This window comes from Meriones unguiculatus, chromosome 17 (assembly GCF_030254825.1).
Source record: "Meriones unguiculatus strain TT.TT164.6M chromosome 17, Bangor_MerUng_6.1, whole genome shotgun sequence".
Lineage (NCBI taxonomy): Eukaryota > Metazoa > Chordata > Mammalia > Rodentia > Muridae > Meriones > Meriones unguiculatus.
Window position 1 is genome coordinate 16,339,043 of NC_083364.1, and position 245,795 is coordinate 16,584,837.

At 56.7% G+C, this 245,795-nt stretch overlaps 19 protein-coding genes, 3 long non-coding RNA genes and 1 other non-coding gene across 42 annotated transcripts in view; 14 read left to right on the forward strand and 9 right to left on the reverse strand.

Annotated features, from left to right (window-relative positions):
* The window catches only part of Bsg (basigin (Ok blood group)), a 7,505-nt gene extending 902 nt beyond the window's left edge, over positions 1-6,603 (forward strand). Inside the window, exons 2-7 of the mRNA XM_021641864.2 lie at positions 4,226-4,382; positions 4,605-4,687; positions 4,794-4,933; positions 5,232-5,508; positions 5,896-5,920; positions 6,106-6,603. Coding sequence (XP_021497539.1) covers positions 4,226-4,382; positions 4,605-4,687; positions 4,794-4,933; positions 5,232-5,508; positions 5,896-5,920; positions 6,106-6,169 — 746 coding nt within the window. The 3' untranslated portion in view covers positions 6,170-6,603. The remainder of the gene's footprint in view (positions 1-4,225; positions 4,383-4,604; positions 4,688-4,793; positions 4,934-5,231; positions 5,509-5,895; positions 5,921-6,105) is intronic.
* Positions 6,604-11,535: 4,932 nt separating this feature from the next.
* On the forward strand, positions 11,536-30,078 carry Hcn2 (hyperpolarization activated cyclic nucleotide gated potassium and sodium channel 2). The gene is made up of 8 exons (XM_021641868.2): positions 11,536-12,145; positions 20,027-20,450; positions 21,754-21,915; positions 23,013-23,231; positions 24,812-24,958; positions 27,720-27,960; positions 28,084-28,248; positions 28,810-30,078. The coding sequence occupies exons 1-8, from the start codon at positions 11,595-11,597 to the stop codon at positions 29,490-29,492; spliced, it is 2,592 nt and encodes an 863-aa protein (XP_021497543.1). The 5' UTR covers positions 11,536-11,594; the 3' UTR covers positions 29,493-30,078.
* A 6-nt stretch (positions 30,079-30,084) lies between these two features.
* On the reverse strand, positions 30,085-39,888 carry Polrmt (RNA polymerase mitochondrial). The gene is given in 22 exon segments (XM_021641867.2): positions 30,085-30,195; positions 30,283-30,359; positions 30,440-30,531; positions 30,632-30,704; positions 31,173-31,271; positions 31,388-31,440; positions 31,535-31,648; positions 31,734-31,820; positions 31,961-32,140; positions 32,259-32,381; positions 32,601-32,723; positions 33,039-33,482; positions 33,484-33,828; positions 34,103-34,324; positions 34,545-34,715; positions 34,917-35,081; positions 35,203-35,352; positions 36,031-36,217; positions 36,301-36,431; positions 37,325-37,854; positions 38,823-38,921; positions 39,746-39,888. Coding segments are annotated over 22 exon segments (3,603 nt in total). The 5' UTR covers positions 39,834-39,888; the 3' UTR covers positions 30,085-30,145.
* A 12,076-nt stretch (positions 39,889-51,964) lies between these two features.
* Positions 51,965-55,240, forward strand: Fgf22 (fibroblast growth factor 22). Of its 2 annotated transcripts, none has more exons than XM_021641875.2 (3): positions 51,965-52,192; positions 53,443-53,546; positions 53,627-55,240. In XM_021641875.2, the coding sequence occupies exons 1-3, from the start codon at positions 52,006-52,008 to the stop codon at positions 53,822-53,824; spliced, it is 489 nt and encodes a 162-aa protein (XP_021497550.1). In that variant the 5' UTR covers positions 51,965-52,005; the 3' UTR covers positions 53,825-55,240. The 2 variants fall into 2 exon arrangements, with proteins under 2 accessions (XP_021497550.1, XP_021497551.1); XM_021641876.2 differs by having other exon boundaries at positions 53,650-53,807.
* Positions 55,241-55,537: 297 nt separating this feature from the next.
* Rnf126 (ring finger protein 126) lies at positions 55,538-62,894 on the reverse strand. Its single transcript, XM_021641872.2, has 9 exons — positions 62,722-62,894; positions 58,559-58,617; positions 58,391-58,454; positions 57,978-58,222; positions 57,451-57,519; positions 57,316-57,385; positions 56,883-56,976; positions 56,686-56,801; positions 55,538-55,993 (listed from the first exon to the last, which is right to left on the reverse strand). The coding sequence occupies exons 1-9, from the start codon at positions 62,794-62,796 to the stop codon at positions 55,844-55,846; spliced, it is 942 nt and encodes a 313-aa protein (XP_021497547.1). The 5' UTR covers positions 62,797-62,894; the 3' UTR covers positions 55,538-55,843.
* Positions 62,895-70,443: 7,549 nt separating this feature from the next.
* Positions 70,444-76,042, forward strand: Fstl3 (follistatin like 3). Its single transcript, XM_021641874.2, has 5 exons — positions 70,444-70,599; positions 71,729-71,914; positions 73,193-73,408; positions 74,395-74,622; positions 74,715-76,042. Exons 1-5 carry the CDS (start codon positions 70,503-70,505, stop codon positions 74,756-74,758), a joined length of 771 nt encoding a protein of 256 aa, XP_021497549.1. The 5' UTR covers positions 70,444-70,502; the 3' UTR covers positions 74,759-76,042.
* Positions 74,756-84,397, reverse strand: Prss57 (serine protease 57). The gene is made up of 6 exons (XM_021641873.2): positions 83,987-84,397; positions 80,637-80,837; positions 79,702-79,855; positions 78,786-78,930; positions 77,398-77,661; positions 74,756-76,870 (listed from the first exon to the last, which is right to left on the reverse strand). The coding sequence occupies exons 2-6, from the start codon at positions 80,713-80,715 to the stop codon at positions 76,697-76,699; spliced, it is 816 nt and encodes a 271-aa protein (XP_021497548.1). The 5' UTR covers positions 80,716-80,837; positions 83,987-84,397; the 3' UTR covers positions 74,756-76,696.
* A 45-nt stretch (positions 84,398-84,442) lies between these two features.
* Palm (paralemmin) lies at positions 84,443-108,509 on the forward strand. Of its 4 annotated transcripts, none has more exons than XM_021641869.2 (9): positions 84,443-84,626; positions 95,880-95,931; positions 96,261-96,341; positions 96,586-96,716; positions 98,247-98,397; positions 101,490-101,511; positions 103,209-103,268; positions 104,734-104,865; positions 106,642-108,509. In XM_021641869.2, the coding sequence occupies exons 1-9, from the start codon at positions 84,622-84,624 to the stop codon at positions 107,160-107,162; spliced, it is 1,155 nt and encodes a 384-aa protein (XP_021497544.1). In that variant the 5' UTR covers positions 84,443-84,621; the 3' UTR covers positions 107,163-108,509. The 4 variants fall into 4 exon arrangements, with proteins under 4 accessions (XP_021497544.1, XP_021497545.1, XP_060227073.1 ...); XM_060371090.1 differs by lacking the exon at positions 84,443-84,626 and adding an exon at positions 87,054-87,124; XM_021641870.2 differs by lacking the exon at positions 104,734-104,865.
* Positions 108,510-108,619: 110 nt separating this feature from the next.
* On the forward strand, positions 108,620-118,028 carry Misp (mitotic spindle positioning). 7 transcript variants are annotated; one of them, XM_060371088.1, is made up of 5 exons: positions 108,620-108,681; positions 113,075-114,830; positions 115,287-115,423; positions 116,841-116,879; positions 117,501-118,028. In XM_060371088.1, exons 2-5 carry the CDS (start codon positions 113,162-113,164, stop codon positions 117,588-117,590), a joined length of 1,935 nt encoding a protein of 644 aa, XP_060227071.1. In that variant the 5' UTR covers positions 108,620-108,681; positions 113,075-113,161; the 3' UTR covers positions 117,591-118,028. The 7 variants fall into 7 exon arrangements, with proteins under 7 accessions (XP_060227071.1, XP_060227068.1, XP_060227067.1 ...); XM_060371085.1 differs by having other exon boundaries at positions 113,108-114,830; XM_060371084.1 differs by lacking the exon at positions 108,620-108,681 and adding an exon at positions 110,173-110,295 and having other exon boundaries at positions 113,108-114,830.
* Positions 118,029-132,883: 14,855 nt separating this feature from the next.
* LOC132648754 (uncharacterized) lies at positions 132,884-138,246 on the reverse strand. Of its 2 annotated transcripts, XR_009587154.1 has the most exons (3): positions 137,500-138,246; positions 137,041-137,311; positions 132,884-133,296 (listed from the first exon to the last, which is right to left on the reverse strand). It is a non-coding gene; the product is annotated as an uncharacterized LOC132648754 (long non-coding RNA). The 2 variants fall into 2 exon arrangements; XR_009587153.1 differs by having other exon boundaries at positions 137,041-138,246.
* Positions 138,247-138,361: 115 nt separating this feature from the next.
* Ptbp1 (polypyrimidine tract binding protein 1) lies at positions 138,362-148,516 on the forward strand. Of its 2 annotated transcripts, XM_021641914.2 has the most exons (14): positions 138,362-138,489; positions 140,203-140,233; positions 142,847-142,919; positions 143,039-143,358; positions 143,439-143,609; positions 143,690-143,800; positions 143,867-144,041; positions 144,202-144,279; positions 144,906-145,051; positions 146,078-146,111; positions 146,502-146,594; positions 146,707-146,923; positions 147,049-147,126; positions 147,208-148,516. In XM_021641914.2, the coding sequence occupies exons 1-14, from the start codon at positions 138,482-138,484 to the stop codon at positions 147,338-147,340; spliced, it is 1,668 nt and encodes a 555-aa protein (XP_021497589.1). In that variant the 5' UTR covers positions 138,362-138,481; the 3' UTR covers positions 147,341-148,516. The 2 variants fall into 2 exon arrangements, with proteins under 2 accessions (XP_021497589.1, XP_021497591.1); XM_021641916.2 differs by lacking the exon at positions 144,202-144,279.
* A 154-nt stretch (positions 148,517-148,670) lies between these two features.
* Plppr3 (phospholipid phosphatase related 3) lies at positions 148,671-156,556 on the reverse strand. Of its 4 annotated transcripts, XM_060371093.1 has the most exons (8): positions 156,178-156,553; positions 155,900-155,987; positions 151,249-151,434; positions 151,046-151,166; positions 150,720-150,915; positions 150,569-150,626; positions 150,314-150,487; positions 148,671-150,065 (listed from the first exon to the last, which is right to left on the reverse strand). In XM_060371093.1, the coding sequence occupies exons 2-8, from the start codon at positions 155,972-155,974 to the stop codon at positions 148,746-148,748; spliced, it is 2,130 nt and encodes a 709-aa protein (XP_060227076.1). In that variant the 5' UTR covers positions 155,975-155,987; positions 156,178-156,553; the 3' UTR covers positions 148,671-148,745. The 4 variants fall into 4 exon arrangements, with proteins under 4 accessions (XP_060227076.1, XP_021497587.1, XP_021497588.1 ...); XM_021641912.2 differs by having other exon boundaries at positions 150,314-150,626; positions 156,178-156,556; XM_021641913.2 differs by having other exon boundaries at positions 155,900-156,553.
* A 4,305-nt stretch (positions 156,557-160,861) lies between these two features.
* On the forward strand, positions 160,862-163,617 carry LOC110551322 (myeloblastin). The gene is made up of 5 exons (XM_021641826.2): positions 160,862-160,977; positions 161,692-161,857; positions 162,193-162,334; positions 162,628-162,858; positions 163,395-163,617. The coding sequence occupies exons 1-5, from the start codon at positions 160,911-160,913 to the stop codon at positions 163,551-163,553; spliced, it is 765 nt and encodes a 254-aa protein (XP_021497501.1). The 5' UTR covers positions 160,862-160,910; the 3' UTR covers positions 163,554-163,617.
* LOC132648753 (uncharacterized) lies at positions 161,439-167,654 on the reverse strand. 2 transcript variants are annotated; one of them, XR_009587152.1, is made up of 5 exons: positions 167,519-167,654; positions 163,872-167,094; positions 163,390-163,591; positions 162,182-162,798; positions 161,439-161,846 (listed from the first exon to the last, which is right to left on the reverse strand). It is a non-coding gene; the product is annotated as an uncharacterized LOC132648753 (long non-coding RNA). The 2 variants fall into 2 exon arrangements; XR_009587151.1 differs by having other exon boundaries at positions 161,439-162,798.
* Elane (elastase, neutrophil expressed) lies at positions 166,174-168,002 on the forward strand. Its single transcript, XM_021641920.2, has 5 exons — positions 166,174-166,292; positions 166,512-166,668; positions 166,786-166,927; positions 167,348-167,581; positions 167,701-168,002. The coding sequence occupies exons 1-5, from the start codon at positions 166,229-166,231 to the stop codon at positions 167,899-167,901; spliced, it is 798 nt and encodes a 265-aa protein (XP_021497595.1). The 5' UTR covers positions 166,174-166,228; the 3' UTR covers positions 167,902-168,002.
* Positions 168,003-169,676: 1,674 nt separating this feature from the next.
* On the forward strand, positions 169,677-171,343 carry Cfd (complement factor D). 2 transcript variants are annotated; one of them, XM_021641911.2, is made up of 5 exons: positions 169,677-169,820; positions 170,225-170,378; positions 170,455-170,602; positions 170,729-170,986; positions 171,137-171,343. In XM_021641911.2, the coding sequence occupies exons 1-5, from the start codon at positions 169,766-169,768 to the stop codon at positions 171,296-171,298; spliced, it is 777 nt and encodes a 258-aa protein (XP_021497586.1). In that variant the 5' UTR covers positions 169,677-169,765; the 3' UTR covers positions 171,299-171,343. The 2 variants fall into 2 exon arrangements, with proteins under 2 accessions (XP_021497586.1, XP_021497585.1); XM_021641910.2 differs by having other exon boundaries at positions 169,683-169,820; positions 170,222-170,378.
* A 1,126-nt stretch (positions 171,344-172,469) lies between these two features.
* On the reverse strand, positions 172,470-184,198 carry Med16 (mediator complex subunit 16). Its single transcript, XM_021641917.2, has 15 exons — positions 184,079-184,198; positions 183,101-183,266; positions 182,710-182,817; positions 182,386-182,555; positions 179,764-180,195; positions 179,154-179,259; positions 177,340-177,495; positions 176,542-176,750; positions 176,221-176,427; positions 175,500-175,710; positions 174,831-174,964; positions 174,307-174,499; positions 173,895-174,111; positions 173,117-173,200; positions 172,470-172,855 (listed from the first exon to the last, which is right to left on the reverse strand). The coding sequence occupies exons 1-15, from the start codon at positions 184,154-184,156 to the stop codon at positions 172,729-172,731; spliced, it is 2,598 nt and encodes an 865-aa protein (XP_021497592.1). The 5' UTR covers positions 184,157-184,198; the 3' UTR covers positions 172,470-172,728.
* A 238-nt stretch (positions 184,199-184,436) lies between these two features.
* On the forward strand, positions 184,437-184,543 carry LOC132648876 (U6 spliceosomal RNA). Its single transcript, XR_009587262.1, has one exon. It is a non-coding gene; the product is annotated as a U6 spliceosomal RNA (small nuclear RNA).
* Positions 184,544-185,303: 760 nt separating this feature from the next.
* On the reverse strand, positions 185,304-192,655 carry R3hdm4 (R3H domain containing 4). Of its 2 annotated transcripts, XM_060371095.1 has the most exons (9): positions 192,504-192,607; positions 190,356-190,484; positions 188,382-188,530; positions 188,041-188,165; positions 187,761-187,881; positions 187,458-187,543; positions 187,114-187,199; positions 186,980-187,035; positions 185,304-186,222 (listed from the first exon to the last, which is right to left on the reverse strand). In XM_060371095.1, exons 1-9 carry the CDS (start codon positions 192,563-192,565, stop codon positions 186,122-186,124), a joined length of 915 nt encoding a protein of 304 aa, XP_060227078.1. In that variant the 5' UTR covers positions 192,566-192,607; the 3' UTR covers positions 185,304-186,121. The 2 variants fall into 2 exon arrangements, with proteins under 2 accessions (XP_060227078.1, XP_060227079.1); XM_060371096.1 differs by lacking the exon at positions 190,356-190,484 and having other exon boundaries at positions 192,504-192,655.
* Positions 190,821-192,497, reverse strand: LOC132648755 (uncharacterized). The gene is made up of 2 exons (XR_009587155.1): positions 192,209-192,497; positions 190,821-192,171 (listed from the first exon to the last, which is right to left on the reverse strand). It is a non-coding gene; the product is annotated as an uncharacterized LOC132648755 (long non-coding RNA).
* Positions 192,656-194,101: 1,446 nt separating the features above from the next.
* Kiss1r (KISS1 receptor) lies at positions 194,102-197,927 on the forward strand. The gene is made up of 5 exons (XM_021641838.2): positions 194,102-194,682; positions 195,048-195,172; positions 196,304-196,439; positions 196,570-196,802; positions 197,112-197,927. Exons 1-5 carry the CDS (start codon positions 194,439-194,441, stop codon positions 197,532-197,534), a joined length of 1,161 nt encoding a protein of 386 aa, XP_021497513.1. The 5' UTR covers positions 194,102-194,438; the 3' UTR covers positions 197,535-197,927.
* A 3,672-nt stretch (positions 197,928-201,599) lies between these two features.
* On the forward strand, positions 201,600-230,440 carry Arid3a (AT-rich interaction domain 3A). Of its 2 annotated transcripts, none has more exons than XM_021641908.2 (9): positions 201,600-201,738; positions 205,081-205,731; positions 206,446-206,752; positions 221,738-221,810; positions 224,261-224,444; positions 224,600-224,847; positions 225,829-226,113; positions 226,505-226,603; positions 226,992-230,440. In XM_021641908.2, exons 2-9 carry the CDS (start codon positions 205,343-205,345, stop codon positions 227,186-227,188), a joined length of 1,782 nt encoding a protein of 593 aa, XP_021497583.1. In that variant the 5' UTR covers positions 201,600-201,738; positions 205,081-205,342; the 3' UTR covers positions 227,189-230,440. The 2 variants fall into 2 exon arrangements, with proteins under 2 accessions (XP_021497583.1, XP_021497582.1); XM_021641907.2 differs by lacking the exon at positions 201,600-201,738 and adding an exon at positions 201,797-201,881.
* A 4,508-nt stretch (positions 230,441-234,948) lies between these two features.
* Positions 234,949-243,624, forward strand: Wdr18 (WD repeat domain 18). The gene is made up of 10 exons (XM_021641935.2): positions 234,949-235,197; positions 235,844-235,954; positions 240,634-240,767; positions 240,922-241,063; positions 241,668-241,811; positions 241,893-241,957; positions 242,037-242,161; positions 242,248-242,414; positions 243,110-243,178; positions 243,418-243,624. The coding sequence occupies exons 1-10, from the start codon at positions 234,988-234,990 to the stop codon at positions 243,544-243,546; spliced, it is 1,296 nt and encodes a 431-aa protein (XP_021497610.1). The 5' UTR covers positions 234,949-234,987; the 3' UTR covers positions 243,547-243,624.
* Positions 243,625-245,795: the final 2,171 nt, after the last annotated feature.

Here is a 245,795-nt window from a genome sequence, read left to right on the forward strand (position 1 = left end):
ATGGAGAGATCTGGGGTCTTGGGGAAGTCCCCACCTAGGGGATGTGTCAGGAAATGACCCCGAGTTTGAGAGACCAGGAAGTAGAAGGAGCTACAGTCTTGGTGTCCTCACTCAGGGAACAGAGGGGGAGTGACGGTCCCTAACTTGGGGGTGGGCATGGAGTTGGGTGTGCCACTTTGGTGTCAGCTACCTGGGGAGGATGAGAGGCCGCCTTTCCTGAGAGAAGATTATCTCCCAGGATTGGAGGGACTAGAGTGGAAGGAACTGCCATTTCAGTGTGCCGGTGCTTGGGGGACCAGGCAGATTTGGGATACAGAAGTGCCTGGAGGTGACTCCCCAAGTTTGGACATGTGGGTGAGAGTTAAATGACTGGGAATTTTGGAGACAATGTCCTTGACGTTATAATGGGAAGGTAATGGTATCTCCACCTGGGGGAAGAGTTGGGACACGATCTTGGGGAGTCTTGGGGACAGTGAGGCCTGACACCGTAGGGGTCGGGGTAGAGAATCTGCCACACTGTTTCTATCCAGTGAAGGGTACAGTACCAGAACCTGAGAATGAGACTAAGTCGGCAAAGCCTTTAAGTAACGTCCTTGAGGCTCGGAGGATTGGGAAGGGGCTGAGAGTTGACCTGTGGACCTAGAGGGTACAGAGTGCCTGGGAATGTTGTGTCCTAGGCTCGGAGGAGTGAGTGGAGTCATTGCCCTGCTGTCATATATGTGAAGTTGAGTGGGGAGAATGGTAGTTTCTGTCCCTGGGAATGAGTGCCTGTGAATGGCCCTGGACCGCAGGCCCGGGGACCTGTTGGATTATCATTCTTGATGGGATTTCCGGTGGCTAAGGTCCAGCACACTCAGCTTGCTCCCACCCTGGAGTCTGGCCCATTCCTGCCTTGGGTCTTTGCCTGATTGACGTTCAAAAGGGTAATTGAGGTCCAGGTGGAGAAAGGAGGTATTCAAGGTCATGGCAAGGTTGGTGGAGGAAGGCAGTGTGGCAGGCCGAGAGCACATGGACTGCTCTCCTGCCTACTCCAGACAGCAAGCAAAGGGCAGAACCAAAGCTTGGCTGGAGAAGTGGGACACATGCGCCCCCCCCATCACCAGTAGGTGCAGGAGGGGCAGTGCCTGGCAGTACTGCCCAGGGTTAATCCTGACCCACTTTTTCCAGTCCCTCTTCCTCACCCGGGTGTAGATAACTGTGCCCCCACCCCACAAGGTGGGTGCAGCCGATAAGCTGCTGCTCTGTACGGGGTGGGGAGCCTGGCTGGAGTCAGCCACCCTGCCTGGGCATGGGCCCAGTGCCTTTCTGCCTGCGCTCAAGCAGACGGTAGCCATGCCCAGGAGCCAAGCAAAAAGTGTAGCCTAGAGGCTAATCCCAGCCCTTCCTGGGAACATGCCCACTGCCACCTACAGCCTGTTCGGGGCCCAGGTCAGCCTGCCATGTGTTGGTTTTCACTGTACAGCGTTAGGGGCTCTGCTCAGAGAGCCTGTGTGGCATGGACAATCCTTTTTTGCATAGTGTGGTGATGGGGCCTCACCTCAGGGCTGGGCACGTCTGTCTTGGTTGTGTGAGGCTGTGGTTTGATGCCAGGGCCTCTGACAGGCTGGTGAAAGTACTCCACGCCCCAACTTCACACAGCAGGAATGCACCTCTTTTTCTGAGGGAGTGGCCAGCTTGGCCTCCCTGGCCAGGCCGACTCAGACACTCCTGCAGGGTGTCTTGCTCACATGGGTGCCCCTGTGGTCATCCGGGTCTGACTTAACCCTGGAACCTCAGGTGAGAGTACAGCTGGGGCCAGCCCTGCCTAGCAGGAGGATGGGTGTGGGCTGCCCTCCGCAGCCATGCCCCCTCCCTGCACCCTGTTGTGCTGGCTTGTTTACCTCACGGCCCAGTCTGGCCCTGCTCCCACCCGGCTGTGAGTGGGCAGGGAGGGGGCGCTGTTTTTAGACTGAGGTGACGGCTGGAATCTGTGGGCTACAGATCACATGGCCAGGCTCCCAGCTTGACTTCTCCAGGCTCTTTGGAGGCTCCTGAGGTGGGGTCAGAGGAACGGGTTGCCCTGAGCCTTGCAGATGGTACCTTTCCAGAGGGCCCATGTGGGAGGTGGGTGACAGGGCGTACCACAGGGCACCCTGCATTCCTGAAAGACCTGGCATGTGACCATTAGGCTTGTGGTCCATGGCACATGGCAGCCATGTCCCAGGTAGATGACACCCATAGTGTCTGCTCAGAAACCCAGGTGAGACTGGGGTCCTGGGGGCACCTGTCTTTTCTGATTTCCAGTCCTAGATGAAATGGTGTTGATACAGACGTTCTGGAGCCTTCAGTGAACAGGAAGGGAGCCAAGGGAAAGTCCACTCTGTGGCCCCCTCGCTCGGCAGACCTACTTGCCAGGAGCTGCAGGTCAGGCAGTCTGGGAGATAGGAACTCTGGAATGTAGGTTATCAGGAAGCCATTCCTCCACCAGAGCTGCCAACTGGCTTCCGTACCCCAGGGGCCTTGGGGCAGCTGCTTATCTTGGCCCCACCCCCCAGTGTAGGGCCTCAGGCCCCAAACTCATGCCTTCAGACATCCACACCTTGTGTAGACATGCGAAGACCTGCCTCCCCCTGGGACATATGTCTCAGTGTCCAGGCCCCTATGAAATGCTGAGAGGCCCTATCTTCATTTTTTTTGTTAGTGAGACAACTTTAACCATGTAGCCCATCTGGCCTGGAACTCCTAGCAATCCTGCCTAGACCTCCTGAGTGGTGGAATTACAGTTGAGCCACACACCTGGCTCCTGTTCTCGGGGTTTTTTTTTGTTTTGTTTTGTTTTGTTTTTTGTTTTGTTTGTGGGTTTTTTTGTTTTGTTTTGTTTTGTTTTGTTTTAAACACAGGGTTTCTCTGTGTAACAGTCCAGGCTGTCCTGGGCTTGCTTTTCCATCTAACTTCATACTTCTCCCTGCAAGCAGAGAAAAGGAGTTTGTCGTGTTGGCCCCAGACTTGGTCCTGTGGCAGGCCCTGGCAGTTGTCCTTTCTGCCTGTTTCTCCTCCCTTGTGGTAACGGGTACTAACCTCTCCCATAGCTGGCTTCCTCAAGGCGCCGCTGTCCCAGGAGCAGTGGGCGGGGGGCAGCGTGGTCCTGCATTGTGAGGCTGTGGGCAGCCCTATCCCTGAGATCCAGTGGTGGTTTGAAGGGAATGATCCAAACGACAACTGCTCCCAGCTCTGGGATGGCGCCCGGCTGGACCGAATTCACATCCATGCCGCCTACCGCCAGCATGCAGTCAGCATGCTGTCTGTTGATGGGCTCGCCGCAGAGGACACAGGCACCTACGAGTGCCGGGCCAGCAGTGACCCTGATCGCAACCACCTGACCCGACCACCCAGGGTCAAGTGGGTCCGTGCCCAGGCGAGCGTGGTGGTCCTTGAACGTGAGTGGCCAGGGCACCTGTTTCTGTTTACCTCTTGTGCCATCCAACCCTGGCTCCCACTTCTGTAGAACCAGATGCTGCCCTACCACTTACTGAGGCCTACCTGGGGACATGGGTGGGCTGGACACTCGTTGATGTGCCCTCGCTGGATGCAGGGTGGCCAGCCCTCCTGCAGGTGGGTCCTCAGCTCACAACCCAGGCCTTTGGTCTGTTGTGTTCCACCCTGACCTCCCATCCTGGTCTGCTCTGTGCACCGGCCCTCCTGGCTCACAGCCTCCTTGTGTGTTTGTCTGGTGGGGGTGGGGGTCTGCTGTCAAGTGCTTGCTCTGCCTGTTTACTGCAGCCTGAGGGGTCCAGCCTCCCCAGGACCTTTGGGCCTTGTCTCCAGTTCTGAGTGATGGTCAAATTTCAGTGAAGGGAACGTGAGGCACCTATGTGGTTTTGTTATGTGGGGCGTTAGGCGTAGCGCTACCCTTGAACCCTCTATCTGTAGGAGTAGCAGGCAGGGCATTGGAAATGATTTCTAGTGGGACATCAGCTTGCCTTAGAAGGTTGGGGCTGCCCGGCAGGGTGGCGCACGCCCGTAATCCCAGCACTCAGAGGCAGAGGCAGGCAGATCTCTGTGAGTTCAGGGCAAGTCTGGTTTACAAAGCCAGTCCAGGACAGCCAGGCTATACAGAGAGACCTTCTTCTCAAAAAAGAAGAAGGCTGAGGCTGCAGAGCGTCGAGCACTGTGATTCAAGAAGCAGACCCTGTCAGGGCGGAGACAGGCCGTGGGCCAAGCTGACTGTCTCCCTGTGGCTTCTCAGCGGGCACCATCACAACCTCTGTCCGTGACGTTGGCTCCAAGACACACCTTACCTGCTCTTTGAACAGCAGTGGCGTCGACATTGTTGGCCACCGCTGGATGAGGGGTGGCCAAGTGCTGCAGGAGGACACGTTGCCCGACCTGCAGATGCAGTACACGTGAGTGCGTGGTGCCGTCCCACAAAGCGTAGCCCATGGGGAATTTGGAACCCTTTTGTCTGGAGCTGCCTCAGGGTGGACAGAGTTGTGCCAGGCCCCACACAGCTCTGGACTGGCCACATGGCCTCACCGTGTAGTGTGGGGGAAAGCAAGGCCCTATGGTTTACACGGAGAGCCTGGGTGTGGAGATGACTCCTTCCACTACTGCTCTGCCCCCTGCAGGGTGGACACACATGACCGCTCTGGTACATATTCCTGCATCTTTCTCCCTGAGCCTGTGGGCAGAAGTGACATCGATGTGGAGGGTAAGCTGTGGGGGACCAAGAGGTAGCTGTGTGCAGGCCAGGGGCTGGTGTTGGGCAGAGGACAGGCTCTGTTCTTGGGCATCAGGCTCCCTCCTCATCCTCACAGGGCTACCCCGGATCAGGAGTGTAAAGAAGTCAGAGCATGGCAGTGAAGGAGAGAATGCGAAGCTGGTCTGCAAGTCTGACTCCTCTCACCCTCCTATCAATGAGTGGGCGTGGTTTAAGATCTCTGACTCTGGGGACCAGGTGAGGGCTGTGACTGGGGACGTGGAGTTTGGAGCGGTGCCAAGGGGCAGGAGAGGGCTGCAGTAGAAACAGGGGTTTTAGACATAGGGAGGGTGGCAGAGGGGTGCAGTGAGACAGTCAAAGGCTGTGCTGGAGACAGTAGGGATGGAGAGTGTCACAGAAGGGACACAGGGCTTAAGGCTCTTGGGTGGGGACATGGGGCTTCTGGGACAAGACACCAGGCTGCGGGGATGGCAGAGGGGCTCCCGGAACAGTGGAGGAAAGGCCACGGCAGGCCATGACAAGCCTCTCTTCCCAGCCCATCACTAATACCTCTGACTACAAGTATGCTGTGAGTTCCACACCTGAGAAGACAGAGCTGACCATCAGCAATCTGGACATAAATACTGACGCCGGCACCTATGCCTGTAACGCCACCAACTCCCAGGGCAGTGTGCAGGAGACCATCACCCTGCGTGTGCGCAGCCGCCTGGCTGCCCTCTGGCCCTTCCTGGGCATTGTGGCTGAGGTCCTGGTGTTGGTCACCATCATCTTTATCTATGAGAAGCGGCGGAAGCCAGACCAGCCCCTGGACGGTGAGCAGCCCTGGGTCTGAGTGAGTGGGTAGGGCACCCCTCAGTGCGTTGCCCAGAGGGAGAACAGGGTCTGCTCGTAGCTCACCCTATGCTCTCCTCCCTCACTTGGCCACAGGTGGGTGTCCTGTGTGGGGAGCTCTTCTCTGTGCTGCCTTTAGCTGCAGCTCACACCGAGCTCGGAGTGCAGGGTGTGTGGGCCTCACCATGTGCTGGTCACCAGGTCATGACACCTCTGCAGCTCCATGAGGGTGGCAGTGTGGGGCAAGGTTCAGGCAAACCAGACTGAGGGGCTGCAGCTGACTCCCCAGCCAAAAGGCTCTGCCTTGGAAGAGCCTGGTGGGCACTGACACCTGTCCTCTCTTTCCATGCGGCTGCTCGTTTTCACAGAGGATGACCCCGGCACCGCCCCACTGTAAGTCTAGCTCATCATGGGCTCCAGGGAGCTGCGGTTGTCCTACAGATATGGGAGGGGAGGCCTGGGTGGGTGCAGGGAAGATGGGTGGTTGCTGTTGGAGCAAAGGTTGCAGACTCTCCTTCCACTGGGGTTGAGTCCAGCCTTGTGCCCTTCAAGGACTGAGCCCTTTTCTGTATCCTCAGGAAGGGCAGCGGGCTTCACATGAATGACAAGGACAAGAATGTACGCCAGAGGAACGCCACCTGAGTGGCAGGGCAGGTGGGGGAGCGCCAGGGTGCCTGACCTCAGCGTCTGCCTCCACTACTGTGTCCCATCCCGTCCCCACCTGAGCCAACCCAGCCTGACTCCCTGTCCCAGCCCGGGTGAAGAAGCCTCACCTTGCAGAAAGCCTACCTGGAAGAAACGAGCCACCTGCAGCACCCCTGTCTCTAGTTTAAACTAAATGAGGGTCTCTGCAGAGTCCATTCCTTAGGGGGTTCTGTTTTTATTTTTCCTTCCCTTTTAAGCGTGTCACTACAGCCCTGTGGAGTGGGGAAATGGGGCCTGTCCTTGGTCATGAGGGAGAGGCCAGGGCAAGCTGACTTGCCACCACTTGCTCCCTTGTATGGGACTGCCCATTCCCACCATAGGCAACATGGCTGGGCCTGCTGGGACCCCACAAATAAAGACCTACCCCACCATGTGTGTGTTTGCTGCGTGAGGCTGTGTGGGACTCCAAGACCCCATCTCTGGGTTTGGGAGACAGGATTTTTCTCTATGTATCCTTGGCTGTTCTGGACCCTCTCTATAGACCAAGCTGGCCTTGAACTCAAAATGATCCGCCTGCCTATGTGTCCCCGAGTGCTGGGATTAAAGGCTTATGCCACCACACCTGGCTTCTAAGACCCCATCTTAATGAGAGAGTGTGTGTTTTGAGATCACAGCCTGTGGAGGAGTGTGGGGACAAGATGATCTTTGTCAAACACTTCAGATTATCCGGAAATGATCACAGGAGCCCTCTCTAAACAGCACCGCCTCTTAGGTTGCAGGCAGAGAGGGCCCAGGGCCTTTGTAAAACAGGCTTATTGATGGAGAGAGACCCAGCAGGGCTTGGGATACAGACAGGGAAGGGCCTTGTCCCTAGGCCAGTGGTTCTCAACCTTCCTAAGTACACCGTGACCCCAATATAAAAATATTTTTGTATGCTGCTTTATAATTCAGTTTGCAATCGTTACTAAGTTCTGCTAATATAAGTATCTGATAATCTGGATGTTTGCTATGTGGCCCCTATGAAAGGGTTTTTCAACGACCCCCACCCCCAAGGGGTCCAGACCCAAAGGTCGGGAGCCACTGCTGTACAGGGTATCTAAGAAAAGCTGGCCTCCTGAGGACACCCTAATGTCCTATGCTGCCTTCTGGCCTACTATTCATCCAGCTGTTGGGCATCACTGGGTTGTAGGAGATGGACAGACAGGCACCCTCAAGCCAAGCTGGTTTTCAAGTTTCGGGCAGGGATCAGGTCTGGTATGTGTGGGGGTTATTGCATAGTCTTGTCTGACACTAGAGAGGTGTAACCCTTGAGCCAGCTTCAGCCCCGGCAGCGTACATCCCAGAGTGATGATGCTCTTTAGGGCAGTCCTTTCTGAGGACCGCTAAGATAAGATGCGAGAGGGAACCACTTCAGGCCAAGGAATAACAAACCCTGGTACCCCAGACACGTTGGCTTTCCGGCCAGCAGAGGGCGCCGCTCTGCGTTCTCTGAGGAAACCTGTGCCTTGGACCCAGCCAAATGGCTGGGATTATCTGTAGCACACACCTGCAACTGGACATAGCTGGGCACCTCCCCCCTTCTGTGGAACCCTTAGAACACTACCGGCCGAGTCCTCAGAGGAAGCCCTTCCTCCATGAGTGTCCACACAGGCCTATGTAGAGGAAGCCCTGGGCACCCACTCCCAGCACGGGCTGCCTATGGTGTGCCTGTCCATAAACAAGGACTCCCGCAACTACAGGGAAAGCCCCAACCCTCATACTCTCTGCCCTTAGGGCCCCAAGACAGGCACCGGCTCTACGACTGTGGGTCTTACATCAAGAAAAGGACAGAGTGAGGGATCAGGAGGTGGAACCTCTTTAGGGTTCCCCTCCAGAACAGTAGTCCTCCTTGAGAAAGGGGCGCACCCTCGTCATTCAGTCTTGTACGTACAACTAAAGCCCAATGACTCTTGGCTGCATGCTCCTCATAGCCCAGAATGGCACAGGGGCAAATGCTCGACCTTGCCCCTGAAGCCTTCTCGGTTCCTGAGGTGGGAACAAGATCATCTTTGTCAAACACTTCAAATCATCTGGAAATGACCTCTGGGGTCCACTCAAAACCGCAGGGTTTTAGGTGGCAGGCAGAGAGGGCCCAGGGCCTTTGTCAGACAGGCTCGTTGATGGAGTGGGACCCCACAGGGACCCAGCAGCTGATCACTTCTGCTCCTGGCAGACAGCGCTGTCAAGCCCTCTCCAGCCCCTGGTTCATCTAATTGTGCAATCATATCCATATGCATCTTGGTAGGAGGGGCAGGGAAGGACAGCAAGGGAAGCCAAGCAGAGCAGTAAAGCTGAGGCTTGTAAAGGTCGTTACCATGTGAAATCCATCAGAGATGGGACCTCGCTATGAACCAGCTTCCTCACACCCACTCTGGGACCTGGGGGAGGAGCACTTTGGTGAACCTTAAGTAAATAACAGGCTGGTGTGGTGTGGAGTCAGGAGGATTAGGAGTTCAAGGTCACCCTCAGCAGACACTGAGCTCCACAGCCTATATTACATGACACCCCCAAAAGACAAAAATAAAACAGCCCCTCCCCTTGATGTGCAGATGCCAGAGAAATTGAGACCCCAGAGAGCAATGCAGGGGGCACCCAGGCTGTGTGCCTGTAGCAGAACCTGAGAAACCACCTCCTTTCCTGAGCCGCACCCTGCCAGCCAGAGTCCAACTTCAGATTGCTGAATGCTGCTAGGGCCAGCTTCCCGACCGGGCCGCCCCTTCCCTGGCCTAGTTATGTCTCCAAAATACCCCAGAATACTGAACGGGAACTAATGACTGGTTAGTGCTGGGAGGGCGGGGAGAGGGATTGGGGATGAGGGAGATTAGAAAAGATTCTAAAGGAGCCCCTTGAAGCAAATAATTTGATCCCTAGAGTCATCAGTTTGTTCTTCCAAAGGTCATGATGAGGTGGTGTTGCCATATGTGGTGGTGGTGGTAGGGTTATAGGGCGAAGCTGAAGTTAAAGGTGTTTGTGAGCACACTCAGCTATTGGTTAATTAATTGACAGGACCTCAGCAAGTAGCCCTAGTCTGCAGTTCCCTATGTAGATCAGGCTGGCCTCAAACTCCCAAGATCTGCCTGCCTCTGCCTTCCAAAGACTAGGATTAAGGCCGGTGTGGACATAAAACACACCTGGCATAAGACAAATTGTAAAAAACTAGAAAGGCGACAGCTCAGCAGTTTAAAGGAATTTCTTGCTCTCACAGGGAACCTGGATTTGGTTCCCAGTATCCACATGATGGCAAAAAAATCATCCATAGCTCCAAGCAACTCCAGCTCCAGGGGATCCAACACTTTCTTGCACAGGGTACACATACACACAAACATTAAAAATAGGAAAAATAGGAAGTACACTAAAAAACAAAAAGTAAATAGTTAAATAAGGTGGCAGCTCCTGAGGAATGACAGCCAAGGCTGACCTCTGGCTTCTGCATGTGAACACAGGTGTGTGTGTGTGCGCGCACATGCACACAACAGCCCCACCTGTGACTTCAGGCTTGAGGCGCCACTTATTGAATATTACAAAAACACTGGGGCATGTGTCGGTACAGATGTGGGGAGGCCAGGCAGTCAAGTCCAGTCCTTCCTCCTTGAAGACAAGTGATGTAGAGACGCATCAAGACCCCCAAGTGCAGACACGGGCCAGATCCCTGAGTCCTAGCATCCTTTGTGACTCTTGGGCTGAGAGAGCAGTCTCCTAGCATGGCAGGTCCTCCCACAGCCCATAGCCAAGCTGCTGCCCCTCCCCTGCACTCAGCCGCAAGCCCTTGGAGCTCTGGCGACCTGCCCGGCTGACATCTTTCCCAGGGTGAACATAAAAGATCCCCCTTCATCTGGAACAGGCATGTGCCCTGGGGCGGGCCACAGCCTGGCACTGTCAACTCTAATGTTCAAAAGTGGAGGCCAGAGGGCTGTCAGGGGAATCTCTGGAGCCCCCAGGGTCGGGCAGCCCATCTGTGTCAGATGAGGACGTGCACCTGGCAGGGCACACCCCTCACACCACAGAACACCTACTGTGAGCAGGCACAAGTCATAGCTCCAGGCTTGTGACCCTCAACCAGTTTGGTGTAGCTAATTCAGCATAAAGGCAAGCCAAAAGCGGTGAAGCCAATGGGACCTTGAGGACCCATGAAAGGCCAGAAGACCTAAGAAGGAGAAGGAAGACCTAAGGGGGTCTGGAGGCGACCCAGAGGCAACTAGAAGAGTCTATGAGGGGTCAGAAGGATTGAAGGGTGAAGTTAGGTGGGTCCAGGGAAATGAGGGGGGTCAGGAGAATCTAAGGATGACCTGAGGGGACATAAGAAGGTCCGAAGAGTCCCGTGCTTGAGATTTGCCTTCCCACTGGTCTCCAGCCATCCTTCCCCTGTATTGCTGGCCTTCCTGGATCTCCGGTAGTAAAATCCTCTCTGCTCTGTGGTGAAGTAGGGTGGGCACTACCCAACTTCAGTCAGATCTAGTGTCACCTGGCTCAAGCCTCACCACATAGCCTCAGGCCACAAGCTTAGCAAACCCCACCCCCACCCCAGCCAATATTTTCTCAGAGCTGGGCTGGAGGGGTGGAATGTAGCTGAGGCCTGAGTGGAGGGAGGAGAGAGGAGCTCCGCGTGGTAGCCAGGTATGTTTGCAAATGCACAAGTTGAGCTGCGTCCTCTGGAGAGCTCTAAAAACCACCAAAGTTGGGAGCCCTCACTACGCTGAAGGGGCTGAAGGGCATCTTTTGGGGGTGAGGTCGCCAGAAGCCACTAGGGGTTCTATCTACAATGCTTTCGCTGCCTGACTGTGCCTCAGTTTCTCCACAAGCAGGGCTTGGACAGGGGCTGAGCTTAGAACCCAGAATGATCCAGCCCTTCCACACATACTCGTAGGTTTCTGTCGCAAAGGTGGAGAAAGCGACAGAGCCAGAGATCTGGTGGCCTCCGGGAGCACACTTTTATTATGGAATCTGGCACCTTGAGCCGAGAAAGGGGGTGGCACCCGCGGGGTGAGCGTCAGCGGCTGCCCCGCCCGCGGTGTCCTCGAGGCCGCGGAGGAACCCCAGAGCGGACCAGGGTCTGGCCTGCAACGCACACAGAGGCAGGAGCTGGCCGGCTGTGCTCGCTGACCTTGGGTGCGTCCTTGGCCTCAGTTTCCCCTGGGGAATCAAGCCTGAGCTCGTCTTCAAGGTCTAAAGAGGCTGACTGACCTTGAGACTGCCTGCTGACCCGAGCCTCAGTTTCCCCCATCCATTCCCGTGTGGGGGTGGGGGGCGGCTCAAGTGGAGGCGGGGCTCCCGCCCCCGCCCCTCCCCCGCGAGTAGAGGCTCCGCCCCCGGCTCCGCCCTCCCTCGGGCTCGGCCGGCGGCGGCGGCGGCCGCTCCGCTCCGCACTGCCCGGCGCCGCCTCGCCATGGATGCGCGCGGGGGCGGCGGGCGCCCCGGCGACAGTCCGGGCGCGACCCCTGCGCTGGGGCCGCCGCCACCGCCGCCGCCGCCGGCGCCCCCTCAGCCTCAGCCACCACCGGCGCCACCCCCGAACCCTACGACCCCCTCGCACCCGGAGTCGACGGACGAGCCCAGCCCGCGCGCCCGGCTCTGCAGCCGCGACAGCGCTTGCACCCCCGGCGCGGCCAAGGGCGGCGCGAATGGCGAGTGCGGGCGCGGGGAGCCGCAGTGCAGCCCCGAGGGCCCCGCGCGCGGCCCCAAGGTGTCGTTCTCGTGCCGCGGGGCGGCCTCGGGGGCCGCGGCGGCCGAGGAGGCGGGCAGCGAGGAGGCGGGCCCGGCGGGCGAGCCGCGCGGCAGCCAGGCCAGCTTCCTGCAGCGCCAATTCGGGGCACTCCTGCAGCCCGGCGTCAACAAGTTCTCCCTGCGGATGTTCGGCAGCCAGAAGGCCGTGGAGCGCGAGCAGGAGCGAGTGAAGTCGGCGGGGGCCTGGATCATCCACCCCTACAGCGACTTCAGGTGCCGCCTCCGGGAGGGGCCCGTCCTTGGCGCGCCCGGGAGAGGGCGGGGCGCCGCGTCCCGGATGGTGACCTCGGTGTGGTGGCAGTTCGGGGCGCAGGGCGGAAGATGGGGGAGAGTCCCCTCGCGGTGACCTCGGGCACGCCCCGGACCCGCCCCCGAGGGACCCTGGTGTGCAGAGGCTCCGCCCTTTAAGAGGCCTCGGGTGAAGGGGTCTCTGGCGTGCCCCCTCCCGCGCGCGGTGATCTGCGGTGGGCAAGCGCCGCGGCCTCGGGGCCAGGGTCTGAGCGCATAGGGGCGGAGAGGACGAATAGAGGGGAACGTGGGCGCCCGTAGGCCGCGGAGCAGAAGCAAGGATGGAAGGATGGATAGAGAGGAGAAAGGAAGAAAAGAGAAGGAAGGAAAAGAAGAGAGGAAGGAAGGAAGGAAGGAGGAGAGGAAGGAAGGAAGGACATGGAAAGGAAGCGCACGGAAAGGACGCGCCCGGGAGGCTGCGGGGAGGGGGTTATTAAGCGGGCGCCGCGCGTTCCCACGGTCTCCGCTTGCGCCCGGGGCGGGCGCGTCCTGAGTGCCCACATATCCCGGGTCTGTGGATATGGAGATGGCCTGAGCTGACTGCTACGTGCAACGGTAGGCTCTGGCGTAGGACCATGACACGAGTGTTTGTGTCTGTCTCTCCGTTCCAGGCGAACTTGTGATGTGATGCCAAAGGGGGTCCTGGGGAGCGTATGCCCCCGGATCAAGGGGAGGCGTGTCCCTAGGGGTGTGGCTGGTGGGGCTCTAGAAGTACCTGTTGGGATGCTGGCTGTGCGCGCGCGCGCGCGTCCCGGGTGGGTGTACCCCGGCGGCCGTAGGGATAGCTGTGAGCAGGGCAGCAGGCTAATGTGGCTGCCTCCGGTGACAGGGTGAAGATTTGTGGACAGGACATTCCGCTATTCCGGAAAACTGTAGCCCCCAAATTTCAGCACCACGGACAGCTCCGGGACCTGGCGCTGCTCCGGCTCTTTCCCCCAGGCTTGAGTCTCCCAGGACATTGAGTCTTGAACAAGGAGGGTTCAGTGGTGACTCTCTTTTTTTCTGTCATTCCTCTTTATCTCCAGTGCTTGATAACTGAGCAAATACAGGCCCAGAAACAACCTCCCTGAGACCAGAATGCCACCTTTATCAGGAACCTGAGTGTGGGGAAGATGCCCAGGGGTAGGGCCAACAGGAGTTTTCCCTGCATACACTAGCCTGAGTGCCAGGCTAAGCATTGCTCCACAGACTTCCAGGCTTGAGAACCGAGCCCTGGGGCTTTCGCTGTATTCCCACCTAGAGGAGTCAGTGAAATGACCCAAGAGAGGGTTTGCTTGCCAAGACTTCCTGGTTGGCCAATGTGAATGGTCAGCCAGCTAGAGAAAGGCATCTGGGGGGACAGGCTGTGGGGGCTACTCACTCCCCCTCCCACCCCAGCGTCGTCCCCATGTACGGCTTACAGGTGGGGGAGGTAAGTCCAGGCTTAGGCCTGGGTTATTGCCTGCAGTGGTGATGTGTGGCTGGTTTGGGGTGTGTGGGAGAAGAAATTGAGCTCCTGTCTTTGGGGCTCTGTGGGTGCAGATGTCTGGGGGACCCTGTGCATGCTATAAGCTCTGAGCTATGGAGAGGTTCGCAGGTTCACAGGCCAAGGGTCTTGCCTGGACCACCAGACTGTAAAGTAGGGGGGAGAGAAGAGAAGAGAGGAGAGGCTGTAGTAGCTGGACTTAGAGGAGTCAGTGCAGTCATCAGGTCTCAAAGCTGGTTCGCAGGCCACCACTTGTGTCCCTTCTAAAACTTTCTGATTAAATATTGCCCAAGACAGTTCCAAGAGCCTCTAGGGGCCTCATGTAACTGTTGACTGATAGAGAATACACTGATTGAATCTGGCCATCCTGGGGTGAAGCCCAGGCTGGTGCTCTACTTGTGAATCCCACACAACCCGCTGTTCCCTTTCTACTTTTTGTTCTAAGACAGGGTCTCACGGAGTTGTGCAGTGGCCTTGAACTTAGCATCCTCCTGCCTCAGTGTCCTGAGTAGCTGGAAGGATGAGTGTGCAACCACTACGCCCAATGGTATTAATTTAACATAAATAAGGGGGGGGAACCATTCAGACATTGTTATGCTTCAGTTGGGTGGTGGGTTAATGGGGGAGAGGAAAAAGTATATATATATATATGTATTCATAATGTATACCTTTAAAATCTTTATGCACAGTAGTGGGCAGGGACCTCCCAGCCCTATCTGGGGGCTGAGTGCCTCCCTCTGTTGGCTCTGACTTGGTTCCCCAGTGTCTCCGTCCTGTGCCTTGACTAGCATGCCTGACATCCAGATGGGATTTTGCTGGTTGGTGACTAGAACTGACCCTCCTCATGTAGGCAGGAGGGGAAGAGGAGGTTATTGAAGGCACTGAGGGAGGCAGGGCTGTGGGATTTAGGGGCCTACCGGCACTGGTTGCCTGCAGCATGTAGTCCACAGGGACCTAGAGGAGCCAAGATCTTAGCAGAACTGTGTTCTAGAGTCTCCTAGGACTGCTGGGTGTCTGGGGACCTCTCTGGGCTTCTTTGCCTCCATTTTCCAAGCTGTGAGGAGGCGGTGGTGTTGGGGAAATGGGCAGATGTCTGATGATGTCTAGAAGTATCTTCTGCTCTCCCAGTTATTGATAGAACTTTGTCCAAACTGTCCCTAGACAGCTAAAAATTATTACGATTTCAGTTTCTTTTCTGTTTTGTTTTTGTTTTTGTTTTTGTTTTTTTTTTTGAGTCAGGCTTTCTCTGTGTAGCCGTGGCTGTCCTGGACTTGCTTTGTAGACCAGGCTGGCCTCAAACTCACAGAGGTCTGCCTGCCTCTGCCTCTGCCTCTCCCGAGTGCTGGGATCACAGGCGTGCACCACAGAGCCTGGCTATTTCAATTTGTATTACATTTTTGCAGTGGGAGGGGGCACCGCAGTGCCCATGAGTTAGAGGGTAACCTGTGGAGTCACTTCTCTTCTTCTACTACCTGGGTCCCAGGGACTTAATCAGCTTCTCAGGTGTGGTAGCAGGCACTTTTATCCAATGAACTATCTTGCCCCCACTTTTTTCTTTAAAAATGGGGCTGCTATTGAGACAGGGTCCCCTGGAGCTCAGGCTTATCTTAAACTCGCTCTAGTGGAGGATGACCTTGAACTCCTGACCCTTATGAGTGCTGGGCATGTGGCACCAAGCCCAGTTTCTATGTTGCTGGAACTGTGACCCAGGATTTGCACACGTTAGGAGTGTGCTACCCACTGACTTCCCAACTTAAGATCTCATTCTGTAGCCCAGGCTGACCTTCCACTTACAGCAATCCTCCTGCTTCATCCTCAGAAGTGCTGGGCTTGCAGGCAGGTGACACCTCGCCCCGTATACCTGCTCCCTCTGAGCGTCAGTCCTGGCCCTGAGAAGGTTCTAGACATGTCTGTGCAGAAGCAAGTGTGAAGGGGTTGAGGAAGTATTCCGGACCTGGTGTCCATGCCATGTGCAGGCTGGGAATCACAGCAGGTGTGATATCTGGGGGGGAGAGAGGTGAGAGCCAGATAGCCAGTCCCAGTGGACCTGGCTCTGAGCCCGCCCCATCCCCCACCACTAGATGGCCGGGGGTCAGTGTGACATCAGGACTTTGCTCCCTGCACGTAAATCCCTGGAAATGTGCCCTGTATCAAGGCCCTGGAATAAATCGCATTATCAGTGAGGATGTGGGTTTTTAGCATGCACCTGCCTCCCAGATGGGAGTGTTGGGACCCGGAAACTCTCAGTGCTGTGAAAGAAGTCTTTGGGGGAGGGGTCGAGCTTAGGGTGCTGCCCTCTACCTACGTACCCCAAGGCCATCACTTTAGTATTTCCGGGGGGGGACGCCTCTCCTCGACCTGGCCTCGTCTGCCCTTAAGACACACCTTGGTTCAGCCTTCAGCACACTCGCCAAGTACGGTATCAAATGACCCCCATCCCCCACTTGCCACCCTGGCGTTGTTCCTGAGTTGAGTGTGACAGATTGCACTCTGCTTGCCCAGCCTGGGTCTCCCAGCCCTCTGCAGAGCCCATTTTCCCAGATCCCTCTGCCTCTTCCACGTGGGAAGCCCTACGGTGGGTGGCTTCAGGGCCTTGGTACTGTTCTGACTGACAGGGCACCCAGATCATCGGGGGGAGATGCCACTTCCTCCAAGCAGCCTTCTGGAACACTCATTTCCTCCTCAACCAGCCCCGCCACCCCCATGGGAGCTGGGGGCTGAGGGTGCAGTGTGTGTGTGGCCACCTACTGTCCCTGGCCACTGCGCGTCCCTGGTGCTTGGCATCAATGGCTCTCTTTACAAATGTCCGCACCTGGGACTCAAGCTGTCTTCCCACCCGGTCTCCAACCCTAATCCTGACACCTGCTCTGGGGACTCAGTGGGCTCAGGCCCTGATCCTCTGTCTGAGCCTGGCCCGTAATCCCTGACCTCCGGCCTCTAATCCCTCCAGCTTTGCTTGGATCTGTGATCCTAGACAGTTTCTGGCCACATCTGGGATCTGCCTGAAGTGATGTCTGTCCTTGTTGGACCATGGAGGTCTGACTGTGGCTTTGAGGGCTCAATTGCCAGCTCCTAGGATCCTGATTGTCCCAGCGGGCGCTGTGACCCACACCAGAAGAATCCAGCTGAGAATGGCAGGGGCTTTTCTATGTTGCCCCACCATCCATGGGCCTCAGTTTCCCTGTCAGAGCTGAGACTGGCTGGGCAGCTGGGGTCACAGCATGGTAATGACAGTACCGAGGAGTCATTAGGACTCACTGCTCTTTTTGTTGTTGTTGTTTTTCAAGACAGGGCTTTTCTGTGTAGCCCTGGGCGTCCTGGACTTGCTTTGTAGTCCAGGCTGGTCTTGAACTCAGAGAGATCCGCCTGCCTCTGCCTCCCCGAGTGCTGGGGTCACAGGTGTGCGCCATCGCACCAGACTTGACTCACTGCTCTTTACTGGGGAATTTAGGTTGTTTGTTTGAGACAGTGTCTCCTGTAACCTAGACTGGCCTCAGACTCATTATGTAGCTAAGGATGACTTTGAACTCTTGATTCTCTTGCCTTGACTTCCTAGTGTTGGGATGGCAGGCGTACACCTTTCTGAGCTGTGCCCAGAGGTTCCCTGAGGTCCCTGCCCGGGATGTATAAGGCCTGGAGCCTCCTAGAGGGCGGGACACGCTTAGCAACGGAAGTCTGAGAGCAATGTCAGAGCTGCCCGGCCCACCCAGCCCCAGGTCCTGTCTCCTCAAGCTAGTTGTCCGTCTCATGGCTTGGGGCTGGTGAGGTGAGGGCAGGGGCCTCAGGGAACCTCTGGGCACAGGTCAGTCCTCGGAAAGGGACGCCTGCAGAGTCCTGGGGGCCCAATGTGCGTGGCCTGTTTCCCTTGGTATGTGACTTCTGAGCCCTCCCTTCCCCCTTCTCACTGTATCTGCGGGGACCAGGTTGACTGCCGAGGGTGAAGGGTGGGAACACTTGGTTTAGAAAGAGGTGTCCGCTCTGAGTCTTCAGACTGGTTCTAGGTCGTTTCTAAGCCTCCTGCCCATAACCACTGAAAGCCCCTCCCCAGTGGTCCCCACCCTTAGTTGGCTCCAGGTCTCCACTGCCATAGATGGTTACTGTGCCCACAGACGGTGGTTTCTAGGTTGGCCTGGTGCTTTCTAGTACCCATTGACCTCTGGTTGTTCTTTCTCTCTTGTTTTATTCAATGGTTCTTTTTCAAAAGAGAAGTTTCCTCCGTCTGGAGAGGGAGATGTTGGGGCCAAACTACATGACGATTCCGGGGACAGCAGTTTAGAGTGCCAGGTGATGACCAGGGTCTCTCCTCATGGTCTGTCCACCAGCGCTGTCAGATCCATTCCCAATCAAAGAAAGCACTCATTTATGCCTGAGAGACGCCCAGCAGTGCTCTTGAAGAGAGTGGAGTTTGGTTCCTGTCCTTGCGTGGCTTGGCTCACACTCTCCTGTAACTCCAGTTCCGGGGGATCAGACGCCCTCCTCTGCCCTCTGTGTGCACTCACATGTACAGGCCCTCCCACCCCAGACACACACACACACACACACACACACACACACACCACACCTACACACACACACACACATACACACACACCACACCTACACACACACACACACATACACACACACCACACACACACATACACACATACACACACACACACACACACACTACACACACACACACATATACACATACACACACACACACACCACACACACACACACACACTTTAAAAAGAAAAACCTTGGGCCACAGAGATGGCTCAGAGCTTAAGAGCACTGGCTGCTCTTCCAGAGGTCCTGAGTTCAATTCCCACAACCACATGGCAGCTCACAGCCACCTATAGTGAGATCTGATGCCTTCTTCCGGTGTGCGTGAAAACAGAGCACTCATATCCATAGAAATAAATAAAACTTAAAAAGAGAAAAAAAGACAAGGAAGATCTTTATGTCTGTTCTTTGATTTTGCTTGAGGTTTGACGGACCCCTCCCCACCACCAGGTGGTTACCCCTTAACTCTGGGGGGACCCTGTCCCCACAAGAGGGCTCGTGAGGGGCACCATACTTGGAGAGAATCCCAAAATCCTCCCCCAAAGGGCTTCACCCCATGTGGGTGAAGACAGAAGAGACTAAGGTTCCCAGGGAAGCGGAGGTGCTTGTCCAAGGTCACTCGTGCGTGACAGGTGCCAGCAGCGCTGTGCTAGAGACAGCCGGTGTTGTCCAGCCACTGGCTCTCCCCGTCTGCGCCGCCGTGAGCGCCCTGGTACAAATCGCTTTTTAATTTTTTCCTCCTCTCTTTTTTGGACTGTTTCCTTGAGCTCAGTTCTCTGAAGTCAAGTGCTGGTCGCCCGCCGGGCATGGTGTCTATAACTGTGCCCGTGAGGTGCAGGCCAGCGGAAGGAGCCAGCTCACAGCGGCTCCACACAGCAGCCGAGACACGTGACGCGCCACTCCTCTCAGCTGATTCCGGCGAGCTGGCCCAGCTTGTGTGCTCTGGAGAGAGTGGGCTCTGTGCCTTCGGGAAGCCCTAATTCCGGGGGTGAGGGGTGTGACAGAGCTCCAGTGCTACAAGGGGGGATGACACCCGGTAAAGGGAGACCCTCTGCATTGTTGTTGTTCGGAGAGGCGGTTTCTCTGTGTAGCCCAGGCTGGCCTCAAACTCACAGAGATCCACCTGCCTCTGCCGCCCAGGCGCTGGGATTGATGGTGTGCGCCACCACTCCTGGCCTGTTCCTAGATCTCTTCATCCTCCTGCCTCCTCCTCTCAAGCGCTGAAATGATGTCTGTGCCCACCTGCCTAGCTCTCCAGGGTGTTTCCTGAGGTGCCCCACAAGGGCTGCGGCTCACCAGGGTGTGGGCCCTGTAGCTCTTGGTGGAGAAGCGCCGTGGCTGGCGGAGGCCCCCATCTGGCTCCCAGATGCCTGCCCACGCCCGGCGCTGTACCACTTACCGGCTCCCAGGCGCTCCCATCCTTTGTGAAAGCCAGGCTTGTGCCAGGCACATTGTTTCTCTTTGGTCATGTGAAGCGTTTCATCTATTTTGAGCCTTCTCTGTGGTCTGGAGGTGCCTTCAAGGCAAGGTCAGAGTGGGGCAGGGGAGGGGGACCCTGGCTGCCTGGGGTCAGGAGGCTTCTTTATGATGTGGGGTCCCAGAGAGAGACCCCCTTAGGGCTGGAGTTAGGGACCACCTTGAGGTGGGGTCCTGGAGACCCACCTTTGGTTTGGGGCACCAGAGAGAGAGCACCTGAGGTTGGGGTCCCAGAGAGAGAGGCCGCCTTGGGGTGTGGAAGACGGCACGACAGAGGTCAAGGCGAGGAGGTGTGACACCATGCCTCTCCGCAGGTTCTACTGGGACTTCACCATGCTGCTCTTCATGGTGGGGAACCTCATCATCATCCCCGTGGGCATCACTTTCTTCAAGGACGAGACCACCGCCCCGTGGATCGTCTTCAACGTGGTCTCGGACACTTTCTTCCTCATGGACTTGGTGCTGAACTTCCGCACCGGCATCGTTATCGAGGACAACACGGAGATCATCCTGGACCCCGAGAAGATAAAGAAAAAGTACCTGCGCACGTGGTTCGTGGTGGACTTCGTGTCGTCCATCCCGGTGGACTACATCTTCCTCATCGTGGAGAAGGGAATCGACTCCGAGGTCTACAAGACCGCCCGCGCGCTGCGCATCGTGCGTTTCACCAAGATCCTCAGCCTGCTGCGGCTGCTGCGGCTGTCGCGGCTCATCCGCTATATCCACCAGTGGGAGGAGGTGAGGGGCGGGGAGAGGGCGAGCGTGGGCCGACCCCCAGAGACGTGATCTTGGGTACCTTGTATCTGGGCAGGGCAAAGGCTATAATTGTAGCCAGGGCCACTGGAGACGTGGAGTCTGGGTGTGCAGGGGTGGGGTGTAGGCGGGGCCTCGGCTGTGGGCAGGACGAAGGATGCAGGTGCCTGGTCCTAAGAGATGTTGGAAGTTAAGCCTAGGGGTTGGAGATGGGGCCTTAGGTGTGGGGTTTGGGGTGTGGGCTTGAGTGGGACCAAAGTGTATTCTGTGGGTGGAGCCGGTGACCTGTGTGGGACCTTGGTGTGGGTGTGGCCATGGCTTTAGGGCCAGAGCTTTGAGTTGGGGTGCCCATGAGAGACATAAACAGCGATACTGTGGGTGGGAGGTCTTTAGGGGCAGGTTCATAAGAAACAGACCAGGGCTGTAGGGCTTTGGACTGAAGCTGGGTCTAGGCTCCAGCAGGAGAGCCTCACGCTTGGGCAGGGCCAGAGCTGTGAGGCCCACGTGGATACCAGTCCTGGGACAGCAGGGCTTTGGGTTGTGGGTGTGGCCAAGGCTGAGGACCATGAGAGGAACCATGGCTAAGGCTTCTATAGGGAACCAAGATGGGTGTCTTAGGGTAGAGTCCAAGCTCTAGGGTGGGGCCTTGAGTACCACCAGGGGCAGGACCCTTATTGCTATTGGAGCCTAAGGGAAGGGGGCGGGGCTCAGGTCTGTCTGGGAAGGAAGGCCTAGGGTTGGATGGACAAGGTCTGTGCGTGTGTGTGTGTGTGTGTGTGTGTGTGTGTGTGTGTGCGCGTGCGCGCGCTCGCGGTGCTCACTTTCAGATAGAGGGGGACAGGGGACATCTCACATTGTAAGGCTAGGGAGCAGGGCTGGAGGACAATCTTGGGGACCCCCGCAGAACACCTCCTACTCCATGGAGTCATAAGGCTAGTGACTTCAGGACACTGGACTTTGGGGAGACCTTCAGACAGCCTCATCCAGTTGTTACCACGCCCCTTGCTGTGTCCTGTAAGACGTGAAGGAGAGAGGCTCAGACTTCTCTAGTACCTACTCCCCAATTCAAGACCCCAGGCTCCAGCCCTGAGTCTGCCCAACCCTGCCCCTGGAGCCACCGGGAGGAACGTGGGGAGGTGCTGCCAGGGCTGCCAGGACTGGGGCAGGGTGGGTGAGGCGCCCTGGCCGGGGCCTTGGACAAAGGGGCGCAGGATTCATCGGGCGGCAGCCGAGATCTGAGGCAGGAGTTGGGACAGCCTGGGACCCTCATGGCCATGCCCCCTCCCAGATCTTCCACATGACCTACGACCTGGCGAGCGCGGTGATGCGCATCTGTAACCTGATCAGCATGATGCTCCTGCTGTGCCACTGGGACGGCTGCCTGCAGTTCCTGGTACCCATGCTGCAGGACTTCCCCAGCGACTGCTGGGTGTCCATCAACAAAATGGTGGTGAGTGCTCCCGGGCGGGGCCCACACCTGCCAGCACCCCCCCCCAGGCCTGCAGGGACAGCGCAGCTCCCCCCTCTACACCAGCTTCCCCTTTTGTCTGTATACAGATGTATTTAAAACAAAACAACCTCACCACAAGCCCCAGGAAATAACAACTCTGACCGAGTACCTGGTCTCCCCATGCCTGTATCACAGACAATTAAAAAGAGGCTGTGGAGCCCAGAGTTTCTGCCAGCTTCTAAGAGAGGCAGATGCAGGATGATAGCAAGGTTAGGACTAGCCTGGGCAAAGTAGCAAGACTGTCTCAAGACAGAAAGTAAAAAGAGGGCTGAGGGCCGCTTAGCAGTAGAGCTCCTGCCTGGAATCCCCCAGTGAGGAGCAGGGGGCAAGGCTCAAGTGCAGAGCTCCCGGCTACAATCCCCCAGTGAGGGCAGAGGACATGGCTCAGTTGCAAGCACCTGCAGAGCATCCCCCCCCCCCCCCCCCGAGGCCTCAGCTTTTATCCCAGAACGGTGAGAGTGTGGGTGCGGCCTCCAGGGAGGGTCACACCCTCAGACCAGGGACACACTGAAATTTGGTGTGTGTCAGTCAGGACACAGCAGTCAGGCATCAATGGAGTCAGAAGCCGGGTAGGAAGAACCCACAAATGCCCCTCCCGGGAGCCTGGCACAGCTGCCTCAGCTGAGGAGCCCATTGTCCAGCTGCTGCCTGCACAAGCAGTTCCATTTCCTGCATGGGCCCAGTGCCCCCCTTTTCTGGCCGGGTCAGCTGAGGACATCTGGGGGTGGACCTCTCCCCTCCCTGCCCTGGGGTGTTGTTCCAGTGTCCTAAGGCTCCGAAACTAGCACCCTTGACCTTGAAGCTGCTTTGGCCAGGGTGCAGCCCCTTTGGGCTTAGTTTCCCCAGAAGTGAAGTGGGACGCGGGTACCAGGCCTGTCCCTGCTTTTGCCTCACTGAGCCGTGTGAATGCCCGTGTCCCTTGCCTAAGACTGCCTGGGCTGGCTCTGTCGGGGGAGCTCGGCGCCCCTCGAGTGCTCGCAGGAGGGCGGCCTGGTGGGCTCAGGGGCCTTCCCCGACCCTCTGCGGTGACTTCGCAGAACCACTCATGGAGCGAGCTGTACTCGTTCGCGCTCTTCAAGGCCATGAGCCACATGCTGTGCATCGGCTACGGGAGGCAGGCGCCGGAGAGCATGACGGACATCTGGCTGACCATGCTCAGCATGATCGTGGGGGCCACCTGCTACGCCATGTTCATCGGGCACGCCACCGCGCTCATCCAGTCCCTGGACTCCTCGCGCCGCCAGTACCAGGAGAAGGTCAGAGGCGGGAGGCCAGGCCTCATCTCTCAGTGGGGAGGTGGCCCTGCCCCGGGGGTGAGGAGGCTTGAGCGGGAAGGCAGCCCCTGGTTCTAAGGGTTCCTGTAGGTGCTCAGGACAGATCGGGATAGATGAGGTGAGGGGACAGGGGCCCGTGGGGTTCTGAACCAACAAGACCAGTCCCTGAGCGTTCCAGTTCTGAGCGTTCTAGGGGTGTCAGTGACATGAGGGTGGCTGGGAAGCAGGGTGAGCCTTTGGAAATAGAGTTGCCAGCCCATTCTGTCTGTCTTCTGTGTCCTCAGGGCTGGTGCTAGGGGCAGCTGCTTTGGGCCACATGGCAGCTGAAAGGGCAGGAGCCTCGGCTTCAGCCACCTGCACCCTTGCTCTCTGCAATGGGTCTCAGTTTTCCACCCCCTACAGTGCCAGCCGGGTCAGCCTGGCTGTGTGCCAGGTGCCCGCGTCCAGAAGCCTCCGTCTTGCACCCAAACATGAGCTGGTGCTGCCACCCACCCGCCGTCACGGGGTCCGCTGAGATAAGGGCAGCTGTGGCTTGGGCAGAAATGGGGCTGGGGCAGCCCTGGGGTACTGTGCTGGGGACAGCCTGGCACCCACCCCCCAGCCCTGCTAGGGAGGGGCTGGCTCTGTGTCGGTCCCCAGGTCCCAGGGTCAGAGCTCTGGACGGAAGTCAGCATGCATACTGATGCTGAATATATATATATATTATATTTTATAGCCAAGTCTCGGGAATATGATCTAGGTACCTAAGGTGCCCACACAGTAGACTCTTTTGTTTGTTCGTTTGTTGTTGATTCTGGGTTTTGTTTTGTTGTTTCTTTGTTTTTTCAAGACAGAGCTTTTCTATGTAGTCCTGGCTGTCCTGGAGCACGCTCTGTAGATCAGGCTGGCTTTGAGCTCAGAGAGATCCTCCTGCCTCTGCCACTCCAGAGCTGGGATCAAAGGTGTGCGCCACCACAGCCTGCCTCACAATAGACATGTTGATAGATACGGTATCACATATCCCCTTGAACCCTCCTGCTTAGTGGTGGGGTGAAAAGTGTGTACCACTGTCCCGGACCTAGACTCGGGCTTAAACAAATATATCTGCCAGCCGGGCATGCTGTCTCAGGCTGCCATCCCAGCATTTGGAAAGCTGAGTTCAAATTCCGGGCCAGCCTGGACTACAGAGTGAGACCCCACTGCACACAAGACAAAACATGAGGGCCCGGGGAGGGGGGTCAGGGACCGCAGGGACTACAGTGCTGGCCTAGCGTCCACGAGGATCTGGGCTCCACTCTGCCATCATGAACATTCCTGGTGGCTTGTGTCGGGCATCCCAGCACTTGAGAGGTAGAGGCAGGAAGAGCAGGAGTGTAAGCTTATCCTTGGCCACATAGCAAGCGTGAGTCCAGCCTGGGCTACCTGAAACCCTGCCTCAAAACAAAACACACCATTTGTCTTTGGTGTTGCTGGGCGTGGCATCCCCCTGGGCCAGGCTGGGCAGAGTGCTGAGTCCCCGGACTGGTGGCCCTGGGCTGGGCCCTTCTCTGGGCTGAGTGTTGATTCTGCTCTCCTCCCCTCAGTACAAGCAAGTGGAGCAATACATGTCCTTCCACAAACTGCCTGCTGACTTCCGCCAGAAAATCCACGATTACTATGAACACCGGTACCAGGGGAAGATGTTTGATGAGGACAGCATCCTCGGGGAACTCAACGGTCCACTGCGTGAGGTGAGGTGACCGCAGCCGCAGGGCCTGGGGACGTATCGGTCACACCCCAGCAGCCCGCACAGCCACCCGTGCCCTGGGGCCCAGAGGCCCAGAGGCCCATGGGTGAATAGACAGGCTACGTGTGGGACCCATGGGATCGGGTCTGACCCACTGGTTTAAAGTCAGCTGTGGACACCCCCGGGCAAACCAAACCGCCCAGAACTTCCTGGTCAACACCTGCTTGCCTGCCAGCCTCAAACACGACGTCTCCCAGGCGCAGGACACGAAACACACACATCTGTGCAAGCCATGCTTCCTCCAAAGCCCTGGGGAGGGTCCCTCCTGCCTCTCCCAGCATCTGTGCCCCTTACTTAATTTCATGTGTGCGTGTGCTGCTTGCCTGTGTCTCTGCACCATGGATGAACATGGCGTTTGGACCCCCTGGAACTGTATTCCTGGCAGTTGTGAGCCACCATGTGGGTGCTGGGAGCCGGACCCAGGTTCTCTGGAAAGAACAGCCAGTGCTCTAACTACTGAGCCATCTCTCCAGGCCCCCACCTTTGGAGATTTTATTTGATGTGTGTGTGTGTGTGTGTGTGTGTGCGCGCGCGCGCGCGCGCGCACACGCGCGCACCGGTGCCCATGAGGCCAGAAGTGGTGTCTGAACCATTAGAGCTGGAGTCACAGACATTTGTGAGCCACCAGATACGGGTGCCGGGATCCAGACTCTGGTCCTCATGATTGAGCAGCAAATGCTCTTTCCAGCTGTCCTTAAGCGCACACACGTGTGTGTCCACACGTGCGCACGTGCACGGCGCCAGAAGGCAACCTTGGTTTTGCCTTTGAGAACACTGTCCGCCTCCTGTGAGACAGGATCTCTCACTGACCTGGGGCCCAGCCATTCAGCTAGGCAGGCTAGCCATCAAGCCAGGCCTCTGCCTCCCCAGACCAGGGATGCCAAGGATACACCGGCGCCTTGGCTTTTCACAGGTCTTGAAGATGCTTGCATGGTGAGCACTTCCTTGACAGCTCTGTCCTCACCTCTCACCCCTGAAGCTTGATTTCATCTGTATAACTCTTCTAAGACTCCATTTCCAAATAAAATCCCATTCATAGGTTCTGGGGCTCGAGATGCAGTCTTGCTGTTAGCCAGTGAGGTGGAGTCCATGGACGAGGAACTGCAATGATAGCAAACGTGGGTGGAGTGGGCTGAAGCCAGGGCCTGCTGTCCAGGTCCCAGGTGGAGGGCAGGCCCAGGGCAGAGGCCCCCAGGAGGGAATTCCAGGAGGAAGCTGCCAAGGCTGGGTGGCCAGGCACCTGTGCAGAGCCTTGTGGGGCCCAGGCTTGGGGCCCAGGGCTGTGTGAGGACATCCCAGGAGGCAGCCTCCGGTTAATGGCCTTCGAGATATGCAACAGTATTGGCTTGTTGCTCTCACTGTGGCTCACAGGCCACAGAACGCATGAAGTTCACGGGTCTGTGGTAGAGGCATCCATCTCCAGCTCTGGAACTTTACCACCAGTCCAGAGGAAACATTTTTCAACACATTTTTTAAATGTATATGGGTGTTTTGTCTGTGTGTCTGTGCCCCATGTGCCATCAGCAGCCAGAAGAGGGTATCTGAGCCCTTGGGACTGGAGTTAGAGTTGCAAACCATCACGTAGGCTAGGTCCTCCGGAATAGCCACCAGTGCTCTTAACTGGGGAGCCACCTCTCCGGCCATTCTTTTCCATTTTTTTAAAAAAATAATTGATTTAATTTTATGTGTATTAGTATGAAGCTGTCAGATCCCTTGGAACTGGAACCACAGACAGTTGTGAGCTGCCATGTGGGTGCTGGGAATTGAACCAGGGTCCTTTGGAAGTACAGGCAGTGCTCTTAACCATCTCCCCAGCCCCCTCTTTTCCATTTTTGAGACAAGGTTTTCACGACGCAGCACAGGGTGGCCTCAAACTCGTGTCACTCCTTCTGCGTCAGCCCCACTCCCGTCCGTCCCACCCCCTCAGGGCTGTGGGATGGCAAGCCTGAAGCAACTGGCCTGACTTGGATGGTCGCCTTGCCCCGAGTTCCTGAGTCCCTCCGCTTTGGCGGGCTCTGAGCTCACAGCGCCAGCCCTGTCATGACAGTGAATCATGGAGGCTGGTCTCCTTCGCCGAGGGCTTCCTACTGGCTTTTATTTGCTCTTGGCAGTGACCTTGACTAGATTCAGCTGTTTAAGAAGCACAAGCATGATGCATCCTGGCTGAGAATTACACTGAGTATATATATGTAACAAAGAGAGAACGGACACGATGACTAAGAGGCCTGAGGGCGCGTGTGGTGCGGCCTCCTTTCCCTTCAGAAGTGTTTTGTTTATATGACACAGGGTCTCATGTAGCTCAGTATGTCCTAGAATGTTCCTATATAGGTAAGGAGGACCTTGAACTCCTAATCCTCCTGCCTCCACCTCCAGAGGGCTGAGCTGAGAGGCACGCATGACCTGGTTTATGCCATGCTGGGCGTGGAACCCAGGGCAGGCCAGGAGAGGGCTCACTGAGCTCCGGCCCTCCTTCAATCCTTTTGGGAACCTTTTGTGGTCCTGTTATCTAAAAAGAGACCACTTTTCACTTTCCCTTTAGCTGTAACGGCTTTCTCCAGCCTGCTGTCACCCATCCCGTAGTGGCGTGGGGGCCTGACTGTATGTCTTGAGCCCATCTCCTGCCCTTGCCTCTTGGAAGTTGGATAGTGTAGCACAGAGGAAACTGAGGGTCTGGGTTATCAAGCCACCCCCTTCTTCCCCCACAGGAGATCGTGAACTTCAACTGCCGGAAGCTGGTGGCTTCCATGCCACTGTTTGCCAACGCAGACCCCAACTTTGTCACAGCCATGCTGACAAAGCTCAAGTTCGAGGTCTTCCAGCCCGGCGATTACATCATCCGAGAGGGGACCATTGGCAAGAAGATGTATTTCATCCAGCACGGGGTGGTGAGCGTGCTCACCAAGGGCAACAAGGAGATGAAGCTGTCAGACGGCTCCTATTTTGGGGGTGAGCCAAGGGAGGGCCTGGGGGGGCTGCGGGCGCCGAGGGGAGGGCTGCGGGCGCCGAGGGGGCACCGGCCGGGCAGTCCTGTACGTCAGGGGCGCTGAGGCTCCGCCCTTGCTTTTGCAGAGATCTGCCTGCTCACGAGAGGCCGGCGCACGGCCAGCGTGCGGGCTGACACCTACTGCCGCCTATACTCGCTGAGCGTGGACAATTTCAACGAGGTACTGGAAGAGTACCCGATGATGCGACGCGCCTTCGAGACGGTGGCCATCGACCGCCTGGACCGCATTGGTGAGCGCCAGGCTGCCTGGGAGGGGTCCTGGAAGCAGAGGCACGGCCTGCCTGAGGACAGGCTGCTGAGGAGTGTCCAGGCGACACGGGTGTGTGTGTGGGGTCTTCCTGGAGTGAACACAGCAGGCCAAGCCCCGGGGTGGAAAGGTCTGGAGGACAACACGGGGCCTGGTGGAAACAACTCGGGCTCAGTAAGCCAGGAGCATTAGGTGTGCTGGGCAGCAAAGCCTTCCTCCTCTGGAAGGAGGCTGGTGGCCTGTGTGAAGCACGTGAGGCAGGGAGAGGTGGAGCCGAGGACTCAATGCAGTGGGGCAGGACGGGTCAGCAGGCACACACCCGGACACCCTTTACAGACAGTGGGGGCTCAGTATGCAGCAGCCACTTAACAGGGGACAGGCAGTCCGTAGTTGGAATTTACACAGGTCCCATACAACTGCATACAGTGGGCGCTCAGAGCATGCCAGCTGCGTGCCAGCAGCACCGTACACAGCAGGTGCTGCGCTCGTGCTTGCCGCGTGGGCAGGTACTCAGGCCAGCACTGAGCCCCTGCTCTGCCCGCAGGCAAGAAGAACTCCATCTTGCTGCACAAGGTTCAGCACGACCTCAGCTCGGGCGTGTTCAACAACCAGGAGAACGCCATCATCCAGGAGATAGTCAAGTACGACCGCGAGATGGTGCAGCAGGCCGAGCTGGGCCAGCGCGTGGGGCTCTTCCCGCCACCGCCGCCACCGCAGGTCACCTCGGCCATCGCCACCCTCCAGCAGGCTGTGGCCATGAGCTTCTGCCCGCAGGTGGCGCGCCCGCTCGTGGGGCCCCTGGCGCTCGGTTCCCCGCGTCTCGTGCGCCGCGCGCCCCCGGGGCCTCCGCCTCCCGCGGCCTCGCCGGGGCCGCCAGCCGTCAGCCCCCCGGCCGTGCCCTCCAGCCCCCGGGCACCGCGGACCTCACCCTACGGCGCGCCCGGCTCTCCGGCCACGCGAGTGGGGCCCGCACTGCCCGCGCGCCGCCTGAGCCGAGCCTCGCGCCCGCTGTCCGCCTCGCAGCCCTCGCTGCCCCACGGCGCGCCCGCGCCCAGCCCCGCGGCCTCCGCGCGCCCGGCCAGCAGCTCCACGCCGCGCCTGGGCCCCGCGCCCACCGCCCGGACCTCCGCGCCCAGCCCGGACCGCAGGGACTCAGCCTCGCCCGGCGCTGCCGGTGGTCTCGACCCGCTGGACTCGGCGCGCTCGCGCCTCTCTTCCAACTTGTGACCCTCGCGCGCCGCCCCGCGGGCCGGGCGGGGCCGTCATCCACACCAAAGCCATGCCTCGCGCCGCCCGCCCGTGCCCGTGCAGAAGCCATAGAGGGACGTAGGTAGCTTAGGCGGCGGGCGGCCCCGCGCCCGGCTGTCCCCCCATCGCCCTGCGCCCACCCCCATCGCCCCTGCCCCAGCGGCGGCCGCACGGGAAAGGGAGGGGCGCGATCACCTCGGTGCCTCAGCCCCAACCTGGGACGGGGACGGGGCGGCCCGGCCGAGAGCCCGGCTGTGCCCCCGCATGTGCGGTGGCCGCCAAGGAGGGTTATAGATCAAGTGCAATACTCGGCCCGCCGGCTTCCCGCTGCCCCCAGCAAGCTCACGCAATAACCAGCCCGGCCCCTGCCCACGCGTCCGTGGTGACCTCCCTCGGGCACCCAGGGGTGGGCTTCATGGCCAAGCCGGCGTGGGGGCGAGGCTGGGTCCCCGCCGTCGCCATGAATGTACTGACGAGGCAGCAGCAGCGGCCCCCACGCCCCATTAACCCACACCCCATTCCGCGCAATAAACGACAGCATTGGCGCCCAGAGCAGCGTCTGAGTGCTTGGTGGGTGGACGCAGACTGATTTATTTACACTCTGCACAGGTCTAGGGACAGCACCGCGAGGGTCAGCTGAAGAAGTAGGTGGATCGCATCACCTGTTCCAGATTGAAGATGCCTGTGGAATGAAAGAGCACGGAGCTAGGCTCTGGGCCACCGCCGCGCCCTCGAGGGCCAGTGCGCGCGCCCCGCTTAGAGCCCTTACCTTTCACTGGCAAGGACTGCAGCGTATCCTGCAGCTTGGTGATCAGCACACGGTCTGCGGGTTTCAGGGACCTGATGCTGCAAACAGGGCGGGGTAGACCTCAGTGGGGCGCGGGCGGCAGGCGGGGCACCGGGCCACCAGGACAGGGGCGGCTCACCTGGAGTCCGAGCAGAAGCGCTCGTCCAGGAACACGGAAAGGTCCTCCAGGATGGGCTGGCTGTGCAGGCGCACGAACTGCTCGCGGCACACCTGCGGGGTGGCAGGCCCCAGTCAGACATGCCAGGGTCTCCGGGGGTTCAGGCCCCACCTTCTACTGGCGGGGTCCCCGGGGGTCAGGGAGCAGACACACCTCGTTCATCACTGGGATGTCAGTGGCGTGCGTCCAGAAGCAGTCGTGCACAGAGACGAAGGTCAGGCCCTTCCTGGACAGGGAGATCCCAAATGAGGCGGCTGCCTGTCCCCCTGCTGCCCTCAACTTCATTCTGACGGGTGCCCTGTGTGTTTGCCCCGGGCCGACCCCACCCCTGGGCACGCTGCCAGGGCTCCCTGCCCATCCAGGTTCCCCAGTGTCCTCGCAGTAGATAGTCAAGGAGAAGATGCCCTACAACCCCTTGGACAACTGCTGGGTCTTGGGGTAGTAAACTGAGCCCCCCATCCCAGCTCAGTCCAGTGGCAGGTCTGTGCCAAGGACCCCGCGGCCTCACAGCATACCCCACCCTGCCCTGCCCCTCATGGGCAGCGTCCACCCAGTAGGCCGGACCTCACCGTCACTGTCCTACCGTGCCCCTGTATCCCCAGAGAGCAAAGCAGGGCTGGCATGTCCCGGGCAGCTAAACGTCACAGGCCGAGTGCCCACACAGCCCAGGCCCTCTGCGGACCCCAGGGCTCACCTGTAGCAGTGCAGGGCAGTCAGCATCATGTGGGAGGAGTCCAGGGAGTGGATGAAATTGGGCGGGAAGCCGTTCTTCTGCTTCAGAGTGTTGGGCTTCCTGTGGAGCCAGGAGTTCAAGGCCCAGTCCCCTTCTGACCCCGCACCCTACCCGCCCCTCCTTCCTGCTCTCCCCTCCTCTCTCCTCCCTTCCCCTCCCTGCAGTCCAAGACTCACTGGGTGCCGTCCACCGAGCTGGTGAAGGTGATGGTCTGGATGCCGCCTTTTATCTGCAGACCCGGGGTGGGGGTAGGTGCGTGAGTCCAGCCCTGGGCAGGGAGGAAGGGAGGGGAAGGGAGGGGAGGGGAGGGCATCTCCAAGTACCTGGAACTTGACCTCCCGGTGATAGGGCTGTATGATGGGGATGCCCAGGGGCGTGACCCACTCCACGGGCCAGCCCGCGTGAGAGATGAGGTTGGCGCTCTCGGTGAGCCATTGCTGTAGGTGTGACAATACACCTGGTTGCGTGGGTGGACCACGGGGTGGAGGGCCCCCCGCTGGGAGGGGACGGGCGGGGACGCACCTGAATGGCCCGCGTGCTGGAGAACATCTCCTGAAGACTTTTGAAGACCTGGTGCACGAGGTAGTGGGAGGCCTCCCAGACAAACTCCTGTGGGGGCCAGGCGGGGGACAGGAGCGGCGGGTGAGCGGGGCGGCACACCCACCCTCGCTGTGCCCCACAGCCAGAGGGCGGGCTCAGGGCCCCCGCTGAGGGGAGCCACACTCTGGTGGGGCCGGCAGGCTGCACACCTGGGGGAAGTCATTGAGCTCGCGCAGGCGCTTCTCTATCTGCATGCGCCCGCCGTAGCGCGTGACCCCGTACACCACGGTCATCACCGTCTGCTTCACCACCTTGCGGCTGATGAAGCCCTCCAGCACCTGGGCCACCTGCAGGCCCTTCTTGGCGTCCTGCTGGCGGAACTCCTCCACCTGGATGGGGCGAGGGGACAGGGAAGCCCTGTGACGCCAGTCCCCGACTAGGACCCCCATCCAGGCACTGCAGGAAAGCAACCCCCGGTGGGGACAGGAGGCGCGCCCCGGCACCTACCTGTGCTGCCACCTCCCTGTACACGTCTTGGGGTATGTCGGAGGGCTTTAGGTTGACTGAGGCGGCGCCTGCGCTGTCCCGGCCCAGTGCCGCATAATGCTGCAAGCCGTTGCAGGAGCCATCCTGGCCACAAGGGGTGCCCGTGAGCTGAGCCCAAGCCACCCAGTGCAGGTCACCCCTGGAAGTGCCCGTCCCACTGCCTGGGGCCCAGCCGCTCTCACAGGGCCCCAGGAGGCCAGTCCCACTGGGCAATCCCAGTTTTGCGTTAAGAGGCTACTGCAAATGCCAGCTCCTAGGGCATCTCAGGGACAGCCCCCATGGGCACGCCCCTCGCCCACTCACCTGGTGAACTGGCAGGTGGGAGATGTAGGCAGCGGGGTCCGGGGACCGGACTGCTTTTGCCACCTCCATGCAGCAGGCCAGGGTCTGCCAGGGCTCATCAGCTTCCATCCACCACTTTCGGCCCTTTAGAAGGGAGGACCCGTGGCCTCAGAGTCAGCACGAGCTGGCTCGGGTGACACGGGGATGCGGGGACACAAGGCAAGCTTGCGTGATATACAGAGGTGAAGAGGGCTGCTCGGGTGGCAGCTGGCAGCGGCTGCTGCGTTAGGGTACCGATGGCGTTGAGAGGAGACATGGCGGGCAGAAGGGATGTGAGCAGCTGAGGTCAAGGGTTGAGAGCGTCTGAGGGAGGAAGCCCAAGCCAGAATGGACAAGCTGGGAGGAACAGAGAAAGAGAGGAGGGGGGGCAGCCAGGGAGAGGAGCGCGTGACTCCCTACCGTCATGGGGTTGTCTGCAGAGTCCAAGATGTCCTCCATGATCTCGTCTGCGAAGGCTACGCGCATGCTCAGCGAATCGCGCTTCTTGAGGCCAGTTAGGTTGACCAGATGGATCTTGAGCCACTCCAGGCCTTTCGGACCCAATGGTTTGCCCTCAGCAAATTCCAACAGCGCCCGTGCCAGGTCACTGCCCAAGTGGTTGAAGTGCGGCGGGCAGGGGTAGGTGCGGCCACGGAAGTCCATGTTGTGCGGCAGCCAGAAGATGCTATGGCGCAGGTGCTGTGCAAGCGACAGGCGGTACAGGGCCTCGCTGCGCAGGCTGTGCATCTCCCGGGCCGTCTTGAGGCAGCGCGCCAGCTCCTTCCGCAGATCGGCTTTGTGCACAGGCGTGGAGTACGGCGGCGGGTCCTGCTGCACAGGCAGTGGCGCCTCCGAGCGCGGGGGGCGGCACGCCCAGGCGCGCGCAGCCCTTGTCTCTGAAGATCTGCAGCACCAAGTCCAGCACGCGCCCGTTGACACGCCAGGCGCAGTTCCCCAGCTGCGTGAGCGCATCCAGGGCACCATGCAGCTGCGCAGGGGGGCAGCCGTCCAGGAGGCGCTGGTGCTGCGTGGAACCCTCCACCGTGCGCATCAGTTTGGGGGAGCTCAGCAGGTAGGCGCCATTGTATGGCGATGTCCAGGGCCGCGGCGGGCACAGCATAGGCACTTCTGTGGTCTCGAAGATCAGTGTGGGCTCCGCTGCTGTCTCCAGCAGCTGAGCGAAGACTGGGTGAGGCTTGAGCATGCCCACCTGGGGGAGATGGAAGACACAAAAGCCATGGCCAAGAGGCTGCACGCCGGGGCCCCTCTGCCGCCACACTGAAAACCCAGAGCCCCGGACTAATGTCGCCCACCCCTCCCGCTCTTCACACACATCCCAGCACAGATGGGGCTGGCGGGGCAGCGCTGCCCAGGGTGGTCAGCGCCCCACAGAATGGCACGGCCATGCTGCCCTGTGTCCTCCAGCTCCATTCAGTTCCTCAGGACGGGAGGGGCCCACCCTGGCGCCGGTCCTGTGGGCTCACCTGGCGGTAGCTCCGGAAGGAATAGACATGGTAGAGCACGGGGATGAGGCGGTGGGAACCCTTCGGAGACACCAGGCTGCGTGGCATCTGTACCGCCTGCACCAACAGCTCGGCCAGCTGCTTGCCCAGCTGGAGCAGCACTGCCAGGGACCAGGGCTGCTGCGGTGGCGCCTCCTGGGGGCCCAGTGATTCCCAGTACACCCGGGGGAGGCTGGGCGCCACCTGCAGGGAGAGCCGGTCAGGAGGGCCGCAGGGCTGCCCACACTTCCCAGAGGAGGGAACTGGGGCAAAGATGGACTGATGGAGCTGGGGGCAGGGGCGCCTGAGGAGTGTGAGGGGGGAGGGATGCCGGTGGAGCGCGCTGGGAGCGGAGCGAGGCGCACAGGGCCGGGATGGCTCCCAGGGAGGCGGCCGGGCCGGCAGGAAGCCTGCCCCACTCTACCTGCGTGTCGGAAGCCAGCAGCCGGAGGTACTGTGAGTACTGCTGCTGCAGCTTCTGCAGTTGGTCGCTGGCCTGCTTCTGCTTCACCAAATACCGGTTTAACACCCGAAGGCCCAGGTTGTGGGCCAGGTATAGGAGGGGCTCGCCCTGCGCTGGCAGTACTTGCAGAACCTGGGAAGCCAGAGGAAGCCAAGCTGTGGCTGCCTGAGCGCGGCTGCCTGCCCTCCACCCGGGGGCCTTCGCCCGGGGCCTCCCGCCCTCCGCCCGGGGCGGCCTGCCTGAGCACGGCCCCCGGCCCTCCGCCCAGGGGCCCACCCACCCTCCGCCCATCCTCCGCCCGCCCTCCGCCCGGGGCCGCCGGCCCTGGCCCACCTGCATCAGCATGCTCACATACTCCCCTTCGCTGAGCAGGCACAGGAAGGGGTAGAGCGAGGGCTGGCCTTCATGCGCCTGGTGGGCCGTGGTGGCCTTGGTCTGCTGCAGCACCCGCAGCAGCTCCACTTCCCACTGCTTCCGCAGCGCCTGCAGGGTCTTCCGCTGTGGGAGAGCTACTGTCACTACGCCGAGCTCAGAGTCCCCCCCCCAGACCCCAACTGGGGTCACAGCTCCAAACTCTGTAGGCTAGGACAGGCGCAGTGGCCTCAGGGTGAGCCCTTACCGCCTCAATGACCTCCTTGGTCATTACTGGGGGCTTCTCCACCGACTGGACAGAGACGTGGGTGCTCAGCTCCACATTCAGCTGCTGGTGGAAGAGCTCCTGCAGGGTGTCCAGGGGCAGGTGCAGCTTCGGGTAGGACACGGGACCCTCCTGCTGGCCACAGGCAGGCAGTGAGGCTGGGTACGGGAGACAGACCACCCTGCCCTGGCAAGGAGCCTCCTCACGGACTGTCAAACATGTGCCCACTCAAAGTAGAGACCCACAGCACTAAGAATGAAAGTGAGCGTACTCGCCCGGCGTGGCGGCGCAGGTCTTGTATTCCCAGCATTTGGGGAGGCAGAGGCAGGCGGATCTCTGTGAGTTCAAGGCCAGCCTGATCTACAAAGCAAGTCCAGGCCAAGGCTACACAGAGAAACCCTGCCTTGAAAAAAAAATAATAAAGAAAGAAAACGTGTGTACTCAGCAGCTTGACAGACACCTGACAGCCAACAACCAGGAGGAATCGCCCAGTGTCCATGGGTAGGTGATACACACACAGAAGGCCCCCCTGCAATACTATTGAGCCATGAATGGGAGCAAGGCTCCAACATATACCACGGCATGTAGGGACCATGAGGACACTGTAATCAGAGAGTCAGACACAAAAGGCCACACAGTAAGGGGTTCCGTCATAGGAAATGTCCAGAGCAGGAGAAGCAAGAGGAAGTAGATTTGTGAATGCTCATCTGTAAAGGCACAAACCCACAGCGTGGTGCGCCTGCAGTTCAGCCTTCCGGGTGCAGGGGACAGAAATGGGGCTGTCGCAGCAGCTTCATGCCTAGGGCTCACCTTGGCATACACCTCCCTGAGCAGCGTGGACGTATTGACTGGGTTTGGGGCCTGCGGCGGTGGACTGAAGGCAGGCTCAGCTCTGACCACTGCTCTCAGGACCGCGGCCCGATCCTCCTCCTCCAGGGCCAGGTCGGTGAAGAGCAGCTGGGGCTGGAAGCCTTCTGCCCTCATCTGCTTCAGACACCTGAGGAAATGTAAGGTAAACTCAGCACTCGAGAGGGCAGGGCCCCAAGGGGGCGGGGCCACCCCAGCATCTTCCCGGCCCACCTCTCGATGGTGCGGACGTCCTGGTCCCTGCGTCCCATGCACTGGAGCGCGGCTGCATAGGACCACAGGTCTGGGGAGAAGCCAGCATCCTTCACCATGAGGAACACATATACTAGCTCCTTGAAAGAGCCCTGGGGACAAGGGGTGGTGGGTGAGGGCCAAGAACGGCCAACAGCCACCCTCTGTGTGCCCAGAAACCCAGCCTTCGCCTCAGTGATGTGGGAGGGAGTCTGGCAGTAGGTGGGACCACAGGGTATCCTTCTGACAGATGCTACATCACTGGAGAGCGAACCAGAACCTCATGCAGGCCAGGCATGTGCTCTACCTCCGAGCTTACACCTTCTGGATTTGTGTGTTATTGTGGACTTGTTTTTTGTTTTTTTGCTGTTTGTTGAGACAGAGTCTCACTGTGTAGCCTTTAGCTGGCCTGGAACTCACTATGTTGATCATGCTCACCTCCAACTCGGAGGAGGTCTGCCTCCTGTCCTTCTTTTCTCAATGCTATTTTGTTTTTCTCTCTTTGAAATAGGATCTTGCTCTTTTTCCCAGGCAGACTGACATTCTTCTATCCTGCTAAGATACTGGGGAAGAAACTGAGGACATGGACCTCTCACAGCACTCCCGAATTTCAACCAAAGGGATTTATGAAAAAGAGCAAGTTCCCCGCCCTAGAGTGTGGAATGTGTCCCCCAAGGTTCAGGGGCCACTGGGACAGCAAGGACAGTCCTGTTCAGGAGACTTAAAAGTCCTGCACAGAACTAAGCTAAGGCCTTCCTAATCTCTTGTTACTGGAAGCACAGGGCAGGACACGGGATTTTACCGTGTGGACCAGGCTGGCCTTGAACTCAGAGATCCACCTGCATCTGCCTCCTGAGTGCTGGAATTAAAGGTGCACTCCTGGATCTTCTGGGTTCAGGGTTTTTTTTTTTTTGTTTTTGTTTGTTTGTTTTAAGGGAAGAACATTTTCAATTTGAAAAACCTGAAGGGATTTCTCTGGCAGAAGGCAGGAACTGAGGGCTCTCACCTTGCGGGCCCAGGCTAGCATCACGGCGTTATACATGTCCAGCGTGAGCAGCAGCCTTTTGTCTCGGTGGGCGTGGTGAGAGGCCAGCACGTGGTAGGCGAGGGGCAGATGGCCGGTGCAGGCACAACACTTGAAGAAAGTCAGCAACTTCTGCTGGAGGATCAGGATCTGAGGCTCCATTACCTTGCTCTTCATCCAGGCCTTGGGTTCTGCAGGGTGGGAGCCGAACTTCCTCAGAGCGGCCCACAGAGTCCGGGCCAGCTGCTTTTCCTCGTCTGGCCCCTTACTGATGTGTGGCAGGTAGCTGGCCAGCTTCCCGCTCCAGATCACAGGCTCCCTTTCAAAGCCAACGGTTTGCTTCTCGTAGTCAAAAAATTTCTCCTGGCGCTTCTGCTTCACACGTTTCTCACACTCCAGCTTCTTCGCCCAGCGGCTGCTGTGGCTCTGTGGATGCTGGTCAGTCTTCACCTCCTTCACCCCCACTTCAGACGTGCTCTCTGCCTGTAGCTGCCGCACCCGAGCCTCCAGCACTGCAGACAGCAGAGGGGAGGACAGGGACCACGCCTGCATCTCAGGATACTCTCGGCCTAGACCCCAGGGCCATCCCAAACTCTTTCTCCCGGACATCATACCCTTGGCTCTGCCGGCCAAACCTCCTGCTCACCCTCCTTCGTACCTCCCAGCCTTAAGGGCTCCCACAGCAGGGCCTCTGCACACACTGGCACTGGCCAGCATATAGTAATTTGCTGTTTCTGATATACGCACACACTTGATACACCTTGGTAGAGACACAGCAAACATCCCTGGCTCATTACCATAAGTAAGCTGATCATACACATACATTTTCTCCAAAACACACTACTCAGTGGTCCACTGCTACATAGCTTTTGGAAGTGACCGAGCTAGCACATAAAAAGGCCAAAGCCTGGCCAGGATCACAGCATACAAACAGCCACAGTTCCAAAGGCGGGCAGTGGTGGAACATACCTCTAATCCCAGCACTCCAGAAGCAGAGGCAGGCAGATCACTGAGTTCAAAGCCAGCCTGTGCTACAAAGCAGCCAGGGCTAGCTACCCTGTCTCAAAAAACCAATAAGGAAACAGAGAGACAGAGACAGACTAGGTTTCAACTGCACCTCGACTGTACAGAACTCAACCTGGAGACTCTCCTCCCTCAGCAGGGACCATTCCAGCAAATGTACTTCAGGTGTTTGTTCAGGTTTAATTTGGGGGTTTTAACTGTCTTGCTGGAAGTAAGAGTCCCATGTGGGAATCTGGGGCTCACGGAATGGAATTATAACAGCTCTCAGAACCAACACACAGCACACAAGAGGACCCAACATACCGCAAATCAGACATGGGGCCAGCGCTGCCTGCCCATGGGAGTCTGCACCACATTCCACACATTACCCTGGTGTGGTCAAGTACAGTGCAGAGGCCACTCCCTCACGACCTCACTGTAAGGAGCACAGACTGGAAGGGCCAGGATGCCAACTCACCTTCCAGCAGCTCAGCATGGCCCCACTCTTTCTGCACAACTTGCTCACAAGGACTGGCAGCAGAGCGTCTTCGTAAGCTGCAGAGGCTCCCAAGGATCCCTGGAAAGAAACATGAAGAATGAGAATACAGAAGCAGGCAGGTGGGCACCAGGGCATGCACATTTACCACTCCAGCACTCTGGAGGCTGAGGCTGGAGGTTCTCCAGCTGGAGTCCAACCTGGGCTTCACAGTGAGTTCCAGGTCAGCCTAGGATAGTGCGAAATCCTGCCTCAAACTTTGCTCATGCCCAGAAGGAAATGGCATTAAAAGCCAAGGACACAGCCGGGCACGGTCCCACGCCTGTAATCCCAGCACTCAGAGAGGCAGAGGCAGGTGGATCTCTGTGAGTTCGAGGACAGCCTGGTCTACAAATCGAGTCCAGAACAGCCAAGGCTACACAGTAAAACTCTGTCTTAGGAAAAAAAAAAGAAAAAAAAAAAAAAAAAAAAAAAAAGACAAGGATAGCCAGGCATGCTGGTACAAGCCCGTGATCCCCGCACTCAGGAGGCTGGAAGCAGTACGGCATGTGCTCGAATCCAGCATCCCTCCTCCAAAAAAAATCAAGGCCCAGGAAAATACAAGTTCAAGGGCAGACCAGGCCTGAGCTTCCGTTGTCGTGATGCAGGATCCAGCGGGACTCTAAACTAAAAGTAGCCGAAGGTCAAAGTCAAAATCCGTGTCCTCGACGTGGGTCAGAGGGCTACAAAAGTACGCAAGTGTTAAAAGTCTAAGTGCCCTGCGATTCCCCTCGAGAGACGGTGCCAACTAGTGCCCCAGCTAACCGGGGTTCCAGAAACTCCTCCATAGGTCAAAGAGCAAAGGTTGCCGGTGACCGGATTCCAAGGAGGGAAAGATCGCAGCCCTGGGTCTGACACCGCTTTACCTTCCTCCAAAGCATGGCAACGGCGCCCAGGGAAGTGCAGCGACCGGCCGAGCCCCGCTGCGCCTCGCGTCCAGCACAGCGCCGACATGCCGCCCGCTGCCCGCACTGCGCACGCGCGCACCACCAGATGGGAATTGTAGTTCTGCGACTGCCGGAAGCGTACATAGGGTTGGCCCCCGCGAAACCAGCCGAAGTAAAACTACAACTCCCATGAGTCAGCGCAACGTGTATTGGCAAAAGAGCATGCGCAGAAATACTCTTTTGATTCGTTCTTTTAATATCGAAGTTCTTTGAGTCTTTGAGTTTTTTTTTTTTACTTTCTTATCTGCTTGATTGGTTTCTGCTTAATTTTATTTGTTGTTTCTGTATATATAAACATATACCACATGTATTATATATACATAATATATGTGTATATGTAGATACGCACACATACTTTTTTTTTTTTTTTTACACTGAGTCTCACTATGTAACCATGACTGTCCTGGAATTCGCTGTATTTGGACCCGGATGTCCTTGAACTCACAGAGATCTGCCTCCTCTGCCTCCATAGTGCCCTATCTCAATTTTGTTTTTTCTCTTCCTTCCTTCCTTCCTTCCTTCCTTCCTTCCTTCCTTCCTTCTGTTAGTTTATATGTTTTTCAAGACAGGGTTTCTCTGTGTAGCCTTGGCTGAACTATTTTTTCTTTTCCTTTATCCTTTTGTGTGTGTGTGTGTGCAAATGGAATACAGGGCCTTAGAAAGATGCAAAAGAAGTGTAACTAGTCCCTATTCTTTCGTCCATCCATCCATCCATCCATTCAGAGTCCCATGTAGCTCAGGCTGGCCTCCAATTTAGAAGTATAAGGGCTAACCTTGACGTCTTGACGTCCTGCCGTCCTGTCTCCACCTCCCCAGTGAGGGACCTGCACTAGCATAGCAGGTCTGATTTAACTGGTGCAGTTAAATGCTACTAAGCCACCCACTGAGCCACAGCAACACACAATCGCCCCCAACCACTCACTTCCTTTTTTTCTGAGAAAAGATCTCATACAGCCCAGATTGACTTCAAAACTTCCTAAGCAGCTGAAGATGACCTTGAGTCCCTGATCCTCCTGCCTCTCACTCAGGAGTGCACTATCATGCCCTAGCATTTTCTCTTTGAGACAGTCTTGCTAAATTGTCCAGGCTGGTCTTGAAGTAATTCTCCAGCCTGGACAATGCTCTCCCGGAATGGCTGACGTTCCCTCTTTCTCTGTATTAGGATTACCACTGTCCAGAGCTCATCAGTAAGAGCAGAACATGGTGCCATGGATTTATCATTTCAGCCCTCTGAAGGCTGAGGAACAAGGATTAAAATTCAAAGTAAATAGCCTGGAACATCTAAAACCTTGTCTAAATCAGACAAACAGATAGACAGACAGACACACACTGAGAGGGAGCTGCGTGTGGTGGTCTACATCTTTAATCCCAGCAATTGGGAGGCAGAGGTAGGTAGATCTCTCAGCTCAAGGCCAACATGGTCTACAGAGTGAGTTCCAGGACAGCAGGGAGAAAAACCAAAATAAGTAACTAAATACATCTCTAAAGTCTCTTTGGGGGTGGGAAGATGGCGCAGTAGTTTAGAGCTCCGGTTGTTCTCAGCATCCACATGGAAGCTCACAACCGTAACTCCAGTTCCAGGAAACCCAATGCCCTCACACAGACATACATGCAGGAAAACTTGTAGTGACATTTTTTGAGAATTTTGGATATATTTTTTTTTCAAGACAGGGTTTCTCACAGCGAGGCAAAGGTGGTGCACACCTTTTATCCCAGGCAGAGGCAGGTGGATCTCTGTGAGTTCAAGGCCAGCCTACTCCATATAGTGAGTTCCAGGACAGCCAGGGCTGCTACATACAGAAACTCTGTCTCAAACAAACAAACAAAGAAACAAACAAACCCCCAGAAATCTTTTATTTTAATCCCAGGTGTGGAGTTATGGAGCTGTTTCACACTGTCTGCAGAAGTTGACTATGATTTGCCTTTATGCTCTAGCAGATGCGTGGTTTTGCCAACTGCAGATAATTTTTGTGATTGCGTGATGTTTGGAATTCTGGGAACTTGAGAGGGGAGGTAGGTAGGGTGGTTGCGGTCTGTTAGAAGCCATGGTCAAAGAAGAAACAAAAGAAAAGAAATTAGACTCAGGAATCTTCCCCCCCCCCCTTTCCTTGGTTTTCTCCTAGCTAGTGATAGGGGGTGAAATGACAGAGGGGGTGGATAAGGGTCTGAAAAAGAAGAATCCACAAAATAGCAAAGACTGGCTACAAGTGGCACTCAACAGGGGGCTCAATAAAGGAACAAAAATGGGAAATTTTATTTCAAATGCCGTAGGTAATGGTGGGGGATGAAGGACTGAATGTTTTTCAAGAGGCAAAAAATGCGTTGCAGCTACTAATGCTGGAATAGCCCCTGCTGGGCCCAGAGGGGATTTCCTGTTCTGTTCTGTTTTGTTTTGTTTTGCTTCTTCTTATATTTTAAATTGCAAGGGGAATGAATATAGTAAGGGACCAATTGTTAGGTGAAGAACAGTACTCTGATATATAAGAACAGATTCAAAATGTCCAGTGCGTTAACTGTGAGACATACTGTACTTTTGCTGAAAAAGTGAATGAGCCATTTTAGAGGCAATGGTTTTCCTAAATCTTTTTTTTTTTTTTTTTTGAAAGTCATTAGGTAATACAGGATTTGGTCCGTGTGTATGTCTGCAGACCAGAAGAGGGCATAAAATTTCATTATAGATGTTTGTGAAACTCCATGTGGGTGCTGGAAATTGAACTTAGGACCTTTAGGAAGGACAGTCAGCGCTCTTAACCTCTGAGGCATCTCTCCAGCCACCAGTTTTCCTAACTCTTAACCAGAAAGAACACATAGGTTCCCCAGGTGCGTGTATGCAATGTGCCAAAGGCCCAGGAGAACAGATCTCTGGCTCAGATCTCTGAAGCAAAAATTACCAGCCCTTTCAGTCAAGGAGTACCATGCACACCGAAAAAGCCCCACTTCGTGTTGGAGATTCCCTGCATGCTCCTGAAGGCAGTGCTGCTCTAGATTTGGCCACAGATACACATGTACTCCATTCCCCAAAACTCAGCGTTACAAAGTAACCACTGGGGCCTTATGGTCCTTTGTCCTGAGGAACAGTAGGGATGATCTTGGGAAGGAGTGGATTGTCTTCCCAAGGATTCATTGTGTATCTAGGAAGTATAGATGAAGATTTCAGAGAAGAAATTAAAACTATGTCCTTTGTGAAAAGAGAGATGCAATTTAACACAGGTGATAGCATTGCTCAGCTGCTACTGTTTCCCCACATCAAATGCAAAGCCACTCCAGTAGAATCAACTGGAGGTGAGGCTGCAGAGATGGCTCAGAGGTCAAGAGCACTGGAGAACTGGCTGTCCTTGCTAAAGGTCCCGAGTTCAATTCCCAGCAACCACATGATGGCTCACAACTATCTATAATAAGATCTGGTGCCCTCTTCTTGCGTGCAGGCAGAATACCGTATAAATAAATAAATAAATAAATCTTAAAAAAAAAAAGAAAAGAAAGAAAGAACGGGACTACTTTGGAAGTCTTGGAAAATGTGTGTGTTCTGTCAATCAATTAATGACCAGAGGCCAAAATTAAAATTGCAAACAAAGGTTTGCTGGAGCTGATGTAACTATCATTTCACAAAACTCTTAGAATTACTAATGGGCACTCCATAAACCCAGCACTCAAGAAGGCAGAGGCAGGTGGATCTCTGAGTTTGAGAGGCCAACCTGGCCTATAAAATGTAGGACACGCAGCCAAGGCTACGCAGAGAAACCCCATCTGGAAGAACCAAAATGAATGAATAATAGAATGTCAAAAGGTTATACTCATTTTGGTTATTAGAAAGTTATCTAAAAGCCAAGTGTGTGATGGGTTAAATGTGTGGGACCAGAAGGCCATTCTGGGATCTGCAACAGTGGAGTACTGTATATTGAAACTTATGAATTCTAGTTTTTTTAAATTCCGGCTAGCTCCCAAATAATTGAGACAGAGAACTACTGATTTATTTAAATACCTTCAAGCACAATAACGGGGCGGGTACAATGCACACTATTTTTCTAAGCTAGGCTGGCCACTTCCCTGCTACGTGCCCCACTTTACATGCCAGTACTCCTGTGTGGGCTGCTCCATCAGGTCATGTCCTTTCTCTCCATCTTCCTCCTTTCTCCTCCTCATAGTCCCTCTCTGAGACCCCAAGCCCTGGAACTGAAGCCCTGCCTACCTCTCTTCTGCACAGCTATAGGCTAACTTTTTTTTTTTTTTTTTTTAGGATTTCTTTCTTTTTAATTTATATAGTATTCTGCCTGCATGTGTGCCTGCTCACCAGCAGAGGGCACCAGATCTCACTATAGATGGTTGTGAGCAACCATGTGGTTGTTGGGAATTGAACTCAGGACCTTTGGAAGAACAGCCGGTGTTTTTAACCTCTGAGCCATCTCTCCAGCCCCCTAAGGCTACCTTTTGAATTAACCAAGTAGAGATTATTGGGGAACAAAGTTTATAAAACATAGTTCAGTGTATGTGAGAATGCACCTGTCTGGACTTCAACCAGACCTTGGGGCCCAAAATTTACCATCTGAATACACAGAGCACTAGACCAACCTCCAACATTAGGATTAGGATTAGGGTACTCAGTTTAATATTCCTGCAATCCCATAGACAGCCCAAAATGAAATAAAGATAAGGTATTGATCTAGGTCATCATAAACAGCCCCAGGCTATGCCATTTGTCCATACAGGGTCCGAGGCTCCGAAGCTCTAAGAGGGAACTAGTGCTGAGGCCCCAATGGCCCCAACCTTGAAATGGTTGACTGACAGGCCTGTACGGGTAGACCTATGGCCCTTAATTAAAGAAAAGTTACAGACACTTGAGCACCAGGTACAAAAGCAGCTGGTATGCAACATATAAGAGTCTAGCAGCTCACAGAGTTCTTTTTATTAAAAAAGAAATTAGGAAAATGGAGAATGGTAACAGATTTAAAAGTGGTGAATAGAGCAATTCAACTAACGGGTTTGTTACGGCCTGGAATTTCTTTGCTTTCTTTACTACCTAAGGCATGTCCTCATGAGCAGGATAGGGAAAGGTTCGCCTTCACAGCACCTACTTACAGTAATGCTTAACCTGTAAAAAGATGTCGTGGAGAGTTGTTCCACGGGGAATGTTAAATAGTCCGACTTCACGACAGTGTTTTATGCAACAGCCGTTACAAATGATTCACAGGCAAGTTCCTCGATCCATTCTTTACCATTACATAGATGATATTCTGTTGGCTGATTCTAATTCAGATGCTTTAGAGAAAATGTCTAAGGAAACACACACAAAAAAATTCTGCAATGCGAGGGGTTACAGATTGCTCCTGAAAAAAATACAGAGAGGAGATTCTATTAACTATTTGAATTATAAAATAAGTCAACAAAAATTTCAACCACAGAAGGTACAGATCAGAATAGATCAGTTGCAAACTCTTTATGATTTAAAAAAATTAATAATGGGAGATATTAATCAGCTAAGGCCTACCATTGGATTAAATACTCAAGAGTTAAATAGTTAGTTTCAAAAGTTACAAGGGGATTCAGACTTAAAGAATCCAAGATAGACAGAGTTGATGCTGACAGAAGATGTGTGTGGCTCCCATAGATCCCAAATTGGATTGTATTTTGGTTACTTTGATGTCAACTCATTCTCCTTTTGAGCTCATTATGCAAAGGAAAGATAGTATTATGGAATGGATTTTCTTTCTACATAAACAAAGTAAAAATCTAAAAACATAGGAAAAGTTTCTGATTTAACCACAAAAGGAAGAATAAGGGCTGGAAAGATGGCTCAGAGGTTAACAGCACTGGCTGTTCTTCCAAAGGTCCTGAGTTCAATTCCCGGTCAACCACATGATGGCTCACAACCATCTATAGTAAGACCTGGTGTGCAGGAAGAATAGTGTATAAATAATAAACAAATCTTTTCAAAAGGAATAAAACAACATTATTTGTCAGGAACAGATCCAACAGAAATTGCAGTGTTACAAAAAAAAAAAATTGTCCTATATGTTTTTATATAATCAAGTCCCATTACCTACTAGAGTTAACCCTAAAGGTACCAAAAAAAATGAAATCTGGCAGATGGATATGTTTCATTTTGCAGAATCTGGAAAACTAAAGTTTGTACACCGTACCATTGATACATATTCAGGATTTCTTCTTCTTCTTCTTCTTCTTCTTCTTCTTCTTCTTCTTCTTCTTCCTCTTCTTCTCTCTCTCTCTCTCTTTTTTTTTAATGTATACAATGTTCTGCCTGCATATATACTTGTCCACCATAAGATGGCACCAGATCTCCTTATAGATGGTTGTGAGCCACCATGTGGTTGCTGGGAATTGACCTCAAGACCCCTGGAAGAACAGCCAGTTCTTTTAACCTCTAAGTCATCTTTTCAGGATTTCAATGGGCTTCTGCCTTGAGTTCTGAAAAGTCTTATTCCATCATTGCACATTTACTGGAAGTAATGATTATCATGTGGACACCTTTACAAACTAGAACTGACAACACCCCTGCATGTCTTTAATAAAATTAAACAATGTTTCGCATATTATAACATAAAACATATTACCATACAGTCCTGCAGGACGAGCAGTCAAAGATATAATCACACCTTAAAGGACATGTTTATAAAACAAAGACAGCCAGAGATAGCATCAATAGAGACAGAATCTCTGAATGTTAATGAGAAAGAAACGACAGCAGCGAGAGACACTGGGTTACAGAAAAACAACAACAACAAAAACTGCAGAATTAAATCAGGCTACATACTATAAGGATGTGTTAACATCAGAATGGAAGCCCATGAGAGTTTTGTGTTGGGAGCATGGATTTGTTTATACTTTCACAAGAGCTGAAAAGCTGTGAATACGGCTGGAGAGATGGCTCAGAGGTTAAGAGCTCTGTCTGCTCTTCCAGACGTCCTGAGTTCAATTCCCAGCAACCACATAGTGGCTCACAACTATCTACACTGGGATCTGATGCCCTCTTCTGGCATTCATATACCTAAGATAAAATCTTTTTAAAAACACACAGAAATATTTTAAGAATGTATTTATGTTTTAATCCATGGTGTGGGGATGTGGGGCTGCTTCAGACTGTCCGCAGAAGCTGACCATGATTTGCCTCATGCTCTAACAGAATCATGGTTTTGCCAGCTGCAGATAACTTCTGTGATTGTAAATCATTGGGAATTCTGGGGACTTTTCAGAGGGTCTAGGACCCTGAGAGGCGGGGTCGGTGGTTGTTGGTCATTTAGGGAGTTGTTTGTGGTTTGTTAATAGCCATGGTCAAAGAAGAAACCAAAGGAAAGAAATTAGATTCAGGAATCTCTCTCCCCCACCCTTGTTTCTTTCCTAGCTAGTGATAGAGGTATAGAGGTATGAGGGGTGGAGGGTGGAGGAGGATAAAGGGTGGAAAAAAAGAAGAGCCTACAAAGTAGCAAAGACCAGCTACAGAAACTACCTACACACATAAAATGAAAATAAATTAATTATTCAGAGAGAGACAGGGAAAGAGAAGAGGAAGGGAGAGAGATGGAGGGAAAGGAAGGGAAAAGGAAAGAGAGCAAGAGAGGGATACAACTGATGTGATTGATTCCTCTTCTCAGTCTTCATGCCTCACCTGTGAAGGTTCAGAGACGTCCAGCAAGCGACCCAACTGTGCAAGGCATGGATCTTAGAAAGGCTTGTGGGAAAGCCCAGGTCTGTGTAAGCTTCAACTGAAAATCCACGCTTACAGTCCGGGATCATGTTTCCTCACAGACAGAGCAAGAGTGAGCTAGAAGTGACAAAATCCCAACTCCTCCATCTGTTCACTTGTAGCAGCCAGGTGATCCCCTTAGGTGCAGGCAGTAAAATCTAGACAGCATGGCTACCTGAGGCTCATCCAGGACCGCCCTGCGGCTACAACCAGCTGCTATGGAAAGACTAGTGGGACAACACGGAGAAATGCCAGCCAGTGCGAAGGCCCTGGGGCATGAGAAGAGTTGCTGAGCCACTGGAGAGGCCTCCCGGGCAGGGCTTAGGGGACTTCCTCTGCTGAAGCTCAAGCTGCCACTTGCTACCTGCCACCTGGTTGAGGACCAGACCTGCGCCCCACCCCCACACACATTCCAAGCTGCCCAATCAGGCCTGGCCTTGCTCATGCCAGTGGATAAGAATGATTTCAACACTGAGCACTGCCCTCCACAACTGGCTCAGCTCATTCCCCAGGGTACCCAGGGCAGGGTGACCTCAAACCTGCCTTTCTCTTGGGGTCACCTTCCTGGTCCCCAGGGATGAAGCAGCAGGACCTGCAACCCTAAGACATAGACAGCCCACATCTCTGTGGGTGAGAAGAATCAGGGACTCAAATTCTTCCCCTGTCCCTTACTATTCAAGTTCCTCTCTGATTTGCTGGGTCACCAGACTTTCCACATCAGAGTTTCCACACTTTCCTGAGGCTTAGTCAGGTGATTCTGGACAAGGATGCACACCCTAGCCACTGGGGGATTCTGGGCAGGGGCTCCACCCCTGAATCATAGCTCCCCTACTGTGATTTATGGCCAGTGATAGGTTGTCCCAGTCTCTTTCCACTGTATGGTCAATGATAGTCAACAAGTCTTCCACTATATGGTCAACGATAGTCAACAAGTCTGTGGAGAGAGGAGTTCCTGTTCTACAGGTGAGGTCAGGTTTCCTTATGAAACCTAAGAGTTTTGAAGTCTGGCCTGGTACATGCTCGTGGTCTCAGACATTCAGGAGGATGGAGGGGATGAGGACGCCCTGTGTCAATACAAAAACTTAGAAGAAGTCTTGGGGCATAGCTCATAGGTGCCTAGAATGCCCCAGTGAGGGGCTGGGGGTGTGGTCAGGGGTGGAGCCTAACATGTGGAAAAAGCCTGGGTCCAGTCCTTAGCACCTTTCAAGAAAAGATTCCTATTAGTTTCTTGCCAAGTGGCTCATGCTTGTCATCCAGTATTCAGGATGCTGAGTATAAGGCCAGCCTGAACTACCCTATAGAGTAAGACCTGACCCTGTCTCAAAAAAAAAAAAAAAAAAAAAAAAAAAGTCTGAAAAGTGTGGAGTCAGCAAGAAAAGTGTGCTCCTCACCAAGACCTGCATACCATCCTCATCCCCACAGGGCGGCAGAGAAGCGAGTCAGCAGATGATCTTCTGACTTTCACGTGTGAGCCGTGCCGCATACACCATCCTTTCTTAGACAATTTTAAAAATAAGTGCAAAAATCGATAAATAAGAAAAGGCCAGTGTTGCAGGATACTTGATCCCATTGTGAACCCCCAAATTGTGAACTGTAAAAACCTGTGTTTTTGGTGTGGTTGAGCCCTCGCATACACCTTTAATCCAAGAGCTTTCTGTACACAGGATTTAATAAAGTTAACCCTAGGTCAAGAGGTGGAGCAAGAAACCAGGTGACAGGGAGTAAAGAGTGGGAGGGACTTGGAGTCGAGGGGTATTTAAGACAGGGTGGAGAAGAAGCTTTTAGCTCAAGCTCTGGCTTCAGCTCTGGCTTCAGCTCCCTGGCTTTTTGGGCTTTGAGCTAGCAAGGCTTTTGCTCTGGGTTTTGTTTTGTTTTTGGCCTTTTCCTCCTGGGCTGGCAGCTGAGCTAGTGAACCTTTTGGGTGTTTTCTATCCAGACCCGAGCTGAGAAGGCAGGTCAGCTGGGTCCTTTCTCTGCCTCTCTGAACTAGCAGTTTTCACTGGCTCCTGAATCTTTAATGGTAAAATAAAATGGTTGGGGTTTTCATTTTTTTTTTAAACAACAAGCCAGGCATGGTGGCATACACCTAGTGCCCTAGAGGCAGAGGCGGGCAGATCTCTGAGTGTGAGGCCAGCCTGGTCTACAGAGTGAGTCCCAGGACAGCCAGGGCTGCACAGAGAGGCCATATCTTGGAAAAAATAAAAAGGAAAAAAAAAAAGAAAAGCCAGAAAAGAAGCTTAGAACGCTGCGGTGCGGTGCACACCCACGATCCCACCCCCAGGAGGCTGAAGCAGAAGCATTTTCAGTCATCAGCCAGCCCGAGACAACACAAGAAATTAATCAAACACGCTTACCACATGACCCAGCAAGTTTTCCTCCTAGGCTTATTCCCAGAAGAAGTGGGAAACCGCAGCCACACCACAGCTTAACAAATTCACAGTACCCAGAAGGTGGTGCTGGTCCAGCTTCCACAGGTGGTGTGGGCTACTCCTATCTTGGAATATTACTCAGCCGTGAATAGGAGCGAGGCTCCCACACATGTCACAGCCTGGCCCACAAGGACACGGTGTTCAGCGAGAGTCAGACTCTTAAGGACATTCAGAGGGGGTCTCCATGGCAGCAAATGCCCAGAACAGGAGACAAGAAGTAGGCTTGAGAGTGCTGGGAGCTGGAAAGAAGATGAGATGAATGCAGCTGGAGAGATGGCTCGGTGGTTAACAGCCCCTGGCTGCTCTTCCAGAGGACCTGAGTTCAAGTCCCAGCAACCACATGGTAGCTCACAACCCTCTGGTGTGCATGAAACAGAGCCTCAGCTGGCTGAGGGTGCACGCCTTTGATCCCAGCACTCTGGGAGGCAAAGGCAGGTGGATCTCTATGAGTTCAAAGCCAGCCTGGTGTACAAAGTGAGTCCAGGACAGTCAAGGCTACACAGAGAAACTCTGTCTCGAAAGAAAGAAAGCAGAATACTCATCTACATAAAATAAGCAGTTTTTAAACAAATAAAAAAAGAAGATATGATGACTGTTCATGAGGACAGGGCTTCCTTTGGAGTTTGACAGACGAGGCTTGCCCAATGTTTTTGCACTAATAACTGAGTTTATGCTTTAAGTGAGTGACTTATGTGGTATGCAAATTATATTTTAATGAGCGGTTATTAAATTAAACCAAGTTGAGCAGCTCCCGGCTGTGCGTCCTGGCCTCTCATATAGGAAATGCAAAACATCCAGAGGCACATCCAGGAGTGCAGGGCACTCAATCCAGAAGGGCTTTGAATTCCAGCCGTGGAACAAAAGGGGCAGGGTGGCATTTGGCGCCAGGGCTACACTGATTTCCAGCAACATGCCTAGGCTTTCTCCGTGTACCCTTCCAGACAGACACCCCTTGCCAGCCTTCCTAACAGAGGAAGGTGCAGGTGTGGGCGGTCAGGAAGAGTCGCAGGGTCTTGGGCTACCCCGAGGTGGACCCAGGGATATCTGGGCACCTGGTGTGACCTGCCCATGCTCAGGGATCTACTGAGCCACCGGGAAGGAATCCTGGCATCCTGAAGGACTGGTTGTCTTTCCAGAGGGCTCCCCAGAAGGTAGGCTTGTCAGCAAACCTCACCCCAGTGCTATTTAATGGTGCGACCTGGGGCCGGGGGAGGGGACTGGCACTGGGGCTCCGGACTGCACCAGGAGGTCACCGCGCCTCTCAGAGCCACTGGCTGCTGGGCAGCTGCGGGTGACCATGGTGTTTCCTGGGGATGGGTGTGGCTGCAGTGAGGTGCGGGGGCGGACACAGCCCAGTTCTGCTGCCCAGACGCTGTCCTCAGTGCCCTAAGCTGAGGTGATACACAGCTTCCCGCATCTGTCACTCTGCCCACTGTCCACTCCACCCCTTCCCTGACCACTATTCCACGGCAGAGCCCCGCCCCAAGGGTAGCCTCAGACTCTCCTAGACAAAGGAGGCCACACTGTCCTGTGCATGCTCTGCCCAGCTGGCCAGACTGACACCTGAAATCCGGTTTACCTCATTGCCTCTGTCCATCTCTTACACAGTGTGTCTGTCTCACCGTCTGTCTGTACCTCTCTGTCTCCTTATCAGTCAGTGTCTTTTCGTCTCTCTGTCTTCGTGATCTTTCTCTTCTGTCTCTCGGGTTCCACTCTTTCACTTCTGTTCCTTCTCTGTTTATTCAGTGACCTGGTTCTGCTGGCTCTGCTCTCTAGCCCTTGGCATCTCTCCATCTCTGGTCTCTCTGTCTTCAGTCTCTGCCCCTCTGCGATCTCGTTCTTGTGTTTCTATTCTGTGTTTCCCTCTCCACCCCCGCATTCGCACCCGCACCCCAGGGTGACCAACACCGGTGGGATAAACAGGAGCGCGCCCTCCGCGCGTGGAGCCGAGGCCGGCGGCCCCGCCCCCCACGCCCATTGGACGGCAGCGGCCCTAGCCCCGCCCCCGACCGTGCAGCTGGGCCACCGCGCGCCGGCGGGCACAGGTCGGGATGCGCCGCCGCCTCTGGCTGGGCCTGGCCTGGCTGCTGCTGGCGCGGGCCCCGGGCGCCCCGGGCGGGTACCCGCATCTGGAGGGCGACGTACGCTGGCGCCGCCTCTTTTCCTCCACCCACTTCTTCCTGCGTGTGGACCCTGGTGGTCGGGTGCAGGGGACGCGTTGGCGGCACGGCCAGGACAGTAAGTGCTGGGGCAGCAGCGAGAGATGGGCACACCTCCTATGGGCTCCTTGGCAAAGCAAGAACCGCTGAGGGGGCTCACTGGCCTACGTACAGGGGCGAAGTCATGAGGTGGGATTCCCACTCCTCGGGTGGTGACCTGCCTGAACTGGGATTCCCTCTGTTCCCAGACACCCCTGTTTGGCAAACGAGGTAAGAGGGATACCTGATCTCAAGGTCCTGCTAAGAGATCAGGAATGGAGCTGGGTCTGGACAGAGCTCTGCCTTGCATACAGAAGGCCTTCTGTAAGTGCTTGTGGCACGAATGTGGCGAAAGGAGAGGCCACGGTGAGGAGGAGCTGGGGTGATGAAGAGGCCACAGCCAGCTTCCTTGGTGCTGAAGGCTGACAGGAGTTCCTGGGAGGGTTTGAGCTCAGCCCTGGACAGGTGACAGGGCACTGCCCATCCCAGTGGCTTTCATCTGGGTTCCAAGGCCCTCATTAGGCCACACAGGACAGGGGACTGGCTGGGCAGGTCCATCCGTGGTAGCACAGCCAGGCGGGGTGGCCCCGGGCTGAAGAAGAGGCCCAGCTGAATGGCCTGGCCCTTCAGTACTTCTGAGATTTAGATCCCACCGATAGGGATGGGGTGACAGGAGGTGTGGATGGGGCTCTTCCCTCCTCGGCAGTCACCGCGTGGTGCAGTTCTAACCGAGATGGTCCACTGTCGTGGGCCTCCCCGAGCAAATGCACTCATCTCAGGGGAGGTAGGTGTGACTGGCAGCCCCAGCGTGGAGCCTCAAGCTTCCAAAGAGGGTCTGGGCATAGACGCCTGCAGTGGGATTCAGCCATTCCTTGAACCAGTTCCTGGAGGAAAGCCAGGTAGGGCTTGTAGGGATGCGCACAGAGGGTTGACAGGCAGATGAGGTCCAACGCTGGCTCTTCCAATCCTGGCCTTCAGTTTTCCACCTGGTAGTGGGTACAATTGGCACCCCCACCCACCCACCCAGGGTTGTGTAGGCTCCATGCAGCAGAGGGCATAGTCGGTGCCCAAGCATTGTTCATGATGGCCTGGCTCCCGGGTCTTTTCTGGCCAGCCTGTGTTCCTTTGCTCCTGGAGGTTGTGGACAGACTCCTCTTCATCCAGGGCAGCGCCATGTTTGTTAGAGTCCTGGTCTCCGGCGTCCGTGCCAGCTGGGGTTGGAGAGTGGAGGTGGGGCCCGGGGAGCCCTGTGTGGTTGCTGCCTGACTATGCTCTCCTGTCCCCACTCAGGTATTGTTGAGATCCGTTCTGTGCGGGTGGGCACTGTGGTGATCAAGGCTGTGTACTCAGGCTTCTACGTGGCCATGAATCGCAGGGGCCGCCTCTACGGGTCGGTGAGTGACGGGCAGTGGGCGGCTACAGGGTGGCAGTGGTTGGTGGGGCCACCAGCCAGCCTCACGCGCCCGCGCTGCAGCGGGTCTACTCTGTGGACTGCAGGTTCCGGGAGCGCATTGAGGAGAATGGCTACAACACGTACGCCTCGCGACGCTGGAGGCACCGCGGCCGACCCATGTTCCTGGCGCTGGATGGCCAGGGCATTCCTCGGCAGGGCAGGCGCACGCGACGGCACCAACTGTCCACACACTTCCTACCAGTGCTGGTCTCGTCTTGAAGGGCCTGCTGATGGTTCAGGAGGCATGGGCGGCGCAGAGGGCCTGCAGGATCTGGGGCTGGGCAGTAAGGGGCCCAGGCCAGGGAGGGACCCTGCTGGCTGCCAGGCATGGAGACAGGGCAGGGTCCCTGCAGGCGAGGCCAACTCTCTGGATACACAACCTGGCAGTTTCCACCCCATCTAGTTTTGGAGATTGAGAACACTCCGGGGCTCAACCTGACTTGTGCTCTGGGCACAGCACGGAGGGGCTTGGAGACGGGGACGCACTGGGTGGATGAGGATAGTAAGGACAGGGAGGAGAGGGCCCAGGTCAGCAGGGCAGTGACACAGACAGGAGCCCACGTGGTCAGAGTAGGGGCTGCAGCTAAGGGCACTTGTTGCTCTTCCAGGGACGCCGATTCTCCCTCATCAGGTTGCTCACAGTCCCTGTATCTCCCACCCCAGAGGCTCTGACTCCCTCTTCTGGCCTTTGCAGGCACCTGTACTCATGTGCACATACCCTACTGCCCATACACATAAAACATAATTTATTACTACTACTTCTCCCCCGAACCCCAGACATGGTTTCTCTGTGTAACAGCTGTAGCTGTCCCGGACTTGCTTTGTAGAACAGGCTGGCCTCTGACACAGAGATCCGCCTGCTTCTGCCTCCCGTGAGCTGGGATAAAAGGCGTGTCACTATGTCCAATGTGGCGCCTCTGGACACTGGGATGTGTTCAATGCCTGGGTTTCCTGGAGTTGCTGGTAGGGACCAGCCTGATCTCACCTAGATTACGGCCTGGGGGAGGCCGGTGTCAGATTCTGACCTGGACCCAGCAATAAACGTTTTTGACTTTGATGTGCATGGTTACTACCAAAGCGGCAGGACGCCAGCACTGTAGCTGGAGCTTTCAGAATGGATGCCCAGGTCCTCAGCATCTCCAGAGAGTGGCGGTCTGCGTGGTTACCTGTGGGGCAACCTTTTCTGCTCTCAGGCTCTTGGGGTGGGATGTGGCTGGCAGCTTTTGTCATTTAAGCACCGACCCAGCCCAGGGCAGAGGGCACCACCACCAGCATGGGAGCTGAAGTAACACGTGGTCCTCTGGCTCTTCAGATCCTCAACTTCGGGCAGTGCCTGCTCTGGGCTGCGGGGATGCTCTGGGCGTCCTCCACGGAAGCTCACCACGGCAATGCTGGCACGGGGTAGGTGGGCCCTCAGAGGGGTTACAAAGCAGGTAAGTGGTGTGTGGAATGAGGCTGCAGGCCTGGTCACAGGTCCACCACGTGGCCACCCACCAGCAGGACCTGCACCAGGTAGCTCCCCACCCACGCAGCTCTGAGAGCAGTAGTTCAAATCTCGCCTCCTAGCAAACAGTGCTGAAGACTGTGTCCCATCAGGCCTTTGCCAGAACAAACCCGCCCTGTGAGCTGCCCCACCAGGCAGTCGTAGCCACCCTGGCTGAAGGAAGACGCCAAGCCATGGGCTCTGCTTTTTGAGTAGGTGTATTTTAAATAGCTTTCCAGATAACACACATTTCCCTTTAAAAAAAAGAAAAAAAAAAAAAAAAAAAAAAGAAAAAAAAAAAGTCTGCTGGAGCAGTTTGTTCCTGGGTCTGCTGGTCACCCTCGTGGTCCCGAGGCGGATGCTGGCTGGGTGCTGGGCCCGGCCTCCCAGGGCATGTGGCAGGCAGGGCCTGGCGACAGTTCTGCTGACTCCACAGATCATGCATGGTCTCGCGTGGCTCAAACGTCCATTTATTTCAAAGCAGTAATAATTTAAAATCATAAAAACCCTTCTGCCGTTGAACATTTGGAGGGTGAGGTTAAAGACGGACTGAAGGCGCCTGCTGGGGACATGGGGCCCACGTGCGCACCTCCAAACAGGAGCGACCATGGCCAAGTCCGAGCCTACCGCAGCCTGGGGCCTGCCAGGTGCTGCCGGCCGCCATGGGGCAGCACCTCTAGTCCACGGCCATGGTGGTGCTGGGGCACCGAGGGTGTGTGGGATGACCGAGCCCCGGGGGGATGGCCAGGTGGGACTCAGGAGTTGCTTGTGGCGTTCTCGTTGCTGGGCGAGCTGGACGAGGAGGATGAGGAGGATGAGGAGAAACCCACCCCGGTCAGGCCTGGGGGATTGGTGGCCGTGTTCTGTCCAGTGAGGCTCTTGCGGCAGACTGGGCAGCTGTCATGCTTGAGAGGAGAAAGGAGGAGTTAGACTGGGGTCAGGATTAGGGCCAAGCTCACAATTAGATTCTTAGTCAGAGCATCTCAAGCAAGGGTCAGGACCTAGGTTAAAATCAAGGTCATGACTGGCCTGGCTTAGGGTCAGCGCTTAAAGTCAGTCATGATGACAGTGAAAATCAGAGTCTGAGCAAGTCAGGGTTCGGGTGAGGTGGCTGTATGGCAGCCGCTCAGGGTGGCGGGCAAGCACACCAGCAAGCAGGACCCGTGCTTACACCACCACTAACACACACTGACCCAGATCAGGAGCAGAGGAAAGCCACTAGAATGAGGGCCAACCTTAGGGTCCAGACCGGAGTCGCCATAGCTGGAGACAGGCATCGTAAAGGCAAGCTCAGAGTTAACAGGAAGAATGGTTTGGTCAAATCAGTTATGGCTACTGTCAGAACCCGCTCTGTAGACCAGGCTGGCCTCGAACTCGCAGAGCCCCTCCTGCCTCTGCCTCCCAAGTGCTGGGAGTCAAGGTGTGCGCCAGCACGGCCTGTGTGAGCACAGGGTTTCTGACTGGCAGGCAAGCAGGTCAGGGTAAGGTCGGAGTTGTGTCTGGGTCTAAGCGTGTGCCAGCCAGGCAGAGGGTGGAAAGCGTAGAATGCAAGCAGGAGGTCTGGGCTGGGCAGGGCCAGCTCAGTGTGGGCAGTCACCTGCTCTAGCCAGGGCACAATGCAGCTGTCGTGGAACAGGTGGTTGCAGGGCAACTGCCGCACGCTCTCACCCAGCGCGTAGTCATCTTTGCACACCGGGCACTCCAGCCCCGAGCCTGCAGAGGGAGCGGGTCAGTGACAGCACGCCACCGCAGCGGCAGCCCCAGGCTCTGCCCGCCGACCGCAGCCCAGCATACCCACGTGCTCCTCTGTGACGGGGACCGTGGGAAGGGCCTGGATCTTCTCCTTGTCCGCAGGTGGGGGGCCCGTGTTCTCAAACTGATTGAGGAGCTGGAAGACAAGAAGCAGCAGTGGCCTGAGGAGGGCGTCGTTCTCAGTGGGGTGGTGGGGGCTGAGTAGCTCCACCTGCCCGGCTCCGCATGGGTGCAGACCAGCAAGACACCAGGCCCATTAACCCTCAGGGCCACCCGAGGCGGACAGTGCTGGCAGGGGCTACTGGGCACCCCAGGGCAGCAGTAAGGGATGAGGGGAGGAGGAGACCAACCGGCCACTGAGCTGCCTGACAGCAGAGCAGGACGCAGGGGTCTTGGGTGCTGCAGAGCCCACACCCCATCTGCCTCACTAGGCTGGCCTCTTGGGCCCCCAACAACACTGAGCGGCCAGATGTACCTGCGTGATGATGGCGTCCAGGCCGTTGGCCCCCCAGGCGTAGTCCATTGGGTTCGAGTGCAGGACGCCCCTGGGGGGAGAGGCCGGGTCAGGGGGCGCAGGGTGGGAGGGGCCGGGCACCCGTCCCCTACTCACCAGGGACCAAGGCCCAGGCTAGGTACAGCGGCGGGGGAGATGATGCCATTCACGAGCTGCTGGATGATCCTGTGGGAGAGGTGGTGTCACAGGGGCCTGAAGTGGCCAGCACCTCCCAAGACAGAGGCTGGCTCTGCAGCCCCGGTTAGCCTCCGGTTCACTAAGCAGCTCAAGCTAGCCTTGAACTGGCAGTGGTCTGCCTCCAGCACCCACACACCCTCCTACCCAATGGGAGGGAGTCACTGGTGCAAACTATTTCACAGGGGCTCCCGGCAGCCGGAGGCCACGGGCATGGCCCCAAGGGTGTGGCCCTCATCCTATTCCACTTCCATAGGGGGTTGGCGTGTAGCACTCAGCTCCTGTGGGCGACCCAGGTTCTTCGAGTTTTGTTTAAAGAGAGAGGTGGCCAGTGGCTCCCATGGGCAGACAGGTTGAGTCTCTTGAGGGAGCGTGGAGACTCGGTCAGCGGAGTCTGTGTGTCTCCACTGTGGTAGTGAGGCCCTCAGCAGCTACCCCAGCCCACTCACCCTTCCAGCGTGGGGACGCCTTCATGCCGGCCAGTGGCCCGCCGGGCTGTGAGGCGGGCCCGGGGCTGCCGGGCCCCATACCGATGCCGAGACTGGTGTTCTCTCTCTCGTCGGCTCTCAGGGTCTCTGCCATCATCGGCCTGCGCCCCAGGAGGGAAAGTGGGAATCTCAAAGCTATCGTCGAAGATGCCGAATGCAAACTGGCTGTACCCCTGCGGCAGCGTGAACAGGTGCTGGTCCACACTCTGTGGAGAGGACGCAGTGAGCCATGTCACAGACAGCGAAGGCAGAGTCCTTTAACAATCCCACACATGGGGGACAACCGTCAGGGCAAGGAAGAGCACCAAGTGTGGGACAGGGATGTGCCAACCTGAAGGACAGGGAAGGGCCTGGGACCAGGGACCCTGACTCACCTCAAATGGCTGCCGGTTCTGGTCGGTGGGGGCTGTGGAGGGGGCAGAGCCATTTTCCGTGTTCCTGGGGAGAGAGAGAGCGAGCCTGTCAGCTGCAGCTGCAGCCCTTCCTAGGTGCTCAGGACAGGGAACACCAAGGTCCCAGCAGCCCCCAGCCCTGATCACTACCTGGCGTCTTCTGGAAGCTCCTCAATGAAGCCAGACTCACACCTTGGGCAGATGTAATCCTGCGGGAGAGGCAGGGGTCAGGACGACTGTCCACCCAGGCCCGGAGGCACACAGGGCAGCGGGGACAGCAAGGGCCTCCCCCCCCCAGCCTCAGCAACTCCAGCACCTGCTGGGTCTCCCCAAGCCTGGCTTCCTCCGGTGCCACCCCTCCCAGCAAAGATGAGACCTACTGTGCACCCACAAGGACAGGACCTGCGGTCCCTTCTTCAGACACACATTGGTGGGACAGACAGCTGGTGACCCATGTAGGAACAGCAGGAAAAGTCGGAAAACCTGGCAACGCCTTCCTGAGACCAACTGGAAGCCACATTTGTACATCTGGGGCCAGAGCCCACGGCCTCAGAGATGAGTCACCTCTGAGGACACTACTACACACAGGAAGCCCCATAGCATGCTTCCCATGAGGCCACAGCTGTCGGGAGTCAAGGCGGTGGGGCAGGCAGGCAGCAAAGGCCACAGGCCAGGCCTGACCACTGGGCTTCACATGGCCCAGGCCCTGATCTGCCCCGCTCTAGGGAGGGTGGCCCATTTGGCAATCTGCCATGTGAGGCCTGCTCGCCACCCCTGTAGACACACCCCCACAGCTGAACGCACTACCATGAACATGTGAAGGGGCACGCCATTAGTCACCAGGGCAACGCCAGCGTGACTCGGTTGGCCTGAGACAGCCAGAAGGCCCAGAGCAGGCCTCACCAGAGCTGGGGTCTACTACAGGTGGGACCAAAGCCAGACCAGTCTCACTCATGTCGGCATAGTACAACAGCAGCACACACATGGCCTGGCACGCTCCCTGCCTCAACCTCTACATCCAGCCATCCCTCACCGGCTGCAGCCCAGGGCACGACTAGGGTCAGCTCAGATCTACTGCCAAATGTCTGTCAGGTAGGTTCCTGCTCACCCCTCGCAGCAGCTGATGCCAAGGGTCACCAAGCAGAGGCCATTCTACCTTGCCTGGTCCTGGTTACTCTGCTCCTGGTGGCAGCTGTCTTGATGGTTCCAATGGCATCTGGCCCTTAAAAGACCCCGATCCCCACACCACCATAGAGACCTGAAAGTGTAGACTGCAACAGGACACGGTATGCCCAAAACTCAGGTGACCCTTGTAACATGCACCGAATGACCATTCTGAGTGCTTATGGGGAAGGCAGGGGGCTGAAGTGAGCCAGAGAGGACTGAATCCTAAGGACCTTTGTCAGTGTCACTGGCCTTCCCCTGGCCTGCAGCAGCCTCTGGAGGTGATGGGCATGAAGCCTGGGGACCCATAGACCCAGCTCCCTGCCCATGGGTAGATGTGTGTCCCACATCCCCAGAAGATGAAGCCACCCACCACCTGCCTCACGGGCCCACACAGGACCTTGCCCTCTGCTCTCCTACCAGGAAGGCTGAACCCCTCTACCATGCCTGGGACCCTGTCTGTAGGAGTGGCTCTGTCCGGGACCCAGACCAGATATCCTCATGCTTGATCCCAAGCCAGGCGCTGTGTCCACACAAGCCGCAGGCACTGGCGCCCCTTATCTGCTTCTCTTGATCCAGGAGGCAGTACGCAGGTAAAATGAGGAGGCAGCCTGCAGGTGCCTGCCCGTGCACTCCACGTCCACACCTGTACATCACATGGCCTCCACCAACACACCCTGCAGAGGATCAAGTCTAGGCTCGCAGTGCCCATAGCCTTTGGCTCCAGCCAACTCCCGTTTCCTGCTGACTTGTTCCTGGCCAAGATGTCTTCCCGACACCCTGAAGCTCTGGCAGCACAGGCCCTGACACAAGCTACCTACCACAACAGTGGTTCTCAACCCGTGGGTCACAACCCCTCTGGGGGTTGGACAACCCTTTCACAGGGGTCCCACATCAGATAATCTGCACATCAGATATTTACACCTCGACTCACAACAGCAGCAAAATCACTGTCATGAAATAGCAACAGAATAATTTCATGGTCGTGGGTCCCCACAACGTGAGGAGCTGTGTTAAAGGGCCGCAGCATAGGAAGGCTGAGAACCATTTTGTTACTGAGACCTGAGGCGCTGCTCACTTTTCTGGGACGGGCAGCACACGGGACAGGTGATGACACCAAATGCCTGGCTCAGAGCCACAGCCGAGAAGTGGCCCTGTGCTGAGGCCTGTCTGGCCTAGACCAGAGCAGTGATAGGTCAACCCGGGGCCTGTGAAGATGCCACCAATGGAAGTGGGTGTCTAGCGACCAACTCAGACACCTGAGTGGCAGCTGTCACTCTAAGTGTATACAGGGTGGCCTATCCTGGAACGCAGACCATGCTAAGTCCACCAAACCTACAGACGTGGCCCAGCTCCCTTTAGCATACTGGCTGCTTATACAAAAACACACATTCTGGCTGGGCAGTGGTGTTGTACACCTTTAATTCCAGCACTCAGGAGATAGAGGCAGGTGGATGGATCTCTGTGAGTTCAAGGCCAGCATGGTCTACAGAGTGAGTTCCAGGACAACCAAGGCTACACAGAGAAACCCTGTCTTGAAAAACAAAAAAATACAAACCACTCATGTTGCTGTCTAAACACTTGTCACTCCCCAGCTGACCTATAACCCTGTAAGAACAAAGACCATGCTGGGTCACCGGGGCTTACAGGAAGGCCCTTGCCAGGCACAATGGCAGTCAGAGGTCAGGGTCCTCCTTGTTCAAGGCCACAGGGCCAGAACCTGGTGCTGTGCTGGTCCCAGTAAGTAAAACCAACAACTAAGTGTACACCTGGGTCAGGCCATCTCCCAGCAGAGGAGAGTTCCAGAGCTCACAACGATGTGCAGGGGGCTGCACAGTGCCCAGTCCAGGTTCATCCCTGATATTAAGGACAGGGAGGATCAAGGCAGCTCTGGAAAGACAGGGCTGAAGCACAAGAAACAGAGAAGCAGAAATAACCATCAGGGAGTTTCCCACCTCCCAGGTTTATATGTCACCCCAGATTCCACTCTCTCTCTAAGCTGCCTGTTTGTTTGCTTTTTTCTGAGACAGGGTCTCTGTGTATCCCTGGCTGTCCTGGAACTCACTAGGTAGACCACACTGGCCTGGAACTCAAGAGATTCATTCACCTGCCTCTGCTGGGGTTAAAGGTGTGTGCCACCAAACCTGGCCAAACTGAATTCTTGGAGTTAACCACCCTGAAGAATGTCACAGTGTTATCATCCAGAGGGTAGTGTGCAGAGAGGCCAGTGGAACTACCCCAGCTCTCACCGCCCACCCTTCACCCCAACAACCTCTGAGTGGTCCTGACACTACCCCACCTTCTCTGCAAAGACAATATGGCTCACACCAGATCAGGTACCACTTCTTCAAGAACCCACCCAGACTTCCTTTCCTAGAAAAACAGCCCAGGCTCCATGCTTGGCCTGGGAAAGCGATGGCAGGTTGCAAATAGAGGGGGATGAACCTTCCCAAGAGTGAGCCTCAAACCTGGGTATGAAAGGAGAGATGCCTGGGAGGCGGGAAGGTGCTGGCCTAGGGACCTAAGCTACCCACCAGCCATGGGGTTGGCCAAACCGATCTGAGAAAATGAGAGGTCTGGGGGCAAGCAGACACAGAACTCGTCAAAATCATTCTCAACAAGTTTTCAGGATGCAGCTGCCCAAACCACCTTGAACTGGATAAGATGCAGGAGGCTGGAGGACACCCAGGCAGGGTCTTCGGGGTACCCATGCCCAAATCTACCGGGAAGAAGCAGGAGGCTTGGGGCCACCCAGGTGGGACCCGGAGGCTGCAGCTGGTCAAAGCCGCACCGAAGCAGTGACACAAGGACTCTAACAGCCAGGTGGGCGCTGGTGCGACCGCCCCAGACCCTCAAGCTCGCCGTCAGATTCGCAGCTCCTCCGGGCGCAGCTGCGAGGCCCGGGGCGGCGCTCGAGGCCGCGCTGCGCGCCCCCGCGCCCTGGCCACGCGCTCGGCGGCCGTCCCCGGAGCGGAGCTCGGCTTTCGATCACCACCGGGTCGGAACAACACTGCGTCCCCCGGGGTGACTCGCCACCGCCCCGGGTCCCCGGACCTGCCCGCCACGCTGCTCGCGCCCCGCCGGCTCTCAACCTCCCCTCTAGTCAGCCCCGCGCGCACAGCCCCGCCGCCCTCCCGTCCGGATCTCACCGGCAGGCGCGGCACGATCTCCACCGAGCAGCAGTGGCAAAAGTACCGTCCGGGCTGCGGCGACGCCTCGGCCATGGCCACCGCCGCCTCCGCGCCGCCCGCCCCCCGCGCGGCGCCTGCCGCCGGCCGTTTGCTGCTCCCTCGCCGGCCGACGCGCCCGCGCACGCTCACGCATGGCACGCACGGCACGCACGTCAGGCGAGGGGCTCGCGGAGGAACGCGGGCAACGCACCGCGGGGCCCGTCTCGTGCGGAACGGTGGCCGCACTAGGACAAAATAGGTGCGGCCGGAAGCCGGAGACCCGCGTCTAGCATGCCTCGAGGCCCTGGTAACCGGGACGGAGGTGGGGTCAAAACTGGAGAGCATCTTGGGGGCGGGGACTATCTGCTGTGGGCGGGGCCTAGAGGCCTCGGCGAGCGGGTCGAGGGCGGAGTCATGCTTGAAGATTGCGGAAATTCAAGGACGGCGCGATGCCGGGTCTCCTTGGCAACGACTTTCGGAGGTGAAGCCAGGCTTGGAGAAGTGAAAGATGGGGGACTGGCGAGTGGAGGGGCGAGGAGGGGAGGTGATTCTTCTTGGTAACCTGACGGGGCGGGGCCTCGAAGAAGCCGCAGACACCGAGAGCCGGCTCCTTCGCAGGGCCACGCTGCCTCTTTGGTACCCTGGGGTAGGGTATAGCCTGTAAGCAACTGAGCCTGCGCGGAGCGGGGCCGGGTTTCCTTAGCGACGAGCATCAGAAACAGGACCAATCCGGGGAAGAGCCGAGGAGCTTGGCGTGAAGCCCGAAGGCGGAGCTTTAAGATTGCGGGGCCGTCTCCTTGGCAACTAGGATGGGCGAGCCTGAAGTCAGAGGACTCCCTCGGGAGCCGGGCCGTAGTTGGCGGGGCTGAGTTTTTTCGGCAACCGGGATTGGATGTAGAGACCTCGGCAAGCCGGGTACATCGCGAAGCAGAGGAGCTCGAAGGGCGAGCTTTGGTCGGCTTTGTTAGAGCGATCCCTGGGATCCCTGGAGGAGGCCGAGGGGCGGGCCCTAAGGGGGTCCTCCTCTTCCACCTGCCAAGCCTTCATTTCCCGTCGTCCTTCCCCTCAGCTGGCCCGCCAGGCAAGCTTGCCCGTGGATATTTGCTTGCACTGTCTGTGCCTCTCCAGTGCATGGCTCTCCGGATTCCTGTGCAGCTGTCTTTCTCGTGTTTAGGTCTCAGCTGCGGTGTCGCCGTCTCGGCGTTCTCCACAGCCCTCCTCCATACCCTTATGTGCACCCGATGAACTGTAAAGACAGCGCCTGGCAGAAGGGAGAATTATGTCTGGAGGATACACGTCAGGCTTCCCACAAACGGTGGCGATAAGGATGAAGAAGGGATCCATTATCCGGTGGAAGGAGGATCCTCCAGCCTGGAGACAGCCCATGTGACCCTTGAGGAGTTAATGAGGCCTGCGTCATCTAGGCTAGGCCCAGAATGTGTTCCTGAGGTTAGTTCCTGTGTTTATTTACTTATTCACTCAGCATTCATGGAGCATCTATGAAATGCACAGATAAACTTCAGTCCCATGAGGCTGGGGGAGAGAATGGAGCTGACCTGGATGTTTCTAGTGATCTAAGAATGGGTTCCTGGGGGTGAGGAGGGTGCAAACCCAGAGTTTTGAGGAAAGATAGTTGCTCTGAGTTGGGTTTCCTGAAAGAAAAAATTCCCTAGGATATCTTTCTGTCCTCATTCCCATTCATCCCAGCGTTGACCACTAGAGGGCACATTGCCCCCATCAATGAGACCTAGAGTTCTCGACAGCCAAGTCAGATGGTTCTGCAGAGACTTCAAAGCTGGGGGCTGGGTTGGAGAGATGGCTCAGTAGTTAAGAGCACTGTCAGCTCTTATAGAAGACTGAGGTTCAAATCCCAGCACCGACATGGCAGCTCACAGCTGTCTGTAACTCCAATTCCAGGTGAATCTGGACTCTCACACAGACATTCATGCAAGCAAAACAAAACAAAAAGCCACCAATGCACGTAAAGCAGTCCCAGGGTCATTTAAACACAGCAGTATTCATTGGAGATCCCTCCACAAGGCAGCTCAGGGCAACGAATAAAAGCTATTTACCAGTGGCCATGGGATGACCTCCCATCGGTCATTGCTGTGTGGTTTGGGGCAAACTGCTTACCCTCTCTCTGAACCATGTCAGAGCTTGCCTCCTGGGAACCTCAGGCCCCTGCACCTTGCTGCTTGCCACATCCAATCCTGCACTGGGAGTGGATGAAGTGATGAGGCACAGGGACCCAGCAGCCCTGAAGTGGTGGGGCCTGCAGGGCTCTACTTTAACCAGGTGGCAGGTGGGTGCAATCTGAAGCCCAGGGTCCAGTTCCCCTGGTCAACAAGACACACAGGGTCTGGCCTTGATGCCTGCTGGAGGAAGACTTCCATAGTTCTATGGTGCAGAGCAGAGCCTGTGACCCTCAGGAGCCTCCTCCCTCAGACCAAGAGGCAAGCTCTAGCTTCCTCAGCAGTCATTAGCAGAGGGACATTTCCTCCTCAAGTGTGTCTTACCTGTGTGTCCCGGTCCAGGAAGGACTAAGGGTTCGCTGAGAGAAGCCGCACCTGGCACAGCAGCTCTGATTTCCCATCCAGCTCTCCCTAGCCTCTGCCTCAGTCTCTGCTCACTGAGCCCAGCTGCTCAGCACCCCGCCTGATGGTTTCTGCGTCAAGCAGGCCACCACCTTCTACAGGACCTCTGGAAGTTCCAGTTTAGTTACTTTATTAGGGGGACAAGTCATCCCAGCTACAGAAGACAGCCAAAATAGACTGTTCACAGGCAGTCTGGGTAATTCAGTGAAACCCTGTGTCAAAATCAAAGCAAAGAGTGGAGGGTGTGGCCCAGAGTCTACACAGAGCCTAGGAACCCCAGTGAGGATGGGGGACCATTGCTTAGGAGTGGAGCCCCTGCCTAAAATCCCCCAGTGAATCTGGGATGTGGCCAGGGACAGAGTGCATGCATTACAGGGGCTCAGTCCTGAGTGCTAGAAAACCAAAATTTGCCAAAACTGAGGCCTGTAAGATGGTTCTGTGGGTTGTGTTGTCAACCTGATGGCCTGAGAACCCTTTTGGCAAAAAGAGAGATCCAACTCCTGCAAATTGTTCTCTGATCTCCACAGGCATACTTTAACATATGTATATACAACGCCCTTGTATATACATACACACGTAAATGTAGTAAAAATTACTCTAAAACTCACACAGGCTCAGTTTCAGTTCAGCAGGACTCTGAGATTTGTCCCCAGAGCTGTCAGGGAATAAAATGGAAAATAAAGTCTGTAGGTTGTCAGTGCAGCGAAGCAGAAGGCCACACTTGTGCTTTTACCAGGCCCAGTCCGGAGACTGCAGGCTGGGCATTCCATCATCCCTTAGGAGCCATCCATCCTGTCTTTGGCCAGGTCTGGGCCACATGGTCATGCTGCCCAATGACTAACAAGGATGACTGATGATGCTGTGGTCCATTTTAATTAATAAGGACTCGCCTTTGTCCCTGAGGACAGGACCTGCTTTCTGTAATAGACATGGCTGCCTGATTGCCTTAAAAAATTGGATCCCTTGAGTTGGAGAGATGGCTCACTGCTTAACAATACACACAGATTTTGCAGAGGACCTGTATTCAGGTCCTAGCACTCACATCAAGTGGCTCACAATTTCAAGAGCGATAGTGCCATCTTCTGGCCTCTGTGGGGATACGCACCTGCATGTGCATACCCAAACACAGAGATAGACATATGGATAATTTAAAGTAGACCTGTTTCTGTTTTAAGAGTGGGTTCCTTATAGGGCAGGAGAAAGCTGCTATGGGAAGGGACCTACATGAAGATGCAAACAAGAAGGGCCTGAAACTTAGCTGGGTAAACTTGGACTTTGCCCTATGGCTATAGGAGCCACGGGTGGTGTTGATTTACGTTAGGGAGAGACACTGTGGAGTCCTCAGGCTGGGCCTTGGTTGTGAGTCTCACTTCTCCTTCCTCCCTGGAGGGGGAAGGCCTTATGTTCTCATTTCCAGAGTGTGGAGAGCCACAACCCACATCCTGAGCAGAAGTGAGCACACCACAGCTCCCTAGAATCCTAAGAACCCACTGCTCTGTGCCCTTAAGACTCCATTTGAATAAAATGCAAAACAATTCTTTGGAAATGCTGCAGAAACTTCAACTTCTGGAGAAGGAGTTCAGGCACGGCTGAACTCAGGACTTCGGCCCCTACTGGCTCTGAGTCTTGCCTGGATGGCGTTCTCAGTCCATTGCCAGGAGCAACCTGTCGCTGTGTGCTCAGCCCTTCCAGCCTATGAGAGAAAGGCCAAGCCCAGACTGAAATGGAAAATGTGAGAGCAGGTCTCCTGTAGCCCAGCCTGACCTTGAACTCAAACATCTGAGGGAGGCTGATGGTGAACTCCTGAGTTCCCTGTTTCTACTTCCTGAAGGCTGGTATAACAGGTGTGCAGGGATGGAACCCAGAGCTTCCTGCCACTCTCACATCTGAGCTGTATATGACCGTGTGTGTGTGTGTGTGTGTGTGTGTGTGTGTGTTTTGAGATGGTCTCACTACGTAATTATGGCTGGCCATAATTTTATGTAGACCAGGTTGGCCTTGAACTCACAGAGATTAAAGGTATGTGCCACCACACCTGACTGGCCCTGTTTTTTGAGTCAGGGTCTTCCAATGCAGACCAGGCTAACTTGTCATCCTCCTGCCTCAGCCTGAGATAGATGCATGCATACCATCACACCTAAGGCTTTGAAGGTCCTTAACTTGACAGTCTCTTATAACTAGAGAAAGGGACAGATTCCCAGGCTCTGGGTTAGGGACCTGGATAACTAGAGGCCATTGTCCAATCTGTTCCACTTAAACACTCCTATGTCAGCCTCCAGGTGCCTGAACAGATCCTTTCTTTGTACCTCGTTGTAGCAGAGTGGTGTTGAGTCTCAGACCAGCTGGAGCTACAGAGCAAGACTTTATATCAAGAGGTGACAGCCGGAGAGGAGGCTGAGCCGCAGAGCGCTTGGCACCCATGGAAAAGGCTGGGTGTTGTGGCTCTAATCCAGTGCTAGGGCTGTGGACACGGGAGGTTCGCTGGGGCTTGCTGGCCAGCCAGTCTAGAGTCACTGAGAGACCCCATTTCAAAATGGAAGGTGGAGAGCAATCGGGTGTGGGCCCCTGGCCTCTGGCCTCATGCACAGAAACATGTACACGTACAAATCTCTTCTCAGCCAGATCTGACCTCTCTGTTAGCCTCGAGGCTGGCTTCATGCTCCAGGCACTTGTAGCTGTCAGGGCTAATGGCCTGTCATTTCCTCTGAGCTCCTGGGTCTGGGGAAGAGGGAAGCCTGGGAAGTTGAGCAGACATCAGGGGTGTGAGCCCATAACTCCTGACTCTCAGGGCTGTGCGGTAGGAAGTGGGCAGCAGGAGAGAGAAGGCTGAGTTGGGGACAGGTGCCAAGGGTGTCCCTAAGGAACTCATGGGTTCCCAGCCCGTGGGAGCAGGACAGAGAGGGGACTTGAACCCATGCCAACAACACAATGGCCTTTTGATTCACCAGGCCCAGGCCACAGCAGTACAGCATGAGGGGTCAGGCCTCGGCCAAGGTCAGCGCTGTCCACCCCCTCCACTCCCTCCTGCAGGCTCTTGGTGAGAACACAGGGTCCTGTGCCCTGCCCAACCTAGGAGCATCCTCAGGCGACGGCCAGGGATCAGGGTCAGGCCATCCTCCCTCACTGGCACTGGACAACTGTGGTTCCTGCAGTCGATGGGTCTGCTGGGACTTGACTGTGTGACACCGAGAAGTGGGGGGAAGATGTCAGCCGAAGGGGTCCGGAGTGGATGTAAGGGCTGGGGAGGGTGGTCTCGGGAAATCCAGTGCTCCCTACTGCATCACCCCCCATATTTTTCCAGTTATAAATGGATCTGAGTGTATGTTTTTTAAATTATTTTGTATGTGTGGTTGTCTCCCCAGCACGTCCGTGCAGTACCTGAGGAAGCCAAGAGGCCGACAGGTGCTCTGCAACTGGAGTTCTAGACGCTTATGTGGGTGCTGGAAACTGAACCCCAGTTCTCTGGACGAGCCCTTAGCTGCTGAGTCACCTCTCCAGCCCCTTATCTGTGTATTCTGGTGTCTAAACCATGAGCTGGGTGAGGACAGAATAGATGAGCCTTGGTCACTGGCATTCCCCAACACGGTGGCTTGCCCACTAATTCTCTCCAGTCCACGAGGGACTACATAGGACCCAAGGGTGTTTCTAGAAACGATGACCTAGCTGCTTTGGAGACCCCCAGGTGGGAGGTTCTGGGTCTAAGAGTGAAGTCCCCAGACCCATTGCCAGTGTTGCCCTCACCGTGGAATGCGCTGTCTCAGCCATGCCAGTCCTACGGCTCCTAAGGTTTATCTGTGCCAAAAGCCAGCTGTTATGGCTGGGACAGAGGGCAGAAAATGTCTCCCAACCACCTTTCCCTTATCTTTTGTTGTACTGGTTACTTGAGGCAGGGTCTCACCATGTAGCTCTTGCTGTCCCGGAACTTACTTTGTAGACCAGGCTGGCCTTGAACTCACAGAGATCTGCCTGCCCCTGCCTCCCGAGTGCTGTGGTCTAGGTGTAGCTCACCAAGCCAAGCTGCTCAGCCACCCTGACTGTTTCTGAGACAGACTCTGGCCTGATCTTGCCCCCGAAGCCCTCCTGTGTGCTGGGATTCTGGAGTGTGCCTCCTGCCTGATGATGCTCTTCTTGGGTGTGCGAGGGCACGTGTGCACACGTGTGCCCATAGAGGCCAGTGGACACCCGGTGTCACTGTCCGGCACTCTTAGCCTTAATCCTTTTGAGACAAGAGTCCCTCAGTGAAATTGGAGCTAGGCTGGCCAACAAGCCCCAGCAATCCTCCTGTCTCCACCCCCTCAGTTCAGGGATTACAGGCCCTCCTGCCCCACACTATCGATTTTTACACGGGTGCTGGAGATTTGAACTCAGGTCCTGTGTATGCAGCAGTCATTCTTAACTCCTGAGCTATCTTCTAAACCCTGGGTTTGGTTCGGCTTGGTTTTTCCTTTTTGAGCAAGGGTCTCAAGTAGCTGGCTTGGAATTCCCTATGTAGCTGAGAAGGACCTTGATCCTCCAGCCTTCATTCACCTCCTGAGTGCTGGAATGACAAGTGTGCACCCTCGTGCCACAGACTCCAGGGCCCTGCGCACGCCGGGTGAGCACTGCACTCACTGAGCTAGCTCTAGACCTCAACCTCAGTTTGACCCACAGCTGGCCTCAGCCCTCACAACAATCCTCCTGCTTCAGCCTCCCAGCTGCCACAGTGATAGGTATGACGAGCCTTTAAATAGCTCGGAGCAGCTCTGGGCAACCGTGGGTAGTGTCAGGGTGAAGGTCAGGCTGGAGGCTGAAGAGAGCAGATGGCAACCCTGACGTCATGCTCAGCCCAGGCTTCCGGACACTCCAGGTGTGTCCTCTCACCTGCGCCCCAGAGATCCCCGAAGGAACAGGGACACCTGGAGGTGTCCACCCCCCAGAGCGCCCTCCCGGGCACAGTTCTGTGACCCGGCCCATCTGTGGACTGTTCTTCCTAGACAACTGTCTGGTTCCCAGATGGGACGGGGCCTGCCCCCGGTGGCCACCCCCGCGCAGGCCCGGGCCCTGCGCCTCGGGGACACGTCCGTCCCGCCGCGCCCCGCCCCACCCGCCGCCGGCCCCGCCCGCCCTGGCTTTTATAGGCCGAGGCGCCTGCACTCCCGGAGTCCCCGCCGCTGCCCCGCACTCGCCATGCGTCCTGGGGCGCTGTGGCCGCTGCTCTGGGGAACCCTGGTCTGGGCGGTGGGATCCGTGGGCGCCGTGATAGGCTCGGGGGACTCTGCGCCCGGTGAGTGGGGCTGGGCGGAAGGGGCGGGCGAGCGGGCCACCCACGTGGCCTGCGGAATGCGGCAGGGGGTTTTCTGGGGTGCGCCCTGGCTGGGTGGGCGACTGCGGGGCTCCACGCCTCCAGCCTTAAGAGAGGGCTGACATTTACTTGTTGTTTGCCTGCTTTCCTGTGCGTCCAGACAACAGCCAAAACTTGTGGGTACTTTTTCCATTCCCGTTTTTAGGATGGGTAAACTGAGGCTCGGGTTCACGTGTGACACTGTGGGTAGCTCCTTAGGCCCTAGAGAGACATCTCTGGATGGCTGGACCTGCTAATGTCATTTGGGCGGAGGGTTTCAGGATTTCTTAGATGGAATGCCTCAGTTGGAATGGTGTACCTGCGTCTGGCTGGGAGAGCTCTCGCCTCAGTTTCCCGTTTTGTAAAGTGTTTGCTGAGGTGCTGGGTCCCAGTTCGTGGAACGCTTTCAGCAGTGTCTCCAGAGCAGGGATGAATTCTGATACGGGGGGATGCGGCTGTCCCCATTTAAGGGTGAAGAAAGCCCAGGATTCTGTGTTCTACCCCTACCCCCGCCCCGTAGGGCTGCTGGCCTCCAGGGGAGCCGAGCCCCCTCCCCTAGGGCCGCGTCCCCTGTCCCCATCCCAGGGGAGTGAGCTCACGCAGAGGGAATGTTCCCCAGTTGGAGTGAGTAAGAGGCGGGTCAGGCGAGGGGGGGCTGCAGGCCGGGGGCTCGGCTGCCCTGGGCCCTGTCTAGACAGAGGGCAGAGGCGGGAAGCCAGTGCAGGCCCACAGACCCTCACATGCTGAGTGCCTGGCATTTGAAGGGGCTGGGCAGGGTGCCAGTTCTCAGGCCTGGAGGCCTGCGGGAACTAGTGGTGGAGCACTGGGGTGCGGCTCAGAGGAGGAGGGTTCCACACAGAGCAGAGCCAGGGCCATAACTGTGGCTTTCTGTCCCTTCTACCGAGTACAGGGCACAGGGCATCCATGATGGCTATGGACACCTCTGAATTGGAGGGGACACTAGGTCTGGGGTGTTGGGGCTGGTCAGGAGTTTGCTACACAGGGCACATGTACGGGGTACCTCTTAGGTGGAGATTGGGGTGTAAAGCCACCCTCTTCCTCTCCCACTCAGGTGGCGTGTGCTGGCTCCAGCAGGGCCTGGAGGCCACCTGCAGCCTGCTGTTGAAGACGGATGTCAGCCGGGAGGAGTGCTGCGCTTCAGGCAACATCAACACAGCCTGGTCCAACTTCACCCACCCGGGCAATAAAATCAGCCTGCTGGGGTTCCTGGGCCTCGTCCAGTGCCTCCCATGCAAAGGTGAGGCGTGGGGGCTCCTGGCGGCGGGAGGGACACTGGGGAGAGGACCCCCTAGCCTGCACGCTGCCTCCCCGGTGGAGAGGAACTCAACCTTGAATCCTGGCACCCAGGCCACCGTCCCCACACGGGGCCTTACACGCTTAGGACACCTGGGTCTCTGAGCTTTCGTCCGAGCAATGCCACCCCCGTGTCCCTACCGAGAACAGAATGAGGAACAGTGCAGCTACCCTCTGCCTTGGGGGAAGCGTTCGTTGGAGGGTACCCCGGCCTCTCTGTGGTCAGGGCCGAGCCAGCAAAGACCCAGAGAAAGCAGCAGGGGTGGGAGGGATCTGGAGGAATGGGCATTAGATCTAGGGTATTGGGAGATGATTAGGAGTCTGCTGGGTGGAGCCCATAGGGAGGAGTGCGCTGGGTCTGGGGCGCGTCTCTAGGAGTGTGGGGTGCCATCAGGCAGCTTTTCCAGGAGGAGGCGAGGCAGGGCCACAAACCCTCAGTGGCCTTTGGGACAGGGTTCGCCTCCTAATGCCCCTCCTCCAGATCTCACCGATGGCCTGAGCATGAGGGCCTGACTGCCCCCGCCAGCCTCCTCTGGCCCTGGGAACTGGGGACGGGAATTTGCCCCCTTCCCTTTCCGTTGATTTCCTGAAGCTGGCCGGAGGGTCAGTTCCAGAAGTATAGTAGGTGGGCCCTGTAGGGGCGCCCACGTGTAACCCTGTAATGTGAGTCTCCCCAGGCCCCAGCCCGAGAGTTCAGGACCCGCTCTCCACACCCGGGAGCCGCTGAGCTGGGAGAAGGCTGTCCATGCTGAGTCTAGCATGAAGTGCTCAAGCTAGGATGTTTTGGGTCCCCTGGAACTCACAGCTGTAAACAACCTCAGTTTCCCCGTCTGTAAAATGGTGGCTGCACGAGATAATAAAGGGACGTATAGTCAGAGTGGTGGTGCAGATCCACAGTCCCAACCCTGGGGAAGGAGAGGCAGGATGAGCAGCAGTGTAGGGCCAGCTGGACACAAAGCAAGTCTGAGGCTAGCCTTGGCTACTTGAGACCCTGTCTCAAATAACAAATGAAGAGTGTGGGGCTAGGTGGAAATTCCAACACAAGGCTTCGTCAACTCGAGCCTCAGTTTCCCCACCTGAGACAGGAAGATGTGCGGGCGGAATCCCTCCCCCATGCCTTTTTGGGGAGGTCCTAGTGGAAACTGTCAGTACACGCGCACCCATTAATCGTGCATCACGGTGACACACGGGAACCCCACCCGCGCGTGTCCTGTGTCCTCAGATTCCTGCGACGGAGTGGAGTGCGGCCCCGGCAAGGCGTGTCGCATGCTGGGGGGCCGTCCACACTGCGAGTGCGCCCCCGACTGCGCGGGCCTTCTCGTGGGCTTCCAGGTCTGCGGCTCCGATGGCGCCACCTACCGGGACGAGTGCGAGCTGCGCGCCGCACGCTGCCGCGGACACCCAGACCTGCGCGTCATGTACCGTGGCCGCTGCCAAAGTACGAGCCGTGGCCGTGGAGGGGCGGGGCCGAGGGGGCGGGGCCATGGAAGATGCCCGGAGACCTGAGGGGCGGGGCTGGGAACCGAGGGCGGGGGAGGCACCCTCAGGACTGGGGGAGGCGGGGCCGGAGAAAAGGTAAAACAGATGGAGGGGTGCAGCCTAGAGAGGGCGGGTCCTGGCAACTGAAGGGCGGGACCAAGCAGGGGCGGTGCCTTGAGTTGGGAAGAGAGATGGGCTCCGGCAAGGGCAGGGCCCGGAGGGGGCGGGACTTAGGCCTGGGGGTGGGGGAAGGACCTTGGTGGGGGCGGGGCCCGCACAAGTCGAGGCCAAACGTTGGTAAGAGGCCTCTGTCCAGTTGCTGCCTAAGTCCTGCACCCAGCCTCAGGGAGGGGCAGGGCTATGCAAAACTGCAGGTCAGGTCAGGTAGGTGCCAGAGTCGGCAGGCTTCAGAGACTGAGCCCCCAGACGGCCGACAGCTCTCGGGCGTGTCCAGGGGCAGGGCTGTGAGTGGCAGGCAGCACGTAGCGTTCCGAATCCCGGAGGGCCAGCGTGCCCTTACAAGTGCTGACGCGAGCGCTAGAGGCCGCGCGGCGCAGGAGGAGGCTTGTGATGGACCGGGAAGGAGGGAATGCTGGTGTAGCCATGCAGGCAACCGGCTAGGTGGCGTTTGGTAGAGTGGGGCTCGGTTTGACAGCTGGGTGGGGCTGCTGTCCTGGGGGCGGGGCTTGCCTCCGAAGGGTGGGGCTTGACAGCGACAGCTGGAGAGCTTGATAGAGATGAGTTGGGGTTTGCGTCTGCGTCTTCGTTCCGGGGGATGCGTCTTGACAGCAGGTTGGGGCTAGTGTCCTAGGGCGGGGCTCCAAGAGTGGTGGTGCGTTATAACATCCCGGGAGCGGGGCTTTCAGGTGGAGCCCTTGTCCGAGGGTAGCTGGACTCCCAGGGAGGAGCCGCAGGCAGCTGACCTGCCCTTTCTGGGGCCTACAGAGTCCTGCGCGCATGTAGTGTGCCCGAGCCCCCAGTCGTGCCTCGTGGATCAGACCGGCAGCGCGCACTGTGTGGTGTGTCGCGCCGCGCCCTGCCCGGTGCCTTCCAACCCGGGCCAGGAGCTCTGTGGCAACAACAACGTTACCTATATCTCCTCCTGCCACCTGCGCCAGGCCACCTGCTTCCTGGGCCGCTCCATTGGAGTTCGCCACCCAGGCGTCTGCACAGGTAAGGAGAGGGCGGCTTTCGGCATGTGGGCCAGCAAGGGGCGGTGCGCCGCGCTCGCTGCTCGCTCTCACCTGCCCCCTCCTTTCCCGCAGGTGCCCCCAAAGTACCACCAGAGGAGGAAGAGAACTTCGTGTGAGCTGCAGCCGCCGGGCCCGGTATTTGAGCCCGTCCCAATTCTATTTATTGTCACAGAAAAGATTCTAATTTATGTCACGTGGACATTCCCCAAACCTGGCCTGGAACCCCCCGGGGGTCCCCTAGGATCCTGAGCACGTGTCACAAGGACTGAAGGAAGATTTTGGAAGAGTTGGTATGTGCCATCACCAGGAACTGGGATCACGTTAGGACCCCAGACACCTGCTGCCCAGGGAGAGCAGCGTGGTGGAAGCCTTCTGCTTTGACCTCTCCCTCTGCTTTCCAGGCTGGAGCAGTCTCAGGGCACAGATGGTAGTGTGCCCACCTCGACTACTGTTCGCACGGGGCCTCCTGGCCTCACTCCAAGGGCGGGCAGCATCAGCCCAGAGAGGCCCTGGGTTCCTCCCCGTTCACTGCATTTAGAGTGGGACCTGGTGGAAACGCGGTGTCCTGGCTGTGCCCAGAGCATCCCAGGGTCACCCTAGCGCCTCCTGCCCCGTTCCCTGGACACCCACACCAGCTTTTACCTAGTTTCCAGCCACCCCCAGCCATCAGCAAGCCCAGCCACACGTTGTGACACCAGTCAGGTGCTGTTTGGGGCCTGACCTTAAAACTGCTCACCCTTCACTCTGACAGCAGCCACTCAAAGCTAACCACATGTGCCTTCCAGGAGACCAAAGGAACTGGAGCTGTAGGCCAACAGGGGGAGGGTTTCCCTAGCACCCACATAAAACAGACGTATTGACACCAGCCTGCCATCCAGCACAGGAAGAATAGGCAAGGGGATGAGGAGTTCAAGTTCATTCTTGGCCATACAGTGAGTTCAAGGCCAGCCTGGGTTATATGAGACCTTATCTTTCATCTTTCAAAACAAACAAACAAACAAAAAACCCTAAAAAGGAGCTAGGCACAGTGTCACACATGTATGGTCCCAGTACTCAGGAGACAGAGGCAGGTGGATCTCTGTGAGTCTGAGGCCAGCCCGATCTACAAAACAAGTCCAGGACCACCAAGGCTACACAGAGAAACCCTGTCTGAAAAGCAAGCAAGCAAACAAAAAACTTAAAAAGAAAGACAAAATGTCAGGCCACAAGCAAAAGACCATGGGAGGGTTCACAGCCCCCGATCTGGGGTGGAGAAGTTTGCAGGGTTTCCCTACCACCCTCCAGTCCTCAGCTGTGCCTTTCTTGTAATGTCCCCAAAAGTACCCTCAGCAGGGAGCTACGGCAGCCTCTCCCACCCTGGGGCCCCGTCTCACCAAGGAAATAAAAGATGATGAAAGCCACCACGGGTGACCAGCCTCCAGCCGTTTCCTCCCTCTGAGCCTGGGGACCAACCAGGAAAGGTTCCTGACAGATACGGGACATGCTCAGGGGCCCCTGGAAAGCATAAAGGCAAATGGAGGGGAGGGAGAGGAGGTGGGCCCTGCTGGGCTCCTGGAGGTACAGGAGCAAGATGGCACTAGGACGGCAGCTCGTCCAGAGCGCAGGAGTCAAGGTTTGAACTGAGACCGGGAGGAATGGTGGCTGAAACAATGATCAGTGTGCCGAGGCAACTTCAAGCTAGGAGGGCAGGCTAAGCCGCAGTTCCAGGAGCAGATATACACTTTTCCCGACTATGTGCTAGTGGGGTTAGTCTGTGACCCATAAGGAGACAGGGCAAGTGCCCAGGAGTCACTTGACCTCAGGAGGGAGCATTGTAGGGGGTCTTGGCTGAGAGGGTGAGTGTGTGGTAAGGGGGCTCCTGAGGTGGAGGACACCTCAAGCCATAAGCCACGTGCCAGCCTTCAGTAGAGCTGTTCATTCAGCATGGAGCCTGCAGCCCAAGTTCTCAGGGTCTAGGGCCAAGCCATGGACTACTCCAGACGTGAGCCAGTGGGCACAGGTTGCCGTTCATCTCTGTCCCAGCAGGGGGCTGAGAGTCAAAGAGCCCTCACAGATCATTCCGCAGAACCAGGGGAGGAACTTCCCCGAACCACATCCCAGATCCAGGGCACAAATGCTGACACTTGAGTGTAGACATCCGGGGTCTTGGGGTCACCACACCAGAGGCCTGAGAAAGAGACAAGGCCGTGGGCCCGGCTTCCACAGACCAACGGCCCCCCAGAGTCCGCCTGGAGTGAAAAAGAGTTGACGTTAAGTGTTGCTCTTGGGGTCTTGTGTGCCCCAAACGAGTCTCTTAGAAGCAGACAGCGCTGTGGTCTTTGAGCAGTCCACAGCTTGTGTAGCTCTGTCCAGCAGCCCCCTGGAGTGGCTCGCCAAGATGTTTTCCTCAGGTCTCAGCTCCTAGCCTCTCTTTTCAGTTTCCTCACCCTAAAATCCCCAACGACTGGTCTCACTGCCATAATTTTTGCTATTTAGAATCGTATTTTAGGAGCCCGAGCTGCAGAGCTTGTCTGTTTTCCTGCCCCCTATGGACATGCCTCATTTGTTTAAGTATACATCCCCAGGACATTTCTGTCCAGGGTACAGCCTGCAGAAATGAAAGCAACTCTCTATGGCTCTCAGCCACCCCTCTCCTCCCTGGGCCTCAGTTTCTCGATCTAGTCAAACATTAGTGAGACCCTATTTCCAACCCTGACCCCTTCTGTGGGCCTCGGTTTTCCCATATGGCAAGCAAGCATGGTGTGTGGACTCGTACCCAGCAGAAACCACGCCACCGGCGGTCCCCGCTCTGGGTGCAGAGCATGGCGGGACTCAGCAGGCCTTGCCAGGAGCTGTTGCAGACGCTCAGGTCCAGCACACGCACGTCTGCTTCCATCAGGCCGGGCGGAGGCGCCTCGGAGTCAGACAAGAAGCCCCAGCCGGATACGTGGCAACGCGTGCCTGCCGAGGGTGGCCTGGCACCTCTCCGTGGCAATCGCAATGGCCTCACGGCAGGGCCCAGGACAGCAGAGCCATTCAGCTGAGGGGAGAATGCTGGATTCAGCACCACCCACTCTCTCACCCCGCTTATGGCCCTCTCCCACCTTCGTGCCCCTTCAGGGACAGCAGGGTGTGGATTGTGCCAAGAATCAATGCAGTTAGGGTCTGCTCACCTTCAGACCCTTTGCCTCCTGCCCACCAGGCAGCTCCATTGGGGACCAGGGATCACCTCTCAGCTTGCTCCTCCTCGAGTCTAAGCTCCCTCATAAATCCCATTGTCCTTGGGGTGAATGTTCCTGGCCCACCTCTCCAAGCCCTGTGAGCGTTCCCCAGCTGGGAGTACCTTCCCATTCAACCTCAGTTCCTCCTCAGGAGACCCCCAAAGTCTGCAGTACAAACAGGCACCTTGAGTCTACTGGGCAACCCCGCTAACAGTGGGGCTCTGTAGGGTGGCTGCTTGGGGCCTCCACCAACTTTCCTGCCACTCAGCTGGAGGGTGTGAAAAAAACCAATCAGAACCCACAGAGAGGACTGGCACACCTGGCTGTACCTTCACCTCAGTTTCCCCATTTCCCAGCCTCAGTTTCCCCACCTGTACTGGAGGTCAGGTGACTCTAGGGAGACCCACCCTCAGCCTCTGGCTGTGGAAACCCTCATTCTCTCCCCTTTTGTCCAAAGAAAGCACCACACCCTGAAGCCCACAGTAGGTGGAGAGCTTTCGAAGGTGCCTATAAGGCCAGCTCTGAGACATGCCCTTCAGAAACAGTATCCTGGGGCTCAGGGCTTGATTTTTGTTGTAAAAGAGGTGGGAGCCATGGAGGGTTCTGGGCAGTAGAGACATGACAGGATTCAGGGGTTCGATTTCAAACAGAATTCAGGGACCCCCACGCATGAGGTAATGGCAGAGCCCTTTCCTCGAACGCAAGAAAATAATTCAGGCTGGGCGTGGGGACGCAGGGCTTTAATTCCGGCAAAGGCAAGGGGGATCTCTGGGACTCTGAGGCCAGCCTGGTCTATAGAGCAAGTTCCAGGCCAGTGAGAGCTACATAAGGAGACCCTGTCTCAGAGAAAAGAAAGGGTTCATCCCCAGCCCCACAAGGAAATGAAATGAATAAGCTAAGCAGTCAGGTGGGCTGGACCGGCGCCCACCCCGCTGCAGCTCACCTGTAGCAGACAGATGTCGTTGGCCTGTGTGGCAGGCTGGAAACTGGGATGCCTGACAACATTTGCAATGCCAAACACCTGTTGTGTGGGCTCTGGGCTGAGCAGGGCATGGGCCCCGAGCACCACCAGGCCGGTCGAGGGGTCCCTGCATGGAGATAAGAAGAGGAAGCTCACCAAGAGTGCGCTGTGGCCAGGAGCTACCTGGGCCCTCCACTCCCCACCATCTCCAGGCCTGCAGCCCTCCTCCACCACAGCATGCTCCAGTCCTTGTGATATTAACTCACAGCTCTAAAACTACACTTAAACTGAACGCAGTACAGCCTTATGTTATAATTCCTACTTCCACGATATTATTTTGTAGTATTGAGTATGAAATTAAAAGCCTCAAGCTTCTAGCTAGGCAAGTGTTCGACCCCTGACTATGTCCTAAAGCCCCTCACTGGAGGATTCTAGACAGAGGCTCCACCCCTGACCACGCCCCAGCCCCTCATTGAGGAAGTCTATGTGGGGCTCCACCCTGAGCCAACTCCAGCCCCTGGCTGGGCAGGGGCTCTACTGTTCAACTACAATCCTACAGCTATCTCTATCTATCTATCTATCTATCTATCTATCTATCTATCTATCTATCTATCTATGGTAGCGGCAGGGTTCCAGTCTGTAACTAAAGCTGAGCTTCAATTTTCCATCCTCCTGACTCAGCCTTCTGGCTAACTGGAATTCCTAGTCTGTCCTGCCATTCCCAGCAGTAACTCGAGTGCTAACAGTAACATACTTTGTGTTTAGGGTGATCATAGTTATAATGTTTGATTGTTATCACCAGAAGTGCGGGGGTGAGGGGTGGGGTTGGTCCTGCCTGTGTCACATCCTGGCTTCCTGCTGGCCTTAAGTTTGTTCCTCAGTGGCCCCAGCATGTCACCTGTCCCTGAAGCAATGGGCAGCTGACACCACCCAGCGGGCACGGAGCAGGAAGCCTCCGCAGTGGTGATGGCCCTCGAAGCTCACAGAGGCCATGTAGGGCCGGGAATGTGGAATCACCTCATGACCTCCAACAATCTGGGATCCGAAGCAACCTGGGGTAGAGGTGGCTATGAGAGACCAGGACCAATGGAGAACAGCTCTGGTGGGGAGCAGGGTGGAGGGAGACCGGACTGAGAGGAAGGGGTAAACATTGAGGGAGGCACTCGGAGCAGAGACAGGAGGATCTCCGTGAGTTCAAGGTCAGCCTGGTCGACAGCAAAGACAGACTGATGAATAGACAGACAGACAGATAGATGATAGAAAGGAACAGAGCAAGAATAAGAGAACCTCTAAGCCAGAGAGATGTCTCAGTAAGGAAAGGCACTTGCTACCAAGCTTGATCACCTGAGTTCAATATCAGGGACCTATATGGGAGCAGGGCAGAAGTGACTCCTGCAAGTTTTCCACTGGCCGTGACAAGCCACAGACTTGTGTCCTCTCAAAATAAATAAGTGTAATTAAAAAAGAAAGCAGGATGCTTGGATAAGTGGCCCGTTACTTAAAACCCTTGGCTGGGCTTGCAGAGGACTCTGATCCTAACCCCAGCACCAACATGGTTGTTCACAACCCTCTGTAAGTTCCGGGGGATCTCCCTCTGGCCCCATCAGGCACTGCGTGCACCACACAGGCAGGCAGGCACGCAGGCAAAACCCGCATACACACGAAAACCCACACTCCACAATCTGTGCCTGGGGCTGAGATCCCTGCTGAGTTCTGCCGCTCAACCCACAGCCTCTGGGTCGGCAGTTAGATTAGGTGTGGGTCCTGGTCAGGAGCCTGGGTCACCAAGGGTCACCTTGGGTAGCGTTAATAATGGCAGTCTGGAGTTCTTACCAGGGGACCCCACGAGCTGGGTCAGGGCAGCCGCCACTGTCAGCAGCAGGCAGTCCCAACCTCCTGTCCTGGGCACCATGGCTGCAGCAGGATGGCGTCTCCCTGGCAATTTCCGCAGGTGCAGCAGGCACCCTCACCAACGGTCCAGCCTAGAAAGTCGGAATGGCTGTGGTCTGTGGTCAGGAGGCGGAGCAGATGATTCTGGGAAACAGGGAAGGCGATTCTATTGTTTTTTTTTTTTTTTTTTTTGTCCCCAAGAGTGCTGAGTGCCACTCATGAAAGTCCAGAGGCTTAGAACCAAGATCATTTTATGAGCTCAAACTCACTCAACACCTTTCTACTAGTTTATCTGGCCCCTCACAGGCTGGACACATGTCTTTTGCTACTGCCCCTCAAACCATCTCAGGGACAGTCACCAACTCTGCTTATCTCTCTGTCCCTGGCCAGGCAGCCCCAGGCAAGCACCTTGACCCTTGTTCTCAGTTTCCCCACCATGAACCTCAGGTTTGTGAGGCAAGCTGGTTCTTTGGAGTGCTCTGGGCTTGGCTGCCTTTGTCACATTTATTGAGCTCCTACTTCATTGGAAAAAACTGGGGAAATGGCAGAGAGTGAGCCTGAGGTCTGGGGTTTATAGACCACCCAGGAGGATATGTGCTGGGCTTGGGCTTCTTTAATGGTGGGGACCTTGGGGAGAGAAAGTGCTGACAGGTTCTCATGTAGCCCAGACTGGTCTCAAATTCAATATGCGCCCTAAAATAGCTATCCGACTGAGAATGGCCTTGAACTCCTGATTCTCCTGCCTTCACCTTCCAAGTGCTGGTCTCAAAAGTGTTGGCTACCATGGCCCCAAGAAGGGTGGGGACTTCAGCCTCCATAGGTTATGGGATAGAGTCCAGAGCACACATTGGCTGGGCCCGCACTGGTCTGTATTTGGGGCCCAATGTTGCAGCTTTGGCCTTGCTGCAGCATGGCGGCTCAGTTGGCCTGTAGGATCTACCCCTGGGCAGATGCAGCTGTTGGGGCCTTAAGAGCAGGAGGAGACAGATGAGACTGGGTGAACTCAGTATACACAATGGTGCTCAGGACTGTGATGTCTGCATGCAGCTCCAGGAGGAGGGAGGGCGCAGGGTCAGCAAGGCCGCCCCACAGGAGTGGGCACTGTTGCCTTGACTACCTCTGTCCCAAGGAGCTCATTCCAACCACCTTGAGGATGCAGGATGGAGCTCTGTACCATGGCCCCTGGAGGGAGCCTCAGGGAGGGGAGTCGTGACCAGAAGACAGGGTGTGAGGGGTGGGGGTGGAGGAAGAGACCCCAGAACTTGGGAGGCAGAGACAGGTGTGTCTCTGTGAGTTTGAGGCCAGCCTGAACTACAGAGTGAGTTCCAGGAAATCCTGGGCTACACAGGGAAACTGTGTCAAGAAAGAAAGAAAGAAAGAAAGAAAGAAAGAAAGAAAGAAAGAAAGGGAGAAAGAAAGAGAGAAAGAAAAAAAGAAAGAAAGAGAAAAAGACACAGCCAAGGGAAAGGTGCAGGCAGCAGGCTCAGAGCCCTGCTTCTCCATTTCCTTCCGCTTTGGTGAACAGTTGTGAACATCTTGTTCTCACCTCAACTGCCGAGCTCACGGCAGCCCTCTAGAATCCTGTACAGTCTTGAGAAACTCAGGAGGCCTCCTGCCTTTATTCTGGGGCATCTAGGGACCCTGTGAGAATTGGGGCTGGGGAGCGAGAGAAAGGTTCCCCAATCTCCAAGTCCTCCTGATCCGCTATTGGGGTTATATTTTCATCTTCATATTTTATTTGCTTATTAATTAATTTACTGATTGATCTTTGTGTGTGTGTTTGAGACAGAGTCACCTACTAATGCATAAAGAGGCAGAGCGAGGGAATGTCGGCAGCAATGACGTAGAGAAGGGAACGCTGAGCAAAGCTTGCACCTGCCTCAGCTTCATCTCCAGCCTCCTCGCCACTGACACCATTGCTCCTCCATTTTCTCTGTTGTCTTAGAGTCTTAGACAAGGACTCGTGTAGCCCAGGCTGCCCTCAAGCTTACTACGTAACTAAGGATAACCTTGTACCTTGCCCCTCTGCTTCCTGAGTGCTGGGGTGACAGGTTTGTGCCACCAGATTGGCTCACTCTCTTTGGTTCTGTTTGTTTTGTTGTGGTTTTAATTTTTAAAACTTTCCATAAATTTATAAATAAAAAAGTCAGGCAGTGGTGACACACCCCTTTAATACCAGCACTTGGAGAGGCAGAGGCAGGCAGATTGCTGAGTTTGAGGGCAGCCTGGTCTACAAAGTGAGTCCAGGACTGCCAGGGCTACATGGAGAAAACCTATTTCAAAAGACCAAATATAATTTTTCGGTCTTACTATGTAGCCCAGGCTGGCCTGGCACTTGTGGTGACCTTCTTACCTCACTACAGGAAGAGAAGGTACATATCACCATGCCCAACTCCCATATTCCTTACTTTTCTAATATTTTCTTTTGCATGTATGCATGCTTCTGTGTGTAGGTGGGAGTAGAATGTAAGGGCCAGAGAGCAATTTTTTCCTTTTGAGACAGGGTCTCTCTGTGTAGTCTTGATTATCCTGGACTTGGCTTTGTAGACCAGGCTGGTCTCGAACTCACAGAGATCCACCTGCTCAGAGTGCTGAAATTGCAGGCATGCACCATGGTACCTGGATCACCAATTCTCGTTAGACTGAAAAGACAGAGGCCCAGGAACAGCAAAGATGCCAGCTGACAGTTTGAGCACCTAAAGCAGGCTGAGCAAAAAACAGTATACAGCCTGTCTTTGTCAATAAAGTTGTATTGACACACAGCATCTAGTTTATCAGTGTTGATAAAGGTTTATTGACACACAGCCACTCTCGAATGGCTCTTCTAGCCCATACATCGTCCAGCTCCTTTGGTCTTCATGGTAAAGGACAGTCCTTGCAACACAAACCATCTGGCCAACGACACTGACACTGGACCCTCCGAGGGTCCAGGTGAGATGACCCTGCTGACCCTCCAGCAGCCTGAGGAGGAGGGATGGACAGCAAGGTGAGAAAGGCCGAGACAGAGATACAGAATCACACACTCCTGCGCGGAGAACCCAGATCCAAACTCAGGGGAGATAGACAGGTGTGCTGGTGCAGGCCTGGCTGAAACAAAGGGGATTTCTGGGAGTTTTAGGCCAACCTAGTCTACATAGTGCGACCCTGTCAAAAGAACACAAAAGCAAAATGGATGGCTCCTGAGGAAGGCAGTTGAGGGGGTCCTTGGACCTGCATAAACACTCACACTCTACAAAAACAAACCAAGCGACCACGACAACTACCCTCTCACAGAAGGGAGTTTTGTGACTCACCTCAAGGCCCAGTGCCTAACTGTCTAGGGCCAAGGGGCTGCAGTCCAGGTAAGACACACAGGAAGTCGCATGGTGCATCCTGTGCGGGAGAGAGGCCCTGTGTGTTTCTTACTGTGGCTCTGCAGTGCCCTGGGAACAAAGTCTGAGTTCACCTGCCTGCTGCCCCTTTGCTCACTTGGACAGCATCGTGGGGCTAACTAAACTCCTGAGTTCAATAGAGCATATCCGGCCTTTAGCCCAGGCTGGGCCTCCTGAGGGAGATGAGCCTGCAACAATTGCTGCTGCGGTTATCCCGCGGCTCCGGGCCCCCACTTAGGGCCCTGAGCTGTATCCGGACTCCTTTCTTCCCACGGAGAGCTCAGAATAACTGGGTCCGGGGTCTGGGCGATGCTTTGGGGTGAAGCTACGCGCGGTGCGGGGAGCCTGCGGCCGGCAGGAGGCGCGCGCGGGCGCGCGGGGTGCAGGGAGCGCGCAGAGGCGGCGCGCGCACGAGCCCACCCGGCCGCGCCCGGACAATACCCGGCGCGTTGGGGACGATGCCCGCGCCGGTGCCGCCCCCGCGCCGCGCAGTCCTGGCCGCCAGGCCCTAGAGTCGGCCCTGCCCCGCGCTGCACCGCCCACGGACCTCGCGGGAGATGGAGTGAGTACCCGGCCGCGCACGCTCGGTCGCCCCAGGCCCCCAACGGGAGACCCAGAGGCGAGGCGGGGAGACCGTCCCCAGTTGCAAAGGGAAAGGATCAAGCTGGGCCGTGCGCTCCAGGCCTGGTTCCAATCAAGCTGGGAGGGGGGGACACCCGGGTTGCACCCACACATCGCTTGCGGGATGCAAAGGCAAGGGGCCCGCGCGCGCGCGCACGACCCTTCATCCAACCTGGGCCACCTGTGGGTGGGCGACCCCCTAGAGCCTGTAGGACCTCGGGAGTAGTGGGACCCCTCCTCAAGAGGCAGGATGCTCCCCGCCTCCCCTCCCCCAGCTTCGGCTTGCTGTTCCTGGCGCTTCTGTCGGTCCCTCCTGCTCTCTGCCCTCCTCGTGGCCTCCCCGGGGTCCGCAGCCTCCTGGCCAAACCAATTCCGGCCCATTAGATGTCCTGAGTTGCCACTGGCTGGAGAGAGAGATCTCCTCGAGAGCTAGGCGGGCGGTTCCCTGTCAGAAGCTTTAATCTGCTTTCCCCCTTTCCCTTAACGAGTGTCCCCTCCCCCTCCCCAGAAAAAGGGGGAGACCAGATGGTGTGACTCAAAGGGGCGGCAGGTTCAGGTGGAAAACGATGCTGGTACCCAGTTCCCAAACCTAGTGTGGTGTGAGCTGGGGTCTGTGTGGGTCTGAGAGGCGACGGGGCAGTCCATTTCCTGCACAGATTCAGGCATGCAGCCCGCTCAGGGCAACGTGAGGTTGTCTGTCCCCTCAAGCCCCTTACTCCCACAGGTGGGAAGGATAGGTGGTCGAGGGGTGCTTGACAGCCTGGGGGTGAGGTCACAAACCTGCCTGCTTGGTGACTGGGGGCACCCCCAGAGGGCTCCCCTGTCCCTCCCCCAGCCAGGGCTGGGACAGAGAAGTCCGGCCAGCCCGGCTTGGCTGGTGGCCTCTCCCCCTGCCCTTCCCTCTCTGGGTGTGTTTTGTGCAAGACAACTTTCCTCTTGGGATTAACCCGTGACCCGCCACACCCTCCAATGGGTGGGAGCTGTCACATCCTTCCCTGGCCAAGAAGGCTGACACCCAGCCCAGTGTCCTTTACTTCAGAAAACCCAGACAAAGGCCTGGCTGCTCCCCCACCCCGCCCCGGGAGCCCAGCCAGGGGCTCAGGGGAGCCAGGGCCTGCACTTGCCTGCCCATCCCCTGGCTTGTTTATCTGTTCCTCTGGCCTGGCCCAAGGGAGCCTCTGACTGCTCAGCCAGCCTCCCCTTTGGGTGTGGTCAGGGGGCTGCATTGACAGGGGAAAGCCTCCCCCCCCCCCGCCACGCCTCTATTGCTTCCTTCTTTCCCAGTGCGGATCCTAAAGCTCAGGGGGTGGGAGATGACCCCCCAGGCCACACAGCACACCCGGAGTCCTAGGTCATGCCAGAGGTTGGCCCCATGTGGCTGTGGGGTTGTGGGGAAGCTCTCATTGGCTTCTCTGGCCCAGGCCAGTCTTGGATATCTGACTCTCCATCACAGCCCTTTTCTACAAGGGCTAAACTCACTCCTTTGATGAACTTCAGGACCCTAAACGTTCCAGGTGGTTGCAAAGGCTAGGGGACAGGACAGCGGGAGCTACACAGAGAAACCCTGTTTCAGAAAACCAAAAAGAGAGAAATTGAGAGAGAGAGAGAGAGAGAGCTTACTGCTCTTGCTAAGGACCCTGGTTTGGTTCCCAGCACCCATGTGGCGGTCCGCAACCTCCTCTAATTCTAGATCCCGGGGATCCGACACCCTCTTCTGGCCACCACAAGCAATGCACACATGTGCACAAACCTCCACACACAGGCTGGAAAAACGAAATAAATTTTATTGATTTATATATCCATTTAAAGACCTAATAAAAATTGCTTTTGAAGACAGACACCAGGGGCCAGGAAGCTGTGGCAGTCCTCCTGCCTCGGCCCCCTGGAGTGCTGGGGTGACAAGTATAAGCTACCAGAATGGAGCTGCCTGGATCTTAAACCCCACCCACCCCACCCACCCCACCCCACCCCACCCTGCCTCCCCCTCCCCTCCCTCAGGCCTGTCAGCTCTTGGTGTCTGCCCTGATAATGGAATTTCGGGGCAAGCTTTGGTTTTCTTTGTATTTATTTGGTCGCTGCTCTTGTAAACTCTAGCTAATGTGTCTGCCCAGGTAACTCTGCAATGTTTTTCTCCAGGATAAGGGAGTTTGGTTTGAAATGTGAGGGTTTTTTTTTCTTTTCTTCCTTTTTTATTGACTTATTTGTGTGTGAGTGTGGGGGAGGGTGTGGGCAAACGCTGTGGCACAGGCGTGAGAGTCTAACTTTCAGAGCCGGTTCTCTCGTTCCACCATGTGGGTTCTGAGGCTCGAACTCAGGGCATCAGGATTGGCAGCAAGCCCTTTTACCCACTAAGCCTTCTCACTGCCCCCGCCCCCTGAAATGTGAGTTAAGGAATTTGCAGATGGCCAGCCTCAAAACAGGGAAGGTAGCTGGAGAAATGTGAGTATAATTTATTCATGGAGACACTTTCATTGTTGTTTTTAGTTTGTTATTATATTATTCATTATTGGGGACATGACACGCTTCTGGAGGTCAAAGGAAGACTTGTAGATCATTCTGTGTGTCCAACGGGTGGGTCCCAGGAACTGAACTGAGGGTCTCAGGTTTCCTCCTGAGCCATCTCATCAGCCTTGTCCTTGCTGCCTATGGTGGTTCTTTGTTTTTTTGAGACATATAGCCCAGAGTGGCCTCGGACCCACTACATAGCTGAGGAAGACTTCAGTCTCTTAATTCCCCTCCTCAGCTTTCTGATTTATCACCACACCCAGATTTTTTTATTGAATGAAGATTTTTCTTTTTTCCCTCCAAGGCAGGCTTTTACTGTGACCTCCTGCCTCCGTCTCGGTCTAGGAAAGTTTTGTTTGTTTGTTTTGTTTTGTTTTGTTTTAGTCCATTGCACCCTGAGCCTTTCCTGTAAAGGATTCTCCGGGACCTGCCATGCGATCAGGCGCACCTGCTGGCCAGGCTGGCGCATGCAGAGCAGGCGTGGGGAGCCGGCTTTCTGTGGTTTGTGCCTGGGTTCCCAACCCTGCAGGCTGCAGAGCTAAGAGGAATGAGGGAGGGCATGGTGGGGCGAGGCAGAGGAGGGCAGGCTGGACTGGAGATGCCTTGGGAGCCAGAGATGTCTGGGCCCACATCAGGCTGCAGAAGGCCATCTGTCTCCTGGAGGTTTCCAAGCAAGAAACTCGGGGCAGCCAGACTGAGCTTGAATCAGACGAGTTATGGAGGAACCCAAGCCTGGGCCTGGCTGACTGGGAGAAAGTGGATCTGTGGAGCCAGCTGGGTAGGAATAGCTGTGGAGGGCGTGGCCAGACCCGGGTGCCGAGGAGACAGAGAAGGCAAGATGGAGGTCTGGGGGACCAGCGAGCACGGTGGCTGAAGTAGTGACCCCACTGCAGGGAGACGAGATTATGTCCTTTGTCCTTTGTTCTTGCGCATTTGTTTGTTTGTTGTTGTTTGGTTGACGTTCTTGTTTTGAGACAAGGTCCCTCTATACCCTGGCTGTCCTGGTATATAGACCAGGCTGGCCTCAAACTCACAGCCTCTGCTTCTCCAGCGCTAGGATTACAGGCGTGCACCACCACTGCTTTATTCTACTTCATTCTTTGAGACGGCCTCTCTCACTGGGCTGGAACTCAGTGGTTAACGGTGCATTGACTGGCCAGTGTGCTCCGGGGATCCTTCCCAGGTCTGGGATGGCAAGCCTGAGCCACCGTGCCTGTGTTTTTACGTGGATGCTGGGGATTTGAACTCAGATCTTCATGGTTGTGCAGCAAGCACTTTCCACCCCACTTTGTCCATTTGTGTTCATATTCTCTGTCCATAAGAAGTCTCAGGGCAGGATCAGGAGGGTGGGTGGGGAGCCCAGCGTCTCATCGGCTTGGCCCTTGCAAGAAAGATGGCTTTGAGTTCATAAGCACACGGTTATATTAGTGAGCTGTGCCATGGCTGGGAAAAGCAGTTTAGAGGAGGGTACGGCAGCAGGAGTGTGAGCCCACAGTCAGGAAGCAGAGAGGGGTGACCCCAGCCCGCGTGATGAGGCCACCACAGCCAGGGCTGTTCTTCCCACACCGAGTCAGCCCAGCGGAGAGACGGGTGGAGGCCTGGCTCCTGGTGGATTCTACCGTCACAGCCGGGTTCACCCTATTGAAAGGATTTGTTGAAGTTTTGTGCATTTGTTGTTTTAGGGAGAGAGTCTTACTGTGTATCCCTGGCTGGGCTGGAACTCACAGAGCTCCACCTGCCTCTGCCTCCCAAGTGCTAGGACTGAAAGTGTGCATTACGATGCAGATTTTTTTGTTTTTGTTTTTTACTGATGTATATATTCTTATTCTGTGTGCATTGGTGTTTTGCCTGCATATATGTCTGGATCGCCTGGCACTGGTTAGAGGCAGGTGTGAGCTGCGTGTGGGTGCTGGGGATCCTCTGGAAGAGCAGACAGTGCTCTTTTTTTTTTTTTTTTTAAGATTTACTTATTTATTTTATGTATATGAGTGCTCCTCTGCCTGTGCGCCTGCACGCCAGAAGAGGGCATCAGAGCTCATTACAGGTGGTTGTGAGCCACCATATGGATGCTGGGACTTGAACTCAGGACCTCTGGAAGAGCAGTCAGCGCTGTTAACCACTGAACCATCTCTCCAGCCCCAGCCAGTGCTCATTACATAAGGGGCTGGAGAGGTGGCTCAGTGGTTAAGAACTCTAGCACGCACATGGTGGCTTACAACTGCCTGTAACTCCTGTTCCAGGGGACCCAGCGCCCTCTCTGACCCGTGAGAGTGCTGCATGCAGACACGCAGGCAGACACGCAGGCAGACACGCAGGCAAACCGTTCATAGGAATAAAATAAATCTAAAGAATAAATGTGTGTGTCTGTGTGTGTCTGTGTGTTTTTATGTCTCTGTGTGTGTTTGTGTCTGTCTATGTCTGAATGTGTCTACGTGTGTGTCTGGTATGTGTGTTTGTGTGTGTATGTTTGTATCTGTCTATGTCTGTGTGTGTGTGTGTGTGTGTGTGTGTAGTTAATAAGTCTTTTAAAACTCTGGACTGTTGAGCACCGACAGTGAGTCAAGTGGAACATTTGGCTCCTGGCCCTGTTGGGGGCCCCTCCAGAGGCAGGTGCATTGAGGTGCATCAGGGCCGGGGCTCAGGGGGAAGGCCGCTCTCTTGGCATCACATGCCCCTGGTCTCCATCGCCGGCATCACAGAGAGCCGGCATAGCAGCACAGGCCTGGCCTCAGAACACTGCAGGCAGAGGTGGTACAGTCAGGAGTTCAAGGTCATCCTTGGCTTCATGGGAAGCCCAAGGGTGTCTTGGGTTACCCTAGACCTCTTGCAAAGAAAAGGTGGCTTTCTGAATAGACCTGAAACAAATTTGTTTTGTGTTTACAAGGGCGCATACAGCCGACATATTGATGCAATTTGCTCAACCATCACCTCTAGCTAGCTCTAGAACCTGTGGGTCGCACCACGACCCTTTTCCAGGGGTGGCCAGAGACCATGGGAAGACACAGATACTTACATTACGATTCGATTCATAATGGTAGCAAAATTAGAGTTTTGAAGTAGCAATGCTTTTAGGATTGGGGTCACCACAACGTGGGGGAGTGTATTAAAGGGTTGCAGTGTTTTGTCGGCTCAGAACCACTGCTCTAGAATATTCCATCACCCCAGAATGAAGCCCACACACAGCAGCAGTCACACCGTCCCCTCCCAGGTCTCCGGCACCCCTGGATCTATCTCCCAACTCTGGACTGCCCTATGGAGGACGTTTGCTATTACGGAGTCCCACACTCTGTGGCCTTGCTGTCTCCGTGTGGCACGTGGGGGAGCCTTGCTCCTCTGTATGGCTGACTACGGCTCCTGCATCCAGGTGGTCCCTGTGCACGTCCGTGGTCCGCCTGCAACACTGAATGGTTCACATAGTAGTTTGTAACACTCTGCTCGGGGTGTTAGCAGTCCAGGCCCCGACGGAGATACGTGTTGGTCCTGGGAGGTCAGGCACTCTAGAGGAGCTGTCCCCTGATCACGCCTCCGTGGTTCCACAGACATTGAGTACCCGTGGTGTGCACGGTGCTGGAGACAGAGCTGGGAGAAAAAGGCTGCTTAGCCAAGGCTTCCTTGTTTGTTTGTTCCAGACAGGGTTTCTCTGGGTGGCCTCGGCTATCCTGGACTTGCTTTGTAGACCAGGCTGGCTTCGAACTCATAAGGATCCGCCTGCCTCTGCATCCCAAGTGCTGGGATTAAAGGTGTGAGCCACCACTGCCTGGCCCACAGCATTGTTCTCATGGAATACAAAAAATTATGGAGTGCTCAGCATGTGCTGTGGTGGTAAAAGCGTTTGAGGTTGCAAGTTAAGAAGGTCAGGGGAGGCCTGGGTAAGGAGCTCGGCCTGGGGAGACTGACCAAGTGGGCGGGGGGGGCCCGCAGTGGGGTCCCAAATGTCTGACGATTGCTGCTGGCCAGCCGTGTTGGTCTCCTCAGAGCAGTCTTTGCATTAGAATATGCTGGAGTTCCCGTTCATCTGTGAGGATCCTGGGTGAGGTACAGCTTCTCCTCCAACCGCAGGTTAATAGCCAGCACGTCCATTCCCCTGGCACTGGCCTGCCCTGGCCTCCTCTCCAATGCTGGGGAGGGACTGCCTCTGTACTGCCCAGCCTGATGCTGCTGTGGTCCTGAGTTGGGAGATTAGGAGAGCCCCTGGAGGGCCCCCCTGGGGGAAGAAGCTGTGCCCAGTTTAGCCTGGAGGTGGAAAGGCTGAGGCTGATGAAGGGCAGGGGAGGCCAGCCTGAGGGCGAAGGCTTGGTTAGGGTTTGGAGCAAGCTGGGAAAAGCCTTTGCTTTTCAGGTCTGAAAGTGTCAAATACTGAGAGAGGAGACACAGGGTACCCTGGAGAGAGGTCTTAAGTGGGTTAGGCAGCCCCAGGCTGGTGTCCTCAGCGGGAAAGGGCTGCTCTCCTCCCATCAGTCTCCTCTCACCAGCTCTGGTGGCCGCCCCCTCCCCTCCTGGCCAAGGTCACCATCAGCACTTTCCTTTCATTTAGCCTCAGGAATGTTCTGGGAGCTGGGCTCCACGCCTGACCAGCTTGATCCCTCTCATTGCTGTCCTGCTGGACACTGGAGCTGCACAGGCCAACAACCCCCCCCATCACACATACACACACCCGTCTCCTATCCCTGCCCAGGCCTCTCTGTCCACTGGGTGACCTTGGGCCTGTTGCATAACCTCTCTGGGCCTTGCAAAAACAAATCTGGAAGCCAAGGCTTGGGCTAGGCTGTCACTGGATTCCTATTATCTCATCTGGAGCTGGAGCTGAATTATCTCAGGAGCTGGGGAACGACGCCCTCCCTGGTCCTCAGCCACCCACACACAGCAACAAAGGAGCCCAGATCTCCCTCTAAGTGCCTGAGAAGACTCCCTAGGGTGCCACTCCCTGAGCTGCAGTCTAAGTGAGCATGGGCTGCTCTGTAAACAGCTTCCAGCTGCTGCCCACTGTCCCCAGAGGTGGCGGGACAGGCTCGGAGACCACAAGTCACCTGTCTGGGGACACACAGACACTAAAGGTGTCTTCCATGTCACTAAAAAAAAAATCAGCTTCTCTGTGCATGCATATGTAGGACCTTTGGAGATATGGCCTCTGTTTGGCATTTTCCAGCCCCCGCCAGAGGCCAAAGGTCATTTTACCAGGCTTCTCCCAGTGTCTGTGTAGCCTAAGCTGGCCTCGGCTTACGAAAGTTTCCTGCCTCAGCTTCTCAAGCACAGGGATGACAGACACCAGCCACTACATTTGCAGGCCCTTGCATGAACACATGCATGCACACACACAAGAAATTAATGCTATTTATTTATTTTAGAGTTCTTCGAGGCAGTATTTCTCTGTCCTGGAACTCGCTCTCTAGACCAGGCTGGCCTTGAACTCGAGACCGGCCCGCTGAGATTAAAGGCTTTCACCACCATATCCCAGCTTATTTTTAGCTTTGGAAATAGGTCCTACATAGCCCAGGCTGGCCCCAAACTCACTATGTAACTAGGGATGAACTTGAACTGATCCCCCTGCACCCCAACCTCTTGAGTGCTATGATGACCCAGGCCTCTTGCATGTTTGAGGCGTTCCCACCCAAATTCTCTTTTCACTCTGAATTTTGAAGCCAGTTTTCCAGGCTGGCTTTGAACTCACGATCTTCCTGCCTTGGTCTCTGTTGCTGAAATCACAGGCATGGGCCTCTAGCTATGAAATGAGCTTAATGATGTGCATGTTTCTTGCCTCTTAACCTTCACTGTCTGGTCCAGACCATTCTGAGAGGGATGCGGGGGCACACCAAAAACCAAAATGGGAGAAAAGCGCCCTTCCCTCCGCCCCCCCTCCCCCCCCCCCCGCAAAGCTAGTGGAAGCCTCGCAGCCCCCCAGCACTGGACGGGGGTGGATGTTCAGCACAGGCCCCACCTCCACACGCAGGGCCTCGCGTTGCCATGGGGACAGCGAGGTTGCCAGGGCGACCGCCTCCCGAGGGCTCACCATCCATCACAGCAGTGGCGCCCGGGGGTGGGGAGGGGCGCGGGAGGAGCTCAGCTGCGCGCCTGTACTTATGACCACACGGTGACAATATGGAGATGGGAGGGATGAGGGATGGAAGTTGCCTTCTTGGGACGGCTGAACATTGTCTCTGTGTCTGTCCGCTAGCTATGTCCGCCTGACTGTCGTCCGGCTCGGGACTGGGGACAGGCTGTCCAGCTGAGGACACTGACCGCCTTGTTTTCCCACCCACCCACCGGCTACACAGCTGTCCCTTTGCCCGGCCTGAATGGCCACCTGACTCTTAGTTGGGGGGAATGGCATACTGGGTGGGTAGCTCAGTGTGGCCTCTCCCCCGCCCAGGGTCTTTAATCTTTTCTATTCTGTTTGTAAACAGAGTCTCACTGTGTAGCTCTGGCTGGCTGGGAATTCGCTGTGTATCCCGCCTCTCTCGGGGGCTGGGAATAGAGAAGCCATCACTGCAGAGAGGGACTTCTCACCTCTGTGCGCTACCTAGAAGGGAAAGGGAGAGAATGCAGAGCGGCCTTCAGCTGCCCTCTCTGCGAGTCTTCTTCTTCGGCCTTAGGGAGAGCTCGGCAGGAGGCTCCCGGGAGATGCAGAGGACCTGGGGAATAGCCTGGGGTCAGGAGCAAGCAGGTAGACCTGGGTAACGCCACACCGGACGGGTTGGGGAGGGTCTCTTGCAGAGAAGAGAGGCAGGGTCTGATCATTGCTATGAGGCGTAGTTTGGGTGGCTGGTGTAGAGGAGGAGGGGTTGCTGGGAGGCGGAGTGGACTGGGCTGTGAGGAAGTGAGGGGTGGGTCTCGAGGGGAGAAAACAGGCAAGGAAAACTCAGCTTCCGGCTAGCCCTACGCAATGTCCTCCAAGGCAAACTGGGTCCAGGCTTTCCCGAATCCAGGTCGAAAGCACTCAGGGTCGCAGAAGGCTGAGACAGGAGGATCTCATGTTTCAAGCCAGTGAGACCCCGTCTCACTGTAGGGCAGGGAGAGTAAGTACTTCAGTTGCTGAAGTGTTGCCTGTACAATAGGACCCGAGTTCAATCCCAGCACCCACCTTAAAGCCAGGTGTGGTGGTGTGGCGGCCTGTGGAGAGTTGGCCTGGCTAGCCAGCCTAACCTAACGAGTGAGTGACAAACCCTGTCTTAAAAATCAAGCTGGAGGCTGGAGAGATGGCTCCGTGGTTAAGATCACTGGCTGCTCTTCCAGAGGACCCTGGTTCAATTCCCAGAACCCACATGGCAGCTCACAACTGTCTGTAACTCCTGTTCCAGGGGATCTGACACCTTCACAGATACACATCCAGTCAAAAGGCCAATGCACATTAAAAAAAAAAAAAAAATTCAGTCTGGGTGCTGGCCCATGCCTCTAATCCCAGGCAGAGGCAGATTCTCTCTGAGAATCTGGTCTACAAAATGAGTCCAGGACAGCCAAAGCTACATAGAGAAACCCTGTCTTGAAAAATTAAAAAAAAAATCAAGCTGAGGGATGACTGACACCCAAAATTGGCCTCTGGCTTCCACACCTATATCTGTGTACATACATGTACATACGTACACACACACACAATAAGAACTAGGGGTGGGGTCGTGGTCAGCGTGAAGTCCAATCTAGACTTTACCGGTGAGGGACTGGGGGCTTGGTCAGGGGTGGAGCCCCGCCTAGAATGCCCCAGTGAGGGTCTTGTGGTGTGGTCAGGGGTGGAGGCCTGCTTATCAGGTCCCAGGTCCTGGATTCCATCCCCGGGCCTGTAAAAATAGATAAATCAAAGTGTGTTCTCACCACCAGGCCCCAGGAGGTACTGAGAGGAGAGGGTGCTTCCTGGCAGGAAGGGAGCAGCTGGACAGGGTCACCTGTCAGGGCGTGGGAGCCAGGTCACTTCCCAGGCCTCAGTGAGGTCAGGAAACTAAACCCAAGAGTTGGGGGTGGAGAGGTACGGCTGGCTCCAGGTTGTCTGGGCTGGACAGTCTCGGCTGAGGCAGTTCACCAGTGGGGGCTGTAGGGCCGTCGCCATGCTCCGGTCCTAGGCAAGCTCAGAGCTAGCTCTGTCTCCTGTTCCTGAGTTTCACAGATGGGGAAACTGAGGCCCAGAGAGGTACAGAGAAGGCCTACGCAGGGATTGTGGAAAGCCTGACTGCAGGCCCAGGGTGCTGAACATGGCCGTAATTTGAGCCTGTGAAGATAAGGGATCAGGAATGTGGGGAAGGTGTCAGAGCCCAACCCTTTCGGATGGCCATCCGTCTCGTCTCGGGAACCGGACGGAGACGAGCTTGGCTTTGCAGACCCTTTGCTGTGTGTTCTGGGGAAACTCGCTCTCTGTCTGTCTGGGGCTGCTTTGACACCCTACCATTCTGTCGTTTACTTTGCAGGGTTGGGAGGCTGACAGAGGACAGGGGATCCTTGATCCTTCCTGTGCCTGATTTGGTTGAGGGGAGGGTCCCTGGGTATTATCTTGACACGTCCTGTCCTCTGGTCTGTCCTGGAAGGTGACACTCTCTTCAATTTTGCTGCCTGGTGACTTATGTGTCCTTCATGGCCCAAGCCTTTCCTAACGTCCCCTTTCCCTATGGCCATCCCAGGTCTCTAGGCAAAGCCTGAGGGAGCCAGGGAGGAGAGGGGTGGCCCTGGGCTGGCTGGCTAGGGATCTGACTTTGTCTCCTCTGTGTAGGGTCCTGGCAACCGACACTACGTCCCAGCAGGAACGGCTTCAGGCCATTGCTGTGAGTTCCTCCCTCAGTGGACCTGGGGTTATGAGTAGGGCGGGCAGGGTGAGATTTCAGGCTTCTCTGTACACAGCTCAGAACTTGGATGCAGCTAGTAGGGTTCCCCAGAAATGGAAACAGAGGCCCTTTTGTTTTCTCGTATGATCCTTGGGTCCCCTTGGGGGACAGGTGGGGAAACTGAGGCTGGTATTTGTCACAACCCAGGCCCACAGTCTGCTACTGCCCCCATGTCCGTACGGGTCCCCTGGCTGTGTTGGGTACAGTTCACAGGGGTGCTGGGTCTCCTGGGTCGCACATGGCTGTCCTGACCTGGTCTGCACCCACAGGAGAAGCGGAGGAAGCAGGCAGAGATTGAGAGCAAGCGGAGACAATTGGAGGATGACAGGAGGCAGCTGCAGTACCTGAAGGTGGGGTCAGGGGGCGGCGTGGGTGGTCTGTTTGAACCCTGGTCTTTGGGGTGGACCCAGGCCTCTGCGGGCTGTTTGTCCATGGTGGGTCTGCGCAGTTCTGTGTGGGGCCCGCATGCGACTACCATGGGGCAAAGGTCACTGTAACCTCACTTATGACCTCCATGACCCTGACTGACCTCTGCCCCAACACTGACCCCAGTCATAACTCTGATCCTACCCAACCACGGCCCTGCCACCTCAGTCCAAGGCACTGCGGGAACGCTGGCTGCTGGAGGGGACCCCATCCTCGGCCTCAGAGGGCGATGAGGACATGAGGAAGCAGATGCAGGAAGACGAGCAGAAGGCCAGGGTCCTGGAGGAGTCCATCGCCAGGTGGGTATTAGGGGAAGGGCCCTGTCCGGGTGACACAGGGCCCTGAGGACACCCCTGGAGCCCCCATAAGGTGTCGGAGTGTGGACCTTTCTCTGTGCCTCACGGAGGGTCACACAGTGCCCATTCATTATCCAGCTGCAAGCGGTGTGGACAGTGAGGCTGACCTTGCCTTGGGTCTTCTCCGAGACATCCCCACACTTGGAGGAGCAGGCGTGAGGCCTGGCAAGCAGAAGTCCCTGAGGAAGGGAGCTGCCGTCACCAGCCTCCCTGAGTGCTTCCTGTCGCCACCCCAGCTGGCCTTTGCAGCCCTAATAGAGACCACAGAGGCAGCTGGGCCTGCAGGAAGCTGTGGAGGGGGTGGGGGGGGCTGTACGGATAGGGAGAGTAGCCTTCGGGGGGGGGCTGGAACAAAACACAAGCTGCCCGGGGGTGGGGGTGGGGTGGGGGTCTGGCTTGGAGAACAGCAGTAGTGGGGAGAAGGAAATGACTAACTTAGACATTGCCCGCAAGCAAGGAAGGGCCCCCTATATGAATTCAGCCTGGCCACGGGAGGCCCTATCTATGGGGTTGGCCGGCATTTCCCTGTCCAGGCGGAGCAGATAAAGATAGCTTTTGGGGCTCTCCTGCATGTGAGGGGGGCGGAGTGCAACCACCTGCCTCCCCGGGCTTCCCTCTTCCTTCCTAGGAACCAGTCAGGGATCCCATTGAGGGTGTTCTGAGGTTCTTGCTCTAGATTGGAACTAAGGCCTTCAAGCAGCCTAGGCCTAGACTCCACCTCTGACCACGCCCCCAGCCCCTCACTGGGGATTCTAGGCGGGGCTCCACCCTGACCACGCCCCCAGCCCCTCACTGCCTCCGTCCTACCTCATTCTTTAAAAATTCTTGATTTTTTTGTCGGTTTTGCTTTTTGAACCGGGATCTCTGTAGCTCAGACTGACCTGAAACTGGCCGCAATCCTCCCTCCTCATCCCGCCTAGCACTGGTAGGACATTGGCACATTACCATGGCCTGGCTCTGCTCTAATTGTTTTTTTTTTGGGGGGGGGGGAGGAGGTCTTGTTTGTGACAGTGACATAGGTTTTTCCACGGTCCCTGCAAAGCTAACATTTCCTGTCAGGTTTTGAGCGGGAAAACAAGGAAGGGGAGTTTGTTTGAAGCAACTTAGATCGCAGGACGGGCTGACTACGGCTGCATAGCAAGTCCCTGTGGTAAAAACCAAAACGTAGGCCAGATGGGCTGGCTCTGTGAGCAGAGAGCTTGCTGCGAACTTAAAACCTGAGTTCTGACTTAAGAGCCCACACGGTGACCTCCACCGGCGCCCTGGCTTGTTTGCAAGCACACAGATGCTACGTAGTAAGTGAATGTATCAGGTGGTGGTGGCGCCTTGGGAGGCAGAGGCCAGCGGATCTCTGAGTTCCAGGCCAGCCTGGTTACAGAGCGAGCTCCAGGACGGCCGGGGCTACACAGAGAAACCCTGTTTCAAAAAACCGAAAACCTAAATTTGAGGAGCCACTGTGTTACCCCTCTACAGGCTGGAGAAAGAAATTGATGTCCTGGAGTTTGGAGAGTCAGCCCCAGCCGCCCCAAAGGAGAATTCAGCAGCCCCCAGCCCTGTCCGGCCCCCGTCTGCAAGCCCAGCCAAGGAAGAGCAGAAGCCAGAAGCGCTGGTGAATTCTCAGCAGGTGAGAAGCTCCAGGAAAGGCTGTCCTCCGTGCAAGGTGGTGAGAGGTGTCCCTTGGCCTCTCCGGGCTTCAGTTTCCTACATGTGGAGGCAACTGTGCCTGTCTTTGTGTGATTGTATGACAGCCTGATGAATTAGTGGACAGTCAGGCCTTGGCCTGAGGTGGACCTACCCTCAGAGTTTCCTTTCTACTATTTTTTCCATTTTCAGTTTTTTTGTTTTCTTTTATATATATATTTTTTAATTGTTTTCTTTCTTTTTGGGGCCTCATGCATTGAACCCAGGACCTGGGACACAGTAGAGAAGCACCCAAGAACTGAGCCATTTTAAAGATTTATTTATTGTGTATATAATGTTCTGCCTACGTGCCAGAAGAGGGCACCAGGTCTCACTATAGATGGTGGTGAGCCACCATGTGGTTGCTGGGAGTTGAACTCAGGACCTCTGGAAGTGCTCTTAACCCCTGAGCTATCTCTCCAGCCCCTTGTTTTGCTTTTCGAGACAGGGTTTCTCTGTGTAGCCCTGGCTGTCCTGGAACTCGCTCTGCAGACCAGGCTGGCCGTGAAGTGAAGTATTCCTGGTTTTAATTACTTGTTCGCTTACAGTAGCGTGGCGTACATGAATGCACCGCGGAGGCCAGAGGCTCCCTCTGTGGAGCCAAGTCTATCTTTCAACCTTTATGTGAGTCCCAGGGATGGAACTTGGGTCTTTCCTTGATTTGGTGGCAGGCGCCTTTTCCCCATGAGCCACCATCTCGCTGATCCCAGTTTTGGGTCTTCTGAGACTCACGGTGTAGCTCAGGCTCCCCCTGCATCGCTCTCAGCAGGCCTGCACAGCCACACCCGGTTGTTCCTGTTGTCTTTATTTGTGGTGTGTGTGGGGGGGGATGTCTGTGAACACATGGGTGCACATATGTACGCAGAGGCTGGGAGCTGATGTCTGCCCCAGTTGAATTCGAATTCACAGAGCTCCACCTGCCTCTGCCTCTGGGATTAAAGGTGTGTCCCACTATGCCTGGCTTTAAAAGACCTATTTTATTTATTTTCAGTATTTGTCATTTTTATTTCTGTTAATTTTTATCATGAGAGCATCATCATCATCATGGTACATAGAAAAGCTCTTAGCAGATAGAGTGGCACAGTTTAAAATGACTTTTGGCTTTTTGAAAGCTGAAATTTATCTAAGATACAGTTTATTACTATAACTTCTTAAAAAGTTTTTTTTTATTAATTACAGTTTATTCACTTTGTATCCCAGCTGTAGCCACCTCCCTCATCCCCTCCCAATCCCACCCTCCCTCCCTCATCTCCTCCCATGTCCCTCCCCAAGTCCATTGATAAGGGAGGTCCTCCTCCCCTTCCATCTGACCCTCACCCATCAGGTCTCATCAGGACTGGATGCATTGTCGTCCTCTGTGGCCTGGCAAGGCTGCCCTGCCTCAGGGAGAGGTGATCAAAGAACCAGCCACTGAGTTCATGTCAGAAACAGTCCCTGTTCCCATTACTAGGGAACCCTCTTGGACACTGAACTGCCATGGGCCACATCTGTGCAGGGGTTCTAGGTTATCTCCATGCATGGTCCTTGGTTGGAGTATCAGTCTCAGAAAAGACCCCTGTGTCCAGATTTTTTGGTTCTGTTGCTCTCCTTGTGGCGCTCCAGTCCTCTCCAGTAAAAGACTTATTTTAAATTATCTGTTTATATGTGTGTCTATGTGTGTGCTTACATGAGTGACCATGGAGGCCAGAAGAAGGCGCCAGGTTCCCTGGAGCTGGAGTTACAGGTGGTCGTGAGCCTCTGTGTAGGTGCTGGGAACTGGAATTGAGTCCTCCGTGCAAGTGTGCTTAAGCTGGGAGCTGTCCCTCCAGCCCTACCCAACCTCTTTTATTTATTACTTATTTATTGTTTTATTTTTGAGGCAGCTTCTTCCATTAAACCTGGACTCAACAGTTCAGCTAGGAACCCCAAGGATCCTCCTGTCTCTGCCATCCCTTGTGTGGTGTGCAGGCATGCACCACCGTGCCTGGCTCTTATGTGGGTGCGGGCACCAGAACTCAGACCCTGATACCTGGCATGGCTGTGTAGAGCGGGCTGTCCTGTTGATGCTGTGTTTTATTGAGCATCTACTGTGTGCATGTTCCTGAACTAAGGAAGCACTGTATACATACCTTCCTGGTGAGAATAATTTCCCCATCTGTGGCCGACACACTGCTTCTCCGATCTCATAATGTATGATTTTTTTGTTTGTTTGTTTGTTTGTAGAGCAGGCTGGCCTCGAACTCACAAAGATCCACCTGCTTCTGCCTCCCAGAGTTCTGGGATTGCAGGCGTGTGCCATCGCACCCGGCTTCCAATCACAATTATAATAAGCAATTTGGAGCTGGGCAGTGGTGGTGCACGCCTTTGATCCCAGCACTTGGGAGACAGAGGTTGGCGGGTCTCTGTGAGTTTGAGGCTAGCCTGGTTTACAAAGTGAGTTTCAGGACAACCAGAGCTGCACAGAAAGACCCTGTCGCAAAAGAAAAATAAATAAATAAATCCTCCATTTGATGGAAGGAGGACTGAGCCCAGAGAGGTTAAAGGTCTGGCTCCAGGCCACACAGCTGACAGGACATGTTTAGGGGCCGGCCTGGGGATGAACTCGAGGCCTGGTGCATGCTGGGAAAGTGCCCCTACTGCTACTCTTAAGGAGTCCTACCCCAGCCCTTATTTGTTGCGTGTTGTTCTGGTTTAGGGGAGACCGAATGCTGAGTGGTGGCTCCTGCCTGTTGGTACATGTATATTATCGGGGACCACAGGTGGGAAATGGACCTGACCTACCATCGGGGAATACCTGGGCGCTGGGAGATGACCCTTCCTCCGAAGCACCTAGGTTAAAGTGGAGGGGGGTGGACACGCTTCCCAGAGGGAAGGTTATGAAGGTTGACCAGGAGTTCTCCAAGCACAGATTGACAGCTTTTGCTGCAGCCCCTCCGAGGGCTGAGGCTGGCCTTCCAGGGCTCTCAGCCCACATCCCCATTCTCCAGTCGAGAGTGGAGCTTAAGGCAGTGCAGGAGGCGGAGTGGATAGCTCTAATCTTTTTCCTTTCTCTTGCAGACACCGTTGGGCACCCCAAAAGGTAAGCTTCCAGCTGAGACATGCAGTCTCTGGCGCCCTCTGGTGGCGAGCGCTGGGGTGGCGGGTGAGAGTGGAAGGGGCTCAGCACGGGCTAGGATCAGGTTGGAGGCGGGCCAGAGAGCGCTCTGGGCCAGCCGGTCCGCATCCTCGCTCTGCGACGTCAACCCCAGCCTACTAGGCTCTGGCTGAACGTCTGTAAGATGTCACACCTGTCATACCAGTGCTGAGGAGGCCAAGGCAGGAGGATCCCGGGCTCCCTGGCAGGCCGGCTCAGCAGACTCTGAGAGAAAGGTGGAAGCTGGGGCATGCCTGCTCCTCCTCCAGGGCCCCTGACCCCCTGAGCACCTGCACAGACACGCACAGACAGGCGCATATGCACCCAAGTGAAATACAATGAACTTTAAAGATACCCGGCAAGGCAGAAAGCAACTGAGGCACAGGTGTCAGCTTCGGGCTTTTGTATGTGCTCGAGAACTCCTGTGCACACCCTCACAAATAAGTATATGTACCACACACATAAAAAAAATTAAGAGATCGCCAGGCGACGGTGGCACACGCCTTTAATCCCAGCACTCGGGAGACAGAGGCAGGCAGAGCTCTGAGTTCGAGGCCAGCCTGGTCTACAAAGGACAGACAGGTCTACAGGACAGACAGGGCTACACAGAGAAGCCCTGTCTGGGAAAACAAAAAGTCTCATATAGCCCAGACTAACTTCAAACTCACTGTAGCTGAGGATAACCCTGAACTCCTAATCCTCCAGCCTCTACCTCCCTAGTGCTGGGGCTGACAGTGGACAGTGGCTGGGCTGGTTTCTGTGGTGCTGGGGTTGGGACCAGGGATTCCTGCTTGCCAGGCCAGCTCTCTGCCCCCTGAGGCCCAGCCCAGCCCTAGTCATTCATTCATTATTAGACCAGGTCTCTCCTTAGCCCTGGCTGTTTGGAAGTCCCTCTGTAGACCAGGCTAGCCTCTGACTCAGAGATCTGCTGCCTCTGCCCCCGGCCGTCACGGTGCCTGGCTGAATGGAGGGTTTTTAAATTACGTATGGTAGGTGTAGTGTCTTAAGCCTTTGATCCCAAAACTCAGAAGGCAGAGGCCAGGGCCAGGGTCTCTGTGAGTTTAAGGCCAGCTTCGGGTCTGTATTTTTTTAAGATCTCTTTTGAGCATGTGTTTCGTGCCCAGTGCATCTGGCACAGCTGTCAAGATGGCCCTAGGACTCTGGCCTGATTTGCTGTTAATTATTCATTGGGAATGTCTCCCAGTCTTGCTGCAGAATTAAAAATTAATAATTAAAAGAAAATCCACACAGGCCTCTCAGGGATTTTGTGAAAGTCATTTTGGGGCTGAACAATGAGAAGTCTGTGGGACTGAGCTGGCCTAGCTTTGGGGGGAAGGGACCCCGGGCACTCAGGCCTGGAGGGTGCCGGAGTGTGTTTGGATGCCAGTGTGTCGGGGTCTAGGGACCCAGGCGATTGTGTCAGAAATCTGAGTGTTTCTGATGTACAGGTCTGGGGCCTGGGGTGCAGGTGAATGTGTTGGGGGTCTGAGGCTTCAAGTGAAGTGTATCAAGGAGTTTGGGGTTCCAGCACATGTTCTGGGGAGTCTGATTGTTCGGCCATATGTGGATGTCTGTGGACCAGAGTCTGGTCCTGCAGTCCCGTCTCTGACGCCATCTCTTTCTCCACCCTGTGCCCCGCGCAGAGCCTCGAATGTCCTCCACTCCAGTGAGGAGTCCGGGGGGATCCACCATGATGAAGGCAGGTGGGTCAGCCCCCACTGCCCACTAGTGTCTAGCTGCCAGCTGAAACTCTGTGTCCGGAGGGTGGGGCTGGCAAAGTGTCTTGTGACCTCGGTCCCCACCTGCTTTGCTGTGACACGCCCACTGGCCCAGTCTTCTCCGAGAAAACGGGCCCAGCATGGGGCTCTAAGCCGTGCCCCGCGGCTTCCATTCCTAACCTCAGCCTGGGGGCCTGGCGGGGGCACACAGGCTGAACCTGCTTCCACATGCCTGAACACGCTTACATCACATCCTGCCTGCTCCAGGGGTCTCGGCATCACACTGGCCTCATGTAGGATCTGACATGTTCCGTACCCAAAACCCAGAAAGAGTTGGTGACTAGGCTGTCACAAGTCTACCAGCGTCCTGGGGAAGGGGGGAGCTCGGGAGACCTAGAATTTCTTGCGGAGTTCAGGTTCAGGAGGCCCAGGGACATTCTTTAATTCAGAAGGTGCCTTCAGAAACAATGTTGTAACACTAGATCTGGCCCTTCCCGTATTTCTTCAGGCCAGTGACTTGCCCAACCTCGGGCTGCCTTGCGAGTAGGTACGTAGGTACAGAGACAAATGATTAACGATGGCTATTCATTCAACATATGCTTATGGAGCCAGGCATGGAAGAGGGGGAGTTGGCATTCCGGTGGGTGCCAGTGGCTGGTCAGTTAACCGGGTGAGAAAAAGACGAGAGGGGAGTGGGGAGGAGGAAGTGGTTTTAGGGCCCTGGAGCTGCCAGGAGGACCATTGGGGAAGAACAGGGCTGCCCACTCAGCGTACAAGTGCCCCCTGGTGGCTGCATGGAGAACAGACCAGCGCTGAGGTTGGCCTCTGGGCCAGGGAACTCTGCTGGGTCCCAGCCTGGGTGGGTGGGGTGCTTCGTGGATCAGCAGTGGAAAGTTGTAGGTGTTTCTGAAGGTAACCATGAGAGAATAGAGAGCAGGCTGCAGTGGGGTCCTGGGAACCCTGTCCGGTTCAGTGTGAGGGCTGTGTGGTGCAGCAGAGGCCAGGGTTCGGCCTCTGTCGTCGCCCCGTGAGGAGGCTTCCGGGCAGGGAAGCGCGCGGGGCCTGGGCAGCTGCTATTGAGATGGATCTCACGGAGGCATGGTGACCACACCTTCAATGCCAGCACTCAAAAGGCAGAGGCAGGACTCTGAGGCCAGGAGGAGTCGGGTGGCCCAGCAGGTGGTGGATGGACGTGGTGTCCTGGGGTGGGACATTAGCATGGGCCGTGGGTTCCGAGCAGAGTGCAGACTTGAACCCTCGGCCTCGGGAGCTGTGGGAGGGTCTGGAGTGGACGGGGCTGCCTCTGGGTGGGTGGGTGCCCGGCATCGCGCTGTCACCGCCATCGCTGCTTGGATCTGCTGCTCTCCTTCTTTCCTGGCTTGGCCACAGCCCGGCGGGGGGCGCCCGAGGGCAGATGGGTCCTGGGGTAACCCCGTGCCTCTCGTGTCAGCCATGTACTCGGTGGAGATCACGGTGGAGAAGGACAAGGTGACCGGGGAGACCAGGGTGTTATCCAGCACCACACTGCTCCCCCGGGACCCGCTTCCTCAGGGCGTGAAAGTCTACGAGGACGAAACCAAAGGTATGAGAAGCTGTGCCTCCTGCAGGGGCACCCATCAGGGCCCAGGCTGTGCCACCCAGCCCTTTCTCCTGGCCCGGTCAGCCCTTCAGAACCTGGGCTGTGTGCTAAGCACTAAAGTGAAATCTCGAGGCACGTTCAGCCATTGCAAAGCTTTTAACCTGCCGCTCAGAAAGTTGGGGTGAGGAAGGAGCTTCTCAGAGGCCCACAGTTGCACAACCAAGAGAAGAAAGCACCTGGCAGGAGCCATAGCTCGTGCAAAGGCCCTGAGGTACACAGAAGGAGGATACTGCAGAGGGGGTTGCGAGCTACAGGGGAGAAGAGACTGTGTCCTGAAAGCAAAGGGTGGCCTGGGTGGAGGTTTATTGGGTGGTAGGGATCAGATTTTATGTGTTTGTGATGCTAGAGACAGAAATCAGGGCCTCCAGAATGCTAAGCAAGGGCTAACGACTAAGCCATGGCCCTAGCCTCTCACTGGGGGATTCTGGGCGGGGCTCCACCTGGCCACGCCCAGCCCTCAGTGTTGGTTGTGGGCGGGGCTCCTCCCTGACCACGCCCCAGCCCTCACTTGGTGGGGGTGGGGGCGTTCTAGGCTGGTATTCCTGACTGGTTTTATAGGTGTTTTCCAGGACTGAGCTGTAGGGAAGTGATCTTGAGGAAACTAGAGTACATCTAATCCGGGACATTTTTCTTAGCAGGAGCAATAAAGGCGAACTGGTCCCCACCTCATCCTCTCTTTTCAGAACTAACTACATACCCTATAATTTCCCTTTTTACAGCTTGTGATTTATGAGCTTTGGTCCCTGGTGTACAGTAATTTTACTTACTTTCAGAACATCCCATTACCCCAAAAGAAGCCCCCATCCCCATGAGCCATCCCCTATCCCATTCCACCTCCATCTCCGCACTGGACTACTTTGGACATTTCCTATCATGGAGTCCCAGACTATGTGGTCTTTTTGTGTATGGGTTTCTCGCTGAGCGCATGGCGTGAGCCTCGCTCCTTTTCGTGGCCGTACAGTAGATAATCCAGTGTGTGGAAGGACCCTGCTGTGTATGTCTGGTACTGGGTGTGGCTGGAGTTGGGCTTCCTCTGTGGAGGACAGTGAGGCCGGGATCCATGGCACTGTGCTTCTCCCACAGTGGCTCCAAACATCTCACCTTGGGCCATTCCACCCACCTCCGCAGTCTCCCTGGGGACCCAGAACCAGCTAGACTGGAGCCTGGTTGCTTAGCAACAGCAGGGGATCTGTTTCCATGGAGACTGGTGGCTTGGCTTCTCCTTTTAGGAGCCCAGGCCCATGGGAGAGATTTGACCCCACCCTCTGCACTCTCAATGTCACCAAGAAGCCAGACACAGGGACTCTCTTACAGAGGGTGGGAAGCAGACGTCTGGGAGTTGGGGATGGCCCTGGTCCTTCAGTGGATCTTTGGGGCCACCCCGTCTGCCCCCTCCAGTCTAGGATCCCAGGGAAGTTTGCCTAGCTGAGATCCAGGGGTGCTCTGGGGCTGTAGACAAGTGCTCCCCTCGGCGAGGAGACTCTGGCCTTAGCTCACCATCACTCAGACAGTGACAGCCAGGCCTGGTGGTGCACCTGTTGTCCCAGCGCTCAGGAAGCCGGGACTGAAACTCCTGGCGATCCTCCTGCCTCAGTCTCCTTGAGCGCTGGAATGACAGGTGTGTACCACAAGAGCTGAATGTCATGGTGGGTGTCTTCCTCGGCCTCCCGTCTCTGCCCTTGCACCCCCCCAGCTAACTCTCTGTGTGTCTCCACGCAGTGGTCCATGCTGTGGACGGCATCGCTGAGAATGGAATCCAGCCTCTCAGCTCCTCCGAGGTGGACGAACTCATTCACAAGGCCGACGAGGTCACGCTGAGCGAGGTGGGTTCCACAGCGGGGCCAGCAGAGCCTAGGGGACTCGCAGAGGACACCACCAGGACCACACCGTCCAGGAGGGAGATCACAGGCGTTGAGGCCCAACCAGGAGAGGCCACGTCAGGCCCGCCCGGCATCCAGCCCGGCCAGGAGCCCCCAGTCACCATGGTCTTCATGGGTTATCAAAATGTGGAAGACGAAGCAGAGACCAAGAAGGTACTGGGCCTGCAGGACACCATCAAGGCTGAACTGGTGGTGATCGAAGACGCGGCCACGCCCAGGGAGCCTGCGCCCCTCAACGGCAGCGCGGCTGAGCTCCCGGCCACCAAGGAGGAGAACCAGACGGGGACCACGGCCACCCCCAGCGACGCCCAGGATCTCGACATGAAGAAGCCTCGCTGTAGATGTTGTTCCGTCATGTGAACCATCGGGGCGCCCCAGCCCCTGTCCCCGCCCTGTGCTCCACACTCAACCCAGCAGCCCGGCCCTCCCAGGCGCCTGCCCACCCTCGCCCTCCGCCTCACGGGCCCCAGACACGTGTGTGGTCCCTATGCACTTCGAGTAGCGGGTGGGGGGGCTCTGCCCGTCACCACACTCCACACTCATCCCTAACCTCTGAGCCGTGCGTTTCCCCTCGGTGAGAGACCGGCTGACCCCTATCAGCTCCCCTAAGAATGGGGACCCCCACTCCTGGTCACAGCAGGTTTACACAGGCGGCTCACCCCCACCATGGTCTCAGCCTGGTGTTCTCTTGCCGCCCCAGGCCAGCCTGTCTGTGCCTTATTGCTACTTAGGGGCCATCTCCAGGGGACCAGAAAAGAGGGTCTCCCTGGGCAGTGCGCCAGAGGCCTAATGTGGGGCAGGCGGGGTGAGGCCACACTTCTTTGGGTCTCAAAATCCTAGGGTAGAGGACGGGCACATGTGGATACCCCCCCCCAGTAGGTAGTGGAGCTCAAAACAGGGGGCATCCCTTCGCTGGGGATGGAACCATCGTTCCCAAGATGGGGTCATTGTTGGCAAAGCCCTAAGTCAGCCGCTCCCTGTCCTGAGTCCCCCCTACCATGCACACACTGGTCCCTTCTTCCTGGTGCTAATTTTGGGACCCTTGGGGTCACCTGTGCCCTCTTCTCCAGTTGGCTTGGACCAGGGTCCTGGGTTTCCCACACACCCCAGAAGCCAGGGTTATGTCTGCCAGCCAGCAGAGCCTGGCATTTCCAGGCAGGCTTAGGTAGCCCCGAACACAGCTTGGGTGGGCGGGAGGGCCCCCCCCATCTGCTACCTGGCGGGATGGAGCCATGGCAGGAGGCCTCCCCCTTTGGGCGGGCAGCAGTCACTGGGTCCCCAGAGGCACAGCCCTGCACACAGGAGCTGACTCAGCCCTCTCCACCCTCATGGCTGCGGAGGACCATACCCGGGTCTAGGTCCCTCTCCTTGGGACCCCAGCCTGGTGTGCAGGGCGCAGGACCACCTGGGGGCCCCTGCCACCCCCCAGAGCTGCAGTAGAGCTCGAGCAGAGACCTTGGGGTCAGTGTCCTGTCTGTCCCGTGGCCTGGAGGAGACGCTCTTCCCTGACGGGTGACCCACGGCCATAGTCATGGCACCCCTTCCTCTTCCTCCTCCTTCCAGTCTGCCTGAGTTCCTCATGCCCTGGGCCTTGGCTGAAGTGCCCTTGCCACCCCCTTCTGCTTTTGATGTGTGACGAGGCCCCACCCCTCACCCCCATGTTCTTGACTTTCCCAGAGAAACAAATTAAAAAAAAAAAAGTGCAGAGCCAGGTTGCTGCTGTTCTTGGGTTTCACCTGGGCGGGAAGAGGTGTGGCCTCCTGGTGGTGGAGCCATAAAAAGGCCAGGTCCAGCAGGACTTACCTCCCCCGCAGCCGCTGCCCCTTCAGGTGAGCCCCTCACTGTGGATCTTGCCCAGGACTCTGCAGCACCCGAACAGGTGAGGGACAGCTGTGGGCAGCCACCCCAAGGGCCTTGATCTCCACATCAGCCAAAGCCATGTCCTTGGGCTGTGATGTTGGGGATAGAGGTTCCCACAGACACCCAACAAGCTCTGCGGAGTAGGGGAGACTCATATATTTTTTTTCTCTTTCTCTGGTCTTGGAGAAAAGTTTCTCCTTTGGCCTCAGTTTCCCTATTTATATAGAAGAGCTGGCTAGGAGTCCTGTGTTCCTAACAAGGCATCTAGGCTTTAGAAAGAATCTGTGTAACCTAAACTGGCCTCAAACTCCCAGCGATCCTCCTGCTTCAGTTTCCGGAGTGCGGAGAGGTCAGGTGTGTGGGATCAGTCTGGGGCCACTTTGGGACTCAGTTTCCCTGTGAAAGGTGGTTTGTATTGTGGAGTGCCTAAGATGTGGGGAGAGGGGTGCTAATTCAAATCCCACTGACCTGTGGGACTGGATGTACCCTGCATGTCAATGTTCACTTCTGCTTACGGGTGAAGGGGCTGGAGGGGGCACTGGGGAGAACAGCCCTTAGCCTGGCTTTGACCTCTCTGCGGTGGTAGTGGTAGACAGGTTCTGTTACCACATCCCTCAAGTTCCCCTGGGGGCAAGCTCCCCTTGGGGCTCAGTGACTGGAAGAAAAGACATTCAGAGGGGCCACAAGCCTGCCCTGAGGGAAAGTCAGGAACCCCAGCACTGTGTGCTCAGGTCCCACAGAGCCACCTGGACCCCTCGGGGAACGTTGCTTGCTTTGGCCATTGCCTCTTCTCATTGCGTTGGGGTCTACGCCTCACCTATCTGGCCAATGCTCCTGGGCATTTAGTTTGTTTATGTTTGAGTTTTTGAGAGTGCTCTCTTGCTGTAGCCAAGGCTGGCCTCAAATAGCAATCTCACTGCCTCAGTGCTGGAGTGACGGGCCTGTTTCTCTGTACCTGGCTTTGCTGGGTGTTTCTGAAAGCTTCGTTATTTCATGTGAATTTTTGTGTGAATGTGACACAGAATTCCCATTTCCTGGATGAAAAAACAAGGCGCAGAGGGCTGGGCAGGATCCAATGGGAAGCCCCACTGACCCCTCCCAGAGAACAGCAGCTTGAGACTTGCACCTTGAGTTTCATAATTCCAGCCCTGGTACCTCTAGGCTGGAAACATCATGCCTATCTGTTCTCCAGTCTCCCTGGATCAAAGTGGGCATTGATTGAAAGAAGAGACAGACCTTCAAAGGGGTCCCAGAAACCAGACCAGGCTTGGGATTCAGTCTCCTCATTCCATGGAAGCAACAGGCTTTCGAGGGGCCCTAGACAGGGCTAGCCCGCTGTCCGCAGCACTGGGAAAGGTGGGAAAGCCAGGCCCAAGCTCAGTTCCGGCTCCGTGAGGCCAAGGCCTGCAGCGGGCACTGTGCCCGCCCTCATCAGCCTGAGTATCGTTTTTCTGTCTTCTCTGGACTTTGTTTCCCAAGTCCGGGTGGGGATGGAGAGGAGGGGCACACCTGCTCCCGGGTGGGGCCTCCGTCCCCTTGGCAACATGTGGCCAGGGCGGAGCCCAGGGGCCTCCCTGCAGAGGACAGAGCCTGAGGCTGGGAGGCAGGCGGCCTGGGCACCTGGAGCTGGCAGGTGAGGCTGGGAACGCAGGGAAGCCAGGGGGGCGGGGGCGGGGGCGGGGGAGATTGGGGAAGGAAGGGGCCTCACAGAAGGAGCTGGGGTCTGTTTGAGGTGCGCCTATTAGCAAGGTTGGCTCCCTACAGGGGGACCCAGGGAACCCCGCCCCGTCCCGTCCCGTCTGTACCTCACCACCGTTGGCGATGCCCCGGGCACCGTGTTGTCCTCCTGGATCTGAGAACCGGCTCTGTCGCCAGCTAACTCTAAAGAAACTCTGGTTCTAACATTGATAAGGCTTCCATCTGCATCCAAATGCCAGAACCCGGAAACCCAGTTCACTAGCAGGAGGCTGGCGCCATAGACACCCTCATGGATTCAGGGTCTGATTGGAAGAAACCAGAGGAGCCGCTGCCTGACCAGGCGCAGGCCGGTTTAGGGTCTAGGGTCAGGGGTCAACCTTGACGGGACTTCCCCAGGGCCAACTATCCCAGCCACAAGAAGGCCCTGAGGGAAAGGACAGCGGACTCCTAAGGGCATAGCCCTACTAGGTGGCCTGCTGGCCCCACTAAGGAACCTTTGCCCCGTGGGTAAGAGGCCAGAGGAAGCAGGTGTGCCCACAGGGACCATAAAGCCAGTTTCAATAGAGAGTCGAAGTTCCAGGGTGCGGCTGGGTGGCGCAGGCTTCTTGGCAGAGGAGGAGGAAAGGGCTTCACTTCTCAGTTTCCACGTTCGCCTCGGGGCAGAGACAAAATTGGGCCCCTTGTCCTCAGTTTGAAGGAGCCCTGAATAGGGTGTGAGGTGACTGATGATGACTAAGCAGAGTGGCCGGCTCCTTAGGAGATCCTGAGACCCCTGCTGGATTCGGAGCTTCAGGGATCAGACCTGCAGCCACTGTGAAGCAACTATTGAGTGCTTACTGTACACCAGGCACCTGGAGCTGAATTAAGTTCTGTTGTTTTTGTTATTATTGTTGTTGTTGTTTTCTGTTTTGTTTTGTTTTTGTGTGGGGTTTTGTTTTTATGTTTTTTTGAGGCAGGGTCTCTCTATGTAGCCCTGGCTGGCCTAGACCTCACAGAGATCCTCCTGCCTCTGTATCCCAAGTGCTGGGGTTACTGGAGAGGATTACTACACCCAACAGATCCTGGGTAATGCTGTCCTAGCCAATCCCATGACAGAGAGTAGCTCAGTGGCCTTGAATCCCATCCCAGAGCTCCACCCTCTGATCTGAATCACAGGGAAAGAATGAGGCCCCACCTAGAGAGGGCTGACACCCTTTCTCTAGAGGTTCTGTCTGACTGTCCCATGACAAAGACCATAAAATACTGTACAGCCCTCAGTCAGCCCACAAACATGTTGGCGCACAGAAGCTCTGGGCGGGAAGATGGGAGAGAACTGGAAGGGAGCCTAGTGACTGGGCACCCAGGAACAGCCAGGTTCACTGAGCTGGTCCTAATTAAGTGCTTGCTGTATGCATTAGAAATATCCACCCACACGGAATGGAATTATCCCACTCTCAGAAGAACCATGAAGAGACAAGTAAAGTGTGGGCAGCACAAGGATTACCCTCCACAGGATTGCTGGGCAAGCCTGGCTTCAAAACACAAAGAACGGCTAGGGGCAGGGCTCAAGGCTGGAGGGCCAGCAAGGGGCTGGGGCCGTGGTTTACCTGTGCACACTTGCTGACACTGGTGCTGCTCTGGGTTGTGTGGAGTCAGGTTGTGAGGCTCCAGAGCTGCACTGCAGACTCCAGGAGACCGAAGAAACAAAAGCGAAAGCAGCGGTGAGTGCCCGGAAAGGAGCTGGGGCAAAGGCTGGGCCCCAAGATACCAGGTCAAGGTGTCACGTCCCGCTCTGAGCCCCACCTAGGAGCAAGGTCCAAGGCACTCCCAACCTCTCCCTGCTCTGTGGTTCTGAGGCAGGTGCTGTGAGATGTGACCAGGGGCTCTTTGGGACAGAGATCCCAGCTGTGGGAACTGGGAAACAGGCTTGGCTACACTCTGAGCCTCACTTTCCCCTCTTGGCACCATCCATTGCCAAGGACCAGAGCCCAATGGCTGTCTGTGAAGGTCAGGTGCAAAGATGGCAAGTAAGTGTCCATCTGGGAGTTAATGTGAGGGACCAGGGCTGTGCCTTAGAGAGGAGGGACATCATGCCCCCCCCCGCAGTGTCAGGTGTAAGGCTGACTTTGATTCTGGAGGACAGGGTAAGGGTAGGCAGGATGGAGCAACAGCAGAGGCTCAGCCTACAGACTAGGAGATGAGTGGGCAGCTGTGCCTATGAGAGTCAGCAGGCAGCTGGGTGTGAAGGACACGCCTGTCATCCCAGCAGTTGGGTGGCTGAGGCAGGAGGATTGTTACAAGTCTGACACAGCCTGGGTTACAGAATGAAAGCATGTCTCAGGAAGAAAGGAAGGGAGGGAGGGAGGGAGGGAGGGAGGGAGGGAGGGAGGGAGGGAGGAAGAGAGGGAGGGAAGGAAGGATGGGCTTCACTTCTCAGTTCCTAGGTTCGCCTCAGAGACAAACTTGGGCCCTTTGTCTTCAGTTCAAAGGAAAGAAGAAAGGAAGGAAGGAAGGGAAAGAACAGAGGGGAGGGAGCAAAAGAAGAAAAGGAGAAAAGAATAAAGAGATTAGATAAGAAAATGTTTGTTGTGTGAGCCACAGATACTTAGGGTTTCAGGTACAGTTTGATCCAGGAGCTTAAATGTTTTTGCAAGACTGCTTGTTGGGATTGGAATTGCTCTCCAGAAGCTTTGCTTGTCAGGGCACTATACCCCTGACTCTGTCCCTCTTCCCAGGTGGTCTAACATGGTCTCCTTCTCCCCACAAAGTGAGCTTGGAGATTTCCAACCCACAGGAGGAAAGTCACACCCAGACCCCTTGAGATGGATCGAGTGACCAGATACCCCATCCTCAGCAACACACACTCAGCGCGGGTCACCAGCTTGGCGCTGGACGAAGACACCAGCTACCCGGTTGAGCTGGTGGGCGTGGGGCCTGAAGCTGGCTGGAGCCAGGAGGATCTGCAGGTCTGGTCCGCTGAGTACCAGACCGAGCCAGATGTGAGAACAAGCGCAGCCTTCACCAGACGAGTCTTCCCTGGCCAGCCGTCCCAGAGGTCACTGTACTGGGAAGATGAGGATGAAGAGATGAAGGTTTACCAACTGGACAACAGCAGTGATGCCGTCCACAGCCAGCCTAGGGACCTCGAGGCCCAGCGCTGGGCGGTCATCCAGAGCCAGGCAGTCAGGAAGGGTGGCACAGTGGCCACGCTCCAGGCTGCGGCAGGTCACAGGGACCCGAGGCTTGCCGGCCAGCCTCGGGCCACATTCTCAGAGGAGAGCTTGGTGGATACAGAGCAAATCGATTTCCTGGCCGCTAGACAGCAATTCCTGAGTTTAGAGAAGGCGAACACGGACCCGGTCACGTGGAGCCCCACAGCCAGGGAGACCCTTGCACGTACCCCACCGAGAGTCAACCAGTCCCCCAAGGCCTCCACCACGCTCCACCTAGCCAACGGCTATGCCACTGCTGTCTCCTCACCAGCGAAGAAGGTGACCTTGACCTTGGAGAAGTCTGTCCACGATTCCCCAGCTGGGTGTGCTTGTGCAGCCAACGACCCTGGTCACCACATCCGTGCAGAGTCCCCTGAGACCCCCAAAGAGACACCCATCGAGAGAGAGATCAGACTAGCCCAGGAGCGTGAGGCAGAGCTGCGCGAGCAGAGAGGGCTCCGGCGGGCTGCCGGGCGTCAAGAGCTGATACAGATTCCCAGCAGGCCCCTGCTCAACAAGGTGAGCCTGACGGAGACACCCCCGCGAAGAGACAGGGGCCGCCCATCCCTCTATGTGCAGAGGGACATGGTGCAGGAGACACAGCGAGAAGAAGACCATCGGCGAGAGGGCAGAGCGTCCACACCAGACTGGCCTTCCCAGGACCCTCAGCCCGGCCTCCAGAGAAGCCTGAGCTCGGACAGCATCCTCAGCCAGGATGCCCGAGCCACAGACCCGGTTCCAGAGGCAAGGAAGGTCAACCGCATCCCACCGGATGCCTACCAGCCGTATCTGGGCTCCGGGACCCCCAAACTAGAATTCTCAGCCTTCGGAGCATACAGCAAGCCGAGCGGTGTCTCCACAGCGGACACCTTCCGGAGGGCCACGGGGTCTCCCAGGCATGCCTCAGAATGCTCCGGAAGGTCTCTGAGCTCAGACCTTGAGTGGTCCAAGCCCCCTGAAAAGCCCCTTCATGCCAACGGGGGTGTCGTGCAATTACAGAATTTCCACCTGCGTCCGCTGCGATTCAAAGTCCCGGATGTGCCCCAGCGCGCTGAGACCTCCCATACCTGGGGCTGGGAGGCGGCCGGAGCCCCTGCGTTGAGGCTACAGAAGTCCCAGTCATCTGACCTGCTGGAAAAGGAGGTGGAGAGCGTCCTGCGGAGAGAGCGAGAGGTGGCTGAGGAGAGGAGGAATGCCTTCTTCCCAGAAGTGTTTTCCCCAGAGCTGGACCAGGACGAGAGCCATGTGCAAGAGTCCCGGAGTTCCTCTCGGGCATCTGGTGAGCAGGGATTCAGAGGTTGGCTATTCTGTCCGGGGGACAAGAGCGGAGAGTCGAAGTTTAGACACATCCGTTTCTCTCAGGAAGCAGATTTCAGAGAGAAAACACCAACTTTGCTCAGCAGGTTTTGAATGCTCTGTTATCAGGTGCATAGGGTTTTGCCCCGGTTCTGAAATGTTCTGTTATTGGGCCCACAGACGGCTGCAGCTCTTTCGTCTTCTTGATTTATCGCTCCTCTTTGTTAATGCCATATTTTCCGTCTCAGCTTCATGGTAGTTTTGGCGCGTTGCCTATCTAAACTCTTTCCTGGTGCCTATTTCACCCAGCTGCCTGTCTGCCCGTCTATGCACCTGGCCTCCTAAGGGCTCCAGAATCTTGTCCAGAGAGCCCGGCCTGAGGACTGAGAAATTGGGCTCTCTCCCTGATGCTGCTTCCTTCCTTCTGTCCCCACCACAGGCATCACAGGCAGCTATTCAGTGTCGGAATCACCACCCTTCACCCCCATCCAGCTGCATTCAGGCCTGGTGTGGAAGGTGGAGACGGAGACGCCAGAGGACGGCGCTCCGGGGCAGAAGACGAAAAGGGAGTCGTGGGTGAGTTGAGTTGACTGAGGTGTGGCTGCTGCCCACAGGGTAGGGCGTTGGACCAGGTGTCTGTTCTGTCTCTAAGGCAACACACAGGCAGGGCCACGTTATCCTTAGTGTGGATCACCCTCGGGGTCAAAGGCCAAATGCTAATGAGGAAAAAAAGCAGATACTAACTGGTCATTACCATCATCTTGGATTTATATTTGTTTGTTTTTCCAGACAGGGTTTCTCTACATAGCTTTGGCTGTCCTGGACTCACTTTGTAGACCAGGCTGGCCTAGAACTCACAAAGGTATACCAGCCTCTGTCTCCCAGAGTGTTGGATTTTGCCACCGCACCTGGCTTTGTTTTTATTTTTTGAGACAGAATGGCACTATGTAGCCCTGGCTGTCCTGGAACTCACTCTGTAGACCAAGCTGGCCTCGAACTCAAAACTCACAAGAGATCCTCCTGCCTTTGCCTCCCGAGTGCTGGGATTAAAGATGTGGGCCACTAGCCCAGCTCCAGCATAATTTTTTTAAAGGTGTGTGTGTGTGTGTGTGTGTGTGTGTGTGTGTGTGTTCCCCAGTGCCACTCAGTGTGAAGAACCTTAGTCTCGGTTCTCACCTGCCTTCCTTGAGACGGTCTCTGTGTACCTGGCTCACTGGCCCACCACTTGCAGTCACTCTCCTGTCTCTCCCTCCCACCGCCATAGAACAATGGGATCACAGACACTTGCTGTCACTTCCAGCTTCACACAGATTCCAAGGGCTCAAACTCAGGGTCTTACACACGCAAGCCAAGCACCTTGCCCCCAAGCCGTCCCCCGTTCTCCACCCCCGGTCATGGGATGTGCCACAGCCCAGCGGCAGGCTGTACAGAAATCATCCATTAGCATCTTCGGGATCACAGGCACCCACAGCCACCGAGCTCCCCGACCAGCCTGATTCTAAGTGTAGTTAGCCCGGCTACACTGGGAGAGCCCGGGGGACACCTCAGAGAAGGACACACAGTCCAGCACACTCATCTGCTCTCACAGCCTGACCCCGTGATGTGTGGACGAAGCTGGACAAGATTCAAGTACAAGCAAGTAGCGACCCCAATCTTACCCTTAGTCTCCTTCTCTGATAACCGTGAGTGTTCGTCTGTGGACAAAATGCTGTCTGTGTGCCGGGGCTAGGGCCTGTCAATGTGATCCCCACTGTGACACACTGAGACTGACCATGGATACTGTCGGCCAGAGGCTGCCATGAGTGGGACAGTGTGACAGTACAGCATGGCAAATAGCCTTGAGCTTCGTGACCATGCGACCCTGGCAAGGTGCCGCCAGCCGGAGTCTCTTCCCATTTGGCAGGAAGGGGTGCTGCAGCTGTGTGAGAACTTTCAGGTGGGCGCTGGGGCAGGGCAGGAAGGATAAACACTGACTGTCAACCTTTTCATGCAGTACGCAGGCATCAACCCCGCTGACCGTGTCAACTCCGAGGTGAGTTCCAGAGGGAGAAGACTGGAGTGTGTCCCTTCTTGTCAATTCCCCAACCACAGCACTGGTCACTGAGGGCTTTTCTTCCGGGTGTGGGGCTGCACTGGCTGTCAACTATGCTGGCAGAGTCTTCCTGGGGTAGATTGTGCTATCATCTGCTTGTGATGCCTGCCATGGGCACAGATTATGGGAAAATGGTCTGTATGAGGCTTTTTTTTTTTTTTTACCAGAAGACAAAGATCTCAACAGGTTGAGCCACAGAGAAGAGCATTATTATTATTATTATTATTATTATTATTAATTATTGATGTCTGCTACGTGGCCCTGGCTGGCCACATGTAACTTGCTATGTAAGATGGCCCCAAACTCACAGTCTTCCTGTCTCAGCCTCCTGAGTGCTGAGATTGTAAGTGTAACCCTTTCTGGCCTGAAGCTGGATACACAATACACAATTTCCTGGGTGTATGGCTCAGCAGAAGTTGGCAGGTTGCTAGGAGAGGGTGTAAAACAGAGGAGGGGAGATTCCCACCTCAGCTCTGCGCCAGACACTCCTGCACACTGGCAAGGGGGTGCCAGCTGCAGGTGGTCTGTGTCTCCAACAGATCCCACGCCCCTTGTGTGCAGGTCCTGGGAGCCACACGGGTAACGCGACACAAGAATGTCTTGGCGGAACGCTGGGAAGCACGCATCTACGCCAGCGAGGATGACGACTGAGCCCGGAGACGGGGATGCCCGTTCCCTCATCCCATCCCAGGCCTGCGCCAAGCGTCTGCTGCCAGGCTCCTACTTAAGCTCCCTGCTGGAGAGCCTGGCCTCACACCCAGCACAGGGTGTTTATGGCCTGGAAGTTGGTTTGGCTTTCCTGGGGTGGGGAGTATTTCCTGGGGAGGAGTGGTTCTCAGCTGGGGCCGAAATGACAACCCCTGCCAGGACTCTGTGTATCTAAGACCTTGCCAAATGCTGTGCAGTTCAAAGAAGGAACAGGCACGGTAGGGTCTGGTGCCCTGGGAGCTGGGAGACCAGGGCTCGCCCTCAGCAGCCCCGGAATCTGCCACTCGGAGAAAGAGGGCTCTATTTAGGGACCTGCCATTCCAGTCTTGCCAACCCCAAACGTGTTCATGTTGCTACACAATAAACTTGTCATGAGCTGCCCGCCTGGAGTAGAGGGTGCATCGCAGGCAGCCCCTGCCCTCCGTCTGGCCCATTCGTCTCGGTGATGTCAGCCCTGGCTCCCTGAGGTCCTGGAAAGCTGGACACACAGGGTTGGGAAGCAACAGGGATTGAAGGGCTCAAGCACGGTCATGGGGTGGACCTTGACATCTGTGAAAGGTGCTGAGCCTGGGCCAGGTACCCTCTGCAGTGGACAAACTGTGTCTACCCCAGGTGACCCTCAGAGAAAGCAACAGATGAAAGATAAAGGTGCTGCTCTTTTCCCGGAAGCCTTCTGGGAGCAGCGGGAGACAGTCAAACTCAGTCCCTCTGTGTTGCTGAGCCTTACTGCCAGTAGCTGTCCATGGCAGATATTTGGAGAATCTTGAAGGTTCCCACATGAACCTGGGCGGCGGTGGCTCACGCCTTTAATCCCAGCACTTGGGAGGCAGAGGCAGGAGGATCTCTGAGTTCTACAGAGCGAGATTCAGGAGAGCCAGGTCTACACAGGGAAATCCTGGCTCAAAAGCAAACACATGAAAAGTCCTGCACAGCCTTGTGCAGACTTTCTCCCCACGCCACAGCAGACTTACCCAGCTCTTCAGGCCTCAGCAGCATGTCTCCAAAGCCTTTACACCCCAGTCCCACTTTCGTCTGTAGGCATCACAAGCCTGGCTCAGGCCACAGTTTCATCCCCCCACCCCACCCCCTGAGACCACAGGGCACGCAGGGCTGGGCCACCTAACTACCTGCAGCCCAGGGGAGACAGCTCCCAACTCCCATCCTTTCCCTCAGCCCTCACGCTGCCCTCCCCACATGCCTGAAGCCCTCCTCTCGGGTTCAGGGCTCCCTGTGCTTCCCTCGGCCAGGCCACAGGGACCCAGTTGCTCGGGGAAGGCCAAGCACAAACAGGAAACAGACCTTGGGTCCCCTCCAGTGCAAACTTAGGACTTGGGGCTCTCTGAGGCGGGAGTGCCTTCCTACCTCCAATTATGTGCAAAGCCTGTGTGCTATCACTTCGTATCTAGTAATGCCACAATCCATCCACGCCAAAGGAGATCCCATCCCGTCACCATCACACATTCACCGCAGGTGAAACCGTTACTGTGTGAAGTGTGTCCCAGGCGGGCTTGGGAGATCACGGAGGTGGTGTGATTTTGTTAGGGTCACAGAGCCAATCAGTGGCTGGACGCCTGGGGACTGAAGTTGGATGTGGGACCAGCCAAAGGCCTTTTGAAAGAAAAAGATAATCCAGGCAAAACAATTGAAACTGGGTTTGGCAAGGCCAGCTTCAGGCTAAGCTGGATATCACCTTCCAACTTCCATTTCCCTATTGAAGAGCTCTGGCCAAGGCCAGCCTCAGTTTCCTCCTTTGTACTAGCCGAGACTCTGTTGGCACCACCCCCAGCTGGTGTCTGCATGGTAACCCCTGCACAGGGTGCGCAGTCAGTGCAGAATTAATGCCAGTTCATTCTGGCCTTCATTAATTAACCCTACTCTCTGGAGGAGGGTTAAGTCAAGAACCTCCCGGTTTGAAACAGCATTTGCACGCGGCCACCAGAGGGAGGCAAAGCACCAGCAGCAACCGGATTCCTGCTGGTCGGCTCTGGTGGGCATGGGAGTAGCAGTTCCTCTCTGGCAGCTAAGAGGTGCCTCTGGCAGCTGTGGCATGTGCCTGGAACAGCCGGGGACTTCAGAGACAGCAGGAAGGTCAGCCATGAGGCACAAAGCTGGCATGGATTCCAGCTGAGGACCGACACAGTCAGAGGACACCTTTGTGGAGTCCACCCTCTGCTTTCACCTTGACATAGGGTTTCTCTGTGTAGCCCTGGCTGTCCCGGAACTGGCTCTGTAGACCAGAGATTCACTTTCCTGAGGGATGACATAGTATCTAAGGACAGGACTCAGGTCTGGCTTGCACAACAAGAATCATTGCCTGTTCAGCTGTGGTACCGGCCTGGCTTTGGCTGTCCTGGATTTTTCTTTTTGTTTTTGTCACGGTGAGAATTGAAGCCACAGCCACCTGTACACTATCTAAGCACCCTGCCACAGCTATATCATAGATTTTAATTCATATTTTGTTTTTGTTTTTTGAGAAAGGTGTAATAGTCATGGCTGTCCTGGACTCACTTTGTAGACCTAGGATTAAAGGCATGTGCCACTACCAACTGTAAAAATTTAAGTCAGACCAGGCATGGTGGCGCATGCCTGTAATCCCAGCACACTCGAAGACACAGATGGATCACTGTGAGTTCAAGGCCAGCCTGGTCTACAGACATCCAGGGATATCCAGATTACACAGAGAAACCCTGTCTCAAAACACAAAACAAAAACAATTAAGTCAGCTACAACAGCTTGCCAGCTGGTGATGGCACACTGGCACACGCCTTTAATCCCAACATTCTCAGAAAGCAGAGGCAGATGGATCTCTGAGTTCAAGGCCAGCCTGATCTACAGAGAGAGTTGCAATACAGCCAGGGCTACACAGAGACCATGTCTGGAAAAACCATAAAAGAAAAGAGAAAAAAACCCATACAGACAGACAGACAGACAACATACATGATAAGCTGTAGCTCAGTGAATGGTGCTCTTGCCTGGTGTGCAGGAGCCCCAGCCTCCATGGCAGCATTACATAAGGCAGACATGCTATCACCACAGTGCTGCACTCGGGAGAAGACCCGCGACGCTCAGTCATCCACAGGGGCAAAGGACTTGGCTTACCCGAGACCCATTTCTGGAGTGAAACAGAATAAGTTTTAAAGTTTCCAAACCAATATTTCGAAGACAGATAATTACAATCTAACTCCATCGACTTACCTGCACCTGTTTCCTGTGACAGAGGTACCCAATGTGACAAACTTACTAACACCAGAAATGTGGTGCTTGAAGAGTAACATTATCTTCCACTGCCCTCCACCATCCTCCACCATCCTCCTCCATCATCCTCCGCCATCCTTCATCCTCTTCCATCATCCTCCACCATCCTCCATCCTCCTCCACCATCCACCATCCTCCATCCTCCATCATCCTTCACCACCCTCCATCATCATCCGTCTCCATTTTCCCACCATCTTCTACCATCTTCCATCAACCTACATCATCTTCCCACTAACCTCCCATCGTGTCCTCCATCTGTCTTTCTTCTCTCATGACCCCCCGTCCTCTTCTGACTTCCATTTATGTGTTCCCAGCAGTAAAAAGGACAGCCTGCAGCCACATGTGATAAATCCCTCCTTTCTCAGTCCTCTTGCCTCCCACCTTATAAATGTCAAAAGTTAAACCCTCCCTACAGCAGCAGTAGAGATGGCTCAAACTGTAAGAAAACATACTGCTCCTGAAGGAGACCCAAGTTCGATTCCCATCACCCACACAATGTTAAGGTCCCCAGAGACCACCAGGAGCCAGGAGCTGGACCACATATGCAAGAGCAAAGAGCTTTATTTTGTCTTAATTTCGGTCTCTCTACTGACATGGTGCAGTGGGTCAGAGAGGAGAGCCCCAAGCTGCTGCATGGCAGGGTTTTTATTGGGGTTTGAGGAAGAACCAGGAATTCCCAGCTTAGCAGAACCAGGACTGGATGCCGTTCAGGGCAAGCTTGTTACAAAGTGACTGGCTAACATAACCTCAGGATGTTAGGTGGTGGGCTGCCCAGCACAGAGGCTTGTGCCCTGAGATAAGACACATTCCCATTCTTGTGGCCACCTCCAGGCTATTCCTTGGGTATGGGGTTTTATGGTTTTCTTATTCCTGGAATCAGTGACCAATGGCCTAATGGGGGTGGGGGGGTGATCTGGCCTGGTCCTCTCAATAGCAGCACACACAACCATTTATAACTCCAGTTCCAGGGGTCCGGTGCCATCTTTTGGCCTCTGCGGGAACTGTATACACACAATGCACATTCATACACGCAGGCAAACACTCTTACATATAAAATAGAAATAAATAAAAAATTAAAGACTGAACTAATAAGACCTCACCATATCCCAGTGCCCATCCTGTAGCTCCCCGGCCTTTCCTGTCCTCTGCTGCATGTAGCCTGTCTTTGCTGCTTTGTGGGTTCTTCTTTTTTCCATCCTTCATCCCCCCACTGTTTCACTCCCTATCACTACATAAGAGAGAAAGAAGACTAGAGGGGAGAGATAGAGATCCCTGAATCTAATTTCTTTTCATTTCTTCTTTGATCATGACTACTGACAAGCACAACCAACACCCTGAACAACCACCAGCCACCAACCCCACCTCCTCTCAGGGCCCGAGCATTTATAGACCCTCTGAAAAGTTCCCAGAATGCCAAACCTCACACAGTCGCAGAAACTCTCTGCAGCTGGCAAAACCACGTCTCTGCTAAGCACAAGACAAACCATAGTCAGTGCTTTGAAGGGTCCAAAGCAGCCTTGCATCCCCACACCTGGGATTAAACACCTTCTTATAATATTTGGCTTTTGAGAGTTGTGTGTGTGTGGTTTTGGGTTTTTGTTGTTGCTACTGCTGTTGTTGTTTTGAAAACAGGGTTTGTGTAGCCCTGGCTGTCCTGAAACTATGTCTGTCGGCCAGACTGGCCTGGAATTCAGAGATCCGACTGCCTCTGCCTCCCAAGTGTTGGGATTAAAGTCATGCACTGTCACCACTTGCTTATTTGTGTTTTTAAAGAAACCAAGGGGCTGGAGAGATGGCTCAGAGGTTAAGAGCACTGGCTGCTCTTCCAGAGGTCTTGAATTCAATTCCCAGCAACCACGTGGTGGCTCACAACCACCTATAGTGAGATCTGGTGCCCTCTTCTGGCGTCTTGGTGTACATGCAGGCAGAACATCATACACATAATAAACTAAACATATCTTAAAAAACAATTGCAAAATTCTCACTATAGCAGTGTGGGTCTTACTCTCACATACCTGGCTTCGTGGCACCATCTGACTCTTGCAGTGTCTGTGCTTTCTGCCTGGATCCTTTCCAGGGTCAGAAGGGGTTTTCCTGGCTCATCCACAGTTTTTTATTTTGAGACTGAGTCTCACAGATACTAGGCCAGGCTGGCTTTAAACTAATTTCATAGCCTAGGAAGGTTCCACTCTCACGTTCCTCCTTCCTGAGCTTTCTGAGGTGCTGTGTGCCAGGCCTGGGTCCCTGTCCCCTGCTCTCTGAGGACAGTCACACCCACCAACATCTTGGGAGGGTCTGTGTACTCTGCACCTGATTGCTGTGCTGATCGTACTCTGCTAAGCATCTTCTCCCTGAGTGACATTTGCAACTTGTTTAAAGTAAAAGAGTAAATGTTTTAACTAGAAATAAATTGCCTATGCAAAGACTGGGTGAGCAAGTCATATATGGGAATCAGCCACCAACCGCAGAGGCCTTCTCCACACGGACAGCAAAGGAGATTCTTCTCTGGACAGGAGACTGGTGTTCCCAGACGCCCTCTGCCATGGCAGCATGGCCAAAATTAGACCCCTGCTCTCTGTACAGCTGTCCTTGGCTTTAGTGACCACATGGTCATGATGACTCTGGAAGGTTCAGCCCCTGGGCCATATTTGGGCCTTTCTGAGGAAGTCTGCTGGTCTGGCATGAAACTCATAATTGCAAGCCCCAAATCCCCTTTCCTGCCAGGAAGTAGCCATCTGCATGCTGTCCATTCTGGTGTACAGCCCCAGCAGGCCGGTGACTTAGGTGGGGAAAGGCTGCTTTCCCCTCCCGGGCAGTGTGACATCCCTAGGTCAGGGACCATGGGTCATCCAGGGTGTCTTCTGGGCAGTTTGTGGTAAATGGTACTGCAGTCGGCTGTCGCACAGGGCGCAGAGCGTGGCCCGGCGCAGTCTCAGTACTGTGTACTCCCACTGGGCATCACAGGGGCATCGCCCTCATCCCAGTCCGTACTCAGGAGGCAGAGGCAGCTGGATTGTTGCGAGTTCAAGACCAGCCTGGAGTACATTACTTCTAATCTCAAGAAAGAACGATACCCTCAGCCCATTCAGGACAGGAGGCATGTGGATATTTGTGAGTTTAAGGCCAGTCTGGCCTACACACTAAGTACCAGGGCAGCCAGTGCTACACAAAGAGAACGAATATAAGAAAACAGGGCCTGGGCCAGGTGGTGGTGTACGCCTTTAGGTGGTGGCAGGGGCAGGCAGATCTCTGTGAGCTCGGGGCTACCCTGGTCTACACAGGGAGTTCCAGGACAGCCAGGGCTACACAGAGAATCCCTGTCTCAAACAAAAAAAAAAAAAAAAAAGAAAAGGGGTATGTGTGTGTGTGTGATGGCTCATGGGTTACGAGCACTGGCCACTCTTCCAAAGGACTCAGTTTTCCAGCACTCGCAAGGCAGCTCACAACTGTCACTAACTCCAGTTCCAGGGGATCCCAACACCTTCTGGCTTGGTGTGCACGCGACACACAAGCAGATATGCAGGCGAAACACCCATAACAAATAAAACACATACATAAAAATGTAATAACTAAACAGGATTGTTTTTAAAGAATAAATATTAAACGGTAAAATGAAGTTAGGCTGTTTTTCAGTTTCTTCGTTGGTAATGACGTGCTTTCTGGTCTTTCCGGCGAAGGTTTCTCTTTGGAGTCCAGGTGGCCTCAAATTCGTAATGCTTCTGGGTCTGGGTCTGTGGGATGACCCTCGGCAGAGGGCTTAGCTATCCTGAGTGAATCACTGGGTTCCACTCCCGGCATTGCATAAACGGAGCTCGGTGGCGCAGGGCTGTCATCTCAGCAATCAGAAAGTAGAGGCAGAAGGGTCCATCAGAGGCTCAAGGCCATGTCCAGTTTGTGTTAGCCTGGGCTACATGAGAGCACGTCCAAACAAACAAACAAACCAACCGCAGGTCGCAGGCACCCTGCTTAGTCCGCGGGGCATCGACTGATGGGCGCGATCACATCCAAACCTCCAAACTCAGAGAGCTGGGCCAGAAACATCCCCAGCAGGTTTTTCAAGCCTTCGGAGGCCAAGGCAGTAACGTGCACCGGGGCTGCTTGGGCTTGCCGGAATTTCTTCCACGGTACAACAAGCAGACTTATGGCTGTGCAGAGCGCAGAGGGGGAGTGTGAAAGAAAGGGGGAACTTAGGGATATCTGGGTTCGGTACTGGCCTCCAGCCCAGCCTTGTAGGTGGCAGGGATCCCTCGTTTCCTACCCCCCAGCCTCTTCAGTGGTACAGCCCCTGTCTAGAAATCCCCAATGAGGGGCTGGGGCGTGGTCACGGGTGGAGCCCCGCTTGGAATTCCCTGCAGAGGGGCTGGGGGGCGGGAGAGCAGGCTCCTGTATTCTGACAAGTCTGAAACTCTGGGTTTGTGATAGTGGAAAGAGGAGTGGAGGAAATTCACGCGCCGCGTGAGTCTGAGGAAGTGGGAGGGACTTTGCCTCTGGAATGTCTGTGCCCCGGCCTGGGCAGTCTAACCCTTCACACCCATCCCCCCGGGCTCCTGCCAAGTCCAGACCGGGAAAGGAATTCCTGGCTAAGTCTAATTTAAAACAAACAAATAAACAAAGTTTGGTGGAAGGGGAATGAGAGGAATGCGGGCGTGGCTCCCCGCTGAGGGAGGATTGGGGCTCCGGACTTGCGGGGACAGAGGTCACCGTGACCCCAGCAACCTCCCCTCCCCCGCCCCGCACCCCGTCTCTGCTGGGAGCCCACCCCAGCCGGACTTTCCAAGGTTACTCTGGTTTACGGCCTTTTTGCTCGGCTGGTGGCAAATTGAGGGAGAGGGGGGAAAAAAACAGCCTCCAGGAGGCGGGGATATCAAAGAACAGTTTCGGAATCCCGGGAAACCTTTGTTTCTTACGGCTGGGCGGGGCTCCTGCTGGACAATCTGGACTCCAGACTGGAGTATCCGTTAGTGTTTTCCTTCTGGAGAGCTGAGGTAGAGGGATTGCTGCAATTTTAATGACTGGGCTACATGAGATGATGCGTTGTCTCAAAACGTGCACGCCTGTTATCCCAGCATTCAGGAGGTGGGAGGCCGGACCACCAGGAGACCACGGCTATCCCGGTCTACATGAGACCCAAACAAAAAATTATTCCAAGGTTGACAGCATGCCCTGGTGGCAAGGCCCTAGTATGGAATCCCCAGTTTTGAAAAATAAAATACGTTTCCCGTAGCTCTTTCCTGATGCCTCCCTGAGTTTCACACACTACCTGGAATCCACAAAAACCTCTTTGGAGGCCCAGGTTTGTGGGTGATAGAAAGGTCACACTGTGTTTCTGTTTCTAGCAGGGAACTTATTTATCTGGATTTAGAAAGGGAGCCAGCTCAGAGAACACAGCAGAGAGGGAAGATGTGGGGCCTGTGGCTGCCCAACCGATTCTAGAGTTCTTCATGATCAAGTCGCTGACTTTTAACCCTGTGAGGACTGCGGAGAAGTTGGGGGAGCAGGCAGAATGAGTCTCAACCCGGCTCTCTCTCTCGTATGTATATATATATTTATCTGAATGGGCAGTTCGCCTGCATGTATGTCTGTGCACCACAGAGGCCGGAAGAGGGTGTCGGATCCTAAGGCTGGACTAACCTTGGCTGGTTGGTACAGCCCTGCAGTGGTGCTGGGAATCAAAATGGGTCCCCTGGAGGAGCAGCCAGCGCTCCTAGCCCATCAGGTACCTCCTCAGCCCCAATGCGGATCCGTTTAAAAAGCGAGGAGGCAATAGCAGTAGCCTGAGGGGTTTGGGGAGTCACCTGGAGCAGCCTGGCTGGCTGCTGGGAGAGCCACTTTTCCTGCCCAATCCCGGGCTTCTTTCAGTCTGTGGTTCTTCTTGAGAGCCCTGTCAGCCCAAGGAGCTTATCTCCCTTTAAGATGTATCTTGTTTCCCGCACTCTGGGAGGCCGAGGCAGGTAGATCTTTTTGAGTTTGAGGTCAACCTGGTCTACAAAGTGAGTACAGGACAACCAAAGCTACACAGAGAAACCCCCAAAATACACACACACACACACACACAAATAGATATGTATGTTTGTACTGTGTATGCTCTTAGGTAACTATAAAATAATATGATTCCTTGAGGCTTTACCCAACAGCGTTGGTGGTGTTTGTCCCTCGTCCCTCCTTCTTTGGTATTGACCTCTGTGCATTCTCCCCTGTTGGAGCACCCCATTATTTTGGTTCCTACTTTGCCCGCTTCACATCATATGAATCCTGCTGCTCCCATTCCAAGGAGACCCCACCGTCACCGGTGCCCCGAGATCCCTTTTACACTTTCCCAGTTTCTGCAGTTGCTACAGTCTACATACTCACATCTGAACATCTGAACGTTTGAGCCTCCAATAAGAGAGAATATTGGCTGTTTGTCTTTCTGGGTCTGGGTTTCCACACTCGATGTGATCTTTTCAAGTTCTATCCATTTACCTGCAAGTTTCACGATTTTGGTTTTCTTTACAGATGAATGATATTCTCTAGTGTATATAGACTACATTTTCCTTATCTGCTCATCGGTTGAAGAACATTCCAGTTGTTTCCATTTCTTAGCTGTTATGCATAGAGCAGCAATGGACAGGTTGAGGGAGTACCTGAGGAGTAGGATGTCCTTCGGGCACATGCCAAGAAGCCAAGAAGCGGTATAGCTGGGTCCCACGGGAGGTTGATTTTTAGCCTTTGGGCCTCCGCACTGATTTCTGTAGTAGCTGCGCCAGTCTGCGGCCCCAGCAGCAGCTAATGAGGGCTCCCTCTCCTTGTCTCCAGTATGTGCTGTCAGTCGCTTTGCTGACTGTCTCCCTTCTGACTTGGGTCAGAGGTTAAAGGTAAGCCCCTACTGCTGAAGACACCACAGTCTGTCTAAAGACACTTAGGACAAAGGACTCCTTGGGCAGTTTGAACCAAGTCTTCCCCAGAGGCTTCATTTCTGCAGTCTGGCTTACATGGTTCCAGAAAATACTATGTCAGCTAACAAGTGAGGGAAGCCATTAAATGGTCCCACCTAGCAGAGGCATGCATGAACCAGCACAGTGACCAACATGGCAGAGTATTCTTAAATGCACTCATATGTCTGTGGTAACCAACAGCTGTCTGATTGGATGACAGGCCAATCAACAGGAGGGAGACTAGGCCTGGTACTGGACACATTGGCAGCTTCCCAGGGCTGGTCATGGATCTTAGAAGAGGACCCACTACCACCACTTGGCTGGACCAGCATAATTCATAACCACATTCTGGACCTTATCCTTCTACCCATAGCTAAGTGCACCCCTGACATCAAAGAAGACTCTCAGTACAGCAGATGGAGACCATGGAAGAAAACCACAACTGGACGCATCTGCACCACAGCGTCTGGGGCTGTCTGAGCAGACAGCGCAGAAGGTTGCAGAAGACCAGGAAGTCCACTATGAAACTCTTCTAGTAACGGCTCCATAAACTGGACTGGAAGAATGGCCAGAGGGATCAATAGGCCAACATGGAAAGAGGAAAATGTCATGAGGCCCCACCCCTTGACAAAGAACTGCAGGCAAGGAGTGCTGGGAGGAGAATTAGCCCCTCCCAGGGATCGGGCCCCTGTGGAGTGCCCAGTAAAGAGTGGTCAGCCCTGAAACCAGATACAAACAGACTCAGCAGGCTGCACTTAAATATTAGTGCACACACACACAAGCATAAAACAATAACAAGAAAAGAAAGAGGCTGCCGTTTCAGAGTGAGGGAAGCACCGGGAGGGGCTGGGGGAGGAAAGGGAAGTGGTGTGGCTACACATAAATTAAAAGCGCATTAGCCAGCTGTAACGGCACAGACCTTTAATCCCAGCAGTTGGGGACGGACGCAGGTCTCCACAAAGACAAAGTGACTTCCAGCCTGATTCAGTGGTGCACACCTGTAATTCCAGCACTCTGAGAGGCAGAGGCAGGCAGGATCTCTGAGTCCATGATAGCCAAGACTACACAGAGAAACCCTGTCTCAAAAAACCAAACCAACCAAACAAAAATCTCTCTGGGTATATAAACCACCCTTCAGAGTAGGTCTCACGTTTAGGAGTTGCCATATACAAAGGGAACTTCATGTTTTTATTTCTCTTTGTGTGTGATTTATATATATATATATATATATATTTTTTTTTTTTTCATTTTCATTTTTGGTTTTTGAGGCACAATTTCTTTGTGTAGCCCTGGCTGTCCTGGACTTGAGTTATAGACCAGGCTGGCCTCACAGAGAATCTCCTGCCTCTACCTCCCAAGTGCTGGGATTACAGGCGTGGGCCACCAAGCCCGGCTTTGTTTAAAAGAAAGAGAAAAAAAGATAAAGTTGGTAGTATAAGGAGGTTGAGAGGATCTGGGAGGAGTTGGGAGGTGGGAAAAATATAGTCAAAATATATTATATGAAAAAAAAAATTAATTAAAAAAATACAAATCTAGCCTTAGAGACAGGGTAAGGCCCTAGGCCAGCTGGGTCAGTGGGTGAATGCATTGCTCTGAGGCTGATGACCTGAGGTAGTTCAGGCCCCTGAACTGAGAGGGTGCAAAGGGAGATCCAACCGCCCTAAGTTGTCTGACTGCCAAGCATGCTCCATTGCGTGTACACCCACACACAAACACATCAGATAAAGAAATACATGTAAATTTCTTTTAAAAGAAATATGTGAAAGCCTGACCTGGCAGCATACTCCTGTTACTCCAGCACTCAGGAGGCAGAGGCAGGAGTGGTAAGGATTCAAGGACATCCTCTGCCACGGAGTGAGTTTGAGGGGGAAAAAGAAAGGATGAAGAGAGTGCTGACTGTTCACAGTGCTCGCCAGGCAGTCCTGATTGGTCACACGAGGCTCATCCACTGGGCTGCTGTAATGTGTCCCTCAGCAGGCACCTGAGCCGCTGCTGGGCCCAAGATCAAGTGTTGCTTGTCTGCTGTGAATTATTGATGCGGTAAAGATCACCCCACACACTGAGCTCCCCATCTCCACTTTCCTGCGTTGCCCTTGATAAAACCCTGGTGGGGGGTGACCAGTATTGGGACAGGGGTAGTAGCCAGCAAGTCTTTGGTACTAGAACCTCATGGGCCCCACCTGCACTTCCGGGGGTAATGGCGTTCCAAATCCAAGACACACGGGAACCAGACTCCAGGGCTCACTATCGGGGAACAGTTTGGTTTGGCTGTTGTGGTTTTTCAGAGATAGGGTTTCCCTGTGCAGGCCAGGCTGACCTGATATTTGTGACCAGACCTTCCCTCCCCAGTGCTGAGATGACAGACGTCATCATGCCTCACCACGCATGGCCTCCCACGGGTGCTGTGGACATGGTGCCAGGCCATTTTCTCAAGAAGGAGAAGAGGAGGAGAAGGAAGAGGAGGAGGAGGAGGGTTTTCGACACTGAGTCTATCTATGTAGCCCTGCTACTTCTTGTCCGATTGTGAACCATACATATCTCCAGAAATTGGTCGTTCTCCCTGGGGACAGCTCCCCTCTGGAGGAGAGTCCTTTGTTTCGTTGGGACTGCTGGACTGCACGCTTGGCTTTGCTGCTGTTTCTCTTCTAGGTTTTTGGTGCCAGAAATGAAACTCAGGCCATCCTGGACAAGGTTTCTCCTCAGTGCTTGGCCTTCATTTTCTTTACGTTAGGAAGGTGTCAGCCAGGCAGTGGTGGCCCATGTCTTTGATCCCAGCACTTGGGAGGCAGAGGCAGGCCAATCTCTATGAGGCCAGCCTGGTCTACAGAATAGGACAGTCTGAGTTATACAGAGAAACCCTGTCTTGAAAACAAACAAACAAACAAAATTGTCTTAGGCTGGGCTGTGATGGCACATGCCTTTAATCCAAGCACTTGGGAGACAGAAGCAGGCAGCCTGGAAGAGGCCAGCCTGGTCCACAGAGCACGTTCCAGGACAGCTAAGGCTACACAGAAAAGTCTTGTCTTGAAAAACAAACATAAAAGATGTTTCAGGCTAGCACTGGAGCTCCTTCACTTTCATGAAGTCCTGCAGTCCATTCCCAGCACCATATACCTGGCCTGGTCGTACATGCGTGTCACTCCAGTATCAGGGAGGTGGAGCCAGGAGGATCAGGAGCTCAAGGTCATCCTTGGCTACACAGTGAGTTTTCGGCCAGCCTGGGCTACTAAGAACCCCATCTCAAAACAAAAACACATCCTTACACCTTCGGATTATAAAAACGAAGGAAGGTCTAGATGGCACAGAGGCCCACGACGGGGAAGGGATCCCTAAGAATTCACCCTGGAACTATTGGCCGGAGGCCTCTCTGGGTCTTCTGATCTTCCCTACAGATGACCTGGCAGCCAGGCAGCAAGAAAGTAGCCTCTGGATCATTTCCAGGCTGGCTCAGGTTCAGACTTATCTAGACATCTCCCCTTCAATAAATTTTGCAAGGCCAGAGGTAAGCTTGCAGATGGGGCCGTTGCTATCCCGGTCTCCATGGTTGCACAGAGGCCCAGGCTTGTCTGGCCCCACTCCACCTACTGTCCTGGATGCTCAGCAGCCTGTATTGCGATATGAACAGACTGGCAGCTCAGAAAAAGTCTCCCTGTTGAACATCAGAGGGTACCAGAATGAGACCTAGGGCCAGTGCAGGGTTGCACGCTGCCCAGGATCCAGGGAGAGTCTTTTCTGTCCATTCCCACCCCAGGTCTCCAGAGGGGGTCTCTGAAGAGCCTTACCAACCCGTTTCTACTACAGTTAGTGCAGGGCCTAGGGCTGCCTGCCTGTGCATCTGTGCCTGAGTATCTTCTCTCTGGAGTCAGAGACTTATGTAGCCCAAGCTGGCCTTAAATCCACAAGGTACCCAAGGATGACTTTGAAATCCTGTTCCTCCTGCATTCATCGGCCCAGTTTTGGAGTGACAGGCTGTACCACAAGGCTAGGTTTATGTGGTGCCTGGGATGGAACCCTGGTGGGCACTCTCTACACTGAGCCCCGGCCCTAAATGTCCCACCTCTGTGAACCTTACATTCATGGCCTCAACTTGCATTTGTTGAGACCCTATTTCTCACAAAATGATCCATTCCCTACTCTCTGGTTGTCAGGGATGTGGGCAGACAATACTAGACTCACCTAGGCAAAGTGAGGTATTCAGTGGGCAAAGGTGCCATGGAGCTTGATGTCCTGGGTTCAGTTCCCATGATGCACCTGACTAAGGAGAGAAATGACTTCTCTAAATTACCCCGTTCCCTCCACACATGTATCACGGCACAAGCCACCCTCACCCCAAAATAAATGTAATTTAAAGAAAGAAAGAAGTAAGCTGGGTTTGGTGGGGTACACCTGCAATTCCTGCACTCAGGGAGGCAGAGGCAGGTGGATCTCCGTGGATTCGAGGCCGGCCTGATCTACAAAGAGAGTCCAGGACAGCCAGCGCTACACAGCTACACAGAGAAACCCTGCCCTGAAAAACAAAATAATAATAATAACCAGGCATGTTGGCGCACACCTTTGATCTCAGCACTCAGGGAGGCAGAGCCAAGAGACTCTGAGTTTGAGGCCAGCCTGGTCTACATAACAAGTCCAGGACAGTCAAGGCTACACAGAGAAACCTTGTCTTGAAAAGCAAAACCAAGCCTGCTGTGGTGGCACACGCCTTTAATCCCAACATGCAGGTGATGGGGTCACAAAGATCTCTGAGTTGAGGCCACCGTGGTTCACAGAGTACTTTCAGGAGAAGCTTCAGCCTTCAGAGTAACTTTTCAAAAATACTTTATTGGGCTGGATACGGTGGCACACACCTTTAATCCTTGCACTCAGGAGGCAGAGGTATGAGAATTTCTGTGAATGTAAGGCCAGCCTGGTTTACAAAGTGACAGTGAGGACTACATAGAGACCCTGTTTCACTCAGGAGGCTGAGGCAGGCGGGTCTCTGTGAGTTCACGGCCGGCCAGCGTGGTGTACAGAGTGAGTCCAGGACAGCCAGGGTTATACAGAGAGATACTAAAACAGCAACAACGAAAATCCACAAGCTTTTGTTTATTTTTGTTTTTCAAGACAGAGTTTCTCTGTGTAGCCCTGACTGTCCTGGGCTCATTCTGTAGACCAGGCTGGCCGTGAACTCACAGAGGTCCACCTGTCTCTGCCTCCAGAGCGCTGAAATTAATGGTGTGCACCGTCTTGTCTGGTGTCCAAAAGCTGTTTTGTTTTTTTAAATGGGCCCAGAGAGCCACCATGTCTGGCATCCAAGAGTATTTTTGGGGCTGGAGAAATTTTTGTCGTTTGTATGTATAACTGTGGACGACGCGCCAGGGAGCTTGAGTGGTGGGAGAATAAATACAGGAGTCAGTCCTCTCCTTCTACCGTCACCTGGATTCCAGGGGTCAGTCTGCAGGTCATCAGGCTTGTGGTGGAAACAATTTGGCCTGTTCAGCCATCTAGATGGTTGTAAATTAAAAAAAAAAAAAAAAAAAAAAAAAAAAAAGGCATTTTTAGGTAGGATTCACCTCTTACACAAGTTAGCTGTGAGATTAAGATCGTCCTTCTCCAGAAATAGTGCTGTGCTGGGGAGACACAGCATTGCCAGGAGTCACTTCCTCTCTCTGGACCTCTTCCTCTGGACATTGCCTATCATGGAGTCCCATAGCCTGCGGTCTTTTGTGTCAGGGTTTCTCACTAAGCATGCTGTGCTGTCGCAGCCTGTGACTGCGGAGGAAGGGCTGAGCTGTGTCTGTCTAGCCACGGATCACCACTCTGCTGACTCCTCGGAAACACAGGCCAGGTACCGGGGGGCACTGGGGAGCTGCTTGTCCCCCCAGAACTACACAGCTGGTGCCCGGGAGCTGGTGCACGTTTCTGGATATCCCTGATAAAGCAGACCAATTTCTCTGGCTTCAATGGGCAGCTGTGGCTCTGAGTCTTCGAGAGCCTATCTTGGATCTTACAGGGAGTGGTAGGCTTGGGTGGCCTTCCCTCCAGGCGTGGAGGTGGGGTGACAAATAGGCTGTTCTGAATCACAGGTTGGGGGTGGGTGGGTGACAGGAGGGTGGAGACTTCTAAACAAGGTCATGGACAGTTAGGAAAGGACTCTGCTGTTACTGGTGTCCATCTTGGTGGCCATTAGGGACTGGCAGGGGTGCAGAGGAGACCTGGATCTTCTGAGAAGCCCCTTCTTGAATCTTAAAAAAAAATTTTTTTTTTACAAACATCTGTTTATTTTGTGACTCTCTGGGCTCATGCACTGCAGCAAGCTGGCGGTGGGCAGACAACCTGTGGGACTGGTTCCCTCTTCTACTGAGCTCAGGCCTGGCTTGCTCACTGTGTCTCTCCACTGTACTGGGCCTTGCTGGAGTCCTGAGGCTGGAAGGTTGAGAGCCTGGCTCTTCCCTTCAGTGAATCTCCCCAGACCCAGAGGGAAATGCGGAAGTGGTCCCTAAATAACACTCACGAACATATAATTTAATTTGGAGAGTCTATGTAGTCCTGGCTGTCCTGGAACTCCTCATATAGGTCAGGCTGGCCTTGAACTCACAAAGTACCTCCTGCATCGTCCAAGGAGTCAAGGAGTGCTGGAATTATAGGCATGCGCCACTACTCCAGGCTAAACAATACATACATATATATAGTTTATTTACTGTTCATACATGTGAGCTACACGCAGGTGAGCCACCAGGGCAGAAGGGCATCAGATCTCATAGATGGTTGTGAGCCACCATGTGCTTGCTGGGACTTGAACTCCCGGCCTTTGGAAGAACAGCCAGTGCTCTTAACCTCTGAGCCATCTCCCCAGCCCAAACAACGTACTTTTTAAAAGAAACACAATATTTATAATTCACACACAAGCAGCTGGGTGTGGTAGCCCAGTCTAGTCATGTCAGGTTTCTGAAACAGGAGGGTCTCAGACTTCAAGGTTCCTTTCTAGGTCCCTAGTGACACTGACAACAGGGCAGAGCTCTTGAAGATTAGCACTGTTGAAGGCCTGCGTTCCCACCCCAGCAAGGCAAACAAACAAACAGGAGCTAACAAGCACAGAGTGTTTCCATAGTGGAGACACTGGCCTTGTTCTCCCTTTAACAGAGAAATAAACTGAGGCCTGTCCCTAAGTTCCTTGTATTGTTCTGAGTTTCACTTGGCCCTGGCTCTGAGGGCCCCTCACCCCTGCCTCTACAGGGGAGTATCACTTTCCCTGGTAACAAGCAGGCTAGTGTGCCTCTTAGACAAAGGCCAGGTGAGGTATCCCTCCTCACCTCAATCATTCATGAAGACAGCAGCTGGCAAGGCTGGGGTGGGCTCTGGGCAGGCAGGAGACAAAGTTAGGCCAGCCATGCAGAGTAAATAAATAACACAGCAGCCTGGGGCATCTTCACCAACAGGTGTTCTGCACGGGGAAATTGTAAAATGGCTGGTCTCTAAGCTATGGTTCCTCCAAAAGCCAGCCCCACCTAAGACAGAGGACACCTAAGCCTCTGGTGACCTGGGGTACAGGTTCCTAAGGTGGGCTTTTTTTGCAGGGACAGAAGGCCACTCACAACCTTGAGATGGTTTATTGTGACCAGCGGTGGCCTCCGAAAAGATATACCCATGTTCTGATCCCCAGAGCCCATGAATGTGGCTTGGGGCTACGGATAGGAATCAGTAGTGAGCACTGTAGGCGGGTGGGGGAGGGTTCCATCCCTAGCAACTGCAGAGACTATAGATGCAATCAGGGTCCTAAAACAGAAATTATCCAGGTGGGATTAGTAAAGGGAAGGCTTGGGAGAAGGCAGTGTGAAGGCAGAGGAACAAACGAACACGAACACACACACACACAAAAGCCCTGAGGAGCTCCAGAGTCTGGGAGAGGCAGGAAAGACACTTCCTTTGTAAAGCTGGGTCTCAGACTTCTGGGCTCCAGAAGAAGCAGTCCAGTGTCGGGGCTGCAATACAAACTGTTAATCCATTTTAAAAATGCTTTGGCCTCGCTGGGAATGGAAGCCAGGGTTCCTGCATGCCAACCCCTGGCCCTAACTGAGGGATTCTTCGCAGGGTCCCCACCCCTGAGCCAGGTCTCCTGGCCTCTTGGTAAAGTTCTATCTATAACCTGGTCTTGAGCTCGCTCTTGCTAGACATAATGACCTAGACCTGTCATTCCATCACTCAGGGGCCTGAAACAGGAGGCTCATTGCAGGCTTGAGGCCAGCTGAGATATGAATTCCAGGACAACCTGGGACACACAGTTGAGACCTTGTCTCAAAAAAAAAAAAAAAAAAAAAAATCCTAGCTGGGCATAGTGGCAGACACTTTGATCCCGGCACCCCAGAAGCAGAAACAGGTGGATCCCTGAATTCAGAGGCCAGTCTGGTCTACAAAATGAGTTTCAGGACAGCCAGGGCTAACCTGAAAGACCCTATCTTGAAAAACCAAAAACAAACCCAAAAACCCACACTGTACTTGAATCTTCCTGCTCTGTATCGAGTGCTGGAATGACAAGCCTGGCCTTCCCACACTTTATTTCTCGTTGGATAAAGGGTCTCGCTGGGCAGCCGGGTGTGGTAGCACATGCCTGTAATCCCAACACTCAGGGAGGAGGAGGCCCACTACTTGGGCCCAGTTTAGGCCTCCCTCAGCTATTCTGGACCCTGCTTCCTGAATACTGGAGCCAGTTATAGAAGACTTGTACTGGATGTCCTTAATGCATAGGATCCCCTAAGACCAAGGTGAACTGGCTGAAGCTATGTCCTGGGCTTCCTCCTGACTTTGTGGCTGAGTCTCTGCAGTGAGGGTTTGAGCTGCTGAGATGCTGCCTGCTTCGGAGCCTGGGTCCTGTATGCTGGTATGAAGGCTCTGAGTTAAGATTTAAGGGAGCCAGGGACTTGAGGTGAACCTGCCCTAGGGAATTGCTGTGAAAAGTCCCTGAAGCAGGGCTTGAAAGAGGGAGTCATGGGGGTTAGAGAACCTTCCCCACTGAGCACTACTGGAGCTCTGATTAGAAACCAGACAGGGAGTTGAAGGCGAACAAGGCCATTCAAGAGTTCCAGGAGGGCTCTGAAGTGGCTTTCAACACACTCTGCTAGTGTAGACCTGTGGTTAGAGATCAGCAGTCTCCACCTTCACTGTCAGCAGCCCAAGCAGGTTGGCTTCGGAAGGTGAGGCCCATGCTTGGCACCAGCCACCCACCTAGAGAACAAAGACTGGCAGCCAACCTTGGTCCTGATGGTCCAGGCAGGCCATGATGGAGTCCCAGAGGGCTCAAATCCTACCCCTTGTTGTGGGGCTTTTTCTAAATCCGCAGGACCGTCCTGATTAGTGATTCTGAGCCTTCAAGCTAGCTGCTCTGTCGGCTGGCTGGGCCTGAAAAGACCTCACTCCCGGCGTGGCCTCCGTGGAAATCGGCAGCCGTCCCTAATCCAGACTGGAATCCTCTGGCACCAGGCCCGCGTTGGGGCTCCAAGGCTGTTGGGCCCCAGGCCAGGCCTGCAAGAAACCAGCGTGGTTGGCAGGCCCCTTCCACCCCTGCGCCCAGGACCACAGAAAAGGAGGCCGCGTGCAGGGCTCCCCTCCCATGCAGGGGGAGGAGAAACTTTTCCCTTTGCCTGGGCTTTTTTAGCAGATAAGCATGCCGACAAAAAAATCCTTATAGTTTGCGTCTTTGGGCGCCTTACCAAAGGCGCCAGGATCTGTTTGCAGCCTGCACTGGGCTCTGGAGAAGCCGTCCCGGTCCCTTAGGACAGGAGTCCTGGCTCCTGGGCTATCGGCTTTGAGTGTTCTCCTGGGGTGGAGGTACGTGGAGGTGGAGGGCGGGGTTCTGTTCCTCCTGTGGATTTTGCTGCTCCCGGGTCTATTTGTGGGGCATGCAACTGGAAACCTTATAGCCTCGGTTTCCCCAACTACAGGCAGAGCCGGCCACACTGCGGTCCGTTTCCTCAGTTTCCCCATTTCTGCAACAGTGGTGGAACTTGGCTGATGTGGACCAGACAAAAGACGGAAAGATTCGTAATCAAGTCGCGACTGAGTCTGCGAAGCACGTGGCCCCCGTACCGCCGCTATCTAGTCCGGGAAAAACTCGGCTTAAAGTCGAAGTTCTGGCCACGTGACCGCAAGGAAGCTGGGGCAATTAGGGGTTTCCTGCCCGGTTCTAAGATGGCGACGCACCTCGCTTTGCCCTCACGGTGGGGTCCAACGGCTTCCATTGCCCGCTTGCAATATGGAGGCAGCCTCCCGCAAGCACACTGCTGTGCACCTGACCCGCCACGTACCCACTCTCAAGATGGCGGCCCACGGGCTGGACAAGGCCTCGCTCATTGGCTCAAATGCTACCACGTGACCGCGCTCATTCACGCCCTCCCCCTCCCCCACAGGCCGTTTCCGTTTTACGCCTTGACTGACAGCCGTTTAGCCCAGTAGCCGTCTCCTGTCTGCCTGCGTGTCGGCCTTGGAGTAACATTCTGGCCAATGGGAGGCCTTGGCGGGGAGAGGCGGGGTTCGCCACGCCCCCAGACCGCGGCGGGAGCCAATGGGTATCGCGCGCGGGGGACGTGTGCGGGCGTCTCCGCCATCTTGTGAGTCTATAACTCCGAGCCGTTGGGTCGGTTCCTGCTATTCCTGCGCCTCCGCTCCGTCCCCCGCGGGTCTGCTCTGTGTGCCATGGACGGGTGAGTAGTGCCGCGCCCCTCGCCCGCCGCTCTCTCGGTGCCGCGTCCTAGCCCTCGCTGCCGTTCGTCGGGGGCTTTTTCCCTTCGCCGGCCCCGCCGACCGCGGCGGCGCGCGTGCGTGGCCTCGATCCGCGTGGCGTGCTCGGAACCTCAGGCGTCCGAGGCCCGCAAGGAACCCGGCTGCTTTAGGGCGGCCGCACTCCTGCTCCGTTCCCCCTCAGCCCTCTCGCCCGGCGCACTTCCGGTGCCCGCGCGCCTCGCCCGGCGCGGCCCGGCGCCCCCTCCCCGCCCTCGCGTGCACGCGCGCCTCCCCGGCGAGGCGCGCTCCCTGGAAGCGGCGCGGCGGCCTGCGGCCCTTCCCTTTCCCCGTCCTCCGCCTGGGGCCGGCCCTCCGCGCGCCCGGGAAGCGTGCGGAGGCGCGCGCCCCGCAGCGCGTGCGTGCGTGGGCTTCTGCCGAGGGCGCGCGCCCTTCCCGCCTCGGGGGAGGTGTCCGGGGGACGCCGACGGAGGAGCGGTGGGTCGGGTTCGGTTCGGTCGCCCGCGTGCGCGCCCGCCCGCCCGCCCGGCATCCGGGCCTCCTGCACGCTTCCGGGAGATGCCGCTCCGCTCGGCAACTTTTTGTTTGTAGTTTGGGGTTTGTTTTGGAGACAGGATCGCACGGTGGCCCAGGCTGGTCTCAAACCCAGGGGTCGCTTGCCGCTGCCTCCCGAGTGTTGGGACTAAAAAGGCTTGCGTCATCAGGCCCCGACTTTTTCCTTGAAACTTTTTGTTTGCGTGTTTGGAGACAGACTGACCTTGAATTCCTGGTTCTCCCACCTTAGCCTCCCCAGTGCTGTGAGTCACCAGCCCTAGTAAGCAGCTTTTCTTTTTTTTCTTGTAAGACTTAATTATGGAAAGTAGTTTAGCATAGCTTCAAGCTCAGTACCCATGGCAGTCCTCCTGCCTCAGCCTTCTGAGTGCTGAAGTGACAGGCAAGAGCCTCCATTTACTGCGTTTTAGCAACTTACTGAGACTTTTTGATCCGGGTGTGGTGGCGTGCGCACTTAATCCTGGCAGGGATAGGCAGGTCTCAGTGAGTCCCAGGACAGCGCTGTGTAGAGAAACTGTCCCAGAAAGAGTCTTTGAAGGCCCTACATCAAGTAGGGAGGTACCCAGCGGGGGACAGTGTCACACATACACACCCCAGCCACCACTCCTGGTGGAATCCCTTCACCAGGCAGTCCCCCTGAGAGTCGCTTGGGAACCTGGCCAGCCATGACAGCCTCGCTGAGCAGCGAGGTGCAGCAGGTTAGGCAGTGTGCAGTCACGAGGGGTTGGGGTTGATCAGTAACCGAGGTGTATCAGGGCAGCTGTCTGTTGGTTTGTAAATGGTAACAAGGCCACTTTGACTGCCATCAGCAGGCTGGCCCTGGAGCTCCCAGCCCCCACTCAGGAAGCACTGTTCTTGGGTTGCTGCCTTGACTTGAATTTCATTCTCCCAGCATTGTAGGATGCCCACGACTTGATCACTGGTATACTTTTCAAAAATTGGACCTCTTAATGTGTTCAGAGGCATAATCTTGGTCCCTCGTGGCAGAGGGAGGGGCTCCGAGGACAATGATGGCCCCCTTTCAAGTTGAGTCTCAGTGGGTGGATCACTTCCTAGCCTTCCCAGCTGGACTTGCAGAGGTCCCACAGCCCCCACAGTACTGATACCTATTTTTCTTTCCGCAGCATCGTCCCAGACATAGCAGTCGGTACAAAGGTAGGTGTCTGTAGCTTGGCATCGCACCCCTTTCCTGCCAGAGTCAAGGTTAAAGGCTTGCGTCCTGCAGGGTGGCTGTCCAGGACAGCACAGATGCACGCACATGCCTTCTACTCAAGTCTTACGGGAGCCTGTGACCCTTTAGGGGGTGTCTGGTGATCCTGGCTCTGTGCTGACCTCTTTCCAGTTGGTTTTGCCTTGTCCTGCCCTGCAGCCTTCATCTAAGCAGTGGGTTCAGGCCATCGGGCGCCGACTTGGTGTTCCCTCTCTGGGTCTGGCTTGAAAGAGTAGGGCATGTTCTAAGGGGAAGACAGGCAGAGCTGCCATCTGTTGGTGCCGCCTTGTTTGTCGAGTCTGCTGGTCTCAGCCATGCACCCCGGGACTCCAATGACTTCTGCCTCAGCTTCCTGAGTAGCTGGGGAGACAGCAAGCATACCTCAGCTCCTCTGGAGCTGAAAGGGCTGCAGGGTCCTCAGCCTTGCAATGACAGGTCTGTCTGTGTTGAATTGCTTTTGCTGTGGTAGGAGTTGGCAGAATTGCCTGTTAAGCTATAGTGGCTAGCAAGTAGTCTGCTGTTATGGAGTTCTCCCTCAAAGGCCTTGAAGGTGGCCTGAGGGGCCACCTCAGCTGCTGCTGCTAGCTGATTTGCTACCAATCTGCTGTCTGGACTAGTTTCATTCTTTCCAGAGCTTTGGTCTCCACCTTCCTGCCTGCTGATCATCCCTCAGATAAACCTGTGTGCTCGGCGATAAAGGAGAAGGAATTGCACTTAGGCCCAGGCCTGTAGGTGACAGGCTATGTCTAGGCAAAGCTGCCGCTGACTTGGATTGCCCCGTGGCTACTTGTCTGCACAAAACTTAGTTCTAGCTAGCCACAGAGGTCATACTGGGCAAGTAAGGAACAGGGAGCTCTGGATGGATAAATAGGCCAGGCCTTTTTACTGCTCCGGGATTGCAAATGGGTTGGGGTCATCACCATAGCAGGCCTTTGGGAAGGTGCACTGACCAGTGGCTCTCTTGTGCTGTGCTATTGCATGCCTTTGTCTGCTGACCTGCTTGAGGCTGTTGGCCTAGGTGGCTGGACTTTTACTGTGGCAGTCATGGGCTTCTGGGCCTCTATGGGGAAGACTGTTAGTTAGGGCTCTGGAAGTGTGCCAGGAACAGAGCTGCAGGAAGTACTGCTCCCCCCCATCCCCCAAGCCCAGACGGAAGCCACCTCCCACTAAGGTCAGTACTAGGGACCTCCTGGGTGAGTGGCTGCCAGCAGGAAGTGACTTCCTGCAGCTCAAGAGCATGGACTTGAGGCCCTGAGCTTTGCATGTCAGAGTCTTGCCCACCATGCTGGACAAGGCTAAGCCCCCTTTAGCAACCCTTGGTCTGGAGACATTAGTGTAGTTATACCTTCTTGAGCTGCTCAGGAGTTGGTAGGAAGCTACAGGTGGGTATAGATCATGAGAGTCCTAGGGTTCCCCTTTCCATGTAGGGAGAGGGGTGGGAATGGAGGTGCTGGCCTCTGTGGCCTGCCTGTAGGCTCACAGTGGGTCCCCTGGGCCTTCTGTCACCAGTCATTATTGGAAGATGAAGACCACTGCCCTTGATCCTGTGGGGATGGGCTTCCTGGGTTAGGGTAGTGTTAGATTGGGTAGTGGAGGATCCCTGCTGGGTAGATAAGTAGACAGCTCCTCGTCCAAACCAAGATGAAAGAAGATATGGATGAGGTGGTCCCGAGTCCCTGGGTGTCTGGCTGGCTGGTGGTTGATAGCAGAGAGCTCTGTCTGGGAAGGCGTCTCCATTGCTGTCCTGGTGAATCTGGATCCGTGGTTCCCAAGGATTGGGTCTGCCAAACTGAGCTAAAAACATTGTTCCTGGAGAGGAGGAATCCTTACAATGGGGCTAGCTTAGGAGTTCCCCAGGGAGCTACTTTCACTACTGGATGGTCCTACTTACTCTAGGGTACTGCCATACTCCCTTGTCTCCTGGAGTATGGCCAGGATACCAGGGCTGGGGCAACAGAGTGCTGGCCTTTGTTTCTCCGGAAGCTGCCAGTAACTGCCAGGAGGGTACCCAAGGCTGGCAGCTGAGTACTTTGGGCAGACGACCTGCCGGCAGGGCCCTCCCACATGGCTGCTGGCAAAGGGCTGTTATACTCTGAATGCCATTTTCTTTGGCATATTTAAGCCTTTACCTTCCTTCCACCAACCTGTTAACCCTAGTTAAGAGATTAGTGGGGAGAGGAGGTGCTGACCATTTTACTTCTCCGAGTTGTCCGTCCCCCACCTTCATCCCTGAGCTGCAACACCTCTTTCTGGGCTCTCCTGACCAGACTCCTCCCTGCTGAATGAGGCAGTTACCAGCTGTGGACAACTAAAGCCCAAACTAAAATCCCACACTTGGGATAAAAACAAAACCAAACATTTACATGACATAAGTGAATTTTTAAAGAGATCAAAACCTCCATTACACAGGGCCCCAGTGACCAGTGAAGGCAGCTAGTAGTGACCACTGAGGCCACAGGCCTCAATGGGACATTGTGCACGTTCCTGGGGGGCATGGGTGGGAAGGTAGGAAAGGAGGGATCATGCTCTGGAGCTGAGGGTCCATGCTCTCTTCCCAGCGGGGATCCGACGAGCTCTTCTCCACGTGTGTCAGCAACGGCCCCTTCATCATGAGCAGCTCAGCCTCAGCAGGTTAGTGCCCTAGGGAATCCCGCCTTGGGAACTGGAGGGTGGGATAGGGGTCAGAGCAGGAGCTGGCCAGAGGTGGGGAGGGGGCCTGCAGCCTCCCAAATGCACCTGTGCCTTTTCAGCCAATGGAAACGACAGCAAGAAGTTCAAGGGTGACAACAGGAGCACAGGGGTCCCTTCCAGAGTCATCCACGTCCGCAAGTTACCTGGTGATGTCACTGAGGGAGAGGTCATCTCCCTGGGGCTGCCCTTTGGGAAGGTCACCAACCTTCTTATGCTGAAGGGGAAGAACCAGGCCTTCATTGAAATGAACACAGAGGAGGCCGCCAACACCATGGTCAACTACTACACCTCAGTGGCGCCTGTGCTGCGAGGACAGCCCATCTACATCCAGTTCTCCAACCACAAGGAGCTCAAAACTGACAGCTCTCCGAACCAGGCAGTGCGTGCACAGGGCAGGCGGGTGGGTGCCTGGCTCCCTGTCTCAGCTCTGGGTTGCAGCTCATGGCGGTTCCTCCACAGCGCGCCCAGGCGGCCCTGCAGGCCGTGAACTCCGTGCAGTCTGGAAACCTGGCCTTGGCTGCCTCCGCCGCAGCTGTGGACGCGGGAATGGCGATGGCAGGCCAGAGCCCAGTGCTCAGGATCATTGTGGAAAACCTCTTCTACCCAGTGACCTTGGACGTGCTGCACCAGGTGAGCGGGTACTTGACCGGCACCGGGCATCTGGGTCCCCACAGGCCCTTAGCTGTAGCTCACACAGCTCTCTCTTGCAGATCTTCTCTAAGTTTGGCACAGTCCTGAAGATAATCACATTCACCAAGAACAACCAGTTCCAGGCGCTGCTTCAGTATGCGGACCCTGTGAGCGCCCAGCATGCCAAGTTGGTGAGTAGGACTTCCTGGGTTGGGCAGTCTTGTGCCTGGCACATACTCACCTTCGTGTCCCCATAGTCGCTGGATGGCCAGAACATCTATAATGCGTGTTGCACGCTACGCATCGACTTCTCCAAGCTTACCAGCCTCAATGTCAAGTACAACAACGACAAGAGCAGAGACTACACCCGGCCGGACCTGCCCTCTGGAGACAGCCAGCCTTCGCTGGATCAGACAATGGCCGCAGCCTTTGGTAAGATGCTGTACTGAGACACACCAAATGAGTGGGGTGGGGCAGGCCACCTAGCTGTCAGGGTACCCTGGAACTGCACAGCCCAGCCACTCAGCTGCCCTGCCCGTGCCTGGCCCAGCCGTGAGGTGAGGTGCAGTGATTAGTGTCTGTTTGTTTCCAGGTGCGCCCGGCATAATGTCAGCCTCTCCGTATGCAGGAGCCGGGTTCCCTCCTACCTTTGCCATCCCTCAGGCCGCAGGTATTCACGCTCATCCTGACCCCAGTGCCTGCATGTCCACGCAACCCCACAGCTGTCCGTAGACCGGGATGCCACTGGCCCCGAGGCTCAGCTCGCAGGCCCCCTCCTGGGGAGAGGGGAAGGGGCCTCCAGCAGCATTCGCAGGCAGCTAGGGCAGGGTAGTCTCAGGCAGGGCCGGGCCAGGTGCCCTGTGCTGGCAGGGCCAACAAGCCACTAATCATGCAGTCTTTGGTCTGGTTCCCTTCAAGCACCTCGGGCGAGGACGAGGACGCAGTGTCCCTAGTAGATTGAATTTAATGGCCTGGTAAGCAAGTGGCCTCCAGGGCTGAGGAGCATGGGCCTCAGGCCTCTGCGTGCCGCCCGAGCCTGCATGGAGGAATGTGCGCCGCATGCGTGCACAGCCAGATACCTGGCAGGCCCTGCTTGCGGAGGGCCTGTGTCGACCAGAGCTTTTGTGCTGTTGGGCGCATGCAGTCTGATCACACTGCCCGTGGTGTCAGGCAGTGTGTGCCTCTTGGGCAGGCCGTAGCAAGTCGATAACTTTTGGCTATATGTGCGAGAAGAATGTGCCTGTCTCCTCTTGGTGCAGCCAACAGGCCTCATATCTACACTGCCTTCCTTTGCAGGTCTCTCTGTCCCTAATGTCCACGGAGCTCTGGCCCCTCTGGCCATACCATCTGCCGCTGCTGCTGCCGCAGCTGGCCGCATTGCCATTCCAGGCCTGGCAGGTGCTGGGAATTCCGTCCTTTTGGTCAGCAACCTGAACCCTGAGGTATGTGGGTGTTGCTTTTCTCTGCCTGTACCTGGAGTGGTGGGGTGCTGGCTGAACACAGGTCCTGGGGGTTGCACTGGATGGCAGGCAGGGCCTCTGGGTGACCCAGGCCCTGTGAGCACAGGCGTGCTGCCCTCTGTCTGCTACTGTTGGCCTCCGTTCCTTCCCAGCTGCTCTGAGGTCTTCTGTTTTCCTCTCAGCTCCATTCGCACCCCGGCCCTCAGTGCTCAGAGCCGTGGTGTTTTTCCTTGCTGTACAAGACAGTCTGAGTTAGTTTGGGGCGTGGCGAGGCCTGGGAGTGCCCGTTGGAAGGGAGGCGGCTCAGGCCAGGGCGGCCAGCTTGTCTCTGGCTGGGGCTCTAGAGAGCCCAGGTGGCCCTTGAGGCTCAGTATCGCCTTTCCAGGAGCTAGTGCATGGCAGTGCCTCAGGCTGCTCTGCTCCTGTGGCTCCAGTCCGCCCTGCTGCAGCCAGGTGACTCCAGCTGTCCTGAGCTCCGTGTCCACCACCTGGGAACTAACAGGCTCCACTCCTTTCCTCAGTCCTTAGTCTCCGCCGCAGTGCTGGCCACGGTCCTCCAGCCTGTGTGCAGTGCTTCTCCTCACGTGTGAGTGTACGCGCGCATGCGTGTGTGCCTGTGTGTGTGCGTGCGTTTGCGTGCGAGTGGAACACTGCCTTGTTTTCCTACGTATTTACTGACCTGTGTTTTGCTACTTTTTTCTTTCCTCCCCTCCCCTCCCAATTTTTTTTTCTTGCCTGATCCGGAATTTCTTTGCCAACTGACTGCACGGTTCTTCTGCTTCCTGTTGTTGCTTGAAACAAACAAAACATAAATCAATAAAAACAAAACTCCCCTCTCAAACCCGCTCTCCGGAAACCAACCTGCCCTTGAATATTAACATCCTGACAACTTCATCATCATGAACCTGCTCGCCTGCGGGGACTGTCTTCCTCGTGGACGATTGGCACTCGCCCCCTTGACCTCTCCCTCTCCCTGTCCCCTGCTGCCTTCCTCTGCTGTCTCTAAAGAGAGTCACACCCCAAAGCCTCTTTATTCTCTTCGGTATGTTATTCTCACTTTTATTATCTTGGTTTTTCGTTTAATTGGTTATTTTACACCCTGCGATGTACTATTTGAGTTTGTGTTTGGCCTTCTGCCTCGGTTCGTGGTTTGCTTCCGGTTTGCCGATTGTACTGAGTAGACACGCATGGTTACCACCCTGCATGCTTCCAGAGCTAAGCGTGTCAGTAGCATGTGAACGTGGCTGTTCTGACAACTGTCTGGAGTCAGAGACTGCCGAGTGCAGCGCCCGTTAGCAGGCCTTGGGCTGAGACACAGGCTCCCGGTGCCTACTAAGCAAACCTGGCCCGCTGGGAACGTGAGGGGTGGGCAGTGGGGGGGAGGGAGAGGTTGGGAGACCAGGCAGCTGAGACTCTGTCCTTGGGTTTCAAGGCGTCTACGGTGATGTGCAGCGAGTGAAGATCCTGTTTAACAAGAAGGAGAATGCCCTCGTGCAGATGGCGGACGGCAGCCAGGCCCAGCTGGGTGAGAACCACTGCCGGCTGGGGCTGGGGCTGGGGCTGGGGCTTTGGCCCCTGGGAGTGGGAGCCAGTGGGTGTGGGTTCCGCTGCTCATGTGTTTGCCACCCTTTGCCCAGCCATGAGCCACCTGAATGGGCACAAGCTCCATGGGAAGGCAGTGCGCATCACACTTTCAAAGCATCAGAGTGTGCAGCTGCCTCGGGAGGGCCAGGAGGACCAGGGTCTGACCAAGGACTATGGCAGTTCACCTCTGCACCGTTTCAAGAAGCCAGGCTCCAAGAATTTCCAGAACATCTTTCCACCCTCAGCCACCCTGCACCTCTCCAACATCCCGTAAGTCGGCCACAGGGCAGCTTGTCCTGTGAGCCCAAAGGGCTCCCAAACCTCCCCTTCCCCACAGCCCATCAGGGCCCAGGATGTGTGTGGACCCCAACCAAATGCCTTTTGTTCTCCTGTAGGCCCTCTGTGTCAGAGGATGAACTCAAGAAGCTCTTCTCCAGCAACGGTGGTGTGGTCAAAGGCTTCAAGTTCTTCCAGTGAGTGCAGCCCTGCCCTTCCCCCTCCCCCCTCAGCCATACCCCACCTCTCCTGACCAACCCCCTCTCCTCACCCTGCAGGAAGGACCGCAAGATGGCACTGATCCAGATGGGCTCTGTGGAGGAGGCCATGCACGCACTGATCGACCTGCACAACCATGACCTGGGCGAGAACCACCACCTGCGTGTGTCCTTCTCCAAATCCACCATCTAGGTGCCCTTGGGCCTGCGACAGCTTCCACCATTCCAGAAAAGCCACTTTAAAAAGCAGCTGAAGTGACCTTACAGACCAGAGATTTTATTTTTTTAAAGAGAGATCAGTTTACCTGTTTTTAAAAAAATTAAATCTAGACCACCTTGCCGTGGCAGATGACTTGGACCACAGAGGCCCAGTCAGGCCCGGCACCATGCCTTGAGGGGCTCAGGCATGAGGCCACAGCGGTGCCCCAAACACAGCCGCTTTCTGTGCCTTACAAAACCAGCATGCCTTGCGGCCGCACACCCACCCTCTAAGGCCACCAGTCTCTAGACCTGTGTGTAGGTGAGCCAGGTGGCCTGCACCATGGGCTCCCCATGCTGAACAGGAGCTGGGGCCACCACCCCCACCCTTATAATCAAGTGACATGATTCTCCCATGTCCCTGGCCAGCCCAGAGGGCCCAGGCCATCCTCAGCTGCCGAGCCTCATGTGACCTTTGTATTCTATTATTCTGTGTGGTCGCAGACACCTGTGCCTAGCAATATTTCCACTCGACCAAATACCCGAATCTTTTTCCATTTATATGCAAGAGATAGAGTTTTAAGTAACTTTTTATAGCAGCGATGGTATGTGTGTACTCTAAGCTTCTGTGTTCCCTGCGCTCTTACCTTGCTTCCTGGTGACCAACTTGCAGGTGGGCCCAGGCCAGTGCTTCCTCCACCTAGAGAAAAAGCTCTGAGACCAGTGGGTTCCTACCTTCAAATTTTGGACCAAAGTTTTTGTTTTCCGCCCGCCTCTGACTAGGCCCAGTTGAGGGGCTGACCTCTAGGCCTTACTACCCCTCCCGGAAGCGCACCTCCATCCTAGCCTGCCTCTGTGGGAGGGCTCCCTGGACCTCGGTTCTGTGAAGGAACAGCAAGAGTGTAAATATTTATGATTTTTATACCTGTGGGGCTGAGGCGGTGCGGCAGTTTTTTTTATGGTGACAGATGTATATTTTGGTAACAACTACAGGCTCAGTATTGTCCTGGGGCCAGCCCTGGCCACATTCCACCCCATCCCAGATGGTGTATTGGGGGGGAGTTTCCATTAAAGCAGTTTTATAACCTGTGCCTTCCCTGAGCCCTTCATTCTGAGCTGTAGAGGTGTGGGCCAGGCTGGGCCTGGCCTCAATAAACGCCTGTGTCTTGTGCTTCTGCCTGTCATTGGGGATGGTGGACCCTTTGGCAAAGGGGGTGTGGTGCTGGAAGCACGGCCCGCCTGAGCTAACTAAGTGTACCACAGAAGGAGCAAGGCCTCCCTCTCCCTGTGATGGCCTCCACCAGAAGCACCATCCAGACAACAGGATTAGTCACCATCAGCCTTTTTATTGGTGCCATAGAGACCCCCAGTCCTTTCCAGCCCTCCACACTTTGCCAGGTTTAGTCCTGGTACCTACGAGCCTGCATCCTCCTGTAGTAGCTCTCGGCCTCCGGCTCCACTTCTCTTTCCCCCAGCCCGCCCACCTGCCTCCTCAGGGTGGATTCCTGGCTCCCCGCACCCAGGGCCCCCTCACTGGCGCCCGGTGGTGGCAGACCCTCCCCAGTGGCCAGGTTGACGGTGGCCACCGCTCCAAACCGGGGCTCCTCCTGGTCCGCCTCACTCACTGGAGACCCCGGGCCCATCCCAGGTTTGCAGCTGCCTCTGAAGCCACGCGCCAGGTCCCCCAGCTCATAACCGCCCTCGCCCTCCAGCACTTTGGCCTTCCACTCCCAGGGTGTGCCGCCAGCAGACAAGTGCACCACTGGGTGGTGCGGCGCGTGCGCGTCGATGGTGACGATGCTGGCAGAGTCCCGGTCTGACGGGGAGCGGTACTGTGAGGAATCGGAGCTGGCGCTGGAGGATGAGGCTGTCTCGGCCTTGGGACCCCCTGCCGCCTTGGACATGGCGATGACCTGTAGTAGCCTTGGTGGGTTGGCTACCCGTGGCTGGGATGGAGCCACAGCCACTGGGGCCCCGCCCTTCTCAGCCATGGACAGCCACTTGGCCCTCACTGACGAGCTGCTCTTGGGTGACAGGCCAGCTGCAGCCTGCACTCCTTCCTCGGGGATGTGCACGAGGGGCTGGGGCCCTGGCCTCGGAGGCAGGATGACCCGGGGCCCCAGCCCTGGCCGAGCCTGGACGGTGGGGTACAGTGAGGGTGGCACAGGGCCTTCCTCCTCGTCGTCCTCCTCCTCCTCTTCTTCCTCCTCCTCCTCTTCCTCCTCCTCCTCCGCCATGGGCTCCGCCGGGGCCCGCAGGTGCACAGGGCTAGCCTCATCCGGCAGCCCCAGGCCACGGCCCTCCAGGGACTTCTGTTTCCACTCACTGATCAGCTGCTTGGAGCGGGAGGCGTCGAGGGGTACGTGGATGGTCATGTGACGCCGCGCAGGGTCGTCCAGTGAGGGCGTGCTGACGCGGGGCAGTGTGTTGCTGAAGGTGACCATGCCCTCCTTGCCCATGGGGCTTCGTGGAGCTAGCAGGTCCACGTCCACGCTGGCTCTCTTCAGGCTACCGAGAGATGTCTTCTCTCGAGCCACGGGCCGAGGCATCGCCTCTAGCCTCCCGGGAGGGCCCAGCTCATCTGTGCTCACAGACTTATTCTGCTGGTACATGGACTCATGGCCCCGCTGTGTCAGCGCTCGGAGGGCGTCCTTGGCAGGAGCTGGGGTGGGCACCTTCTCTGTGGGTGGTGCCTGGAAGTTGCCCACAGCGTGGCAGGCCTAGGGATGAGAAGGGCTGGCATGAAGTCTGTTATCCAGCAGGAGACCATGCCTGCAGGCCACAGGGAGGCAGCAGTGTCCTATGGCTGACAGGATTTTGCAGGATCCTTGAGAGGAGCCTCCTTCCCTCAGACCTCAGGCCATGAACAGGGGGCCCTGGGCTGGGCTGCCCACTCAGCGGCCCTGCTCAAATTCCTTTGGAGGGGCAGCCTCCTCCCTCAACCCGCCTCTTCAGGCCCCACCCTTACCAGGTAGGCAGCGATGCCAGCACCAATAAGGAAGCCAGCATAGACGTCCACAGGGTGGCTGCGGTACTGGGTTATCTGTGTGAGACCGCAGACTCCAGCAGCAATGGCAAAGGCGAACACAAGGATGGGCTTGAGCAGCTTTGTGGTGTCCGAAATGACTGAATTGAAGTACATCTGGCCAACAGGTGGCAGGGTCAGGCTGTAGTTACTGCCCAAGGGTGGACACAGGGCACAGCATTGGGGGCCATCACTCACCGACACATAGACAGCAGCAAAGGCCGACAGAGTGGCATGCTGGGATGGGAAGGTCTTCCTACAAGAGGCACAGTGTCAGCCCTGCTGGTCTGGAAGCAGCCACTCCGAGCCTTAGTTTCCCCATTAGAGTAGGGGCTATGGCCAGGCTTACCGTGCCGACAGGATGGCATGGGTATCGTGGCCCGAACAGATGTCCTGTGTGATGTAAGGGTTCGCCTCACAGGAAGTGCCCAGCAGGGTGTAATTGGGTTTGCAGACGGTTAGGAAGAAAGGCGTGTGGTAGCCGGTGGCCAGCTGGATGACGTCCGTCACCAGAGCCGTGGCGCACAGGCCAAACACGTGCACACCTGAGGGCGAGAGGGCCAGGCCAGGGGGAGGGAGCAGGGGCGGGAGGGGTGTCCCCCCCGAAGCCCTTGTGCCCCATCACCCCCGTGAATGGACATCAGGGCAGGATGAGGGAACCCCACAGCCACTCACCCACAAAGCGCACGGTTCGCCGGAGGAACGAGTTGAAGTTGCAGCCGCCCGCATTGATGCTGCCCTCTGTGCCCCACAGCCGGGACTGCAGGCAGTAGACCATGCCCTCACCGACCATGATCTGGACACCCCGGGGACAGGCAAGTCAGGCGGGGTCACAGTGAGAGACCCAAGCACCTGGGGCCCCGGCACAGGTAACTCACGGAGGCTGCAGGCGCTGCGAAGGCCAGGCTCAGCAGCATGAGCAGTGGGATCAGCTCTTCATTAGTCTCCACGTAGGGCATGGACAGTGAGCGGTCATAGCACTGAAAGCCCACCTTGGCCGGCTTGAACAGGTCAGTCAGCTCCAGGAAGTACAAGGACACAATGGAGGAAGCCACGATGGGCAGCTGGGGACAGACAGTAGCCATGGTCACTGTCCGTACCACTGGAGGCTTACCGTGACCCACAGATTCACACACCGTTTTCTGCAGCCCAGCTGCACAGCAGGAGGGAAGAACCATTCCATATCTAGGAAACTGTTCAGCCACACAAAGACTTCGTCAGCAATCAGATCCATCTGCCACCCACCCACCCATCCACTCATCCATCCATCCACCCACCCATCCACGCATCCATCCATCCACCCATCCACGCATCCATCCATCCACTCATCCACCCATCCATCCACCAACCCATCCATCCATCTACCCATCCATCCTTAGGTTTCTGCTCATAGCCTTCTCCTTCCTCATCCCCTTTACCAGGCTATGGCCCTTGGTCAATCCTTCCTGCCAGCCTTCCTCAGAGCAGCTCCCCCAAGTGGCATCTCCATGTCCTTCCTCCATCATGCATCCATCCTCTATGCCGCCTCAAATGGCAGCCAGCCACAGAATTCCCTCACTCAGGCCCTAGTCCTGCCAACCAGGTGTATGCCCCCTCCACCCTAGTGTGTGATGCCAGAGTCACTGCCCCTTCCAAAGAATAGGGAGCCACAGCTCCTGCAAGCGGAGCCCGAGCCCTTGGGGCTCAGGCAGGGAAACGATTGTCTGTCGCTGAAGGCACCTGAAAGCGTGGCCTGAGGGAGCTGTGTCAATGCCAAAGGAACACCTAGTTTATGTATTCATCGTATAGCATCTCCTGTCCCACGCTAGCCTCAAACTCAATATGTAGCTGAGGATAGCCCTGAACTCCTGATCCTCCTGCCCCCACCTCCTGAGTGCTGGCGTGACAGCTATGGGCAGTCATCCTCAGCTAAAGGAGCGCTATCGATCTTACTGGCACTTACAAGGTGCAAGTAAGATGAATGAAATGAACCGAGCATGGTGGCGCACTCCTATAAGCCCAGCACTAGGGGAGGCAGAGGCAGGTGGGTCTCTGTGAGTTCCAGTCCAGCCTGGTCCAGTCCAGGACAGCCAAGGCTACACAGTGAAACCCTGACTCAAAACAAACAAACAAAACAAAACAACAACAACAAAAGATGAATAAAATGGTGACATGCTCCTGGGGTCTGTTGTGTGCCCCAGTTTCCTAAGCTATAAAGCAGGAATGGATACAGTTGTTGTGTGGTGTTTGGTGGCACATAGCTTTAGTCTCAGGCGGGTGGATCTCTGTGAAGTGGAGGCCAGCCTGGTCTACAGGTTCCGGGCCAACCAGGGCTATGGTGTCTAAAATTTTTGGACCCTCTGCCCAAAAAGTTAAAAAAAAAAAATTAAAATTGTGTCGGTCAAAGATGAGGGTTACGTGTGTAGCAAACTGGAAGGGTCCAGAGAGGCAGACTGCAATTGACAGCAAGGTGTGGTCACGGCAGCCAGCCAGGGGCTGGAGGGGAGGAGCAGCACTCAGAAGCGCTGCCTGCTTTTCCGGAGGAGCAGGGTTCGGTTCCCAGCACCCACACGGCCGCTCACAGCCTCCTGTGACTCCAGTTCAGTGTCCTCTTCTGGCCTCTGCCGGTTCCTGAATGCATGTCCTGCTCGTGGCAAACAGCCATCAACACAAATAAAAAGGAGGCCGTCACGACCAGGCTGTGGTGGCCTTTAATCCCAGCACTCGGGAACACAGAGGCAAGGCCAGCCAGGGCCTTGAATGCTGAGACCTGTTTCAGTAAATAAATACGAAACCTGGGCTTGGGGCCGGGGCTCAGTGCTAAAAGGGGAAGCGGGAGGATCAATCAGGTGTTCAAGGCAGGTCAGCTTCAGCTCCATAGAGAATTTTCGGGCTGTCTGGGTTATCTCAGCGTATGAAGCATATGGTGGTGTCAACCACACAAATGAAACTTTTGTTTTACGCTGTCTTTCAGCGTTCAGCAAGTTAAAGACTTAACCATAGAGTTTAAAAAACATCTCATTCTGGGCGATGTCCCACAGAGGTAGGGGGTTGTGCCCAGCCAGTGTCAGGAGACAAATCCCCCCCTTCCCCTTCTCTCTCTCTTGTCTACAGGCACTCACTATGCAGCTGACCTACATAGTCCAGGCTGGCCTTGAACTCTGGGTATTGGGATTAAAGGCATGTGTCATCACCTCCTAACTCAATTAACACTTCTCTCTCTCTCTCTCTCTGTGTGTGTGTGTGTGTGTGTGTGTGTGTGTGCGTGTGTGTAGGTCAGAGACAATGTGGGAATTAGTTCTACCTTTCCATTATGTGGCTCCCAGGGATCAAGCTCGTGCTGACAGGCTTGCCTGAGTGAGGCTTTACCAGAGCTGTCGAGCTGTCAGCCCCTGAATACCTGTTTCCATGCAAGCGTTTCCATTTATAGGGTTGTGGTGCTGTGGCCCTGACAGAAGGGAACAAGCATCTGTAGATAAAGCGGCAGCCGGGTGAAGACAGCTTTAGGCCACATTTCGGGTAAGATTCGCTGCTCGCACACGGTACCAGGTGCCAGTGTGTGCCAACTCAGCAGAGCAAGGCAAACTCTGCATTCTTTCCACCTGGAATGGTGGTTCCCGCCTGCCTGCCGACCTAGGACTTGAGAGGCTGAGGCAGAAGAATGGCTCTGAGTTTTGGATCACTCTGGGCTACTTCAGGAGAATCAGCCTCAGGGAAAACACAGCAGTGCCAGGCGGTTGTTGGCGCACACCTTTGATCCCAGCCCTCTGGGGCAGAGGCAGGCGGCTCTCTGTGAGCTCAAGGCCAGCCTGGTCTACAGAGTGAGTTTCAGGACAGCCAGGGCTACCCAGAGAAACCCTGCCTCAAAAAACAAAAACAAGCGAACTATCCTCCTCCCAATGTGTTTTGTGGGGTCCCTCAACCTGGCCCCCTCCCTTGGGGGGTATGACACAGGCTGGTCCAGGGGCTTTTTTCAGAGGCAGGTCTGTGTGATGATGAAGATTCAGAAGCAAGTTAGTGCTGGTTGGGGAGTGGAGTACCACACCAGGGAAAAGGGCCAGGGAAGTTGTGTGCATTGCTAAGTGAAGTCCTCGTGCAAGGCCCGCAAGATGGCTCAGCACGTAAAGATGCGTAACTGCTTGAGTTTGACCAAAATCCCTTGACCCCACACGGAGGAAGGAAAGAACCTACTCCTGAACATTGCCTCTGACCTCTGAGCTGTGGTGCGCTGCACACACATGCCCCTGGACACACATACAAAATAAATATTTAAAAACCTAAAAAAAAACAAAACAGAGGAAGCCGGGCATGATGGACACGCCTTTAATCCCAGCACTCAGGGAGGCAGAGGCAGGTGGATCTCTAAATTCAAGGCCAGCTGGTGGTCTGTGCTGCTCATCCCAGCATCCCAACAGGCTGCCGAGAGCCTGACCTGGCACACGGATCGAACTCCAAATCCAGCCTGGGCTACGGAGTGAAATTCCCGACTGGGGCTGAGCACCTAGTTCAGGGGTGGAGAATTTTCCCAGCGAGGGGCTGAGGGCGTGGCCAGGGTGGAGCTCTAACCTAGAATTTTCCCAGGGAGGGTTTGGGGGCGTGGTCAGGGAGGAGCCCCCACCTGGAACTCCCCAGGGAAGGGCTGGGGGCGTGGTCAGGGTGGAGCCACACCTAGGACGCCCCAGTGAGGGGGTGGGGGGCGTGGTCAGGGAGTAGAGCCCCAGTTTAGGTCTAGACCCTGGATTCTATTGCCAGCACTAAAGAAGTATATATGAAAATAATTTTGAATGAGCGAGAAAAAAAAATTGCTGGAAGGCAATTTCTGGAAGGATTTCAAAGGCTTCTGGTGAACGCGACCCCGAGGGACCGGGCTAATCTATTGTCACAATTAAATGTCATCTTGGAACATAAGCGGTCTCCCTAACGCTCTGTGGCCCACACAGGTCACCTGCTGGAGGGGACACCTGTGGGGACAGGAGACTGGGCTCCAGCCTGACCCAGCGGCTTGGAAGACTCTGCCTGGCTAGCAGCTCCTGCCATTTAAAGAAAAAAACCCGCAGCCCTCCACACTTAGTATGCACCAAGTGAATGCATTTATTGTCTTCTATTTTTAGACGCTCTCAGTTTTCCACCACAGCTGGCTAGCTTCACCAAGGGGTTGCGGAGCTGTGGGTGGGTGGGGGGCTCACGGCCATGCTATTAGCAGAAGGGTGCTTGAATGTAGACGCGCCTCAGGGTACTGTAGGGCCGAGTGCCCAGCACCCACTCTCACCAGTTGGGGCTTGTTCACCACCAATGCCCCGATTTCCAGCCCCTCCAGCAGAGCTTCTCACCCGTGTCCTTAAAAGAGAGCCCAGCATCCCAGCATCCCCGCATCTCTTCTCACCGTCTAAAGGACCTTTGTAACTCCTATTCGACCCATAGAGCCCTGCACCTTGGACCCAGCCTCATCCCCAACCCAGCTCCAGGTGGCCTGGTACCGCGGTGCAGGCTCCTGAGCCCGCAGCGCGGAGGGGACGGTCTCTGAAGCCCCATGCCATGTCCCCCACTCACCTCCACGAAATAAAAGCAAGGCAGGAGCGTCATGCTGTCCTTCGGCCTTTTATTCTTCTCCTTCACAGCAATCATGGTGACGCGGGCGCTGTAGGCCGAGGTTGCGGGGGGGGGGGGGGGACAAAGGCAGGCTGGAGACCAGGAGGTGCGCAGATGGAGATCCCAGGAGCGGAGACAGGGCTAGACAGTGAGCTGGGGGGAAACTGAGGCTGGGGCAGAGGGGGGAACTTGGGGAAGGGAAATGCAGGAGCCCCCGCGCGCGAACGCGGCTCGCTCACCTGGCGGGGGCAGGGAGGGCGGAGTCCGCTGCGGAGCGCGGACACAAAGCCAGGGTCCCCGCGTGGGAGGGACGCGAGGCCCCGGCGCCGTGCGCGGGGCGCGGGCTCTTTGTCTGCGCGCTTTGCAGCCGGCTCGGCCCCGCCCCGGCCCCGCCCCCGGCTCGGGCGCCTCCGCCTCCGGCTCTGCGGGTCTCGGGGTCTCCGGCCCTGCAGGACCGCAATCCGGGTCCCTACCCTGCCCCTGGCGCGCGCACACGACCGGCCTCGGGGACCTAGGGGCGGGCTCGCGGCCGGGGTTGGTGAAGACCGGATCCCGCGGCCCCCGGTTGCCTCCCTGCTTCTCACGGTCGCCGAGCCCTCAACCCCCACGTCTTCCGTGCCCGCGGCTCGCTGGAGTCCGTTTCCATGGTGAGGTCCCTGGGCGCCGGAGAGAAAAGAGACAAAGACACAGGGGTGGAGGGGCTGTCCTCCCCCTCCCCTCCCCATCGTCCCCGCCCCACCTCTCCTCTATCCAACCTTCAGGCCCACCTCGTCATCCTGACCCTGGGCAACTGGTGCCTTGAGAATAAATGATTGTAAGGCGCACTTATGTAGCGCTTGCTGTTTGCAAGCATTTCCCCTCTACAGAGGTGGCCCTGTAAAGGCAGGAACTGGTTGATCCCACGCCATTCTAGGTGGGCAAACTGAGGCCCAGATGAGTTAGGAGATCATTCTATCGGTATAGTCAGTAGCTACTGAGCGCCTGTTGTATACCAGGCCCTTAACAAACACTTGTGACCCAATGGGAAGCTGGTAGCCCCCCTCCCCAACTCTCTCTGTTTGAAGTCCGGTGTAGTGGAGGCTGAGTCAGGAGGATTGCTGTGAGTCCTAGCCCAGTCTGACCAACACGGTGACGTCCTTGTGCTGCAAGGATGAGGGCCCGAGTTTAAAGCCCCAGCTCAGGAAGCCACCCATAGCCCTGGGTAGAGGAGGACAGGAGGATCTCACCTAATCAGCAAGCACCAAGCCACGGAGAGGCCCTGTTTTAAAACAGAAGGTAAGCCAGATGCGGTGGCACACACGGTTAGCCCCAGCGCTCAGGGAGGCAGAGGCAGGCGGATCTCTGTGAATTCGAGGCCAGTCTGGTCTACAAAGCGAGTCCAGCACAGCCAGGGTGACACAGAGAAACAGCAATAAAAAGTCAGGTAAAACCGGGGGTGGCTGTGCACGTCTGTAATCTCAGCCACTTGTAAGACAGGCCAAGGGAGTTCAAGGCCGTGAGTTCAAGACCTGCCTGGCCAGCTATACAGTGAGAACTGTTTCAAAAGAACGAAGGTGGACGGTCGGAAGGAGACACGAGCATACAGATAGCACAAGGCACACATAGGAAAAATAAGGAAAGGAAAGCAAGCAGGAGGCGCCATTTGAATGGCCGCTCTCGTTAGGCACCTACAGTCTCCACCCTGCTCTGCTCCCATGAAGCCCTCCCCACTCCATGCCCCTGTGTTCACCCTGTCAGTCACAACATTTCTCCCAAACTGACTTCCATTCTTACACACTCAACCTCAACCCACATGTCAGAGTTTCTTTTCGGGAACCACAAGCACCCCAGGCCTGGGCCTGGGGGCCACACTCAGCAAACGCACCTGCCCTCTGCAACCCCCACCAGGAAAGGAACAGCAGAGGCAAGCCGCCATGGCGGTGTGCAGCTCTTGCTCTCGAGCACTGGGGGCAGGAGAGTTGCTACGAGTTTCAACACAGCCTGGGCTACAGAGCAAGACCCTGGCTCAAAACAAAGCCAAAAGTATCCCAACACTCAGGAGTCAGAGGCAAGCAGAGTGCTGTGAGTTCGAGGCCAGCCTGGTCTACAGGGTGAGTTTCAAGACAGCCAGGGCTACACAGAGAGACCCTGCCTCAAAACAAACAAACAAATAACAGAAAAGGTAAAAGTGGGGGCTGGAGAGATGGCTCAGAGGTTAAGAGCACTGCTTGCTCTTCCAGAGGTCACAAGTTCAATTCCCAGCAACCACATGGTGGCTCACAACCATCTATAACGAAATCTGATGTCCGGCATTCAAGCGTAGGCATAATGTTGTATACATAATAAATGAATAAATCTTTAAAAAAAGAAAAAGAAAAGGTAAAAGTGGCTCATCCAGGCCGGAGGGCATCATCCGCCAGCAGTCAGGGAAAGGGGTGGGCCGGTTCCCTACAGGTAGCCCTTGGCCACAGTTCCTGGGTTGCAGGGCACTGGTATCCCCACTCAGTCCTGACACTGCCCCAGCTTCAGGGGCTGAGGGTGGAGAAGCCCAAAGGAGGACGCAGAGACTTGGACAAGCCCTAGGCCTCAATTTCCCTGTTAGTAGGGAAGGAGCTTGCTTGACCTCCTGGGAATTCTAGTGTTGAAAGAAGGCCCTTAACTGGTGGTCTTAAGGAGAAGAAGCTGTGGCCTGCAGGGGACTGGTGGGGGAGGGGCAGCTTGGGCCTTCCAGGGTGGGATCTACAGGTGGAGTTGGGGTAAGGCAGGGCCTAGCTGGGGAATCCTGGCGGGCCGTGGGTAGGCTCGGAGCCAGGGCAGGAGGCTGAGTCTGATGCCATCACACTCTCTGTTGTAATTCCAGCAGTCAGGAGGCTGAAACACGAGGGTCAAAGTTCAAAGTCCAAATCCCAGCCCTGGGGAGGCAGAGGCAGGTGGATGTCTGTGAGTTCCAGGCCAGCCTAGTCTAAGAGTCAGTCCCAGGACAGCCAGGGCTGCACACAGAGAAACCCTGTCTCAAATAAACACAAACAAACAAACAAACCAAAAAAAAAATTTAAAGAGTTCAAGGTCATCCTCAGCAGACATGGGGAGTTTTGAGTCCAACCTGGGCTACATGAGAGCTTGTCTCAAAATTGTCCGAGAAACAAATAGACAGGTCTCAGAGGTCCACTCTACCCTCACCAGGACATAACCCACAACCTGGTTCCTGAGGCTGGAACCAGGTCCGAAGTCAGGGCGCACCCTCCCCGAAGGACACAGAGGCTGGGAGCCATACCCACCCCGAGGACACTGAGGTCTGAAGAAGATGCTGGTGGCAAGCGGGAGGAGGAGGAAGTGCAGCGGCGGGTGCCACTGCTGTGGACCACCGCTGGCTCTGGAGCCGTCCCAGCCGTTGGGTTGTGTAAGAAGTCCGGGAACACGGTGGACCTCTGCCAGCCAGGCTCCGTTTCCAAACGAAACCACAAGACCTTATCCTTTGTCTTTTCTTCCCCCCAGTCCACCGGGTCTGTGGTTTCTTTCTCTTTGTGTGGTTTCATTCTTCTAACTTAAATTTAATGAATTCTCTTCTTCACTTCTGGCCGCTGAACCAGCTGAGTGGGGAGGGTGCTTGCTGCCTAACCTGAGGACCTCAGTTCTCTGCCAGGCACTCACACAGTGGAAGGAGACAACTGTGCCTTCACAGTCGTCCTCGGGCACACACGCACACACAGGCAAACAAGTGCACAGAGGAACGAAGGAATGAATTTCTGTTGTAGTGGGATGGCACCCGGGGCCTGTGCTCCCCATTAAGCTAGAGCCCACTCTTCTACCAGCTTAGACCATTTATTTGTTTGTTTTTAAGACAGGGTCTCTCTTTGTAGCCTTAGCTGTCCTGGACCTGCTTTGTAGACCAGGCCGGCCTCGAATTCATGGAGGTCTGCCTGCCTCTGCCTCCCTGAATGTTGAGGTTACAGGTGTGTGCCACCCTGCCCAGCTTAGACTCATATTTGCCCTGTGATCCAAGTACTTGGGAAGCGGAGGCAGGAGGATTGATGTGAGTTCTGGGTTAGTTTGGGACTTTATAAGGGGGCTGGGAGATAGGTCAGTGTTGAAAGTGCTTGTAGCACAAGAGAGAGCTACAGTTCTGGTCCCCAGAACCCACGTACAAGCCTGGTGCAAAGCTCTGCAGCAGAGGCAGACTGCTTGTATCCCAAGCGTGTGTGAGAGGAGCTCCCGGCAAAGACAGCAATCTAGTGAGTGAGCTGGCTGAACCATAGACAGAGCCCTGCCTCTCTCTCTAAGGTGAGAGTCGCTTGGCGTCACCTCCATGTGCCTGTGAATAAATAAATTGTTTTGTTTTTATTGTAAACAAAACAATAAAGATCTATGTATGAAGTAACAAGCAGATATCATGTCGGCGCAAGGGAAAGTAAAGAGAAAAGGACAGAAAATCATCCCCATGGGGAAGTGCATCCCAGCATGCCTGAGGCTGAAGCGGGAGGATCAGGAAGGAGTTCAAGGTCATCCTTGCTGATACAAGGCCAACCTAGGCTACAAGAGACCCTGCTTAAAAATGAACTCACTCACACACACACATACTACACCCTCATCCACATGCACTCTCTTTCACACACATACACTCGCATTCACACACACACACGCACACGCACTCTCTCTCTCACACACACTACCCCCTTGGAGGAGAAACAATGAACTCTCAAGAGAAAACCAAGGCAGAAAGTAATCAGTGGGGTCCCGGGCCTCTGTGGGTCGGAGCTGGGTGGGTGTCACTCAAGGCATCTTGTCCCGAGACCCTGAGAGTGCAGTGGGTGGCAGCTGGCTTCCCGTGCCTCCAGAGAGACCAGGCATACTGCCTCCCTGCAAACTCTCCTGGGCCCCCAAGCTGGAAGGAGGAAGTAGAACACCCAGCCCAGCCTTCAGCCACAGTCCAACGGCTCCCCACAGAGCTGGGCTATAAGAGGGACCCAGCAAACAGAGTGCCAGGAGCCTGGCCATGGCTGGAAGTCACCAATGCCCCAATGGGGCCCATCCCTTCCTCCTGCTTGCCCTGGTCTTTGGTGGTGAGTTGGGCTCTGTTTATCAGCCAGCACCCTTCAAGAGCAGCTGGGAGATCAAGGCACCCCCTAGGTAAATGCCTGGGAGGGAAAGGATAGAGAAAGAGGGAGAATCGTGGCATTTTGACTCAGTTTCCCTTCTGTTTTACAGTCCTTTTGCAACAGGGTCTCCTGTAGCCCAGGCTGGCCCTAAACTCACTTTTCAGCCGATGATGACCTGGAGCTCCTGAGCCTCATTCCCCATCTCCCTGGTACTAGTATGGCAAGCTTCCCCAGCATGCTGGGTTTCCATGGCTCTGGACGTGGAATCCAGGGCTTTGTGAATGCTAAGCAAGGGCTCTACCCACTGAGCCCTAGCCCCAGCCTCAGCCCTTGATGGGTTTTTCTGAGAAGTCTCTATGACTGGGCCACTCACAGGCCCTCACTGTTTAGAAGGATTTGCAGGGAATCAAGAATTACAAGTCAGGTTTAATGGTGTACATCTTTAATGCCAGCGCTTGGGAGGCAGAGTCAGGTAGATCTACACGTGTTCAAGCCCAGCCTGGACCACAGCTTTGGACACTATCTCAAAACAACAAAAATAATAAGCATAGATTCAAGCCAGCTCCTAACTCCTCCCAGGCACAGGTATCCTTGAAGCCATAGCTAGAACACACTGTGGCTCTCAGGGCCGGAGTATTCAGGCTGCCAGGCTGCCGTCCTGACGCGTGTCTCCCCCAGGAGCTGTTCAGGCCGCCCAGATCGTGGGTGGGCGCGAGGCTCAGCCCCATTCTCGGCCTTATGCGGCCTCCCTGCAGCTGACCAGGCTCCCCGGGAGCCACTTCTGTGGTGGCACGCTGATCCATCCTAGATTCGTGCTGACGGCTGCCCACTGCCTGGAGGACATGTGAGTACAGGGGACAGCGAGGGGCGGCGCGTCTGAGCCGCCAGCACAGGCTCCTCAGTCTCCTCCCCGGCCAGCAGCTCTTCCCAAAGTCTTCTCCAGATCACCACCACAGTGTGCGCTCTCTCTCTCTCTCTCTCTCTCTCTCTCTCTCTCTCTCTCTCTCTCTCTCTTCCTCCACCCCCCAACCCCCTGAGCGCCTAGAATCCAACTCGGGAAGGGCCAGGGGCGTGGTCGGGGTAGCCCCTCCCAGGGGTAGAGCCCTTGCTAGCATGTGAGAGGACCGGGGTTCCATCCCTCCCCCTGCCTCAACCAACACCCCACAACCTTAACGGCAGCCCCTGGCAGCTGGTGACGGTGGTGCTGGGTGCCCACGACCTGCAGAGGCTCGAGCCCGAGCAGCAGAGGTTCACCATCACTCAGGTCTTCCAGAACAACTACAACTCCGAGGAGAACCTCAACGACGTGCTCCTGGCTCAGGTCGGTGGGGACTGGGGTCCGCGCGGGCAGGAGACGCTTGGGGAGCACCTCCCGTGCGAATGCGGAGCTGTCACAGCGTGGACTGCGGCCTGTAGGTCAGCGTCTGACCAGGCTGGCTCCTGTCAGACATAGGCCCCGAGGCTTACGGCTCAGGCTAGGCCACGGGGACGGCCGAGTCAGGGTTAGGGTTTGAGTTCAAGGGGTCAGGAGCGGAGTCAATGGAGGGAGCTCAGGAGATGTCAGGTCCCCGGGGGGCCGAGTCCTCACGTCTTTTCCCCCCTCTTTTGCTGCAGCTGAACCGGCCAGCCTTCCTAGGCCAGCAGGTGGCCGTGGCCTCTCTGCCTCAGCAGAACCAGTCTTTGCCCCAGGGCACCCAGTGCCTGGCCATGGGCTGGGGCCGCCTGGGCACCAGCGCGCCCACGCCGCGTGTGCTGCAGGAACTGAACGTCACGGTGGTCTCCTTCCTGTGCAGGGAACACAACGTGTGCACGCTGGTGCCACGGCGGGCAGCGGGCATCTGCTACGTGAGTGCACAACGGGGCCGCGGGAGGCGGGATCTGGGTGCGGTGGTGCCCAGGGAGGGCGGGGCCGTGGGCGGAGCGATGTTTGTGGGCGGGGCCTGCGGTGGGGCCCGGCGGCTCAGCGGAGGCGTGGATCCCAGGGTACTGCGGGTCCCTAGGAACTTGGGTGTCTGGGGTGGGGAGATGGGTATGCCTGGGCTAGTGTGTGCCCGGGTGGGTAACCCAGAGGGCAGGGCGGGAAGCAGGGCTCTTGGGCTCAAGGTTTTGCCCGGGCGGGTTTTGAGGATGGTGGGTTTGAAGGAGAATGTTGGGCGCCTGTCTGTTCCGTTCTGACCCGTGGCCTCTTCCCCTCTACGAGCAGCGCTGGTGGGACCAGCCGCCCGCGCGTGGGTCGGCCCTGGGCCCCTGCTACAGAGCAGGCTCCCTTTGGTCCTTTGTGCGCCTCCCCTCCTGCCCCTTCTGGACCCACTCAGACTGTCCCCAACAGGAAGCTAACGAGTGCCTCCTGGTCATCCCCCTGCTGGCTTCTTCTACCTCAGGGAGACTCGGGCGGCCCCTTGATCTGCGATGGCGTCCTTCAGGGGGTCGACTCCTTCGTGATCCGAGAATGCGCCTCCCTCCAGTTCCCGGATTTCTTCGCCCGGGTGTCCTTGTATGTGGACTGGATTCACTCTGTCCTGCGGGGCGCAGGGCCCTGAGCCGCCCTTCTGCGCGCCAGACGGCCTACCCAACTCTCCTGAATAAAAGCCGAGACGTTTTTAAGAGCTGTCTCCTGTCTTTCTTACCCCGGGTAGACCTGGGATGTGGGCAGAACCGCCAGAGGCCGGGATCCACCGTGCAGGGAAGAAAGGGGCCGAGGGGAGGCCAGGCTCACTCCCTAGCCCCAGACGATGGAACCAAGGGGGGCTAGGCGCAGTCCCCACCCCCCACCCCGGGCACCACCCTGAGTCGCTTTGCACCTCCTGGCCTCCGTTTCCTTAACTAGAACCCGGACACATCCCAGAAGGGATGAGGACCTGTGGCGGGCGGGGTTCGGTGAAGTGTCCCCCAGCTCCAGGTTTCCTGAGGACCGGGCTCTCTCTACGGCTTGGGCGGGCACTGGGCGCCTCGGGGCCTGATGCAGCCAAAGCAACAGGCAGGGTGGACGGCAGCGGGACTGCGGGGAGGGCAGAAGAGCGAGCAGCTCTGCTCCCGGGAGGGGCGGACGTGGAAGCGCCCCGCTCTCCCCAGCCGTAGAGAAAGGAGCTGGAGCCATCCGAGAAGGGAAGGAGGTCCAAAGCCAGCCCGGGAGGAGGGAGGAAGTGAAGGAGGGGCGGACTCGCCGCAGGATCTTCCGAAGTGAGACGCGGTGCTCGCTGGCTGGCTTCTTTCGACGCCGCCACCAGGCGGCGCTGTGTCTAGTCCAGCAGGCGCCAGACAGAGTCTACAGGTTTATTCCTTCTCTAACCGTGTTCTGGTTTTGGGGAGACAATCTCACATAGCCCAGGCTAGCCTCTCACTCCCTATGTAGCCGAAGCTGGCCTAGAACCCTGGCTCCTCCGCCTCCCGCGTGCTGGGACGACGCAAGTGGACCATCACAGCTGGTCCCATGGCGCTGGGCTGGATGCCAAGGCTGGGTGCACACCAGGCGAGCTCGCTGCCCACTGAACTCTGGCCCCAGGCTGCTTTCAGTCCTCCCAACGCCCGCTGAGCCGTCCCCAGTGTCTCACCGCTGTGTGGGAACTGCGTTTGTGTGTGGGGGGGGATGCTGGGAATCCGGAGGCACTAAACGGAGGTCAGGAAAGAACTTGAGCGGGCTGGAGAGATAGCTCAGCCGCTAAGAGCACTGAGGACCTAGGTTCAAGTCCGAGCACCCACGTGGCAGTTTACAACTGTCTGAAACTCCTGTTCCAGGAGATCCGACACCCTCACACAGACATACATGCAGGCAAAATGTACATTAAAAAATAATAAAACATAACAGAAGGGTTAGTTCAGGACCTGGACTATGGTACTGGACAGCATGGTATACAGGCGGTGCTCAGTAAGTGCAGCTGTGGTTAAGTCTGGCCTCCTCATCTGAAGCTTTGTTTGCTGGCGCTGGCATCCTGCCCGCCTGCTCATGTCCGTTGGATCCCACCCCACCCCATGCCCTGTCCTGGAGATGAGACAGTTGGTTTGCAACAGCCCTGGCTGGGGCTCCTGGGAGAGACGGGAGGGAGCTGGCCACAGAGTGGGGGGCTGGGTCCCGGGTCAGGCCCTGTCTCTGTTGTAGGAGGAGACTCTGTGGGTCCAGATGGGAACCCACACTCTGGCCCCGCCGAGGCCAGGTCCCTCTCACGGGTGCCCAGGCACTGACGCCATCAGGTGGGCCTGAGTTCTGCCGTGGGGAGAACCAGCAAATCAGGGCTCAGGGGCTGCACTGTGCTGTATCACCCTGACCCAGCTTCACACGCCCTGCCGTGCTGAGCGTGGTGGAGCACTCCTGTAGTCCCGGCACTGAGGACACAGAGGCAGGCGGGTCCCTGCGGGTTCCAGGCCAGCCTGGGCTACATGGCACACACACACACACACACACACATTCGAACACATGCACACGCATGCTTGCGTGCATGTTCGCACACACACACTAAGCTGCCACTTGGTGGGCACGGCCCCCACATCCCCCCCACATCCCCCATATGTTCTGCCTCGAGTGGGAATCCAGCCATTCCCTGTCACCCCAGGAAAAAGTCAGGCTCGCACCACACCCCGTGACAACTCAATACACTTACCTGTTGCTGTTATTGCTATGTCTGAGGTAAACTGAGGCACAGGGCCTGGCCCTCAGATATAAGTTGCTGGATATAGCACGGAGGTGGCACCCCTGTCACCTCAGCACTCGGAAGGGGGAAGGGAAAGCAGTAGGATTAAGACTTCGAGGCTAGCCTGGGCTACCTGAGATCTTATTTCATTTAATTCTTGCCTTTTCAACACAGGGTTTCTCTGTGTGTCCCTGGCTGTCCTGGAACTCACTCTGTAGACCAGTCTGGCCTTACAAAGCTCCACCTGCCTCTGCCTCCCAAGTACTGGGATTAAAGGGGTGAGCGACCACCATCATTCTGCCCTGACATCCTCTTAGAAAAAAAAGAAAAAGAAAGGAAGAAAGAAAGCAAGAGAGAGAGAAAGAAAAGGAAAGAAAGGGAAACCCTCAGCTTGCTGAGTTTTCCTTGACATCAGCAGCGTGGATGCAGTTGAGGTGGGAACCCTGAGGGGCCGTGGACCCCCCCACACCCCCTGTCGCCAGGGAGGAAGTGGGGCTGTGGCCAGCATGGGGCAATACAACGGCCTGTGGTTCCAGCTATAAGTACGGCTGTTAGGTAGGGGTGCGGGAGCCAGGAGAGCACGGCCTGCCATGGCCCTCAGCCCACCGTCCCGCTGGCCCCTGGCTCCCGTGCTGCTGGCCTTGCTCCTGGGTGGTGAGTGCGCGCGGACCCACATCCATTGTCTTTCCACATCCCTCAGGACCTCGGAGAAAGACACTGTCAGGACACCGGGGTTCTAAGGCTGGGGGACTCACCAGGGACTCAAGTCCAGGAGTACCCTGGGCAAGGTCCCCGGGCCTCTCTGTGCCTCAGTTTCCCTCATCGAGGGTCCAAGCAGCCTGGGGCTCACTCTTCCTCCCTGTGCGTCCCCAGGCCCGACGCTGGCCTCAGAGATTGTGGGTGGCCGGCCAGCCCGGCCCCATGCTTGGCCCTTCATGGCGTCCCTGCAGCTGCGTGGGGGTCACTTCTGCGGCGCCACGCTCATCGCCAGGAACTTCGTCATGTCAGCGGCTCACTGTGTGAACGGCCTGTGAGTCCCCCCTCCGCCCCTCCTTCCCCTCCCAGCCCTCGGCGTCCACGTGGGCCACACCGGGTGCACGGGTGGCCGTTCCCACGCACCCTCCTCCCCCACCTCCACTGCCCCCAGGAACTTCCGGTTGGTGCAGGTGGTCCTGGGAGTCCACAACCTGCGGCGCCGGGAGCCCACTCGGCAGACCTTCTCCGTGCAGCGGATCTTCGAGAACGGCTTCGACCCCAGGCGGCTGCTCAACGACATCGTGGTGATCCAGGTGGGCCTGAGAGCACGGGAGGGAGCCCGAGCAGCGGGGGCAGAGGCCCCGGGGTGCAGAAGGGGCCGGACGGCGGCACCCTGGGGAACCCGCAGTGGGCGCCCTCCGAGCCTGTTCCCAGCGCAGCACAGCGCCAAGGCCCGTCCTGTGGCTGGATGGTGAAGGCCCTGAGGAGATAATGTATGGAAAGCTCCAGCAGAGTTCAGCCAACAACCCCTGTTTGTGCTTCTCCATTCGCCAACAACCCCTGTTTGTGCTTCTCCATTCGCCTTCGCCGACCTGCGGCTGGGGGGAGGGGGGCGCACGCTCATTTCTTCTCCAGTCCCCAACCTTTCTCAACACTCGCTGGCGGGATGCTAAGGAGGTGGGGAGGGTCCCTGCGCCCTGTGACTCTCCCTCACCCCCTGTCCCTCACTGCAGCTCAATGGCTCTGCTACCATCAACGCCAACGTGCAGGTGGCCCGGCTGCCCGCCCAGGGCCGTGGCGTGGAGGACCGAACGCCATGCTTGGCCATGGGCTGGGGCAGGTTGGGCACAAACCGACCCTCACCCAGCGTGCTCCAAGAGCTCAATGTGACGGTGGTGACTAACCTGTGCCGCCGCCGCGTGAACGTGTGCACGCTGGTGCCGCGCCGGCAAGCAGGCATCTGCTTCGTAAGTACCTTTTGCAGCGGTGAAGATGGTGGTCAGACCCCAGGGAGGACTTCCCCAGGGCTGGAGTGTGGCTAGGAGGTACCCAGAGGTCCAGCCTCTGACCTTTGACACCTCCACAGGGCGACTCTGGCGGACCCTTGGTTTGCAACGGGCTTGTTCAAGGCATTGACTCCTTCATCCGAGGAGGCTGTGGATCTGGAATTTACCCAGACGCCTTTGCGCCTGTGGCTGAGTTTGCAGACTGGATCAATTCCATCATCCGCAGACATGAAGGCCACCCCCATACTCACCCCAGAGACCCCGCGAGCAGGTCTGATTAGGACCTGCCAGTCCGCCCTCTGCAGGAGAGAGCCCTCTCGGGGTTTTGTTTGTTTTTTGTTTTGTTTTGTTTTCCACAATAAAAGCAACGTTTGCTTTGTGCGCTGGGTCTGGGTCTGGTGTGTGTGAAGGTGCCTCAGAATGTGGGCTCCAGCCACTGCCTTGCTTGAGGGGTTCCTCCCGGGGGTCCTGCAAGCAAGCTGGGACCAGTCATGGCAGGAGGTCTGTTTCCCACTTTGTACAAAAAGATGCCAGTCAGCAGATGACCCTTTTGGTTTCTGTTCCCTAAAATCCACATTCAGCTAGGTCTCAGCCCTCAGGAGGTTGAGGCTGGAGGATTGCCAAGAGTTTGAGGACAGCCTGGTTTACATGGTGGTTTATAACTGCCTACAGCTCCGGCTCCAGGGGACTGGACGCCCTGCTCCGGGCTCTGTGGGCACCAGGCATGCGCACGCACCCCTCACACACAGAATTGAGAGTAACAGAAATAACCTAATCATAGGCTAGGTGGAGTGGCTTAGCCGCTGAACACGCCTGCCACAGAGCCAAAGGGGAAAACAGACTCCAGCAAGCCCAGCCCTCTGCCTGCAACCCACATAGTTCATAAATAAAGTGAAATAGATAAGACATACAGATACATAATAAAAATAGCTGGGTGGTGGTGGTGGTGGTGCACACGCCTTTAATCCCAGTACTCTGGGAGGCAGAGGCAGGCAGAACTCTGAGTTCGAGGCCAGCCTGGTCTACAGAGTGAGTTCCAGGACAGCCAGGGCTACACAGAGAAACCCTGTCTCGGAAAAACTAAAACAATGATGACAATGATAAAAGATATTATCCACTTTCTAATTAGATTGGAGTCCCAAAGATCCCCAGATGGCCTTGTACACCCTTCCTCCTTCCTCCTCTACCTCACCCCGCCCCTGCTGGGTAGGGTCCAAGCCAGTGGATGTTTGGGGTTGTTTACTGAAGTGTCCTATGTCTGCCTGATCTTGGGTGGTTGCCAGATTCTGTTACAATTTCTTAGGTTCCTGTTTGCACAATCTAGGTTCTGTCCCAAAAGGCTTCTCACTCTGTTTATGATTTGTTTTGAGACAACAGCCTTGGCTGTCCTAGAACTCACTCTGTAGCCCAGGCTGGCCTCAAACTCACTGAGATCCTCCTGCCTCTGCCAGGGTTGACACTGTGCGGTGCAGGTGGCTCCTGATGCTGAGACTTCTGTGGCCAGGGTGTCCTACAGATATCACCCCTAAAGAGACAACCAATGCTCTGACAGGGAGCAGGTCCCCTGAGCCCCCAGCTCCCCTTCTCCCTGTCCCAACCCCTCCCCTCCAGAGCAGATCCTCAGGATTAGCTTTTGGGAGGAGATTGTGACCCAGACTGAGTCAGTCAAGATCTTGACTGGCGTGAGGGTGGGATCTTACAGCCTCAGTCCCTGGCTCAGGCCATACCTGAAGGCAGAATTCACAGGACTTGCCTTGGGAGGAAGGATTCAAGTGCCCTTCCCCCACTCACAAGACACCTTCTCTCCAAGTTGGAGAAGGAAGTTCTGTAAGGAGGTAGGGGAGGGTTGTTTACCAGCTGCTTGCTGCTGCTGACACCACCCACGCTGGCGCTGTTCTGAGCCAGGTCCAGCCTCAGCTTTCCACCTAGGCCAGGTACTGGCAGAGGGCACTGGCCAGGGTCCCAAGTGGGAGGGTCCCAAGCAGGAGGGAAAGAGGGATCCCCTAAGCCCTGGCAGGGTCACATGACCCATCCTAGAAAGGCTGACACAGGGAAAGTGCAGATTCCCCACCAGGCGGGGCCGGGCGGGGGAGGTGCCTGTCCCATCAAACAGCCCGGGTGCCCGCCTGTGTCACTGGCGTGAAAATGCACGGCTCCATGTGCCTTGCGGCTCTGGTGGTCCTGGGGGCTGCTGTATGTGGTAAGTGGACCAGGAAGGGGCGGGGGGCCAGTGCACCGGGGTGCCCTGTGGCGGTCAGACACACTCCGAATTGCTCAGAGTGTGCGATCTGAGCTTTCTGGAGTTGGCGTTTTTATCAACAGCAAGAAGCCGTAGACTTTAGCGTTAAAGAACCAGAATTCACCTTAGGGCCAGCAAGAAGGGCCAGCTGGTAAAGGGGTTTGCGGCCAAGTCTGAAGACCCGCGTTTGAGCCCCTGGACCCACTGGGTGAAGAAGTCGTCTGCTGCAGGTTCACTGTGGTCTTGAGGCAGTGTGCGCTACCCACCAGACTTCTGATGTGAAGCCACTCGGAAATGGGTTTTGGGTCTGGGGCAGCCTGGGGCTTGGAGGTGGGAACTTACACTGGGCCCACCGTCCCCAGCAGGGCAGCCCCGAGGCCGGATTCTGGGGGGCCGGGAGGCCAAGGCCCATTCTCGGCCCTACATGGCTTCGGTGCAGGTGAACGGGACCCACGTGTGTGGCGGCTCCCTGGTGGCCGAGCAGTGGGTGCTGAGCGCGGCACACTGCATGGACGGCGTGTGAGTGGCGGGGCTGGGCGGGGCGGGGCTCGGGAGGCTGGGACGCGATCTGAGGTGGGCCCTGTCCTGTCCCCAGGACGGAGAATGACCACCTGCAGGTGGCCCTTGGTGCTCACTCCCTGTCGCAGCCTGAACCCTCCAAGCAGTTGTATGATGTGCAGAGCGCAGTGCCTCACCCGGGCAGCCGGCCCGACAGCCTTGAGGACGACCTCCTTCTCTTGAAGGTGAGGAAGCTGGGTCCTTCCCGCTCAGGGTCTAGCCTGGACCCTTCTTCCGCGCCAGAATCCAGCTTCAGATCCCATTTCTCAGCCCCGCCTGCTCTTCTGACCCTCGGCCCCTCCCACCCTCAGCTGTCCGGGAACGTCTCGCTGGGTCCCTTCGTGCAGCTCCTCTCCTTGCAAGCCGAGGACAGAGAGGTGGAGCCCGGCACGCTCTGCGATGTGGCCGGCTGGGGCGTGGTCAGCCACGCGGGGCGCAAGCCCGACGTCCTGCAGAGCCTAACGGTGCCAGTCATGAACCGCACCGTCTGCAACGGGCGCACGTACCACGACGGGGTCATCACTCGGAACATGATGTGTGCGGAGAGCAACCGCAGGGACACTTGCAGGGTGAGGGGGCAGGGCCCGGGCCGCGCGCGCGGCGTGGGAGGGTGGAGCCGGAGGGGGCCGAGGAGGCAGCGGGAAGGGTGGCGTTCGGGGAGTCAGAGGGGCTCGGGTGCTGGCTGGGCACGTCACTCGCGGCCCCGCCCCGCCCCACAGGGAGACTCCGGCGGCCCTCTGGTGTGCCAGCACGTGCTCGAGGGTGTGGTCTCCTGGGGCTCGCGAGTCTGTGGCAACCGCAAGAAGCCGGCCGTGTTTACCCGCGTGGCGCCCTTCGTGGACTGGATCAACGCAATCCTAAATGGTAATATGACGGCCTGAAGGGACCACGGACACACGCGGCTCACAATAAATGCATGCATCTGAGCCCTGTGGGTCTTAATTGAGCGCCTGCTGCACACAGACCCAGGAGGCTGAAGGCAGGTGGTTCCCTGTCTGGCCACACAGAGGCGCGCGTGCTCTTTTGAGAACCGTGGGGCGGGACAGCTCCTACTCGCTGAGGTCCCGCTGCGCCCAGGACCTTTGTCTGGGCTCAGACAGCTCCGCTAAGGCGCGCTGAAGTTGCGCTGTGCAACGTAAAAGCTAAGAGGGGAAACGTACGGAGAGGCCGTGAACAAAGGCTGGACACTGCCCCAGAGCCCGGGAAAGAGCTGGGCATGTCTGTAGCCCCGCAGGGCTGGGCCCTGTGGGTGAAACGAAGAACCCAGACTAAACCCCGCGCCTCTCTACATGGAACGCGGGGACGCAGAGCAAAGCCAAGCTCCTGGCTTCCCCTAGGTGTTGGAGATTGAGGGTCCCAGGAGTGGGCTGCTTCAGGTTGCACAGCGGCCCACTGTAATTTGCCTCGTGCTCTAGCGGTGGCGTGGTTTTGCAATTCTGGGGACCTTTCAGAGGGTGCATGAATGCTAGGGCCCTGAGGGTTGTGGGTTGTTGGTTGGTTGCTGTTGGTCACAGTTTGTCAAGTAGCCAAGAAGACATTGGATACCCGGATGGCAAAGCTCAAACTTGCCCCAAGGAACCCAACACCCCAACCACCAGGAAGTAGTCTGTCGATAACATCAACCCCATTCTCTTCTATCCTTTGTTTCCTGTTTGGGGGCTGACAGGGTGGAGAAGGGCAGAAGAAAGAGGAACCCACAAAGCAGCCCAATGTGTGCTACTTTGGAGCCAGGCCCATCCTCTGGAGCGAGGGCTTAGATGCCCACCAGCTGGGTCACGTGTGTCCTGCAGTCAGCTCCACAGGGTGCCAAGGAGAAAACAGCAAAACCAATTACCAAGAACCAAGAGGCCTGGGCTCGGCCACCTGGGCTGCAGGCGCACACGTTGTGGATGCTTGAAGGCAGGGCCCTGGAGACCACCAGCAGAGGCTGCAGAGCCCAGGAGACGGAGGGTGCTGGGGAGGCAGCAGTCACTCAAGAGTCCACGTGTGGGCACCCCAGCAGGGCCTCAGAGCGCGGGCACAGTGGCGGGGGCCACAGGGACAGCACAAGCCTGCTGTACAAAGGAACTTTACTCAGCCTGCCTCCCCTTCTGTGGGTCCAAAAGGTAAAGTGAGGCAGACACCCCGGCCTGCACAGGGCTGTACGGACTGTGGCCTTTCAAAAGGGTAGACACACAGCCCGGCTCCTGGGGCCCTGGAGGAGTCACATGGCTTGTACCCCCAGATGGGGCAGCCCCAGGCTGTGGGTGGTGCCAGCGCCTCGGTGAGGACTGCATGTGCTCGGAGCCTGGCTGTGCATGGCAGGCTGTGGTCAGGGGCAGCCGAGGGGCACTCTCCTCCACAGCCCGCCACACAGGCAGTTCTTGATCCATCGCTGTTCCCACTCTTTCACGGCGGTTGTCTTGTTGGGTGACTTCAGCATGGTGACACAGCCACACCTGGGGGACAGGGGCCTGTTGGCACTCACCCAACCCTCCCACCAACCTCACCTGCCTCTGCCCTGCACAGCTGTTTGTCTCCGGACATACTGTTGCCTGCACTGACGCCAGCCAGGCGGGATGGTATGACCCCAAACCCTGGCCTACCCACCCTAGGCATCACGCAAGGCCACAACCAAGGACCTCCCCAAGCTCCCTGGGCTGCCTGCGTGGCCTAGCAGGGAAGCAGAGGGGACCCCAAGCCTGGCCAGCAGCCCTCACCTGGTGCAGGCTTTGCACTCCTCAGTGGGGTAGGCGCCCAGGTGCAGCCTGCGGAGGTGGTCAATCTTGGGCTGGCCAGGAGCTCTGGGGATGAGATGGGAGTGAGGAGGTATGAGGACTGTGTCCACAGGGCCATGCCAGCCATGCAGGAGAGGGTGGCTTTTGCTTTGTGACCCTGGGCTCAAAGATAAAAACAGCAGTCAATGGGTTTTTTCCAGAACCTTCCAAACATGGCTGAACCTGGGTTGATGGGTGAAGGCCTTACTGTGTGATGGGCAGGGCAGTCCTTTATCAGCACACCCTGAGACTAGGGCATTGCTCATCTCCGGATGAGGCTGCATCACAGCCTCAGCAAAGCAGTGGGAGAAATAAATTCTATACACAGGGTGTGAACTTAGAGGTGCAGGCCACACAGGGAGTAGGGGCCAGCCTGGGCCACGTGAAACAAAAAACCAAACATCTCAGAGGCAGGCAGATCTCTGAGTTGAGGCCAGCCTGGTCAATGGTGTGAGTTCCCGGACAGCCAGGGCTACACAGAGAAACCCTGCCTCAAACAAACAAAACAAACCATCTGTGCACACAGCAAAGGCTGGAATGCCAAGTTCTTATGCAGAGACCTGATGAAACAGAACTTGATTATTGGACACTCCAGGCCTTGGAAGATACTGGAACCTGTGTGTGAGAGAACCTGGGAGCAGAGCTGTGGTGAAACAGACCTGCAGGGGCTGCTGGGCTGGTCAGGGTGTGGGGGAAGGAGGGGTGGGTGGGTGCCGCCCACCTGGTGATGCCATCCAGCTGCAGGGTGGAGGTGTTGCTGGGCAGAGTGGGTGCCCTGCCGAAGCGGAGGCGCAGGGGCTGTTTGGGCTGCAGGCGGCTGACTAGGCCGTCGCTGGCAGGAAGCCAGTCCAGATTGGGGACCAGCAGCTGGCTGGGCAGCAGGCAGCATTCATCCACCAAGCCCTCATCAGGCTCACTGGCTGGGCCATCATCTCGGCCTGTGGGGAGGGGACAGGGTCACTGCGCAGCCTTCCCAGGGAGCTACTGTGCCACCCACATGGCACCCACTGCGCCTCCTGGCTCTGCCCTCAGACGGCTGAGCGCTAGGGACTACACCCTGAGGTCCAGGGCTCAGGCCGAGTGCTGGGGAAATGGTGGGCTGGTGGGGAGGTGTGAGCAGGGGGATGCCTCACAGCACATCCAGAGCTTGGTGAGCAGCCGGAAGAGCAGGGACATGCTGTCCTGTGTGTCGGAAGTGGCCGTGTAGACCGGCAGGCAGCTGGGCTTCAGCAGGCCCCAGATTCGGATCACCACCATCAACTCGCGCAGCATGCCCAGCGAGGTCCCATCGCGCAGGAAGCTGTGGCCAGGCCTCAGGGGGGAGCCCTGTGGGTGGGGACACTGGGAGTGAGCAGCCCTGAGCTGCTGGGGGCGGGGTGGCTCAGCTAACCCTCGGACCCTGGGTGAGGTCTGGGGAGATGGGTGGCACAGAATCAGGGAGACCAGAGCTGTGTTCAGGGCCCTACAGATCATGAGCGGCTCAGGAAAGGAACGTCCAGTCTGCGATGCTCCCGGGGCCTGGTGGGGGCTGACCCAGGCAAGCCGCGGGGGCTTGACCGGCGACCCTGCAGCCTGGAGGCTGTGGGAGGCTAGACGCCTCAGCTGACTTGGGGCAGACAGGGAGGTGCAGTCACGCAGGGCTGAGGGGCGGGTCTACCTGGTTGGGCAGGCTGACTAGGAGGTAGAGCACGAAGTCCCCCACCCACTGTAGCAGCTGCTGCAGCGCCTGCAGGATGTTCATGTCCAGGACGAACTCTTCAGTCTTTAGGTTGATCATGACCTTGTCTATGTCTGTGGGGACAGTGAAGGGTGCTCAGGGAACGTGGCGGAGACCCTGGCTCTGAAACACCCACAGGTCCCGGGGCAGGGTGCTGCCCACACAGGGCAGTGGATAGTGGACCTCAACCATCTTCCTTCGGGACAGCTCTGCAGGAAGGAATGTCACACCGCACAAGGAAGACGCCTGCCTTCTGCTCAGGCACCTGCCACGTGAGATCCCAGCTAACACGGGAAGAAATGGTCTTTTGTTTTTTTTAAAAAGGCTGGATCTCATGTAGCCCAGGTTGGCTGCTAAACTTGCTATGCAGCCAAGGATGACTTTGAACCTCTCATCTTTGTGCAGCGCCACATCTGGTGTATGCCGGACAGGTGCTCAGCCACTAAGCCGCACTCAGACTGACGAACAGTAGGGTTGTGGATGGCTGCCCAGAGCTTGTGCTCAGGTCTGGAAGCGGGAGCCTTTCCAGCACCCCCCCCAAGGGCTGGCTTTGGATTAAACAGTCACTATGACCCTCGCCCTTCACAGACAGGGAAGCCGCACACCCACCAACGTCAGTGATCTTGGCGCAGATCTCGGCCAGGCGGTCCCCGGGGCTCTTGTCGGGGGTGTTGAGAAAGTGTGGGCGCAGCAGCGACTTGAGGGTAGATGTGATGGCCATGAGAAACAGCTTGGTGTGGTAGTCACACACACGGGCCACCGTGCAGGGCGACAGCTTGCACAGCGAGGCCTTCATGGCTAGGATTCGGGTGGAGAGGACCTGGGCATGACGCCCAACACAGATGTGAGCGGAAGGCCTGGGGGGCTAGGGGCTCACGCCCAGGGCCTGGGGACACTCCGTTCCCAGAGCATGGAGGTATGGGAAAGGGCCACTGTGCTGGGACACTCGGCAGGTGGTCACTTCTCTGGGCTTCCTCCCTCTTTGTGATTCAGTGGGTAGAGAGCCTATGTCCCCAGCACTGTGAGGACACTCCTTAGCAAGGGTGACAGTGGCCAGTTATGAGTCCCTACATGCTTTGATGTGCTCCCCAATTTCCCCGACTGTGCAGTTCTGAGGCACGGTATCGCTTTGCACCCGCCCCCCCCCATCATGGCGCTCCTGCCGTAGCTTCTAGAGTGAAGGCTCCACAAGCTTGCACCCCTAACCCACCCCTGCCCGGATTCTGAGGTCAGCCACATAGCGCCGCCTGGGCTCCACCCACAACCCCGCAGAGGGGAGGGGCAGTTTACGTGAAGCCCCGCCCGCCCGCCCGCGCAGGCCCCGCCCCACCTGCTGCAGGGCGGGCTTCTGGCGCGTGTACTCCTCGTGCAGCCGCTCCACCAGGCTCTGCACCATGCCGGGCTGCACGTGCAACAGGATGTCCCACCAGTCGTAGCCCGTCACCATGCAGTACTCCAGCAGGAACAGCAGGTGCTGCAGGGCCAGCTTGGGCTCCAGCGGGTGGCCCAGGGACGGAGAGATCCGCAGCATGCTGAGCTGGGGGTGGGGCGGGGGGTGGAGGCTGGGGGGGGACCCAAACCCCCCTCCTCAACCTGCCCTCCCTCCCCATCCCAACGGCCCCTCCGTGGCCCACCCCGTCGGGGCGCTCACCTTCCCGTGGTTGTCGATGCCCACCAGGGCCAGCGAGGTCCAGGACAGCTGCATGGCCTTGAAGTGCACGGCGGGGCCGGCGGTGCGCGGGCGCTTCAGGGCAGGCTCGTCCAGGGAGCGCGGGGCCGAGCTGTAGAACACCGCCATGGTCTGCAGCGACAGCCTGTGCACCATGTGCACGCTGCCGTCCTGGAAGGCCAGCGCCAGGCCTGGGGGTCGGGGTGTGCGGTCAGGGTGGGGTTGGGGGCAGCTGCTCTCCCGGTCTCTTCGTGACCTCAAGATTCAGGGGGCCCCAAGCTCCGTCCTAGAGTCCTCAGCTCTGCCACCTCCCCTTTAATGCATTCTCCCCACATAGAGGAGACAGGAAAATAAGGACCCAGGCACACAGAGACAACCCTACCTCCCAGCTGAGCAGGCGGCTGGAGGAGGCACCTGACTGACTTACAGGCAGGAGCTGGAGGGATCTGAATCCTGGACCACAGAGAATATACCTTGCCATGCCCCCAACTCATTGTCATTGCCACAGCTCTTTACATATAAAGGAGTGCAGCTTTCTAGTAATTGGCTGAAGCTGTGTACACCTTAAGGAATATAACTTTTTCTTAATCCACTACAAGTCCTTACATGTTAATGAATGCACCTTTTTACTTTTATTTTTGGCAGCTCTTAGTACCCTTGGTTACGGGGGGGCCAGTCCACACTTATCCTAACATGAGACCAGGAGCCCACAGCACTTGGAATTCACTCCCCAACCCCCAGGGCCAGGAGCTGTGCTGCCTGCTCCTGGGCCTAACATACCAAGGCCGGGATAAAACTGGGTGTCACTGGCCACCTTGAGGTCAGTGTTGGTGAGTGAGATGGGCAGTTTGGGCAGCGCCACTGCTGATACCCGGTCCAGGTCGTTGGTGGCTGACAGGATCCGCCACTTGAGGATCATGGGCTGTTTGTCGCCAACTGAATAGTTGGGGACAGGAAAAGAGCGTGTGGGAGGGGTGCAACAGAAAGATGAGCTGCACTCAGGGCCGCAGGGCCACTCCTGTCCCAATCCAGGCACACCCCTCCTCCAGCCAGTTGGCCTGGATGCTACAAGAGCCGTAAACCAGTAGAACCCTGTGCTGGGATTTTTCTTTCCCTTTTTGAAACAGGGTCTCAGAGACTCTGTGCTGGCCCCTGCTCTCTATGTGCTAGCCTTGAACCTTCCTGCCTCCGCCTCCTTGGTGCTGGGATGACAGGCATTCTCTACCATGCCCAGATCATTCCCTGCTGGGGATGGCCCCTAGGCCCATGCACGCTGGGCGAGCCCCTCCTGAACTCTCTGGCTTCGATGGGCTATCTGTATGTCAGTCCCCATCCTTGAATGCAGTCCTGATCCCAGAGGGAGCCCCAGCAAGGGGGAAACTGAGGCCATAGTGTTAGAGCAGTCAGGGCTTCCTGGCACTGACATATGGTTTGTCTCACAAAGGACTCAGAGAGCAGAGGTAGGCGGGAAGTGCAGGCATGTCATCCCAGCTCAGGAGAGGCAGGAGGACCGCTGGGAGTCTGATGCCAGAGGGTGGCTACAGAGCCTCAGACTTCTCAAAAATCAAACAAAAGAACTAACAAAGGAACACTAGAAATCAGTGGCCAGTGGTAGCCAGCCACTGTGTCCAGGTCATTGTAGCCACATCCCCGCCTTGACCACAGCCAGTTTCCGTAACCATGGTTACCAGCCTCAGCCTGGGTACCACCTGCTGGGTATCTGTGGCAGGCAGGCGCAGGTGTTTGGGTGTGGGGACCCTGCCTGCCAGCTCCAGTGAACCCAGATTGCCTGGTGACTCACAGCCGTCTTCAGGAAACACAGCAGGGATGCTATTCTCATTTAATTACTCTCAGGCCATGATGGCAGTTTACTGGAACTGCAGGAGAGGCCTCTTGACACAACTCTATTAGGCCAATTAGGTCCTCTAGCCACCTCCACAACCTTGGGGGGTACTGGGGTGGGACTCCATTAGCACTCCCCTTCCCCTGCTGGCTGGCTTCCTTTCTGCGCTGGGGAAGGTCATGAGAGGCTGAGCCAGGCACTGTAGCCTCAGTGGCTACCTCTGGGGTGGTGTAAGCAAGAATGGTAGGGGTTGGGAAGACCTGCAGAGGGTTACAGGAGACAGAAGTGTGGGGTAGCCTGGGTAAAACCACTCACTCCACTCAACTGCAGCCCCCTTTCTAACTGGGGTTTCTAGATGATTCCACGGCTATGAAAGTAAAATGTCTCCCTTGACTGTGGGTGCCTTTCTGACAGCTCAGCTGACCCCCAGCCCCAGACCTTTGCACAGGACATTTCCTCATCCCAGGGGTCCTAGGTCATCCTAGGGCTCTGGAGCTCTAGCATCCCAATGTAGGCAGGAAGCCAACAGCCTCCTGGGGCTGTGGATGGAACATGGGCCACACTGCTAGTCCCAGGGCTCAGGAGGTAGAGGCAGGTGGAGTTCTGTGCACTCAAGGCCAGTGAGGGACACATAGTTGAGACCCTGTCTGAAAACAAACTGCCAAATCCCAACAGCCTGGAGCCTGCCAGTGGCTCCCAGGGCTCAAGCGAGGCCTGCACTTCCCTGAGTGCAGAAGCCTGGGCGACTCACCCACGGGCGAGATCTGCTGGAAGATGTTGTTGACAGGTAGGCCCTCCTTCCGGAGGGACCAGCACTCCACCAGGCTGCTGGTCTGGCTGGATGCACACAGCAGCACCTGCGGGCAGGGCTCGGTAAGGCGGTTGTCTCCTGGGGCACCCACTGCCCGTGTCCCCTTGGCTTCCTCCAGTGACAGCTCCACAAGGTCCGTCAGCACAAGTATGCCAGGACTTTCAGGAGGTGTGGAGTCTCTGGCCTCACAAATGCAGTGGTCACCCAGGTGACAGATGACCCGCTACCAGTGGAGTGGGAGCTGCAAGACAGGCCACCTTCTGTGGGAGACGGAAGTAGGGAGAGACTCAGGCCGAGAACCTGAGCTGGGGGCTTTCCTGAATCATCCAGAGCCTAGCTTTACGGTGGGTTGTGAGGCAGGAGGGTAAGAGGCAGAGAGAACGGCAGACACTGTGTCAGCTCTCAGATGGAGGAAGGGGCCACAGACCAAGAAATGCGGAGTCTAGCTGCTGGGCTGGGTGGGGCACAGATGCTCCATGGGGACCAGGAGGGACCGGTTAGGTTCCGAGCCCAGGACAGGACGTGGCTAGCTGGGGAGGCCGCGGCTTACCTGCTCAGACATGTCTCGCGCCAGGAACTTGAGGTGTGTGATGGCAGGGAACCTGTCCTTGCGGTTGGGGTCAGTGGTGCAGCGCATGAACAGCGAGGGCAGGATCTCAGTGTCAATGCGGCACTTCTCGCTCACCACACTCACACACACCTTGTAGAACTTCACGGGGGACGCACTGCTGCCGTCTGCAGCAGCCACCACAATGTTCCCACCGCCTGTGAAGGCGATGTCGGCCAGGGCCACGCGGCCTCGCAACCGACACAGGCTCTCAGTGGACGTCAGCACTTGCCCACTGGGCTTCAGCAGGGACACGGTCACCAGGCCACTGACTGTCACTGCAATCCAACCCTCCATCGGCTTGCCGCCAAACAGTGTGAGTGAAGGAGAGAACTTCACGCGCGAGAACTTCTCCCCGAAGCTGGAGGCACCCGACTGCAGAGGGGGAGATGGGAGGAAGGGCTTTTGGGGGGGGTCTGCCTTCTAGGCCTGACCCCACAAGCACAGAGCAACAATGTGGCAAGAGTACTGGCCTCTCCAGTCTCGGCCTTCTCTTCTGTAACACTCAAGCAATGACATTTTTCTCAGGGGTCAAACTTGGTCCTTTCAGTTTCTCTGCTGTGACCTCATGGCTCAGTCTCTGCCTCTGTAGCAGAGGCAGTAAGACAGGCTGTGGTGCCGCCAAAACTTCCCATAAGAGCAGGTGGGACAGCGTGCATTTTCTGTGGAGTGCTGCCATGGTACCAACTACTCCTGTCTTTATAGCCTATATTTACAGATTGGTGTAAGTTACATACAAAACACACCTTGTTTGTTTGAATCAGGGTATATAGCCCAGGCTGGACTAACATTTATGATCCTCCTGCCTCAGCCTTCCAAGTGCTGGGATGATAGGCATGGACTATCATGACCAGCTCAATAAAACTTTGTTTTGGTGTTTCAAGACAGGGCTTCTCTGTGTAGCCCTGGCTATCTTGGAACTTGCTCTGAAGACTGGTGTTGGGGGTTGGTCTGGTGCGCTGTGTATTCAGACGCTGATTTCTGTGCCCTGAAATCTGGTTGCAGTCCACATTATGGGCATTGTCATGTTGTATAAACATTGCTCCTCAAGTATCTTTGACTGGTTAGCTTAAGAAAAGCAGAGGATCCAATGACTGGACGGAGAAGGTAGGAAGGTTGGACTTCCATTCCCAGTCCGGGAATCTGAGGTAGGGAACAGAGGGAGAGAAAAAGAGAAGAAGAGGCAGAGAAAGGACGTAGATTGATGGAGCAGAAGCGACCCAGGCAGGACCAATGTAGCAAGTAACTTAGGGCATACGGCTGGGAAGTAACCAGACTAGCAGAGAGACTAGAATTAACTGTATCTGCCCAGCCATTGAGCCTAAAGCTTATTAATATATCTAATAAGTCTCTGTGTCATTTATTTGAGAGTTAGAATGGGTAATTAGAAAAGGCCCCCCAAGGGCCAAGATTGGTGGTGTACACCTTTAATCCCAGGCTTGTCTACAAAATGAGTCCAGGCCAGCCAGGACTACATAGAGAAACCCTGTTTCGAAAAAAAATTTTTTAAAAAAAGGAAGAAAAAGAAGAGAAGAAGGAGAAGAAGGTGGCCCTCTAAAATTTAAATATCTTTTACAGACCAGGCTGGCCTCGAACTCAGAGATCCACATGCCTCTGCCTCCTAAGGGCTAGGATTAAAGGCGTGCACCACTATACCCAGGACAGCCAGGGTTACACAGATAAGCCCGGTCTTGAAAAACTGGAACAAAAAAAAGAGATTTACTTATTATCTTGTGTTTGAGTGTTTCCCTGGCTGTATATATGGGTACCACATAGTGAGATATCTGTGGATGTCAGAAGGGGGCATTGGGCCCCCTGGAGCTGGAGTCACAGGTGGTTGTGAGCCACCCTGTGGGTGCTGGGAACGTAACCCAGGTCCTCAGCAGGAGCAGCTATGCTCTAACCACTGATTCACCTCTCTGTCACCTACATTAAATTTGCCATTGTCACTGTGTAGCCCTGGCAGGCCTGGAACTGCATATGTAGACCAGGTTGGCCTTGAGCTCAGAGAGTGTGTGCCTCCCAAATGTGAAGATTGGTCTGTGTCACTAGGCCCATCTTTTTCTTAAGAGTTGTCCTGGGTGGGAGGCAGGCAGTGTGGCCACCTACAGGTCCCAAACGCCTGTAGCCATCACGCAAGAAGGCCTGGCTCTGCCTCCTTCCTCAGGGGCTCCTACTGTCCCTCCAGATGCCTGTGTCCAACTCTGTCCCTGAGCCTAACTGGCTGAACTCAGAATGCAGAGGGGCAGGGGAATTCTGGGTCATCACTAATCAAGATGGCCTGAGGTCTGAGGACAGCAGCCCCTGGCTGGTTAAAGAGCAGCTTGTTGGACAGAGCAGCCATTTGTAAGATAGGAAGCCACTGAAAATGCCGCCATGTGTTAAATGGATTCGCTATAGAGGTACCATCAGCACAAGGGGAGGCTCTGGTCACAGGGCTCATGAGGGCAGCTACTGACTGACAGGTCATCCACACTGAGGTGCTGATGGCAGCAAGGAAGGGGCAGTCTGGCTGCTCTCAGCTCCATCCCATCTGTCCCTCAGTCCCCTCAGGGGGTCACTCACCTTCTCCACGTGTAGTGCTAGCTTGACACCATTGTGTAGCCAGGACAATGCCACGATGGGGTCCCCCTCCACCTGGCTGCCCACTGAGCTCTCCCAGCTGTTGGCCAGGTGGTCCGCCATGCTCCAACATTTGATCTGTCCATCGGCGTCCGCTGACAGGAGCCGGGACCCTGAGGGGAACAGCTGTGTCGGGAGCCCTGCCCTACTCAGGACTCCCACTGAGTGGAGTGGCTGGCCCCTGGCTCTGGACTCAGGACTGATGACCAAGGAAGGCAGCCCACTCTGCGGAGAGCTCTGGACTGAGAGCAAACTTGGTGGCCTCACCTGACTGGTCCCACTCCAGGCAGGTGATGGCCTCGCTGTGGCCAGAGGGGATGGAGTGCACTTCCCAGGGGTGTTCCGTGTCCAGGATATGGATCATGTGTGTCAGGTCTGCAGCGGAAAGGGAACAGGTGAGGTCGGGGTGGCTCACCGCAGCCCATGGTTCCCATCCCCAGTTCACCTCTTCCTCTGAGTTCCCCCACGCTGCCAATCCCGGGAGAATGCAGCCACAATGTCTCTCCTGGAGGCACTAACGCCGGAGCTGCAGGACGGTGCCAGTGTGTGGTCAACCTCTAACTGGCATCAGAGAGCCTGGCACACCTGGCACGGCCCACCTACTCGGTCTCCACCCCTAGGTCCCAGCCAGGTGAGGAGGGCCCCGGCTCAGGCTCACCCTGGTCATCGTTGCGTAGGTCTGTGGTGAAGGCGATGAGGTTCCTGCAGGACCAGGCGCAGGCCAGGGGCAGCGACGGGCAGTACGTGCTCTTGGCCCACTTCTCCCACTCGCATACATAGGCCAGGTCCATCATGCCCACCGCACCCAGCACGCTCCCTGGCTCCTGGGGAACAGGGAGGCACCACTCTACAGCAGCGCCCAGCTAAAGCGGGTCTAGAATGTTCTCCAGGCCTTGAAGCCCGAGCCCGGCTTTAAATTCCATGATGCCCAGCCTGAAGTCAACCCCACCTGTCAACCACCCAGATCTCAGCTTGAGCTCAGCCTCAGCTAATTTCACACACGGAACTAGGTCCACCTGTACCTCTTCAGCCTGGGCGTCAATTTACACTCCAAGTTCAGTCCCTAAGCCCCGCCCCCGACCCATTAGGCCCACCCCAAGGCTGCGCCCTAGACCCAAAGCCTGAGTCTTAACGTACTCTCCAGGCACCTTTGCCACGCCCCGCCCAAGTTCGTAAAGCTCCACCCACACCGCCCAAGAACTAAAGCTCCGCCTCCAAATCACCCATCAGCTTCAGGCCCTGCTTCTCTCCTCAGTTTGTGACTATCAGGCCATCTCCCGCCTCCCTCAGCCTCAGAACAGCATTCCCAACCTCCGACCCCCTCAGACTGTGCTCCCTAGGATACGCTCCTCTCTAGTAGGCTCATTTCCTCACGCTCCGCCCCTCCGTTAACGTCTGACCCAGGCCACGCCCCCGGGGGTTCTTGGTCCCTCAGACCACGCCCCCTCCTCAGCCTAGCCTCCTCAGGCTGCTCCACAAGCGCCGGTCCTAAACAAGCCCCACCCACATAGGCCGCTACCCAGGAAGCTTTGTTCCTAGGCCCGCCCTCTGACCTCGCGAGGCTCCGCCCCTTGGCCTTCCGCTCGCGGGCGTCGCCCGAAGCGCTCTGACCACGCGTCCCGCGATCCGCACTGACCTGTCCTCCCCGAGCGCCCAGTCGGCCGGGCGGCCGCGATCCACACTCGCCCCAACGTCCGGGATCCGGCGCCGCCATCTCTGGGCCCGCGCCGGCACCTCGCACAGACTTCTGGGAGAACTCAGGCTCCGCCCCTACCCCGGTTAATTTGCATAAAATAATTCCGAGTAAAAGTTGCGGCTCTACGTGCGATAAAAGACAAGTTATCTGTCATTTCTGATCACTGGCTACATCTTATATGATAGTTAAAATAGTTTTACATAAGAAAAAGCTAAAAATTACCATTTAAAAAGTCACCCTATCCTAAATGAGAGCACATCTTGAGCCTATAAATACTGCTCGGACAAGCCATGAGTTCGTGCTCGCTTCGGCAGCACATATACTAAAATTGGAACGATACAGAGAAGATTAGCATGGCCCCTGCGCAAGGATGACACGCAAATTCGTGAAGCGTTCCATATTTTGCCTTTCCCCCCAAAAGGAAACTGAGGTCTGCGTCCCCTTTCCCTCTTTTGGTTTTTGGGACGAGGGCTCAGGCAGCGTGCCCACACTCAGGATGGAACCCATGGGCGTGTGTGTGTGTGTGTGTGTGTGTGTGTTCAGCCCCTTAGCCCGCTGAACAACCTTCCTGGCGAGTGGACTGTTTGAGGCAGGGTCTCCCTGTGCGGGCCTGGCTATGGAGAGCACCTGGCCCTGAACTCACAGACGCCCACCAGCCTCTGCTCCCAAGTACTGGGATTAAAGATGTCCAACACCTGGTTGTGGTGAGGACTATCAAATCTCAGCACTCGGAGAGGCAGAGGCAGGAGGATCGCAGTAAGTTGGAGGCCAGCCTGGTCTACAAAGTCAGTCCAGGACTGCCAGGGCTACACAGAGAAACCCTGTCTCCAATAACCAAAAAAAAAAAAAAGAAAAAAAAAAAAAGAAAAAAAAAAGGTGCCACTGCAATTGCTCTTCCCCTGAGCCACAGCCATCTTTATGCATTTTACACATTTTAAATGAACTAACAGCCAGGCAGGGTGCTGCACTCCTTTAATCCTCTGAGTTTGAGGCCAGCCTGGTCAAAAAACCAAGTTCAGGACAGCCAAGGCTACACAGATAATCCGTGTCTCAAAATAAAATAAATAAAATAAAATAAATGCACCAAGACTGGAGGTTCCCCCATGTCCAGACCCCCAGCCCGCAGTGACCCACCCCAACCAAAGCCAAAGACAAGCACACAGCCTGAGCACCAAGGCTTTATTAAAAGTGTCCCTTTCCCCCCCAAGCACAAAGAATCCCACGAGGGGAAGGACAGGGAGGGCCATAAGGCCTCTGCAGTGACCACAGCAATGCCGGGCAGCAGAGGAGACGGGAAGGGGACAGGGCCCACAAGGTCAGAGGCTTCTGGCTGGAAGTCCTGGACCCCTGGTATTCGGAGGGAGGGGAGGGGCAGGGACAATCTGAAAGGCAGGCAGGGCTCAGGGAGCGGGGGACATGACACACACATCATAAAGAAAAGCATAGAGTCAGCGCTTGATACACAGCTTGTCCAGGTTTGCTGGGCATACCACAGCACACGTGTGGGCACACACGCACGCACGCAACAAAGAGCCCTGGGAAATGAGCAGAGTCCTAGAGAGGCCCAGCCACCCCCATCAGAGCTGAGACCTGGAGGGCTCGGGCAGGGCTCACATCAGAGCCCACAACTGGATGGCGCTAGGTGTTTGGGTAGTGCCTCCCCGCTTTTAAAAGAGCAATTAAAACAAATCTTCCCCAAAACATGCCAAATTCATTAAAAGTGATTAGGAGGGTAAAAGAAAAGAGTCCGCTTTTCCTCGCCTGAGCTTCAGACTGGGACAAAGAAAGCCAAACACAGGAAAACAAACGCATGGAAATGCCCGGGTCAGGTCTCCCCACCCAGATACAGGTACCGGGGCAGGGAGCTGTAGGGCCATCCTGTGTGATCGGGGACGGGCAGGGGCAGGGGTGAAACTGTAGAAGATTATCATCAGCAGATGTTGGAGTCTGGGCTAGGCGAGTCGGCAGGCGGGGCCTCCGCCATCACTGCTGGTCCAGGTAGGCAGACAGCAGAAGCTCTGGAGGCAGGAAGTCTAGGTGACGGTTGCTGACCTTCATCTGCCTCCGGCCCTCCAGGTCAGCACCTGTGGACAAGCCATTGAGGACTGGGGGGAGCTGGGAGTATTAGCATGAGGCCTGGGAGGCTGGAGGGTCAGGAGTTCAAGGCCATCCTTAGCTATACACATACTGGAGGGGAGACCAGCCTTGGCTACACCCGAGACCCTGTCTAGATAACAAAAGAAACTGGGTGAGGCTAGCCATGAGCTGCGACTCTGTCTACAGGCCTCCCATTTCACCCAGACCAAAACTCAGTCCTCACAGAGAAACCCCTCAACACATCCCAGCTCTCAGGTGTGTGAAAATACAGGCAGGTGTGGAAACTGCAGCATCCTCCACGGTGGGGAACCAGAGGGACTAATTCCAAGGGTTGCCATGGAAACCATCACCACAGCAACCCCACAGGAGGCAGAGACAGGTGCAAGGAAAGGGAAGAGGCAGAGGGGCAGCTGGAGCCACTGAGGGCCCACAACCATCATTAGAAACGGCCACCCTGTGAAGACGGAAAATGGAGGACGAAGACCTATGTTCTGGGAACTGGGCTGTTCCTGGACACGGGGCACCTGTCTGCTTTTCTTCTTCAGGCCGGGGAGAGAAGCTCCTCACCTCCAGGCTTTAACAACCTCACCTTGTTCCCCTCCCCTGGAGCTGTGAATGGAGGGTGTCTGGCCCCCAGAATCCCAGGGTACTACTCTTCAGGAGTTAAATATAACCCAGGGCCCCATGGCCACTGCTCTGCTCTGTGATGAAGGGGATGAAGGGGCGGCGGCGGGGGGCACTCACTGGCTGAGATGAGGTCCATGTACTGGCAGACAGCATGAAGCAGGAGCCTCTCAAAGCTGGGGAGGAAGGGACATGAGGGGCTGAGCCAGGGCGGGAGAGGAGGGCACGCCGTCCCCTCTCCTCAGTCCCTGTACCTGTTGTCCAGCATGGCGGTGTACACAGCCTGGGGAGACACCGAGAAGAAGGCCAGAAGCCGTTCCTCCCAGCTCTCCAGGGTTTCCTGTGGGGTAGGAAGAGCTGAGCGGGTCACAAAATCCCCACCAAGTGCCTTGGGGTGTCTGACAGTGTCAGGCACCTGAGCACCACATGACCGGACCTGCCTCTGGTCAAACTCTTATACACTCTGCGACAACCACTGCCTCATCCTCCTCCTAACCAGCGCACCACCTGCCCCTCCCCCGGGGGCTCCTGTCACCTCTTCACCAACTCAGAATGGGGACATGGAAAGGCCGGGTTTCGAGGAAGATGGGGCACTGACCATCGGGATTCGGCTACGCTTGAGCACGGAGCGCAGGCGACGGCTGATGCGCCTGAAGCACTCATGGGGTGTGAAGGCAGGGTCCTCTGTGAAGGTGGCAAGGCGGGAGAAGGCCTGGGGTGAGCTCGGGGCCCGCCCACAGCCTAGCCACACCCACCGGGGAACCCCACCTTCATCCCTTCCCTTTGCCCACCAAGGAGTTTCGCACCCCCAAGGCTCTGCCCCTCTGTAGCTTGGCCCCGTCCCCAGGACAACAGGGTGACTGGCCCCGCCCACACGGGCACGCCCCCAGCCAGGCCCCACCTCTCCGCCGGTCCTCCCCACGGCCGGGCCCGCGCCTCCTCTTGCCCTGGCCCTCATCCTCCAGATAGCGGAGCACTCGCTCTTGCTCCTCCCCGGATCGGTTCATAAAATCATTCCAGACCTGGAAGACAGGGATGGAGGCTCGCCCCGGGGCCCCTGGGTCTGTCTCTCCACTTGACACGCAAAGCACAGGCGCCCATGTGCAGGCGGCTCACAGGCGCGGGGCCCCGAGCTGAACGCTGGAACTGGGGAGGGGCTGCAGGGACCCCCAGGGTCTCACCTCCACATAGGTAGCATTGCTGCAGGCCTCTGCAAAGATGCCGGGAGCTGCGGGAGGAGTCAGGTCCCCATCTTCCAGCCCAGGAGGGCCCCCGGCTGTCTCGAGCAGCGTGAGGAGGTACCGGGCTGGCGGGAAACAGGTTTGTAGGTTGAGGCCGTGTTTGGGTCCCGACTCACTTCCACCGGCCCCAAGTTTTGTTTTCTTTTCATTTTAACCCATCCAGTCTAGAGCCCCATCTCTCTCTCCCTGACGCGCTGAACTCCTGTGCACCCTCTGAAGCCCTTCCTCTAGTGTCCGACCAGTGGGTGTTTCACAGCAAGGAAAGCCTAGTCCCTGCTTACTGTTTTCCAAGCGCTGCAGACTCTTCCGTCCCTTGGCTTTGGGCACCAGGTCCGAATTCCGCACAGCCTGATTGATAAAATGTTGCTTACGTCTGGAAGAGGAAACCCTCTTCCCTTGTGAGCCGCTGATGGAGCAGTCAGGAAGAGACCTGCAGCCAGGTGAAGAGGTCATCAGGGCCAAGGACAGGCCTGCTCCGTCTCCCTGGCAACAAGAGGCTTTCCCCCCACCCCCACCTCAAGACTTAAGTTATGATGCGCGATGGGTAAACTGAGGCTCCAAGACAGGAGGGCACGGGTCCTAGTCCCCCAGAAGAGCAGTGGTTCCCCCCCCCAATCACTCCCAACTCCAGATTCAGGCCACAAGACATCAAGGTCCTTGCGCACCCCAGGGGTCGGACGCTAACCCTGTGGAAGGGGACCTTCTGCCCCATGACCTGTAAACCAAAAAGGAGCCACAGGGTCTCAAGGTGACAGCACCCGACAGGGACTCAGGACCTGCCTGCTTCCTGGAAGCTAAAAGGGGTCCAGCCAATCGCGCCCAGGAGCCGGTCAGCCTGTCTCAGAGCTAACTGCCCAGCTCCTGAAAACCGTATTAGTCCCGTGAAGGGATTAGCTGGGTGCCCAGGAAGCCAGGCGCGCTTGCTTGGCAGGGGAGGACAAGAGCTGCAGGGAGACGGTAGGCTTGGGGAGCCCTGTGGCCGCACTGGGGAGAGCAGCGTGCTCCCAAACGCCACGCCTCCCGGCTGCCTCCCCCCGGCTCTGGTGGGGTGGGCCCCTTCACCCATCTCAGGCCACCAGCGGCTGCACTTCGAAGGTCGAAGGTCGCTGTGGACCTGGGGATTCCCTCCCCAAGGTGGGGGAGTCGGCCTTTAACCTCTACATCCTTCCCTGAGCAGGGCGAGGCCTGAGGTTAGGCCAGCCCCAAACATTCTACCGGTCCCAGGGTTGCATCAGCTCTGAGGTCCGAGGCTGGACCACTTCTGCTCTAGCTTCAACCCCAGCCTTCAGAGCTCCACCCCTGCAGCTGGGGCAGGTTGATAACAAACCACAGCTGTCTTGCGGAAAGGACAGACAGACACAGCCAAAAAAGGGAGCTCCGAGCAGCTTTCCGGCTACAAGGACAGGTGCGAAGCTGCCTCCCAGTTTGGACAGCTGAGCCCACTCAGGCCAGAGCCCACCAGGGGTGAGCCCTCGACACCCCTTGGCCTGGTATTACAGCACATGTTGTGCGGGTATTATAGAACTGAGTTGTGCTCCATTCGAAGGGTTTTGGGATGTCACCATCCCCTGGGAAGCCCCAAGGGCTCCAGGAAACAGAACTGCTGCTTGAATTCAAGCCTGTTATGATCCTCACATGCCTTCAATCCCAGCGCTGGAGGAGGCGGAGGCAGGCGGATTACTGTAAATTAGAGGCCAGCCCTGGTCTATAGAAAGCAATGCCAGGTCAGTCAAGGCTTCACAGAGAAACTCTGTCTTGAAAACACAACAAAACAAAACAAAAAACCACCAAACTTGTCATGCCCCTGAGCCTTGGCACCTCTGTCGCCAACGCCTCTCCTGGTTCTGCCTGATGCTGGTTTCTGTCCAAATGTCACCTCCCGGAAGGTGGCCCAGCCCGTCCAATCAGTACTTCTCACTGCTATGCCAACTGGGAACCAGCTGGTCCGAGTTGTTTACTCCTTAACCCCTGCTCACTGAACCCCACAAGTGTCCGGCAGGCAGTTTGAAAGCAAGCAATGGGACTCCAAGAGGCTGGCTGAATGAAGGAGCATTCCTTTCCCCATAACCAGGCCCCTTTACAGACAGTGAAGCTGAGGCCGCACAGGTGGCGCCTGCCGCCTCAGAATGGGACCGGCACCTGTGAGGAATGGCCAGGCCATGAAGCGGACGGTGCCAAGTGCGTGGGGTTTGGGAAAGAGTCCTTTCTTGCACCCTGCTGGTTGGGTAGTGGGACCCCGGCTCACCAGGACGCACCCTGGATACAAGCACAGCTTCTTTGGCAAACACTCCCGGAAAGGCAGAGAACCACTTCCCCAACAGGAAGCAGGGCGGAGGTGACTCAGGGGCCCCAGCACCCGGGCAGGTGGACACCTGGGCGAGGCCCTGAAGGGAAGTAATTCACTAAATCGTAAAGTCGTTTACAGTAGAGCCACGTTCAAAGTTGCTAGGTGTGGTCCCAGGAGGCTAAGGCAGGAAGATCGGGAGCTCAAGGTCATCCTCAACTACACACAGAGATTGGGGCCAGCCTGAGCTACGTGAGGCCGGGAGTCAACACAAACAAAACACGGGCCTGGAGAAAGCACAGTGGTTACCGCCCTGTCTGCTTGCAAGAGCCAGCACCTGGTGGCTCACGCTTGCCTGTAACTCCAGGAGCCATCTGACCTCTGCAAGCTCGGGCACATACATGGTGCAGACCCATGTAAGTTCATACATGTATGTCCCCAAGTATGGTACATACCCAAAGGTGCAAGCAAAATGCCCGTATACATTAAGATGAAATATGTTTTAAAAATTAAATTAAAAAAAAAAAGCCAACACCCAAAGGTACAACCATATAGAACCCCAGCCTGCTGGTCAGCTTTGCTCCCCTGCCCTGAGTCTAAGAGGCCACTTTCCACGCCCATTCACAGAAACCAAGACACAGAAAGACCCAGCAACCTGGCCAGGCGGCGAAGCCAGCTCTTGACCCCACAAAGGTGTCAGGGCAGATGACACAGGGCTATCGGTCACAGGACCTCAATTCCTCAGTAGCCACCTTCGGCCAGGGCTGCACACTGGCTGCTCCAGGCCACACCACTTTGGGAACTGACCCCAGGGACACAAAGAGTGACCACTGCCAGGAAAGTGGAGGCAACGGTGACCCCACGGAGGGTGGCTGGGAAATGCCATTGGCATCGGCCCTCCGGTCCAGTGAAACCTCAGTCAGGGGGAGGAAGGGGGATGAACCAAGTAAATGCCTTTGGCTGGGTTAGCAAGCCCTCCTCACAGAAGCCCAGAGCGGGAGGTCTGAGTTTGTGAGTGAGCAGCCAGAGAAAGGGGTGTGGGCGGAGGAGAGACAGAACACATCCAGTGAGGAAGACTGGGGAGGACAGGGAGGAGGAGGAGAAAGAGAAGTTCCCAGCCTGGGGAGGAAGAGTAGACCCCAACCTAGAGAAGAGGAGGAGGAGACCCCAGCCTGGGGAGGAGGAGGAGACCCCAGCCTGGGGAGGAGGAGGAAGAGAAGGCCCCAGCCTAGAGAAGAAGAGGAGGAGACCCCAGCCTGGGGAGGAGGAGGAGAAAGAGAAGTCCCCAGCCTGGGGAGGAAGAGGAGTAGACCCCAACCTAGAGAAGAGGAGACCCCAGCCTGGGGAGAAGAAGGAGGAGACCCCAGCCTGGGGAGTAGGAGGAGGAGGAGGAGGAGGAGGAGGAGGAGGAGAAGTCCCCAGCTTGGGGAGGAGGAGGAAGAGAAGGCCCCAGCCTAGAGAAGAGGAGGAGGAGACCCCAGCCTGGGGAGGAGGAGGAGGAAGAGAAAGAGGAGAAGTCCCCAGCTTGGGGAGAAGGAGGAAGAGAAGGCCCCAGCCTAGTGGAAGAGGAGGAGGAGACCCCAGCCTGGGGAGGAGGAGGAAGAGGAAGAGACCCCAGCCTGAGGAGGAAGAGGAGGAAGAGAAAGAGGAGAAGTCCCCAGCTTGGGGAGGAGGAGGAAGAGAAGGCCCCAGCCTAGTGGAAGAGGAGGAGGAGACCCCAGCCTGGGGAGGAGGAGGAAGAGGAAGAGACCCCAGCCTGGGGAGGAAGAGGAGGAGGAGAGCCTAACCTGAGGAGGAGAAGAAGGACGAGGAGGAGACCCCAACCTGAGGAGAAAAAGGAGGAGACCCCAACCTGGGGAGCAGGAGGAAGAGGAAGAGACCCCAGCCTGGGGAGGAAGAGGAGGAGGAGAGCCCAACCTGAGGAGGAGAAGGAGAAGGACGAGGAGGAGGAGGAGACCCCAACCTGAGGAGGAGGAGGAGGAGGAGGAGGAGGAAGGGGAAGAGGAGACCCTAGCCTGGGGAGGAGGAGGAGGAAGGGGATGAGGAGGAGGAGGAGGAGACCCCGTCCCGGGAAGGAGGAGGGGTCCGGGTAGAGGCCCAGCCCCGCGGCCCTGCTCACAGCCTGGTCCCCGCGCTCGGTGTCGCCCCGGGGCCGCCGTCAGGGTTGTCCAGAGCCACCATGGCCTGCAGCCGCTGTGGCAGCCGGGCCCGAGGCCGCGGAGGAAGTGACGCGGGGGGCGGAGTCTGCAGCGGCCCGGGGCGGGGACAGCCCGGGAACGCATTGGCTGCCGGGGTAGACGCTCCGCCTAGCCGTCCTCCGCGGAGACACGGGGCGGCGTCGCCCCCGGAGCGCTAGGGACTAGCGGGGCTGAAGACTCAGTCCCGGCGCCCCGCCCCGGGAAGAGAGCGTGGGACACACCGGCCCGGAGGCGACTGAGGATACGCGAAAGGCTCCCGGGGCGGAGGCGTGGGAGGGGTGCGCGCGCCCCGGGAAGGGAGACCCGGAGGCGGACGCCACACCCCCAGGCCACCTGTCGGAGCGGCCTGGTGGGGAGAGCCCAGGGCGGGCTGGACGTGGTGCACGCCCTAGCGCTCCCGAGGCTGAGGCAGGAGGATCGCGGGAGCTCCAGGCCGGCCTGAGCTACAGACCTGAGTCGGGTGGAGGGGCAGGTGTTCTAAGGCGTGGTCCACGGCAGTTCAAGGCTAGCCTGGGCTACGTGAAAGCCACACCCCTTTTAAAAAATTTTTTAAGGAAAAAAAAACTATTTCAAACAAACAAATAAACAAAACAAACCGACCCAAGAGAAAGCGTCCCCTCTTAAGGCTCTGTGTAGACAGGTGAAGGGAAGCCTGTGCGCATGAATACGGGCCCAAATGGACCCAGCGGACCCAGGGGGAGGGTCTGTGAGGAGACCAGGAGGCTTCCGTGCCTGGTGCCACACCGGAGTCGCTCCGGGGGTGAAAGGGAGAGGAGGGGGTCGTTCTAGAGCCCTCAGTCTGCATCTACTCAGCCGCCAACAACCTCAGAACCCGGCTTCCCGCTCCCTGCCGCTCAGCTCACCCCGCCCCGGTGTGGGGGTGAGCCTGTGGCCTGTGCTGGGTGGGTGGTGTGGGGTGAGCCTGTGGCCCTGTCTGGGTGGTGTGGGGTGAGCCTGTGGCCCTGTCTGGCTGGTGTGGGATGAGCCTGTTGTGGCCTTGTCCTGGGTGGTGTGGGGTGAGCCTGTGGCCTGTGCTGGGTGGGTGGTGTGGGGTGAGCCTGTGGCCCTGTCTGGCTGGTGTGGGATGAGCCTGTTGTGGCCTTGTCCTGGGTGGTGTGGGGTGAGCCTGTGGCCCTGTCTGGGTGGTGTGGGGTGAGCCTGTGGCCCTGGCCTGGAGAGTTCCAGTACCACCAAGTCCCACCTTCCACCCCGCCCTCCCGCTTGTTCTATTTTTTTATTAAAACGGCGGCTCCTTTTTCTCTGCTGTCTAGTGCTCTGGGGGCTTGGCGAGCATGGCCTCTCAGGGGGGCCGTGAGCTACATGTAGCCGGGGTGTGGCGGTGTGGCTGAGCTCCGTGCCTCACGGTTCCTGCCGACCGTCCCGAAGTGCCCCTCTGCGGACAGGAACCCGCCGCTGGGTGCTAGGTAGCCGAGGAGCCAGAGGCAAGCGAAGGCCCCGCCCCTGGCCGAGGCTCCGCGGTCCCCCGCGTCCAGCCGCCGGCGGCCCTGCGCCAGCCGCGGCTCCGCGCCCGGAGCCCTCCCTCCTCCAGCCCACCCCTCCTCCCGTCATCCGGGCACAGCTCTGGGGAGAGCGAGCGCGAGGCTCTGGAGTGGCCACTACGCAGGGGCACGCGAAGGCGGGGACAAGGAGGGGGGCGAGGGGGGTATAAGAGTGGCCGCTGCGACGCTGCCGGAGGAGCCGCTTTCCAGCCTCTGCCGCCTGAAGCAGAGACCTGGGCGCTGGCATCCCGGGAGGGCGGCCCTGAGGAGGAGAAACAGGGGTCTCCTCCCCCCCCGTCCCCGCGGTCCCGGGACGCAACCCGCGAAGGCTGCCTGGAGGAGGAGGGTGCCGGGGCCATGGCCAGCGAGGCGACGTTGGGCCCCAACGCGACCTGGTGGGCTCCGTCCAACACTTCGGGATGCCCAGGCTGCGGTGCCAACGCCTCGGACGGCCCGGGCTCGGCGCCAAGGCCCCTGGATGCCTGGCTGGTCCCCCTGTTCTTCGCTGTGCTCATGGTGCTCGGGCTGGTGGGCAACTCGCTGGTCATCTACGTCGTCTGCCGCCACAAGCACATGCGGACGGTGACCAACTTCTACATCGGTGAGCGAGCAGCCCCGGGGCCCCGCGGACGCCACTCTGCCCCCGCCGTGCGCGCCGCGGCGCCCTGTCTTTGGGAAGCTGCGGTCGCGAACCCCAGGGGGAGTCTCCCACCCGGCGGGGCGCTGGGGGAGAGGGTGGAGGCCAGCCGTCTCTGCGAGATGTCTGTCCTGTAGACGTGAGGACAAAAGGGGGCGGTGTGTGACGGGGCCTGACTGGCTGGAGCAGCCTGGGGCTCCCCAGCGCTCTCCGATGGGGAAACGGAGGCACAGAGGGACCCGAGGAATGCGCGCACTCTCCCTGCTGGAGGGTGTGGGGGGTCACACCTGCCGGCCAGCGTCCGCGTGTCCGTCCCCCCACCCCCGCAGCCAACCTGGCGGCCACAGATGTCACCTTCCTGCTGTGCTGCGTGCCCTTCACGGCGCTCCTCTACCCGCTGCCCGCCTGGGTGCTGGGAGACTTCATGTGCAAATTCGTCAACTACATCCAGCAGGTGCGCGGGCGAGGCCGGGGCCAGCTGGGGAGGCCGGAGGGCCGGGGAGCAGGTGGAGGGTGGCGGTGGGGCCGGAGCTCGGCGGCGAGTGTGCCCCGCGAGAGGTGTGGTCAGGGCATGGGCGGGGTCGGAGCCTGGGTGGGCGCGGTGGGGGCCTGGGTACGGTCAGGGTCTGGGCAGCACGGGTGGGGTCGTGATCTGAAAGGAGGCATGGTCTTTCAGTTACTTATTTTAGATTTCTTAAACAGAGTCTCCATAGACCAGGCTGGCCTCGAGCTCGCAGCGATCCTCCTGCCTCTGCCTCCCGAGCTCTGGAGGTTAAAGGCCTGCATCGTTCTAGCCGGCTCCTTGTAAATTTCTTTTTATTTGCCGTGCGTGGGTGTTTGTCCGTCTGCACGGCTGTGCTCCATGTGCGTGCAGTGCTCATGGAGGCCAGAAGGGGGCGTCGGAGGCCCTGGAATAGGAGTTACAGATGGTGATGAGCTGGCCCGTGGGTTCTGGGAACCGAAGCGCGGCCCTGCGAAAGAGCAGCCGCCGCTCTGCCTGCTGAGCGTCTCCCCAGACCCCACACAGTGCGCTCTTGCCGGGCAGGGGTCAGAGCCTGGTGTGGGCAGGGAGGGGTTGGGGCATCTTGCGGGGTGTGGCCTAGCACGCACACAGGGAGCACAGGTGGACCACGCGGTGCGCCGTCCAGTCTGGGTGGCCGTGGTCTCGCATGGGCAAGACTGGGTCCACAGAACACCCCAACACTGGGGTGCGTGGGGTGGGGGTCAGGTGCAGTGGAGGCCAGGGCTTGGTAGCAGGGGTAGGGCGGTCTGGTGGGCGTGGTCTGGGGTGGGCGTGCTCGTGGGCAGAGCAAGCAGGGCCGGGAGGGGCGCGTCACGAGAGGCCAAAGGTCTCCAGGGGTCTTCACCCCAGGAGATTCCGTGCCTCAGCTTTGGGGTACAGTCTGTCAGGGGTTTCTCACTCCTGCCCGCGCTCCCCTGGTCCTCAGGTCCCACACTGGTGTCCCCTCAACCACGGCCAGCTCCTCAACCACGGTCCCTCCTCTCGGACACGGCCGTGCCCACCTGAGAGGCTGGACACGTGGTGGGACTGGCGGGGCCCACCCTCAGGCCTTGGCTCCCCCAGGTCTCGGTGCAAGCCACGTGCGCCACGCTGACGGCCATGAGCGTGGACCGCTGGTACGTGACGGTGTTCCCGCTGCGCGCCCTGCACCGCCGCACCCCGCGCCTGGCCCTGGCGGTCAGCCTCAGCATCTGGGTAGGTGAGTGTGCTCAGGGGTCGGGCCGGGGTGGGGGTGGGGGCAGGGCGCTGGGCCTCGGGGGAGGTGCGCACGCGGGGGCGCCGTGTCTCCCCGCCCCTGGGCGCCGCGCTCACCCCGGCGGGCGGCCCAGGCTCTGCAGCCGTGTCCGCCCCGGTGCTGGCCCTGCACCGCCTGTCGCCCGGGCCACGCACCTACTGCAGCGAGGCGTTCCCCAGCCGTGCCCTGGAGCGCGCCTTCGCGCTCTACAACCTGCTGGCCCTGTACCTGCTGCCGCTGCTCGCCACCTGCGCCTGCTACGGCGCCATGCTGCGCCACCTGGGCCGCGCCGCCGTGCGCCCCGCGCCCACCGACGGCGCCCTGCAGGTGCGGGGCTCGGGCCCAGGACGGGGGGCGCCTGGGGCGGGGGCGGAGCCTGGGGTGCATGTGTGTGTGTGTGTGTGGGTGGGTGGGTGGGTGGGTGGGTGGGTGGGTGTGTGTGTGCGCCCGCCCGCGAGCAGAGTCAGGGTGGGGTCCCGAGGCCCCACTGTGTGTGCAGGATGGAGAGGCCAGGGGCTGAAAGGTGTGCTGGGGGGCGGGGATCGGAGCCTGGGGGTGTGTGTGCGTGTGGGGGGCACCCAGGAAGGACCCCAGAGGGCGGCCTGTCCCCTCCCGCTAACGCTCCGGAGTCCCTAGGGTCAGCTGCTGGCGCAGCGCGCCGGAGCGGTGCGCACCAGGGTCTCCCGGCTGGTGGCCGCGGTGGTCCTGCTCTTCGCCGCCTGCTGGGGCCCCATCCAGCTGTTCCTGGTGCTCCAGGCCCTGGGCCCCGCGGGCGCCTGGCACCCTCGCAGCTACGCTGCCTACGCGCTCAAGATCTGGGCCCACTGCATGTCCTACAGCAACTCTGCGCTCAACCCGCTGCTCTACGCCTTCCTGGGCTCGCACTTCCGGCAGGCCTTCTGCCGCGCGTGCCCCTGCGGCCCGCGACGCCGGCCAAGGCCCAGCGCGCCTCCGCCCTCGGCCCGGGCCGCAACCCGCGCCGCTCCGCACAGCCTGGCCGCGCGCGCCGCCCCGGCCAGCACCCCCGGACCCCGGAACCCTGCGGCGCGCTCCGTGTGAGCCGCCCCGGCCCCTAATCAGCCCAGGCCGCTCGGGCTCGGGAGACCCAGCGGTTAATAGTTTAGTTCATCTGTGTAAAGGGCCTTCTCTTCTTCAGTTCGGCCCCGGTGGCCAGGTTGTGATAATTCTGTCTGTGCTCCGTGATGTTTGAAGGTTAAGGTTCCCACTTTCTGCATCTACTTTTTCTTTTCTGGTGCTGGGAACCGAACCCAGTACTTTGTGCTTATTAGGCAAATGATGGACTACTAAACCAAATGCCCAACCTCTCATTTTTCTTTCTTCCTTACGCCTTGTGTTTTTTTGAACCAGAGTCTCATGTAGCCCAGGCTGGTCTCCAACTCTACGTAGCTGAGGCTGACCCTATTGCTATGGCCCCGGGACCTAAGCCACCAAGCCCAGCTTTGCTTTTTCTGTTTTGAGACAAAGTCCCAAAATCAGGAAAAAAAAAAATTTTTTTTTTAAAGGCTGTAAGATCATGTGTACTTCTTAGGATATTTAAATTCGAAAACAAAACTCCAACACGCACGTCTTTACGAGTCCAAGGTCACCCTCAGCTAAATGAGTGTTCCAGGCTGGACCAGACCCAGTATCCAAAGCAGACGAGCAGGGCTCTTTAATCCCAGCACTGAGGGGGCAGAGGCAGGAGGATCTGTGAGTTCCAGGCCAGCCTGATCCACAGAGCAAGACCAGGAAACCGGGCAACAGCAGGAGGGGGAGGAGAGGAACAGCTCAGTGGTTAAGAGCATTGACTGTCCTTCCCAAGGACTCAAGTTCAAATCCCAGCCGCCCACCCTGTAAGTGTTGCTCCAGGGCAAGTATGCCTCCTGGCCTCTGCCGGCATCAGGCACAAAGCACACAGCCACACATGTGGACAGAACACCTACAGGCTTTTTTTTAATTAAAAATGTGACAGGGCTGGTTAGCAGTTAAGTGCTCATCTGTGCTTCCAGAGGACCAGAGTTCGATTCCCAGCACCCACCTCAGGTGGCTCACAAAGACCAGGTGTGGGACCCCTGGAACTGGAGTCACATATGTCTGTGAGCTGCTGCGTGGGTGCTGGGAATTGAACTCAGGTCCTGTGGCAGGGCTCTCTGTGCTCTTAATGCCTAAGCCACTGTCCAGCCCCACACTGTGGGTATTATTTTGAGATAGGGTCCTGCTGTGTAGCCCTGATAGGATGGAAGTCGCCATGTGGATCAGGCTGGCCTGGACTCTCAGTGACTTCCTGCTCTGAGAGCTGAGGGCTGTGGGGGAGGGAGTCAGCCTTTTTCTGAACCTGGAGCTAGGGATTCCTCCAGGCTGGCTGGCCCCCGAGCACTGGGAATCCTCCTGTCCCACAGCCAGCGCTGCATGACCAGGGCACCCCAGCAGGCCTGGATTTCCACAGCTTCATGGAGCCATTTCCCAGGAGGGAACAGTCTGAAGAAGAAAAGGGTCATTTTGCTGGGAGGCTAAGAATCACTGGAGGAGAAGGATACAAACGCAGCTGCTCACCCAGGGTGGCCAGGAAGCAGAAGGGAGCAAGGGCCCAGGTCTGCCTCATCCTGAAATAACCCACGTCTTCGTCAGGCCCCAGCTCCCACTTTCCGTCACCTCCAAACAGCCACTGCCAAATTACAAACCCACCGTGACATTAATCTATCCTCAAGGGGTCCATACACCTCCACCTGTTAGGAGAGAGGTCTTCAGTGGGTGAGGCCGACAGGAGGATGGCAAATCTTCACATCCACGAATGGAAGAAAAGCCCACCTCACTCCCCAAAGCCTCAGCTGTAAAATCCCATAGAGAAACCACAGTGGTGACCGGGCCGTGGTGGGAGGATTGCTGGGAGTCAGGCCAGCCAGAGCTACACGGTGAGACCCTGTATTTGTTTATTTTCCTAGGCAAAGTGTTGCCCTGGCTGTCCTGGAACTGGGTCTTTAGACCAGGCTAGCCTTGAACTCAGGGATCCTCCTGCCTCGGGCATAAAGGCAAGGCCACTGCCACCACTGGACATGCGCCCCACCTCCTGCCTAGGATCCCCCCAGTGAGGGGCTGGGACTTGCTCAGGCCTGGAGCACTCAGCCTGGATTCCATCCCCAGTATCTAAAAGCCTGGATAAAATTTGAGAATGATGTGGCCACGCATAGTGCCCCTTGTGTGTAATTTTCACTTCGTGGTAAACTGAGGCAGAAGGATCATGAGTTCTAGGCTATGCCGTTCACACCCTGTCGGGAACAAAAAGGCTAGGTAGGAGAAAAATGACTTCAGGTCTCAGTTTCTCCAAATTGCACCCGGGAAACTGGCTTTTTAGGTGCAAAGGCGCCACCTGGCGGCCACCAGCCACTGGCTCGAAGCCCCGCCCCCATGCGGAGCCACTCCCGGGTTGCAGTTCCGCCGGCGCCCAGCAAGGGGCGCGTGCACCCTGCCGCACGGGTCTCCAGAGACGTCTCCTGTGGGTCCCGGGAGGCGGGTCATCATGGGCGCCACCTGGCCCCTGGCTACAGCTATCTCTGCCATAAAAGGGGACCAGCAGAGTTTAGCTTTTGTCTTTGAAGATTCTTTCTATTAAAAAAAATACCAAGAACAGTATTTTCAGGGGTCCGCAGCATGGCTTACCAGGTAAGGCCACTTGCTGACAAGCTTAGCATCCCCAGCAGGACGGGGATTCACAGGAAGGTGGGAGGAGGGCAGAGTCCACTCGGTTGTCCTTTGCCTCCGTGCATGCGCCACGGAAGCCCCTCTCCCCATTGCACGCACACACGCGCGCGCACACACACACACACAAATAGAATTTAGTTCATTTGAAACTATTATGAAGCCAGGCGCGGCGGTGCACGCCTGTAACCCCAGCACGCAGGAGGCAGAGGCGGGCAGACCGCTGAGTTCAAGGCCAGCCTGGTCTACAAAGTGAGTCCAGGAGAGCCAGGGCTACACAGAGAAACCCTGTTTCGACACCCCCCCCCCCATAAGAAAGTATTATTTTGCCACCGCATGTCTGTCTTTTAGCCCCAGCATTCCTGGGGCAAGTAGCTCTCTCTGAGTTTGAGGGCTGCTGTGGAACACACACACACACACACACCAGACACAAGTCAGGTAGCTTTCATTAGCTAGGCAGGTTGTCTTGGGCGGTTGTCCAAATTCTCGGGAACCCCCGAGCTGCTTCGGGTTGGGGTGCACAGGTTTGGAGAGAAAGGTCCGTCAGGATGCTGGCGAACCCCAGCGTGCGCGGCCCGGCTCCACCCCGCGCCACGCCCCAGCGGCCCGGGCTCCCAGCACCTGAGGCAGGATTCTGGGGATCCGACGGGCCAAGGCCGCCCCGCGTCCGCAGACGCGAGCCCTCCCCGCCCCAGAGGCTTTCGAGGGGCGGAGCAGCCGGCCAACCCCGCACCCGAGCACCACCCACGGGGAGGCTGCCCTGAGCACTGGCGCTACCCACTAGGGTCGCCTCGGCTTTCCCGCCTGCAAAACGGGGCCCCGACGCCCGCTCCGGACCGAGACGGTCCGAGTGGCCGGAGCCGGAGCGTCGCGGAGGCTGGCCCTCCTCTCCCTCGCTCCTAGGCGGGGTCACCGCGGTTCCTCGCTTTTCCTCCAACGCGCGCGCAGCCGACTCCGTGCTTTTGCGCAGGCGGCGCCCGCCCCCGCCCACCCCCGCGCCCCGGACCCCGCAGCTCCGGCCTCTGCGGAGTTTTTAAGCCCGTTTCAGAGACGTGGAGACCCAGGCTGGGAGGGTTTGGGTAGCGTAGGGGGCCGAGGTGGAGGCTCCAAGCTTGGCCTGTCCATCTCCCGTGCCGGGAGGAGCCAGGGAACGCCGGGGAGCAAAGCGGCCCTCCGCTCAGAAGCGGGGTGAGGAGCCTTTCAACTCTCCGGGGTCCCCGCGATGGGGCTCTCGCAGCCCCGCCCTCCCGCTCTCCGCCCCTGCGCCGTAGGCCGCGGGGTGCACTTTGCGCACGGTCCCTAAGCCGGGGGCGGAGCGTCCCTCAGTCCGGTTCCCCCTTCCTTTTATTATTTATTATCATTTAAAGGAGCCGCGACCTGAAATTTTCTGTCCACTCTGTGGCGACTCTCCGGCTCCCCTCCACCTCCTCCCACCGTGGGCGTCTTCTGACTGAGTTGGAGAGAGGGGACCCCGGGGTGGTGTCCTGGGAAAGCTTAGAAAGGGGGTCCCTGGAGAGACACCCACCACCTCCTCCAGCGTCCCCGGGGCTGCTGAATCACCGGCGAGGTATTTGCATCTGAGAGCAATTTGTCACACGGCGATTCGTCTGCTGGGTGGGGGAGGGGCGGGGCGGGGGGCCGGTCGCGCGCGGAGACCTCGTCCCTGTCCGATCCGGACGGATGGAGGTGTAGACGCGGCCTGGAAACTCGGTGAGGCGGGTGACCCCGGGGCCAGGAGCGTGCACCGGGCAGCAGGGGGAGGCCAAGGGGGAGAGAGGCCACCGGGGCCACCACCGGGCTGGACTCCGGGCACCTGGGCATGCGTCCCCCGGGCCACCCCGAGCGGTAAGGCCTTTTGCAGCACGGCTCCAGCGGTCCCCCGTAAGAGTGGCAGCGAAGGGCGCCCTGGAAACCGACAACTGCAGGGTCTCCAAAGTTAGGCGAAGACACGCGCGCGCTGGGGGGGGGAGGGGGCTGCAGGGCTGGGCAGGCAACGCGACACCATCGGGCTGGGGGCGGCTGTCGCGGCCGTAGGTCTCGGAGACCTTCATCCGGTACGCGAGCGCACAGGGGCGCGCGGGGGTCGCGAGTGCGCGCTGTCCCCTGGCGGAAGGAAACAGACCCGGGGTGTGTGCGCGCTGTGTGTGTACGTGTGTGTGTGTGTGTGTGTGTGTGTGTGTGTGTGTACTCGTGCAGGGACCAGGGGCTGCGTTCTGGAGACATTGTTTTGCTTTTTCTTCTTAATTAAAAAAAAAAAATGTTTGAAGATAGGATCTCATTGTGTAGTCCGGGCTGACCTAGAACTCCGCATAAAGCGCGCAGACTGGCCTGGAACTCCAGGCCATCCCCCTGCCGCAGCTTTCCTTCCCAAGTGCTTGGGAAAATCCCAGGCGGGGCGCGCCACCACGCCCGGTGTCCTCAGTTCTTTTTCTCCTCCCAACCTGTGTCCAACAGGGTCCGAGTTTCCTTCCCTTTCGTTTCCTAGCTCCAGCGAACCACTGGGGACCCCGCTTCCCTTGCGGGGTCCACCCAGCCAGATCTCTCCCGTGGGGTCCCAGCCCCCCCTCCCTTGCCCCCGGACACAAAAGAGGGAGCAGGAAGCGCGGTGCGCGCGTGTGTGTCAACTCGCAGCGGGTTTGTCAAATACCTTCCGTTTTTTACGACTGGGGAAGCTGGGTCCCCCCAGCCCGGAGCTCGCTCTTTCCTAGAAGCCTTTGAAATCCCGACTACGTGGGGGGGGGTTGTTGGTTTGTTTTGTTGTTGCTGTTTTCCATTCGTCCTCTGACTGGGATGTGTGTTTGCACACGTCTCCTGGTGAGGGGGGACAGACACGGTGCCCTCCTTCCCAGCCCCCTCCCCAGCTCCTGCCCTTCCCCCTCCCCCTCCCTCGGAGGAGAGAGGGGCCCCTTTCGCCACCCTCGGGCCCTGGCCTTGCACAACTCCAAATAACCGTGTTTTGCAAGGCCTGGCTGAGCTGGTGACCTCTCTCTCTCTCTTCTCTCTACTCTCTTCTCTCTTCTCTCTCTCTCCCCCTCCTGAGGCTTGGAGGTGGTGGGGGGACCAGGGTGTGGCTCTGGGTCTCCTCCCCGCCCCCACCCCCACCCCAGCCAGACCACCCCCCAAACACACACACAAACACTAGCCATCAAGGCCTGGGTAGACCCTCTCTCTCTTTCTCTCTCTCTCTCTCTCTCTCTCTCAATCTCTCTCTCTCTCTGAGAATGTCATAAATTGCGGGTGGGGGCCAAGGACAAAGAGCTGGGGGAGGGGTCTCCACGGATGGGTCGGAGCAGCCTGGGGGCGACGGGGTACCCCGGTAACCCTGGAGGGTTGGGGGATGTCCAGGCCTGGCCTAGGAACAGCTCTGGGGTTCTCGTCTGCCCCCCTCCACCAATACCAGCCACGCCAGTGGAGGCCTGCCCTGTTCCCCTCCCCCACCCCTCAACCAGGAAGGGTCATTAAACCAGGCAGGCCTGGGGGGAGGCTGGGAAAGCGCCTTCCTCTAGCCTTTTCCTTGTGGGTCACCCCACCCTCAAAGAGGGGGCGTCGCTCTCAGCATTTCCGTAGAGGGGGGGTGGGCTCCACTCCAAGTTGTCAGAGGTGGGGGAAGGGCGATGGACCAAGCCAGACAGTGTCCAGAAATGTCCCCTTCAGCAGTTCTGGGGTTTGGTGGACCAGGGTGACCAGCAGCGGCAGGGAGTGGAGGGAAAGAGCCTCCAGTGCCCAAGCCTCTGGTGTTCCTGTCCTGGGAAGCCCAGGCTGATGGGGCCACCCCACCTGCCGCAGTTCTGCTGGAAACCCCAGGGATGGGGTGACCAGATGGCCAGGAAAGGGGACCGCTGACTTCCCCGCTCCCCTGCACTGTAGGGGTCTCCTGGGTGGGGGCAGGTGACAGGATGTCCCTAGTGTGAAGAGCAACTAGGTCCCCTCCTCACACACCGCGTCAGGGCGTCAGGGTCGGTCCTGGGGCCGATGAATGCATAGACTTCGGGGTTCAGGTTGGGCGGAGGTGGGACCAAGCTTTCCCGCTCTCCCATGTTCCCTCCCTGGATTTCGGGTCATCTTGAGTGTGTCAACCCTGGCCTGCTGCGTTCTGCCCACTGTCTTATTGGGGGCTTATGTGGGGGTTGAGGGTGTGGCCTGGGGCCAGGTGGGACCTGGATCCTGGTGCTAGCTGGAGGGGGGCCCCAGAAGGGCCCCTGGCAGAAACAGATACCGTGTTCTGGGACATTTACCCGCTTCAAGCCTTACAAACTGGTGACCGCAGGCCCGTGTCCTCTGCACAGGGCCTTGGGTACCACAGGACACTCTAACTGAACCCCCCGACGGTGCCGACCCGTGCTGCCTCTCCCGAGTGTGACAAGGCGGGCACCGATGCCTCACGGGTGGCAGACGGAAGCCCAGAGGCCAGCTGAGGTGTCTCTGAGAAAGCGAAACGTGAACGGGGCACACTTTCCTAGGGCTTGTATACAGCAAGTGTACAATCTTGGCCAGAGCTTGTGTACAGCAGCCGTGTAATCTTGGCCAGAGTTCTCAGAGCCTCTGTGGGCCGAGCAACGTCTAGAACTTAGAGCGAGAATCTAGAACCCAGAGGGACTCTGAGGTCTAGAACAGGGGTTCTAGACCAATGAGAAAGCAAGGACACCAGGCCCCTCCCCCATGGCTCTGCTTATAGGACAATAACCCAACCTGTCCCTGGTGGACCTGACCGGAGGGGACCCAGAGAACCCCTAAGTGTCCACTGCAGTGAGCCTGGTTTCCAGGAACCTACAGACAAGTGGATGGGAGGGCGGATCCTGAGCAGGTTATGAGCGATTCTCCCATCAGCCTTTGCTGTTGACTTCTGGGAAAGGCAGTGTCGGTGGGGCGCAGGTGTGGCCTGACCTCATCTCTTGCTGTGTTCCCCCAGGAGTCTACAAGTGCTTGAATGAACCCTACACCAGCCTCTGCCCCTGACTGCTGGACGTGACAACAAGGAGCCCCGTGGTTGCCCCGGGCATGCCCCACCAGCCCTCAGCCTGAGTCGGCGGCCCCTGCCCCTGCCGGCCGCCACCCTGCACTGTCCCGGCTCCCCCAAGGTCCCCACGCTGCAGTGCGGCCAAGACCCCTCCCCGCAGGGGCCACCCCCACAGCCCGCCCCTGGTGCCCGGGGTGGCCCGGCCCGCAGGGCCATGAAGCTGCAGGCTGTGATGGAGACCCTCCTTCAGAGGCAGCAGCGCGCGAGGCAGGAACTGGAGGCCCGGCAGCCGCCAGCCCCACCTCCTGAGCCCGCTGGTGTCCGGGCTCGGACCACCGTGACAGAGGAGGACAGGGAGCCCGAGAATGCCCGGATGCATAGGACGCAGATGGCCGCGCTGGCTGCCATGCGGGCCGCCGCTGCGGGCTTGGGACACCCGTCCTCTCCCCGGGCCTCCGAGGATGGGCGCCCCAGCTCGGAGGACGAAGACGCAGCTCGGGAAGGGACATTGAGTTCACCTGCCCTGCATGGAAGAGGCCGGGAGGGACCGGGACACACGGAGGGAGATGGACATTTGATGGACATGGTGTCTGATGACAACCCGTAAGTGGTGCGGTCAGGGACGGCAGCATCTGACCGTTCGTTTGTTTTTGTGATTTGTTTTTAGAGCTTTAGTTGGTGTTTGGCCTGCATGTCTGTCTGTGGGAGTCTGTCAGGTCCCCTGGAACTGGAGTTACAGACAGTTGTGAGCCGCCCTGTGGGTGCTGGGAATTAAGCCGGCATCCTCTGGAAGAGCAGCCCGCGCTCCTAACCTGAGCCGTCTCTCCAGCCCCATCTAACCGTTTTTCTGTGCATTTGAAAAGTGGGAGCCGGTGAGGGTCACTGAGGAGGACACTGTATGTCTGAGCATGTGTTTGTTGAGGGAACCAGTGATTCTTGGAAGGTTCAGCAGGTGCTCTGGGGCCCTGCCAAATGCTGCTGAGGTCATCAGGCTGAGGCGTTATGGAGAGAGGAGTTTTGAAAGAAGGTGGCTTGGGGGCCGAGAACTGTTGTCAGGGCATCTGGCGGGGCACACATGCCGAGGTCCTGGGCAAGAACCTTTGAGAGGAGGTTTTGGGGCCCCTTGTAGGAGCTCGTTCAGGGGTGGAGTAGGATGTGGGCAGAAACCCACTTGGTGCCCTGAGAGGCCTGTGGCTGCCCTTGTTTGCAAAGGGAGAAACTGAGGCAGGAGAAAGTGAGGTGGGCCTGTACCTGCCACTGAGCCAAGGTGGTGCCTGCCTCTCTCTCCTGACTGGACAATACCTTGATCCATTACAGGAAGGCCAAGTGGGAAGAACAAGAACTGGAAGAGGAGGAAGAAGAGGAGGAGGAGGAGGAGGAAGATGACTTCGAGGAAGAGGAGGAAGAGGAAGGCCTGGGCCCCCCAGATTCTACCAGCCTGGGCTCTGTAGGCCTGTTCCCTCACAAGGCCCCAGCTGCTCAGGCTTTCCGTGGAGATGGTGGGCCCAGGATACTTGGGGGCCCTGAGCGCCTGGGACCTGGCCCAGCCCACCCCAGTCACGTGACACCCCAGATGCCACCCCCGGACCACGGAGACTGGACGTTTGAGGAGCAGTTCAAACAGGTAGGCCGAGAACTGGGGTCCGGTCCCTTGGGGGTCTTCGGTCGCCCCCGCACGCCCCAGTGCTCCTGTTGACCTGGTGGAAGGGTGGTTTATAGGAGGTGGGAGATGGTTTGTTAGATAAAGAGCTTACCGTGCAGATGTGAGGACTGAATTCGGGTCCCTGGCACCCACAAAATCCAGGCCCAGCGGCACAGACAGCGGCGTGTCCTGGTGCTGGATGGTGGGGGCAGGAGGGTCCCTGGGGGCTTGCTGGCAGGGGAGTGCCAGGTACAGTGAGAGACTTTGCCTCAAGAAACAGCTTGGAGAGCAATAGAGGAAGGCGCGCAGTGTCTCTCTGGTTTACGCACACGTGTGCAGCTAGGTGCATGTGGTTTAGTGACCTGAGACAAAGGTGTGGAGCTGAGCTCTGGAGAGCTGGGCTAGGGTCCTGTGGCAGCGCTGGCCCAGGCTGGTGCCAAGGGACACTTGGTGGCCACAGAATTGTGAAGGTGCTAGAGGTAGCAGGAGCCAGAGCATTGGGGTTTGCGGTGGGCAGTTCCAGGAGCGCCGGTGTTGGTTGGCCAGGCAGGGGGTCGGTCCGTGGGACCCCCCCACAGGCTTCCTGGGCCCAGGAGGGGCATGGAGGAAGCTCAGACTGCCCTAGCCCTTCCCTGCAGGCGGCCAGGCTGGAGGAAGTGGCCAGCAGGGAGCCTTTGAAGCCGGCAAGCCGATGGAAACCAGATGGTTGGCCTGCCGGGCTGGGGCCTGCATTCCAGCCCGGCCAGCTGGCCCAGCCGACCCCTGGGTGTGTGGCCCGGGTGGAAGCTGGCTCCGGGGCTGGCTCCAGGGCCAAGTCTTGTGTGGGCTACAGGGTGGGCTCAGGACTCCTGATGGTCCCTGGCTCTGAGCTGGTTAGAATAGCTTCAGGGGCCACCTGAGCTCTGCTCTTTATGGAGGGATCTGAGGAACAAGCCCGAGGAGGTCCCTTCAGCAACCCTTCTTACTGACACCGCAGACTAGAGCCAGGCGTGCCGGGGAAGCCATTGAGCTGAGGCATCGAGGGGGCTCACGCTGGGTTAAAATTAGGGTACTTGTGGGGCAGGGCTGGGTAAATGCTCTGCTCTGCTGAAATTGCCATGCAAAGGCCCTGAGGCTCAGAGAATAGTTTCGAGGAACTGAGAGTAGGGTAACCCTCTGTGCCCTCGTGGGACCTGCTGAGACGGGCCTGGGCTGGGCGGGGCGGCCTCGCCTTCCATCTCCTCGCCCTGGCTTGCTTAGCCGTGCATTGGGCAGCCTGCCAGCTGACCTGTCAGACGGACGTCATTGCTCCTGGGTGTGACCCTGTCCCACCCTAGGCCCAGAGGTGGTGTGGGCTTCAAGACCAGGTCCCCCAACCCCGGGAGTCTTCAACAGGCACACCACACATGAAAGTGTTTGTGCCTGGCAGGGTTCTGTTGGCTCCACTTCGGTCCAGGCCTCAGTTTCCCTGGTTCTAGCATGGAGGCAGTCTGGCCCACTCTCAGATGAGTATTATAAAGGATTGGCCAGGTCTGTCACCCAGACAGGACCTCTGGTTGGGAATTGTCAAGGTCTGTGCTTTCCGCTGGCATAGCCGTTTTGAGGCCTGATGTTCCTGACTTTGGCTCAGGGCCTGGGGTTTCGCTCGCTGCAAACTCCAGCACCAGGCAGGTGGACATCTCTGTCCACTGGGTCACCATCAGCCCAGGGGGCTAACACCAGGCCACGGCGGCCATTTATGGTCGGAAGTGCACAGGCGTCTCCTATGCGCACAGCCAAACCCCACAGCTCCACATCGGCCAGGCATGAAAAGGGCAACAGGGCCAGGGCCCCTGGCGCTGCTAGACAAAGGAGAGCTTCGAGAGCCATTGTCGGGACCTTTCTGGGGGATATCCTGGGTCAGGGTCAGAGGTCATGCAGAGACACAGCCTGTGAGGGGCTTTCTGTGCTGTTAGAGACAGCGAAACTGAGGATGGGAGGAACAGGAATCCCTGGCTCGCGCTTGGCCTCATGGGTGACTTCAGAAAAGCATCGAGGTTATCAGAGGGGTGTGTGTGTGTGTGTCCGTGTCCGTCCACACGGAGCACCGGGGAGATGGCATATTGGAGGAAATGTCTGCTGTGTAAACATGGGGACATCCAGAGTTTGGATCCCATGGGTCTACGTATAAAGCCAGGCAGGCTGGCATGCTGCCCCTGGGCCTGGGGAAGCTGAGACAGGAGGATCTCTGGGGGGGATACATTCATGCAGAGATTCTGGTATTAGGGGCCAGCTGGCCTTATGGGAAACAAGCCCGAATGACGGCTGGATGTGGGGGTGCTGTTGGCGGAAGCTGGTCCTGTGGTCCGGGACTCCCGTCTCCAGCTCTCTCTGGAAGGTCCCACACTCGGGCCGGCTGCCCTGGCACCTGTGCGGCCTGTGTCAACAGTGGTCCAGCCAGCCCCACAGGTGTCGGCCCCAGGCCCAGCCAGTGTTGACTCTGGCGTCTGCCCCACTCCCTTCCTGGCACGTGGCGGTGCTGGCTAGCCGGCCACTTGGCAACTGTCTCCGTGTCTTCCTTCCTGGTCTTGGCCACGGCTGGCTTCCTCCAGCTGAGCCTAGACAGCTGGGATCCGCCCTGGGCTGTGGGTCTGAGGGCTGGACACCCGGGCGTGGTCAGCAACTGTGATTAGGATCTGGGCCTCCTGGCACTGGACACATATCCTGCAGCCTTCCTGTCCCCATATGGTCACACCCATGCTCAAAGTGGCCTCGCTGTGATTTTTCAAGCCGGCAGTCTTTTGTGGGGCGTTTGTTGTTTCTGTGACAGGGTCTCTCTGTGTGGCCCTGGCTGGCCTGGAACTCCCCCTGTAGACCAGGCTGGCCTCTAACTCAGAGATCCGCCTGCCTACTGGGATTACAGGCGCGAATGTTCAATTTTATGTTGTTGCTGCCACCGTTTGAGATCCGGTCTTGCCCTCTCCAGGCTACTCCCCTGCCTCAGCCTCCTAAGTCCTGGGATAATAGGCTTGCACCACCATGCCTGGCTTTTGGGTCGTTCATGGACTCAAGGTTAAGGTTATGAACAAACGAAACTCCTGTCGGGGTAAGAAAGTTTTGGGCCCTCCAGTTTAATCCGCACAGCCTGGTCACAGCTCGCAGCATTTACGTCCCCTGTTCCAGACACTTCCTGTGGTGGACACCCACAGGACGGGGCCTGGCCTGTCAAGGTCTCTCACTGAGCACAGTGTCCTCAAGGCTCTCTGCTCCTGTTCGCGGCTATGCAATACTCCAGCGTGAGCATGGACCCCCTCAGATCCGTTCTGTCTTTGCTGGATGCTAGGCTGTGTCTGCCTTTTGGCTCCCGCAGCCTCTGTCGTTGGTTTCCGTGGGTTTATTTTTGTTCCTCTTGGCCGTGTGCCTGGAGTGAAATTGCTAGGTAGAACAGTAATCAGATAAGTGCCTGTTTAGGAAGGAGTTGTGTGGACAGCAGCTGTCTGTCCAGGTGCCCCCGACTGCATGGCCGTGGCCGCCCATGTCCTCACCCGCCCCCTGCTCACTGACCTCAGAAATTGGGAAAGGAAGCCCACCGTGGTGGCGCATGTCTGTCACCCCAGCACGGGAGAGGCTGAGGCGGGAGTGGCAGGGAGACCCTGGGTTCCCACCGCTGCTCATCTCACACAGCACTGGGGAGCTGGAGGCAGGAGGCAGGAGGCAGGAGGATGACAAGTTCAAGCCTGAGCTACACAGTGAGCCCCAGGGAACCCGCTGGGGGGGTGAAAAAAGGTAAAGTTGATGGGCTCCTCTGTCAGTCTGTGAGAAAGACACTGTGGAGGGGAAACTGAGGCATAGGATGGTCATAGTCCGTGTAGGAAGGACTCACTGCCTCCAGCCCTCCTGGAGCACTAGCCCACAGTGGATGGACTGGGACATGGTGATCACGGGGGGGTTAGAGAAAGCTGACAGCGTTCATGGATCCTCCCTTTCTCTCACAGAAAGGCTGAGTCCCTAGCAGGACTCACACCTGGTGTCATAGCCCAGGCTGGCCCAGAACTCTCCGTTTTTCCTCCTACCTCAGTCTCCTGAAAGCTGAGGTCCCAGTCATGCCGCCCCCCCCCCCCCCGCCAGCCCTTTCTTCCTAATCCATTAAAATGCTTTGTTTTGCTTTTTTACATTTATTTATTTGCTCCGAGAGGGCAGAGGCCCTCCGTCTGTGCGGAGGTCAGAGGACAGGCTGAAGGAGTCAGTCAGTCCTCTCCTTCTCCATGTGGGGTGTGGGTTCGGGGGCGGGGACTGAACTCAGGTCTCAGGGTTTGGCTGCAAGCTCCTGTACTCCTGAGCCCTCTTGCCCCTTCCCCCCAATGCCTACTTCTAATTCTGGGACAGCGGACAGCATTCCAGGAGAGGGAAAATGGAGTGTCTGGGGAGGCCTGTGGCCGGAGGCTGTGACTCTTCACCTCCCCACCTCCCTCACACGGGGAAAAAGCACAGATAGCCAGGTGCTGGAGGTGGGAGCTTTGGGCGGGGCTGACGGGTCTGTCTGAAGTCAGCTCACAGCTCACGTGTCCTTACCCCTGTCGCCTAGCGTGTCTGCCTCAGGCGGAACTTTCATGGCTACCGATGAGAGTGATAGTTTGGAAAATGACGCCATGAGCCTGTGGGGTGGGGGCTGGGGAGGAGGTGACAGATTGTCACCTGCCCTGCCTAGGGCACACAGGGTCGGGCTGCAGGAGGGGACATAGCAGCTGGGGCCTCGGCCGAGTGTGTAAGAGTCCACTGACCAGGCAAGGGCAGCAGGGGCTGATTCTAGAACAGAAACGTCTAGAAGAACCAGAGCAAGCCGTGGGGGGGGGGCAGTTAGGAAGTAGAGAGGACCCGGGTAGACGCGGGGCCAGGGGCTGGTGAGGCTGGGAGGGGAAGGGCAGGCTGACGTATTCTGGAGCCAAGTGTGTGCCGCGCAGACCCAGCCTGGAGTCAGGCTCCAGGTGGTGATGGCGGCATCGTCGCGTCGTCTGGGCTTGTTTGTCTCTGGGCTGACAGCCAGTGCCGGCGGCCAGGCCCAGCTCCGTCCTCCCGGGGCTCGGGAGTCCCTGGTGCTGGGGCGTCGGGGACTGGAGGGGTCGGGCAGCCCCTGGGCAGCCTCATCAGAGTCGCTGCGGCTACTGGCACGGAGCCAGAGGGCTGTGGCAGGCACAGGAGGGTGCCTGGCACGGCGCCCCGGCCCGTGCCAACCCCCGGGAACCGCGCTGAGTCAGCCGGAAGAACCTTATCTGGTCCCTGCGCCGCCAACTCGGCCACCAGGTCACCGCCGCTGGCCAGGCTCCCCACCCTGTGACCCGCTGCCAAGCGCCGCCCGCCCCACGCTTTCTAATAACACACGCCGAGGCGGAGAGCCGTGTCCCCAAAGCAGCCATCCCGGAGAGGGTGTGGTGGCCGCATTCAAAACTGGATGTGGGGACATGGCAGTGATGAGCCGAGTGGGCGGTTTCCATGGCGCGCGCGCGTGTGTCTGTCTGTCTGTCTGTCTTTGTGTCCCTGTAATGTCTGTGTCTGTGTGCATGACTGTGTGTGAGTGTGAGTACCTGTGTATGTTTGCGTGCATGTGTCTGTGTGGGGTGTGTCTATATGTGCCTATGTGTGTGTTTGTGTCTGTATGTGTGCATGTGTCTGTGAGTGTGAGTGTATCTGTGTGTGTTCATCTGTGTGCGTGCGCCTGTGTGTGGTGTGTCTGAGTGCCTGTCAGGGTGTGTACATGTGTGTGTTTGTGTCTGTGTGTGTGTGTGTGTGTGTGTGTGTCTGTGTGCATGACTGTGTGTCTGTGAGTGTATCTGTGTGTGGTTGTGTGCATGTGTCTGTGTGTGGTGTGTCTGTATGTGTGTGTTTGAGTCTGTGTCTGTGTGTGGTGTGTCTGTAGGTGTGTGTGTTTGAGTCTGCATGTGTCTGTGTGTGGAGTGTCTGTGTGTGTTTGAGTCTGTGTCTGTGCATGTGTCCGTGTGTGTGTCAGTGTGCATGCCTCTGTGTGTGGTGTGTGTGTGTCTGCGTGTGCCTTGTGCACCGCCTGGGTGAGCCGTGAGCCCACCCTGCTCTGAGAACGGGGAAGTGGTGAGTGACTGTTAACTGTCAGCTTGTAGGTGGCGTGGTCCTGGTCACTAGGTCTAAGCGTCATGGGTATACACACTCGGGCCTGCACTGGCCTGCAGCAGTGCCCACCTGTGGTGCCAGGGCAGATGGTGCCCCCGACCCGCCCTGGCAGGGCTCAGCCAGCCCCACCTCCGTGCCCCTGCTTGCCACAAAGGTTGGGTTTTATTTGGGGGGGGTCCCTGTCCACTCCTGTAAACAGTTGTCCTCAGCCAGGCAGGGGCCATAGGCTGGAGCAGACACGTCACTTGGAAAGGCCGGTCATTGTGAGCCCTCCTGGCCATCAAGCGTGACCAAGCTTGTCCGTCCTCAAAACCAGACCAAGGACAGCCCGGTGTGGCCTGGTGGGCGGCACGCACGGGGTGGCCACGGCCTGCCCCTTCCCGGCTCGCCTGGCTGCGCATGGCCAAGGGACAATTGGGGGTCACGGGGTTAAACGGTAACTAATGTGGCCATTGAAGGGCCCGGTCTGGGGACACGGCCTTGCCCCGTGGTCAGGGCCCGGCCAGGGTCTGTGGGTCCTTGAGGGGGTGGGTGGCAGGCTGGTGGGGTCAGCTCCAGTCACCCCAGGGGATCCTCTTCCAGTCAGATTCACATGTGCCGAATCCCAGGCCCCAGGCGTTGGTGGACACACACCGAGCCTGCCACTCACATACGGGGCTTGAGACAGGCGCCACCCAGGCCGGTTCCCTGTGTCTCCACTTCACACACACCCGTGCTAGGCTCAGGAAGCTGAGGCGGGAGGATTGACATTTTGAAGCTGGGGCTCAGTGGGTAGAACCCCGCTGTAAGGGCCCACCTTGGTAATCCCAGCCGGGAGGCAGAGGCAGGTTCACCTCTCTAAGTTGGAGGCCAGTCTGGTCTGTGAAGTGAGCTCCAGGACAGGCTGTGCAGAGACCCTGTCTACAATCACACAACAACAAACCTGCTGTAGGGGGGCCTATGGGGTGCCCTAGGGCAGGCAGGTTGGTGGCCCGTCTGTGTCACTCTCTCCATGGGATGGGGTCCTGTCTGGGTGTGTCCTCATGCCGGGCTTTGGGTGCCGGCTGTGACCCGGGCTGTGTCCAGTATCCCGGGCTGTGTCCAGTATCCGCCCAGGCTGGGTGCTTCTGTGGCTTTGCCTGTAGCCGGGGAATGTGGCTCCCTCGATCCTGCTGTGAGAACTCCACAGCCACAGGCTGGGCCTGAGTGGGTTGTTGCCGTATGTGGGCCGGGGGCCAGGAGACTGACGTTTGTCCGTTCACCCAGGGGCATTGTGGGAGTGGTTCACCCAACCGCCATCTTGTCCATCTACCTCTCCGGCCTCTCTGGCTCCAAGGCCACATCCTCCCCTAACTCAGCATTCACTCATTTCCCCCTCCCAGCCTCAGTTTCTCCCTCTGTAGAACAGACGGGACTGCCTTCAGAGCACAGCTGGCTGCTGTCTCTTGGTCAGGCTCTTGTTAATGAGTGTTTCTCTGCCTCCACATCCGGCTCTACGGCAAAGGCACAGGCCGTGGAATGGGCACGGGCCGTAGTTAGCTGTGTTCTCTGCTCGGCATTTCCCAGTGAGGCTGTTGCCGAAGAAGTGTGACGAGGGCTCCCTGTAGGGGGAGGTGAGTGTTGGGAGCCACCACCTTGGGCTGGATCCCACCCGCCCTTGGCCATTCAATGCGGGCCTCCGCCCAGCAGGTGGGGACTCTAGATGGCAGGTGGGCCTCTATCTCTGTCTTAGGACATAAGCTCCAGTCTGTCTGTGTCCTGTTGTGCCGGGGAAGAGACATCTGTCCCAGGAATCCAGGGTGACAGCCAGGGGACCTCAGGTTCACACTGGCCAACAGGGAAGTCCCTTAAGAAATTTCAGGGGCTCTACAGAAATACAACTAGAGAAACCAGGCGCCGGGGGAGGGGGGATTCTAGGCTGGGGCTCCACCCCTGACCACACCCCCAGCCCCTCACCCGGGAATTCTAGGCTGGGGCTGCACCCTGACCACGCCCCCAAACCCTCGCTCGGGGATTATAGATATGAGCCATGCCCCTACACTTTTTTTGTCTGTGCATTTTGAGACAGTCTTTCTTCCTCTGTCCCAGGCTTTTCTGGACTTTACTGTAATCATTCTTCCTCTACCTTCCCAGTACGTGGGCTCCCCAAGCTGTGCCACGATGCTTGGCTTCATCCTGATCTCTGAATCATCCGCCCACACGCTCCACTGTGCTGGGCATTGTCCTTCGCTGATCTCTGTTAGGCCCCACTGAGGCTCTGGAGGGCTCCATCTTGGCTCTCGCGCCATCTCTTTTGCTCCTGAAGTGTGGGGCTTCCATGGGGCTTCAGGTGGTCATTTTCACACAGACTCCTCCGTGCTTTCTGACAGGTGCCTCTGTCCCGGACGTTGTCCCCAGGGCTGCCCAACCCCTGTGCCTCAGTTTCCCAGTTGTAAAACAGGCTAGCAGCTGAGCAGGGGTTTTTTTTTCCCCCCAACCTGGCCATCTTCCTTGGGCTTGACCTTTGCTGTGCTGTGTCTTGTCCTCAACATGAAAGCTCTAGGCACAGCGCCCTCCCTTCACAGAAAAAGAGGTTGAGGTTCCAAGGTGGCCCCTGATCGGATCTGTGATCTATCTACTCAGGAGAGAAGGGCAGGTTGGCGGTCTACAAATTCCCCTGCAGAGAACCCAGAGGCCAGCATCTGCAGCCACTCCTGTGGCTCCGAGTGGTCATTTCAGAAGGGCTATTAATATCCGCCTCATGGGTGGGGCATCCAGTGTGCTCGGACGGGGAGAGGGGCCAGCTCTGCAGGAGGCAGCTGAACAGACAGATGTTTGGCCCAGCCCAGAATCACTTCCCCAATTTCCTGAGCCAGAGTTGGCCCCCAGTGCCCACAGAAGTGACGGGAAATGAAAGAGCCGGGTGGCCAGCTTGGAGGGGAAGCCCCTAGCTCTCAGGTGCACCCTGAGGCCACCCTGTGGTTAGAGGAGCCCAAAGTAGAGCTAGGGCAGTGGAAGCTTGCACATTCATGGTGCCCTAGCTGTGTGCAGAGTGACAGTCCCTCCAAAATCAACTCTGGGAAGAGACCCAGGGGCACACACACACCCGTTGGGTAACTGTTCCCCACTGACCATGCCCTCAGCCCCTCACTGGGGGGATTCTAGTCGGGGCTCCACCCCAGTTTTGCTTCCCTAGCTCTCTCTTTACTTCTCACTTTGAGACAGCGTCTCACTAAGTTTCCCAGGGCGGCCTTGAACTTGCACAGTCCTCTGCCATTAGACTACCCCAGCTTCCCAACGTCACAGTGTAGCATCTGCTGCGGCTGGGTCCTTTTGCGTGGTTAGTGTGCACCTACCCTGTGTCAGTGGCCTCATACACAGAAAGAGCTGCAAATAGTGTCTGCAAAACTCTCTGGATTTCCGAATGTGAAAATGACAAGCCAGACCTCCATCTTTACTTCCCGGCACTCTGGCCGCCATGACCCCAGACCGAGGAGGGGAAAATACAGACTGCAGAGCAGCTACAGGATGCACCCATCCAATTGCAGTCTCTCTTTCTTTTTTTCTTTGCTTTTGTTTGTTTGTTTGTTTGAGTCAGGGTTTCTCTGTGTAGCCCTGGCTGTCCTGGAGCTCACTCTGTAGACCAGGCTAGCCTCAAACTCACTGTGTAGCCAAGTTTAGCCTTGAACTTCTGACCCTCCTGGCTTCTTGTTGCTGGGATAGAACTCAAGTTTGTTTTGAGACAGGGTCTTCCTATGTTGCCTGAGCTATCCTGGAAGTCATGGCCATCCTCCTGCCTCAGCCTCCTGAGTGTAGGGGGTTAGATAATGCACTACAACACCCTGGGCCATCATGGAAAAGCATCAGTCAAATGTTCAGCTGGTCCTTGGCACTCTGTTACTCACAGATCACCTCTGCCTCAGTTTCACCCAGTGAAGGAAGGGTTGCAGGTGAATCCTGACCATGGCAGAATGGAACAGGCCTGTCTGCCAAGGAGGCCTCAGACTCGCCCCAGTGCTGAGTCATCTTGGTGTCCGGGGCCTCGCTGAGATGGGAGAAGGGTCTTAAGGAAGGACCAGCCAGTGTGGAGGCCCCAGGCCAGGGCTCTGTAAAGACATCCAAGAGGCCCGAGAGCTTCCAGGAGACACTCCCAAGATAGAGGACAGCAGGACTGGGCTGGCAGAGAGGACGAGGGGGAGACTTGTGGCCCAGTCCTGAAGCTTCCAGAACTCTGAGCCCTTCATCCCTGGGCAGCTGGGCAAAGGAAGTGTCCTGGTCATGCTGGGAGAGGGAGGAAAATCCCAGCCATTGTATTCAGACGTTGGTTATAAACACTGTTGAGAGTTGTGTCTTATCCAGAGCCTAAAGCACACAGAGTTGTCAAGATCCTCAAAGAATGTGGCAGGATAAAGGCTTCTGCGGTCAGAGACCGTGGACATGCAGCGTGGTCCCCCCACAGGCAGGGATGCTGAGTGGCCGTGAGCAGCGCTGATGCCCAGGTACACTTTATAGAGTAGAGGGGCGTGAGGACACTGCACAGGGAGAGACCCAGACACAAAGGCCACAGAGTGGAAGTGGGTACCTGGGTGTCAGGGGCAGGAGGAGGGCGGGGTGACGGTTCATGCCGACAGTGTTTGCTTTCGGGGGGTGGAATGCTCTGGAAGTAGACAGAGGTGTGCAACTGTATGTGAGCTGAGATTTATATGCAGAACTTCCAAAAAAAATTTAAAGAAAAGCATCCGGCAGTGGTGATGCACGCCTTTAATCCCGGCAGAGGCAGGCGAATCTCAAATGGATCTCCCTGAGTTCGAAGCCAGCCTGGTCTACGTATGGAGTTCCAGGACAGCCAAGGATACACAGAGAAACCCTCTTGGGGAAAAAAAAAGGGGGTTAAAATGTATTTTTATGTGCCCATGTATGCTCCACAGGTGTGCGGGTGATCTCAGAGGCCCGAAGAAAGCACCAGGTTTCTTGCAGACTTTTGGACCTCCACATGAATGCTGGGAACCGAACCCCCAGGTCCTCTGAAAGAGCAGCCAGTGCGGACGGTGATGGTCCATGTCTTTAATCTCAGCACACAGGAGGCAGAGGCAGGCAGGTCTGAGTTTGAGGCCAGCCTGGTCTACAGAGCAAGTTTAAGACAGTCAAGGCTACACAAAGAAACCCAGTCCCTGAAAAATAAAATAAGGGGCTGGAGAGACAGCTCAGCTGTTAAGAGCACCGACAGCTCTTCAGAGGACCCAGGCTCAATTTCCAGCACCCACATGGCAGCTCACAACTGTCTGTAACTCCAGAATCTGACACCTTCATGCAGACATCCATGCAGGCAAAACACCAGTGCACATAGAAAGAGAGAACAAAAAGAAGAGCGGGCCAGCGCTCTTAACCCCTGAACGCTGGGGTGAAATGTGCGCGCCCTGAGTCTGGCGAGAGAAAGCCCTTTTAAGAACTCCTTGCGGAGAGTGGGCACCCACTGGAGGACTCGGCTTCCTTCTTTCGTTCCTGCCAAGCTGGCAGCAATTCCCCAGGGTCTTCAAGGTCCCTGTGTCCCCAGATGGCTTTTCTGGGCTCCCCCCTCACCTGGGGGCAGGGGCTGCTGACTCAAATCTGATCCACATTTTCTTATCACCAAAGAGGAAAATAGCTTGCGTTCCCACAGCAGGTGCGAGCCTTTAAAAAGCCTCCCCTGGCTGAATAGGTGGCGTGGTGGTCGCAGCACTGAGGGGCGAGGCAAACGGATTGCTTCATGTGGGGCCAGCCTGGCCTACATGAGCTCCTACCTCAAAAAAAAAAAAAAAAAAAAAAAAAATTAAAGCCAAAACTGGTTCCATCTTCCAGGCATGCACACCACGGGGTCCTGGAGCCCAGGGGCGAAGCTGGGTGTCAGACCCAGACGACAGTCTTTCTCTGCCTGCCGTACCCCAAAGGGAGTGACTGTAGGGAGGGTCTAGGCTGGGGCTAGGGCCAGGCCAGGCCCTTCCTGAATGTCTTCGTTCCTGGGGGCCACCCCGCCTGGCGCCGGTCCCAGGTGGGGCCCTGTGGACTTTGGAGCCCTGGGGAACCGGCAGGGGGCCTAGGCTGCTACAGCCTGGGGGACAAAGGTTTTCTCAGGGGCCCCACACATGTGTACACACAGACACACACACATAGAGCAGTCTTTTTTTTGTTGTTTTTTTTTTTAAACAGCCGGGGACAGCCAGGGCCCCTTGGCTCTGAGGACACCGCCCTGGGCCCCTGTGGGAATGGCCCTGGCTGCCCAGGTGTGGTCAGAACAGAAACCTTCGGATGGATGTGACCGTGGACAGCTGGGCCCCATGGCCAGCCAGGTCTGGGCGGGGTTGGGGTGGGTGGGGGGTGGATGACTGAGGCCTGTCATTCCAGCTATCAGGAGGCAGAAGCAGGAGGAATGCCAGGAGTTCTAGGCTAGACACTCTCTCCTCAACAAACAAACAGAAAACCCACAAAAACAGCCAAAAGGTTCCCATAAAGGAAAAACAAAACCCACAAATAAACGGACCAAAAAAGGTCTCCCTGGAGGGGACAGAGGGACGGCGGACAGTGTGAGCCGCAGAGGATTGTGGCGCGGGAGACGCAGTCTCCCTACGGAGAAGGAACTGTTTGGATGGCTGTGGAGGGAAAGGGAGGAAAGGCAGCCTGCACTCAGTAAGTGCCTGCTGTATGCCCCCGTCCTGGGGTTCATGCTCCTACAACCTAAAGCCATTTTGCAGAAAAGTGAAGAGATGGGGAGGGGGCCGTACCGCAGGGCGTGAACATCCCCTGCAAGGTCTGAGAAACCCTCATCTTTAATGAGCATTTATTAGGTAACTGCAGTGTGCTGTCTAATTCCATACAAGAAAAACAGGCCAAAGCCTCTCTCCGTGCTGGGCCTCTGACTAGACGGGGAGCCTAGACCCTGTCCCCTGGAGCCGGCTCTCCAGGGGGAGACACTCCCCGAGTAGGGCCAGGGCTCTCACAGCAGTCTTTGTGGTCCACCCTTCCCCCACAGGCAGCTGGGGGATGCTGTGGGTGTCCCATTTATGGCTTTAATTGATGTCCTGTCGCTGTAGGCATCCCAGCAGGCTCTGCCGCTGCCTGGTTCCTCAGTGTCTCCTATTAGAATGGGCATCAGTGCGGCAGCTACTCTGTGGGCTGAGCCTCCGTTTCCCCTCCCCAAAGGCTTTGAAGCTGAAGACAGAACTGTCCTTTGGGGTGATGACACGGGGTCTCATGCGGCCTGGGCTGGCTTTGAACTCCCAACCGTTCCTCCCACTCCTGAGTGCCAGAATGGCAGGTGTGCATCACCAAGACGCCTGGTTTACGGGGTTCTGGGGGTGGAACCCACAGCCTTGCGAGTGCTGCGTGAGCGCCCCGCCCGCTGAGCCACACCCTCAAACGGTTGCACTTTTGTCTTGAGCTTTTCCTCCTTCTCCTCCTCTTTCTTTTTTCTTGTTTTTCTGGGACAGGGTTCCTCTGTGTAGCCTTGGCTGTCCTGCACTCGCTATGTAGACCAGGTTGGCCTCAGACTCCGTAGATCTGCCTGCCTCTGCCTCCCGAGTGCTGGGATCAAAGGTGTACGCCACTACCACCTGCCTTGCTTTTCCATGAAGATGGGGAAACTGAGGAAGGAGGCTCTGATGGTGTCTGTGGAGGGGGCTAAGCCCGGGAGGGCAGAACCCATCTGTCCCGTGGAGACTGTCCCGTGTCCAGGAAAGGGTTTGGGGGTCTGTACAGGACCCGCCAGCTCCCCCAGGGGAGGGCTCTTTCTGCCTCACAGTGTCTAGGGCTCCGGCCTATCTCCCGTTGTCTGGTCGTCGTGCCTGCTCCTCCCCGCCCAGGTGCCCCTGGAGGGCATCAGATGGCAGTACAAAGCCATCTGGTTTGGTGGTTGCTGGGCACGGGGACACACCGTGGATGGTGCTCTCTCAGGCTCCTCACCAACGAAGGAGGACTCCAGCTGGCCCCGGTGCTTGTGTGTGGCACCCAGAGTCCCGTGCTGGGTGGCCCCTGGTACCTGCCAGGCCCCACACCCCTCAGGCAGCCTGGAGAGGGAGAGTGGGCCTCCCTGGACTTAGGAATGTGGGCTGGCCAGTCTGGTGCCGGCTGGCCCGGGGTGGGGCAGGTGCAGACAGAGCTGGGCAGCTGGGCAGCTGACAGCCGTGCCACCCAGGGCAGAGACCTAGGCTTCTGCCTCCTTTCCAGGATGGCGCCTGTCCCGTCCTTGGCCTCCATTGAACAGATGGAGAAACTGAGTTGGGGGCAGGGGCGTGTTGGAAGGATGGTCTGGGGATGCCTGCTCTGAGGCTCCCACCAAGCCTTTGGAGACTAAATGATGGATTATGCAGACCTAGGTGTAATTGGTGGTTTCAAGGCCCCCCACAGTCCAGCCAGCTGCATTCCTGGAGGTTAATTTGGAGCCTGGTATTCAGCTGAGCATTCTAATTATCCCCGCCCCACTTCCCCCTGCTCAGCCAGTGAGTCCCAGAGGCACCCAGGGCACAGTCCTGGGACAGCAGTATCCACATCACACCAGTGCCACCAGCCACAGGCTGGGTGGGCTGAAGGTCACTTAGTCCCTCTACACGGAGACAAGAGAGGCGACCCCAGGTGCTCACGAGACAGGCAGCTGTGTGGATGGACTGAAGGACTCTCTCTGTCGCTGTGCCTCAGTTTCCTTGTAGAATAATGCCCAGAGGGAATAAGGCCCTGGGGTCGGTGGGAAGGACCCTTCCTGGGGGCATTGGCTAGCGAGCCCTGGATGTGGTGAAGAAGGTCAGCGTTGTCCGAAGCTTAAGCTTGGGGTGTGTGGGGTTGCCGGGTCCCTGCTGCTGCCCTACCACCCGGCATCATTGTCTCCTCCACCCCAGTGGGGACAGTACCTCCCACCCGCTGACCACCCCGCTCTGCCTGCAGCTCTATGAACTGGACGCCGACCCCAAGAGGAAAGAGTTTCTGGATGACCTCTTCAGCTTCATGCAGAAGCGGGGTGAGCACCTCCCCGGGCAAAAGGGGGTCTCCCCCGAACTCTGTGACGGTCCCCAGCTCCACCTCTGGGGCCTCAGGTGGACTGGGTCATTACAATCCCGGTGTTCTAAGGGAGGAAACTGAGGTCCGAGCAGGAGCGCCCAGGCTTCAGACACACGGCAGGAAGGGGCGGAGGAGGGGACCTGAGGCCAGCCAGCAGCCAGCGCCATCACTGGGGCCCAGCTTCTGTAAACATGGGCCTACAGGCCTGCCCACCGGAAGACACAAGAGAAGGGGACACTGTGGCCTCCCGATCCTCTGGCCCAGCCCAGTGGCCTCCGAGTTAACCCCTCAGTGTCGGGGTGGGGCCTGCAGGCTCCTGTGGGTGTGGGGAAGTCCCCGTGCTATCCACAGAGCCCAGCCTTGTTCAGGCCAGCTCTGCTGCCCTCCGTGTGGCCGGAGAGATCTCCCCACCCTGTGTTATCACGCACCCCACCTGCCCGAGCCCCAGACTCAGCAGGGGGCCTCCAGCTGTCTCTCGGCCACAGAGCTGACCATCCTATTCACCACCCCCACCGTAACAGGTCAGCAAGGCCAGGGACCTCAGGGTTGCCGCCGACCACAAGGGCTCAGAAAGCCCAACTCTAACCCTGCCTCCCTCGTCGAGTCCAGGCTGCATACTCCTCTGTATCCCTCAGAACCCCATGTCACTGCCCCCTCTGGTACTTTGTTCTGAAGTCTCTGGAATTCAAACCACCATCCCTTTCCCTGTCAGTATAGCCTACTGCCCACGGGTCCCTTCTTTGGGAGAAAGAGATGACCTCCTGATCCCTTGTATCAGAAAGCAGAGACCTAGAAACATTTCAGAATTCCCTGGAGACGCGAAATCGGGGAGGTGTCCTGCCTGTTCCCCTGCTACCCCGCCACCCTTCCCTGTCCCATCCTCCATCGTGTCCCTCGACTTTATATAAACTTCCTCCTCAACTGGCTGAGACTGGCCTGCCCACCTCCTGGTTTCCCTCTAGGGCTGAGCTGCCTTGAACAGGGTGGCAGGTTTGAGATCCACCTCCCCGTGGCCACCGGGCTCCCCTTGAGTCACACCGGGTGGTTTTGCTACTTGGGTGAGGCAGGATGTGGCTAAGAGTAGGGAAAGGGTCTCCCAGTGCCGGCTTGCTGGGGTCATGGATCCCCAGTGACAGGGGAGCCCGATCACAGAGCCTCAGTTTCCCCATCAGTAAAGAGATGGGAGGTTTCCCCCATTAAGGGACAGGGGTGGTCCCGTATTTGTGGCTGGGGTTGAGACCCATCAGTCTTCTCTTTTGAGCACTTGCTGTATGCCAGGCTGAGTTGGAAGGGCCCTTCCTCAGCATGCTGACAGAGAAGGCCTCCTGAGCCTAGAATTTCTCAGACAGGAGTAGGGTGAGGCTGGGTTCTTAGCTGGGCCCAGAGCGCATACGCAAAAACTCTGGGAGTCTAGATGGGCAGAAAAGCGCAGGGCCCTGTCTGTAGCAGGCTTGGGAAATGGAGGTCCTGGGAGGTGAGGTTTTGAAGGATGAATAGGAGGCCAGGGGGGGTCACCAAGAGCAAAATGGGCGCTCCTGCTTCTTAAACTGCAAATCCTATCCTGCCCCGCTGGAGCTTGCCACACTCCAGGGATGGCTGAGGAGGGACACAGAGCCGAGGCAGGCCGGGCTCTGGGGATGGTTTGTGGTTGTTTGGCAGACCTGGAGTGGGAATAATCAGGGCCCTAGAGACTGCTGTGTGTCCCCAGGATGGCCTCTGGCCTCTATTCTAACTCCCTCTAGGGTCCTGATGTCTGTGTTGCTAGAGAGCATGGGCTTCTCTTGGGGAAACTGAGGCGAGCAGGGATGTTGCCTGAGGGTAATGCTACTACAGGAAGGTTTAGGGAGAGTATGTATTTGGCTGCCCAGAGAAAGTCCTGGTGTGGACTTGGGGGGTGACACTCAGCACCTTGCAAGGCTCAGGATAAGTGTGTGGGGGCCACAGTGCAGGGAGGCCCCATCCTCCCCCTGCTCCCCTCCTCCCCCTGCTCCTCTATCCTTCCCCCATCTTCCCCTTGCTCCCCTCCCCCATTTTCTCCCTGCTCCCCATCTTTCCCTACTCCTCTCCTCCCGCCGATCACCATCCTCCCCCTGGTCCCCATCCTCCTCCTGCTTTTCCATCCTTCCCCCATCCTCCCCATCTTCCCCCTACTCCCCATCCTCCTCCTGCTCCTCCATCCTTCCCCCATCCTCCCCATCTTCCCCCTGCTCCCCATCCTCCTCCTGCTTTTCCATCCTTCCCCCAACCTCCCCATGGTCCCCCTGTTCCACATCTTCCCCCTGCTCCTCGTCGTCCTCCTGCTCCCCATCCTCTCCCTGCTCCCCCTCCTCCCCTGGCTTCCCCACCCCTGCCACCCACAGTGGCTGCAGCAGTAGCTGCCCTCAGCAGCCCCTTCCTGGTGTCCCGCAGGCACGCCAGTGAACCGAATCCCCATCATGGCCAAGCAGGTCCTCGACCTGTTCATGTTGTATGTGCTGGTGACCGAGAAGGGCGGCCTGGTGGAGGTCATCAACAAGAAGCTGTGGCGCGAGATCACCAAGGGGCTGAACCTGCCTACCTCCATCACCAGTGCTGCCTTCACACTGCGGACACAGTGAGTGCCGGGCTGTACTTCCTCCTGAGATAGCCCATAACCTGTGTTCTGAAATAGCCTACCACCTTCCTTCTCAGGCTTCCATCTCTCTCCTGAGCTTGTGGCAGGGTGACTCCCCTGGTTACCTCCAGTGCAATTCTGTTTCCTGTCCACAGGTATATGAAGTATCTTTACCCCTACGAGTGTGAGAGGCGAGGCCTTAGCAGCCCCAATGAGCTCCAGGCTGCTATAGACAGCAACCGTCGCGAGGGCAGGCGCCAGAGCTTCGGGGGCTCTCTCTTTGCCTACTCGCCCGGCGGAGCCCACAGCATGCTGTCCTCACCCAAGCTTCCGGTGACTTCTTTGGGCCTCGCCGCCAGCACCAACGGCAGCTCTGTCACCCCAGCGCCCAAGATCAAGAAAGGTGAATCATTTAAAGGGAGGAGGTTATTCCCTTATTTCTCTGGGTAACTGTGATAAACCCAAGGTAGTACGAGAGAATTCTCCATTCATCCCTGTCTGTTTTCAAGGTAGGCATTACTAGTCACTCCCTGCTCTCCAGTCCCCTGCCTGCAGCAGGAGGGTGTCACCAATCTTCCTTCCCCAGCTCGTTTGCCTCTCCTGCCTGCAGCAGACATCACTAAGAGCATTCTGGTTTTCATGTCTACAGCGGGGCAGATGTTATTAACTGAGCACTGCACCCCCCCCTTTTCTTTTTCTTTTTCTTTTTCTTTAAGATTGATTTATTTCTTACGTATGCAGTACCCGGGCTGCGTGCCTACACAGCAGAAGAGGGCACCAGATCTCACTGTGGATGGTTATGAACCACGATGTGGTTGCTGAGAATTGAACTCAGGACCTCTAGAAGAGCAGACAGTGCCCTTAACCACTGAGCCGTCTCTCGAGCCCCCACTGCACCCCTTCCTAAATCCAGCGTTGCTAATAGTCAGTCTCTTGTGCGTTGCAGACATTACTAACTTGTCACTTCCGCTTCCTTCTAAACTCTGGAGACCTTTGCTCATACCAGACACGTGCTGTGCCGGTCATGACACTTGACCCTTGAACCCCCCTAAGTCTAATGCTGGGTACCCCTGAGCACTCATTAATCTTTTTTGAGGCTGGCTTTGGCGTCAGAGGTAGGAGTGGCCTGACTTTTGTGAAGCTGGCGGGAGGCGTCCTGCCTATGGCGTCCCCAGCAAGCATAAAGCCCAGGTCCAAGTGTTCCCCACTTGTGTAGACATCCCATCGGGCCGATGGGAGTCTTCTTGTCTGCTGAGGCCGTGCCTCAGTGGCTCTGGAGTTTGCCAAAGCCCTGGGTGCCATCCCAACACCACAGAAGCCTAGGTGGTGGCAAAGCCGGCTTCTCCCAGGTCCGTCCTGACCACCTCATCCCCCATCTGTCTAGAGGAAGACTCGGCCATCCCCATCACCGTCCCGGGCCGCCTGCCTGTGTCTTTGGCCGGCCACCCTGTTGTAGCCGCCCAGGCAGCTGCCGTGCAGGCAGCGGCAGCGGCGGCACAGGCGGCTGCTCTGGAGCAGCTCCGGGAGAAGCTGGAGTCCACGGAGCCTCCTGAGAAGAAGATCGCCCTGGTCGCGGATGAGCAGCAGCGTCTCATGCAGCGAGCCCTGCAGCAGAACTTCCTGGCCATGACGGCACAGCTGCCCATGAACATCCGGATCAACAGCCAAGGTACGGCGTCCCGTGTGCAGGGCAAAAGAAGTGCCTCGGAGCCCCTCCGCCTGATCAGCCCGGAAAGGGCAGCTACCCAGGAGGAAAGGAGGCATTTGGGGCTAGTGCACCCGTGTGGAAGCTCAGCCTGTCCAGCTGGGAATCTACATGCTAGCAGATTAGCATTTGTGTCGCGTGGGGCCCTTGGGGTCGCAGGTGGTGGGGCACACCTGCTATCCCGGTAGGAGGTTGAAGCAGGAAGATGCTGACTTCAGGGCCAGCCTGAGCTATGTTCATACCTGGTCATAAAAAGAATACATAAGTAAATGAAAGAACCCCAGCAGAGGACTGGCCTGACAGAGAGCAGACAGGGTGTTCCTCTGACCTGAACGGCGGTCCTCTGCCCCCACAGCCACTGAGAGCCGCCAGGACTCGGCCGGGAGTGTCGCCAGTGCCAACGGCAGCAATAGTATTAGCATGTCAGTGGAGATGAATGGGATCCTGTACACAGGTAAGGGTCCAGCGTGGGCTGGGCCGAGGCCTGCGGGGCCCTCAGCTTTCTTTTCCCTCAGAGCTGGGGGGAAGGGGACATGTGGAGGTCAGAGGACGGCTTGTGCCAGTCGGTTTTCTCCTGTCACCGTGCGTCCTGGTGATGCAGCTCAGGGCCAAGCACCATTGCCCGCTGAGCCATCTCGCTAGTCCTCTTCTTTCGAGATGGGGTCTTGCCAAGGCGCCCTGGCTGCCCCTGAACTCCCTCTGGATCCCGGGTTGCCAGCACACCTCTCGCCCTCCTGCCTCAGCCTCCCGGGTTTCTGGAGTCACAGGCCAGCCCTCACCTCCTGCCCTACTATTCAGCTGACAAGCCCCGTGACGAGTCCCTCCCTTTGTCTTTGTCTCAGGGGTGCTGTTTGCCCAGCCACCGCCCCCCGCACCACCCTCCGCCCCCAGCAAAGGTGGCATCAGCGGCATTGGTACCAACAACAGTGTGGGGAGCCGGACGGGAGCCAGTGGCGGGACCAGCAGTGGCAGCCAGGTGGGGCTGGCCGGGGTTTCTGCGCCCCCCACAACTTCTACCTCAAATAACTCCTTGCCTTAAAGGAAAACCAGTCACACTGCTGCCTACCCGCCGCGCCAGCGGGGACCACACAGCCACACGGGGGACCTGGGACGTCCTTAGAATCCCAGCGGGCTGGGCACATTCCCGAGGAGCCACACTGACGCCAAAAAGGAGAGGAAAAAAGTATATATATATACATACATACATCTATAGAGAGAGATAGATAGAGAAACAGATCAATAAATCAGGGCAAAGCAAAGAACACTTGAATCTCTCAGGTTTTGGAGACTCCGAGAGGGGCTTTGACAAAGGGCCACCAGGGCAACCTCCAAGTCGAAGGAGGCTGCCTTTCTAGAGGCTTCCGTGGGGCCCAGCTTGAGCAGCCCAGTTCAAGCTCGTCTGTTTACCTCATGAATCCCGGCACTCTGTGTTCTCATTTCTCTCATTTCTGATTCTTTTCTCTCTCTTTTTTTATTTTATTTTATTTTTTTTTAAATTTTTCCCCCCATTCCTTGGTCCTTAACCATGGTTCCTTTTGGGAAAACCAACCAAACTGGAGCCAAAAATCACTGTTTTGTTTTTATTCTCCTTGGAAGCTATGAATTTTTTTTTTTTTTTAAATAAGATCTCAACATTCAGATGCAATTTTTTTTTTAAGGATTTGAGGTTTCTGATTTTGTAAATATTCTATTTTATTCTTGAGGGTGGGGATTTTAGGAAGAGCCTATCTGTATATCTATATATTTGTGTTCATTCAGGGAAACAAACTTAAAACAAAAAAAAGAAAGCAAAAGAAGTAGTGAAATACCAGCCACGGTCCCCACCCCTGTTGTGCCAGGGCTTCTGCGGTGCCCTGCAGGGCCCCTGACTCAGCCAGCCCGTGCTGGCTCTCAGCAGTTTCCACAGTTCTCCATCAGGCTGGGCCCGGCCCACTCGCTCCGCCTTTCAGGGACCTGGATTGCTTACCCAGGACACAGATAGAAATGGGTAGGGAGCAGCATTTGGAGTACGGTGGCCTGGTGTGTCTCAGGGACGAAGGTGCTGGATTCTCTTTGCCTAGAGAGGCTCTTTCTGAAGAGACCAGCCGGGTGCACCAGGCCTAGCTCAGGGCAGGGATTTAGGCGAGTTATGCCCAGTGCCTGCTGTGTTCCCATCTCTCTTCCTGTGTTTGTCAATCCCCTTGCTGGGACAGCACCTGAATGTGACAGTAATCAACCAGAGGCTCAGGAAGGACCCTGGTCCTTGGTCTGGTGTTTCCATCCCATGGTCCAGCCAAACTGGGCATGGTGCCTGTCATCTCATCTCTTAGGTTGAGGCAGGAGGATCAGGGGTTAAAGGTCATCCTTGGCTACATACAGAGGTTGAGGCCAGCCTGGGCTACTTGAGACCCTGTCTCAAAGAAGCAAAATAAGACAAGGCTGGGGTGGTGGCACACACCTTTAATCCCAGGATTCTGTGAGTAGACCAGCCTGGTCTATATAGCAAATTCCAAGACTCCCAGGGCTACACAGAGGCCCTGGAGGGGGTGGGGGGGAGGAAGAGAGAGAGAGAGAGAGAGAGAGAACTTGCATTTCATTTTGGCTGGAGCCAGGAAAACAGAAATCCCTTAATCTTCTGCTGGACGGAGGGACCAGTCCTGGACTCTGCCTTGGTCAGAGGCAGCGCTAGGCTTTCTTGGGCTAGGACTGGTGTGCATGCTGGGAGTTGGGCCCCAGTGCTGAGCCCCTCTTTCCCGCCCTGCCCCCCTTCTCAGTCTAGGCTATGGGACTCAGACCCTCTTTCGTCCTGTCTCAGGGTTGTCATCGTGCCCCTTCCTATCCTTCCAGGAGGAGGGTATCACCCCACTTGGAGGGGAGGGGCATCTCCAGTTTTCCTTCTGGAAGCTTCTGCCTGCCCCATTTTGGGGCCACTGTCTTAGCCGCACAATCATTCCTGGCACGGGTTTTGAGGGGTTCTTGTCCCCTTATAAGTCTGTCCAAAGTTGACCTCCGTGGGTAAGTGGCTCAGGGAGACAGAGGCCTCTGTCCCTGGGGAGTCTCTGAGGAGGTCAGCGTGGTGGGCACATCCAAGGAACATTTCTTTCTACCTCAGGTCTTTCGATGCCAAAAAAGCAAAAAGCAAAAAAAAAACAAAAAAAACAAAAAACAAAAAAAACCAAAACAAAAAAAAACAAAAAACCCAACAACCCCCAGGCCACCCACTTCTCTGGTCACCTGCTCAATCCCACAGTGGGAACTTGGTGTCCTGGTGGCCACTAGTATCTGGGCTCTGTGAGTGGCCACAAAGCAGAGGGTCCTGACTCGGGGGCCTGGCCCACCACAGCTCTGTGATTGTACGGGGGGGGGTGTCCTGTGCTGGACACACTCCGCAGCCCTCCACGGTCCTCTCTGCACCCCAGCTGCCCCAGCCAGCCCTTGGCATTGGGCTCAGTTGGCACTCATTATGCAGATGGGACTGGGGACAGGGCTGGACTCTGTCTCTGTCCACCTGGCACCTCAGGGCTTGCATGGGCCAGGCAAGACCCCCCAGACTCAGGGCAAAGAGGGTGGAAGGGCAGGCACAGACTGCTTCTAGAACCTTCCTGGCAGCCCTTCTGCCGGCTGCCAGGCTGTGTGTCTGTCTGTCTGTCCATCTGGCTGCAGTGGGTGGGGTTGGGACCTGGGGGACAGCTAGGTTAGTGTTTTCTGAGTTATACATCCGTATAGTCTGTGGGTTTTTTGTGTGTGTGCCTTTTTTAGCATTTTTATACACTTCATTTTTTTTTCCACCCCCACATAATTTTGGCTTTTGTGGATTTAATTTTTCCCTCTGGGTAAATGTGAGCCGAGCTGTTTTATTAGGAACGTGAACTTTTCAGTTTCTTGGGGCGGGAGGGGCTTGTTGGACAGTGTGGTGGTTGCACACAAACTCAGGTAAAATTTAAAAAAAAAAAAAGAAAATAAGTGGATTTTAAAAGATTTTTTTTTAATTTAAAAAAGTTAAAAAAAAAAAAAGAAAAGAAAAACTGTTTTCTACCTCTGGTCAGGCCTCATGGTCAGTTCCGACCAGGCTGTGGCCTGCGGCCTGCGATGGTCACAGCTGGACGGAATATTCAGGAAAAGTCAGCAGACAACAGGGAGGCATGCGTGTGGGGGGGGTGGTTTTTGAAATTGAAAAAAAAAAAAAAAGCACTGAAAGTTTACATTTTATGACCTTATTGTGGATTGTATTTAAACCTCAGAAATATTTAACACGATTGTAACCCTGTAAATCTGCAAGATTAAAGAGTTGAGACACTTCTGTGAAAGAACAGCTCCTGGCTTTTGTTCTGATTTGGGGGGTGGGGCCCCGCGGGACGTGTTAGGAGTGGGTGTCTGGGGACGAGAGTGGCTGGTGAGACTTGAGGCACTGAGGCGGGGAGCATGTGAAGGCTCTTCCTCCCTGTTCTGTTTTCTTTTCACTTCGCGTCTGTGTGTGGTGGGTGCTTGGGTGCCAGGCTGTCCCTGTGGATATCGGGCAACTTTTGGAAGTTGGTCCTCTCCTTCCACCTTGGCTGACCTCAGGTCGTGGGGTGCGGTATGGGCAGGGGTGTCCCTGCCTGCTGAGCCATCTCCCTGCCCTGCTGTTCCTTTTCTTGCTTTATGACAATAACCCTTTGCTATTTGAGAGTTTCATACAGTAGATGTTGACCGTATTCTTTTGAGACCGGGTCTTGAAGTCCAGCTGGGCATGCCGCTGCCTCCCAGGAGCTGAAGGCGCGGAGCACACGCTTGGCTTGTCTCAGGGCCTTTGCACAGGCTGCTCCCTTGCGTGCCTTCCCCTTCTGCCCCCCATCCGGGAACCATTTCCCACAGTCACCCTCCACTCACTGGGACACCATCATCCCATCTTTGTCCCCTGGGCTGATTGCACGTGACACTCACACCTCTCTCCCTCCCCCCTCCCCGTAGCCAACTAACTGCCCAGGGCTCCCCACCCCCACCCTCAGCCGGGTCTGCTTCCACCTCAGGGCTACCCCAGGGACCTGGCAGCCTCAGGTCAGGAACTCTGTGCCTCAGCCTCTGGGGAACTGGGATCAAAGGTATGTGCTACAGCACCCAGCTTGGCCACTTCAGGCCGCAGTGTGTCTCAGTGGGCACCAGAGAGAGGGTCTCTGGGTGGACAGGCACGGACAGCTCAAGGATTTGAGTGGACAGAGGATCCCTGATTGTCAGCCAAACACCCGGGGGACTCAGAAGACTGCATGATGACTCAAGGTAATTGAGGCCAGGTAGACCGGCCTAGACATAGGCCACCTGAGTTCATCCTGCCTGTTCTGGCCAAGTCTGGCCTAGGCTGGTCCCTCGCTAGGTTGCTGACAGAATTGAGGGAAACAGCAGCTGGCTGGCTCCTGCTGGCTCCTGAAACCAGCGTTTTACAGCCTGTTCCCAAGGAGGGATGTCACCCACCTGCCCCTAACACCCGCCTTGGGGGATAAGAGCCAGCAATTTTTTTTAAAAGTGTATTTCAGGGAAACTGGCTTGGCTGGTCCTGGCCAAAGAGCATGAGAGGGAACTGAGTGGCCCTTAGGCTGCACAGCGCTGTGCAAACCTCTCCGGCACATCCCGCCCAGTGACCCACGAAACTGTCCTGACCGGCAAAACAGAATTCCAGGGGAGCCAGCTGGACCTCCCTCCTCTAGAGGACCAGGCTCTCTCCCTCAAGAGCCCTCAGAAGGTGTGCTGGGTCTGTTGATTTCGACAGGGAGAAAGTGGGGTCAGGAGCTGGGTGGGCTTGGACAGAACCGACAAGACAGAGACAGTAGAGTTTCTATGGGGGGGGGAATGAGGGTGTCTGTGCCTCAGTTTTCCCCAATTTGGCTCCCCCCATCATTTTCTCAAGAGGTCTAGCAACTGGGTGGTCCTGACCGCCAAGTGTGGCTTTTGTCCTTACTGGCGACACAACTGGACCGTCCTCATTCCAGGGGCCAGCTGGGGCGGGCTGACCTCTAACCTCACAGTTGGCCTGGCCACCCATCCCCAGGGAAGGAAAGTTGGCCAGGCCTCAAGGGCTGGGCTGCTACGAGGGAGTCCGCCCCAGCTGCTGGCCACCGGGTTTTGTCCCTGCCAGCGTCCTAGAAGGAAGACTTGAGGGACCGTCCAGGCCAGGTAAGGATGTACCTGGGGCCCAAGACACATGAAAACCCACCACATGCAAGGTCTTCCCTTACGGGGACAGGGACGGAGAGGCCTGGATTCATTCGTTCAACAGCCTCACCCACCGCTCACGGTTGACAAATGGGACTCGGTACCCAAGTTCAAGCTTCAAGTGCACCCCACCCTCACCCCTGCCTCTTGAGGACCGGAGCCAGGCTTTCAAGACCTTTATCTTTCTTTTTTCTTTTTTAAAAATTTGACACAGGGCCTCACCTCATGTAGCCCAGGCTGGCTTCAAAGTCATCAAGTAGCCCAGGGTGACCTCAAACTCCTGTCCCCGAAAGCTTGGGATGACAGCCATGTCATGGCACCTGTTTTCTGTGGTCTGGGGATGGACCCCAGCCAGGGCACCCTGCTGCTAGGCCAGCCCTCCACCACCTGTTCTAAACCCATTTCTCTATTTTTGAATCCAGGTGCTGTGTTTATTATTTTTTATATTACATATGCATGTATTTGGGGGGTACTTTTCTCTTGCATGTAGGTGCCTTTGAGTGCCAAAGGTGTTGGGATGCTGGAGCTGGAGTTACAGGTGACCGGTATGGGTGCTGGGAACTGAACCCAGACCCTCTGCAAAAGTAGCGCGTGCTCTGACCCACCTCCCATTTCTCTTCTTAGTCACACTTTAGCATTAAAAGTAGCTGTATCCTAGCCCTTAGGAAGTGGAGGCAGGAGTATCTGGCATTTAAGAACAGCCTGAGTGTCAGGTGTTTTCCCTGCATAGCCCTGGCTGTCCTGGACTCACTTTGTAGACCAGGCTGGCCTCGAACTCACAGAGATATGCCTGCCTCTGCTTCCCTGAGTGCTGGAATTACAGGCGTGCACCACCACGTCTGGCTATCAAAACCCAAATTCTCCTCGCCCCTGGGGTTTCTCTGTGTAGCCTTGGCTGTCCTGGACTTCCCTCTTGAAAACAGCCCCCCCCCCCCCCCCCCCCCCCGTGCACTGCTCCTCCGTTTCCTCACGTCTCCTCAGCTTGCGCCTGCCATCTGGTGGCCACATTGGGTAGCACGCTTGTCTCCCTGGGCCTGGTTGCCGGAGTCTGTTTGCACCAAGCATGCAACCTTTCTCCTCCATAGCCCCAACAGCAGCTGTTAGGCCCAGCTCGCATCCCCAACCTGCTTATCAAACATGCAGCCCCGGCTGGCCCAGAGCGCCGATGGCCACATGCCCGGCTGCAAGATTCGACTGGCAGCACACTAGGGAAACAAAACAAAACAAACAAAGCCAACAAAAAAACCTTGATGTTTGCCTAGAAATTAACTTGCTGGGTTTACACTGAGTGAACCAAATGCAAATTTGAAATTTATGACTCCAAAGAGGAAAGGTCAAAGAGGAGGCGAATTGTTAAAGGACTTGAGCCAATGAGTAAGAGTTGAATCGCCAAGAGGGACGGCCCTGCCAGACAAGATATCCTTGGTGTGTATGCAATCTGATCTTGTAGTAACTAACTTCTTTGGGTCTACATAAAGTAGTATTACGGTCAGTAGTTCATATCTTTGCCTTAAAACCAAGTTTAAAAGTAAGCCAGCAAGCTGGGCAGTGGTGGCACAAGCTTTTAATCCCAGCCCTCGGGAGGCAGAGGCGGAGGAAGGCAGATCTCTGAGCACAAAGCCAGCCTGATCCAGGATAGCCAGGGCTACAGAAAAACCAAGCTCTGTCTCAAAAAACCTGAAAATAAGCCTGGCAGGGTGAGCACGTAATCCCAGCAATCGGGAGGCAGAGGCAGAGGTCGTGAGTTCTAGGTCAGCCTGGTCTACAAAGGGAGTCCAAGACAGCCAAGGCTACACAGAGAAACCCTGCCTGGAAAAAACAAACAAACAAAAAAGACCAAGAGTGAGTTGGCCACGGTGACACAAGGTTGTCATCTCAGCACGCGAGAAACAGAAGCAAGAGGATTTGCCACAAGCTCGAGGGCGAGAGCGTCTCAAGAAGAAAAAACACTCTAAAGAGTTTAGATCACCTGCGTGAAAACACCTAGCAGAAACGACCCAGTGAAGATCTCTAGGCTCGCCTGCGGTGATCCCAGCCCTCGGGAGGCAGAGGGAGGGCAGATCTCTCAGTTCCAGGCCAGCCAGGGCTACACTGTGTCGAAAAATCAAACAACAAAAAAAGAGAAATCCCACCAACAGGTAGGGGGAAGCGTCGTTGCCTAAGCAGCGAAACGCGCATGCGCAGAGCGGCAGAGCTCCCTGGCTCCGGCCAGGCTTCTACGCATGCGCAGGATTCAGTACCCGTTTCCCGAGCCCCCTACCTTCCACCCTCCCGTCTCCCGCCCCGCCTTCGAAGAGGCTCGCGCGTGTTCCAGTCCGCGTGGCGCAGTCCCGCGCAGACTGGAGGAGCCCTGGCTTTTACGCATGTGCGGGCCTTGAGGCTCCGCCTCCTCGACGCGGCTCTACCCTGAAACCGGCGGCTAGCTCCGCCCCAGCGCGGCGGACTTTGTACGCATGCGCCTATTAGCCCCGCCCAAAGCGCGTAAGCACTTCTTTAGGCATGGGGGAGCCCCGGGCCGTCCCGGTCCACCTGGCTCAGGGAAGCTACTGCGCACGCGTAGGCACCTCTGCTCACCTCTGCCGCTAGGTGGCGCCCAATGCCGCGCTAGGCAGGAGCCATCTTAAGCGTCTCGCTAAGGATCACGGGATTCAGGGGCGGGGCTGGCAGGGCAAAATGACGGCGCCCATGGAAGTGGCTGTGTGTACGGACTCCTCGGCGCAGCTATGGAGCTGCGTGGTGTGGGAGCTTCATTCGGGCGCCAATCTGCTCACCTATCGGGGCGGCCAAGCGGGGCCGCGGGGCCTGGCTCTGCTCAATGGCGAGTACCTGCTGGCGGCGCAGCAGGGCAAGAACTACATCTGCGCCTGGGAGCTGCAGCGTAAGGTGCGTGGCTTCAGCATCCTCGGATGCGAGGGGCAGCCCAAAGGACTCGGGCGCGCCGGGGTCAGGGCGGCGGCGATCCCGAGGCGGCTGTGTGATCCGGGCGTATTCGCAGGCCTGGCGCTTCCCCCCCCCCCCAGGCGGTAGACGCAAAGGTGCCCTGAGATTTCTGCCAGCACGCTCAGATGAAGATCTGTGGCCAATCAGCCTTTGCACACTTGTAGACTCAGGAGCGCCAATTTGGATGCAGATGGGGAAATGGGGTCCGTTAAAAGTCGTGCTTTTGGAAGTCACGAGAGATGAGAGATCTTGGGGAGCCACAGGAAGGGATAGACTGGTGGCCCATGCTCTTGTTACCCTGCTAAAGGGTCGCGGATTTTCACCATCAGGACTGGCTGAGGACTGGGGTTTCTTGGTTCTTATGTTTCTGGAACCGAGAGCTTCCTTCCAGTTGGGTAGGACCCCTACTGCTGAGCCCCGTCCTCGCCCTTCCCTGGGGCGTTCTAGGCAGAGTTCTAGCCCTGAGCCGTACCCCTAGGGTGGACTATCTACCCAAGCTTCTTTCTCTTGTTTTCCACACTTAACCAGCGCTTTTCCTTTGCCTCCGTCCTCATACGCATATGGCTTGCCTTGTTTTCTGTGTCCCTAGGACCAGCTCCAACAGAAAATCATGTGTCCTGGGCCCGTCACCTGTCTGACCACAGCACCCAACGGCCTGTATGTCCTGGCAGGAATTGCAGAGAGCATCTACCTGTGGGAGGTGAGAATCCATTTGTCACACGTGTGTGTTACTTGGGAATGTAAGAGAGTAAAATGAGTCCAGGCTCAGGGAGGCAAGTAGTGTTGGATCTTACCCAAAATGGGACCGCCTCTATAGGGTCTTAATTCCTCGTGCCTGGGCAGCACAGTGCACGGCCTGCTATCCCCGCCTTCACAGGGAACCAGGAAAGAAACTTAGAAAGGGGCTGTGTTCTAGCTTGCTTTCTTTTGACAAAACACTGACCAAGGGGCTGGAGAGACGGCTCAGTGGTTAAGAGCACTGTCTGCTCTTCCAAAGGTCCTGAGTTCCAATTCCCAGCAACCACGTGGTGGCTCACAACCATCTATAATGTGGACTGATTCCCTCTTCTGGTAGATGTAAATGCAGATAGAACAGTCATATACATAAAGTAAAGAAATCTTCTTTAAAACAAAACAAAACACTGACCAAAAGCAACAGGGGAGGAAAGTGTCTATTTGATTTACACTGTAGCTTATATTGAGGGAAGTCAGGGCAGGAAGCAGCAACTCAAGAATGTATCAGTTGGGGCTGGAGACATGGCTCAGAGGTTAAGAGCACTGCTTGTTCTTCCAGAGGTCCTGAGTTCAATTCCCAGAAACCACATGGTGGCTCACAACCATCTATAATGAAATCTGGTGCCCTCTGCTGGCGTTCAGGTGCACATGCAGGCAGAACATTGTGTACATAATAGAATAAATAAATTAAAAAAAAAAAAGAATGTATCAGTTAACATCCTCAGTCAACAGCAAAGAGAAATGTTCTATTGGTTAAGAATACTTGTTCTCTTGCAGAGGATCTGGGTTCAGCTCCAAGGATGGTTCAATTCCATTATGTGGATGATGGCTCACAACCACCGTCTATAACTTTAGTTCTAGGGAGTTTGACACCTCTTTTGACCTTGATGGGCACCAGGCACACACTGCATGCATGCCTGCGTGTGTATGTGTGTGTACAGGCAAAACACTTAAAAAGAAAGAAACCTCAGTCATGCCTGTACTCTGAGAGGCAGAGACAGGTGGATCTCTATGAGTTCTAGGCCAGCCTGGTCTACAAAGTGAGTCCAGAACAGCCAGGGCAACACAGAGAAATCCTGTCTCAACATAAAATAACTAAACCTGAAAAATACAGAACTTTTAAAACTGTCGATTGAACTGGAGAGATGGCTCTGCAGTTAAGAGCACTGCCTGATCTCAAGGAGGACCCAGGTTCGGTCCCCAGCACACACATGATGGTTCACAACTGTCTGTAGCTCCAGGGAATTCAGCACCCTCATCTGGCCTCTGACATACATATAAATTTAAAACTAAAATCACAAGACCAGTGAGAGCTAGCCCCCATTGTCTCACAGTCAGGGACAAGAGGTACTGATGTCCCTACCCTCACCCTGCTCCCCACAAAGGTCAGTCTTCAGCCTTTTGTTGGCACAGGCTACCTAGTTCTTCATTGGGAGTAGTTAATAACCATGGCAATGAATGAGTCTGGAGGAGTCCGAGGACTAGGCTGTGTCCTGACCTGGTCTCTGTGGAGGGTGCCAGCTACACAGAGCTGAGGTTAGCTGTGTTTCTGCTCCTCCTGGCTTCATCTTTCTCCAAACCATCCTAGGACCTCGTTCTGAGGCTGTCTTGGGCACAGAGGAAAACCAAGGCCGGGGTTTCATGAGCCCCACAGAAGGCATCCAACTGAGTTATGCTTCTGTGTGCCAAGAGTAAGCTGGGGCCTTGCTTTCTTAGGTTTCAGGTGCTCGATGTGTGCACCTGTATGCGCGTTGTATGTGATAGCATATGTAGGCAGCAGAGAACTTCAGTTGTTGATCCTTGGCCCCCTGTAGAGGAATTTTACAGAACATTGCTGTTCTGGCAAGAGATCGATCTGAAGGCCTTCTAGGTCTGTGTGATCTGACTGGAATACAAACACGCCTTTAATCCAGGAGACAGAAGCAAGCAGATCTGAGTTCGAGGCCAACCTGGTATGGAGTGAGTATCAGATAAACAAAAGCTTAGGTCTAGGTATGGTGATTCATGTCTCTAATTCCAAACAATGAAGGTAAAGATAGTTTGCAGAAGAAAGCAACCATGTTTGAAAGCGATGTCTAATTGAGTGGCATAAATAGAGACAAATCAGAGAAAGATTTGACAGAATAGAATACTCTCACGAGAAGAGAGAGGAAAGAAAAGCTACGTAAGGGAGCTGTGCAGAGACTGAGGAGAGGAGGCAGCTTTACCGGGACGGTAATAGAGAGACAGGCTGCAGAGAAAACTTAGATGAAGACCTGAGGAGCCAGAAGATTAGAAAAGATTGCTGGAGTTAGTTTGAGGCCAAGCAGAGCAGTTTTAGGACCGAGAGAAAAGCCAGATTGAATAAGTCAGCTGGGAGAGGAGTTTGAGCCAGAACAGCTGAGTTGAACCAGCCAGCCCAGAGCTCAGCAAAAACGAGAAAGGGTGAGCTTATTCAGCAGTAAGTCTCAGAGGCTGAAAACATTCTAGGCCTAGGTTAGCAGACAGACGATAATCTTCAACAACTGAAGCAGGCAAATAAAAGTTCCTTTTCACCCTCCATCTTGTGCGGGACACTATCTCACTGTCCCTGTGTTCGTGACTTCTCGTGATGCTGTGGATACTGTAGCATCTGGCTGTACATGGGTTCTGGAGATGGGGCCCGGGGTCTTGAGTGACAGGTCCTTTACCCAGCAGCCATCTCCGTAGTCTTTGATTTTGAGACAGAGTCTCAGGTACGACAGGCTGGCCTTGAATTCATTCTGTGCTCTTGAATTCAAAATCCCCCTGCCACCGCTTCCCCCGTGCCGGGATGGCAGCGCCTGGCTTCTGTGGTGCTGGTGGCAGAGCCAGGATTCTGTGCACACCACTCTCCCTCTCAACTGTTGTCTCAGCCTGTTAAAGCAGTTTTTAAAGGCTTTGATTCTTTTTCAGACCACGTTTCTCTGTGCAGCCTTGGCTGTCCTTCAACTAACTCTGTATACCAGGCTGGCCTTGAATTCAGATCCACCTGCCTCTGTCTCCCAAGTGCTGGGATTAAAGATGTGTGCCACCCCTGCCTGGCCTCTCTAACATGTGAGTTGAGTGTGTGTGTGTGTGTGTGTGTGTGTGTGTCTGTCTGTCTGTCTGTCTGGTGCCCTTTGCAGAAATGTAGGATGCCCTGAAGTTAGAGGTGGTTGTGAGCCTGCTTGTGGGTTCTGGGAATCGAACCCAGGTCCTCTGGAAACAAAGCCATTGCTTTAACCACTGAGCTATCTCTCAGCCCCAGCATGTTTTTCCTTTGCAACCCAGGACCACCTCTGCCCATGGCTGGCGCCACCCACAGGTGGAGGGCCCAGGTCAATCAGGCCAGCCCTACAGAGGCAGTTTGTTCACTGAGGTTCTGTCTTCCCAGGTGTTTGTTTGTTTGTACCCAAACTCCTAGCTTGGAACTTCCTCTTCCTAGGGGTCTGGTTCCTGCCACATCCAGTGTCCATAAGAATTTCTGAGCTGTGGCCGCCAGGGGCACTGCACAGCCCCACAGGTTCTGGGGCTCAAGGCTGCTGTGGGAATCTCTCCTTTCTCTGGGGTGAGGGGTTCACAGGGACCCCCGAAGTCTCAGCACCTGTGTGGCACCCAGGAGCCTGTTGGGCCTAAGGTTCTACTGACAGTGGTGGCCCACAGTCTCCTCGAGGTGTTGGTGTATAGGTGGCCGTGTTCTCCTACCCCACCCCAAGTTAGTCCGGACACCCAACCAAAACTCAGCACCCTGGAGTGCCAATTCTAGAATTCTGGTCAGAAATATTATAAGAACGTGCTTTCGTGTGGGGGTGCGGGGCTGCTTCAGAGTGTCCGCAGAAGCTGGCTATGATTTGCCTCGTGCTCTAGCAGAGGCGTGGTTTTACCAGCTACAGATAGATTCTATGATTGTGTGGCTTGGAATTCTGGAACTCTGCAGGGGTTACATAGGCCCGGAGAGATGGCCGTCAGTGGTTGATGGTCATTTATGGAGGTTGTTTGCCGATTGTTAGTAGCCAAGATAAAAAAAGAAACAAGGAAAAAAATAGATTCAGGGATTTTCCTATTTCCTCTCTCCCCCCATCGTCCTTTTTCTCCTACCTAGTCTTAGGGTGTGAAACGGGGCTGGGGAATAAAGGATGGGAAAAAGAAGAATAGAAGAATCCACAGAGTAGCAGAGACCTACTATAGCACCCCTGAGCCTGGAGCCCGGAGCCTCGCCGCCTGGGGTCGGGGCTGTGCCCAGCCTCTTCCCAGCGCAGGCCTGAGTGTCCATCCTGCTTTCCCTGGTCCCCTCCCTGCTGTGTGTGGGTAGGTCTGGCTGCAGGCACTCCAGCTGCAGCCTCCCTCACCCCTCACCCTGCAGAGACTTGCTGCTTCCTTCAGTTTTCTGAGCAGCTCTCATGCAGCTGAGGCTCCAACTCAGGCAGATGTGCCTCAGCCTTCCAGGCGGTTGAGGGCACCTCCACCGTTGCCCCTCTGTTCCGTTGTGCCAGGCCAGCAGGTGCGGGTCACGGTACCATCAGACGCTGGGGGCAGAGCCGGGTCTGGCCAGGTGCACAGCGAGGAGTGCCTTCAGCCTCGCCGTGCTTCCATCTACCAATGGGCAGGGTTCTTGTGGGGTGGCACAACCTCTGTCCCCCCTGAACGGTACCTGGCCTCTCACAGGTCTCTACTGGGAACCTTCTGGTCATCCTCAGCCGTCACTACCAGGATGTGTCGTGCCTGAAGTTCACGGGTGACAGCAGCCACTTTGTCTCTGGGGGCAAGGACTGCCTGGTGCTGGCTTGGAGCCTCTGCAGGTAGGGCACATGCCAGAAACGTCCTCAGAAAAGGCTGTGCAGGCCCCAGGGCACGAAGGGGCCAGGCCGGTGACTGTTGGACTGCCCCATGCTTGAGGGCTGGGGAGGCAGGCCGGGGGCATTCCCCAGGGCCTCACTGCCACCCTGTGCCCAGTGTGCTTCAGGCAGACCCGTCCAGAATCCTCGCCCCAAGGCATGTGTGGTCCCAACACACCCTCCCGATCACAGACCTGCACTGCGGCTTTGGAGGCCCCATGGCCCGGGTGGCCACCGCTTCACTGGACCAGACCGTAAAGGTAGCGTCTCCAACCTGGACCCGTGCGTTCCTGGCAGCCGCTGGCCCTCAGCTAGAGAGAGGGAGACTGGCCTCTCCCTTGCCCTGGCTGTCTGGGCTCCAGACATCCCATAATCCCTGTGCCCGACCAAGGACATGCAGAGATGGACCGTCCAGCCTGTCTGCTGGAAATTCCCACTCGGCCACGCTGCAGTGGCCAGCTGCCCTTGAGTGCTCAGGGCTGTTTGTTATTGGAACAGTGTGACAGACGGAACCCGGGCCTCACATCTGCTAGGCTGGTGCTCTGCTGCCCCGCCCCCAGCCCTCTTTTAACTTCTGTCTCGTGACTGTCACTGCGCAGCTTGCTCGAACCGACCCGGAACTCGCAGACCCCCTTGCCTCCTCCTAGTAGTGTGGAGATTGAGGAAGTGGTCGCCCAACCTGGCCTGGGGAACCTCGTACCTGGCTGGGGCTTCGGGTCTTCGCCAGCCCCACAGCAGCTGGGGCGCCCGTGCTTGTGTGGTGCGCTCTGAGGCTGCTGGCCTCACGGGCAGGGTGGGCTCAGGGCCCTCAGCCTCCCTGGCTCCCTGGCTTGGCTGCATGCCCAACGCCTCCCATCCCCGCAGCTCTGGGCCATATCCTCGGGAGACATGCTGCTGTCCGTCTTGTTTGATGTGAGCATCACTTCCGTGACCATGGACCTGGCCGAGCACCACATGTTCTGTGGAGGCGGCGACGGCTCCATCTTCCAGGTGGACCTGTGTAGCTGGGTAAGTGGCCACTGGGGCCGAGGGACCAGACCGTGGCTCTGCCCGACATCCCAGAAACTCACGGCCCGTCTCCACCCACAGCCCGGACTGAGGGAGCACAGCTTCCAGCCCGAGCAGAACCCAGGGAAGGTCTTCAAAGGACACAGGTAGCCCCTTGAGCCAGGCGCGGTCAGCACAGCCCCAGGCCGGGCGCGGCACCCAGCCCTGTCCTCCCTCCTTTCCCAGGAACCAGGTGACATGCCTGTCGGTGTCCACCGACGGCAGTGTTCTCCTCTCGGGCTCCCACGACGAGTCGGTGCGCCTGTGGGACGTGAAGAGCAAGCAGTGCCTACGCACAGTCACCCTCAAAGGTGCGCACGGTGCCAGGCGCAGCCACGCCGGGTACGGGGGGCCCCGTACCGGCGCCCGGGCCCTAATGTCTCACTGTGACCCTCAGGCCCGGTGACCAACGCAGCCATCATGCTAGCCCCACCCAGCATGCTGAACCCTGAATTCCGGCCCAGCCTGCCCCTCCCCCACTTCAACAAGCACCTGCTGGGTGCTGAGCACGGCGATGAGGCCCAGGCTGGGGGCCTGCGCCTGCAGCTAGGACTCCACCTCCAGGTAGGACCCGCAGGGTTCGTGCATGCTGCCCCTCAGCCACTGTTCCAGAACATTCCATGCCCCCCGGAGTCCCTTGGTGCTGGTGCCTGTCCTATTCCAACAGCCTCTGGATCCTCGCTACCCGGGGCGTTGGCACCCACTGCTGCTCCACACTTGGCGTCAGTTCCTACAGTTGATTCCCATCTGAAGGCACCTGTGTGCCAGCCCCGCTCAGATGACGTGTCACGCTGCTGTGACCGGGTAGCAAGGTCACTCGGTTCTTTGAAGAACAGATGGGCAGCAGGAGTGGCCCACAGGCAGGATAGAGTGTCAGGAGACACTGGAACCTAACCAGCACCCCACCAGGAAGGGCCTTCTCCCCAGTGTCCTCGGGGGCACCCAGGCAGCACCCTCACGCCGGCTGTCCTCGGTGGCTCCATCTGAGCCGGGGCTGGGCCCCGTCAGATCCTTTCACAGAAGGTGACAGTCAGTCTGAGGACGTAGTGTCCAAGCTCAGCAGACATCCCCTGTCCCTGCGGTCCCACTGTGTGTCTTCCTGGATGTGGGCACTGGCCCCGTCTACCCTCTGCTCTGCAGCCTTATCGTGGCTGTCACAGGCCCCCACCTCTTGGCCCTCGGCCCTGGACTGTGGGCCTGTGGTGGAGGAGGCTCCGCTGAGGGCGGGACAGTGCGGTGGTGACCGCCCTGCTTTGCAGGGGACTGAACAGAGCTACCTGGAGCGCCTGGAGCAGCTGCAGGGAGTGCTGTCCCGCTATCTGGAGAAGGTGGGCGGGTCCTGTGGTGGGTGGGTTCTGTGGTGGGCGGGTCCTGCGGTGGGTGGGTGGGTTCTATGGTGGGCGGGTCCTATGGTGGGCAGGTCCTGGGTGGGCGGGTCCTATGGTGGGCAGGTCCTGGGTGGGTGGGTTCTGTGGTGGGCGGGTCCTATGGTGGGCAGGTCCTGGGTGGGTGGGTTCTGTGGTGGGCGGGCGGAAACAGCCCCACCCACTCGCACCTCTCAACACAGAACATGCTAGGCAACCAGATGATGCCAGCGCGGGTGCTGGAGCTGGAGGACGAGGTGCGCAGCCTGCGCAAGATCAACCGGGACCTCTTCGACTTCTCCACGCGCATTATCACGCGGTCCACTAAGTGAGCCGTGTCAGCGGCTGCCGCACAGACACGGCCACATGAGCCTGTGATCGGGTGTTTTAACAAAAGAATGGACAAAGAATCTCATGCCTTGGCTGTTCTGTCCCCTGGCTGGGTGTTGTTTGGGAGACCAGGGGACATGTATACTAAGCCAGAGGCCCCGGGGGGGCGGGGGGAGGTGGTGGTGATTGAGGGCCTGACGAGTCCCCTCTCCCTGCAACCATCATGGGCATCCAAAGCTCAGTTTCCACATACCATCCTGGGGCTGCTGCCAGCCGGAGCTTGGAGTCCAGCCCAAATACCAACAGAACCTTCCAGAAAGCTGCCTTCAACTGACAGCTGTGCCTAACGATCCAGAAAATCCGTGTGATTTAGCAGAGCTGTCGTCGCCGCCGCTGCAGCTCGGGAGGGTGCCAATACTGACCTCACTGGAACCCGTAATGCCCTCAGGACATCCACTTCCGGGCACCACCTGGTGGCAAGGTGTGCCCGTCCCCTGAGGAACCGCAGCCTCGTGTGACACACCTCTGGGTCCTCAGCCCAGCACTTCATCCTCAGTTTCCCCACTGAGCTGGCTCATTGCATTCTTGACCAGACAGCCTGACCCCTCCATCCCTTGGCTTGTTCCAGCGGCCCCTGCTTCCTGAGGATGGTTTGGGGAAGAGGCATGCACATTTGGACTTTACAGCCATGGTTCCCTTCAGACCCTTCAGATGGGTGAGGGCCCCCACCCATGGGTCCCCTCTGTGGGGTGTCCATTATGCTCCTGATAATGCCTCAGCTTCTGGTGGGGGGACGGTGGTAGATGTGGGGTCCCCCCCGAATTGGCATTCAGCGTTGGTCCTTGTTCACCTGCGGCTGACCTGAAAGGCAGCTTCCGGATCCCTGCACCACCCAAGCCAGGATCTCACTAGCCCAGGCTGGCCTGGAGCTCAGGGTCCCCTGCCTTGGCGTCCATGCCAGGCCTCGGGTATACTCCCTTACCTGTGCTGCCCTGGCCTCCCCCTGCTGACTGGCTGCAGGGTGATTATCAGGCTGGGTTAGTGCCAAGCTGCGGGAATTCCGTGTCCTCAGGCTTAGGAGCAGGGGAGCACCCTGGACCAAGACTCATAGACACCGTCAGCTGGCAGGAGCGTGCCAGGGTGGAGGCAGAGACCACACCCCAGTGCCCGTGGGAGGGGGATGGGTGCAGCACAGGCTAGCCCCAAAGCGGGGCGCGACCTTGGGGACTCCTGCAGGATTCCACGACAGGAAGTGTCCAGAGCAGGTTTCAGGAGGTCAGACACACGCACCTCCAAAACAAGCCTCAAATGCAGGGTTCTCATGGTTTGGCTGTAGTGGAAGGTCCCACTCTGCCCTTCGGTTAGTGGCCATGACCTGGACAAGCCTGCAGTCCAGCTGTCTCGTGATCAGCGGGCAGGCTAGAACAGACACCCAGGAGTGCCCGATAATGGTGCCCACAAAAGGCAGATTTCAGTGGGGCTTAGCCCCATTCAAGAGGATGATGGCTAGTGGCAGCTCAGCTTCAGGGAGCGTGCCCTCAGGAGCTCTGAAGTGGCATGGTAACTGTGGCAACCAGGGGCAGGCTGGCCCAGGCAGGAACCCTGAAGGACCCCTAGCCTGATGTACCTTAGAGCCCTGGCCAGGAGCCTAGACAGCCTGCTACCTCAGCCAAGCTGGCTCAGAGGGAAGTCGGTCTTGGTGGCATTTTTATTTGCTTGATGGATGGTTTTTCTTTAATGCTGGCTCTGCAAGGAGAACGAGGTTTTGGAGGGACAGCTGCGGCGGGGCAGCGTGGATTCATTCATCAGGGCGAGTGTTCTCTGCAGGAGGCTGCCATGCAGGATCTTGGGGGGAATGCCCTACCTGGCCCCTGCCTGTAAGAACAGTGTCCCCAGCAGGGGGCCTCCTGGCTGCCAGAAGCCTTTGACCCCTGAGCCTTCAGGCCACACTGGACGACAACTGAGTCAGTTGAATTAGGGGAGCTGCAGAAGGTTCTGGAGTGGTGGAAGTAGGAAATGTGAGCAATCACTCAGACAATTATAGAGTGCCTACTGTATGCAAGCCCTGAGGCACAGGAGTAACTGAACTGGTCTACCCTGTCCATGCCTGAATTGAGGTACTCTGTCCACAGGAAGATGAGCGTGTGGTGGCAATGGTTCCCACAGCAAGGCACTGGGCACTGGGGTTTGAAGAAGAAAGAGTTGTGGAGGCCAGAAAGATTGCTCCGAGCTTAGTTCAGACTGCTTCTGT

Coding starts and splice junctions, on each gene's coding strand:
- Hcn2 (XM_021641868.2), top strand. CDS start 11,595: ATGGATGCGCGCGGGGGCGGCGGGCGCCCCGGCGACAGTCCGGGCGCG. Junction 21,916..23,012: donor TGTCCATCAACAAAATGGTG/GTGAGTGCTCCC, acceptor GTGACTTCGCAG/AACCACTCATGGAGCGAGCT. Junction 28,249..28,809: donor CGACCGCCTGGACCGCATTG/GTGAGCGCCAGG, acceptor CTCTGCCCGCAG/GCAAGAAGAACTCCATCTTG.
- Fgf22 (XM_021641875.2), top strand. CDS start 52,006: ATGCGCCGCCGCCTCTGGCTGGGCCTGGCCTGGCTGCTGCTGGCGCGG. Junction 52,193..53,442: donor TTGGCGGCACGGCCAGGACA/GTAAGTGCTGGG, acceptor GTCCCCACTCAG/GTATTGTTGAGATCCGTTCT. Junction 53,547..53,626: donor GGGGCCGCCTCTACGGGTCG/GTGAGTGACGGG, acceptor CCCGCGCTGCAG/CGGGTCTACTCTGTGGACTG.
- Rnf126 (XM_021641872.2), bottom strand. CDS start 62,796: ATGGCCGAGGCGTCGCCGCAGCCCGGACGGTACTTTTGCCACTGCTGC. Junction 58,455..58,558: donor GAGCTTCCAGAAGACGCCAG/GTAGTGATCAGG, acceptor CTCTCTCCCCAG/GAACACGGAAAATGGCTCTG. Junction 55,994..56,685: donor TTGTGCCCTGGCTAGAGCAG/GTGACTGCCCAC, acceptor TCTCCTCTCAAG/CATGACAGCTGCCCAGTCTG.
- Fstl3 (XM_021641874.2), top strand. CDS start 70,503: ATGCGTCCTGGGGCGCTGTGGCCGCTGCTCTGGGGAACCCTGGTCTGG. Junction 71,915..73,192: donor CCAGTGCCTCCCATGCAAAG/GTGAGGCGTGGG, acceptor CTGTGTCCTCAG/ATTCCTGCGACGGAGTGGAG. Junction 73,409..74,394: donor GTACCGTGGCCGCTGCCAAA/GTACGAGCCGTG, acceptor TGGGGCCTACAG/AGTCCTGCGCGCATGTAGTG.
- Prss57 (XM_021641873.2), bottom strand. CDS start 80,715: ATGGTGCCCAGGACAGGAGGTTGGGACTGCCTGCTGCTGACAGTGGCG. Junction 79,856..80,636: donor CCAGCTCGTGGGGTCCCCTG/GTAAGAACTCCA, acceptor CCTCTACCCCAG/GTTGCTTCGGATCCCAGATT. Junction 78,931..79,701: donor GCCCATTGCTTCAGGGACAG/GTGACATGCTGG, acceptor ATCTCCATGCAG/GGACCCCTCGACCGGCCTGG.
- Palm (XM_060371090.1), top strand. CDS start 87,087: ATGGCCAGCCTCAAAACAGGGAAGGTAGCTGGAGAAAT. Junction 87,125..95,879: donor GGGAAGGTAGCTGGAGAAAT/GTGAGTATAATT, acceptor TCCTCTGTGTAG/GGTCCTGGCAACCGACACTA. Junction 96,717..98,246: donor CTGGAGGAGTCCATCGCCAG/GTGGGTATTAGG, acceptor ACCCCTCTACAG/GCTGGAGAAAGAAATTGATG.
- Misp (XM_060371088.1), top strand. CDS start 113,162: ATGGATCGAGTGACCAGATACCCCATCCTCAGCAACACACACTCAGCG. Junction 114,831..115,286: donor GAGTTCCTCTCGGGCATCTG/GTGAGCAGGGAT, acceptor TCCCCACCACAG/GCATCACAGGCAGCTATTCA. Junction 116,880..117,500: donor CTGACCGTGTCAACTCCGAG/GTGAGTTCCAGA, acceptor CCTTGTGTGCAG/GTCCTGGGAGCCACACGGGT.
- Ptbp1 (XM_021641914.2), top strand. Junction 140,234..142,846: donor ACATAGCAGTCGGTACAAAG/GTAGGTGTCTGT, acceptor CTCTCTTCCCAG/CGGGGATCCGACGAGCTCTT. Junction 144,042..144,201: donor GACAATGGCCGCAGCCTTTG/GTAAGATGCTGT, acceptor GTTTGTTTCCAG/GTGCGCCCGGCATAATGTCA.
- Plppr3 (XM_021641912.2), bottom strand. CDS start 155,974: ATGATTGCTGTGAAGGAGAAGAATAAAAGGCCGAAGGACAGCATGACG. Junction 150,916..151,045: donor GCGAACCGTGCGCTTTGTGG/GTGAGTGGCTGT, acceptor TCTCGCCCTCAG/GTGTGCACGTGTTTGGCCTG. Junction 150,066..150,313: donor CTGGCATCGCTGCCTACCTG/GTAAGGGTGGGG, acceptor TCTCATCCCTAG/GCCTGCCACGCTGTGGGCAA.
- LOC110551322 (XM_021641826.2), top strand. CDS start 160,911: ATGGCTGGAAGTCACCAATGCCCCAATGGGGCCCATCCCTTCCTCCTG. Junction 160,978..161,691: donor GCTTGCCCTGGTCTTTGGTG/GTGAGTTGGGCT, acceptor TGTCTCCCCCAG/GAGCTGTTCAGGCCGCCCAG. Junction 161,858..162,192: donor GCCCACTGCCTGGAGGACAT/GTGAGTACAGGG, acceptor CCTTAACGGCAG/CCCCTGGCAGCTGGTGACGG.
- Elane (XM_021641920.2), top strand. CDS start 166,229: ATGGCCCTCAGCCCACCGTCCCGCTGGCCCCTGGCTCCCGTGCTGCTG. Junction 166,928..167,347: donor ACGACATCGTGGTGATCCAG/GTGGGCCTGAGA, acceptor CCCTCACTGCAG/CTCAATGGCTCTGCTACCAT. Junction 167,582..167,700: donor GGCAAGCAGGCATCTGCTTC/GTAAGTACCTTT, acceptor ACACCTCCACAG/GGCGACTCTGGCGGACCCTT.
- Cfd (XM_021641910.2), top strand. CDS start 169,766: ATGCACGGCTCCATGTGCCTTGCGGCTCTGGTGGTCCTGGGGGCTGCT. Junction 169,821..170,221: donor CCTGGGGGCTGCTGTATGTG/GTAAGTGGACCA, acceptor CACCGTCCCCAG/CAGGGCAGCCCCGAGGCCGG. Junction 170,987..171,136: donor ACCGCAGGGACACTTGCAGG/GTGAGGGGGCAG, acceptor CCCGCCCCACAG/GGAGACTCCGGCGGCCCTCT.
- Med16 (XM_021641917.2), bottom strand. CDS start 184,156: ATGGCGGCGCCGGATCCCGGACGTTGGGGCGAGTGTGGATCGCGGCCG. Junction 174,112..174,306: donor CACCAAGCTCTGGATGTGCT/GTGAGGCATCCC, acceptor CCCTCCCCACAG/GCCGAGATGATGGCCCAGCC. Junction 173,201..173,894: donor CAGCTGGATGGCATCACCAG/GTGGGCGGCACC, acceptor TCTCATCCCCAG/AGCTCCTGGCCAGCCCAAGA.
- R3hdm4 (XM_060371095.1), bottom strand. CDS start 192,565: ATGGTGGCTCTGGACAACCCTGACGGCGGCCCCGGGGCGACACCGAGC. Junction 190,485..192,503: donor CCGAGCGCGGGGACCAGGCT/GTGAGCAGGGCC, acceptor ACTTCCCTTCAG/GGCCTCGCCCAGGTGTCCAC. Junction 187,036..187,113: donor ACCGCCATGCTGGACAACAG/GTACAGGGACTG, acceptor CTTCCTCCCCAG/CTTTGAGAGGCTCCTGCTTC.
- Kiss1r (XM_021641838.2), top strand. CDS start 194,439: ATGGCCAGCGAGGCGACGTTGGGCCCCAACGCGACCTGGTGGGCTCCG. Junction 194,683..195,047: donor GGTGACCAACTTCTACATCG/GTGAGCGAGCAG, acceptor CCACCCCCGCAG/CCAACCTGGCGGCCACAGAT. Junction 196,803..197,111: donor CCACCGACGGCGCCCTGCAG/GTGCGGGGCTCG, acceptor CGGAGTCCCTAG/GGTCAGCTGCTGGCGCAGCG.
- Arid3a (XM_021641908.2), top strand. CDS start 205,343: ATGAAGCTGCAGGCTGTGATGGAGACCCTCCTTCAGAGGCAGCAGCGC. Junction 221,811..224,260: donor CAGCTTCATGCAGAAGCGGG/GTGAGCACCTCC, acceptor GGTGTCCCGCAG/GCACGCCAGTGAACCGAATC. Junction 224,848..225,828: donor AGCGCCCAAGATCAAGAAAG/GTGAATCATTTA, acceptor CCATCTGTCTAG/AGGAAGACTCGGCCATCCCC.
- Wdr18 (XM_021641935.2), top strand. CDS start 234,988: ATGACGGCGCCCATGGAAGTGGCTGTGTGTACGGACTCCTCGGCGCAG. Junction 242,162..242,247: donor ACGCACAGTCACCCTCAAAG/GTGCGCACGGTG, acceptor TGTGACCCTCAG/GCCCGGTGACCAACGCAGCC. Junction 243,179..243,417: donor TGTCCCGCTATCTGGAGAAG/GTGGGCGGGTCC, acceptor CTCTCAACACAG/AACATGCTAGGCAACCAGAT.